At 39.1% G+C, this 284842-nt stretch overlaps 1 long non-coding RNA gene across 1 annotated transcript; it reads right to left on the minus strand.

The window, feature by feature from the left end:
• Window positions 1-77961: 77961 nt before the first annotated feature.
• On the minus strand, window positions 77962-220583 carry LOC147911748 (uncharacterized). Its single transcript, XR_015550459.1, has 3 exons — window positions 220398-220583; window positions 80751-80847; window positions 77962-79118 (listed from the first exon to the last, which is right to left on the minus strand). It is a non-coding gene; the product is annotated as an uncharacterized LOC147911748 (long non-coding RNA).
• Between the last annotated feature and the right edge of the window lie 64259 nt (window positions 220584-284842).

The raw sequence follows: 284842 nt of genomic DNA on the forward strand, positions 1-284842 counted from the left end.
AAAATTCTTCACATGCTTAATTATCACCCTTCTAGCCTTATGTCCAGAGATCTCCCGGTATTTCTGATACAGCACATTCAAAAAATGATGTGACATTTTCTTTTAGTAGACAGAGATGGCAAGTCCTGAATCTATCCTTAGTCCCTCAGCTGGCCTAATGAGCAGGGGCATTTGAAACAACTGTCCTGTCCCTTCCCACAGTCTCTGCTCAGATACTTAAATCAAAACAAAAATTGAATGTGGAATGATTAAGAGTCATCTGTTTGCCTATTCTAATCCTCATCAGCCATCCATGGCTTTGGAAATCTCTCTTTGAGAGCCCAAATTCCAAATACATACATGTATGCACACATACATGCATACACACATACATATATGCTACATAAAAGACAACGTTCACTTCCAGGCTGGGAAAAGGTATGGATTCTAAGTATCACACCAGGCTAGTTGTTCTCTATGAAATAATGATTAGAGTGTGCAATTATTGAAGATATATTGTGGGCCAGGCAATCAATCAAAATGTTTTCCTAACGTTATTGAATTTGATCCTCACATTTTATTTATCACCATTTTATATATCAGAGAAATTGAGACTCAGAGAGTCTAGTTAATTCACCCAAGTTCACACAGCTAGTAAGCAAAAGAACTTGGCCTGCAACCCAGGTTTCCCTGAACCACTGCATACATTCTTTAGTTACTGATTTCACTGCCTATAGTAAACATGGCAACCCTGTTTAAGATTTGGAGCGTTACTCAAGGCTCTATCAACACTCATTTGGGTAGCACAATGGAACAGATAAATGCAAGTGCAGATCTAATGCAGCAATAAACAAATGCCCTAGTAGAATAGCTGCCTCACATAGAACTATCTGTTTGAATGTCTTCAAGTGCAGATGCCAGTGTAGTTTAATACAGCGCAATTAGAGTCCTTTACTATGCAGACCATGCTGTTGCATAAATTAGTTGTTTAAGATACTGACATGTCTTAAAGACAATTGGGCAAATTAATGGCCTATATATATATATATATTTTTTTTTTTTTCAGTAAGTCCCTCTGAGAGTAACCAAGAACACAGAGGGAAAGAAAGCAATTGCCCAACCAGATCATGAGTTTTAAATGGAGCTTTTTCAGAGCAGGGACAAAATGAATTAAGCACAGAAGCTAACCAGATGGTGAGAAAAAGGCATTGTTTGACTCAGTGGTCTCTCAGGAGAGGCAAGGAAACAGGTTTTCTAAAATATATAAACTAATCCAGCTGTTCTACTTAGGCTCCCTGGCTGCAGTAGAGCATCTGGAGTTGAACAAAATATTGATGACTAAGAAGAAATGAATATGGAAATCCACCCACCCACATGCTGACATAAATTCTTTTGCCCTAATGTTAAAAATGTTAGAAGTTAAAAAGTTATTTGAGTAATGTGTATTTTGTTGAATGTAGACATTCAACAAATTGATGGGGAAGAAATTCATGATGGGGTTATAGGCTAATTTAAGATGTTGAACTTTTGCATAGATTAGTGCCCCTCCAACTTTAATGTGCTTACCAATCACCTGGGATCTTGTTAAAATGTGATTTTAATCTAGTTAGTGGAACCTGAAATTATGAATGTTTTTAAATGAGGTCATAATTGGCTTATAACACTGTAAATTTCAGGAGTATATTATTATATTTCAGTTTCCTTGTGTATTGCATTGTGTTCGCCACCAATAGTTTAGTTTTTTATCCATCACCATACACATGTACCCATTTACCCCTATTGCCCTCCCCCCATCCCCTTCTCTTCTGGTAACCACTAATCTGTTCTCCTTATCTAGGTGTTTGTTTATCTTCCACATATGAGTGAAATCATACAGTATTTGTCTTTCTCTATCTGACTTATTTCGCTTACCATTATACCCTCAAGGTCCATCCATGTTGTTGCAAATGGCACAATTTTGTCTTTTTTATGGCTGAGTAGTATTCCATTGCATTTTATATATATACATATATACCACATCTTCTTTATCCATTCATCTGTTGATGGGCATTTGTGTAGCTTCCACATCTTGGCTATTGTGAATAATGCTGTGATGAACATAGGGGTGCATAAATCTTTTTGAATTGTTGATTTCATATTCTTTGGATAAATACCCAGTAGTGGAATAGCTGGATTCCAGTGGAATAGCTGGATCATATGGTATTTCTATTTTTAATTTTTTGAGAAATTTCCGTACTGTTTTCCATAGAGGCTACATCAGATTGCATTCCCACCAGCAGTGTATGAGGGTTCCCTTTTCTCCACATCCTCTCCAACACTTGTTATTTCTTGTCTTGTTAATCATAGACATTCTGACGGGTGTGAGGTGATATCTCATTGTAGTTCTCATTTGCATTTCTCTACTAATTAGTGATGTTGAACATCTTTTCATGTGCCTGTTGGCCATCTGTATATCTTCTTTGGAAAAATGTCTGTTCAGATCCTCTGCACATTTTTTGATCGAGTTTTTCATTTTTTTGTTGTGGAGTTGCATAAGTTCTTTCTATATTTTGGAAATTAGCCCCTTGTCAGATATAAGATTTGCAAATATTTTCTCCAAGTTGGTGGATTGTCTTTTTGTTTTGTTGATGGTTTCCTTTGCTTTGAAGAAGCTTTTCAGTCTGATGTAGTCCTATTTGTTAATTTTTCCTTTTGTTCCCCTTGCTTGAGTAGACACAGTATTCCAAAAGATACTGCTAAGACCGATGTCAAGAGTGTACTGCCTATATTATTTTATAAGAGTTTTATAATTCCAGGTCTTACGTTCAAGTTTTTAATCCATTTTGAGTTAATTTTTGTGTATGGTAAGATAATTGTCTACTTTCATTCTTTAGCATCTGGCTATCCAGTTTTCCAAACACCATTTATTGGAGTGACTTTCCTGTCTTCATTGTATGTTCTTGGCTCCTTTGTCAAAGATTAGCTGCTGATAGATGTGTGGTTTTATTTCCAGGCTCTCAGTTCTGTTTCATTGATTTGTGTGTCTGTTTTTCTGCCAGTACCATGTTATTTTGATTACCATAGCTTTGTAGCATAATTTGAATTCAGGCAGTCTTATACTTCCAACTTTGTTCTTTTTTCTCAGGATCATTTTGGCTATTTGAGGGCTTTCATTATTCCATATAAATTTTAGGATTCTTTGTTCTATTTCTGTGAAGAATGTCATTGGGATTCTGACTGGGATTGCATTGACTCTGTAGATCGTTTTAAGTAATATGGACATTTTAACTATGTTTGTTCTTCCAATTCTTGAGCATGGAATATGTTTCCATTTTTTTATGTCTTCGTCAATTTCTTTCCATAATGCTTTATAGTTTTCAGTATATAGGTCTTTCAATACCTTGGTTAAATTTATTCCTAGGTATTTTATTCTTTTCGTTGCGATTGTAAATGGGATTGTATTCTTGACTTCTCTTTCTGCTAGTTTTTTTTTTTTTTTTGGGGCAATTGATACATCATTGTTTATTGCTAGTTTGTTTTTAATGTATAGAAATGTAACTAATTTTAATATGCTAATTTTGTATCCTGCAACTCTACTGTTATTTGTTGGTTATTTCTAGTAGTTTTCCGGTGGAATCTTTAGAGTTTTCTATATATAAGATCATATCATCCACAAATAGTGTCTTCCTTCAAATTTGAATCCCTTTTATTTCTTTTTCTTGCCTAATTGGCCTGGCTAAGGCTTCCAATACTATGTTGAATAAGAGTGGTGGCAGTGGGCATCCTTGTCTTGTTCCTGTTCTCAGAGGAATGACTTTCAGTTTTCTCTGTTGAGTGTGATGTTGGGTATGGGTTTGTCATATATGGCTCTTATTATGTTGAGGTACTTTCCTTCTATACCCATTTTATCGAGATTTTTTATCATAAATGGATGTTGGATCTTGTCAAATGCTTTCTCTGCATCTATTGAGATGATCATGTGATTTTTATTCTTCGTTTTGTTAATGTGGTGTATCACATTGATTGATCTGTGGGTGTTGAACCATCCCTGCATCCCTGGAATAAATCCCACTTGATCATGATGTATCATCTTTATAATGTTATTTACAACTTTTAATCATTATATTTGATTTGCTAGTATTTTGTTGAGGATTTTTGCATCTATGTTCATCAGCGACATTGGCATGTAATTTTCCTTTTTTGTGTTATCCTTGTCTGGTTTTGGTACCAGGGTAATGTTGGCCTCGTAAAATGAGTTAGGAAGCATCCTATCCACTTCAATTTTTTGAATAATTTGAGAAGGATAGGAATTAAAAATTCTTTAAATGGTTGGTAGGATTCACCAGAGAAGCCGTCTGTTCCTGGACTTTTGTTTTTTGGGGGAGGTTTTTGATTACTGTTTCAATCTCTTTGCTCCTGATTGGTCTATTCAGATTCTCTATTTCTTCTTGATTCAGTTTTGGGAGGTTGTATGATTTTGAGAGTTTGTCCATTTCTTCTAGGTTATCCAGTTCGTTGGTGTATAGCTTTTCATTGTATTCTTTCATAATTCTTTGTATTTCTGTGGTGTCTGTTGTAATTTCTCCTCTTTCATTTCTGATTTTATTTATTTGAGTCTTCTCTCTTTTTTCCCTAGTGAGTCTGGCTAAGCATTTGTCAATTTTCTTTATCTTCTCAAAGAACCAGTTCTTAGTTTCATTGATTCTTGCTTTTGTTTTTTTATTCTCTATTTCCTTTATTTCTGCTGTGTTTTTATTTACTTCCTTCTACTGACTTTGGGCTTTGTTTGTTCTTCTTTTTTTGGTTCTTTTAGTTATATAGTAATATTGTTTATTTGAGATTTTTCTTGTTTCTTGAAGTAGGCCCCCTATTGCTACATATTTCCCTCTTAGTACTGCTTTTGCTGCATCCCATAAGTTTTGGTATGCTGTGTTTTCATTTTCATTTGTCTCTGGGTATTTTTTGATTTCTCCTTTGATTTCTTCATTGATCCAAGGGCTGTCCAGTAGCATGTTGTTTAGTCTCCACATATATGTGACTTTTCCAGCTTTTTTCTTGTAGTTGATTTCTAGTTTCATAGCATTCTGGTGAGAAAAGATACTTGATACAATTTCAGTCTTCTTAAATTTATTGAGGCTTGCTTTGTTTCCCAACATATGGTCTATCTTTGAAAATGTTCCATGTGCACTTGAGAAGAATTTGCTGTCAATTTCTCCTTTTAGGTCTGTTAATAGTTGCTTTATATACTTTGGTGCTCCTGTGTTAGGTGCATGTATATTAATAAGTGTTACGTCTTCTTGGTGGAATGTCCCTTTTATCATTGTATAATGTTCATTTTTGTCTCTTGTTATCGTTTTTATCTTGAAGTCTGTTTTGTCTGATATAAGTACAGCTACACCCGCTTTCTTTTGCTTGCTTTTTGCTTGGAGTATCATCTTCCATCCCTTCACTCTAAGCCTATGTTTGTCTTTAGAGCTGAAATGTGTTTCCTGGACCAGGAATATTATTGGGTCTTGTTTTTTAATCCATCCAACCACTCTGTGTCTTTTGATTGGTGAATTCAATCCATTTACATTTACAGTGATTATTGATATATGAGGGCTTAATACTGCCATTTTATCTTTTGTTTTCTGGTTGTTCTATATCTCCATTGTTTCTTTTCCCTTGTATTTCAGTCTTCCATTTAAGTTTGGTGGTTCTCTGTGATGGTTTTCTCAGTTTTCTCTTTATTTATGATTTGCGACTCTGCTCCGATTTTTTGTTTTGTGGTTACCATGAGGTTTGTATAAAAGATCTCATAGATGATATAGTCCATTTTCTGATAGCCTCTTATCTCCACTAGCCTAAGCAGGTTCCACCCCTTTCCTCTTCCCCTTCTATGTTTTTGCTGTCACAAATTATTCTTTTTTGTATTTTGAGTTTGTGACCAAATTGAAGTGTTTATAGTTATTTGTGATGCTTTCTTTCCCTTTATCCTTTATGTTATAATTGTTTGCTAACGTATTCTGATACAGAGCTTCAGTGTTCTGATTTTGTCTGTCTATTTATCTCCTTGCTCAAAGCTTTGTAAACCTTTGCCTTTTGTTTCAGGTAGGAGAGCTCCCTTCATCTTTTAAGGCAAATCTAGTGGTGATGAACTCCCTCAGCTTTTGTTTATCTGGGAAAACTTATTTCTCCATCATATCTGAAGGATAATTTCACTGTATAGAGTATTCTTGGCTAATAGTTTTTGTCTTTCAGTATTTTGATTATATAATTCCTATCTCTCCTAGCCTGTAAGGTTTCTGCTGAGAAATCCATTGAGACCCTGAAGGGGGTTTCTTTGTAGGTTATTTTCCTCTCTCTGGCTGCCCTTAATATTTTTTCTTTGTCCTTGACTTCTGGTGTTTTTAATATTGTATGCCTTGGAGAAGGCCTTTTTTCATTAATGTAATTAGGAGTTTTATTAGCTTCATATACTTGCATGTCCAGTTCCTTCCCTAGGTTTGAGAAGTTCTCAGCTATTATTTCTTTGAATAAGCTCTCCACTCCTCTCCCTCCCTTCTCCCTCTGGGATACCTAGTATCCTTATGTTGCTTTTCCTGTGTCAGATATTTCTTGAGGAATTTCTTCGTTTTTTAAAAATCTTAGTTTTCTCTCCTCCACCTGAATCATTTCTAGGTTTCTATAATTTAGCTCATTAATTCTCTCCTTCATAAAGTCTGTTCTATTTTTAATGCTTTCTGCATTATTTTTTATCTCATTAATTGTGTTCTTCATATCCAGAATTTCTGTTTTTGTGTTTTTTAGAGCTTCAGTCTCTTTGGTGAAGTATTCCTTCTGTTCATTAATTTTATTCCTGAGTTTATTGAACTGCTTTCTGAGTTTTCTTGTAACTCATTGAGTTTCTTTATGATGGCTATTTTGAATTCTGTGTCAGTTAGATTGTAATCTGCTGTGACTTCAGGTTTGGTCTCTGAAGAGTTGTCATTTTCCTTCTGTTCTGCTATGCTACTGTAGTTCCTCATGGTGTTTGATGAATTGATCCTCTGCTTGGACATTTGTGGTAGTAATCACTCTTCCTTATTCAGATACAGCTTTGCTTTCTTTGTTTTTGAGCTGTTCCATATTGTATTTGAGAGCCCGCACCTTCTATCCTCCACTGCAACCCTTTCCACCCACCACAGAAGGATCGTCAGTGCCTTCCTCTTGACGCTTGTGCCTCTGGGGTTGTTGGTGCCCTGTTGCTTAGATATCACTCTAGTCTCCAGTGATGCCACTAGGGTCACCAGGCTGTGAGCACTTCTCCTCCTTCCAGGGTCACCTGGGTCTCATGTTCCTCCATTGGCTCGCCACAGACTTGAATGCTGCTGTCCTATACACCACCTGTGCCACTGTTCCCAGGTTGTCTGGGGGTGCTGGTTACACCACTGCCAGGGATGCTGGGTTTACAGTTGTTGCTGTCACTGGTGGGGGCCCAGGGACACGGGGACATGTATGCAGCCCCCACTGCTGGTGGAACTGGTGTTGGGGGTGATACCACTGGGGGCTGGGTCACTGGTTTTGCTATGGTTCTTGATGTTTATCTTCGCAGGTTCCACTTGCCATTGCTGGGGGGCAGGGGTTGTTTTATCTGCTCCCACCCTGTCTTCTCGTAGTTGTGTGGGTCGGGCTGCCACCACTGCCATCACTCCACAAACCATCACGTGGGCAGGGCTGCCATTGAACCATGGGAATTTGCGTACAGGCCAGGCTGCCCTTGCCTCCACTCATAGTTGTGCTGGCTGCTGTGTGAGGATCTTCACTCTGAATCACTGCCACTGGGGGAGGGGTAAGGGGCTGCTCCCCTAGTTCCACTGCTTCCAAGGGGGCCAGTCCACCCACCTTCAGATGTATAGCTGCATGGATCTCTTGGGCATCCTGTTGTGCTATGTAGGGACTCCTCTGTTGGTCGATGGATGTCTGTTTGGTTGCAACTTAGAGGGGAGAGACAAAGAGAACAACTCATTGCACCATGATGCTGACATCACTCCTGAAATTATGCATTTTTGACATGTTCCTATGTTGTTCTGAGTAGCAAGAGTCAGTATGCCTTCATAGGAGTAAACTAGCTGGGCTGTTAGTTGAGTGAGGTAACTTCCTGTGTTAGGGGAGGATACTACTATATATTAGCGTTGAATGCAAAATGTGGACATTTTAATAAAAAAAGTTGACGATGTGGAGTTTATCAAAATTAAAATTTTTGCCCATCAAAAGATACCATTAAGAAAGTGGAAAGCCTCCTAATGGGAGAAAATATTTGCAATACATATATCTGATAAAGGACTTGTACCAAGAATGTATAAAGAACTCCTCCAACTCAATAATAAGAAAACAAATAACCCAATAAAAAAAGGCAAATGGCTTGTAAAGACACTTGACAAAAGAATATACATGAATAGCCAATAAGCACTTGAAAAGGTACTCAACATCAATAATCAAGAGACAAAACCATAATGAGATACCATCTCACACGTGAGGAAGACAACATATGTTAGCAAGGATGTGGAGCAACTGGAATGCTTATACACTGATGGTGGAGGTGTAAAAATTTACAACTGCTCTGAAAAACTGTTTCACAATTTCTTGTAAAGTTAGATATATATTTTCCTTATGATCCAGCAATTCCACTCTTAGGTATTTATCCAAGAGATGAAAAACATGTCTACAAAAAGCCTTGGACAATAGCCTTCATAGCAGCCTTATTTATAATATCAAAAAATGACAACTCAAAAATTCATCAGCAGGAGGATGGGAAACAATTTGTGTTATATTCATCCAATAAAATACTACTTAGCATTTAAAAGGAATGATCTGCTAATCTATGCAACACATGAATGAATCTCAAAACCATTAGGAAAAGTGGAAGAAGAGATACACAAGAGAGTAAATACTATATATTTCCATGTTATCTGTTGTGATAGATATCAAAAAATGGTTTCCTCTGGGTGGCGGGAATTTACTTAGAGGGGGTATGTGGGAATTTTCTCAGATTATAGAAATTTTCTATATCTTGATTGGATAGTAGTTACTTAGATGCATACAATTGTCAAAAATCATCAAACTGTACTCTCAATATCTGTGCACTTTATGTAAATTATGCCACAATTTAAAAGAAACATTTTACTTCAGAATGGTTCACGAAAGCTTTTAATAATTTTCACAAATTATGATCAAAATAATGAATTTCTAAAGCCCTTTTCTTCCAAGTAGAATCAGTGATAATATTGGTATACATATTCTCCACTTTTTTTGTGTGTGAGGAAGACCAGCCCTGATCTAACATCGATGCCAATCCTCTTCTTTTTGCTGTGGAAGATTGGCCCTGGGCTAACATCCATGCCCATTTCCTCTACTTTATATGGGGTGCTTCCACAGCATGGCTTGACAACTGGTGCATCGGTGTGTGCCCAGGATCCGAACCTGCAAACCCTGGGCCACTGAAGCAGAGTGCACACACTTAACTGCTGCGCCACTGGGCCTGCTCCCCTATTCTCCACTTTTAATGAATATTTTCCTTCTAATTTCAAAGTCATATTGTTAATTGAAGAACATACTGAAAAGCAGAAAGGAGGAAATAAATTAATTAATCTCTTTTCCACAGAGAGCCAGTACTAATATTTTGATATGTGTCCTTCCAAAATTTTTTTCTATTCATATTTATAAATTTTAAAAACTTATATGAAACTTACTATTTATAATTTTTTTCAATTTTGAAAAATTTCCCATGTCAATATTTTTGCACTGGAAGTTTTTTGTTTTTTTTTTTAATGAGGAAAATTGTCCCAGAGCTAACATCTGTGCCAATGATCCTCTATTTATATTTTGTAGCCACCACAGCATGGCTTGGTGAGTGGTACATAGGTCCACGCCCAAGATCTGAACCTGAGAACCCTGGGCCGCCAAAGCAGAGTGTGCTTTCTTAACCACTATACCACTGGGCCGGCCCCTGGAATGGTTTTTAATGGTTGAATAGAATTCTAGCATATGAATATACAATGATGTATTTATTCAATCTCCTATAAATGGACATCTAGGTTTTTCCCACATTTTTATTATTACTAATAATACTGCAATAGGCGTTCATGTCACCAATTACTTGTACACATTTCTGATTACTTCTTGAGAATAAACTTCAGTCAACATTATTATCAAATCAAAGGACTAGCACAATTATCTGATGTTTATTAACAAATGCTGAATTTCCTTCTGGAAAGATTTATTCACCTACAGTCCTACTAAATATATATGACAATAATTATTTATCTCATTTGTTTCCATGCAACATTGGCAAAACTATATACTGTCAAATTTTGCCACCTTCATATAAAAAAGTAGTAACTCGTTTTAATTTGCCTTTCATTGATTATCTTGGCGTTGAATATTTTTCATATTTTTTTTGGCTACTTGTACTTTATAATTTTTTAATTCCCAGACTATATTATTTATCTGTTTCTCCACTGGCATGTTTACTTTTTTCTTATTGATTTCTAAGTGATCTTTATATATTAAGGCTGTATCTTTTATCATGTGTGGTTGTCAAAGTTTTTCCTATTTTATCATTTGAACTTTAATTTTCTTTATAATAAATTTGTTATACAGTTTAATTTTTATGCCACCAAATCCATCAATTTTTCTCATTTTTTTCCTTAAATGACCCTTTCTAGTACTAATGGGGAAAAAAGGATCATAAAAACCTTTACATTGATTGGCTTAGAAATGACCTAGAAATATTCATATCCAGAGAGTATAAAGAGCTGGTTAGGGCCTGGGAAAGGATCAAGGGAGGTCTTCCTGGGGATAACACCCTACTAGGACCCTCTGCAGGTCTAATCAAACAAGCTTCATTAACCAGTTAAAGTACTGGCTGCTCAACTGTCCTAGTCCACACTTGACCAGGGAGGACAGTTCAAGAAGATGACCATCCCAGATGATTGTTAGAAGCTGTAGAAAGGGGCTTGTAGAACTTTGGAACCTGATTCAAACCCTTTCAACAACATCAGTGATTGGGTCTCAAATATGCAATATATCACAGGTCAACTGGCTTGATGGAGGTCTCTCTAATCTACTTTTCTGTCTTGCTGTGCAGCACTCTGAAGCCAAGGGTCTTGCTAAATAACTGCCATAGAGTCAGCTCACTTCTTGTAGCACAGGGTACCGGATATGTCCCTCAGACCACTCATTACCCAGACTGACCCCAGAAAGGATCATTACTGTCATTAGGGTAAACGGCTTTATCAGTGAAGCCTAATTACTACTTAGCACAATAACAATTTTGCATGTCATTACATAGGTGACCGATGAATTCTGATGTAAGTTCCATTGATTCCCAACACACTGTGCTCCTGTGCTCAGTCTGCAATATGTTGTTCATGTAGCGGGGCCTTTTGACCAACTCCACTTAACCCATTTTCCACCTACCCCAATTTTGATGAATTCTGAGGAATTACAAAGCCCGAGCTCATTATCTATATTTACGAATCACCTCCATAGTTTCAATCTCTACCTATCACAGAGTCGTGAGTCTGTATTTACTTTCAAATCAGTGTTTGTTGTAGTCCATATAACATGTTAAGAACTTAATATAAATGTGTCAAGCAAATGAGGGGAAAGATTAACAATACCCAGACCAGACTGTAATGGCAATTTCAAATGGAAAATGCAATAGTCATAAGCACTCCAGACATGTACTGATTATATATAATATGTAAATGAAAATTTTTAGTATAATGCCCAGGCTGTATATCCTTAATAGGTGCCCAACAAAGTTTTGTTAAACCTGAGTCTGAATAACTTAGACATTGAGGAAATAGGAGCAAAGGAGCCATCTTCTTCTGCTTCCATAAGTATATTCTGTACTTTTCGCTACTCAAAGTGTGGTTCAGGGACCAGCAGCATGGGCATCATTTGGAAGCTTGTTAAGTATGCATAATTTTAGCAGATATACTAAATCAGAATCTGCATTTTAACATTGAACATTTTCACAGGTGATTCATATACATATTAAAGTTCGAGAAGCATTATCTAGACTTAATTAAGGGCAATTAAAAGAAAATACAAATTAAGAATTGCTACACTGGTCTAGCCCAGGAAATGTCTACATAGGTATCTGACTCATACCGATAACATCTAGTATTTTGATGGCATCTGTACTTAACAGAGAACAGTCTACTATGAATATCAGAACCCTTTTCTGGAGAGTAAATACACCTTATAGGCCATTCTTTGTTAAGCTTGACTGATTTCCATCCAAATTTTTGCTTCTCTCCTACCCAGTTGAAGTCAATACTGTCCATTCAAGGACTGCAAGTGAGCTTCCTACAGTTGCTCCCCATTGGCTTAGAATTTTATTACCTGAAATGGTTTGGTATCAGTGCAAACTTAGAAATTTTTCTGGGTACTTTTACCTGCAAATTAAAATTTTTAATAAAAAATATTGGTGCCAGGGTTTACTCTTAAAGACACTCTACTGTTTGCTTGTTCATTCCTTCATTCAACAAATATCTAGTAAAGATTACTAGCTAGCTAAACAATGACAAATCACAGAGATCACAGTCAAAGACGGGATACTGACAAGTTAAGAGTTTCTTTGTAATCCAGTATGATGAGGGAAGTATTAGTTTGGACATATGATATTGCCAATGTTTGACCATTTTTATAAACCACAATTTTATATGGTTTGACCTAATATATGGAGGAACCAGGAATGTCAGGGAAGACTTCCCTAAAATGTGATGGCTAAGCTGGGACCTTAAGGGTAAATAAAAGCTGACTGTGTGAAAAAGGACAGTAGGAAAAATCTCTCCATTTCTGCATACAAATTAGACTCTATTTAATTGTACCCTTCATTTCCTATCTCTAAGCTGATTGCTTGACTATGGATAAAACTCCCTGTCTCATCACTCTGTTCTTTTCATGAGTAGTTAGTGTGTTTTAATGAGAAAAATACATTTCTTGGAGACCACTTCTTTCCTGTTAATGACAGATATTTAGTCAATTATTTTAAAGATTTTATTTATTTGTTTTTTTCCCCCCAAAGCCCCAGTAGATAGCTGTATGTCACAGCTGCACATCCTTCCAGTTGCTGCATGTGGGACGCGGCCCAAGCATAGCCGGAGAAGCGGCGCGTTGGTGCGCGCCCGGGATCCGAACCCGGGCCGCCAGCAGCAGAGCGCGAGCACTTAACCACCAAGCCACGGGCCGGCCCTAGTCAATTATTTTAATTCATTTCACACACAAAGCTTTAAAATTAGACAAACAGTCCTTAGGCTTGTTATTAGGGTGGCCATATATTCTCAAAATTTGGGATGATCTCAGTCTTGACCAGTCTATTCTTTGATGAACACTTTATCTATAAGGCAGTCTCTGTATTCTATGCAATGTTGGGAACGTTTCTGAAATAAGATCTTTCTCTGAAATCAGAAGAGATATAGGAATTAGTTGCGGGAGAAGTCTGCACATTAGAAAAGAGAGAAAGAGATTCTGAATGAAGGAGACAAGGGGGGAGGATATCATATGTTTAGGGGTAAGGTCAATTCCACTGCAATTTCAAACTATGTAGTGAATGAATCATATTAGAATGTCCTTACTAGAGTTGGCTAGAACATTTTAACCTCTAAGGTATTTGATAGTGAAAACTTTGATTAATATTCAGCAATATCTTATTGTGATAATGAGACTGAATGAAATCACATAGATTAGTATACAAGTACACAAAGGCACATTCCCGCACAGGTGTACTTTAATAGCTCCTTATGACATCAATATCTGGCTAATTACAAAAAAGTTGTTTGGTTAGTTATTACAGTGGTATGCATGGGATAAGCTTTTACCAGCTTGTGAGAGCTAACTGTTAAACTTTCAGGAATTTTGTGAGCCAGTTGTTCAACACCATCATTATTAAATAATTTAGGATCAAAGAAGGTCCAAATCCTACAACTTATACAAAAAACTAACAGAATAGCACTATTGCAATCAGTAGAATTGAAGGTGAAAGGAGTTTTAGTTTAGTGATATAATTTGTATGAGGATGAGAAATAGTTTAACATAGTTCACATATCAGATTTAAGAACAAGAATTTGGGGCAGAAAAGAGTTAGAGGATTGGGGTGTAACTCCATTTGTCAAATCATGGTTGAATTGTAACCATGGGATGGCTACAAATACAAGAGTTGGGAAAAATCAACAAATGCATTGTGTGAGAATGAGTTGGCTGCCAAATAGTTCAATGAAGAGCATTGTATTTTTTATATTTGTTTGTAAATCATGTGGTACACATCCTTTATATCAGTAAAATGTAAACAAACTATGTAGACACATATACATTTTTTTTCCTGGAGAGCTGGTTGTTAAAACGTTACCAGGCCAACACTGGTTAGTTGACTAAATTCAGGCCATCTTTTGAACTGAGTGAAAGATTTCTTTTAAACTAAATTTATTAATAACTGAAAATAGGTTTAACAATCACTGCTGTCACCATCATGGTAAAACAATCAGAGTGAGCAATGCTTCCTGGATCACATTTATTGGCTAGTGGACAAGTTCAAACCAGTGGTTTTTTGATAGCTTAGAAAAATTTGTGATTAAAGTGCAAGTCACTAGACAGTTTCTATTATGTAAGTGGAGAAATTGAACAGCAAATGATGATTTGAACTCAAGACAATATTCATGGAAATCAATAGCTTAAATGCCACAAGCAACTCTGTAGATTTTATATATGGCATTTTAGCCAGTTTGAGATGCTGCCAATCTGGGCTTATTATGCATACTTGTTTGCTTGCGTGTGTACGTGTTCTGGGTTAGAGGAAGAGATTGATTCTGTGTCTGGATAAATAAATACGTGTAGAACTTTTTGTCTGCAGGTATATGTTTTAAAGAAGTCTTCAGGTTTAAAAGATGTTTTTAGCTACATGGAGTCTATACACACACACACACACACACACACACACACAAAGGGATTGCAATAGCCATTCAAAGTACCACACCCTACACTTCCAGTGAAGAAGTCCTCATTAAGGGTAAAAAAAAACTTAGAAAATTTAATGAAAAGCTTGTGTTCTTACTGTGTCCCAGTAAGAAATAACTGCTACCTTTTGTGAAAAAACGGAGAAAAATAGATGGCTCACTCTCTACTTGGTAAAGAAATCCTGAATATCTTTTAAGTGCTGTCAGTATATCTAAATAAAGTCTATAAAGAAATTATAAGCACTGAAAAATTAAGTGCAAATTTATTGAGGCTTTAACCAACATATAACTTGACTACATACCGTGGGTGTGTGTATGTGTGCGCGCATGTGTGTGAGAGAGAGACAGAGAGAGAGAAGTCTGGAAGCATTTGCATATTCTAGCTCTTCTCAAATCTGTGCTTTTTTCATGCTATGCTATATAGCATGAATGAATTTCTTTCATTCATTCATTTATTCATTCATTTAACAAATATGTATACTAGGATAGAGCACCTGTTCTCTTGGAGCTTACATTACATACTAGCTGGGAAGACAGACGATAAACAAATGAAAAAGATCCAGCAGTTCCACTTCTGGGTATTTATCTGAAGAAAATGAAAACACTAGTTCAAAGAGATATATGCACCCCAATGTTCATTGCAGCATTATTTACAATAGCCAAGACTTGGAAGCAACCTGTGTCCATTGATACATGAATGGATAAAGAAGATGTGGTGTACGTATGTGTATATATATATATATATATATCACAAAATATTTGTAGTGGAATATTACTCACCCATAAAAAAGAATGAAATCTCCCATTTGCAACAACATGGATGGACCTAGAGGGTATTATGCTAAATGAATTATGTCAGACAGAGAAAGACAAGTATCATGTGATTTCACTTATATTTGGAATCTAAAAAACAAAACAAATGAACAAACAAAACAAAACAAAAACAGACTCATAGATACAAAGAACAAACTGGTGGTCACCAGAGGGGGGAGGCGTGGTCGGGCAGGCAAAGTAGGTGAAGGGTATTAAGAGGTACAAACTCCAGTTATAAAATAATAAGTCATGGGGATGTAATGTACAGCATAGAGAATATAGTCAATAATATTGTAATAACTTTGTATGGTGGCAGATGGTAACTAGACTTATCATGGTGATCATTTCATAATGTATATAAATATCTAATCACTATGATGTACACCTGAAACTAATAGGATATTGTATGCCAATTATACTGCAATAAAAAACAAATGAATAAACAGAATAATTAAAGAATTTTAGAAAAACTCCAAAAGAAATAAACAAGTAATTGAGGGAGGCTAACTTGAGAAAGAATGGGGAGGGAAGGTACCTATAAGAATATGCCATTTCAACTAAGATCCGAAGAATGAGAATGAGGATATTCTAGACAGAGAAAATTGCAAACACAAAACTCTTGAGCTAGTAAAAGGTATACAGAAACATAAATGAAGTTGATGGAGCTAGCTAGAGTATACGCGGCGAGTGGAAAGAGTAGTAAGAAATGAGATCAAAGAGATAGGTGAAGAGCAGATCACATAAAGCTTTGCAAGCAAGTATGATGGAAAGCCACTTAAGGGTTTGAAAAAGGAGGGTGACTTTTTGATTTTCATTTTTAAAATATCACTCTAACTGTTGGGTGATGTATGATGATTTGGAGTAAGGAGACCAGTTTGTAGCCCAAGGCAATAATACAGGCAAGACTTTTATTTTTGCTTTTCCACTTAATGTATACAGAATATCTTTTCATGTCAAACACTGTAAATCTTTTACTATTTTGAACGGGGGCACAGCATTCCATTGTATGTCTACAATAAAATTTAGTCTGTTATTACTCTACTGTTGGACATATGGGCTATTTCCAAAATTTTGCTGTTATAATAGGATGAACACCAGTTACATCAATAATTGGGAGATATTATTGTGACTTGTACTACTAGCTTCACCACAGAGGATCAGTCTTGGGCATATTCTGTAGCATGCCTTAAATCAGAGGTTGGCAAACTATGGCTTGTGGGCCCAATCTGGCCCTCCAGTTGTTTTTGTAAATAAAGTTTTATTGGAACACACCTAGGCACATTCATTTACATATCCTCTATGGCTGCTTTTGCTCTGCAATGGCAGCGTTAAGTAATTGCAACAAAACCATGTGGTCAGCAGGAGCCTAAAATAATTACTATCTGGCCTTTTTACAGAAAAAGTTTGCTGATTCCTGCTCTAAAGTATTTATTATAGTACCTATTATGTGTCAACCTTATGATGGACACTGGGTAGACAGAGATGAATGAGATATTTTCTCTGCTTTTGAGAAGATTAGACTATAATGAGAAAGCTCAGATGTAGACATAAATAATTGTCCAATTCTCTAGACCTTGGGTTGGAAGATCTCCTAACCCCCTCCTCTATGTGCCTGTTTGCAATCAGTGAGGATATAGAAAACTTGAATACCATCAAACAGCTTGACCTTGCTCGGGGAGACTTCCACAATGCTAATCATACTCTACCTTATGATATGCTCACTTGGGTACATTTTCAACTACTACTCCTGTATTGAAGCTCCTTAAGAAGGCATAGCGCCATCTATATACAGCAGGTATTGCTCTGTAGTTTCCTTTTCTTATCAGGTCTTTATCTGATTTTGTTATTGGAGTAATTCTGGCTTCATAAAATCAGTTGAGAAGTGTTCCCTCCTTCTCTATTTTCTGAAAGAATGTGTGCGATTGGTATTATTTCTTCCTTAAACATTTGATGTAAGTCATCAGTGAAGCAAGTGGGCTATAGTTTCTTTGTGGGAAGGTTTTAAATTACAAATTCAATTCCTTTAATGGATATAGTGATATTCAGATTTTCTGTTTCTTCTTGGGTCAGATTTGGTAATTTGTATCTTTTAGGGAGCTTGTCCATTTCATCTAAGTTAAAATTATTGGTATATATTTGTTCCTAGTATACTCTTATTTTCATTTTATTATCTGTATGATCTCTAGTGAGTCTCTGCATTTATTCCTGATACGGTCATGCATTGCTTAACGATGGGGATACGTTCTGAGAAATGCATCGTTAGGCAATTTGGTCATTGTGCAAACATCATAGAGTGTACTTACACAAACCTAGATGGTATATCCTACTACACACCTATAGCCTATTGCTCCTAGGCTACAAACCTGTACAGCATGGTACTGTACTGAATACTATAGGCAATTGTAGCACAATGGTATTTATGTATCTAAACATAGAAAAAGTACAGTAAAAATATGGTATAAAAGATAAAAAATGGTACACTTTTTTAGGGCACTTACCATGAATGGAGCTTGCAGGACTGGAAGTTGCTCTGGGTGAGGTGGTGAGTGAGTGTGAAGGCCTAGGTCATTACTGTACACTACAGTAGACTTTATAAACACTGTACACTTAGGCCACACTAAATTTATTAAACAATATTTTCTTTCTTTAATAATAAATTAACCTTAGCTGACTGTAACTTTTTTACTTTATAAACATTTTAATTTTTTTAACTTTTTGACTCTTTACATAATAACAAATTAAAACACAAACACATTGTACAGCTGTACAAAAATATTTTCTTTCTTTATATCCTTATTCTATAAGCTTTTCTATTTTTAACTTTTGTTTTTTACTTTTTAAAATTTTTTCTTAAAAACTAAGACAAAAACACATACATTAGCCTAGGTATGTTATTCTCCGAACAGTACTTCTCCATTTCGCTGGCATGGCAATGCAGGAGGGCATCTTGGAAGAGGAGCTGGGTCATCCATGACTTCTTACTGCTCCTGTAGTACACTGGCAGTGTGTGCTTACTGACATGCTTGAAGACCCTGGGCTTCTCACTGTGCCAGATGACGAAGGGTTTAAATTTGTAGCCTGCAACATTGCCCCCAAGCAAGACTGTTATCCTGTTCTTAAAAGACTTGAAACCTCGCATTGACTTGGCCTCCTTATGGACGAAAGTCCTTTTGGGCATCTGTTTCCAGAATAGGGAGGTTTCATCCATATTGAATATTTGTTCTGGCAAGTAATTTTCCTCAGCTTGTCTAGAGTTTCCAAATCTTCTTCAGCTGCCTTCACATCAGCACTTACAGACTGACTACTCACTAATGATTTTGGAATCATTTAAACCAATCAGCGCTAGCAGTAAATTTAACATTGTAGTTGGGTCCAGCCTTTCTTTCAACGTCACAAACAAACTTTTGCTTTGGCTTGATCGTCATGGTGCTGAGAGGGATATGCTTCTGTGACTGGTCTTCAATCCAGGTCATTAGAAGTTTCTCCATGTCTGATCGTGACCCTTCTCAAATTGTTGTTAGTCTCCGTTGCCTTCAATGAAGCAGATTCTTCAACAGCTTCCATCATGTTCTTCTTGTTCTTCAAGATCATAGCTATGGTGGAATGGGACATACCTGACAGGTAAGCAATAACTGTCACTGATTTTCCACCTTCATAGTCCTTAATCACTTTTAATTTCTTTTCCAGGTCAATCACTCAACATTGCTTCTTACTGGCAACATTAGCAGTGCATTTTGTATGCTTAAGGGCCATGATGAAAAAAACAACACGATTAAATCAAGCATAAGAGAAAATGATGCAATCAAGAGACACAGTATCTATGAGACACGAGATCTATGAAGCTTTTGCCAACGGAACATGGCATGCTGTTTTACAGAAAACCTTTTTTATAAGTAGAAAGAGTAGACTCTAAAATAATGATAAAAAGTATAGTATAGTAAATACACAAACCAGTAACATATCATGTTAATGTTATAATAATGTTATAAATATGTATATAAATATATATGATGTTATAAACATATCATTTATTATCATTATCAAGTATTATATACTGTACTAATTGTATGTGCTATGCGTTTATACGACTGGCAGCGCAGTAGGTTTGTTTACAGCAGTATCACCACAAACACGTGAGTAATGTGTTGTGCTATGATGTTAAGACACCTGCGATATCACTAGGCAATAGGAATTTTTCAGCTCTGTTATAATCTTATGGAACCACTGTCATATATGCAGTCTGTCATTGACTAAAACATCATTATGCAGCACATGACTATATTGGAAATTTGTGGCCTCTCTCCTTTTTTTTTAATCAGTCTGAATAGAGGTTTATCACTTTTACTAATCTTTTCAAAGAAATAACTTCTGATTTCATAATTTTCTCCATTATTTGTCTTTCTATTTTATTGCCTTCTCCCTTGTCTTTATTATTTCCTTCCTTCCACTTATTTTGAGTTTAATGAGTTTTACTTTTCTAGCTTCTTAAGATGGAAGCTCAGATCATTGATTTTGAAACTTTATTGTTTTCTAATGTATGCATTCAATGTTATAAATTTCTTTCTCGGCACTGCTGTAGCTGCATCCCACAAATAGTGATATGTTGTGTTTTTATTTTCATTCAGTTCAAATATTTTCTAATTTCCCTTGTGATTTCTTCTTTGACACATGGTTGTTTAGAAGTATTTTGTTTGCTTCCAAATATTTGAAGATTTTTTAAGTAATTTTTTATTGATTTCTAATTTAATATTTTTGTAGACAGAAAACATAATCTGTATTGTTTCAATATTTTTAAAGCTCTTTAGACTTGTCTCATGACCTAGAATATGGTCTATTGGTGAATGTCCCATGTGCCCTTGAAAGGAATGTGTATGCTACTGCTAATGGGTGTAGTGGTCTATGAATTTCAGCAAGGTCAAATTGTTTGATGGTATTCAAGTTTTCTATATCATCACTGATTTCTTTCTACGTGTTTAACCAGTTACTGAAAGAGCAATATTGAAAAATCCAACTAAGATTGTGCTCTTGTCTAATTTTCATTTTAGTTCTGTGAAGTTTGCTATGTAATTAAATGCATAAACATTTACTATTGTTATGTGTTCCTGATAAAGAAATCCTTTTGTCATTACATAATGCCCCTCTTTATCACTGGCAATATTCCTTGTTCTGAAGTCTACTTTTTCTGATATTAATATAGCTACTCAAGCTTTCTTATGATCAGTGCTTTCATGATATATGTTTTTCCAATATTTTAATCTATGTGGGCATATTTAAAGTGTGCCTCTTATAGGTAACATACGTTTGAATCTGCCCTTTTTATTAGTTTGACAAAGTTTGCTTTTTAACTGCTGTGCTTAGACTACTTACATTTGATGTAATTATCTGTATGGTTGAGTTTAAATTTACCATATCACTATTTTTTCTATTTACTTCACTTGTTCATTTTTCCCCCTTTTCTCTTTTTCTGCTTTCTTTTGGATTGAAAGTTTTTGTTGTTGTTGTTTTGTTTTGTTTTAGGATAGGCTTTTTTCTCCCCTGTTGTCTTATTAGTTTTATTTCTTATTTCTCTTTTTAATTGTTGCTCTAGAATTTGCAATATGTATTTTTAACCTATCACAGTCTACTTTGAATATTAATATATCACTTAATGTATAATGTAAGAACCTTGTAACATCCCCCCCAACTTTATGCCATTGTTTTCATACATTTTACTTTTCTACACGTTATCCAACTCACAATACATTGTTTTTTGTTTTTTGCTGAAGAAGATTCACCCTGAGGTAACATCTGTTGCCAGTCTTCCTCTTTTTGCTAAGGAAGATTCACTCTGAGCTAACATTTTTTGCCAGTCTTCCTCTATTTTGTATGTGAGCCATAGTCACAGCACGGCCACTGATAGACAAGTGGTGTAGGTCCACGCCCAGGAACCGAACCTGGGCTGCCAAAGCAGAGCATGCCAAAGTTAACCATTAGGTCACTGGGGCTGGCCCAATACATTGTTATTTTTAATTCTTTAAACATTCATTTATTTTTAAAAAAATAATGAAAAGTTCTACAATTTCCTGCATTCTTTATTCCTTTGTGTAGATATGAGTTTCCTCAGATATTATTTTCCTTCAGCCTGAAAAACATTTCTTGTAGTGCAGGTCTTTTGGTGATGGATTTTTCAGCTTGTGTTTATTTGAAAAAACAGTCCAGATTGACAGGTTTTTTTTCTTTCAGCATTGTTTCTGATGGAGAATCAGTGTTTACTTTTATCTTTCTTCCTCTATATGTAATGTTTATTTTTTTCACTGCTTTTGATATTTTCTATTTATTGCTGGTCTTCAGCAATTTGATTATGATGTGCCTTGGTGTTGTTTACTTTGTGTGTTTTTTTGCCTGTGCTAGGTTGAACTTTTCATATCTGTATGTTTATACTCTTCATCAAATCTGGAAAATATTTGGCCATTATTTCTTCAATATTTTTCTGCACTCTCCTCCTCCTTCTGGAAATGTGATTATACATTTGCTTTGTCTCTTGCTATTGTCCCACAGATCACGGAAGTTCTGTTCTTTTTGGTCATTTTTCTCTGTGCTCCAGTTTGTATAGTTTCTATTGCTACATCTTCAAGTTCAATGATATTTTCTTCTGCAATGTTTAATCTGCTCCCAAAACTATCCAGTGAACATTTCATTACAGCTATTGTGTTTTTTAGCTCTTGTGGAAGTTCCACTTAGTTCTTTTTTAGAGATTCGATCTCTTCTCCTCATGTATATATTTTTCTTTAGATTCTTTAACATATTTATAGTAGCTATTTTTAAATCTTTGTATGCTAATTCCATCTATGTTATTTCTGAGGGTAATTTTTTTGACTAACTTTTCCTCTGGTTATATATCACATTTTCTTGATTCTTTGTAGGCCTATTAATTTTTGATTGTTTGATGGATATGGTAAGTTACCTGTCGAGTGTCCACATTTTATTATCTTCCTTTATTGAGAAAGTTGTTTTGGCGGGCAGTTATTTTACTTGTGGGTCAGCTTGATCATTTTATGGCTTTAAAAAAAAAACTTTTCTAAATGTGGTCGAGTAGTTTTAATTCTAGGACTATTTTAGTTCTGCTACTAAGATGTGATCCTTTTGGAGGTGAATTCACTTGCCTAAGGGCATGCAGAGCCAAGATTGAAGCCAAGGCATGTCTTGACAAGAGCCTGTGCTCCTAACCAATATGATGTCCAGAGACAAAGCTACTGAAGGGTTCAGGTGATGGCATGAACAGTGGTTCCTACTGGAGTACAGAGGAGCTATCAGTTTGATATCGGATGGTCAGAGAAGACCTTGCTGGGCAGGGGATACTTGATCTGGCCCTAGAGGGTAGCTAGAATTGAAACAGGCAGAGAAGACAGTAGAGAGATTTCTAGTCAGGGAAGATTCCAGAAGAACAGCTGTAGAAATGGCAATGCTCAAGGCAGGACTGCTCCTGTGACAGTGAATTGTCCAGCTGGGCCATGCTGAGCAGAGTGGAAATAACGCAGCATGAGGGCCAATTCTGTCACTTCTCAGTGATGACAAGTGGGCAAGTTTTGGGAAGCTTTATGCTACTTCAAGATCCACCTAGATCCACATGGTGGCTCCACAAGGCTTTGCTGGGCAAATGTGAGCAATGCAGAGCCACCCACCCTATTAGCTGAACTGGAGTCACATTCAAGGGCTAATGGGAAACACATAATCTACCATTTCTTGTCCAGATTTTTGTAAAGCAATAAATTGCTTGAAAATACAGTACTTATGCAAATGTGGTATTACTATCAGTTATCACATTTGCGTAGCCATCTGCTACATTTTCAGAGCTAAGATCAGAAATCTTTCCACTCCAAGACTCTAGATAAGGCCTTGCAATACCTATTAGGTTGCGTACCACCAACAGGCTTTTAGGATGGCTAGGAATCCGTCCTATGACCATTGAATCAAAAACCATCTGGACATAATGATTATTAATAGATTTTCAATTAATTAATGTAGTCTTGAGTTTAGACTTTGCACACCAGTTCTACCCAGCCATCTGCTGAGTATGCACTGTCATACCCTGGGAACTTACTCTGGCTCTTCCCATACACTGAGAGCCTAGCAAGGTGAAAACAAAGATTTACTCACTCATTCATTCATTCATTCAATCAAGCAACAACAAATATTTATTGAGCATCAATAATGTGCCAGACACTGCTCTGGGAGCTGGAGATACAGATACAAACAAGACAGACAAAAATTCCTGTCTTCATAGATCTTACATTCTAGTGGAGGAAATAGAAACAAATTGCTCTAAAATGTCAAGTAGTGGTAGTGCAGGAAAAAATAAAGAGGAACAGGGTGTGACTGGAGTGGTACTCCTGATAGACTAGGTGTGGAAGGCTCTTCTGATGAAATGACATTTAAGCAGAGACCTGAAATAAGTGAAGTTGTGAACCATGCATGTGTCTGGGAGAGAGTACTCCAGGCAGAGGGAAGAGGAAGTGAAAAGTATCTGAAGGAGAAGCTGCCTGGCACCTTCAAAAAAAGCAAAGAGGCCAGTGTGTCTGGAACATAGTGAGCAAGAAGGAAAGTGGTACGAGATCAAGACAGAAAAACAGGCAGCCACCTAATCATATAGACTATAGGAAGAAGTTGTCTTTTATGCTGGACGAGAGAAGATACTAAAGGGTTTGAGCAGTGGATTAAAATGTTACACCAGAGGTTCTGATTTAACTTTTTGGAATAGGGTATCTTTCAAAGTTTCTCAAGTGATTTGAATGTGCATTATGAGCTGAGAATCACTGCTTAGCAGGATTACTATGTCTGCATTTTGAGAACATATTTTGGGCAGAGAGAGCAAGGGTGGAAGCAAGAACACCAGTTAGGAAGCTATTGCAATAATCCAGGTAAAAGTTGATGATGGTTTGGATTAGGGTGATTTGAGAATGAGAGGAGCATGAGTGGCTCTGAGTGTCCCTGCCAACATCTTACTGTGGGAAAGATGGTAAGGACCTAGTGCTCTGTCCCTTCAGACTTTCTCTCTCTATAGCTGGACCAACTATCTCCCTCCCACCTTACAGACCCGGAGGATCGTTCCCAACCAACAAGGGGAACTTTGGGAGTCTTAGTTAAACATTTCAGGGACCTCAGCATAAAATCCCTCTCTGATGCAATGACAAAATTCTAGAAACTGAGCTTTTGTTTTTTCCTATGGCCTTGTCCCCTAACACAGATTAAACTAAAGCTCTGTCATCAAACACTAGTCTGCCTGGTATCTGGTTACCTAGTTTCTCCAGCTCTGGGTCCATTCTCACCTGCCCTTCCTCCAAAGTCTAATTTTATTAATGGGCATGATTTATTAAACGCTCATTCTGGGCTATGCACTGTTCTAGGCACCTTATATTAACAAATTCAATCCTCACCACAACCCTAGGAGGTGACTGCTATAATTATACCTGTTCAATAGATGATGTAACCGAAAATCAGAGAGTTAAGTAACTTGCCCAAAGCCATACTCTAAGTGTCAAGGTCAAGATTTAAACCTAGGTCTGTATGACTCCAAAGATTGTGTGCTTTTAATCATTTAACCATCTCTCCCTCTAGAACCCAGCCTTCAGGCAAGACCTGGAACCTGCTGACAAACATCTTGACCTTACTGCCTCCTGTCTGTCTGCCCTGAATTCCAAGCCTATTTGATGTGCTCAGGCTTTTTTGCTCCAGCTTCAAAGAAGAGGCTGTATCTGGTTCCTGGGTACCTGCCCTTTGGAGTGGGGGTGAATCTGACTACATCTCCAGGAAGTTTGCCATCTGCTAGAACAGTGAAGTTTGAGTGTGTATCAGCAGGACATCCTCATTTCTTAAAGTGGTATCTCCTCTCGCCCCTCTGGGGAGTTCAATTTGCTCTTCCCTCTGGGAAGCTAGCAAACCCATTTGGAAGGTACGGTGCTCCTTTCTTTTACTAGCACTGTAATTTGCACCCTGGAGAATGTACACTTCCAAAGCCCTTGGCAAAGCCCAAACTGCATCAGCACCTGCGATCTTTCAGCATCTCTGACAAATGGAAGCAGTGTTTTCCCCAGGGTTTACACTTTGCATCCCACAGTTTATATATTTATATAAACATATATATATATATATATATATATATATATATATGTTTACACATATATATACCTATATATTTTTTTGCTTGCACAGGTCTGTGCACATACATTTTTACATATTAACAATGCATTATATGGTGGCTTGTCTATTTGCATCTGATAAAATGCATTTGAAGAGGGAGCTCCTTGAAGTCTTCCAAGTACCTAGGTGTGAACAATGATCTTAGGTGGCTCCAAAACTGGCTGAGTGTGTGAGCACAGAGAATGCTGGAGTATGCAAGCTGAGCACCACCAAATGATTTATTAAAAACGACCCTAGAGACAAATTAAAATTTTTTAATATAAAACATGAGCAAAGAAAAATGATTAGAATATAAACTATTAAGAAAACTGGGAGAGGACCTAATTTGTATCTGATGTGCAGCGTCAAAAATATGATTTATAAATGAATTTTGTAAAGCCCAGAGTTTACTGTAACTGGCTGTAAATATATAGAGAAATCATTCATCTTCTTGTGTAAAAAAAAAAAAAAAAGAGTGCTCAGACGGATGGGTCACTATGATGTTTGCTCAAAAAGCTGGTTTGTGCTTTTTGTTAACAAGTAATGGTGGGTTTATTTTCTAATATTTTCTACATTTTCAGTCAAAAATTCATCTGTGTATCAGGGGCCTAAAAAAAGCCTTCAAGTGTCAAATGGAGTCTGTCACTGCAAAGGGCATTTCAGTGACACTGGATGAGCTAATACTGGCCTTGGCTGGCTCCGACTGCAAGTAATAGGGATGTGTGGGGGTGGGTTCAAGGAATGGGGCATCTCTGACGTTCCCTTTGTAGTCAAGGAAACTGAACATATTAGGTTCAGTTTCTTCTATTCTTCTATTCTTCCCTGAAAACAATCTCCAAGTAAGCACTTGGCAAGCCTAAACCTGCAGCTAGGCCAAGTAATGATTTTATCTCTGGCTGTTTTCTCTCTTTCTCTTACCTTAAGATTCTTTTTCATGATATCCCAATGACATTGGGGATCCTGGAGGATCATTTCCCCTGGCTTGGTAAGCTTCAGGGTTGCTTTCCTCCCACTTTCCTCCACTCCCCTTCTTCCATACCCAAACCAGCAGTTGGTGTGGGCTTAGCAAATGCAAATTCACTTCAGTATTGACCTGAACTAAACAAAGTTGAAAAGAGCTAGCTTTTAACTAAAACTACATTTATAGGAGCCATAGAAGGATGCAGTGCATTACTGGCTACTCTGGGAGGTGGATTAGCATGGTACTTTAACAAGTTTGAGAATAAGGCAGACCTGGGTTCTCATAGGAACTGTATTATTTTTTTCCAGTTTTACTGAGAAATAATTGACATACGTTACTGTGTAAGTTTAAGGTATAACAGCATGATGGTTTGATTTACATATATTGTGAAATGATTACCACAACAGGTTTAGTTAACATCCATCATCTCTTATAGATACAATAAAAAGAAAAGAAAAAAACTTTCTCCTTGTGATGAGAACTCTTAGGATCTTCTCTCGTAACAACTTTCCTATATATCATACAGTAGTGTTAACTATTACATCCCTAGTACTTATTTATCTTATAACCAAAAGTTTGGAACTATACTATTTTAATAGCTAATTTATTCTGTGAAATTATTGGGAGGATTAAATTAGATAATGCATGTAAAGTGTTCAGTACAGTAACTAGAACAGTAATAATAGCAATTATTATTCTGAATCATGCCACTAAGGGCAGCCTCAGGAAGACTTTGCAGCACTGAACACCTACTGTATGATAAACAAAGCATACTGTGTTCTCAAGTTTCTCACAGACTACCAGGGGAGATCACACTTATGCACATGTATCTGGAACAGGTAGTGGCAAGTATTATATGAGAAGATCACAGAAGGAGCTGATAAGGGAAGGGAAGGGAAGGGAAGAGAAGAGAAGAAAAGAGAAAAGAAGAGTAAAGGCAGTGAGCATCACTCATCAGGGAAAATTTCATGGAAGAAGCAGTTGTGGACCTGAGTCTTGAAGGATGAATAATTGTCTCTGACAATTTGTGGAAGATCAAGGGATAGATGTTATGAATAAAGAGTAAGTAGGATGGCTCTAGACTATATCATTATATCATTGTTATATCCCCCGTGGTGTCTGACACATAGTAGTTGTATAATCAGTATTTGTGGAATGAATGAAAACAAGTTGCAGGGCTTTGTGAGTGGAGGGAAGGGAATTGCAGATGTGAATGGTTACTTTGGATAGGTAGAGTGATGCGAGAGAGGTAGCTGCTCCCTGTTTAACTTCGCATTCACGTGCACACAACTCCATCTTATCTGCCCAGGCAATCAGCGCGTATGGTGCTCCCCAACCAGGGCGTTCCAAGATATATCCACTTCTCATGGGACTTCATTCACTTTGACACTCCTCAGGACCCTGCATTTTAGAGATATAGTGGCCTGAATAATGGTCATCAATGGCTGAAATATCACCTTTGTTTCTCAAAGGTCTTGGACTTTTCCCTGGCAATATTTTGTATAGATCCATCACATGTTCTGAGGTCAAGGCTACATCCATATGCTTAAGCATTTTCTGTTTAAGAACAGTGTCATAGAATTCAAATAACCAGGTCTCTTTTCTCTACCAAATGCCAAACCATGACATTTGTCTGCATTGTTGGCTGCTCCTCTTGTTAGAATTACAGGCTTTTGAAAGTGGCCTAGAGATCATCTAGCATTGAAACATATATTCTTCATTTTACAAAGAAAGAAACTGAGGCTCAAAGAAGCAAAAAGCTATTTTCCCAAAGTCATACACTATCAAGTTATGGCAGGATGGGAGCTAGTATCCACATGTTCCCCCTTCCTTTTTTTGGTTCTTATACCATGTAATTGGAGTTACTAACATTTGTTTCATTCTTCTCATTAATTTATACTTCTCTCTCAACCTAATTCTCACCTCCACCGTGGGAACATACATAGGAAATTTCATCCATGCTAAGATGTCAGTGATGCTATCTGACATTTAGCTCTCCAGTCTGAGAATCTTAATGGCCTCCAAAGCTTGGCTACTGGGGATGTGGATGATTATTTATGACCCCCTACTTGCCAAGAGAGCTTCAGAACATGCTTCTCTAGAGACAATGAGCATAGTTAACAATTTCCAGTACCTGGATTCAAGTCTTAATTGTGAAACTTAATATCTAAATGACCCGAGGCAGGTTAGTTAACTTCTCAATGCCTCAGTTTCCTTATCTATAAAGTGGGGATAATGAAAATTTATTCACAGGATTGTCCTCAGAATTAAATACAATAGTGCATGTAAAGAGCTTAACAGATGGAGAGGAAGCCTTATCTGTACCTGGTATAGATAATTTAGATGATGAGATCTGGATCTTTTAGCTGATCAGGTTTAAATGAGATTTTGGATTTTGAGCTGATGAGATGATCAGATTTAGACTTAGATGGAGTGACTTTGGACTTTGAGCTGATGCTATAATGGCATGAGACTCTTGGGAACATTGTGAATGTATTTTGCACTTAGAAGGGATGTGAGACATTGGATCCCAGAGGGCAGTCTTTGGTAGACAAAATTCTAAACAGCCTCCAATATTCTGATCCCCTGGTTATAGTCCCTTCCCTTGAAAGTGGGCAGAATCTGTGAATATGATGGATGTCACATCTGTGATTAGGTTATGCTGTATGGTAAAGATGAAGGGACTTTGCAGATGTAAGTAATGTCCCTAATCAGTTTGATTTTGAGTTCATCAAAAGGGAGATTATTCTAGGTGGGTCTGATATAATCAGGGAATGCCTTTTAAAAAATAGTATAGAGATCAGAGACAGAAGTCTGTCTCTTGCTGGCCTTGAAGAAGCAAGCTGCAAGGAAATGAATTCTGCCAACAACCATATATAAGCTTGGAAGAGGACTCCAAGACTCAGACGACACTGCAGCCCTGGTGACACCCTAATTGTAGACTGTGAGACTCTGAGCAAAGCACCCAGTTAAGCTATTGCTAGACTCAACTCATAAAATTGTGAGATAATAAATGGGTATTGTTTTAAGCCCCTAAGTTTGTGGTAATTTTTTATGCATCATAGGTGCTCAATAAATGACAGTTTTCTTTTACTACTTATTTAGATATCTGAGCGCTTGACACTTACTAGTTCTGGATTCTATGTCATGAGTTTCTTCCTCTTGCCTCCCACGCTTCTCATCAGACCTGATCTCATGACTTTTCTTAAGTGTCCCTGGCATCCATATACCCAACCTTGCCCTGTCTGAAGTCTACCTGAAGGTCATAGCATTCCCCCAACATCTCTGTCCCTGTAGCCACACGTACTCAAGGTGCTGGTGCTACCTATCCTTAAAAGACTCTCCTCTACATTTCCTAGTTCTTATTTTGGTTGGCAACCTTTGGCGGAACCTCAGAGTCTCTCTGGCTGTCCTGCACTAAGCAGCTCCAATTGAGTGCCTTGGGGACAAGATGTCCTCCTCCACTCAGTGACTTTCAGCTTCCATTGTTGACAGTTTCATAATGTGCCTGTCATGGAGGAGTGACAGCTCCTGAGGGCACTGTCCTGTTACTTCAGTGCCTACTCCCTGGTGTCTTACAGTGTGTAATTAATCTTCCAAATCTCCTCATCTTTGTCTCTACGCCAGGCAGGCACAGGAGCACTCTGCTTGATCTCGGGCCTATAGGCAAAATCTAGGGCACATCTCTGGGTATGCTGGGCCATGACCTCCCCTTACTGTCTTCAGAGGCCTGCGTGGCCTTGGACCTAAGCTGATGGTTGGATCTTTTCCACCCAATGCAGGAGGCACCACAACCTATGGAGAGTACTGTCTCCTTGCCTGGTCTCAGAATTCCCCAGCCAGGCTTACTACTGCAAATGAAGAAACTGAGGCCCACTGGGGTTAATTGACTTGCTCAAGTTGCAGAGCCAAATCAATCAGACTCCAAACCCTACATACTTAACTGTTTAACCATCGTAAAGTATAACCTGTTCTCTTGGGTTATGGAAAACTGTGGCTCAGGAATTTGGCGATTCAGTTTCTGGTCCTGACTATACCATTCATTTATTAAGTACATTTGGCATGTCATATTTGTTCCTCTGTGAATCTCAATCTTCCCATAAATAAAATGGGAGGAAGAGAGAGGATTGTGATGTGAAATGACCTTCAAAGGCAATTCCAACTCTGCCCTTCAGAGACTTTATGAAATATACATTAGGGCCTCAAGTTTACCTGACTATATTGGAATATCATGCTTTGTCATTGTAACTGCTCAGGGACCCAAGTCCACTACTGACTTTAATAGATAGAATATGCTAATGAGACAATGAAAATTGATGGCTTATGTCAGGTTGTGATGTATCATTTCTTGTTCAATCAATACATATTTGCTTAATGCCTGTTCTGTCCAAAGCAATGGATTATGTGCTGTGGGGAATTCAAGGAAGTAGGAAAAATATCACCTGCCCTCTTGGAACTCAGTACTAATCACAGATGTGGGAGCCAAATGCATACCTATATTCTAAGACAGCAATGTATGAGAATCATAAGATAGGTAACAAGGCAATCAGCTGGGGCAGTTGTCAATGCCTTGGCACGAGATACCAGAGATCTGGATTCTAGTCTCCCCTCTGACGCATCATCTCAGTGTGTCACCATTGCAGGACACTTCTCCTTGGGCCTCACTTTTCTGAACAGTGAGGAAGTTGGGCTAGAGAATATTTGACGAAATTTTAGTATCAGCATTATGAGATTCTATAAGAATAGATAGATCATTTTTGGTGGAGATGAATAAAAGGAATTATTGATTTCACTATTGAATTCCCAGCATCATTTCTGGGAAGAAGGGTGGAAGCAGCAAGTGGGAGTCAAATTAGGCACCATCATTCATGAATACAATTAACTCCTTTCCGTTTTTCCGCCTAATAAATCATAAGCAACTCTCTACCCTTTCTTCTTCTGTTTTCAACCTGGCAGGCAGAAAGACTTGAAATCACAGGCAAGAGACGTGAGTAATCTCTCAGGTGAGAACAGGTTCCCTCAGAACCTCTTGATCTGTTAAGAAGTTTGTGTCATTTAGTGAGTGTGCCGTTCTCTTCCACAGCTTATTTTTGTCTGTTTTCTAAGATATGCTACAGAAAAAGTCATCAAGTACCAACTTTCTCATAAGCAAAAGAACGAGGTAGAGGATTACCCTTGCACAAATGAGACATCTGTTCTCCTGAGAAGAGGAGGTGAGTAGAAGTGTGGCTACAAGTTTATAAGAGTAAGGGCAAGAAGTTGAGAGTATCAAGTCAGAAAGCTTTTATTTTCTCAGGGAAGAAAAAAGCAAGGTTACATGTTAAGAAGGATTGAGGCAGGCAGGGGGCTTCCGGTTCAATATGGTAGTCTGGGCATCTGGAAACATCATAAAAAAGATAGCAAAACTATCAATAATTCAATAGGTATGAATGCCCAACAACAAGGAGACTAGCAGAGGGACCATCGCCAGATGAGAAATAGCAACAAATTTCTGGAGGATAGACAGTCGATAGGAAAGTGGTGGCCGTTGGTGTAGGACAGAGGAAAATACAGCTTAGAATTTGTGCAGAGGCAGCTGCAGCTTAGGAGGGAACTGATCTGTCTGCCAGGACCATAGAAAATCTCTGCACTGGGATATACCAAAGGACCCCTATCTAATGACAACTCTCGTCTCACTTACTAAAGGCAAAGCTAGCCAGGTAATAAGCCCCATACCCCACATGTCTTGAGTTTCCAATCAGCTTTCCTATTGCTTAATTCTTTAATATAAATGGAAAACCGACCGCCACTGGCTGTTGAGAAAAGCATGCAATATGAATAAGAAAAAACAAGATAAACAGATTAAAAAGAGGAAAAGACCAGCAAACAGATAATTCAGGAAACAAAAGACTTACGGGGTGCTATTGAAAAGAAAAGGTCAGACAAAGAGAAAGCACTCTACAAAATAAAATGATTGTTAAAATATTGTATTTGATAGAAAGATTAGAAGATAAAGTTGATATAATTTTCCAGAAAGTTGAATGCAAAAGAACAAAGATGATGATAACAACATTTAATATAGTGTTTGTTCTGTGGCAAGTACTTCTGGCCACAGAGCAAGAAAATGTTTTACATTGATCAACTAACACAATCCTCGTAATGATTGTATGAGGTACATACTACTAGTGCCCAATTTTGTAGCTGAGAAAACTGAGACATGGAGAGGCCCCAGGTCACAGAGCCACAAGATAGTAAAGGCAAGATTTGAATCTAGGCAGTCTGGCTCTATACTAGTCTTCAATTGATGCCACAGCAAATTACCACAAACTTAGTGGCTTTAAAGAACACTTGTGTATTATCTCACAGTGGGTAGGTCAGAAGTCCAGGCAGGCTCAACTGAGTCCATTGCTTAGGGTCTCACAAGGCTCAAATCAAGTTGTTCGGCAGCCGGGCTGTTATTGGCAAGCTCTAGGAATAATCTGTTTCCAGGATCATTGAGATTATTGACAGAATCCAGTTCCTTGAAGTTGTAGGATTGAAGTCCCCATTATCTTGCTAGCTGTCAGCCTAGGATCATTTTCACCTTCTAGAGGCTGCTCACATTCCTTAGCCCATGATCTCCTCCATCTTCAAAGCCAGCAAAGGCACGAGTCAGTCTCATGCTTCAAATATCTCTGATTTCCCCCTTTGCCACATCATTCTGACTCCCTTTTATGCTTTTAAGGGCTCATCTGATTACATTGGGTCCACCAGATAATACAGAATATTCTTTTTATCTTAAGGCTGGCTGATTAGTAATACTTCAAAGTCCCTTTTGCCAAGTAACATAACATAACCACAAGGATGATATCAGAGGGCAAAGGTCATGGGCTCCAGAGCATATACTCTGAACTGCTAAACTCTGATATAAAAAATCAACCCAGACAAATAAATTATGGTATATTCATAAAGCAGAATATTTACTCAGCAATAATGATGAACTTTTGATAAGTGCAACAACATGGATGAATTTCAAAAACCATTAGGCTAAGCAAAAGAAGCCAGGTACAAAAGAGCCAGATATACATTGTATCATCCTATTTATATGATGTTCTAGAATAGGCTAAAGTAATCTATAGTGACAGAAAGCAGAACAATTGTTGACTGCAGCTGGAGGTGGAGGAATAACTGCAAAGAAGTGTGAAAAAAATTCTTGTGATGATGAGACTATACTATAGCTTGATTGTGGTGGTGGTTACATGGTTATACGTACACTTAAAATAAGCTCATATCATTGTAACTGAACAATAGTTCAATAAAGTTGATTTTTAAAAACTCACACCAAAAGGTCCAGCAGCTCACTAATAAGAATTCCAGAAGAAGAAAACAAAGAAAATGGAAGGAAGAAAATTATTCCTGGAAACAATAGATGACAATTTCCCATAGTGGAAGGATGTAAGTCTTCAGATGAAAAGGGCCCATCTAGTGCTCAAAACAATAATGGCAAGTGACTCACTGTCTCTCTAATACACACATACATCACGGAGAAATTTCAGAACAGCAAGGATAAAGAGAAAATCCTAAAGACCTCCAGAGATACAAAAGTGGTCAACTATAAAGGAATAAGAATCAAACTACCATCTGAATTCCCATAAACAACACTGAAAACTAGAATATGATGAAGAAATACATACAAAGTTATAAGGAAAACTAGAATTTTATCTCACTGACACTATCAGTCAAACCTCATAGTAGAATAAAAACTTTTTCAAAGATGTAAGGTCTCAGAAAGTTCATCTTCCTACCTCCCTTTCTTAAAGCATTCCCTACAGATGTAATCCAGAAAAATAAGAGAATAAATCATAAAAGAAGAAGATGTTGGATCCACCCTAGAAAAGTATTGAAATAAATTCCTAGGATAACACTGTAGGCCTGAAATGTGACCAGTTTGAAGTTTGAGCTAGAGTGGATGGATGGAGTGTTTTCTGGAGACTAAAAAAAAAAAAAAAAAAAAAAAAAAATTCTCCCTAGATGAAATCACATGACTGAAAAGTTGAAAGAACAGCTAAAGGGACTGAAGCAGTCTAGCGCCTAGGAACCCTCAAAACTAAAAACTGATTGGTCATGGCTTCCTTTGAGCCCCACACTGAAGAGAAGGTAAGGGTAATGCAATCAAAACTGAGCAGGGAGAGGGACAACAGAGACAAAGCAAAGAGAAGGCCCAGAATAAAGTAGAGTAGAGGAGAAAGCCAGGGAATCTCAGAAAGCTGGCCACCATATTTGTGAACACTACACCAAACAACATAAAATTAATTTCCCTTAAAAATGGACAACAAAAGTTTATCAAGGCTGAATCTCATACACATTTATTAGAAGAAAAAGGAAAATGAGTCATAACATTCCACAGAAGATGAAATGCAGAGAAAGACTTACCCACAAAACAGATAAAAATCAAACTTATTTCAAACAGGCTACAAGATATTAAGGAAATGATATGGTATGTGAAAGAACAACATACATTAGAATTTAAAATACTCAGAAAAGAGGTGACAGAACTCAGGAAAGAATTATAAATAAAAAAGAATAATTTAAAGAACAAAAACTGACTAGAAGGAATAAAGGAGTTAAAAAATACAATAGTATCTTTTAAAATAGCAGATAAAAATATTTTTAATAACTTAGAAAGAAACAGGGATAAAATGTGTTTGAGAGAAAAAATGATAAATATTGATTATAGGCATAGGATATTGAAAGTATACATAAAATAGGAGTTCCTGAAGAAGAAAGTCAAAAGAACAGAATACTGGAAACTACAACTGGAAAAAACTTCCTTGGATAAAAAAATTTTTTGAAAGTGCACACTGCACATCTTAGAATATTAACCCCAAACTAACAACACTAAGGCACATTCTAGTAAAACTAAAGGACATTAAAGAAAAAGAAAAATCCTTTGGACATCTAGAAAAAAAGAGCATTTTATAAAGGAAAGAAAATTAGATTATCATCAGACTTTATGCCAGAAGAAAATGGAATAACATATTTAAGACATCTAGGAAATAAAAGTGGGAGCCAAGGACTCTATACCCAGGAAAACTGATTTTCAATTATAAAGGGCCACACATTGTTATCAACATGTAAGAAATCAGAGGATATTATTCCCATGAGCTCTTCCTGGGGGATCTACTAGAGCATCAGCTTTCTTCAACCAAGATAACTAGAGAGACATCGACTGGACTTGTGCGCAAACAAAACAGTTAATAAATAAAAATAATTAATAAATGTTAAACTTTATTTTATAAATTAAAAATGAAATTAAAAAGTCAATCTATGGGAAAAGCATGGAAAACTTAAGCATGCTTCCAGAACAAAGCATTGCCCTTATTAACCTTGACGGGAGAAAAAGTAAAGGAGCAAACTGATAAAAGCTGGAGGAAGGTGGTTAGGAGATGTAAAGGAAAGAATGTGACTTCATCTTCTCAGGCTACAAAGTAGGAAGCCAAGAGATTTGTTTGTTGCTAATGGGTCAATAAATGGAATAGTTTAATCATGCTGTTTAAAGTTGCAAAGGTGATCAGGGAAGCCTGCCTTCCCACTATGGAAGTCAAAAGGGTTCCTGGCGGCTTCTTCTGCCCTATTCTTGTTCCAAATCCAAGAGGCCAGCAGGTGACCTAAGTGGAGACAACTGGGCTCTAAATCCCAGCACTTTCAATCTTAAGCAGAGTGATGCAAGGACAAAATATACATGATTGAGGTCCATCCATGCAAGAAGCAGTACTCTAAGCTCCAACTGCTTCTGCCCTATGTCCTTTCTGTTTCCTAGCCTTGTCTCCAGGTTCCCATTGCATCTGCCAGCTTCCCAATATCCTGCCAATAAAGCCCATTGTTGCTGTTGTTAAGTTACTTCAATGTTGTGATTTATAAGACATATATATTTGGTTATTCAGATGACCAAAATATATTTCTCATATATTTGGTCTTCATGCACAGTTCCTGCCTCACAGCTCTGAAAACCCCTGGAATTTCCTGAGCAGTAAGACAATGGGAGTGATACCGAACCTCTTAATCTCAAGTTCGTGTGCCTGATGCACAGTAAGCCAAACGCTGAGACATCAGTGCTTGGAGATGGAGAAAGGTTTTATTCGAATTGGCCAAAACGAGAAGGTGGGAGCATGGGTTCACTCAAATCCACCTTAACAAGAGCAGAAATCAGGGGTTTTTATAGAGCTATGGGGCTTGGCAGGAGGATCTTCGGAGAAACAAAGGGGTCACTCCTGATAAGCCCCTAAGCAATCTGACTTCTGGGCCTCAAGGCAGCTGGGGGCCGGCTATCTAGTGATCACAACCTCCCCGAAGGCATTCTCTTTCTTCTGCAAAAGAAGCTCACAAATCCTCAAGACCCCTGAGTCACCCCTCAAGTTAAACAAGAAAACAGCAAATTGGCAAGATTCATCTCTGTGTTGGGAACAAGGATGAAAGGCAATCATGTTCTTATTGAATATCTACAGTAACCCTCAGGTACCTGGCTTCAGGAGCATCTTTTGTCATAGCATTTGGTTTCTTGTCCTCAGTTCCTGAAATTGCTTCAGAGCATAAAGATGAAATGGATGTCTTCTTATTCATAACAAGCCCCTTTCCACCACAACTGGGTTTATGTTAATGAGATGACTTTTGGAAAGCACCTAAAGATGGAGGCTGGTTGCCAGGGGAACCAACCACAAATAGAGGACTGGAAATTTCAGTCCCAACTCCTGAATTCCCAGGAGAAGAGAGGTGCTGGAAGTTGAATCAATCACCAATGGCCAATGATTTAATCAATCATGCCTATGTAATGAAGCCTCCATAAAAACCCAAAAAAACTGGATTCAGAGAGCTCCCAGGTTGGTGAACATGTGGAGGTGCTGGGAGAGTAGCATGCCTGGAGAGGGCATGGAAGCTCTGCACCCCTCCCCGATACCTTGGCCTATGCATCTCTTCTATTGGGCTGTTCCTGAGTTATATCATTTTATAATAAACTGGTGATCTAGTAAATAAAATGTTTCTTTGAGTTCTGTGAGCCACTCTAGCAAATTAATCAAACCCAAGGAGGGGTTCATTGGAACCTCCAATCTATAGTTGGTGGATCAGAAGCACAGGTGACAACCTGGGCCTGTGACTGACGTCTGAAGGAGGGGAAGTCTTGTAGGATTGAACCCATAACCTGTGGAATCTGATGCTATCTCTGGATAGATAGTGTCAGAACTGAGTTGAATTGTAGGACACCCAGCTGGTGTCCGAGAATTGCTTGTTGGTGTGGGGAATCAGCCCTCCCCACATTGGAATTGGATGTAGAACTCCTTTTAGTTACCTTGAGACGTTTTTGGTGTTGGTGGTAGTGGCGGGGGTTCAGGGTAAAGACAATCAAAGAATACAAATCCAGTGGATTCCAGAGTTCCTCCTGGTCCTTCTCTAAATTACTCAATTAACAGAGAAGAGATGAGACAAAGAGAAGGGAGGAGACTTTCCCAAGTCATACATTGAATTCCCAATAGACATGCCAGCTTAATAAATGAACCAAAGAAGGTTGAATGGGGGAGAGATAATGACAGGAAAATATTTGGGGGCTTTCTGCATAGAGGGTGCCGAGTGTTAGGCCGCTCCTATGGTATAAAATGAGAAGCGCTGCGAGTTCTCCCTCTTTCCTAAGTTATTCCCTTTCAGCCTACTGAGAGCCCTGAACTCCCAACAGACCAAGGCTTTGGAGTGCTGCCAATCCTTGGCCCAGGCCATTCAGCTAACCTGCCGGAACACACTGATGACAAGAGGATGCTAATTACTGGAGATTTGTTTTCATATGGAACATGAAATTTTCTCATTATCAAAGGATTTGCATCAGTTAAATTATACAGATTCTCAGTGATGATAGAATGTGCTCATTTGACTGGGTTGTACCAATACCGCATGGATGCCTTACCTCCTAATTGGCAGCAAAACAGAGACCAGAATGAAGCAGTAAAAACCTGAAGGAAGGTCAGGAGGAATTCTGGAACTTCCTGGTTACCTGAAGGGAATAAAAAAGTAAAAAGAAAGCCCAGGCAAAAACAGAGGCATAAGCCAAGAAGGAAACTGCTCTCAGACTCTCCTTAGAGCAAGATGAGGGACAGGAAGAAGATGAACCACTATCAGTTGAGCACCTACCGTGTGTCAGATCCCTTACTTATGTGATCTTATTTGGTTTTCATCATAATCCTATGGGGAGGGGAAGAAGGATTATTATTCCCAGTCTCAAAATCAGGCAATTGAAATTCATAGAGCTGAAGTGACTTTCCAAGGTTAACAGCAGGTCAGTGACATGCCCAACTCCAAAGCCACTGCTATTTCTAATATACTATTTCTGGACATAGTAGATGCTTAATACGAGGTGGAGGGGGGTGACATCCCCGTATGGACTTTAAACCCAAGGCTGATTTTCATCCCAGTCCCTGGTCTGCAGAGCAAAGGAAGTGCTGAGTGGGGCTGTGTTTTTCATACTCATTTTAATCTGAAATGTTTGACAGGTATTAGATGCTATGGAGGATAAAAAGCCATGGTAGGCCCTTTGAAAAATGTGGCTGTATTATCTACTTTGTCGGAGCCTCTCTGAACATCAGCATTGCATTTCATTGAATCTGGTAGGGGAGAGAAAGCAAGTGCAGACTTTCTCTCTAAATTGTTCCTAGGCCTTTAATATTCAGAGAAGATTGTTTGTTCTTGGGTTGGGCTAGGGAAGACGGATGGCCGTCCCTGCTCCCTCTGGCTGCCTTGCTTCCTGGCTGAGGAGATTGCATGTCTGAATATAGAGTCTGTCTGTCTTATTTTTCCCCAAAGCATTAGGCTTTGTATAATTGAAAATACAGTAATCTCTCTCCAGTCACAGGGTTATGTTCCTGAGAGAGAGAGTGAATTCAGAATCTACAGAGACACAGTACATTGTTGCAAAAGAGACCAACTCAAGGAGATCTGGGGGGGTGTACAGGGTTCTCTCCCCACTCTGGTGATTTTGAGGGCAGGTGTAATGGCCCAGTAGACTGTGAGCCTTATTAGGGCTAGGAGTCTATAATACATGGATTTACACACCATTCTATGCCCAGCACTTAGCACATGGGCCTGGCACACAGTTGGCAGTTGTTAAGTATTTGTTCTGCAGATGAAAGAATTCCCTGTCATCTTATGAGATATACTAGATTATGAGCTCCTTGAAGACAGAGCCAGTGTCTTGTCTTTGGATTTCCCATGCCTAGCACAGCATAGGTTCTTAATAAATGCTGGATGAAAAAACCTTTTGTGAGAAAATCCGAGGCCAGCCCACTCTTCAACTAAATCTATCCCTGTCTACCACTTGATCCTCTCTTCTTGTTCTTCCTGATTCCACTTTGCTGTCCAGTGTCCTGTGATGCCCTTTCCCTTTAGTCATTTCATAAGGGGCCAAACTTAACCGGGGACATCTAGCACCTTGACAAAAAATGAGAAAGCATTTTCTAAACTCAGAGTTTTTCATTATTAGAGAAAAATCGAATTTGCTGGAGGTCTGTCTTTGCTATGCAGAGCAGGCCCTCAGATTGGAGAAATGCATGTTGGATAAGGAAGTAGCTTTTGTGAACACTGAAGTACACTCCTAACTTGATGGCTCTGTTTGCATTCGATAGCCTGATTTGTATGTCTGTGTGTGCTGTGCCATGTCCTTCAAAGGGTGTTAGGGCTTGGGCTGGGTGCGGCTACAACCTAGAACCACCAGTAACACTGGTGTCATTGGTAACATTTCACCTTGTGCAGATGGGGAGTTTAAACAGGGATCTTAAATCAGTCTGGGGAAGGGAAATGCATGGGCTAAATCTTTAGTTTCAGGCATGTTACTTAGTCTCTCTGTGCCTCACTATTTTGTCTGTTAAATGTGCATAATAATAGTTAAATCTCACACAACTTTTTAAAGAATTAAATAAAATATAATATGTAACTGTATTAGTCAGGGTTCTCCAGAGAAAAAGAACCAATAGGATGTGTATATATATATATATAGAAAGAGATTTGTTGTAAGGAACAGGATCATGTAATTATGAAGACTGGCAAGTCCATATCATCAGTGTGGGCTGGTTGGCTGGAGACCCAGGAATGTCGATGCTGTAGATGAAGTCCAAAGGCTGACAGCTAGAGCATTCTCTCTTGCTTGGTAGAGGGTCAGTCTTTTTGTTCTATTCAGGTCTTAAGCTAATTGGATGAGGCCTACCCATATTATGGAGGACAATCTGCTTTACTCAGAGGCCACCAATTTAAATGTCAATTTCATCTGTAAACACCCTCAAAAAACACCCCAAATTTGAAATTTCAGTTCTGTCATTTTCCAGCAGTGTAAACTTGAAAAAATGTATTAGGGTTCTCCAGAGAAACAGAACCATTAAGATTGTGTGTGTGTATGTGTACATGTGTGTGTACATATAATTACGTATACATGATATATGGTATTATATGATTATGGAGATGACAAGCCTCAAGATCTGCAGTCTGCAAGCTGGAAGCCCTGACGAGCCGGTGATGTAGTTCCAGACTGAGTATGAAAGCCTGAGAACCAGGAGAATTGAGGATGTTATTCCAGTTTGAAAGCCAACAGGATTGAGAACCAGGAAGAGCCAATGTTCCAGTTCAAATCTGAAGGCAGGAAAAAAACTATATCTCAGCTAGAAGGCAGCCAAGCAGGAAGTGTTCCCTCTTACTCAGCCTTTGTGTTCTAGTCAGGCCTTCAACGGATTGGATGAGGCCCACTCATGTTAGGGAGTGCAATCTGCTTTACTCTGTCTACTGATTCAAATGCTAATCTCATTTAGAAACACCCTCACAGACACACTTAGAAAAAAGTTTGACCAAATATCTGGCCACCTCCATGGCCCGGTCAAGCTAACACATAAAATTAACCATCACAACAAGTTAGTGGAACTCTCTGAGCCTCTTAATCTTCATCTGTAACAATTTTCTCTCATGGTTGATGTGATGATGTAATGAAAGAAAACTTGTGAAAGAACATAGCATAAAACCTGATACATGGTAGATGTGTATGTGTGTGCGTACTGCGTGCGTATGTGTGTGTACACATGCATGTGTGTTTAATTACCAGCTGTCTCTAAGGTTCAGGTGTAGTAACAAGCTTTAGTAAAACAAAGAGCAGCAGATGTCAATAGCAGTTGTGGGGTTGGTTTTCCAGAGCTCATAAAGCAAATTCAGTGCAAGACCTCCAGAAAAAATCATTCCTTTTTTATCTCCGTATGGAAATAGGATGGTAGAAACCCTAGAACTTTTGTAATAGAAGAATACCTCCTTACTATCTATATTACCAACTGCTTTAAAAAGAAGGAAATGAAGAAATATATACTCTTTTTTTTTCAAAACATTTTTTGGATGACAGGACTGTGTTGAGCACTTTCCATGGATTGTTCATCTAATCACCACATCCCTATGAGATAGGTTGTAAAATTGTTCCCATTTTACACATGAGATTTTGTTTACATTTTTACAGATGGGGCTCATAGAAATTAATGACTTGCTCAGAGTCACACACAACTAGTAAGTGGTATCACCTGGCTATGAACTCAGGCCTGTCTGACTCCATAGTCATCCTCTAGGAAAATTTGCCTAGATTCTCCTCCTCCCAGGTTGGACTTGGTTCCCCTGCTCTGTGCTGCCACAACACCCCTGTGCCTCTTTCAATCACAGCACTTGTTGCATGGCGCTGTAATTTTCCATCCATATCTCTATCTTACTCTACTGTGAACCCCTTGAGGACAGAGACACTGTTCTGTTCACCAATGACTCTCCAGAATTCTTTATAAATGCTTGTTGAATAAATAAATGGATCCAGGCAAATTATAAACTGCAGTGAGATGTTTCCAACCTAGAAGATTCTGTGGTTGTTTTAGGGCTTCTGCACTATACCTGCATATGAGTCTGATTCATAGTTCATCGTTTTAGCCCCAAATTGCACACCAGCTGTGAAGAGCTCTCGTGGAATGCCTGCTCATTTCTTGCCTGCATTTTACTGCTCTCTGCCATAAGTCCCTTTCACATTCCAAAGATCCTTTTTATTAGTGAAAAGTTTCCTTGAACCAAGCTGAGCCCATTTTCCTTTCATCAGCTTTGCCTTCTTCTGTCTTTCCCTCTTGTAATTTTTATTTGTCCCCTATGACTCATTTAAACAATTAGTCTCCATGCTGGCTGTTAGCCGTTTATGTTTGGTATGCTGGTTTGATCCAGGTTTGCTCTGAAAAACATTCCACATTGATTTTAAAATGTAGGGCCAGTGTTTGCCACATTTATCAACTCTGTCAGGTACAAAAATGCTTTCTTCCTGTCGGGGCAGATTAATAACTAGCAAGCTTTCCAACAGGTGTAAAATGGGCCCTACCTCACCGACAACGCATTGTCTTTGGCCTTTGTTTTGACTTATTTTTTACTTTCAATAAATTATTATTTGTAATTAAATCTTCACATCCACCCATTGAATGGTGGACATATGCATTCTTTGGCCTTTTCTCTGAGCAGAAACCGCTGCCTTCAGCTCAGGAACTGTAAATACTACTTTAAGGCTGATTTTTCCTCTCCGAGCGAGAGCAGTAGAGGAGGAAACACACTGTTAATTTCTAAGAAATGTCACAGGAGAGGTATGTTGGAAATTGGATATTTTAAATTTTACTTATAACCCTCCATCTTATATTTCATGATTTTGGGCAAAAGAAACTCAGAAAGATTGCTCTCCATAGAGCAATAGGGGTACATCCTAAATTGAGACACTAGCTTGTTCGGCAATTAACTTCTTCTCTTCCTCCATCCTCTTGAGAAGACTCAAAATTCCTGAGACTCCCTGAGGAAACTGAGGCCAACATGTTTTGCATTATTTAGTAAGGTGATTACCGATGGCCTGTTGGTCTGAAGGTCATCTGGAATGCCAGGTAATGAATCTTGAAAGCTTCCCTGGAACACAAGTCTTGCATGTTTCACGTGATGAATTAAAGGAGTCCATTTGACACTTCATTTCCAAGCTCCAAGAGCCACCCTTTCCTCCACCAAACCAGCCAAATGTGAACTCTGTGTCTTAGCCTTTTGGCTTTGAACACTGATGGAAGCCTTCAACTTTGGGTTGTCAGATGGAAAAGCAAAGCACTCTACGAACCAACATGGAGAAGCCATCAATTCACTCTGGGTGTGTTGTACATAATATGTTTGCTGCAAGCTACACCCACCGTGCTGGGATGGAGGAGACAGCTGCTGGAGTTGTGCGAGGAGGCAGGCCGCAGAGGCAGTGCTTAGACCAAGTAACGAAGTTCCATAGTTAGCAGCAATCAGAACATGGAGCCTGAGCTCGCAGCCCTGTCAGGGCAGCTACTTGAGAAGGCAGGTGCTAGGTAGGCAGCTGTAACAGACACAGGCTGTCTCCTCTCGGTTGTCAGATAAGTAAACCCTGCAGCCTTAAAAAGTCAGACTGCTCCCTCTGAAACCCTTTGCCTCCGCCAGCACCAAACCCTGAGCTGACTCTCTCCCCCTGCTCATAAGCCTCAGCAAGCTGGCAGGGAGCCCACAAAGGGCCTTGAGCTCAGTGTTGGGGCTTCAGTGGGGACAGGCCTGCCATCATACAAATGCTACTGTAGCTCTAAATGTGAGGTGGGGATGATCTCTTTATACTCTGTAAATGCTAGTTGATCAATTACAGCTCCACCATTTAGAACACTAGAACCCTGATCCTCAAACTGATTGAACTTCCGAATCATTTGGGGGAGGGATGAATATAGATCCCAGAGCCCCACCTTCATAAATTCTGATTTATCAAGTGGAGTCCAGAAATCTAGGTTCTTAAGGTGCTGCCCAGGTGGTCCCTGGACCATACTCTGCAAGAAGAAGGCCCAGAATGTTGAATTGGAAGAGTTCTTGATGACCATCTTGGCGAAACCACTATTTTACAGACAAGGTAACTGAGGTCCAGAGAGGAAGGCTTGTCTGAGGTCACACAATGATGTAATGCCAGAGCTAGAACTAGAACCAGGCTTTCTGGTCTCACCCCCTTCACGCTTCTCCCGAGGAGAAGAAGAAGACAAGGTGAGGCCATGACTCTGTATTCTTTTACATTTTTCGAAGTGGATACAGCCTGGTGTAGGCCTGCGGTGGTTCTCAGTGGGACATGTTGGCGTTTGGTAATGTGGGGTTGTCTAACGCACTGCAGGCCCCCGAGCAGCATCGCTACCCTGACTGATTCTGACAACCCAAAATGACTGCACACATTTCCAAATGTCCTTTGGTGGTGGTGGGGAGACAGTGCTGCCTCCAGTTGAGAATCACCAGTAGACAAAGGAGCTATAGTTGATTATTCATCAAAAGAAGTCTGACTTTGAGTTTTAATTTTGCCATTAATTTACTATGACCTGAGGCATGTCCCTAGCCCAACTACTAAGGCTCTGCATCTCTGTTTCTTCAACTACACAGTTGTGGAGGAGGGTCAGAAATATCTCTTGGGACCACCTCAGCTGACTTTCTAAATCGGAGAAAAGGAATTATCTTGTGGTTCATGAGGTTCTGGTGGGGTACACAGACAGGGTGTGAACACCCATGTTCTTTCCCTTGCACTGCTGCAGTCAGCACAGGCCATGAATAATAGTGTCATGAAATGGGTCCATTTCCAAAGGAGACCACCAAAGAGGCATGTCAAGGGCTTAAGCCCAACATCTTGAGCCGCTCATCAAGCATTTTAAAGTTTCTCATCTCACGTAGCTGGCTTCACACCTTCCACCCTTTGCCTGTAAGAGAACATGACTTGGTGGTGTTCATCCTGTCAGCTCCGGGCTGACAGCGACAGAGAGACTCAGTGGCCAGAGGTGAAGTGGACTCCCATCACCATTCTAGTGGAGGTGATTGGTTCCTACAATCCCTAGCCAAACTGCAGAGGTGTTAGCTACCTCAGCTTCTTTCCTTATGAAATTGGCAAGGCTGTGCTTGCTGTTTGAGTAGCAGCCCCAGTTCCCCAGTGCATTATGGGGGCACTCCATTTTATTCAGGGGGAGGGAAAAGAGCACTAGGGATAGTGTGTGTGTGTCTCCATAGCCCTCACCTCACTCTCAGTATGGGAATCTTTGATTACCTTTATCCCAGTCTGCAGCCACTTTCTGTATTAGCAGAGGCCCCCAAGCCAGCACCCTTGGGCTAAACTAAGGCCAAGTGGCATTCTTTTAAAAGAACACAGAGCTCTTCACTTCTCAGAACTGCAATTTGGCTCCTTAGGCCAGCTCCTTCGGGAGGAAGGATTCAGATTAATTCCTAGGATAAGAATATGATTAATGAAAATAATAAACTGTTTTAATTATCTTTTCATCTACCAGTTACCGTCTTTTCAAAGAGCTCTGCAGCAAAGCTGTTGACCAGAGTAGTTATTTACTCTCAGTTCATTTCATAATAGTTCATAGTAGTTACGTCATAGTGGTTTTATTCCCAGTTCATTAGAACAGCAGAGCTGAAAGGGACAGAGCCCATTAAGTCCAACTTTCTTATTTTATAGCTGGGGAAACTGAGAACCGTTGAAGGGAAGGGGTACTTGCTTAGGGTCACATAGCTAGTTCACAACAGAGATAAAACTAGAATAGAGGTTTTCTGACTCCCAGTCCATTGCTCCTTCCACACTTGACTCCCTCATGAAGACTGCCTTGTACAGAACTTAAATTCTATTACCAAAACTTCTAGATTAAAGCATGCCAACAAATCTCCCCTGCCCCACATCATACACACAAATACATACCAAGTATTGTGCTATGACCAGTTTCAACTAACAAAATCCCAAACTTATGTCCCTAAGGGAACCATCAAGAAGAAATTCCAGACAGAAGCACTTTTCTCTGGTAATGTGCTCATTTTTCCATCTTGCTACCTGATATAATGTTTGGCGATGTGGCGCCATTCTGCCTGAACTTAATTGCCATAATGGTGTTAAAAAAGAGTCTTTGAGAGTGACAATCTCAAAATTTCAAGGAGTCACAGATGAGGTAGGGCTTTGTAGATAAAAGGCAAATCCTATACCGACATCTGTGAGCTGAGATGCAGAGCTGACATTAGGTGAAATATCCATAAGTAGATTTTCTCTTTTATCCCTTTAGAAACCTCAGGACATTACTCAAGCATTGGAATTCCTGAAGACAGAGGGACTAGACACTACTTACTGTGCACACCTGGTTTAAGTTTCACTGTGTTAGACTGCAGACCATTGCCAGTTTCTACTCACTCTTCAAAAAGACCCAAATTCTTTTTTTCTCAGGATGTGACATACAAACAGACATCCTGGAGCAGAAACCAAGCTAGAAACAGAAAGATCAGTCAGATCCTTTGGCCGCCTCTGGATCTTCACAGTAAGCATGCCTTACCAGGTTCCCAGGTATTTTTCAGTCTCTGTACTTGGCTCAGACTCCTGGGATCCCCCTCCCAGTGAATGGCATCACCGTCCACTTAGTTGCCCAAGTCAGAGGGCTACAAGTTATCTCTGATTCTTCCCTCTGCCCTTACCTCCAATCCATCGCCAAATGTGATCTAGTTTCTCTCTTTAATATCTCTTTGATTCCTCCACTACCCTCTTTCTTTGAGCCACCATCTGGTCTACAACAACATCTTGTACCAGGTCATGTACTAAACTGGGGAAACAGCAGGAAGGAAGCAGACTAGAACACCGTCCTCACTGAGTTCGGATGTGTATTCTAATTGGCCGTTTATTCATTTGCCTCCTTCAATGACCATGAGCTCACTGAGAGCATGGACCAAGTCTAATTGACTTCTGTATCTCCAGAATCTCATAAAGTACCTGGTGCATATTAGGCACTCAGCAAGTAAATGTCAATGGATGAATAATCAATTTTCACAACTGTGTAGTAGCCCCAGCATAGCTCTGCTTGTCCAATATGAGCCCAGAAAACTGTGTCCAACTTTTCTTTCTTCCCATCCCTTACCTATTCCTCCTAGTCATTCCAGCCCTTTTGGGCACTTCTGCACTATCCTATACATTTCTTTAACATCCAGTGCTTTCTGGAGCTCTGGGCTCTGTCCCTTTCTCTGGAGAGCCTGCTTCAAGCTGCTGTCCCCTCTCTCCAGGAAAATTGCTATCAGTTCTGCCCCTGGTGGCACAGCCCACAGGTAGAGCCAGTTGGGCTCAAGTCCTCTGGTGAGTTTACAGGCTTAACCACAGTTCCTGAACAGACAAGGTCCAAACGCTTGGCAACTCTTGCCCCAAACTCTAACCTCCGGCCTCCAATAATCTTTAAGTCGAAAACCATCTTCCGCATGCACACTCAAACTATATGTTCACTACCACAACAAAATCTGTTTCTAGGGCAGGTCAATATTGTCTTAAGACTTGGGTATTGTACTAGACAAAAGGATGAACTAAAATAGCAATTGAACAATGATAGTATCAAAGCCCTTCTACTTCTTTGATTCAAGGAAGGGAAGAGAGATTGTGTCTACTTCATGCGATACAAGCGGTGAAGGATCTGAGTCTGTATTTGTCTATCATTGTACTCCCAGTGCCTAGCTCATAGTAGCATCTCAATAAATTTTTCCTGAACAAATGAATGATGAGATCCACAGTAGACACTATTGGTTTATGCATCATGGTGACCGAATCCTTAATTCGTAGAAAGTGGGTGGGAAAAGGAGTCTTAAAGTGCATCAAATTAAATCTCATCATTTTACAAATGAGAAGACACAGGGCAAGAGTGACTGAATAACTTAGCTAAAATCACACAGCAAGTTAGTTGCAGAATGTGGGCTCAAATCAGCCTTCCTGATCCCACTGCTCTTTCCCCTGCACCAAATCTCCCGCCCCAGGCTTAAAACCAAACAAGAATTTCCTATAAGGATTTATGAAAGTTTGGCCTCTTAGTCCACATTCATATTCTGTATGATTTGAGGCCATTCTAAAAAGCACTAACGTTTAGACTTGTGAGTCAGAGATGCCCCTTTTCACTCCCATCCACGTTTCCCTATACAGCTAATTTTTTCCTTTTGCAATAAAAAACTTTTAAAGGGCTTTGTGTTTTTAACACAGAAATGAAGCCTATCAAAGCCAGATGCAATAGTCAACTATAGATAAATAAATCACTTGCTTTAGTGTCAGAGAATTCTGACTGTGTGGTACTGATTTAATAGATTTAGGGAAAAATAAACAAGGCAATTCAATAATGAGCACCTGCTCTTTCCAATAAACCTGCCGGGAAACAACCAAAAGTGAAAGGAATCAATTCAGATATAAATGACACAACAACCGGCCAGACTAATGGGGAGTCTTGAAACCGCCACAGCTTCGTGTGCAACCCTTTGCCCTCTCCTGTCCTGCTCTCTCTTCATCACTAGGGTTCAGTGTTCTATTTTAGTTGTAACATTTTCATCTATGCAGAAAAGCATCCCTATCATCTTCCTGGCTTCCTTGGAGAAATAGATCTGTGACAATCTTTTTTATAAAAATGCTTTCACGTCTCTTATCTTGGTCTTTTTAGTTTATTCTCATGACAATCACATAAAGTAGGTAGAGAAAGAGTTGTCACACCAGAGAGATGAAATGACTTGTGAGGGGTCACTGGGCTTGTCAGGGGCAGAGACAGGGACAAAAGGCCGAGGCTCCAGACACAGAGTAGTTCTTTTCTATCAATGCCATTTCATCACTGAAGGAGACACTGTGTAAGGCAATTGCTTCTTTGTTCTTTATCACAAAATTTATGAGCTGATATATTCTAGAGGAAGAAATTACAGGGTCACAGGTTGGCATTGCTTTAGTTCAGTGTTAGCAATATGGAGCCTTAAAAGGAATAATGAAATAATTTATTCATTTTTCTCTTCCGTTGGTGATACAAAGGAATGTGGGCCCTGAGATGACATTTCCCAGGAAAGACCTGGACACCAAAGCTTTGGAAACAGGAACATTGTTTCTGTAGGCAACAAAGTTCTAGTCTTTTTATGCTACACACCAGGGGTTGGCAAACTATGGCCTATAGGACAAATCTGGCCACTTGCTATTTTTTAAATAAAGTTTCATTGGCACACAGCCACAGCCATTCGCTTATGCATGGTCTATGGCCACTTTCACAAAACAGCAGGACGACTGAGTAGTTGTAACCGAGGTGGCCCTCAAAGCCTAAATTAGTTACCATCTGGCCCTTTATAGAAAAAAATTGCTGACCCCTGTGTTGGAGAAATAAAACACTAACCCCACTCATGAGGAAAGGTTCCCTTTGTCACGACAGGGAAGTTCTGTTCAGAACAGAAATTCCTGGGGCTCGGAAGGAGACCACGCATGCTGAAAATCCTTGAGTAGGTTTGTGGGGCTAGGTATTTGGCCTGGGATAGGCATAAACATTTTTTCTTGCCTTTCTTTATGAAACCAGTCTTGAGCCCTCATTATTTTTACTGTGAAAGATCTATTATAGTGACTTCCGACCATTTAACAATTCCTGGCAGGATTCTCTCTTCATTGCCAGTAATATAAAATCAAACCAATGCCCGAGGGTTAAAGGACAATGGAATCAATATTCTGCAGCAGACACTGCAGAGATGAGGAATGTGTCTTCCCCTTAAGTATCCTGTTTCCAGCTTGTCCCATCAAGCAGGGCCACCAACGTATGATATATGAGGGATCCAGCTCCATGGGATTTTCTGAAGTTTATTCACATACAAAGATCTGGGATAGTTCAGGGAAACATTGGCCTTGGAGAGACCACAGAGTCTGAAGTCTCTGTAGATTTCCTCGTAAGGAACAGTGGTCTTTAATTGGCTCTTTCATGCACTATGATCCATTTTCTGGGCCTGGATATCAGCATTAACAAGGAGAACCAGGAAGCTCACTTTCCTCTCCTAGGAAATCACTTCTTCCTTCAGGAAGGCTTGACAGGGTCTTGCCAGAAGGAAGCTATGTCTTCAGAATGCCAGATTGGGTTTTAGGTGAAGGTAGAAGAGGCTAGGACGGAATACCAGTAAGAATGCCCACCAGGAGCTCTAAGATTTTCTTCTTTCCCTCAGCCCTCTCCTTGCCTGCTCCTACTGTATTAATTTGCTAGGGCTGCCATAACAAAATACCACAAACTGGATGGCTTAAACAACAGAAACGTATTGCTTCACAGTACTGGAGGCTAGGTGTCTCAGATCAAGGTATCAGCAGGGTTGGTACCTTCTGAGGGCTGCGGGGGAGAAATCGATTCCACGCCTCTCTCCTAGTTTGTGGAGGTATGCTGGCAATCACTTCAATCTCTGCCTTCATCTTCACATGGCATTGTCCCTGTGTGTGTGTCTGTGTCCCAATTTCCCCTTTTTATAAGGACACCAGTCATATTGGATTTAGGTTCCACTTTACTCCAGTATGACCTCATCATAAGTAATTACGTCTGCAACGACCCTATTTACACATAAGGTCACATTCTGAAGTATTGGGGTTTGGACGTCAACATATGAATGGAGTGGGTATGGAGCACAGTTCAACCCATAACACCTTCCCACCAACTCTCTCATCCACTCTTCCTCCACTCCTACCTCTTCAGGGTTCTACTTCCCTCCCTCAAATTCTGGGCATGTCCCAACACGACTAGAGGTTGTCATAAAACTAAAGCCAGAAAGCATAAGGTATGACAACCCTTATTAGAAGTCAGACACTTCTCAGGTATGTGAACCTGGACAAGTTATATAATGTCTTTAGGCCTCAGTTGCTACACTGGTAAGCTGGGAAGAAAAACATTCTTGGCTTCATGGGATGATTGTGTGGACCCCATTACACAGCCTGGCCCATAGAAAGGCTCAATAAACAGTAACTATTATAATTATCTGCAGCAGCTAACTATGGTTTCAGCACTGGGAACAGCCTTGGCCTTAGAACAAAGGAGAAAGCTAAAGAGAGTGGGTCTGGCAAGGGTTCATTCCTTTGTCCAAAGAATATTTATTGAGGCAGGCACTCTTGTGGGGCCTGGGGCTTCGTGAAGACAACAAAGTTCCTGCTGTCAAGGAGCTGACAATCCAGTGGGAAAGATGAACAAGATACAAAATGAGTAAATGTATATGATCAAGTCAGATAGTGATAAATGCTATGAAGAAAAAGAACATGGGGTAAGGGGATAAATAGTGTGAGTGGCTGGCTATAAAACAGTCCTGAGAGGGAATAGGGGATTGCTGACAAGCACAGGGGACTGACTAGGTGACATTTGCCCCAATGCCCACTGGGCTAGGCTGACTCTGCCTTTGGTGAACACCCAAACAGACAACTCTGTTGCATGCTTTAGGAGTGAACATTCTCATCAATTGGCTTAGATGTGAATATTGATTCCAGTTCACCTCTTTTCTGTCTGCTGAACTCTTATGTCTCTTCAAATAAGTACCACACCACTGAGCTCTTAACTATGTACTGCCCAGCATTCCTCGTTGTTATTTCTCCCATGCTAGTCTCCTCTACTGGACTGTTGGCTCCTTGTAGGCAGGGCTCCTATCTCATACTTCTCTTGTAATGGTCTCACTCCTAGTACAGTGCTGAAACGGGTGGTAGTTTCTCCTTAACACTTGTGCATTAAATGATTTACAGAGACAAACAAAGTTTGTCTATTTTTATAGTAAACAAAGTGTGACTAGAGCAGAACTCCTAAATTTATTATGCTGATGTTGAGAGCAAAAAGTAATCTCTGCCTACTGGGATAACCATGGTCTGATAGGCTAGCATCATCTGGATACTGTTTCAGGGGACACAGTATTCCCTATGGCACATTCTGATATCTATAATAGTACTAGTCATTATGTACTGAGCATTTACCACATGCCAGGTGTTGTTCTGAATGCACTTTACATACATAAACACATTTAATCCTTGCCACCACTTATGAGGTAGGTAATGTTATTCTCATTTTACAGGTGAGGACATTGAGGCCCAGAGACTTGAAGTAACTTGTCCAAGGTCTCACTAGCAGGTGCAGTTTGACTCTAAAGTCTGAGCCAGACTAAGGTGTTGGGATTTGTATATGATTTAGTTGTTAAGACAAAATGCCCTGAGAGACACTATAGCAAAGTGGCCAAGAGATTGACTTTGGAGTCAAATCGATCTGGGATCCACTCCCAGCTCTGCAACTTAAGAGCTGTGTGACCTTGAGCAAGTAACTTTCCTTCCCAATCTCAGTATCCTCATCTATAAAATTAAAAATAAAAGTAGCAGCCACCTAATAGGATTTTATGACAATCAAATGAACTAATGTATGCAAAGCACATATCATGGTGCCTGGCATACAATAAGCACAAATAAATGTTAGCATCAATTATTCAAAGTGCTTACCAGGCAACTGGCTGAGGGATTTAATCATTGGCCCTTTGAACTCCATGGGCTAGATATCTGGAGGGGGTTCAGCCAACTGGGCAAGGTAGCACACCTCTTGGGCTTTTTAGAAAGATGTTACAGTTTGGACGGCTAGTTGTAGCTGTGATTGTGGTGGTGGTGGCAGAAACTGTGGCAGTGATTGGGGTGTGGGATAGGGATTGACAATGTTCTAAACTTTGTTTCCTTTGTGACAGGTTTTGAAAACACGGACAACCCCTAACCATGCTGAAGGAGGAATTAGCCTGCTGAAACCTCACTTTTAAGTAGGTAGTCCCTGCACATTTCAACTATCCATCCAGAGCTTGGTTCTGATTATGCTGGGGTAAAGAGGAGAGGCGTGATGAATTATTTCCTAAGTTCCCATAGGGGTTATCAAAATGGATCAGGTAGGGCATAAATACACCTGCTCAAGTCTCTTACAAAAGAGCGGCCCATGTGTTAATTAGCGTATTGTTATTTGGCCAGCGTATTGTTATTTTTATTTCTCTCTGCCCTCTACTTCTTACAGCAAGGTGAGGGAACCAGAGCTCACAGTATATGACTAAAGGGTCCAAAACAGAAGACCATTCCCAGCTACTGCTTCTCTCTGTGTGGTCCCTCAAAAAGCATTCCAGCCTCTGCCATGCTGGCCTCCTGGACCACATCCTGCACACAAATGACTGGCAATCTAAGGGGCCTCTCCGGGAAACCATGGCTGCCAGTCAACAGCACTTTTTTAAAAGATACCTTGCTGACTTTATTTTAATCTTATTTTTCCCCTAGGAAACTTATTTTAGTAATTAGATACATACTTTTGAAACAATATCAAACTTACGTAAAATTTTCAAATATAGCAAATACAATACAAAGATCTTTCTTGTCTCCTGAATCCTTTGAAAGCAAGTTGCCATCCTGATGCCCATTACCCTCAAATACTTTAATGAGTATTTCCTCCAAACAAGGGCATTCTGCTATATAACCATAATGTGACCATCAAAATCAGGACATTAATATTCACAAATAGCTATAATCTAATCCTTAGATCCCACCCAAGCTTCACCAATTGTCCCAATAACGTCTTTTATAGTAAAAGGATCCAGTTCAGAACCACGTGTTATATTCATTTGTTATGTCTTTCTAGTCTCCTTCCCATACAGTCTCTCAGCCTCCCCTTGACTTTCAAGATCTTGACATGTTTGAATATTTCAAGCTAGTTACTTTATAGAATGTCCTTCTATTTGAGTTTGTCTGACGTTTCCTCATTATTCGATTCATGTTGTGCGTCTTTGGCAGCAATATCACACAAGTGACACTGTGTTCTTCTCATTGCATCCTATCAGGTGGTTCAAGAACAAGAAAATTTTAGGGCTACTCATCACAATAAGCTTCTAAAACAGTTCCATTACCAGTTGTGACAAATACCCAGTTGCACTTAACACTGGGCTCGGTAGACACAAAGCGATCTTGACAGGTACTTGTGGTGCCTTCACACTAAAATCTACTGGAAGTATGGTATTAGTCTACCTTTATAGCTTCACCTCCAATGATACCTATAGCCCCCAACTTTTCCTTACCCCAAATGCCTAGGAACACTTTCCCACCTCTGCCTTTGCCCATATGGTTCTCTTTGCCCTTCATACCCACTCCATTCCTGCCCGTGTCTCGTGTCAAAAGCTGACTCGTCCTTCAGGCACCACTTTAAATGCTACCTTCTCCATGAAGTTTTTCCCAATCTCCCATCCCAAACTTGGAATTTCATGTTTCCTCTAGCATATTTTGCCATTTTTAGTTTTAATAATCATATTATCCCTTATACTAAAATTAGATGATAGATTGCAATCTCCTTACAGGCAGTAGCTTTGTGTTATCCATCTCAGTTTTGTTCCTAATCCTATCCCATCCCAACCCCTACCCATGCACTGTCCATTTAATATAATGCTGAGTGTATAATAATAATGGCTAACATTATTGACTACTAACTATGTACCAGGCACTGTTCTAAGTTGTCTGCATGGATTGTCTCATTTAACGCATATAACAGCTGCATGAATTAGGGGCTATCACTGTTTCCACTTTGCAGAAAGTAACTCAACAATAATAGATAATAAATAAACATCCACTGATGGAAAGAATCATTTCATGATCTCAAAAAATATTTAACAAAAAATTATCATACTGTGATGTCCTGAGGGCCCTCTAGCCCCTGATCTTGAAAGCACTGTTTCTAATTAGAGGGTAAGATTCACTATTGGGCAGGAAAACTACAGCCAAGCCATTGAAAGATGAAAGTCAGAGGCCAAGGAAGTGCATTTGGAAGTAGAGAAAAAAGCAGGTGATGAGTGGAAACCAAAGCACCAAGAGACAGGCGAGGTTGTAACAAATGGAGGCAAGTGCCTGAGACCTACAGGCAAATCCGAAACACATGAGACGAGCTCAGCAAAGACCCTTATGTCAACATGGAGAACAGGACAAGTCCTTGGGGCCTAGTGGCTCCTTAGAGTTGCCTCAGGAGTAGCACCTCTGAGGGCCATTTGGAACACAGAAATCACAACAATCTCATACCCAGAGTTTACTCTTCTATATCTGTGATCAGTAGTCCGTATGTCCAGCCATGGATGAGTTGGCTTTCTCAGTATACTCAGGCCAGGCAACCCAGATAAGGAGTGGCTTAGGTGTGGGAATTCCAAAGGAAGTATCCTCTGGCAAGTCACCTTACTTGTATGAGCCCCAATTTTCTTACCTATGGAATGGTATTAATACTCACACCGCCTATCTCACGGTGACCATATAAACACATGTAATTGTTAACTTGTGTTAGGTTGAACCACTGCCAGTATATGTTCATTTTTCATGTATACAAACAGCAAATTCATATGGTTCAACCAAGCAGAACGCAAACTGTGAGGTCTTATTTATCTCTGTACTCCCAGCATCAAGTATAGTGTGTGACACAGGGGAAGCATCCAATATACATTTTAACAGATTTATTGTGGTGTAAGTGACATATAATAAACTGCCCATATTTCAATTATGTAATCTAATCAGTTTGGATGTGTATACACTTGTGAAACCATCACCACAATCAAGATATAGTGAACGCATCCATCATTCCCAAAAGTTTCCTCCTCAATAAATATTTGTTGGAGAAATAAGAGAAAAAACATGGCTGTCATGTTACTCTGGAGAATATGGAACACCAATAGCAAGAGATTATTGCTAAAGCCCAACTAGGAGACTCACATGTCTCACCCCTATACCTAGGGTGCAGGGCCCTGGGATGGAAAAAAGGCAAAAGAACCCTGGGCCGTGGTGGGTTTTGGGGTCACAAAGATAATGGTGCTCCTGATGACAGAGTGCATTGCCTGCTTGAAGCAGTTAATACACTGATGGCGCTCCAGGTCACATTCCTGGCTTTGGTGCAAATTCTAACTTATGATTTTGGGTTGTTTTGTTTGCCTAATTCCTTTCAAAAAAGACTTATTGATCAGGAAAGCATTTTAGAGCTGATGGGGTGGCTTTAAATCTCATTCTTTTATGAGATTTTCTTTTTACATTGTTTTTAGGAATAAACTTGGACAGAGATGGATGGTAAAGAGTGCTAAAATGAAAACGAACTGTAATTTCGAGTGATTTCACAGCCAAGATGGGGTGCTTTACTCATATTTATGACAGTATGCAGTACTGGAAACTTCCACAGGGCAGTAGGGGTTGCCTAATAAGATGGGAAATTGGAGATTGCCCAGGCCTCATCCAAGTGGGGCAAGCCTAATAGTTCACCTCTGCCTCAAGTGACTTAGAAAATTGAGGACAGTCCTGATTTCACCCTGAACTTTTGCTTTCCTTTGCCCAGGAAAACTGAGTCTAAGGTATAAACTCACCGAGCCACTCCACATGTACATTTCACACTGGCCCTGTCCAGACCAACTTTGCTTTCTGTGTGGAAGTCAAAACACTGTAAGTTATGGGAAGCTCAGGAATGTCTGTTTCTATAGTAAGAACGAGAACAACATGGACTATTTCAAAGTCATGTGAGAAATTGACACTCTCTATTGAGAGGCCCCAGCAGATGCCTACCTTTTAGTATTTTCTTCTACTACTAGATATTGTATGGAATGTTGGAGACCGATGGGATCTTTGAGATCACTAAACATTTTCAAATGTCTTTCTAGTGGCAAAATCTGGAATACAAAGAAAGATTTACACGGAAGCTCAATATATACAACATATAAAAGCAAAGTAGATTGGATTGAAATCAGAAGTCAAGGTATCCACCCTCTTACTACCTTGAGGGGCCCAGAGGCACCTTCATGGAATCTTAGGATTCGCTTGAGCAATATTTGAAACATTTAATTCTCTGAGGCTCAGTTTCCTCCTTTGTAAAATAGTAAGAATGCTAATGCCTCCTAGGGTAGTTGTAAAGACCAAGCGAGATAATATATTAAAGCGTTTGCATAGTGTCTAATAAATGGAAAACACTCAATAAAAGGGAATTTCCTTCTCTTCCCATTACCCTGGGCCTGTCACTTTGTAAATAGGGGAACCACATCCTAGAGAGTGAAGTGATCATCCTCGGTCAGAGAGCAAGTTAGTACCACTGCTAAAGCAGCTTTCTCAATTCCCGCTCCAGTGTGCCTTTCAGTACACCACAGTTGTTCCCCCTTCCTCTGCTGAAACTGTGATAGAATAAAAAAAGGTTCCTGGTCCCTAGTGCCTCTGAGGTGCTATCTTATTGAATTCTAAGAATAGAATAAAGAAAGTTGCCCTCCAAGCATCACATAAATAAGTGAAGGAGCCTGGGTGTTTTTCAAGCACAGTGAATCACAGTTCTGCTAGCCATAAGGCATCCTAAATCCATAGATTATGAAATTCATAGAGTCTAAATGACAGTGACGGTCTCCCAGAAAGCTAACACACGTAGACAGGAAGTAACTTAACAGAGGTGCTGCTTATAAAGTCACAAAAAGCATTCTGTGCCACTTCTGCACAGGAGTAAAACCATCAATCAAGGCATTAATGTCAAGTGACTTCCAAAATGGCAGAGCCCTGCACAAGTGATCTGACTGCACTCGTCTTTGAACATGGCTTTGGATGCATTTCTAAACTGAATAATCTTTGCCCATTAGCATTTGATGGATTCAGGCAAACAAGAATCAGAGGAACGTAAAATGCACCCTATTTCAATACCATGTATGTTTTATCATTGTAGGAGTGCATTTAAAGTAGCCCAAGAGGCTCTTCTGCAGTCCCTCCGCACCTTCAGTCATTTTTTCAAAAGAGAATAATTAATATGTCATTATTATTCAACATGTGGTGTGTTCCCACTCTCCCCACACCAAAGTGGAATGTTATTTAGAATCAAATAAGACTTGAATTTCCACGCTGTGGCTGAGATTTATAGTGTGGAGCTAGGCGGCTGGAAGGGAGGCTTTGGCTTTCCTCTCAGCCAGGCTTCCCTGCTACTGCATGATAAAGCCGTCTTGTCCCTAAATGGAGACGCTTTGCATATTGGGTTAGAAACTCCTCAGGCATGCCAGTAAATTGCACCAATAAGCACAGATAATCTATTCCCATCACTTTCCCGTGACACCAGGGCCAAATATTTTCCATGTCTGTACAAAATGTATGTTGACCCTAATGAATGATAGATGGCGTTCATTTTTTTCATTTACAAACACAGAAATTCATGAAATCAAGTGCAAGTGCAGATAGAATTCAGATGATAGATGTAACAGTATAAGCAAAGAATTGGCTTTGTGGACAGGATTCACACATTGGAAGGTGTTGGTGTGTTGCTTGAGTAATGGATCCCAGATTTCCGGGGCCCGTGGATTTACCATGGTGAGTTATAATAAGACGTGAAGGTCATTGTGACTTAGTTGATATCAGCTGTCTTGTAGGTTGTCATAATGAACTTCCGATTCTCACCTTTAATTAGACAATTATAAAAATTGTACTAAAATGTTCTATGTAATCAATTGGCAAGGAAATTACTTCTTGGATTTGTGAAGGCTCAGAATCAGATGAAACTTTTCATAATTGAACAAAAATGGATAAAAATGAATTGCTAAAATGAGATATAATTTAGAAATTTCATAAAACATAGAACATTAAACCTGAGAAGGACTTTCAGTCCTTCTGGAAACAGAAGGAAAACAGTCTAACGGTTTCCAATCTGAAATCCTGGAGTTCCTATAGGTTTTATAAGCCAATAATAGGATACCTGGATATATTTTCCATTGGAAGCCCTAGCTTCTCAAAATAAAGCTGCACAGGATAACTAGAACATCAGCTGTCTTTGCTTTGGGCTGCAGTTTTCTGAAGATAGTGTGGTTTAACCGGTTACCTCATATTCATCTGAAGCTCTTATTGATAGATCCCTGTATATTTAATCACTTAAATATAAGAAAACAATTATTACTTAATAAAAAGCAGTTGTATAGTGAGTGTAATATTTGAAATCATGGAGTCCATGGTATTATTGAGGATGGGGATAGGGACTTTTATTAAAGAGTCTTTGGTTGTGAGAAGATTGTAACTCACTAAACTTGTCAAAAGCTTTTGTTTTTGAAATGATCAAACCGAGGCACAAAACGTTCCTGTCCTTCATTGGTCATTCTGAATCACTTGTAAGTGCAAGGGTAATAGCTTATGTATTAATCAATAATGCCTATCTCAGCACCTCCACTAATACATTCCTTTTCTCTGTACATCAGCCCTTTATTTAATCACTCACTCTACTGAGGAAAGAAGTGTCAAATTTATGAGTCACATAAGTCTTTAGTCGTTATTCTTAAATTCCCCAGTCCAATTTTATTCACTTTCTTTGGCTGTTATCTACACAGTTGAGTGGGTCTACCATCTTAACTGAATTGATTAGTCAATTCAGTTAAAATATCAGAGGGTATTTCATTCATCCCAATGGAGTCACACTAGAGGAGGCAAAGTATAAATAGATAAGAAACTCACTCTGTACTGGTAAAATCTCAGCAACTCCTAGGCTGAAAGTAGTAGGCCAGAAATGTGGTATTTTATCACTAACCCAGAAAAAAAGGAGGAAAATCCAGCTCCTTGGAGGTCTTCTTCTGTTGTTAGCTATCAACATCTCTACTTTTCCTCTCTGTCTTAGGCCGAGTTTTCCAAGAAACAGACCTTGAGATGAAAATTTGTGTGCAGGTGTTTTCTTGGATAATGCTGTCAGAACAGCACTGTAAAGGACTGGAGGAAGCAGAATTTGGCAGACAGAGGTTCTACTAAGATGCAGTTGTAACAGAGGCTTCAGCTGATCCTATGGGGAGTTCTAGAGCTGGGATGGGTCTTTTGAGTTGTGCTGAACCAACATAAGGGGTCCTGGGTTTATATAGCCACATTGCCAAGCATTGGATGTGAGCTATCCCTGGGAAGTAAGAGTAACCTTGGGTGAGGCAATTCCCTTTGGATGATGATGATTCTCAGAGAGAAACTCAGCTTGGAGCCTTCAGCAGCTAACACTCTGTAGTTAGGGTAATGAGTGCCTCATTCCTGTTGTGAGAATCTGAGGACACACCACACATCTATTACACCCTCCTGCCCTTAACCCACTTTGTGTGCCCCCTCTGTAGACAATGTCTCCTCTGCATCATTCCCATACAAAAAGAAAACCCAGAAAATAGACCCAGACTTTCTTCCTTTCCTCACAAATCTTCCTTATAACTGGTACAGCATTTTTGACAGCTGACTAGCTAGGGTTAATGTGAAGTTTATAGCTGACAGACAGAGAAAAACAAATAGTCCCTGTGTGTGTTTGAAGTTTCTTTCATTATTTAAGAAGCTTTCTTTCGCTATTCAGTTATATAAAGATTAGAAGACAAAGTGGAATAAACAAAAGAAATGAATCATTTGAATAGCATGATTGCCATTCTGCAATGATCTGAAAAATCCAATATCGCCATTTAAATCAGATTCACTTTCGTCTAGAGAAAGAGACTTGACCTTTTCCAGTGGCCACCTAAGTAGAAGGTCAGACAGACTAAGAAAATGCCTCAACCTTCTCTAGGTTTCTTTTTATTCTTTTAGCCTTCCTTTGTTCCCATCTATTCTGCATCTTTAACTTTTTTTGCACTGAAAGTCTGTTTATCAGACCATGTCTAAATGAAGCCAAAGTAAGTATCTGAAAACAAAAATTCCTTTAGTTTAGTTAGTTGAAATAGCGTACATTCCCTTCACCCTTGCCCAAGTGTTGCCTGGATTCAAATAGGCATGTGTGTAGGAGAACAGCCATTAAAGTTATGGGGAAATTTTGACATACCGTATTTTTTGTGTCTTTACATAAGGTATTGTTTCTCAAGCTACAGGATATAGCTTATCAAGCTAAAGAAGCAAACTTGAATTGTAATATTCTTGACCTATCTTTCTGTGTTTTAGTATGTGGCGTCAAAAATCATTGATCCAAGCAGCCTGGTTCATGATAAGTTAGGAATTGTTATGAAAACTGCATGGCCCCTCAAAAATCCAAATGGCATGTTAACCATTTGGAAAAGAATGAAGGCAAGAGAGCTGCCATTTTAAGGGTTAATTTCTTCTTAATTTGGTTTCTATTAAGAAGTCCACCAGAGGAAAAAGTACACAATTTAGCACTTCACATATCTGGGTTCTAATTCTAGCAGGAGCAGGTAACTAGTAGTTACATATTTGGCTTTAACTGAAGCATTTTGTGAATCCTAACCTTACGCCATTAAGACAGAGTTTCTCTACTAAAGCAGCTCTTGTTGGAGGGAGAAGAAGAGATTGTTACAGCAGAAGATTCTTCTTTCCTCTTGTGAAATAAATCAATAATTTTATTTTTGAAACATCAAATACCTTTGCAAAAATATGATCTGGTGATGAGCCCAGAAATCTTCTGGCTGTGGAAATGTAGACACATCTCTAGGATTTGACTACATCAAAGAGTTGTCTTCAATACCTGTCAACACATCATGTTTCTGCATCTCAGTTTATATATATTGCAAGAGAACTATCAACATTTGCTTTGTTACATAGTATAGTTGAGGGCGCAATAAGAGGAAAAAGTAAAACTGCGTTGTTGGAGGTCACAGTAACTTCCTCCTTTGGTTTTAGCTGACATGCTCATTCACACATTCCTTGAAATTCCTCCCACATTTAGGCTCCAGGACACTGTAGTTTAATTTCCTTCTGATTTCCTTCTTGGTCTCATTTGATGGTTTCTCTTTTTCACTCTCTAGTAAACCATGAGCATCTTCTAAGATTCAGTCATGAGCCTCTGCTTTTCTCTAGCCACAGTCACACCTTTGGGGGAGGTAGTCGATCTAAGACCATAGTTGCAAATCAAACTCTGAACTCTCCCTTACAATCCAGTCCTGTATCTTCGTCTCAAGGTCTTCTGTCTTCTCTGAGCACTTAAGTCCTATGACATTTTTTAAAAAATTTTTTGTTTATTGCAGTAACATTGGTTTATAACATTGTAAAAATTTCAGGTGTACATCATTATACTTCTATTTCTGCATAGATTACATCATGTTCACCACCCAAATACTAATTACAATCCATCACCACACACATGTACCGAATTATCCCTTTCACCCTCCCATGACATTTTCTTCTTATGAGTATCCACAGTACTTACTGTCTAACTGTCTATGTTTCTCTCTCATTTAGTCAAGAGTTTTCTCATCTGCAAAATGGGGATAGGATAACTATAGCACCTATCTCATAGAGTTAAGCACTCAATAAATGTTTGCTATAATAATTATTAAAAGCTCTAGCTCCCAGAGTGCCTTGTTCAGCATTCCACATATGGAAAATACTCACAAATAGAGCACCTTTGAAATAGACCTATACACATTATGATACTAAAGTCCTAACTATCTTATTCAGAATATTAATCAGTCCTCAGAGCCTTATCATTTCTTACTTTACATGTCATGCTCCATCTATACATCACTTCTTTCAGTCCCTTTATCTAGCAAGCCTTTTTCCCATGTTTTCTCACTCTCTTAATCTTCTTTGCACATGCCATTCCCCTTACTGAGCACACACTCTGTTGTCTCTCACTTCTCACCTTCCTTAGGTCTTAGCATTAGATAGCACTTCCTCTAAGAAGTCTTTCATTATCCCCCAACTCCAGGTTAGATTCCCTTTCCAGGCACTCCCATAGGACCTATCACTATATTGTGTATTATAATTCCCTGTTTATCTGTTTCTATTTCTCACTAGATCATAAGTTCTCTAGCACCTGAGGCCTTTTGTGTCTTATTTAGTATTATAATCCCATTGTCTGGCCCAGTATCTGACACACAGCAGGAGCTTAATAAATGAATGAATGTTGCTTTTGTAATATATTGCCACCACAAACATACACACACAGTTTCCCTTTGTGAACTATCCTTGATATTCATTTAAAACTGATTCCGCTATAGGAAAGCTTTAGATAGGAGCATATACGAACCTACACTTCCCCAGGAAGTGCATTTACTCATCCAAGATGGATATAGAAATAAAATGTCTAGGGTCTTTATAGCCTCTTATAGCCCTGATTAGCTGTAGCCATTACCAATCTCAGCCTATCTTACCCTGCCAAGCTGCCTGAGTTTCACCAGTTCAAGGCAGTGCCAGTCACAAACCACAGGACCGTCCTCAGAGACAATAATCAAAATGGAGTGACAGGGAGAGGATACAGAGGAGTCAAGCTAAATCTTTTCATTTGTCATAGGATTTTCTGCAGCCTGGATTGGTCAATAGTTTGGCACTTCATAGATCCTTGTATTCCCTGATATCTTGTTGGAACATGAGTTAAATAATGACTAAGGGAAAGTGCCAGCTACTGAATCACCGAAAGATATGATTATCACCAAACCTAGTGCTTTGGGAGACGCAGATCCAACTGCATCCAATTCTATTGCACCTGGCATTTTTTTTCTATAAAAGTAACTTAATAAATTTCCTCTCCTTCCAGGAGCTGACCTATCTTGCCAGAGAATTGATATCATAGAGCCAGAAAGTCTGACTATGAAACACTGTGGAAAATTGAAGGTGAGTAACCAACACATTTCCAACTTGTGGAGTTTAAAAAGTTTTAATAAAATCAGAAATTACCAGGAAAAGAAGTCAACAGCACTTCTTATGTTGAAATTTGTTAGCGAGCTTCAATATCAAGGAATGAGTGTGTCACGCAGCAGATGAGCCTCTAGGATGAATTTGATTAATTCTCTACAATAGCAAAATTGCATAATTAGGTGGTGTTGCTTAAGGCTTTCTCTTGCTTTGGAGTTGAATAATCTAAATTGTGTAACCTCTAGTGGATTTCCACTCTGTCACGTATCAAAGATCATCCCTGCAGATGGAAAGAGAAGATTTTCTGTTGGGTTGCATGTGAGCTCAGTTGGAACGGTAAAAACTGTGGATGAATGTACTTTATTGGATTTAGCTTCCTGATGACAGGACTATGCTAGAATCAGTGACACTTCAAGTATGGTGACAACAAAAATGAGAGGGAGGGAGTTCTGTCAAATAAAGAGGATTTTTGTTCCAATCCTAGCTCGACTACTAGGTTGTTGTGTGACCTTGGGCAAGTCATTTACTCCCTTTGGGCCTCAGTTTCTGCTTCTCTACAGTGAGATAGAGTAGACGTTCTCATTGGTGATCTCTTTCTACCTCATGAAGCCCATTAAGTCAATTAGTTAAATGTCACAGGTGATAGCATTTAGGGCCCAAATTAACAGGATGGTCATCTTAATTCTGCATTTAAACTTGGTGCTTGGCTGCCTTACACCAAATATCTGGATGGACGTCTTTTTTTCACTTTTCATCCAGATATTTGAGTGCCAGGTAGATGCTGGATTTATGGATCTAAGCCACACTGGCTAATATCAGTTGAATGAAGGGCTAACTATTTGCTTACAGAATATACAGTTCCTAGAGCAACTTGTACCACTTACTTATATTGATATCTGGTCTACATTTACTATTTGGCAGCAAGTTGGCTCTGATAAGTGCCTGTTTAAACTTATAGTCTGTCAGCCTTCAAACACTATGGCATAACTAAATTGACTTTTATTATCTATAACAGTGTCATCCTGACTGGAACTGTATCAGACCCAAAAGAGAATGGATTTAAAAAGAGTTGTTTTTCTCTGAAAATCCTTTTATCATTTCCTTTTCTTCACCCAACATGGAAATATGGCTTAAGTTGTTTGTCATTTGGGGTCTCTCTGGGAAGCAGATGCCGAAACAGTTAGGAGTACAAAGGTTTATTGGGGGTAATACCTGTGAAATGTAACAGAAGGAGTAAGCAGAACTGGATAGGGAAAGATTTCATACCATGATGCTGATGCAATAGCTGTGAAAGGAAAAAGGACAGGAAGTAAGATTAGACAGAGAGAGTATCAGCCTAAGGTTCCGATCTCACAAAGCTTCATCAACCCAGTGGAGAGTTCTCAAGCAAAAATTTCCCATTAAAGGAGTCTCACGATGGGAAAAAATGGCCAGGCCCTAATACCTCTATTATGCTCAGTCATTGATTGGGGGATGCCCATGAAGAGCGTGGCTGAGGCAGAACCCAAAGGTGCTAATTGATGGAGGCTGTCAGATAAATGTATTCCTTACAGCTGAGTGGCAGTTTCTTTCTTTAAGGGAGATCCTGGCATACCTCCATAACCGCCAGAAACGCCATTTTTCATTATATTCCACTTTGAGCCTACAATAACCTGCTATTGCTCATCATATTAAGTCTAAACTCCTGTATAACTTCAAATAGAATAAAATACTTAGGAATAAGTTTTACAAAAGAAGTCCAAAACATATTCTGAAAACTACAAAATATTGTTGAAATAAATTAAAGAAGTCCTAAATAAGTGGAAACTCATCCCATGTTTATGGATCAGGAAACTTAGTATTGTTAAGACTGGAATACTTCTCAAATTGATGTATAGGTTCAATGCAATATCTTTCAAAATCCCGTCTGTTGTTTGCAGAAATGAACAAGCTGGTTGTAAAATTCCTATGGAAACACAAGGGATCCTGATAACCAAAACAATCTTGAAAAAAAAAGAATAGGGGCCAGCCCGGTGGCACAAGCGGTTAAGTGCGTGCGCTCCACTGCGGCGGCCCGGGGTTCGCTGGTTCGGATCCTGGGCGCACACCGACACACCACTTGGCAAGCCATGCTGTGGCGGCGTCCCATATAAAGTGGAGGAAGATGGGCACGGATGTTAGCCCAGGGCCAGTCTTCCTCAGCAAAAAGAGGAGGATTGGCAGATGTTAGCTCAGGGCTGATCTTCCTCACACACACACAAAAAAGAATAAAGTTGGAGGATTCACACTTCCCGATTTCAATATTACTACAAAGCTACAATAATCAAAACAGTCTGGTACTGGCATAAGGATAGACATATATATACATCAATGGAATAGAACTTAGAGTCCAGAAATAAACCCATTCATCTATGGTGAATTGATTATTGACAAAGGTACCAAGACCATTTAATGGTGGAAAGAACAGTCTTTTTAACAAATGATGTTGAGACAACTGGATATCCATATGCAAAATAATGAATTTGAACCCCTACCTTATACTATATACAAAATTAAGTCCAAATGGATCAAAGACCTAAATGTAAGAGCTAAAACTATAAAACTCTTAGAATGAAACATATGGGCTAATTTTTTGACCTCAAATTCGACAGCACTTTCTTAGATATGACACTAAAAGGACAAGCAACAAAAGAAAAAATAGATAAATTGGACTTTGTCAATTTTTTTAAAAAGTACTTCAAAGGACACTATCAGGAAAGTAAAAAGTCAACCCACTAAATGGGAAAAAAATATTTCCACTGTATCTGACAAAGATCTAGTATCCAGAATATATAAAGAGCCCTTATGACTTAACAATAAAAAGATAAACAATCCTATTAAAAGTGCACAAAAGATTTGAATAGACACTTTTCAAAAGATGATATACAAATGGCCAATAAACACATGCCAATAGTCATCAGGTAAATGCAAATCAAAATCACAATGAGAGACCATTTCACACCCACTAGGATGGCTATAAAAATAATTTTTTAAAAAAATGGAAAATAACAAGTGTCGGTGAAGATGTGGAGAAATTGGAACCCTCATATGTTGCTGGTAGGAATGTTAACTGGTGGAGCCGCTGTGGGAAATATTTTGGCAGTTCCTCAGAAACTTAACATAGAGTTATCATATGAGTCAGCAATTCCACTCCTAGTGTTATATCCATAAGAACTGTAAACATGTGTTCACACAAGAACTTGTACATGAGTGTTCATAATAATCTTATTTTTAATAGCCCCCAAGTGGAAACAAACAAAATGTTTATCAATAAATGAATGGATAAACAACATATGCTATATCCATACAAAGGAATATTATTTGTTCATAAAAAGGAATATTCTGATACATGCTACAACATGGAAAAGGCTTGAAAACATTATTCTAAGTGAAAGAAGGCAGACATGTTGTATGACTCTATGTGTATGAATGTCCAGAATAGGCAAATTCATAGACACAGAAAGCAGTTGCCAGGGGATGGGGTAAGAGGGGAATTGAAAATGACTTCTATGGGTACTGAGCTTCTTTTCGAGATGATGAAAATATTCTGAAATTAAGGAATATACTAGTGAATATACAAATTAGTAATGTACTAAAAGCACTGAATTATACACTTTAAAGGTGAACTTTATGGTATGGTATTATCTCAATAATACAGTTAAAAACAAACAAAAAGCAGTACACACAAGAAGAGCTGGCTATAAGGACAAGCTAAGATTTTAACAACAGAGAGCCTATCCCAGACAAATCATATCCAATAAGGAACACAGAACAATACAGGCTAGAAAATGCCATGGAATCTAAGTAAGGTGCTGAGTCAAACCAATAGACTTCTTTCATCTGTTCAAAATAAAGTCATTGAGTACCTCCTCTGTGCCAAGCCTATTTTAGGGTCTGGGATTATGAACAGGGACAAAATGTGGTCTCTGCTTCAAGAATATCACTATTTAGAAACAGCCAAGCAAACAGGCAATTTCAATATAACATTATAAGTGCTATAAGAGTCATGCACTGGGAACACGGAAGTTCAAAGAAGTAGCACCTGCCCTAGTGACAATCAACAGAAGTATTCTGAAGGATATTTAATATGAGCTGAGTTTTGAAAAATGAATAGGATTTAGCTAAATTAAGGTGGTAGCAGTAGTGGGTAGGGGGAGATGGTAGAGATGGGCATTAGAGCAAAAGAGAATAGTATATGCTCAAAAGCCCAAGAGTGTGAGAGAGAAAAAAAGAGTATACCCATGGAACTACAAGAGGTTCAAGATGACTAGGGTAAAGGGTGCATATGAAGAAGTGGTGAGAGATGGGGCTGGAGAGGTGTGAGTGCCTGCTCATGAAGAACCCTGTGTGCTACGCTAAAAAGTGTGAGCCAAAAGCATGCCTCACAAGACATGATTCCTTGAAGAACTCACCAATGGAAAAGTCCAAAAGACTTTATAAATGGTTATTAGATTTCTTCCCCCTCAGGAACATAGCTTTTGCAAACATCTATCTATTTTCTCTACCTTATTATTTCCTTTGGGCACTAGACAACTTGATTTTCTCAGACACAGTGACTCCGTTTAATACTGAGGCAAAGACGAATGTCAATTTATGGAGCCGCGTAGTAACAGTAAGGACACTGAGGCTGGAATTCTCAGAGACGACCACAGCTCTTGACCTTTGCCAGGAGCCATCTCTCCTGATGCCAGGAAAAGAACAGGCCTGTCTGAGCTTTGTGTCTCTTCATGCACCCAGGATAATGCTGCTTTCCTGGCAGGCATTTCATTGATGTCTGCTGTGGTCTTCTATCCCCTCTGCTCATTTATTCAAGAGATTGAGGCATCAAATATTTCAACACTTAGGTTTTGAAATAAGGCTTTGTGTCATTTCGTTCCAGGTTAGAGATGGTAAGAGAAAATTGACAAGGAAGCCGGATAAGATGGAGCCAATCTTATGGAAATAAACAGCACTGGGCATTCTCTAATTAAGAAGACTACCTTGTCACTGGGGGACAAATGTGAAAACGATTAGGATACTTAAAACAGATCATTATAGGATGAGCATACAACACAGCCTCCAAAGTGTTAAAATTGATATATTTTTTTAAAAAGTAGAGTGATAATTTGGTGCTTAAGATACTTCGTACATTTTTCCCACTTAAGCACAACAAATCTTGTCCTCTGGTTTCAGCTTCCTTGCTTGCTACCTGCTTGACCAGTAACTGGGACTGACTGACCACTATGACCTACTCTCTCAACTGGGAACACTTTTCCATGTAACTTCCAGGAAGTGCCCACTCTCCTGGATTTCCTCTTATCCCATTGGCCACTCCTTTTTAGTCTCCTTTGCTGCTTGTCCTCCTCTGTTCAACTTCTAAACATTGAAGGCCTCAGTGCTTGGCATTTAGTCCTCCTTCTCTTTTCTCTCCGACACACTCTCCCTAGGTGAACTCATCCGAATACACGGCTTTGATATTGTCTGATAACTAATAACTCCCAAAGGTGGTATGTTTACGGTTGACCTGGGTTCCAGGTTCCACTTCTGTTCATCCAGTTGCCTTTTTGCACGTCTAATAGGCAGTTAAAACTTTCTTGTGTCTAAAACAAAACTTTTGATTTCTATCTTGCCCCAAAGCCTGCTTCTCTCCTAACCTCTCCCAACTCGGTGAACAATATCATCACCTACCCAGTGGCTCAAGCTAAGAACCCTGGATTCCCCTTTCCCTTTCTTATCCATCAGCAATTCCTATAGATTCTACCTCCAAATCACACGCTGAATCTATCCACTGCTCTGCATCTCCTCTGTGATTGCCCTAGTCAAACTGCCATCATCTCTCATTTGCACTAGCTAGTAACTAGTCTTCCCCTTCTGCCCTTCCTCCCTACAGTCCACTCTCTGCACAGCAGCCAGAGTTTATTTTTTTAAATGTACATCAGATTATGTTACCTGCTTAAAATCCTCTAATAGTATCACCCAATATTTAGAATAAAATTCAAACTCCTTACCATGGCCTATAAGACCCTATATGATCTGACCACTGTTTACCTCTCTGACTTAAGCTGGTATCACTCTTTCCTTGCTCATTATACAACAGCCACACTGGACCATTTGTTCCTATAAAACACCAAACTCACCCCGGATTTAGGACTTTTGATTTTGCTGTTCCCTTTGCCTGGAAGACTCTTCCCCTTTCATGGGTCTGTTTTTGTAAATAAAGTTTTATTGTAACACAGCCATGCCCATTTGTTTACTACTGACTATGGCTGCTTTTTAGAAGAGAACAACAAAAAAGGAAGAACACAAGGTCTCTTCCAGAAGATTCAAGAAATCAAAGGGGAATTTAAACCTAGAACAGGAATGCTGAACCACCAACAGGGAAGCACACTATCTGGTCAGGAGAAAATAAAGGGCAGGTGGAAACAGTACACTGAAGATCTACACAGAAGAGACAAAAGAATGCCAGAGTCCTTTGAAGAAGATTCCTACAAGAGAGAACCCGTAATTCTAGAAAGTGAAGTGAAATGTGCCCTGAAAGTACTGGGAAGAAATCAGTCACCAGGGGTAGATGGATATCAACAGAACTATTTCAAGCCATAGAAACTGAATCTGTTAAGATCCTAACAAGAATATGTCAACAAATATCGAAAACAGAACAATGGCCTACAGATGAAACTTCAATGTACAGCCCAAACTCCAAGAAAGGAAATACCAAGCAGTGCAGTAACTATAGGACCATCTCTCTAATTTCCCATGCAAGAAAAGTGATGCTCAAGGCGCTGCCACAAGGATTTTTACCTTGTATGGAGCAAGACATGCCTAATGTCCAAGCTGGATTTTGAAAAGGGAGAGGCACATGAGATCTAATTGCGATTATTCATTGGCTACTGGAGTGCTCCAAAGAATTTCGGAAGGTTAGTCTATGTTTTATAGACGACAGTAAAGCCTTTGACTGCGTGAATCATGGAAAGCTGTGGGCTGCTCTGAAGGAAATGGGCATGCCTCAGCACTTGATTGTCCTGACTCGTAACTTGCATTGTGGACAAGAAGCCACTGTCAGCACAGAATATGGAGAGAATGAATGGTTTCCTACAGGCAAAGGTGTCATACAAGAGTGCATTTTATCTCCCTATCTGTTTAATCTGTGCGCAGAGCATATCATACAAAAAACTGGACTAAGATGAAGGAGGAGTGAAAATTGGTAGAAGAAATATCAACCAAGATATGCAGATGATGCCATCTTACTGCCAAAAAGCAACAATGACTTGAAATGACTTCTGATGAAAGTGAAAGAGGAAAGTGCCAAAGCAGGACTGCATTTGAACATCAACGAGACAGAAATCATGACTATAGAAGAACTACACAGCTTTAACATAGACCATGAAGACATTGAAATTGTTAAAGATTCCGTTTACCTTGGTTTAGTCATCAATTTAAACAGAGACTGCAGCCAAGAAATCAAGAGAAGACAGAGGCTCAGAAGGGCAGCAATGAAAGAATTCGGGAAGATGATCAAGTATAAAGAAGTGTCATTAGAAACCAAGACCAAGATTATCCAAACCCTTGTATTCCCAATTACTATGTGTGGTTGCAAAGGCTGGACAGTGAAGAAGGCTGACAGGAAAAAAATTGATTCATTTGAAATATGGTGCTGGAAGAGAGCTCTACGGATACCCTAGATTGCCAGAAAGATGAACAAATCCTAGAGCAAATTAAGCCTGAACTATCAGTGGAGACAAAAATGATAAAACTGTGGCTGTGTCACTTTGGGCACATCATGAGAAGGCAGGATTCTTTGGAAAAGACAATAATGCTGGGGAAAGTAGAAGGCAGTAGGGAAAGAGGAAGACCAACTATGAGATGGATTGACTCCATAAAGGAAGCCACAGACATGAGTCCACAGGAGCTGTGTAGGGCTGTTGAGGACAGGACATTGTGGACATTACTCACTGACGACAAGTAACAACAATGGCTGCTTTTGTGCTACAGTGGCAGAGTTGAGTAGTTGAGACAGATATCCCATGACTCACAAGACCTTTAAGCAAAAGTTTGCCAAACCTGGCTGGATCTTTGCATGGCTGTCTCCTTATTTAGGTTTTTGTGCTAATATCAGCCCCTCAGAGAGACGTACCCCGTCTCCCACCCCAGTCACTCTTTCACATTATCCTCTCAATTTCTTCACAGCGCTTCTCTGAAATTATTTGTTTAGTTGGTTATTGCCTGTTAACCCCGCTATACTGTGTTTCCCTGTCATATTCCCTGGTGGGTCCCTAGGACCTAGCGCTGTACCTGGCAAACCATGGGTCCTCAATAAATATACATTGGATAAATTAATATATGAATATAGGTGGCACAAGTTGTTTACAGAGCAATGGTCCAGGTTAGGACTCCATATACATATAGCCATAGATTTTATTTAGATCTAGTTTATGAGCAAATGTATGCTCGTGAAAAGAAAAATCTCTTAAAATAAAAGTACATGAGCATTAAAAGATGGATGAAGAATCACTGTGTGATAAAACCAACTTCAAATTAATTTATTATTAATTAATTGGATCTTGTAAGAGCAAATATTTTTTGGAGCAATGGTTAAAGGAATCAAGTAGAAAGTTCCCAAAATTGCTTAACTACTCCTTCCATTCATCTGGAAAAGTATGTTAATATTACCTTTTTGAATTCATTTTAATCAGCAGATGGAAGGAAGTGGGAGGGGTAGACGTGGGTGTTGAAAAATGAACCTTTTAATAGATTCCCAAACTTGGCTTCATTTATGTCATGGCTGCACCATTTCAGCAATTATTTTTGCTGCTGTCTTTCTTTCTAGTGATGTACATTCTTGAGCACCCTCCCACTCCCCAAAAAAGCCCTCATTCTCCATCGTGTTGCTGCAGCTTCGCAACTTGTCTTTGAGCTCCCTCTGCTGGCATCAAGAAGGCTGCAGAGTTGGTTTCTTCTACTGGAGTAGATAAAATAAACTAGAGTATATAGGATGAAAATAACCATATAAAAAGGCCAATGTTACCTCAATAAAAAAAGAAAAGAAAGAGTTCAAGTGCCTTCAAAAAACAGGCAATCTTTTCTCCCTTTCAGTTAGAGAAAATTAAATGGTGTCTTCATTCGTACATTTCTGTGAAATCAGTAACTGTGGCATTTATCAAACATAGCCTGAATGATTGATTCAATCAAAATTCATGTTAACAAAGTTTCTTTCTATACACCTGGAGCAATGTGGTTACCTTTACTCTTTCTTCCTAAATATTGAATCTGTGCAAAAGTCCGTGTAGCCTGTGCAGAGTCTCTTGATTTCTGGTTTGGACATAGTGAGATGTGTACACATGTGTTTTCAAAGCAACAAAAAGATATGTGATACATATTTTAGTGCATCTACCCCTTTCACCTGCTTTTCTTTTAGACTCCCTTAAAAGTAAGTTTGAGGGTGTGAATAATTACCATATTCAACATGACTGATGACATGATTTTTTTTCTAATAACTGGATGTTCACTAGAAAACACTGATCAAGGATTGATTTTCCAGATAAATTTAGATAGCACTGGTTTGAGGGAGGGGGGTGAGAGTTACAAGTTCTTCCACATATAACATTACCTGCTGTAGGTGCTCTCCTGTTTGTCCTGAACTGCAACTGAACTGATTTTATGATCTTGGGAAAGGAGCTTAACTTTTATGGATTTGTTTCATTAAGTATAGAATGAAGAAATTGTATGAGGCCATCTCTAATGATTTAATGATTTGGTGTTAATTGACACATTATCCACAAAAAGGCTTTCCCAGTGAAAGTTTTATAGTAAAGATTCATCTGAACATTTAAACTTCTTTATTTTACATTTTACAACTTGGATGTTTTCTGTTTCAGCATTTGAAAGAAATACACAAACAATGACTTTTATGGGAATCTGCACATTATGAGCAGTATACACTCTAGTTATATACATTTGATTGGCTTATGAACAGTTTCCAGGAGGTTGAAAATAGCTAAGGTGATGTGGGACCAAAGTGGACATTAAAGAGTAAAAAGGGCAAAACAGGAAAAGATCTGAAAAGGAATGTTTTCTTCTTGAAATTTGCCTGTGAGTGGGAGCAGCTGGCTATTGAAAACCTTCTCCGAAGTTACTGATCCAGCAGGATGACATTTTACTAATAAGATTAAAGTGTCTTCCTAGGAAGCAGCCAACCTTAAATGCAATCAGTATAAAATAAGTTATCAACTTGGAAGCTATAACAGATTCTACAAATCGATTAAAATGGGAAGGATGATGTAATGACAAGTACCAGTTGTAGGGCTGTCATGTCAAAGTCCCAAAAAAAGATAATTGGAGTGGGACCTTGTCAGTGTCTCCAGCTATGTCAAGGAAGATAATGCCTTGACCACTTAACACCTGGTTCGGGGGCACTTGGAGTTGAGGGGGTGCTCGTTTGTCACCAGAGCTTGTGACCTTTCTGCATCCTCCCTTAACCAGGACACCATCCTCACCAAGCCATCTTTACATCTTGTAATCTCCCTTCTGGAAGGAAATTGGGTTTATTTGGCCAGCAGGGACATTTCAGATTCCTTATAGCTTTTATTTATCATTCTAAATTAATAGATTCAATGTCTGATTTATCAATAAGTCCAATGAGAATTTAGGTAACATGAACTGGATCATTCCTTCATGACATGATCATGACCGTTCCAGAAAAATAGGGTTCAAAGGTGAAAGATCAGACCCTGGTGACCTTCCACAAACAAAGGTAGCATCCCTTAATGTCCAGCTTAAACCACCTATAAAATTCCAACTTCAGAAAGAAATAAGGAAGGCATACACCTTGGTTTCAGGAGACTGAAGCTGGACTGAAATACCAGCCCCCACCTCAGCGTCTCGTTTTCTACTTCTCTCTCTTGACTCTCCACTTTACTCACTGTCTACCCCTAACCAGAACATTCTCATAGGCCATCTTTGTTCATCCTCTGATAATTTACCCAGAAAATAACAAAATAATGTAAAAATATTTTTAAGTACTCTTAAACAAGATAATTGGATTCATTGGAACCAAGCATCAATTAGAATTGCCACAGCTGTATGTAATATATTTTTGATTCATGACCTTCTATCACTAGGCAGTTTAATATTTCCACTGTCCTTATGTATATTATCCTCAGGTATGGAAGTGGGGAAATATTTGCCAAACTAAAGTTCTTGTGTAGTCAAAATAGAGTTTTTTCTTATATTTGAACTCTACTAAGTGTAACATGTCTTCACGGGATCTGAGAGATGAGATGTAATCAGACGTCTATCCATCAACATTTTAATTATGAAGTCCCTGCCTTTAGTGGGTTGAATGATGGCCCCCCAAGATATATGTCTGTGTCCTAATCCCTGGAACGTATGAACGTGACTTTATTTGGAAAAAGGGTCTTTGCAGAAGCCACACGTAAGACCACATCCTGGACTTTGTAATTATCAAGAAATGTTCCATCTCTTAAATCTCAAATGTTAATACCTATCTCATAGTTCTCTCTTACGTAGCTCTCTCACTCCCTCTACTACTGCTCTTCACCCTTACTAAAAGACTGTTCCCTTGACTCCTTCATTTGCTTCCAGTTTAGCAGCCTCTCAGAGTCTCACTTGCTTCCCAAAGCTACCTGGAGCCCATGGTCAATAACAAGAATTTCTGTTTCATCTGTCCTCTCTACTCCCTCCCATCATTGTTTTAGTTTTCTTTTGTGCTTAGCTAACATTTTTTGAAGGCTTACTAAGTGTCAGGCAATTTACATTGATTTTTCCATCTAATTTTAACAACTCTATGAGGTAGTTACTATTATTGCCCCCATTTTAAAAAGGAAGAACTTAAGTTTTTGAGAGGATAAGTAGGTTTCCCAAGCTCACACACTCTAGCAGAGCCAGGACTCAAAGCCTTGTGTGTAACTAAAAGCTTCACTCCTAAACACAAATCAATACTGCCCCCTGCTGCTGCACCTGCTGTGCAAATTCTCAGCACACAATCTGCCTTCATTTTCAGAACCAGAAAATCTCATAAAATTGTGCAGATGAATACCTCTACAAACCCCTGATTTCTTACTTCAACTGAGTTCTTCGTAGCACATATCAATCCCCGTACATATTATTAGTTCATCCCTGTTTCTCACAAAAACTTCCAAATCTTTGCCTCTCTACTCAAGTTTTCTACTCAATGCCCAATTCCCAACTCCCTTACTCTCAAAGACGCCTGTATCATCAATATTGAGTCCACTGGGGTGAAATCCTTCATCTTCCCAGTGTTCCACCTACAGATTTCTCTCTATATCCATTCATTCTTCTTCCCCATTGTATGAGCAAGAGTGTCTCTCTTCCTATGGAAAATCAGCCTCTTCACTTGTGCCATCTGTTGTTTATTCCTAAAACCTGCTTCTTCATATGTTTTCTTTCAGTACTTGACTTTTAGTGTCTTTCTGTTTTCTCCTCACCTTTAGCATACAAATATGTTTAAATGCCTTCCAATCCTAAAGAAAAGTCACTGAATTGGTGCTGTACCCAGCCCCACTGTCCAAGTTACCGTCTCCCTTCTTTCTTTTTCAGCAAACTTTCTTTAAAGAATAGCCTACTTTGGATGTTTATTTCTATATGTCTCATTTCTTCCTGAAATTAAGCCTACTACACTCTGCTTAATCTTTCTCCATTAGTCTTCATCATGTCATAAATATGGATACAATCTATCTTTATTTCGCCTATCCAATGCTAGGTCATTTGGGCTCTATCTCTTTTTAAAACTCTGATCTCCCTTAGTTTGCATGACACGAGATTCTCCTGGTTGTTTTCCCTTATCTCTGTTCATATCTTTTGGGTTTTTCATAGCCTCCTCTTGGTCTGTCTGCATCTTAAATATTACTGTTCCCAAAGACTTTAACCTTGGCTCTCTTCCCTTCACTTCTCTTCACCTAGGAAAGTACATAAAATGAGAGAAAATCAACGTGCACGATTTTAATTTTCATCTGTGCTGTTTTCAGTTGATGATATTACCTCCTTCTTTAATGAAAAAATAGAAACTACCAGATGCACAATTATCTTCCCACCACAAAATCTGAAGCCACAACTTCTCCAAGCTAAATAGAGAATAAGACACTTCCTCTTAAATATGTTACAGGTCCTCAAAATCAACATGCCCCAAACTCAATTTAGTCTTGCCACCAAGTCAGCATTTCCTACTCATAATTTCCTTCCACAAATGTTTATTCCATTCCTGCCCATTCACCAAGGATTGCAATAAAAAAAGGCCAATTGTTGTTCGTATTGAGCTTACATTTTACTGTGTTCTGGGTGAGGTAGGGAGAGGCAGACAATAAACAGACAAACATATGATGTCAGGTGGTGATAAATGTTAAGAAGAAAAATAAAGCCAGATAAAGGCACAGGGAGAGTTGATGGAAGGGATGATATTTTGTAAAGGGTGGTCTGGAAAGATTTCACTATTAAGGAAAATAGAAACCCAAATAAAGAGAAGCTTTGAGCCGAGCCACGTGGACATCTGCGAGAAGAGTGATGCAAGCAACTAGGAAAGCAGATGCAAAGGCCAGGAGGTAGAACTGTATTTGGCAAGGAGATGTGTGTTCTTGGAACAGAGTGAGTGAGGGGGAGAGTGGTAGAAAGTGAGATCTGAGAGATAGTAAGGGTCAGATCATGGTAAAAAGGTTAAATTTTACTCTGAGTGGTATGGGAAGCCATTGGATGGTTTTTAAGAAGAGGAGTACCAGATATGACCTACTTTTCTTGACACAAAAATTTAAAAATATACAGAAAAGTAAAGGGAATAACACAATTAAGTATCCATATACCCATTACCTAGAATTAACAAATGTTAACATTATGTCATATTTGTTTTGTGTATGCTTTATTTAAGTATTTTAAAGTATAGATATCATGACATTTTATCCCAAAATACTTCAATATACATATATTTAAAAATTAAAACATTTTCTTGCATAATCACTCTATGCATTATCATACCTGCCAAAACTAACAGTTCTAATCCCCAGTTGATAATCATATTTCCCTAATCGCCCCCATAATTTTTTTTATGGTGGTTTTGTTTAAACCGGAATTAAATCAAGGACCACGCATTGCATTTGATTGTTAGGCTTCTTACATACGTTTTAATGTAGAACAGATCTCCTACCCCCATCTTTTTTTCCTATGGCATTAACTTATTGAAGAGCCTGAGCCAGTTACCCTGAAGAGCTTTCTCTAATCATTTTCTTGTGTGATTTAACTTATTCCTCCATCACCTGTTTCTTTGTAAACTGGAAATTAGAAATAATTGCTTGATTAGATTGGCTTATATTTGAATGAATCACTCTGGATGATTTGTTGGAGGATATATGCTCTGGAGCAGAAGTAGGGACAAGGAAACTAGTCAGGAGGCTATTGCAATAGTCCAGGTAAGAGATGATGATGGCTTGGAATAGGGTTGAAGCAGTGGAGTTGGTGAGAAATGGTCAGATTCTGTGTATGTTTTGAAGGTAGAACCAACAAAATTGACTGCCAGGTGGGATGTGGGGAACGAGACGAGAGAAGTCGAGGATGACCTCATAGTTTGAAGCTGAGTAACTGGAAAGATGGTGTTGTCATTTACTGACACAGGGTAGACTGAGATAGGAGCAGATTTGGACGTAAAATACAGAGTTGATATTTGGACATGGTACCACTTGCTGGGTTACCTTGATACTTTGACACTTCTCTTTCCCTCACCCACCCATATTCAGTTATCAATATTCTCGGAGCTCATCAAATCCATCCTCTCCTGCTCTTCTCCATTGCTACTGCCATAGCCCAAGTCCTCATCATCTCTCCACTGGATTATTATCATAATCTCTAAACTTGGACTCCATCCAACTCTCATTCACAGGTCGCTTAAGTGGTCGTGCTGCAAAAGAAAAATCAGCTCATATCACTTTCCTTCTTAAAATCCCATAGTGTTGTCTATTTGCCTTCCTGCTTGACATCTGTGTGCCTCATCAAAACCCACAAGTCTCCCCATAATCTGGCCCTAGACTCATCTTCTGTTACTCCTTCACCCCCTCTACACCCTTTTACTCTAGGACTTGCCCAGAGTGAACTCTTGTATTTCATCAGACAAACCATTCTGTTTCATTTCTCTGGGCCTCTGTATCTGCTCTTCATTCTACTGAGTATATCCTTCCTCTCTCAAAGGTATGGGCAACATCTTATTTAAATTTTAATCTTCAGAATTTAGCACATGTAACTACTGACTAGGAGGTAGTCAGTTACTGCTGTTTAACTGATGTACCACTGACAAACATACAAGTTACTTGTAATCTTTACACTACAATTCACAAGGCTACGCATTACCTTTTCTCAGCCAGCATCACCCCAAATAACCCATAAAAATTCTGGATTCTGATTAATGTCATCCATACTGGTTTAAACATGATCACTCTAGGCTAGGCACTATAGAATTGAAGCTTTAGTATATCTTTAGATTTTCTTTGAATCATTTTGCATCAATTTTTAAAAGTCATTTTCCCTCTGAACTTAGAGAAATTAAAATTATGAGGAGTAGACAGGAAAGCACTTTGCAAAGTAAAATTATAAGGTGTCATGATTGTTATTATAATAGTAATTGCCTTCAAATGAAAAAGTCTATCAAAAGCAAAGCATGAAAATTAATGATTGATTTTTTTTATTTGTCTTCAGGGCCAATTTGCCATAAACAGAACAGGCTTTGTGATTCATGTCTCTGATTCACGTGGGCTCTCAGCTTGTGGATCCTGTCTTTAATTTAGCACTAAATGTGCTACATTTCATTTTCCCTTGGCCAGGGCTCACTTGGTCTTGGATTGCTAAATGAACACCAATTCACCTTCCAGGAAGCCAATTACCCAGAGAAGGAGCTCTTTGTGGGTGCTCATCAGAGTGAGTTATTTTATGCCCCCCTCATTGCTGGAAAACTTTGATTGGAAAGTTGAAGGACTTGTCCTCCTGGCACCTATCTAGATACCTAGGATTGGCTTTTCCTTGTGAACAACTGTGGCAGAAGAGAATGAGAACAGAATATTTCTGAAGTGTTTATATTTCCCCTGTTGATAAATTCCCAATGCCCTAACCCAAAGGAAAAGAAGAGGTTTCTCTTTCAAAGATTGAGATTGTTCCCTTTTCACTCTTCTCTAGCATTTTCCCATTCCAATGACTTCCTCACCTAGTACACACTAAGCCACTCATTCTAAATGTAAAATTGACTACAATTTGAGTTCTTAAAGAATAAATAATGTACAGACATGATAAATCACAGATGCATGGTCTCACATCTTCAATAAGCCAGAAGAACTCATCACGCTGGTCAGACTTATCTGGATTTTACCGCTGTGGGTGCGGTGTGTTGGGTGAAAGAGTACTGGACTAAAGATCAGACACTCAGGTTCTAGTCCAACTCTCCTACAAACTAACTTGCTGGATTATCTCATACAAGTTTTCTTCTCTCCTTAGATCTCAATTTTCCTCACTGTGAAATGAAGTCAGGAAAAGGAGCTTTAAATACCTTTCCACAACCTAAGGTTCTGTGCTCTTTTCTAGCATGGATGCATCCTAGGTCCTCTTTGATGCTCAACTCCAAAGTCCAGTCCCGTGAGCTCTTCCTAGTAAAAGAAATGAGAGATATCTGTTAGAATCATTACCTGTGGCCTCTTAATCCTTCCTTCTCAGAAAGGAATTAGGAGTTGTTAAAAGGAAAAGCTACTTCCAAAGTTAATTATACTTCTTTCTCTATTAAATAGAATGGTGATTTCTTCTCCATGATCTGAAAAACATAATAATAAATACCAGACTGGCTACTTCACTTAAGTCATTGTAATGCACCAATAAGGAAAATTAACCTGTCCAGTATGCAGCACCTAGCAGAGTACTGAGCTCAAAAGTAGGCCTTACATCAGTGTTTGTTAGGTCACTTGGGGAAGTATCCTTATTTCCAAATATTAACTTTGGTATTTCAACAGGAAAATTATACTTTCACAATGTGCAAAATCAAATATAATGAAGCATTTCAGCTCAAAAAGAGTTTGTCATTGAGATAGAATATTTGTGTATTGCATATGTTTTCAAAAATCATCAGAAACTTTAAGACACTGATGTATATATCATGTAATCTGGTCAAAAAGGTGTTTTCCTGCTCTATTTGGAATGTAAAGGAACAATATAAAGAATCAGAAGTGAAGTAGACCATGTCTATACCAACCAGTTCACCTTCACATTGTTTGTGATTTTAAGCCGATTACATTCAGTTGTTTCGAAAATAGCCAATTAACAGTTGATTGACTGAATACAACTGGTGGTTTGTAAATCAGCTTGCCTTTTGACAAGATTCAATCTTCTTGGTCTTCTTTCACATGGTTTTTTTAAACTGAATTCAAGCAGGTGCTTTTTATTCCTCTCCCCACCAGGAAACTTGTATATAGAAAGAGTCAGAGAAGTGCCTGGCACATAATAAATGCTCAATAAATACTTGAACTATTAAACCAGAGTTATCAATTGGCCTAGTCTTTACAGTCAAGTAAACATCTATATACAGTTGTGATGATTACATATTCTATTCTTGAAGATTTCCAAGCTATTCACTACAGTCATTAAGCTAAGACAATTCTAATTAAGTTAACTGCTTACTGCCAAACTTTGTTTCAAATTCTCGACTTCAGGAGGATCAATGAATTACAGAATTAAAAGGTGTCATGTAGAATGATTGGTTATCACAGTAAGACTTACTTCGTTGCTTCCACAATTAACGCAAAAGTAGTTATAATGAAGATAAGTATTTTTGTGAAGTTAAGTCATTAACAATGGATTAGAAATAGAATCCAATTTCCTCCTCTATCCATGATATATTGGGCATCACTATTATCCTTTCAATAATGAGGAAAGGAGTATTATACTTTGTTTCCTTTCTTGGTAACATCCTCATGACTAAGTGGATATTTCAATAGAGGACCAAGGCCAAATTTTAAGCTAGAAACACATTTAAAGTATATGCCTTTTCTAAGAAATGGAGGCCTCTTTAGCCACTTCCAGGACCAGACAAGGCTAATATTGACTATACAGCTAGGACTGGGATTGAATAGTGTTCCTTCCTCCTTCCCCACCATGATATTAAAGTTCAAATTTGGAATACAGTGTTCGGTTAGTCCCATGCTCAATCAACCCACATTCCACAGTGTCCCTCTGCTACATTCCCTCCACTCTAATCAACTACCATTAGTGTTGATTAATTCTATGGCAGCTCTTCATCACCCTATTCCTATCCCCACTGGTTGGGAACTACAACAAGTGGGGTTTGTCCTCTCTATCCAGAGAGTTTAGCCTTAATTCGGTAGATAATGACTCAGAGAGCTCTAATCCTAGATCTGTGTATTAGCATCTAGGAAACTGTCTCTTCCCTGGCAGTGACAGACGATATTCTGAAATGCTGTGAACCAGAGACTCACTGCCATGAGCTGGAATTGTCATTCACTAGGTTTTAACACTCAAATGAGAATTCAGATTGAAATGCAAATATGAAAAGAATTTTAAAGGCAAAATCAGCTCTTTGGAAAAATTCCGTCATTTCTCCAAGAGAATTTTATGTTAATTCATTATTTTATTTCCTTAAAACTCTCTTACGCAAACTAAGAACTTTGCTCTAGAAAACCACCCATTCCATTGGTGAAGTCTTTCACTCTTTGTAAAGTCATAATAAGTGACATTAAAATGTGAAAAACAGGTGCATTCCCTAGATAAGTTGATTCAATTTCTGCATCATTCTTGCTTCCGGTTATTCTGAAGATAGCAGGGCCAGAAAAATAATGAACTTTTCATTTTGAATGGCATTCAGCAATTGGCTTGATATTTCACAATGAGGCAAAGGTCTGAAAAATATATTCCAAAGAGTAAATGGCTAGCAAATGCTTTGCTTGTGATGTATTTCATTTTCATGAATGTTTTTGGAAATGACACTCTGATGGGAAAGGGGGTCTTTAAAATAAGGGAAAAAATGTTTCTTTTTAAAATAATATCTGTTTTCATTTTGATTTGAAATCATAGTTCCCACAATTCTCTCATTAAATTGATTCACTATTTAAAATAAGGGAAAAAAATAAGCTGCAATTAACCAATATCTAAGTCCACAACTGTCAAATGGCGCTTAAAGTCAGAATGTGTGTATTAAAAATATGTTATTTTTCTTATCTTGTAACCCAAGACAGTGTGGTACAATGAGAAAATCAACTAAGAAGCAAACAACTGGGGTCTTGTCTGGATTCTGCCACCCACAAGCTATATAACCAAGAGCAAATGGCTTAACTTCTTAATCTGTTCATCTGTGCTATGCTTACCCCACTGAACTATTACAGGAACCCAATGAGCCATGAACCAAATATGAAAAGGCTTCATGAACTGTGGAATGCTATACAAATGAAGAGTTATACCTAAGACTTTTGCAAACTGTAGAATACTATGTACACAAAGACTTAGAAATCACATATGATCTTTCTTCATTACCAATGAGCAGAGCCAATCAAAGACAAAGGGAGTCCTGAGACACTTCTTTTTTTACCATTTCTATTTTTTGACATTCTAGGTATATTAAAAACTAAGAAGTGCCAAAACATATTTATAAGAATTGGAGTGCTTTTAAAATTTATAGCATACACGCAATATACCTGTATGTATAATATCTTTTGGAACTATGTCAAAAGCCTAAATTTGAGGCCATTTGTGAGTTTCAGACCTTGACCAAATGGCTCTTCTACAGCCCACCTAGAAAATCAGGACCTTGTAATAGGTCCTGCAAGTGAGGTATTATATAGGTGTCATGCCTGGTGGTTTTATACTAATTACTTTCTCTGTTTGAAGTTCAGAGGAAAAATGGAAATCAGATTAAAGTTTTCTTGTTTGCCACTGAATAAATAGACCAGGCACATATTATAAGTTTGTGGCAGGGACTAGAAAGGTGGAGTGAACTGAAAAGAATAAGAGCATTCAGAGTGCCTAAGCGAATAACAAAATACTATCTTGTTTACCCTACTATGATTCTGCAAAAAAAGGAGATCATCCCAGAAACCACTCTGAGGGAGCTCAACCTTTCCTGGAGAGGCAACAAACTTGCATTTGGAATTGTGACTCAGTCTCAGAGTGGTGTCACATTCAAAGAAACATAACTCAGCAACCCATTACGTTTCAAAATGTAATTCTGAATTTTACTCATCTATTTCAAAAAGCATTTAAAAAGCTACAATTCGGGCCAGCCCCGTGGCTTGGTGGTTGAGTGCGTGCGCTCCGCTGCTGGCGGCCCAGGTTCGGATCCCGGGCACGCACCGACGCACTGCTTCTCCGGCCATGCTGAGGCCGCGTCCCACATACAGCAACTGGAAGGATGTGCAGCTATGACACACAACTATCTACTGGGGCTTTGGGGGAAAAATAAATAAATAAAATTTAAAAATAAATCAATAAATAAAATAAAAAGCTACAATTTATAACCCCCCAAACACCTATAAAACCTCCTGTCCTCTCCGTTTCTCTCATGCCCTTTGGCTCCTACAAACAAACTCATCAAGAAGCCATGGCCTCATGTGCTCTTCTAGGTATTTCTTCCTCTGTGCTAAATCCATTTTGCCACTTGTGTCTTAGGGTTGCAAGGTAAAATATAGGACAGAGTTAAATTGGAATTTCCAATAAACAATGACTTTTTATTGATATATGTGTGTCCTATGCAATATTTGGGATAAATGTACACTAAAATATTATTTTCTGTTCATCTGAAATTCAAATTTAATTAGGTGTTCTGTATTTTTATTTGCTGAATCTGGCAACCCTAACCTATACCTAGAATGGCCACTGGTGTTATGCTCCCAACCACTGGCCCCACTGTACCAACAGATGTCCAGAGACCCTAGAAGCTTCCGTGGTTTGCTCTTCATCACAATGGAGGTAAAGGCACAAAGCCTCTTGAGAGGTATAATTCTTCTTTCACTGTTTTGTTTTGTTTCGTTTTTTTACCATAAAGAATACTCATGGAGAATTTCTGGTGAATGAAATTCTCCATCGTATTATATATCATTGGAGCTGAGCTCATAAGGGTTAGAGAAAACCCCCAAAGGGACCTGAAAGAGAATGGAGGTTAAGGAAAAATCTTCATCAAATTCATCCAGATATGAACACTACCTGGATAACTGGTGATATGAAAGAATGATCATTGCATTTTTAAGTGTGAAAATGGTCTTGTGATTATGTCTTACAAAAAGGATGCTTATCTTTTAGAGATACATACTGAAGTAGTTATGAATAAAGTGGTTTGGTGTCTAGGATTTGCCCTTAAACAATCTGGTAGAGAGGGAGAGTGAGTATACGAAGGTTTGTTATACTATTTTCTCTACTTTAGTATATGCCTGAATTTTCCATAGTAAAAAGTTTTTAAAAATTAAGCCAGTTTATCACCTATATAGGATCTTCCTTAGGAGAGGATGCTGGAAACAGATCTACATCGTTCCATTACAACAGAGAGAAGAGGCTGCCTTAAGGACAACAGTGGCTGATCTGAAATGAATCAGGGCCCAAATCAGCACCTGCATTTGGCCATTCCAGTTGAACAGAGCTCTAATTTATTTGATAGTTGAATCTTCAAAATAGACTCTGCAGTAGCCAGTAAAAGGCTTGTATAAGAGATATCCACCCCCCCCCACACACACACACACAGTGCTCACAATAGAAAGCAAGTTTTGGATGAAATGCTTGGTGAGTAGAATGTGTTAATGCCAGAGACCCTGAGCACTACTGCATTTCCCCCAAAGTGTCTATGTAGTGCTGTGTAGAAACAGTTTCTCATCAAAAGTTGGATGGAATCCTAAATTACATCGCTGCCACCTTAGTCTTCTATTTTTAGGAAGGAAAATCTTTTTGCCATGATTAACATCCAGGGGAAAAGCCAAATCTTGACAGCCGCAGAGCAGTTGTCCTGAATAAAATGTACCTAGAAACATTACACGAGCTGCATACGGAAATCTCTCTCCTCAACTGCCGAGGCAAGCTGTATTTTATCTGGCTGTAGCCTCCTTTCTTCAATTTGCTTAGCCACCCCCTCCTACACACACACACAGTTTTGGCAGTTTTTATAGAATGATAGAAGCACCAACTAAAGGAGGAAAAATTCATCAAATTGAAGTCCAATGAACCAGGGTTTTTTTCTCATTAAACATGGAATTTTTTTTAAATGCAAATAAATTCAAAATACTGTTGTGTGTAGACATAGTGCTAGTAGGCAGGGATTTATTTTCATTCAATTCAACTATAATATTTATTGAATAACACCTACATGCCAGGCACCGAGTTCTAGAGTTTTTTTTGAGACAGACTTTATATACATAATAAGAAGATAGTAAATGGTGACTTGCAAATTATCAGGCATCTTCTACAGATTGTATGAAGAGTAAGGGTCCTCAGAGTTGAGGCATTTTGCTTTTAGCTGATTTGGATAGACTTAGAAGCCTTGTTACCAGCCCAGGTAAGCCTGTCAGATTCTTGGCAAACTTGCCTTTGTTTATGGCTACACAATGTCAAAATTGCTGTCTGAAAACTGAAATGTTGACATATTTGATTATTGGGTCCATCAACCAATATCACATCTGGAAGGCATACACTGTGATAAGAGCACAGGCCTTGTGGTTCGACATCTGAGCTAGAATTCCTGTTCTACCAACTCACTAGATGCTTGACCTCAGAAGAAGCGACTTAACCTTAATGAATCTCAGTTCCCCCATCAGCACATAAGGGATAATAATGCAGACATTGTGAGATCATTCAAATGGCTTTACAGATGCCTTCATACACGTTGCTTCTGCTGCTTAGAATTCCTTTCTTATGTCTTCTCTCTCTTAGTAACAGCTATGTACCACTTCAACAGCCTAGGATCAAATACTCTTACTTTTAAAAGTAAAAATAACTACTCTGAGCACCCATTTTGTCACCATGAGAATCCCTTTCTGTCCACCCCAGAGTCATTCCTACTGGGATAATCCCACTCCTCATTTCTGGTAGCTCCCACTTGGCCACTTAACTTGCAAATCTGGTACGCCCCCTTGACAGTGGATAATGCTACCACTGCCACCAGAACTTGCTTGATTTATGAGGGCCTGCTAGACCATGCCATCATGCCAAAGACTATAATTCAATAAGCAGGAATCCAAAGAGTCTTGCCACCACTACTACCACCAAAATATCGCCATTGCTACCTCCAACATGTTTTCTGTCAGGCTAACCCTGGTTCTTCTAAACACCTTAAAGAACAAGCAAATACACTGTCATAGATACATTGTTAAAAGCAAACCATCTTACATACTGATTATTTTTTTCTATTTACCACTATGATGGCTTCACTGCTACTCTTGCAGTAACTTTCCATGGTTTGCAGAAAGCAAGTAGAAGAAGAAAGTCTCTCCCCTAGAGTTACGATCGGCTATGGTTTTCAACACCCTCACCCGTGGCCTGGATTTTTTGTTTTATACTCACACACTCTCAAATAGCCATTAATCCAAAAGCATACCTACAGTTCATGGGAGGCAAAGCCAAGAGCAGTTTTCAGCTTCCCAACGTATTGTGCTACAAGCAGCCTCTCTCTTCAAAGAGAAACGTAGGCTCAAATGCTGAGCCTGGATTGCCAGTCCATATTCCATATTCCCCCATGATCTTTTCTACCCTCACATCCTTCCTAGAATATCAAGAAACATTTTGGGGACAATTTGTCCCAATCTTGAAAGGCTATGTCTAGACATTTCCAAAACTGACCAATTTGTGATTTATTTAGTCAAATGGCAAACTTAGTCATGTTAATGCAATATATCTTGAGTTTCTAATTTCAAAAATTATAATATACTCGATTTTAATGAGATCCCACTTTCATCTCATCTGCCTCTCAAGCTGTTAGCCTCATAGGTACAAGGTTAGGCTTGTTGTATTGTTTAGAGAAAATGAGTGTTGACAGCTCTATCCATATTAATCACATTAATGAGAAGTTTTGGAACAAGCAGTAACAAGGCAACTCACTCCCTACATCGTGTTGCCATAATGGGCTCAAGAGGCCTCGCCTATTCACCCCGTGTTTCTCCTGCAGTATATAATTAAGAAACCAGCACCAGAAGAAGAATGGGATGGTTCTGCATCATTTCTAAGTTAAAGTGCAAAATTCTAGGTGAGTTCCTTCATTAGGCAAATTTCTTGGAAAACAACAGTCACAATTTTTCAGTCAGCTCACTTTAACAGATACAGAGAGCTTCTCCCCAAGCAGCTCCAAAGGGAAATGTAAATTTATAGAGCCATGAAGCCCCTCCAGTGAGGCAGGAGTCACACAGACACTGGAGTCAGAGGACTTGTGGTCAGACAGAAATGAGAAACCACAGGATAGAGCACAGAGGTTCGCCAAATTTCCCAGCCAAGTTCCCCCACCATGGAGCAGAATTGAATATATTGCTTTGATGTCTCATATTTTATCTTCTAAATTCATACAAACCTTGCATTCTAGTAAGGAACATGTTCATATTTGTTTCAAATTTTTTATAAAGTTTTTTTCTTCCAAATCTTCATGTATAATTGGAACTAATGATGATGATAATAATAATACTTTGAGACTACTACTACTAATAGCTAATATTTAATGAGTGTTCACTATGTGCCAGGCACTGTTTCAAACACTTCACCTTAATTAACTCATACCTACAATGGCCCATTTTACAGATGATGAACTAAGACACAGAGAGGTTAAGCAACTTGCATAAGGTCACAAAGCTAGGAGATGGCAGAGCTAGGTTGATGCACGATATTTCTCTTTTCATGGTTTCGTGTATCCTCAGGGGGTAGGAGCTCCAGTTGGAGATACACTGTGTAGTGTAAAGAGAAATGTACTAAGTAAAAGTCAGCAAGCTCAATGCCACTACTGCCTTTCTGTAAGATACTTTTGACTATTAAATTCCACTTCTGAAAATGAAGGCATGCAATATCTGTAAGGATTTTCCAGATCGAATCTGTTTTGTCACTTTAGAGCTTTTCCATTATTTGTTGATAATGGGAACTAGAAATGAATGAAGTCTACACTTAACGGTTTCACCATTATTCCTTCCCATCTTCAATGAAGAAACCTGGTGGCCTTCAGTGCTCTTACAATAATCATCAAAATCAAGATCTTTTTTCTAAACATGACTCTAGATCAGAGGTCAATAAACTTTTTCTATAAAGAGCCACATAATAAATATTTTAGACTTTATGACTCGCTCACAACTGAACCGTGCCATTTTAGACAAAACCAACCAAAAATGATAATGTAAAGGAATGGGCATGGATATGATCCAATAAACCTTTAGAAAAACATGGCTTGGGCCAGCTTTGGCCCAACTGGGCTCTAGTTTGTGGGCTCTTGATATAGACAAAGAAATATGCAGAAATGGACCTTGTTCTCAGCCAGTTTAGATGACTCAAGTCATTGCGATATCGATATGCTGTCAAGCATAGTGTTAAACAGGAGACTTGCTATGGTGAGTTATTTTAAAATATTTTGGTATAAACAGGTTGATGCACATGACTATGTCAGGTAGCATTAAATCTATACCTAGGGGCAGTTAGCTACCATATACAGTTTCCTGATCAGGAATACACATACCAGTACTGCTTAGTGAGCTTTAGATATTTTAAGGCCCCTACATCAGGAGTCTACACTCCAAAGTGGACTAGAGCAAGTGCTTCAAATAGTGTTATTTAAATCTATACCAGAGACTGCTAATTGGCATAAAAGGTTTTAGAAAGTTATCATTGACAAAATGAATGTTGTTCAAAATATGTGGTTGAATAGAAAGATTATATAAGTTCATTCATCCTTGACTGAACAAGATCTAATAACCCATGAAGAGTATAATCCTAACTCCTGAACCAACTCCATTTGGTCCAGAGTCCTGCTACAAAAGGAGGCTTCTGATGTATGATCTGACTAGAAGTTAGCTGTTCTTGCTGTCAGGATACCATTGTGCTGGCCTTGGAAAAACCCTTTCATATAAGGCAATTGATAGAGTGCCTGGGGGTCCAGTCAGGAGAGGGAATTCACATTAATAATTTGACCATGGAAAATTTAAAGAATTATTAATTAGATAAACAGCAGTTAACTGTTAAAAGGGGTAAAAGAGAATTCCAAGATGTACAGAGGTAGCAAATGCTGAGAGAAAAGTGAATAAGAAAAGAACTTAGATACTTAGAGGCAGAGCCCCTGCAAGGCTGAGCTTCAGATTTCTGAGGAAAGGTGGTAGCTGGCACACAAGCATGCTGCACTTCTGTGATAATGAAGAAATTGGTGGGGGAGTACTTGCTGGGGAACTGTGAGAGCTGCAGCCACTGTGGTGACAAAGAAACTTGCCCGAGGATGCCTGCCTTTGAAGTATGAGAGCAGCCTGCTACTCTGGAGATGAAGAAATTTGCCAGAGGGAGCCCACTGCTGAACTGTGAAGGCTGATGGGCCTCCCCATACATTGATTTGCTTGCTGCCACATGGAAAACAGCACAGTAGAAGAAGAAAAAGTCTCTTCTTCTAGCTCCCACCTTGTAGTCTCTATCCAGTACACCCTATTGGCAGAGCTTAACAGGTGGCAAAGGAGAAATCTAGTCTGCAGAGTCAAACTCCAGTGTCACGAAGTAGGCAAGGAAAGACGGGTTTGGAGCGGAGAGGCAATAGATTACTAATGGGCACAGTGCCCGAGGACACAGTGAGATTTCACCATGTCCTCAGGAACAGGTGGCGGAACAATTTGGGCCTGCTCACTAATGCTTGTATATACCTGAGATTTGCTTTCTTTGCAATTTACCACCAGGTAGAAGAGTCATAAGGTCTCCGATATTTTCCAAAACAATCTGACAATTGTTGAACTACCAAACTGCCTTATATCAGTTTGCAACACCTTGCCTCAGCTCTTGGCAATCACCTATAAGTTGCATGAATTTGAGCGAGATACTTAACTACTCTGAACCTCAGTTTTCACATGTGTGTAATGAAAATTAAAATTAGTTCCCTATCGTACTAGTTTAATATGAAAATTAAAGGACTTGAATTCCCGGTCTATGGTAACCACTCAACGAATGGAAGCTGTCATCACCAAAGAAGCACACTCTCACTGAGTTCATATGATGCTCAAGGCACTGATTCTAAAATTTATTTGGAAAGGTGAAAGTAGTAGAATAGCTAAAAAACAATGTTGAAAAAATAAAGTTGGAATTACAGTGCTCAATTACAAGACTTGCTATGAAGTCACAATAATAAAGACAGTGTGGTGTTGGTGAAAGAACAGACACAAATCGATGGGAGAGAATACAGAGCCCAGTAATAGGCCCACACAGATGGAGTCATGTGATTTTTGACAGAGGTACAAAGCCAACATAGTGGAGAAAGTACAGTCTTTTCAACAAACGGTGCTGGAACAAGTGGACATCCATATGCAAAAAAAATAAATAAAATAAATGTAGACACATACCTTACATCTTATACAAAAATTGACTGAAAATGTATTACAGAAATAAATGCAAAACATAAAACTATAAAACTTCCAAATGAAAACATGAGAGAAAATCTATGTGACTTTGGCAATGAGTTTTTAGATAGAACACCAAAAGTACAATCCACGAAAAACTGGAGTTTTTCTAAATTAAAAATTTCAAATTAAATATCAAAATCAAAAATAAAAACTTTTCCTCTCCAGGGACACAATACTGGTTTAATAATTAAAATTAATTGATATAATCCATCATATTACCAGGCTAACAAGGAAAATTACATGATTATATCAATTATGGCAGAAAAAATCATTTGATAACATTCAGAAGTCATTCATAAAAAAAAATTTATAAAAATAGGAATGGAGGGGAACTTCCTCAACTTTTAAAGCGCATATAGAAAAACTTAGAGCTAACTTTATATGTAACGATGAAAGACTAAAAATTCCCTGTCCCCTCCAAAAATCAGGAACAAGGCAAAGATGTCTACTCTCACCACTCTTAATCAACATAGTGCAGGAATTGCTAGCCAGTGAAATAAGGCAAGTAAAGGAAAGAAAGGGCATACCAATTTGAAAGGAAGAAGTAAAACTGACCAATTTTCAGATGACATGATTGTCCACATAGAAAATCCCAAGTCTACAAAAAAAGATACTAGAACTAATAGTGATTTCAGCAAAATCACAGAATACAAGATAAATATACAAAAATCAATTGTATATCTATATACTAGTATCGAAAACATAGACAATGAAATAAAAATACAATACCATTTACAATTGGTAAAAAAATATTTATGTGCAAATATAACAAGACAGATATAAAACATGCTGAAAACTATAGAACATTGGTGAAAGAAATCAAAGACCTAAATATCTGGAGAGACATATCGTGTTCATGGATTGAAAGATTCAGCATACTAAAAGTGTCATTGATCCCCAAATTGATATACACATTTAATACAATTCCTATGAAAATCCGAGCAAGATTTTTTTGTAGATATAGAAAAGATTATTCTAAAATTTATATGAAAAGATAAGAGTTATAATAGCTAAAACAATTTTGGAAAAGAAGAATAACGTGGGAAGAAACAGTCTATCCAATTTCAAGAAATAGTATTTAGTTAGAGTAATCGAGACTGTGTGATATTGCAGAGAAATAGACACATAAATCAGTAGAATAGAATACAGAGTCTACAAACAGATCTACACAAATAAGCTCAACTGATATTTAACAAAGGTGCAATAGTAATTCAATGGAGGAAGGATAGGCTTTTCAACAAATTGCATTGGAGCAATTAGACAGTCACAGGCAAAAAGAAAAAATTGAACCTTGATTTGAAGCTCACACCTTATAAAAAATTAACTCATACTGTACTGTGTACTTAAGTGCAAAACATAAAAATGTTAAAATTTTAGAAAAACACATAGGGGAATATCTTTAGGATCGAGGGCTAGGAAAACATTTCTTGGATTTGACAACAAAAGTATGATCCATAAAAGAAAAAACTAATAAATTAGACGTCAATAAAATAAAAATGTTTGCTCTGTGAAAGACCCTGTTAAGAAGATGAAGACAAGCTACAGAGTGGGAGAAAAAAAAGCGTGCACATCACATATTCTACAAAGGACTAATGTTTAGAACATACAAAGAAATCTCAAACTCAACAGTTAAAAAAAAAATCCAAACAATCCGATTAGAAAATGAGCAAAAGACATGAACAGACATTTTTCTGAATAGGATATACGGAAGGCAAATAAGCATATGAAAAGATGCTCAGCATCATTAGACATTAGGGAAATGCACATTCGATATCACTACATGCCTATCAGAATGGCTAAAGTAAAAAATAGTGAAAACACCAAATTCTGGTCAAGATGTAGAGAAGCCGGATCACACTTACATTTCCAGTAGGAATGTAAAGTGGTGTAACCACTATGGAGAACAATCTGACAGTTTTTTCAAAAACCTAGAATGCAACCACCATACGACCTAGCAATTGCTCTCTGAGGTGTTTATCCCAGAGAAAAGAAAATTTATGTTCACATATAAACCTGTACACAAATGATTATAACAGCTTTCTTTGTAATAGCCAAAAATTGAAACCCAGAGGTCCTTTAATGGGTGAATTATTAAACAAACTGTGATAACCCACACTATGGAATGTTACTCAGCAATAAAAATGAATGGACTATTGATACACACAACAACCTGAATGACTCTCCAGAGAATTATGCTTTGGGATAAAAGCCAATCCCCAAAGCTTACATATTATATGATTCCATTTATATGACATTCTTGAAGTGACAAAATTATAGAAATAGAAAAGAAATTAGTGGTTGGGGTGGGGTTTGAAGGGACATAACTACAAAAGGGCAACATGAGTGATCTTTGTGGTGGTTAAAAGTGTTCTCTATTGACTGTATCAATATCAATACTCTGGTTATGACGTTGTTCTATAGTTTTGCAAGGTTATACCATTGGGGGAAATTAGGTAAAGGATATAAGATCTTTATTATTTCTTACAACTGCATTAGAATCTACAATTATCTCAACATAAAAAGTCTCATTAAAAAATCTTTTGCTCTGTGAAAGTCACTGTTAAGAGAATGAAAAGATAAGTCACAGACTGGAAGGAAATCACATATCAAAAAAAGGACTTGTATCCAGAATATGTTAAAAACTCTTAAAACAATAAGAAAACAAACAACTCAAAAAAAATGGACATAAGATGTGAACGGACAATTCACCAAAGAAGATATATGAACGGCAATAAGCATATGAAAAGATGCTTAAAATCATTAGTCATTAGGGAAACACAAATTAAAGCCACAATGAGAGATCCATACACATCTATTTAAACGGTTAAAACAAATAAACCTGACAATACCAAATGTTCCTGAGAATGCTGAGTAAGAGAAATGCTCATTCATTACTGGTAGGAATGGAAAATATTACATCCACTCTGAAAACAATTTGGCAGTTTCTTATAACATTAACTATGCACCTACCATATGACTCAGCAATCTTACCCCTAGATATTTACCCAAGTGAAGTGGAAACTTATATTCATACAAAAATATGTATGCAAAAGTGTGTAGCAGCTTTGTTCACTTTTGCCAAAAAATGGAACTAATCAAGATGTCCTTCAAACAGTGGATGGATACACAAACTGTGGGACAGCCATACAATGAAATACTATTTGGCAATTTTAAAAGAACAAACTATTGATTCACACAACATGAATAAATTTTAAATGCATTTTGCTAAGTGATTAAAGAAGTTAGACTGAACTGGCATTCCAAAAAAGGGCAAACTATAGGGAAGGAAAATAAATCAGGGTTGCCAGGGCTTCTGACAGGACAGTAGGATTGAGTACAAAGTGATATTTAGGATGATGGAACTGTCCTGCATGACACTGTGGCATTGTACACACAACTCTATGCATTTATAAAAATCCATAGAACTGTACACCACAAAGAATTAACTTAACTGTATGAATTTTTGTAGAAAAGTGGAAAATAACCCGGATGTTAGGGATCCCAGAATTGAATGCAAACTGTGACAAATGAGTTTAATTTTAATACAAATTATGACATAACTTACTGAAAGGGGTGGGGAAAATATGGAGCTGACTGGATATGATAGGATAAAGGCAAAAAGAGCTGTATATACACATCCTACCCTAGTTGGTATTTTTTTTCTTACAAGGGTATAGATTAGCAATCTTGAAACTTCTTCATAACTATATTGTGCATAATGGGAGCCAGATTTCTCAATATTGGAGAAAGAGTTTACAGATAAGCAAGGGAGGAAGGCTAGAATGAACCTTTAGGCATGAACCACAGTTGGAGATATCAATATGAACTTGTATATATTTTAATGTATATTCAGGGTTTCTCAGCCTCAGCATTATTTATATTTTTGGGCCAGATAATTATTTGTTGTGGGGAACTGTCCTGCATATTGTAGAATATTTAGCAATAGCCCTGGTGTCTACTCACCAGATGCCAAGAGCATCCCCCTAGTTGTGACGAGCAAAAATGTCTCAAGATATTGCCAAATGTCCCTTGGGGGAGTTGTGAAAATACCCTCAGTTGAGAACCACTGAGACAGATAGATACAGAAATGACTATAAATGTTCGTGCATACAGGAGTTAGCATACATACATATATTTCCCACCCTGCCCACTGGAGAGGGTGGAAGTAACGACAGTCCAGCAGTAACAAGTACAACAAGCACCTATATCCTAGTTTCCAAATACCTTTCCCTAATGAAAAGGATTGAGGCTCCTTGGAGAGATGCCTGGATCTAGGGCTGGATCAGGGAAAGTATAAGATGAGCGTGGAGCATCTTGTAGAGTCTGAAAGTAAGGCAGTGCTTGAAAAGTTAAAAAAAAAAAAAGATGTGGCCATGTCAAAAGGAAGCAGGTACCATCTGAAAGAGCTCCCAATGATCAAAGCTTGAGCAATTTGAGCAACAAAATAAATAATAGTATTGCATTATAACCTAAAGAATGAAATAAATGTTAATAAATCCATATGGATATAAATAAATGATTGAATAAATAAATAAATGGGGGAGAAGGGACAAGTATTCTATAAAAAGAAATTCCAATAAATAGAAAACCATCATTAGAACACTATAGTAATAATTGCTGCAAGCATGATCCACAACTGAATGTGAAAAATAGTGGGATCAGAAAAGGAGACACAGGATATTCACACAGTCTCAAAGTATCTCACCCTCAATTCACTAATTACTGTGATGGCTTTAGCATATGTATAGGAATTCTTTGATACTTTTCCTTCCAGGAGTTGGAGCTCAATTCCTCTTCCCTGAGTGTGAGCTGGATATTAGTGACTTGTTTCCAATGAAAAGAGTGTCGAAAACGAAAAATAGTAACTTCACAATGAGGAGGCTGGGTAGACACTATCTTACCCAAATGATTAATGCTAACATCACCAGTAATAAGGCAAGTTTGTATCATGTGCCCCTGATATGATGCGATGAGAAGGGCACATTGCTTCTGTGGTATTCTTTCCAAAAATCCATAACCTGAATGTACTCATTAGAAAACATCAGTCAAACTCAAATTGAGATATTGACCAAGCTTCCTGACCACTACTCTTCCGATGTATCAAGGTTATGAAAGACAAGAAAGACTGAGAATCTGTCACAGATTGTAGGATGTTAAGGAGACATGATGGCTAGATGCAATGTGGGATACTGGATTGGATCCTGGAACAGAAAAAAAGACATTAGTAAAAAAGCTGGTGTAATCCAAATAATCTGTAGTTTAGTTAGTAGTATTGTATCAATGTTGGTTTCTTAGTTTTGATATATACATATGGTTATGTAAGATGTTCACATTACAGACAGTTCTATAAAAACACTCTAATATATTTAAAACTTCTCTGTAAATCTAAAATCATCTCAAAATATTCCTAAAATTTTATGAAAAAATCAGTGGCAAGATAGAACTAAATATGTTTAAATAAAGAAATGGATAGAAATAACAGAAAAATGTAAAGTCATGTCAACATTCAATAAAACGAAAGGTAACTTTTAGCAGTCTATTCACTAGATGAATAGACACTTCTAGTGTATAGACAAATTCACTAGATGATAGAACTTGAGCTGAACAATAAATTGTGAAAATGTGTCAAAGTCTTGACAGTAAAAGACATTATCTCTGGAAATAATTGAGCATGTATACATTCTTATTTTTTAGGAGTAATTTGAGTTCAAAATTATATCCATAAAAACTGCATATTTTTGGCCAAAATGTACACTTTTGATCATTTTTTTCAGAAGGGAATGATACCTGAATGTTCTCATTTCAGCATTTGACTGAACTACCATCCTGTAAGTAATAGACAGTGGCATGGGTGACCATGTTTGTTAAGAATGAGTTCCAAATTTAGAGTGAATACACATCAGAGAGCTTCTCAGAAGTTGAAAAAAAATTCTCAGTTGATCTGAGAGCTACGTAAATCAACAAGCAATTTGCAATAGCTCTTTCCTAATGAATTCATTATAAAAACTGATTTTCATTGAACAAATGTGTATTCCTTATCCACATCCCTTCACACACATACACATATCCCCACATACCCCATCCATATGATTCTCCATTGCCTACACAGCATTATTCACAAAACGAATGGTGGCTCAGACTCATGTCATCGCTCAGTCATGATACACACAATAAAAAGAAATACATTGTAATTCTTCCGTGGAAAAATTACGAATCACGAGAGAAGGGAGACTGAAAATTCTAAAGATAGGACTGTTGCCTGGGCGTAAAGAGAAGGGAACCAGATGTTTAAACCACCAAGAAGTAATAACTGAACTTGACACATTTCAGAGAATAATACACTTGAAATATCCTTGCCTCCTAATCTAATTTATACTTTCATCATCAGGAGCCCTACAGTTATGGACATAGAACTGCACTTGAGATCACTATTAAGCCCTGTTTTACTCCCACCCACCCTACCATGCCATGTACCATCCAGTCAAACAAAACCCCTTAACACTTCCCAAACACACCAGGCTCATTCACAACTCTGCGTTTTTACACATGCTAGTCCCTCTACTTGAAATACTGACTCCTCCCATTCATCTAACATCCTTAAAGAAACCAGTTATTCCTTTCTATTTATTAAGATTTTCCATACTTCATGGTAATCATCCATATAATTGACTGCCTTACATGCTAGATTGTGAGCTTGTTGATGGCAGGGACACTGTGTCTTGATCACCTTGTATTCTCAGCACCTAGCACAACCCTGACATAGAGCAGGCTTTGATATATATTTTTCTAATGGTTGAACCATAGTCAAAAGAGAGATATGGCCACTGTATGTCCCTTAAGTTCCAGTACAATAGAAAGTTCCAGTATGGAAACAGGGAATTTTGAAAGAGTTGCAATCTGAATGAAGCCAAGAATTATTTTCCTACCATGAAATGAGATGGTCACAAAATACCTGTAATGCACCATTTATTCATCCATTCAACATTTAGTTAAAGATATCTACTATGCACCAAGCACTGTTTGGGGCACTTGAGTTACATCAGTGAGTCAAACATGTGAAATCCTTGCCCTCTTAGAGATGACACTGTAGTGAGGAGAGACAGACAATGAACATGAAATAAATAAAATGTTTTATATATTAAAAGGTATACATAAAAGAAAAAGTAAAGAGTGACAAAAAAAACCCAACACCCTCACTTAGATATGTTATGGGGAAACTTTAGAACATTAATGACAAAGAGAAAATTATAAAATATCTAAAGGGAAAAAGTAGATCATCCACAAAAGAATATAAATCACATTGACATCAGACTTAATAAAAGCAGTATACGCAAGGAGACAATGAAGTAATATTTTAAAGAATCACATGAAAGGGATTCTGAAGCTAGAATTTATTTCCAACTCAACTGTCATTTAAATGTGAGGTTGAAATAAAGATTCTCAGGCCTGAACAGCTTCATAAAGGATACTCCACAGTGGCCCTTTTTGAAAGCATCCTGGAGAAAACATTCCAGAATTATGAAAAATATCAATCCAAGAGGCAACAAAGAGAATCTAAAAGTGATGCTGAATAACTAACTTAGTGAAGTCCATAACTAAAAAATGCAATTATACCCACCAAATAAGAAAATAATTCATAACAATACAGAAAACAGTAGATCAGTTTTCTTTAAGCCTGAGTGCGCATTATAATCTTCCAGAGGTCTTTAGAAAGTACACCAATGCCCAGGTCCCACTTTTGGAGATCCTTATTTAATTGATCTGTTGTGAATCTGGGCATCAATATTTTTTTTAAAGTTCCCTCAGGTGATTCTAACTGCAGCCAGAGTTGAAAAGCACTGCAGTGGTCATCTCGGACTCTTACCCTTTTTTTTATCCCCCATCTAATCTGTCAGGAAATCCTGTTGGCTCTACCTTCAAAATTAATCTAGGATCTAGAGGACCTAGCTAGTTCATTAAGGCAAAAAAAAATAAAGACATATAAACTGGAAATGAATAATTAAAATTCTACATCATTGATGTAGATCATAAGGAATCTACAAAAAGCTTCCAGAATAATTGGATTTAGTAAGGTCAAAGAATACAAGATCAATATAAAAAATAAATTATATTTCTACATATAAACCACAAACCATTGGAAATTAAAATAAAAATTTCTAATAGGATCAAATAAAAGAAATATTTTGGTATAAATTTAGCAAAATATGTGCAATACTTATACACTAAAAACTACAAAACAATTGCTGAGATAAATTAAAGAAGACCTAAATAAGTGGAGAGAGATACTAAGTTAATGTATCAGAGGTTAAGAGTCAATTCTGTCTAAATTGATCCATAAATTCAATGCAATCACAATCAAAATCCCAGCAGGCTTTTTGTTGGTATAGGTTGAGACATTGATTCTAAAATTTATGCAAAATTTAAAGTACTTGGAATAGCCTAAACAATTTTGCAAAAGAGGAACAGATTTTGAGAACGTATACTACTTGATTTCAAGACTAAGTAAAAAGCTACAGCACGCATTCTCAATGGGCAAGATTATGGAGATCTTAAAAGGTAGAAATAAATTTGGACTTAAGCAAGTTATTGAAGGCTCCGAGTGGAATGATAATAAAATGAAAAATGATGTTTTGGTCTGCCATAGAAGTGTGCTGCCCAGATCTTCCTTTAGAAAGAGTTTGCCATTCAGCTGTAAGGGGTGCAGTTAGCTGGCAGCCCCCAGCAGTTAGCACTTTCTGGGACCTCCTCAACTTTTGATCTGAGACATGTTTTCCCCAAGAAGCCCCATTCAATAACTTAGCACGGTGTGGGCCTGGCCATTTCAGTCCAGTGTAGGAGGTCTGTAAGGGGCAGTATTTGCTCCACAGTTCCATGTTGGTTTGGCCAAGACTGTCAGATCTGCATTGTGATCTGAGGATTCCCTCACCCGATTCTGTGTCCTATCCCTCCTCCTTTCACAAGTATCAGGTCTGTATCATGGTCTGAATGCTCTCCATGCTCAATCCTCCTTTTCTCTCTCACAGGTATTACTCCTCCCAAGTCCCAATAAAGCTCTTGAACTCCTAACTCCGACTAGTGTCTATTTCACAGAGGAACCAATTGACATAGTATTTAAGGAAGATTCATCTGACAGCAGTATCTGGATAGATTAAAGAGAATAGAGACCGAGCTCAGAGAAATGGGCTCAAGGATTTCACAGCAATGTAAGTATGGTATGAGTGTGAGAATGAAGCACAAGCGATGAAGGCTTCAAGGATGACACGATTTTTAGCCAGATGTCATGAAGGATAGTGGTGCCACTGACAGGAATAAGTTAGAAGGAGGCTATGATTTGGGCGAGGTTCATGTTAGGTTTTGAAAATACTGAGTTTGTAGTTATGTTGGGGTGTGTGATAACCAACAGGCAGTTAAAGATATGGAGTGAATTCTGAATGTGTAGGAGGAACTATCGAGAAATATTTATAGATTATTGGCATAGGAGTGGTAGCAGTTAAAGAGATTAGCTCTCTGAGCGTGCCGGTGGAGACTAAGACACTGATTCTTGTGAAATGCCCTTGAGTTAAGATGTTTTCACCAGAGGCTCTGGCTGCCCTCTGAGTTACATATTCTGTTACCACCTTGCCAACTAAATGCATTGAGTTAATACCTAGTGTATCAGTATTTTGTTACTGTTCTTAGATCTATTGAGATTAAAAAAGTAAAGTGGGATGCAAAAAATGGAAAGCTTCTCACTTGTGAGTAAGCAGATATCTGGCTTTCTGACTGCTGGTAAGAATAACTAAATGGAAACATCGATGCCAGTATATTCATTGTGCACATCAGTGGTAACGGAGTCTGAAATGTAAGCAGAAATAACTCCAAAAAGGAGTTATGCGTGCTCTTCATAGCATGCTTTGGAAATAGAGTAACAGAACTTTTAATTTCTTTCTTTTGAAGAGGGAAACATCCAGCCAGGTTGACACTCAAATTCAAATGGAAACAGTAGCCAGATACTCTGTTCCCCACCCTCATGAAGCTGGCTCTGGATTTATTTCAAAACTACAGTGCCTCTGCAGGCTAGCCATAAAGAGAAGTATTACCAAACTGGAGTGGTAATTTGCTGATGCTGAGAATAGAGTGAGGCAGACTTCTTTTCTTATACCCTCTATACCCTCAACACAATACTGAAGAACCATTCTAGCTCTATAGCTTTCCGTATCATCAGCTGAGGCTCTTGGGCTTCGTCACATTACGGAGACAGAAACCAATGCAAAAAGACAAGTTAAAATAATAATAAAGGTATAAAGATTGGAAATAAAAACAAATTAAAATATCAATATTTGCAAATTACCTGATATAAACAAAGAAAATACAGAAGAATCAACAATGTATGAGAATTAATAAGTGAATTTTGCAAGGTCACTGGTCAATGTAAAAAAAAAATTGTATCTCTATAAACCAGCAGCAAATAATAAGAAAGTAAAATTTAAAAAATATACATTTACAATAGCGTCAGAAACATCAAATGCTGAGGAAAAAAATAAACAGATGGGCAAGACCAGAAAACTACAAAGTACTATTGAGAGAAAATTTTTATTTATTTACTTTTTTTTACCATTTTTTTTTGTGAGGAAGATCAGCCCTGAGCTAACATCCATGCTAATCCTCCTCCTTTTGCTGAGGAAGACCGACTCTGAGCTAACATCTATTGCCAATCCTCCTCCTTTTTTTTCCCCCCAAAGCCCCAGTAGATAGTTGTACGTCATAGTTGCATGTCCTTTTAGTTGCTGTATGTGGGACGTGGCCTCAGCATGGCCGGAGAAGCGGTGTGTCAGTGCGCGCCCGGGATCCGAACCCCGGGCCGCCAGTAGCAGAGCACGCACACTTAACCGCTAAGCCACAGGGCTGGCCCATGAGAGAAAAATTTTAAATATTTAAATAAATGGAGGAATATTACATTGGAGGATTCAATATGGAGAACACAGATACCTTTACAAATTGATCTATAGATTCAATGCAATTCAAATGAAAATTTGATATTTCTTAAAATGAAAATTGACAAGCTAAGTCTTACGTCTCTATGGAACTTCAAAGAGTCCAGAATAGCCAAGACACTCTTGAAGTAGAATAATTTGGGAATACCAGAAAAACAGTGCTAAAGGACTGGGAGTCAAAACTCCCTAACATGGAATTCAAGTCCTTCATTATTTGATCTGCCTGCCTATCCACCTCTCCCACTCTCCCAATGTTCTACTTGTTTCCCCAAACATGTTACGCTATTTCATTCCTTTGCCTTTACTCTCTCTAGAATTCCTTTCTCCTTTTCTTCACCTCATTCACTTCAACTCAGTCTTCAAGAGTTGTTTCAGAAATTACTTCCTCCAATATGCCTTTTGTTTATACATCTGGACGGCCTTAGCCCCCCTCAACTTTGCATCCCTATAGCACCAGTGTGTACTTCTATCATATGCATCAACTGAACAAATATTTATTGAGCACGTCCTATGAATTCTAGGTGATAATATTTGTCAGAGCACATAGTATGCTACATTAAAATTGGCAGGTGACATACCTGCCTTCCCACGCCTTTAGATTGTGAACTCTATTGACATCAGGGCCTGTGTCTTCTATCTCTATATCCTCAGCACTGAGCACAAAGCCTGATCATAGGAAGAGCCTGATTAATTCTCACCATGTCTAGTATGGTGGCTAAGTATTATGTGAACTTAGCTAAGGCTAGAACTACTTTTCCTTGAATTCCTCTTCCTGCATGCTTCCAGGTTAGGCTTTTCCACACGAGAAATTTACACGAGATTGGGAAGGCGGAAGTGAAGTAGTACCCATTCTTATGCTCTGAAATTTGGTGTAGAACTTACAGCTCAGCCAGATTGTCACTGATCTGGCTTACTTTGTTGGTGTGGGGCAGCAGCAAGGACTGCAGCCCCTTCAGCTCCTGTAGGATTTTGCTTTCAGCTTCTCTGACTCCTGAGCCAGAGGCATTTGCACCTATGATAAAGGGCACCAGTGAATCCTGCATGTCTCCATCATCAAGTTTGGAAGAGGTGATTGGTACCAGAAGTAGTTCCAGGGTAACCAAAGAGCTTTGAGGATAGATTCTCTTTATTGTTTTTAGGTTATCTGTAATTAATTTTCTGAACTGATGAGGTTAAAAGGCACTAATTACCCTGTTTCCAGTAGTAAAAAGAACACTCTTAGTCCATGTTAGGTAGTGGCGATGAGTCACTTAAGTCATAATCTGTAGACACTTGTAATAAAGGACAAGATTTTAGGGAACCAAGTATTTGCTGTCATAGAACATTTTAGTGAAAAAAAATCAAGAGACTAATGGGTTGGTTGGTTGTTGCTAAGTGCACTGGAGAAGGTAGGGAAAGAGACCTGTGGCCACGTATCAGGACGACTGTGCATTGAAGAAAGGGGAAAAATCAGAAATTTGGGGGATTACAGGACATTTGGCTGTAAATGATACTAACTATTGGAGACCCAAAATGCCACTGCTTTCCACCAGTCAGAATAGGGGCTTATGTCGGTCAGGTAATCAGTAGAGTGTTACATCATGTCTATCTCACGGTGGACCGGTGAATCCTCAATCCCACTCTGTGGTTATTTCTCCAGTTCCAAATGTATAGTTGGAATAGACATACTCAGCAACTGGCTGAATCCCCACCTTGGTTTCATGATCTATGGAGTGAGAGCTATTAGGGTAGGAAATAACAACTGGAAGCCACTAAAACTGCCTGTACCTACCACACCCCAACCACGTCAACTGTTTAGCTTGTGCAGAAGGCAGAGTGAGCGTGGAGAATGAATGACAGTGTATTATCATAAACTTAATCAACTTGTAACTCCAATTACAGCTGCTCTTCCAGATGTGGTTACATTCTTGGCACAAATCAATGTTTTCCTTAGTGATAGAGGCACAATGCATAGCAGGCCTCTTTTTTAGAGGCATTTGGGTCTTCATTTTGGACCTCATTTGGGCCCACTCCATCTACTGAGTAACCCAAAAGGCTGTCAGTTGCGAGTGGGCTCAGAACAAGATAAGGCTCTGCAGCAGGTTCAGACTCCTATGCAAGCTGCTCAACCACTTAGGCTCTATGACCCGACAGATCCGATGGTGCAGATAGAGATGCTGTATGGAGATTTTGTCAGGCCCCTATTGGTGAGTCACAGCACAGACCTTTACAATTTCGGAGTAGAGAAATGTCATCCTCTGCAGGCATTCTCCTTTTGATGAACAGCTTCGGACTTGCTATTGTGCCCCAGTGGAGACCTTCCAGTTACCATGTGACCTAAGTTACCCATCATAAATTGGGTGTTGTCGGACCCACTGAGACACAAAGTTGGTCCTGCACAGCAGCAGTCAATCATCAAGTGGAAGGTATTTATTAGCTCAGACTCAAGCAAGTTATGGAGGCATAAATAAGTTACATGAGCAAGTGGCCCAGATGCCCATCATCGTTATTACTGCTACATTATCTTCTCTCTCCCAGCCCACACCTATGGTCTCATGAGGAGTTACCTATGACCAGTTATCTGAAGAAGAAAAAACTGGAGCTCAGTTTACAATATGCGGGCACCATCCAAAAGTGGACAGACGCACCACTCCAGCCTCACTCTGTATGGCTGTGAAAGAAAGTTGTGAAGAGAAATCCTCCCAGTAGGCAAAACTTCAGTCAGTGCACCTGGTTGTTCATCGTGCCTGAAAGGAGAGATGGCTGGAGGCAGTGATCTACATTGATTCATGAGCTTGGCTAATGGTTTGGCTGAATGTTCAGGGACTTGGAAAAAAATAAAAGTAGGAAAATGATGACAAGTAGACCTGGGAAGAAGTATATGTATAGACCTTTCTGAATGGGCACAGAGTGTGAAGATATTTGTGTCCCGTGTGAATGTCCATCAAAGAGTGACTTCAGCAGAGGAATATCTTAATAATCAGATGGATAAGTTTACCTGTTCTGTGAAAGTTGGCCAGCCAGCCCATTTCCCCAGCTATTCCTGTCATTTCCCAGTGTATTAATGAACAAAGTAGCTAGTCACAAGGTTGGAGATTATACATGGGCTGAGCAACATGGACTTCTGCCCACCAAGGTTTATCTGGCTACAGACACGGCTGAGTGCCCAACCCGCCAAAAGCAGAGATCAACAGCGAGCTCCTAATATGGCACCATTCCCCAGAAGTATCATCCAGCTTGCAAATGGTAGAATGATTGCGTTTGACTACTTGCATTAATGGAAAGGGCGGTGCATGTTCTTACTGGAATAGACACTTACTCTGCATATGGATTTACCACTCCTGTCTGCAATACTTCTGCCAAAACCACTATCAGTGTCTTCTTCCCCCTCATGGTATTTCATATAGCATTGCTTCTGACTAAGAGACTCATTTTACAGACAGTGAAGTAGGGTAATGGGCTCATACAATGAAGATCCTGCAGGTCATTCACATGATTGAAGTTCACGGTGGTGAGAGAGAGATATAGGTTCCAAATTGTCTTCATGGATTCCAGTTTGTCTTCACAAGTTCCTTTGCTCTTGTAGTTTCCAATTTTTCTTTGATGATTCTCCTTCATTTTCATACATTCCAGGTTATCCTCCTGAGTTCCAGTTTGTCCCTGCTCTCCTCACTTCATGCCCATCTTTCCTCCATGGTTGCCAGCCCTGATGACTTCAAATGCCCAACACCAGATGCAGAAGTAACAGCTTTACATAGACTGCTTAGTGAGATCCTACAATAGCATAACGTCAAATTCCTATAATAAATCCCTTATTTTGTATCATTCATGGTGGTTCTGCTTCTTTGACCAAACCCTGACTGATATATGCAAGCTATATGAGTTACCTATACAGGTTCCAGTGTTTCTAATGCACTAGTTAATTCAAATGACAGTTAGGGTTTGTCTTTTTTACTTTATTTTATTTACTTTTAAAAGGCAAAAAGACAAGTCACTTCTATTTGTGGAAATCTTTTATCTTGGGTCCTGTAATGTGCTGCTTCTGAGCATAATTTAGCATTTTAGGTTCTAGTTAATATGTTAATGCATTTCAAAACGCTGAAACTAAAAGTAAAACTAAGACGTGGGGTGTCCCTTTGACCTAAGGCTTCATATGGGTCAGGCAATCCCATGTTTCTATCCTCACTTAACCTGCCATCCCTCTATGTCCATGCTGATTAAAAAAGGATATTTTATTTTAAATGAATATGCAAATGACTATCAAAATGGGCACATAGGACCCTGCTTAATTATGGGTGCAGAATATACAATATACTCAATGCAAAATCAATCTGGTAAAAGATTTTCTGCATAAGCTCTGTCTTCCTCTTGAGCTCAGCTCACCTGTCCCTGGGAGATTGCAGTCAGCAGGAGCAGCCACAGCAATTCCACAGATCATTTGGTCAGGTGCTTTCTTCTAATGCTGTTTTTGCTTTTTTTCATTTAAAGAGGAGAAAAATAAAAGCTTGAGGTCTCAGGGGATGGTGATGGCATTACCCACCCCTGCCGGGATATGGAAGGGTCTCAGGGGATCTATCAGATCCCTGGCTCTGAAAGGATACAACTATGAGACTGACTAAACCTCATGTATCCATCCACTTGCACTCCCAGAGCAAGCACACAGGTTGCTGGCTTCAGTAGTCCATCCAGCAGTTTCTGCTACCTAGAACTTAAGAGATGCCTCAGGGACAGGCCCAAGGAACCTCTGCCCAGCATGAACAGCCTTCAGGAAAATGAAAGGGAACTTTTCACTTTTCTCTCCCTGATCATAGTTCATGTTCCTCTCCTCATGTTGCATTGGACAGGCCAGCTGTGGTAGGTAGAATAATGAGCCTCCTCCCCAAACATGTCCATGTCCTGATCCCTGGAACTTGTGAATATGTTAGGTTATGTGGCAGATGAGAAAGAAGGTTGTAGACGGAATTAAGGATGCTACTCAGCTGACCTGGAGATGGATTATCCAGATGGGCCCAACATAATCACACGGGTCCTTATAAGTGAAAGAGGGTGGTAGAAGAGAGAGAACCAATGAGATGGCAGTATGAGAAGGACTTAACCCAATGTTGTTGGCTTTGAAAATGGAGGAAGGAAAAAAAAAAAAGATTTTCCCCTACAACTTCCAGAAGGAATGCAGCCCTGACAACCCCTTGATTTTAACCCAGTGAGACCAATTTTGGACTTCTGACATCTTGAACTGTAAGAATAATAATTTGTGATGTTTTAAGAACCACTAAGTTTGTGGTAATTTGTTACAGCAGCAATAGAAAACTAATACACCAGGCAACAAGTTTATTTCAACATTAAACTGTTTCTGTCCTGACTAAATGGCCACTTAGGCCTCTTTTCTGGCTTTTTCTCTTTCTTCTTTTTGTCTGCTCTGTTTTGTACAAATTCTGATTTTTGGAAGCCCTTCATTTCACATGTGAGATCTGTTTGTTCAAACCACCTTAGACTCTAGTTCATAACTCTGCTTATGATTTGTGTTCATGCACCCCTGTCTCCCTTTTAGCCTTCTATCTCTTCACCCAATGCATTCTGTGCTTTTATGTGCCCTCTTGCTCCATCCAAAGACAACTGAGACTGCTCCTGCTCTGGTTCCCATGCCAAGATCCAACACATAGCCCTAGTCTTACTCTCCTCCTGTATTAAAAGTTCTATTTCATCAGTACAGTTGCTTACTAGATGTTGAAAAAACAAGCTCATTAACCTAATCCAGAGTAATTCCCTTTCCTTGAGCCATCTGAGGAGTGCTTATCACAGAGAAAGAAAGAAATTGGATGTGTGTGGTGGGGTTTGGGGGGATGACATTAGAATATAAAAGCTACTTCTTTTTAATCCACCAGCATTGTATGGAAGCTGAAACAGATCACTTGTTTGATCCCAGAATTATGTCTTTACCTTTGTCCCCTCTTCAAAACTCTCTGAGACCAGAGGAATTATTTTCTGTGGTCCCATAGACTTCTCAAACTCCACCTTCATTATCCCACCAAAATTCTTTCTTCTCTTGTCTTTATATGGTACCTAAACTGGAATACTACCTATATTTATTCATACATTTATTCACTGAACAATAGTCATTGAGTACCTGCTCTGTGACAGGCTCTGTTCCAGATGCTGAAGTTACAATAGTTAACCAATCTTGAATATATCAAATGAGTAGGTATTTTTCTTGGGGAACAAAGGGTGAAGGAAAGCATTTTAAGCAGAAGGGGCTGCATAGGAAAAGCCACAGTGACATGAAATAGACTCACATGATTAGGGAACTTTAAAAACATTGGTATGGATGGGTATAAAGGTAAAGGGGGAAAGAAGGAACAGCAAGAAATAAAGCTGGAGAAAGGGGCATCATGGAAAGCCAAATTAAAGTATTTGTTCTTTGCCCTAAGAGAAATGAGAAAATATCAAACAGTATTAAGCAAAGGAATGACATGGTTAAATTTGAAGTAAGAGAGGTTAGTCTGGCTGCAGTGTGGAGGATAAATTGGAGAGGAAAAGACCTATTAGGAAATTATTATAATAGTACAGGCAAGAAAATATGAAGTCCAGAAGTAAGGCAGTAGCAGTAATGATGGAGGAGAAAGGACAGGTTAGAGAGATATTCTAGAAGTTGGTGAATGATTAGTTGTAGAAGGATGAATGAAAGGGAGTTGTCTAGAATCTGAGGGTCTGCTCTGAGTGATTCATGTGATTAAATCGTTTAAAAATATTTATTGAGTGCCTATTATGTGCCAAACAGAGAACTACAGGGATAAATAAGACACAACCCCAGCCCTCATGGAGCTTATCATCCAAAAGAGAAGATAGACACACAAACAGATAATTTCAGCAAAATATGACATGTACTGTGGCAAAAGTCTACATAGATGTCACAGGAATTCTGCAGGGGAGCATATAGCAAAGCCTGATGCCTCCTAGAGGAATTTATTGCTGAGGGTGTGTTGGAATTTTCTAGATGAAGAAAGGTGAGAAAGAAAAGTACAGTAGGTGTAAGTCAGCATAGTATTTACAGAGAATGACGTGTAGTTTAATAATAGTAGACTATACAGAGGGAGTGAGAAATGATAGGAAATGATGCTGAAGAATCACACAGGGACCAAATCATAAAGAACCTTGTAAATCATGGTAAGAGAATTGACCTTTATTCTCTAGATGATGAGTATTCATTGAAAGTTTTAAATATGGGGGTGTAATGGTCAGATTTGTGTTTTAGAAAGATTACCCTGACCACTAGAAGCAAGAAGAGCTATTGATAGGCAGTTGCAGTAGTCCAGACAAGAGATGATGGGGCCCTGAACTTGAGCAGAGAATACCCTGGACAGAGAGGAAGAAAAAGGTTTGAAAAAGTTTAATAGGTAAAATAAGGAATACTTAGCTAGATGAAGGGTGAGGAAAAGGGAGGCAGTGAAGAAAAGGAAGGAGTCTGAGATCACTGTCAGGTTGCATTATTAGGTGCCTAGGTCTGTGGTGGTGCAATTCACTGAAAATAGTAGTAGATAATGAGTTCAGTTAGGATCATGTTTAGACTAAGACACTGGAATCATGCAACAGGCAGTTAGAAATTTGGATCTGGAGCTCAGGAGAGTGGTCTGATCAGAATACCCTGTTTTAGATGTCATTGCCATCCCAGTTGTAGTTGAAACCATGGGACAGGATGATATGGCTCGAGAAAAGCATGTAAATAGAGAAAAAACACTGGGCCAAGGAAGGACACTTGAGTCTCATCAATGTTTAAGGGAAAGGAAGAAGAGAAGGAACTGTTGAAGAAGATTGAAAAAGAGTGGGCAGAGAGACAGAGAAAAAAACAAAGACTAGTATCATGGGAGCCCAAGAAATAGGATGCTTTAAAAAGAAGGAGTGGAAATAAATTTCAAATATGGCAGAAAGATCCAGTAAGTTAAAAATAGAGAGGTATCTGTTGTATTTTTCAACTTGGAGATCACTGGCCACCTTGGCAAAAAGCCTTTCAGGGCCGGCCCCATGGCTTAGCGGTTAAGTGAGCGTGCTCCGCTGCTGGCGACCCGGGGTTTGGATCCCGGGCGCGCACAGACGCACTGCTTCTCCGGCCATGCTGAGGCCGCGTCCCACATACAGCAACTAGAAGGACGTGCAACTATGACATACAACTATCTACTGGGGCTTTGGGGGGAAAAATAAATAAATAAAATTATTAAAAAAAAAAAAAGCCTTTCAGTGGAGTGGGGAGAACAGAAGCTGAATTATGTTGCAATGAGGATTGCATGGCAAATGAGGAAGTGGAAAAACAAGTATAGAATATTCTTTTAAGAAGCATGGCTTCAAAAGGAAAGGGAAAAATAAGGTAATTCTTACAGGGGGATGTAATTTCATAAGAAATTTTGTTTGTTTTTCAAAGACAATTATTTGAATATATGCACATATATATGTAGGGAAAGAGATGACAGATAGATGATGAATAGATAGATAGATAGATAGATAGATAGATAGATAGATAGATAGACAGACTGTGGAGAAATTAGTAGAGACAGGGAGCATGAAGACACAGAATAAAGAGTAACTATTTGGTCCCAGAAGAGGAGCTGATTGAAGGTGGGACCAAGAACCAGAGTAAGGGAATGGACTTGAATAGAAGAAAGGATACATCTTCCACTGAAAATGGAGGGAAGGAGAAAGATTGGGTATAGGTGAAATATAGTATAGGTGGAGGAGTAAACAGCTGAGTAAACTCACATCTGACTACTTTAACTCTACTGATGAAATAACGCAACATCATCTGCTGATGGTTGAGTAAGGAACTTAGAGACCAGGAAAATTTGGGGAGAATCACTGAAAGAAGTGACAAGCAAAAATGATGGCCAAGAGGTACCAACAACCCAGCTGAGATTGAGGGCTATGAATTTGCAGCAAGATTTTCTCTTGCAGCACAAAGAAGCTCTAGGGCAAGACCAGAGAAGCAGATTGTGGGAGCATTTCCAGATGGTATTTATCCAGGAAGATTCAATGAAAGAATAGGAATGCAATAAGTGGTGGTGCCACTCACTGAGACAGAAGATACATTTCTCTGACTTGTTCTTTCTCCAAGGAGATGCTTTGGGGCAGTAGAAAGAACAGATTGAAGTGTTAGAGACCAGGGTTCTAGTTCTAGCATGTACTATCTCTGAGACTTTGGATAAATCCTTTCCTCTTTCTGGGTCTCAGTTTCTCCATCCAGCCATGATGTGTTTAGATAACCTCTAAGGCCCTTTCCAGCTCTGACATGCTATAACTCTGTGAAATGTATCGTGATTCCCAGAGTTAGGATCAAGAAAGTCTGTTAGAATTCAAGTATGTGTGGACAGATTGTGCTGCTAAGTTCAGACAGTGCAATTTGACCAAATCCTCTCATGTCTGCCCTCTTCACTGATCCAGGCCACCCTTAGTCTCTTGAATCTCTGAGCCCAAAGACACAGGCACAGGTCACTGCAAAGCAAGATGCAAAGTACCCAAAGTATTTCCAACTTGCAGCTATTACATGGCTCAAGTCTCAACATGTATGACATATTCAGAAAGGTAAAAGCACATATCCTTCATTCAGGAGCAGAGTTCAAATGTGCCCTTCTGCTTATGAACACCAATGCACTCTTGCTGCCCCCAGGCCTCTTAATCCTATGCTTTCATAGACACTAAATTCATCCCAAAACTTAAAGTTAGAAGGATAATACCCTCAACATTTAGGCCATAAGAAACAGAATGCGTTTTAGGGGTTCTGGCCTCCATGGAATATATTAAGGCATTTCAAATTTAGCTTGATTTGAAATTCTAAGCCAAGAGGGTAAAGATTAGTTTTGAGGTCACATATCTCAAGTCACATAAACCCTCTGACAGATTTAAAATATGAAATTCATCTTCCTCAAATGGTTGAAGGTAGACGTTTTCTTTCACCTCTGAAGTGCTGAGGTAAAGTTTTGAATGCATGTCTAATACTAAAGGAAGTCTTATGATCTGGGTTGGATTTCAGAATTTATCTTGGATGAAGTATTTCCTGATTGGACTTGTTCAGTGTTCTGCCACATAGGCAGTGTAATCTGCCTCAGCCCAGTACCTACATTTGCTCCAAGCCAAGCCTCTGTCTGGTGCACACATTTATTTAGTCAGTCAACATATATTACAAGTGCCTGCCATGTGCTATATATTGTGCTTGGTGTTAGTGCAGAAATAAATAAGATATGGATCTTGCCTTCAAGGAATACAGAGGCTAGTGGTAAAGACAAGCAGAGAAATATACCATTACATTACGTAGAAGATCAATAATAGGCATATGGTTAAGAATCAGACCAACCTGGGTTTGAGTCTTAGCCCAGCTATTTTTAGCTGTCTGACCTTGGGCAAGTTACATACCTTCTCTTAGTCTTAAATTCCACTATATATCTTAAAAAAGGACAATGTCAAGGTTTACGTCAGAGTGCTATAGTGAGGATTAAAGGTTGGCACATGATAAATGCTTAGTGAATGGTAGCTACTGCTATTCTTATTAACAATAATTATAGTAACAATAATAACAACACAAATTCTTCCTGTAGGCATGACTAAAGGAAGGCTTTACTCTCATTTAAGTGGTGGCCTGAAAAATAAGTGAGATTTCCAATGAAGGTAAGAACATGAGGGTAATTCCAGGGGACAATTTGTGCAAAGACACAGAGATGTATGGAAAATTGTAACATGTGTGCTGAGGAGTTAATAACTAAGTTGTAGAAGACCTAGAAAAGAATAGAAAGATCTGAGTCTGGAAATGTTGCCTCACAAATGTAGGGTCATTTGCTCTCTATTGCTTGGCAATCAGATCAAATGGGTACGAAATTCAAGTGTTAATATATCAAAACTCTGGAGAAAATAAGACTTCTTCTTCTAGCCAACATGGAGTAATAAGGACCAGATTTATCTGCCTGCATAAAACAGCTAAAAAAAACCCACAAAAAAGGGCAAAGATATTTGGCATTCAAAACACTCGAAAAATCAGGCAATGGAGGACAGTGAGAAAGATGGAAAACAAACAAAATGAGCTCTATAATAACCCCAGTTTATTGTCTTGAGAGACTTTCCAGGCCATAGAATAGAAAAGGGAAACTCAGGCAGAGCCCAGCAAACTCAAGTTGAAGACACAGAAATGAGAGTCCAGGGAGCCCAACACAGCTCGCGTTCTCAGGACAGAATGCCAGAGAAGAGAGAGCTATACAGAGAGAGAACTCTGGAAATCTGCAGAAGGTCCCCTCACTCCAAGTATTCAGCAAAGTACTGATCAGTGCATATCTGTGAGGAAACGATCAAAGGCTCGAGAGATATATTAGTCAGCTTGGGCTGCCACAACAAATAACCATAGCCTGGGTGCCTTAAACAACAGAAATTTATTTCTCACAGTTTTGGAGGCTGGAATTCTCAGATCAAGTTTCAGCAGTGTTGGGTTTTGGTAAGGGCTCCCTTTCTGGCTTACAAAGTAAAGTAAATTGAACAGAGCTACAGCGACCTGTGGGATACCATCAAGTATGCCATCATACACATATTGGGAGTCCCATGAGAGAAGAGAAAAACAGGCAAAAGAATATTTGAAGAAATAATGGCTAAAAACTTCCTAATTTGAAGAAAAACCTTAATCTACACATCCGAGATCTCAATGAACTCCAAATATATACTCTAAAAGATACATCATAGTCAACCTGTTGAAAGACAAAGAGAGAATCTTGAAAGCAATAAGAGACAAATGACTCAACTCACATAAGTGATCTTTAATAAAATTAAACAGACAACTTCTCATCAGACCATGGAGGCCGGAAAGCAGTGGGATGATATATTCAAAGCGCTGAAAGAAATGATCATCAACTAAGAATTCTGTATCTAGTAAAACTATCCTTCACTAGACAATAATTTGAATCCACATAAAGAAATAAAGAGAACTAGTAAAGTTTTCTACATAGATAATTACAAATATTGGTAAAAATATATTTTTCATTTAAACAATTTTACTATTTGATTTAAAAGACTTCATAAAGCAGTAAATACAAATCTATGTTGTTGGGCATATAATGTATAAAGATGTATTATGAATGACAAGAATAATATAAAGAAGGGGAAGGGATCGGAACTATATTGGAGCAAAGCTTTTGTATGCTATTTAAATTAAGTTGATAGTAAATAGAACTGACTGTTTTACATTAAGATGTTAATTGTAATTCCATTGCAACCACTAAAAGAAAACCTCAAAAATATATTAGAGAAATAAGAATGGAATTTTAAAATGGTATACTAGAACATTTCTAAGAAAAGGAAAGCACTGATGGAGGAATAGAAGAACAAAAAGTCATAAGATGTTTAAAAAACAAGTACCAAAATAGCAGCCATTTGTATATTTTAAATCTGTGCAATTAATTGTATTTTAGTAATACTTCTATAAAACTGTAAAAAGAAAAAAAACAAAGGGAGGTAAAAGAAAGTATTGCCTGATATAATAGTGAGTGAATATAGCAGAATGAAAAACATAGCCATACTCTGGTTAAAACAACTATAAAGGGAGTCAAGATGGCGGCATAGGCAGACTCTGAACTCACCTCCTCCCGTGGACACAGCCAATTTACAACTACTCGTGGAAAAATTACCCCTGAGACAGAACTGAAAACTGGATAAGAGGAACTCCTGCAACAACGGACAATCCTAACTGGGGTAGAAGAGGCAGAGACTCCCTTCTGGAGAGGAAAAACGCCGCCTTCACAAGCCGCCAGCTTCACGGCTGCCGGGAGCAGCTCACAGGTGTTAAGGATGCTCACTGATCTGGGGAGAAGAATAGATGAACTCAGTGAGAATGTCAACAAAGAAATGGAAGATATAAAAAAGAACCAATCAGAAATGAAGAATACAATACTGGAAATGAAAAATTCATTAGAGGGACTCAAAAGCAGAGTAGAGGATACAGAAGAACGGATCTGTGAGCTGGAAGAAAGACTAGAAGAAATTACCCAAGGTGAACAGGTAAAAGAGAAAAGAATTAAAAAGAGTGAGGACAGTCTAAGGGACATCTGGGGCAACATCAAGCGCACTAACATCCGTGTTATAGGTGTCCCGGAAGGAGAAGAGCGAGACAAGGGGGCAGAGAATCTATTTCAAGAAATAATAGATGAAAACTTCCCTAACCTAAGGAAGGAAACAGACATCCAGGTACAGGAAGCACAGAGAGCCCCAAACAAGATAAACCCAAAGAGGCCCACACCAAAACACATCATAATCAAAATGTCCAGAATTAAAGATAAAGAGAGAATCCTAAAAGCTGCAAGAGAATGTCAAGTTACATAAAAAGGAAACCCCATAAGGCTATCAGCTGACTTCTCAGCAGAAACCTTAGAGGCTAGAAGAGAATGGCACGATATATTTAAAGTGCTAAAAGGAAAAAACTTACAGCCAAGAATACTCTACCCAGCAAGGTTATCATTCAAAATGGAAGGAGAGATCAAAATTTTCCCAGATAAGCAAAAATTAAAGGAGATTGTCACCAAGAAACCAGTGCTACAAGAAATGTTAAAGGGACTGATTTAAGGGGAAAAGAGAAGACCACAAATAGGAAAAATTATCTATTTCCATGATAAGAGGGAAATGGATACAAATGCACAAAAAAGAGGTTAGATATGATATCAAAAACATAAAAGGAGGGAGGAGGGGAGTTAAAGAGTACAGCTTTCAGACAGAGGTCAAACTAAAGTGACCATCAATTCTGTATAGAAGAAGTAAGGAACAGAGAAGGACTACTAAAACACTGGGAAAAAAAAAAGTTAAAAAATGGCAGTAAGTACATACTTATCAATAGTTACTTTAAACGTCAATGGACTAAATGCTCCAATTAAAAGGCATAGGGTGGCTGACTGGATAAAAAAACAAGACCCATATATATGCTGCATACTAGAGACACACTTCAGACCTAAAGTCACTCACAAACTGAAAGTGAAGGGATGGAAAAAGATACTCCATGCAAATGGCAATGAAAAGAAGGCTGGGGTAGCAGTACTCATATCAGACAAAATAGACTTTAAAACAAAAACTGTAAAAAGAGACAAAGAAGGGCATTACATAATGATCAAGGGAACAATCCAACAAGAGGATATAACACTTGTAAATATCTACGCACCCAATGTAGGTGCACCTAAATATATAAAGCAATTATTAACAGACATAAAAACAGAAATAGACAGTAACACAATAATAGTAGGGGACTTTAACACTCCACTTACACCAACGGACAGATCATCCAAACAGAAGATCAATAAGGAAACATTGGCCTTAAACGACACACTAGAACAGATGGACCTAGTAGATATATACAGAGCATTCCATCCAAAAACCGAAGAATACACGTTCTTTTCAAATGCACATGGAACATTCTCCAGGACTGATCACATATTAGGCCACAAAACAAGTCTCCATAAATTTAAGAAGATTGAAATAATACCAAGCATCTTTTCTGACCACAACGGTATGAAACTAGAAATCAACTATAGGAAGAAAATCAGAAAAGCCACATATACGTGGAGATTAAACAAAATGCTACTGAACAACGACTGGGTTAATGAAGAAATCAAAGAAGAAATCAAAAAATACCTGAAGACAAATGAAAATGAAAATACGACATGCCAGAATTTATGGGATACAGCAAAAGCGGTTCTAAGAGGGAAGTTTATAGCAATACAGGCCTATCTCAACAAACAAGAAAAATCTCAAATAAACAATCTAACAATGCACCTAAAAGAACTAGAAAAAGAAGAACAAACAAAGCCCAAAATCAGTAGAAGAAGGGAAATAATAAAAATCAGAGCAGAAATAAATGAAATAGAGACCAAAAAACAATAGAAAAATTAATAAAACCAAGAGCTGGTTCTTTGAAAAGATCAACAAAATTGACAAACCTTTAGCTAGACTCACCAAGAAAAAAAGAGAGAAGGCACAAATAAGTAAAATCAGAAATGAAAGAAGAGAGGTTACAACAGACACCTCAGAAATACAAAAGATTATAAGAGAATACTATGAAAAGCTATATGCCAACCAATTCGACAATCTGGAAGAAATGGATAAATTCTTAGAATCATACAACCTTCCAAAACTGGATCAAGAAGAAGTAGAGAATTTGAATAGACCAATCACCAGTAAGGAGATCGAAACAGTAATCACAAACCTCCCCAAAAATAAAAGTCCAGGACCAGACGGCTTCCCTGGTGAATTCTACCAAACATTCAAAGAAGACTTAATACCTATCCTTCTCAAACTCTTCCAAAATTGAGGAGTGGGGGAAGCTCCCTAACTCATTCTACGAAGCTGACATTACCCTGATACCAAAACCAGACAAGGACAACACAAAAAAAGAAAATTACAGGCCAATATCACTGATGAACATCGATGCGAAAATCCTCAACAAAATACTAGCAAATCGCATACAACAATACGTTAAAAAGATTATACACCATGATCAAGTGGGATTTATTCCAGGTATGCAGGGATGGTTTAACATTCGCAAATCAATCAACGTAATACACCACAGTAATAAAATGAAGAATAAAAATCACATGATCATCTCAATAGATGCAGAGAAAGCATTTGACAAGATGCAGCATCCATTTATGATAAAAACTCTGAATAAAATGGGTATAGAAGGAAAGTACCTCAACATCATAAAGACCATATATGAGAAACCCACAGCTAATATCATCCTCAATGGTGAAAAACTGAAAGCTATCCCTCTAAGAACAGGAACCAGACAAGGATGCCCACTGTCACCACTCCTATTTAACATAGTATTGGAAGTCCTAGCCAGAGCAATCAGGCAAGAGAAAGAAATAAAAGGGATCCAAATTGGAAAGGAAGAAGTGAAACTGTCACTATTTGCAGATGACATGATTTTATATATAGAAAACCCTAAAGAATCAACCAGAAAACTTTTAGAAGTAATAAACGAATATGGTAAAGTTGCAGGATACAAAATCAACATACAAAAATCAGTTGCATTTTTGTACACTAACAACGAAGTAGCAGAAAGAGAAACTAAAAATACCATCCCATTTACAATTGCAACAAAAAGAATAAAATACCAAGGAATAAACTTAACCAAAGAGGTGAAAGATCTGTACACCGAAAACTATAGAACATTTCTGAAGGAAATTGAAGAAGACACAAAGAAATGGAAAGATATTCCATGCTCTTGGATTGGAAGAATTAACATAGTTAAGATGTCCATACTTCCTAAAGCCATCTATAGATTCAACGCAATCCCTATCAAAGTTCCAACAAATTTTTCACAGAAATAGAACAAAGAATCCTAAAATGTATATGGAACAACAAAAGACCCCAAATAGCTAAAGGAATCCTGAGAAAAAAAGAACAAAGCTGGAGGTATCACACTCCCTGATTTCAAAATATACTACAAAGCTATAGTAACGAAAACAGCATGGTACTGGCACAAAAACAGACACACAGATCAATGGAATAGAATCGAAAGCCCAGAAATAAACCCACACATCTATGGACAGCTAATCTTTGACAAAGGAGCCAAGAACATACAATGGGGAAAAGAAAGTCTCTTCAACAAATGGTGTTGGGAAAACTGGACAGCCACATGCAAAAAAATGAAAGTAGACCCTTACCTTACACCATGCACAAAAATTAACTCCAAATGGATTAAAGACTTGAATGTAAGACCTGAAACTATGAAACTTCTAGAAGAAAACATAGGCAGTTCGCTCTTCCACATCGGTCTTAGCAACATCTTTTCAAACACCACATCTGACCGGGCAAGAGAAACAATAGAAAAAATAAACAAATGGGACTACATCAAACTAAAAAGCTTCTGCACAGCAAAGGAAACCATCAACAAAACGAAAAGACAACCTAACAATTGGGAGAAGATATTTGCAAACCATACATCTGATAAGGGCTTAATCTCCAAAATATATAAAGAACTCATGCATCTCAACAACAAAAAACTACCAACCCAATTAAAAAATGGGCAAAAGACCTGAACAGACATTTCTCCAAAGAAGATATACAGATGGCCAACAGACACATGAAAAGATGTTCAAAATCACTAACTATCAGGGAAATGCAAATCAAAACTACAATGAGATATCACCTCACGCCCGTCAGAATGGCTATAATTAACAAGACAGGAAACAACATGTGTTGGAGAGGATGTGGAGAGAAGGGAACTCTCATACACTGCTGGTGGGAGTGCAAACTGGTGCAGCCACTATGGAAAACAGTATGGAGATTCCCCAAAATATCAAGGATAGAACTACCATATGATCCAGCTATTCCACTGCTGGGTATTTATCCAAAGAACTTGAAAACACCAATTTGCAAAGGTACATGCACCCCTGTGTTCATTGCAGCGTTATTCTCAATAGCCAAGACTTGGAAGCAACCTAAGTGCCCATCAAGGGACGAATGGATAAAGAAGCTGTGGTATATATACACAATGGAATACTACTCAGCCGTAAGAAACGATGAAATCCAGCCATTTGTGACAACATGGATGGACATTGAGGGTATAATGCAAAGTGAAATAAGTCAGAGGGAGAAGGTGAAATACCGTATGATTTCCTTCATTAAGTAGTAGATAATAACAACAATAAACAAACACATAGGGACAGAGAGTGGATTGGTGGTTACCAGAGGGGAAGGGGGGAGCGAGGAGGGTGAAATGGATAATTCGGCACATGTGTGTGGTGATGGGTTGTAATTAGTATTTTGGTGGTGAACATGATGTAGTCCATGCAGAAATAGAAGTACAATGATGTACACCTGAAATTTTTACAATGTTATAAACCAATGTTACTGCAATAAACAAAAAATTAAAAAAAAAAAGAAAGAAAATAAGTTAAAACAACTATAAAAATGTTTGTGCATATCGATTGGAAGACAATGCAAAAAATGAAAAGTGGATCTGCGAAAAGAAATGGATAAGTAACATTCTTCTCTTTTCTCAAGATATTATTTAATGTTGTTGTTATAGTGCTGTTTCTAATGAGAAAGATTAAATGTTTCTTAAAATAGATTACATAACAAAGGCATTAAAAATTAAAGTTGATGGCTTGGGGAATTCCACTGAAATCTTGCTGCTTAAGTTATTTGAAGAAAAGCTAATCTGTTTCTAGAGCACCAAAATCCACTTGATATTCACAGGAAAAGGGAAGAACTATTTTTTTTTATGTATTGCATCTCTTTAGGATTGGGGAAAGAGGCACCAAAACCCAGGCTTTCAAAAAGGAATGTCTTAAAATAATTTGGCACTTAGTCATTATGGAGAAGCACCAGAACTGCTAACTGGTTCTTCTAGCCAAGAGAGGAACAGTTTAGGACTTGTGGGAATGGTAGCCTGGCCATTGAACACAGACCCTGGGCCACTCTGGGTCTGGAGTGGCTAGTAAAACCTGAAGGCTTTTGAGCAAACATACACTCCAGGCCCATATTTTTCTGATCAAGTTTGGCTGACAATGATAATACCAAATGAAACTCTCTCTGTTCTGGCTTGTTCTACAGTAAAATATGAAGGACATCTCAGAGAGATACCTGGGATTCATATAGAAATGAATGATCGAGAAGACCCTGAATTTGGTACTCTGTTATTGAGTCCATATACCACAGTCCATTATCTCACCCCAGGGCTTACTGTCTGGAAAGGTTGCTGCCTCTCCCCAAACAATTTCAGCAATGGTTGGATTTTTTCCCATCTCTAATTAAAAAACATATAGCTTCCCCAAACTATATGATTATTCTTCAGGAGAACAAAGGTGCTATTTTCTCTCAAGAGAGAAATAATCAAACAATAATGGTTTAGAATGTGCTTTTATGGAATAAACAGCAGTGAGGCAAGTGTATTTAAAATGGTTCTTTGGGAGCAGAAGAGTGAAAACAAATGGAGTTAAAAGTGAAAGCAAATATTCTAGAATCTTAGCTCCCTTTTGTAGCCTCAAGGGATGGGAAATCAACAGCTGGATTTTCAAAAATCACAGTCCCACAGGACTCAGAGCTGGAAATGACTTTAGACATCATCTAATCAAATGTTTTTCAAACTTTTCTAGCCATATAAATCTTTGTTAACATGAAATACATCTTGGAACCCCACTATCTAAAAGATATTCAAAAAATGATGCTTTGATTGAAGCCAGGGTAGGAAGCTTCACAGCCCTTCCAATCATAACCCCGCTGCCTCTGCCCTTTGACTCCTAAAAGAACTCTGCAAGGCACAGCTTTTTTTATATGGAGAAACCGAGTACCAGAGAGAGGAGGAGTCTTACCCAACATCACTAGGCTAGTCAGTGGCAGAGTTGTGACTAGAACCCAGGTCTTTGAGCCCAGAGTGTTTTCTGCTATACCGTATTTCTGAAAAGTCTGCAAACTTTTCAGAAAGCAATAATAAATTTATTTTTAATTGTGTCCACTTTACTTGGGGGGAGGGGGACTCCGTGTTAGTGCTCTCACTTCTAAACCTTGGGTTTTTATCTCATTTCCCTTGCTCATCTTTTACTTGTGTTTCTTAACTGGCATGGGTAGAAGCCAGGGATTGAAATGGTGACATGATTTCAGGGAACTGTACATCCTAGTTAAAAAGCTTTCCTGAGCAGTAAAGGACTCATTTCTGTGAAGCTGGCACTTAATTTGGTGATAAAAGGTCTACTAGGATAGCGCCTGACACTTAGTAGATGTTAAATAAATGTTAGTGCCCTTTCAGTCTCCTCTTCACTTGACAAATGTTAGATTGGAAGCCATGTTCCCAAGTGCCAGGATAAGCAAAGCACTTGAAAAACAATAGGATTCTGATTGTGTAGACGAACACCTTAGCTGGGTTCCCCAAGGACCCGTGAGGTCTTAAACATTTTACTTAAAGAAATGCAAGCAAAGGTCCTAATATTTTTCTCTTCCCATCTGGCATATAAGCCGCTATCTCCTTCTGCAAATACTCCATCTGTGTTGTGTACTGCAGATCACAAAACAAAAGAGATGAGTTAGTCCTGCTTAAGTGCATCATTGTGCTAATGAAATTAATCACTGGTGATGACAGCCTTAGAGTAGCAGGGAAGCTAACAAAATGGTAGCAGTTAAGAAGTGACTGCTGGAGAGAGAAGCAGAAGGCAATCAAGGATGAAATAAAGCAAAACAAGATTGGGTTAAAAAGCTCTCAGCAATCAACTGTCAATAGGGCCTTGAAATAAAGGGAAAAGGGGGTTATTATTTGAAGTCTAATGAAAAAAGGGTTTGCAGAGCTTGTGTTCCCTTTCCTGTTTTACTGTTTGTTTTTCACAATAGTTTCAATTTCTATGAATCGAACAAATAGAAAGAAAATGTTCTCATTATATGTTCTCATTAATGCGCTCATGTGGACATCATATAATTTAGTAAGCCAGTATGTAGAGAAAAGGGAACTGAAGTGCAGGGCCTTGGGTTCAGCTCTGTCAGCTGTCTGTCTTCCATTGAGCAAGTCTCTTCCATTTTTTAGGCCTCAGTTCCCCCACCTAGAAAATAATAGGGTAGACACTCTAAGGTAGATCCTTCTAGTTCTAACATTCCAAAACCCTGTGGCTCTTGGGAGAAGTTTTATTACAAAAATGATTTTTAGTGTGTCATAGATATTCTTTGTAAGGTGAGCAACTTGAGTCTTACATACTAAATTCAATTTTCTTGATGATGTTATGGAATATTCATACATTTGAGAAAAAAAAGATCCTGTGAAGCAAATGGATTAATGACTATCTAAATGGGTTTGTTTCAAATACTATTTACATCTTGTTTTTCATCTCCAGATCTCAGCCACTATCTCTAGGGATAGTACTTCCATCATTTTCCAACTCCACAGCTAATAGACTTCACTGCCAGGAAGCTTTGTGTGATGCTTATCGTAAATTTTCTCTCCTGCAATTTCATCCACTTTCTCCTTTCCTTGACTTCAACCCCTCCCTGCCAAGTACAAACAGAAGGATGGTTGGTTTGTTTTTCTTTTTTTAAAGTGGTGTTTAGTAGCCTAGGAAGGTACAGGGAAAATATTGGAAATTCAAGACAAAGTTTTGCAAGATTAAACAAGTAGGAAAAGGTCACGGCAAGTAATAAACCTTTCTCTGAGCCGCCAGAAGCTGGAAAATCACTGTTTGGATTCATCCACCATAAATCCAGGCAAAGGAATTTGGTTCTTGGAGTGGAAAAGAGGATGGAGGTGTGAGGTTCCTATATCTTTAGGCATGACTAAGTGATTCATCTACAGATTCCCAGATCTGGTTAGGGTCTCCAAGGGCTCTCGGCAACCATGGTGCTTGCAGTGGATATTTGGAAGTTGGCCTTAGAGAAAATTGATGTAAGAACTCTGGAATAAAACTTCGTTTGAGGAAGCTCAGAATTGGAAACTTCCCCATTTGTTTACCAGAAAATTCAAAGAAATGAAATGGCGTCTACAGGATGCAGGATCTAATGAGCTACTTCTCGAAGCAGTCTTGGAAGCTTGTGTAGCATGGAAGCTTGTGTAACTTTGGAGGCAGAATCAGCATGACTTACCAGTTCATGCAATATGAGGGATAAGAGAGAAGGAGATGTCGAGGATGACTCCTAGGTTTCAGATTTAGGCAAATGGTACCCTTACTGATGGTGAAATCTGTTACAAGATAAGGAATTTGGGGGAAGAATTAGGGAATGCTGTGATAAGATCTAAGGCCTGAGAATGAGAAGGAAAGAAAGTGAATAATTAAACACATTAAAACTGAAAAACAATAAAATGAGAAATTAGAAACCTTTAAGGAGAGATCAAATAATATAAGAGCAAACAGGACCAGAGAAAAAGGAACAGATTAACTTGTTGTTTGGCCTTGGTCTTGATTTTCTTTTTCACAAAACCTAAAGAATCTACAATGTAAATTCCATAAGCCCAATTTAGTAGTGTCAGGGATTTTATGAGTACTTAATCAGATTAAAATTTCTAGGAAACATTACAGTTTTGCAAACAGAATAAGGTAATGTTGACCTAATCCTGTTTTGTCAAGGAAGCACCCTGGTAGAATCACCCCATCTTGCTGCTCAGAATCTTCTGATAGTGTCCATTTGCTGAGGATTAAAGCCAAACTCCTGTGCCTGTCAGGAGGATCTTTACCATCAAACCCCAATCTACCTCACCTCCTCCTGCTGTCCCCTTCTATCTCTGTGTTCCAGCACCAAGCAATTTATCATAATTCTCTTTAAAACAATGCTTTTTTATGACTGAATGTTTTTGCACATACTGTTTCCTATCGCTGAAATAGTCTTCACTTCCTTTGCATTATAATAAACTCCTTAATTTCCTTCCAGACTTAAAAAAACGTCATCCACTCTAGGAAGAACTACCAGACTTTCCTTTCAGGAAGATTCGGTTGCGTGGACTCTCACTGCCATTGGCAAATCTCTCCATTAGAGCACTGATCACACAATTGTCATTTGAAATTTTCTCTTTATGTGTCAGTTTCTCTTATACACTGTGGACTCCTCAAGGGACCAAGTAGCCATCTTTATAGTCATATTACGTAGAAGAAAACCTAACATTTGTAACTAATTGTTCAATGCCTGTCTTCTTCTTTTAAACCATAGATTTCATAAAAAGAAAGGTTCTTGTCTACCTGTTTGTTGTTGCATTCCTAGTGCCCAGCACAGAAATTATGAGTTAATGTTCTGGCAGTTTCAGGGAGTAGGAGATAATATTGGGTATACATAAGTAACAGTACTTGGCAGTCAATCGGAGGTGAGAAACGAGTGAGAAGAGGTCAAGGCATGGCATGGGCTCCTGGATACATGGAGGTTTCATTCATAGAGATGGTGATCACTGGAAGAAGACAAAATTGAGGATGAGGGAGAGGATGAAGATTTATGTTTTATTCATTTAATAGGTTTATTATTTAGTAGGCATCAGATATTGTTTTAAGTGCTTTATGAATATTAATTCATTTAATCATCATAACAATCCTCTGTGGTAGGTACTTATATAATATCCCTTATACAGATAAAATTGAAGGATAGATAGATTCAGAAATATTCCCAGGGTCTACCAGATGTTAAGTAATGTACATAAGCTTCAAATTCAGTGAGTTCATCTCTAGAATCCTTGCTCTTAACCACTTTACAAGCTACCAAGTTCAGTTTTGGACATAAGTTTTGGACAAGTTGAATTTTGGACACATTGTATCTGAGATGCCCATTGGGAAATCCATTAGCTGTTAGATATTCGTGTTTCATCATAATAAATCTTGATAGGGGAAGGCATGTGGGTCAGTCTCTGTATGAAGTGGGATTTAAAGAATTATTGTTCAATAGCCAAAACTAATTTATTCACATTTCTTTAAAGACTTTAGAGAACACCCCAAGATACAATCTGCTGCAATCCTTATTTAAATCCTTTTTCCTCTCTAATCAACTAAACTTACACCAAAAAACCTCTAAAACTCTAATCTCTTGCAATTCCCAAAGTGGGGATAACAGTTTTTCTTCCCCAGCCATCTCAGCTTCCTGTCTTCTCTCTCTTCTCCATCTCTCAAAATTTTATTATGTAGATAAACAACCTCTCTTCCAGCAAGATATAATTGTTTCTTTTTAGGATACTGAGAGAAGGGGAGACATTAGACTACAATTATAAGGTTCTCTTTGAAGGGCTGGTGAATGAGAGAAGTCTGTAAACACTCCATGTGAAAGTTTTTTGTTCTGCACATGGATGTGAAGCTCAGGAAAGAAGTCTGTGTTATTCACTTTGAGGATCGTTTGCATATAGGTAAGAATGAAACCGTGGGATTGTGATCAATCAGAGAGTTTGTACACGTGGAAGAAAAGTGAGTCAAGAATGAATCTCTGACAAACCAGTTTAATCAGCCAGTAAAGACTCTGAAAAGTAGATAACAAAGAAGCAGTCTGAAAATTTAAACTAGTAGAACCAGGAAAGTAGTATTTTAGAAGTCAAGGAAGCAGAGTTTTGAAAAGGGGTAGCGTGGTCAACAGCCTTGAACACTGCAGAGATATCTAGTAAAATAAGGTCGCAAACGTATCCGTTGGATCTTGAAACGTAAAGTTCAGTGGGTATCTTCTCTAGAGCATGTTCAGTGGAATGGTGAGCTCCAAAATTATAGTGGGCTGATGAATATCTAGAAACTGCAGAGGTAGAAAGAGTAGGTATAGACAACTGGATAAATAAATGATCATATGTAAAATCTTTCCTAATTCAAAAAACTCAAAGCATGCCCCATTTTATATATCTCAACTTTTATTTTTTATTATTGAGCTATAATGTATCTCTCATAATTCAAAATGAGCAATTGAAGCAGTTTAAAATGTAAATATACATACATAGGGCACTTAAAATAATAATAATACCAGATATTTGAAAGTACATAGAGCAAATTGGTAATTCATTTCACCAGAAACTAGAAATGATATATTTACTGTAATTGAACAATAAATTTCAACTTGCACTTCCTGACATTCAAAGCAAAACATTAAACTCAATTGGTTGCACGGTTCTTATTCTCTCAGAGAGTACAGCTTCATCACAAAAGAACATTTGAGGCCACTAAAATCTTGAAAGAGTTGGGAATTAATTTTTAAACTAACCTCAGCTTTATGCATAGTCTTGCCCCTTTTCCTCTTATTCTCCATAAAATATTTTACATACCTGGATAAACTTATTCTTAGAAAATGAATATTTACTTTTTACTAATTAATTAGAAATATTTATAGGCATTCTATAACTTTCCCTTTCCTTATATTTCTATGCAGACAAAATAACCAGCCTAATGTTCTGGACACATTTTTTTTCTGATGATGAATATCAATTAGAGTGAAACTATTTTTGTTCCCCCAATGATTTGGAGGGAAAAAATCTTTAAACTAAATCATAATTTAAAAGAGACAATGGAAGTTATAAACTATATCTTGACCACATTTGATTAGAAAAATAAACATCAATTAATAAAAAATGAAATTGAGTTCACTGAATTGAGAAGAAAGACAGCAGAGTTAAAGGACACTGAGGTGTCTGGAATTTGCAGGGAAGAATACTAGAGAAGATGGAGCTCTCAAGAGAAAGAGCTTCATCAATTTACCTAGAGGTCCCTTTAAGACTATTGCAGAGTACTAAACTGTGTAGGGAGAAACTCCATGAGGCATGGCAAAGAACAGCCACTAGTGAGCAAACAGTTACTGAAGAGTTATAAACACATCCCAGAACTCACAGAAGTCTGGAAGATATTGGAGTTCTAACCAGCTAGAGTAAAGAGACTTCCTTGAATACTCTAGAAGTTTAGTAGTGATCCCGGGAAGTTCATTCTATAGTAGTAGGGATAAACTAGCCCAAGAGTAAAAGATATTCTAGATCCATGCTAGGAAAGCCTAAAAACAAATCTCAAGATTTCACTTCTGGCCAAGATGGACTTCAGGAACCACAATTACCTTTCCACTCTAAAAACTAGAAACTAGACAAAATGTATGAAACTGTTTTTAGACACTGAACAAGAGGTATCATTGAACTGTGATTCCTGAGTGAAGGGAAACAAATGAGATAAATCCTGCAATCTCCCTGGCTTTCTGTCTGGTAAAAGATTCTGGATCACGGATTAAGAAGGGTGATCAAAAATACAGCACAGTGGGCTAATTGAGTTGAAAAGATGGAGTTCAGGGAGGCTGAGACAACTGGGAGTTTCCGAGCAGAGTTCTGGAAAGTAGGTAGCTGCAAAGACATAAAGAGCTTCAGAAATTTTCAGAGTGGTTCCCGTTACTATTAGTTGAATAACAAAAACAACAGAGCTACACTGAAAGCTTTTGAGACCAAGCTAAGAGCAATCAAGAAGTTGTGAGGTAATCAGTCACCAGAGGTCACATATGAGACATTTGAGTTCCAACAAGCCGGAGTGGAGAATCCTCATTGATCACTCAGGGCATTCAGTAAAAAATCCAGAAGGGCCACATCTGGTTAAACTATTCCTAGAGGAAAAGCTACTCTATACCTTCCCATATAAGCCTTTTTAAAAAGCCTCAAAATGATCGAACTGAAGTACAGTTACTTAATTCCATCTAGAACAAAACATTTTAAAGGAAGACAACAAAATTTAGACACTGAAAAACATAAAATCACAATATCCACTCTACAACGAAACATGATTAGACACGTCCTAGTCATACTAGCAGAAAATATGACCCATAAACTGGAGAAAAATAACTCAATAGAAAAAGACCCAGAAATGACCAAGATAGAGCTACAAGAAAGTGAAAAGAGCTATTAAAACTATATTCATGTATTTGAGAGAAAAAATGAACTAAGTAAGGAGAAAAATGGACAGTATTAAAAAGGGAAACATAGGAGTCCCACATCCAAAATGGCAGTATGAGGAGTTCTGTGGACCTGTTCCCCAGTCAAACATCAATACTGGTGAAGATTACTTTTAAAAAAGCAATTTAAAATTTCTGGAAATGGTTGTGAGGTCATACAGCAAATGAAGTAACATATATTCAAAAAATAAATGAAATCTCAGTAAAAATGGAGTCTGTGGCATGTAAGCCACAACTCACTCTTTCCTTCTTCCTCCCAGCTCAGGGTGACAGAGGCGCCACTCTGAGTGGGTGTGGTCAAGATGACAGGGCTCCTCTTCCTTCAGCTCCCATTAAATGGAAATGGTATCTTACTGGGAGGAGCAGGCTACCAGCATTTTTCATCCTCTCCAGCTCCAAGTTGCAGAAGCTAAATTCCTGTTGAGCGTGGCTGAGAGGTCATGGCCTCTACCCCAGTCCTGACTCATAGGGTGGAGGCTCTACCCCAGACATGGCATACCAAGAATTCTGGGACCACAGTTGCCCTCACCCTAGCCTGCTTGTAGAGCAGAGGTTCCACATTAGGAGAAGCAAGCCAAGGAGAACAGAGGCTTCTACTCTCACCCAGCACCCTGCTTATAGAGCATGGGTGTCACTCCCACCCCAGCTCTACAGCAGTGTCTCAGAGTATAGCTAATAAGCCAATAGTGGAAATAAAAAATAGAATCATTAAAAAAATACTCAACTAATCCAAAAGAGGACAGAAAAAGAGGAAAACAGACACAAAGAATGGGTGAGAAAAAGAAAAGAAGCAGCAAGATAGTAAATTTAAACTCAACATAAAATTTAGTTACCGTTGTCAAGATATAGACAATCATATTAAATGTGAATGGCATAAACACTCTAAATATAAAGCAGAGATTGTCAGACTATATAGAAAAGCAGGCCTTGACTATGGACTGAATGCAATATATCCATTTTTAATATAAAGACAGATATACTAAAAGTTAGAGTGGAAAAATATATACCATGCAAACACTAAGTATAAGGAAGATGGAGTGTCTATATAAATATCATATCGAGTCATTTTCAGAAAATGTAAGGTTACCAGGGATTAAGATGGATATTTCATGTAATAATGAGGCCAATTAATCCAGAAAGGATCATAATCCCAATGTGTATTCACATAATAGTAGAGTTTCAAAATACATGAAGAAAAAAATGACAGGACTGAAAAGATAGACAAATATGCAGTTATTGTTGATGATAACCTACACTCTTGGAAAATGTTAAAGTAGTAGAGAGAAAATCAGTAAGGAAACAGATGACCTAAACAACACCATCAAATAAACTTCTCCTAATTGATATTTATAAAACATTTTACCCAACGACAACAGAATACACATTCTTTTTAAGTGTTCATAGATCACTCACCAGGATAAATGATTTGCTGGATCTAAAAACAATTCCTAATCAATTTTAAATTATTAAAACTCTATGGAATATGTTCCTTCACTACAATGAAATTAAATTAGAAATCAAAAACAAAAATAAAAATCTGAAAAGTCCCCAAGTATTTGGAAATTAAGCAACATAATAAATAAAAAGTAGGTCAACTAACAAATTAAAAAGGGAATTAAAATATATTTTGATAGAAATATGAAAATGCAACATACCAAAATTGGTGAGAAGCAGCTAAAGTAATGTTTACACAGAAAATACTAGCATTAAACACTTATATGAACAAAGGTAAAAGGTGTCAAATCAATGACCCAAACTTCCACCTGGGAATACTAGAAAAATTGTAACAAATTAATCTCAAAGTAAGTAGAAGAAAGGAAATAATTAAGATAAGATTCTAGATCAATGAAATAGAAAATACAAAAAAAAAAAAAAAAAAAACAGAAGGAAAGAAAAGAAGAACTCAATGATTCCAAAAAGTGGTTATTTGACTATATCAAGAAAATTGATAAATATCTAGCCAAACTGACCAGGACAAAAATAGAGAAGATATAATTATCAATATCAGAAATTAAAGTGGGAAGATCACTACACATACTAAAACGTGAAAAAGATAATAAGAGAATATCAGGATAACTTCACGTCAATAAATTCAGCATATTAGATTAAATGGACTAATCCTTTGAAAGACACTAACTGACACCTCACTTAATAATAAATATATAAACTATATGTATCCATCCGTATTTATCAAAGAAATTGAAATTGCATTTAAAATCATTCTCCCCCAACTCCAAATCCAGATAACTCCACTAGTGAATACTACTGAACATTCAAGGAAGAAATAATACCAATCTTAAACAAACTATTCCAGAAAATGAGAAGAGAACACTTCCTAACTCATTTTATGTGGCTAGCAATACTCTGACATCAATACCAGACAGACCCTACAAGAAATGAAAAACTACAAACCCATACTCTTTGTGAAAATAGATATAAAAATCTGTAACAGAATTTTAGCAAACCAAATACAATAATATATAAAAAGGATAATATATCACAACCAAAGAGGGTTTTTCTCAGTAATACAAAATAAATCTAACATTTGAAAAATCAATATAATTTGCCACATTAATAAAATAAAAGGAAAAAAATGATTTCTGAATAGATGCAGAAAAAGCATTTGATAAATTCCAACACTGATTCATGTTAGAAACTCTCAGCAAACAGGGACTAGAAAGGATCACCCTCAAAATGGTAAAGGACATCTACAAAAAACCTACAGCAAACATTATACTTAATGGTGAAAGACTGAATGCTTTCACCCTAAGATCAGGAAAAAGGAAGGGATATCTGTTCTCACCACTTCTATCAACATTATTCTGGAGGTCCTAGTCAATGTTTTGAGGCAAGAAAATGACATAAAAGCATAGAGACTGGAAAGAAAGAAGTGAAAATATTTTATTCATAGATGACATGATTGCGGACGTCCACAAAAAAGGTGACTAGAACTGATAAACAAATTTAGCAATGTTCCTTGATACAAGGTCAACATACAGAAATCAATTAAATTCCTATAGACAAGCAACAAATTATTTGAAATTGAAATTTTAAAATACCAAGTACAATGGCATCATGAACGGGGAAATCTATAAGACTGTGCTCTGAGAAATTAAAGAAGACTAAATAAATCATGTTTATGACTTAGAAGATGCAATTTTGTTAAGATATCTGTTCTCCCCTAACTGATCTATAGATTCAATGCAATACAACCAAAATCCGAACAGATTTTTTGTAGCAATTTACAAACTAATTGTAATATTTTTATAGAAATAAAGTTTACTTGGATCAGCTAAAACAATTTTGAGAAAGAACAATATTAGAGGAGTTGGACTACTTGATTTTAAGAATTACTATAAAGTGGCTGTAAACAAGGCAGTGTATTATTGACGTAAGTATTAACTTATAGATGAGGGGAGCAGCTGCTGATTGTTTTTGACAAATGCCCTGAATAAAAGGCTGTTTGCACTGGGCAAGTCAAGCCAAATAAAGATAAGCCTTGTGAGTGGGGTCTTCCTGGGAACCAACAAACAGGTCAAATAATGACAGTTCTCTGGGAATGGGGCTTTAAACTATTTCCAACTCCATTCTCACCACCACCATCACCACCACCACCACCATTCAGTTGCTGCCAGACTGTTCGTTCTCGAGGTCACGCAGAGCTAGAGAAAGGGGAATAAAAAAGGGCAAGTTAAAGTGCCACAAAGCTCACTGTTTTTACTGAGTTTCAGCCATTTTTCTTGAACATATACTCCCTGGATTGCAGAAAGCTTTTGGTTAATTTTCAGTATTCTGAAAAAGTTGATTCTATTTTTGTCAGTTTCCTCATTGCTTCTATGGAGGGGAGGATTTTAGCTGGCCTTACTCTGCCATTCCCACTATGTCACTAGAGGCTGAGATTGCAACCCCTACATCCTACTGCATCTTCATGTCACTTATTCAATGGCAATACAGTATCCAACAAAGTCATTTTGCCTGATTAGTGGAGTTGATCAGCTTTTTAACATCCTGGAGACAGTTTTAAGAAATAAAAGTCAAAGACATAATGGTAACTTTGGAACGATCTTAGTTCCTGTATTAAGTTATGAAGTAGAAAAACTGCTGAAATATATATGTCCCAACTTATAAGAATGTTAGTAAGCCAAAGATACACCTCCTAAGCACATAAAGAATTGGTTACTTCAACATTGCATAGAATTATCCCCATTTAGTGGAAAGCAGGGGAAATGCCACAAATTTTCAAACTCCAATATTTACATATTAAAGAAATCAAGCTAACTATGCCAACTATCATTGTTCTTCATACTCCGCTTTCACCAAGATCTTGAATATGTTTATGTTCTAATGGATCTTCCCCAAATCAGCAACTATGCACACCCTACTGGACTCTCAGGTGCTGTCCTCACTCAAAATTTATCAGAATAATCATTTTGAGTGCATTCACTAATGACTTACTCAGATAATGATTAGTAAATGATGAGCTTCTCATTGCAATTACTTTAGTTAAAATGGTATAACCCTATTGCAAAGAGGCTCCTCGTCATAACCAAGTGAAATATATATGCTCTTACGGTTTTCTTTAATATCAAGGACTCTCTCTTTTTGGAAACTTCTTACTCCTTTGCCTTTCATTACATCACCTTCCCTTATTTGGTCATCTATCTCTTGAACTATTCTTTCTCCATCTCTTTCTAGAGCTCCTCTTCATCCTTCTTAAACGTTGGTATTTCCCAGGGCTCCATTCTCAATCCTATGTTATTGTCACCTTATATGTTGTTATAATTGATCTCACTTACTTCAGTGCTTCAGTTGCCATCTATAAGTTGATGAATCCCAGATCCATATTTTCAGTCACAGTCTTTCTCTTGGACTACATATCCAGAATATCCAGTGATTCACTGGCCGTTTCTTCCTAACTTTTCCATAGGTACCTAAAATGCAACATGTCTAGAACTGAACTGATCATTTCCCTCATCCCAAGCCGTGGACACAATCTGACGGATCAATAGAGCTATACCATCAAAACACTCAATGGAATAGCCCCAAATAAACAAATGCTAATTGACCAGAAACAATAATGAGAAACAAAACTCTTCCAAAAATCACATGCAGATGATCAACCTACAAGCTAAGGCTGAAATAATGGTTAGTACTACTGCTTGTTTGAGGACCGAGCAAATGGGTTGGAGTCTTTGGTGGCAAAATGAAGATAGCTTTTTTGATTATGAAGACATGAATATTTAGGCAAAAGATCTTGTAGAACAAGTTCTGTGTGGCCAGGTCAGTGCAATGATAGTTTGGGGAAATTTTGGAATACTTCTCAGGGACACGGCTCATTCCAGTTTCAAGTTGCCCTCAGGAAAACAGTTCATACTTCAAACAAGAAGCAAAAAACAATCTAGATCCCAGACTTCAAGGACCTTGCCTCCTTAGGAATAAAAGGATCAGAAAACAATTGGAAAGACCAGATGACCCAATAGGCTAGCCTCTAAGTGCTGACTAAACTATAAGTGAACAAGGTGGACTTGGATGGGACTAAAAATGCTTCAAAGCAAGCCAAGCTGGATATCAGAATGTGTGATTATGTACTTGCAATTTACCAGGTTTGTAATGAATGGTTTATCTGGGGAAGACTCTAGAGATCATATGATATGGCCTTTAGTACATGAGGCACAGAGAAGTCAAGGAACACATTCAGAGTCACACAGCTAGTTAGTAGAAAAGAGTCTCTAAGATTCCTAACTTTTGGAGTGGTGCCATTTCCACTACATTGTATTTATTTACTCTGTGATAAAATAGTTATTTTACACAATGGCTGTATATGGGCCACATGTAGTGCACACTTAGGGGGCAGTATACCCCAGGAAAGGTGAAAAGAGCTTTTACCTAAAATCTTAAAGGTTCAGACTTTGAAGAAAAAATTACCTCAATCCTTTGGTAGGCAGAAGTAGAAAAATACTCAAGCTATTTAGAACCCAGCCAAGCAATGTTGAGGTGGAGATGCTTACTTAACTATTTGGTTGAGAGTATATTTTTATTGCAAGTTGTTGCATCAACATGTTTAAACCAATTTGGGCAGCTAATGGGTTAAAGCCCTTAACAAACCCAGAAAAATATATGTCATTAAAAAATCAGCCTCTGCCTCCTTTGCCTTGTCAGCTGCTACGTTTGTGCAGACACTAGCAACCTCAGACTGCACTGTCCCTGCAGAAAGGAGGAGCTGCTACGCAGATGAAGAGCTGCTCCGCCGGCTCACTTGTTTTCAGCCAGGGCTATTTCATCATTTTGAGTTCCTCAGGACAGAAAAATGCTTACAAAGCGAAAGGCAGTCAAATGATTAGATGTAAGGCTATGGCTGAACAGTTCATTTAATCTATTTATGCAATTGCTAATGTGTAGCACACTGGGATTTCCCTGAAATCAGACACAGCAACCATGTGCCTCAGAGTTACTGGGGCCCGATTTACCGCCAGCTAACAGCATACCAAATAAGAGCAGCACACAGAGGGCGCCTACAGGGCTTAACGGCTTATCCAAGCTGAATTCGCCCTGAAACCATCTGCATCCTGTGCCTGAGATTCCTAGGCTGCAGTATTCTCCTAGGGATTGCACACAAAGGAAAGGGGAAGGGGGAAGTGGGAAAGGAAGTTAGTGGCGATTCCCAAGATTCCTCTCTGGGATTCTAGAAGGGGAAGGCCTCTTAAATAGCATCCCTTTGCCTCGTCTTAACCCCCACCCCAACCCTTTCATTTCTTGCAAAGGCTGTGTTTCCTCAGCCTCAGAGCAATGGACTGAACAGAGGAGGTGAGCTAGATTAGCAAGGGAGCAACACACGTGCCCATCTGAGCCAAGTACTTAAAGGCGTTTCTCAACTGATTCTCAAAACAACCAGGAAGTTGGGATTATTCGTATCTCTATTTTACAGATCAGGACACAAAGGCTTTAAGAAATGAAGGGGCCTGTTCACAATCATGCAGCTAACACAGGCAGAGGCAGGATTTTAATCTAAGTAGTCTGACTTCAATGCCCATTTTCTTTCTACCATATCAAGATGTCTTTCAAGTGAGGTAGCTCTAAGGTCACCTTCTCCATGCAGCCTTCTTTACTCATCCTCCAGCTCTAACTTTCCCATACCTTCAACATATTCTGATGACATCATTAGTTTCCTTCCTAATATCTTAAAGGTCTGTGTGTGCCTCTCTGGGAACCCTTGGAAACCAGAGTCTGTTCTAATACTGATCATAATCTCTCAGGTGCCCATGACAGGGCTGGTACATTGCAGGTTCTTATTAATATCAATTGGATTGAGCTGAAATTCGTCTTTCTAAAAAATTCTTTTTATTGAAGTAAGATTCATATAACATAAAGTTAAATATTTTAAAGTGTACAATTCAGTGGCATTTAGTACATTCACAATATTGTGCAACTATCACCTCTATCCAGTTTCAAACCGTTTTTGTCACATCAAAAGGAAACTCCTTTGGAGAAAACTGTACTGTGGTTACCAGGGGCAGTGGGGATGGGGGGTGGGGGGTGGGCACAAGGGGTGAAGGGAGTCATAAATATGGTGATGGACAAACAAAAGTGCACAACCCAAAATTTCACAATGTTACAAAACATTAAAACATCAATAAAAGAGAAAAAAAAGAAAAAAAAAAGGAAACCCCTTACTTGTTACAACAGTCACTCCGCATTTTCCTCTCCCAGAGCCTATGACAACCACCATTCTGCCTTCTATCTCTACGGATTTACGTATTCTAGATATTTCATATTAATTGAATTATATAATGTATGACCTTTTATGTTTTTTTCCACTTAGCATAATGTTTTTGAGTTTCATCCATGTTATAGCATGTTGTGTTAGTCAGGGTTCCCCAGAGAAACAGAACCAACAAGAGATCCATAGCTATATCTATATCTACAGCTCTATCTATCTAAAGAGAGATTTATTATGAGGAATTGGCTCAAGCAACTATTGGGGCTGAGAAGTCTCATGATCTGCTGCCTTCAAGCTGCAGGAAATCAGATTCTCCCCCAGGGTTTATTGTTGCTGCTTGTTGTTGCTGTTTGCTTGTTTAATGATTTTTCTAAAACATTTTTGTAAAGTCTGTATTCTTTGTCATGCATTGTCACTGAGGTCTGAGTTCTGTTAGCTTAGTGGTCAGCTTGTTATTTTGATAGAGTTACCATAAACACCTGGAGCAAAAAAAAAAAAGAAAGTAGAATAAAGAAAAAAAAATGGAAAAAATTCTCTCCTAGTCTTCCCAGATTGGCTCTGTTGGGCACTTCAGTGCTTAGCCAGGCTGCTGACGACTCTGCCCTTGCCTTCAACTCCTGTTTGTGCAGGACCCGAAGGCCAGTTAGAGGTGAAATCTTAGCGTTTTCTCAATCGTTTTCTGAGAGAGGGTTCCCTCCTGGGCATGCAGGTGGCTGTCTCAATTCCCCATTATAACAACGTTAAATCTTAAGGCTCGAGTATGATCTCCTTTAACTTAGCCTTCTCCCATCTAGGGCAGGGTTCTTACCTTCTGGACATACTGGGGTATTCCCACCTCCATGGCTTTGCTGAACACAGCTCACATGGGAGCTCTCCCAAGCCAGAATCGCGTGCCTGTGGTTCTACTGCTCTGAAGTCTCAAGGGTTGCCCCGCTTCCGTGGCTCTGCTGGACAGGGCTCTGGCCCCTACAGCTTTGGGTTGGGTCATCTGATCTGTTAAAACTCAAGTAATAGCACCCACTTTTGAAGCCAAGGAGGCAGCCCTGATGATCTCTGAATTGTCTTTGTGGTCCTTCTTCCTTTGTCTTAAAGAATAGTGCACATTCACAGCTGTGTAGCTTTATAGTCTCATCCTATAAAATCTAATAAGGTAATTATTAGATAATCCAACATTTCTTCATTTCTTTCTGTCTCCTTCCTCTTCAGTCCGTATTGGTTGTTTTCCTGCTGGGGTGGCTGATTAAGTTTGTGGTTCACACTCATGCTAATCTCCTTACCAAAGCATCACTTGGCCGCACACTTAGTGCTCTCTTCTGAACATGCTTGCTCACTTTTTGCAATATGGACAGGCTGAGAATTTTCCAATTTTTTTAAATTTCTGCTTCCATTTTGATTAACAATTTTATTTTAAGTCATTTCTCTCTTCTCGTGTTTTACTATAAGCATTCAAGTGAAGCTAAGCCTCATCTTCAACACCTTGCTTAGAAATAGCTTCAGCCAAATACACAATTTCATTACTCACAAGTTCTCCCTTCCACAAAACACTAGGACACAAACACAATTCAGCCAAGTTCTTTGCCACTTTATAACAAGGATTGCCTTTCCTCCAGTTTCCAATAACATGGTCCTCATTTCCAAGACCTAATCAGAATGGCCTTTGTCATTTGCATTTTTATGAACATTCTATTCATGACCACTTAGGCATTCTCTAAGAAGACTGAGGCTTTGTCTATAGCTCTCCTCTTCTCTTTCTGAGCCCTCACCAGACTTGCTTTCAACAAGCCATTCACAGTAATGTAGGCTTTTTCTAGCATGCACCTCAAAACTTCTCTAGCCTCTACCCATTCCCAGCTCTAAAGCTGCTTTGACTTTTTTAGGTATTTGTTACAGCCACACCCCCCACTTCTCAGAGCCAATTTTCTATCTTAGTCCATTCGGGCAGCTATAACAAAATATTTTGTAGCTTATAAACAATAGAAATTTATTTTTCACAGTTTCAGAGCCTGGAAGTCCAAAATCAGCGTGCCAGCACGGTCGGGTGAGAGCTTTCTTCTGGGTGGCAGACTTCTCTTTGTAACCTCACATGCTTGAGGGGCTAGAGATCTCTTTGGAGCCTCTTTTAAAAAGCACTAATCCCATTCTTGAGAGTTCCACTTGCATGACTTAAGTGCTTCCCAAAGTCCCCACTTCCTAATACCATCACTTTTGGGAGTTAGAATTTCAATATATGAATTTTAGGGGGACACAAGCATTTGGACCATAGCAGGGCTGAATAACAGATTTGAGCAGACAGAAGAAAGAATGGAGAACTTCAGGACAGATGAACTGAGATTATCTAGTCTGAGAATCATAAAAAAATAATTAAGAAAAAGGAAGAGAGCCTCAGAGACCTGTTCAACACCATCACGCATATCAATGTATGCATAATGGGAGTCCCAGAAGGAGAGGAGAAGGAGAACATGGCAAAAAGAATATACGAAGAAACAATGGCCAAAATCTTCCTATATTTGATAAAAAGTAATCTATATATCTAAGAACCTCAATAAACTCCAAGAGAGAAAATCTCAGAAAGATCCACACCTAGACACATCATAATCAAACTGTCAAAAGCTAAAGACAAAGTGAAACCCTTGGAAGCAGCAAGAGAGAAGCAACTTACACACAAGGGATCCACAATAAGATTAAGAGCTGATTGTTTATCATAAACCATGGAGACCAGAAGACAGTGGGATGACATATTTAAAGTGCTGGAAGAGAAAACACTGTTAACGAAAAATTCTATATGCAGCAAAACTGTCTTTCAAAAATGAAGGCGAAATTAAGATATTACCAGATAAAAACTGAGAGAATTCACTGCTAGCAAAGCTGCCCTACTAGAAGTACTAAAGACAAATCATTCATTCAGGGGGAATGAATGGAGCTATATAGAGCAAAGTTTCTGTATGCTACTAAAATTAAGTGAGTAATAATCCAAATGAGATTGTTATAAATTAGCATGTTAATTGTAACTCCAAGGATAACCACTAAAAAAATAACTCAAAAATGTATAGTGTAATTGAAATAAGGGCCTCAAACAGATATTTGTACACCAATGTTTATAGCAGCAATGAATAATTTAATACAATATCCAAAAAGTGGAAACAACCCAAGTATGCATAGACATTTGAATGGATAAACAAAATGTGGTATATACATACAATGGAATATTATTCAGCCTTAAAAAGGAATGACGTATTGATATGTGCTATAACATGGGTGAAACTTGAAAACATGCTAAGTTAAATGAGCCAGACACAAAAAACAAATATTGCATGCTTCTACCTTTATTAAGTTCATAGATTAGTCAAGTTCATAGAGACAGAGAGTTGAATGGTGGTTGCCAGGGACTAGGGGAATGGAGAAACGGGAAGTCATTGTTTAATGGTTCTGGGAAGTGCATCATAGCATCCACTATACTGCCAAAATGCCAACACCAACCTCTATGCTTTGGAAATTTCTCCCACCGTGTGAGTCTTGACAGGAAGCATAGCCATCCCCCACTGTACATGATGACCAGCTGCCCTTGCAGCTAGGGCGTGGGCAGGTCACTTAGGCACCACATATCAAACACTCCTGTCCCAGAGTTATGGGACAGAGAAGAATACTCTCTATGGAAGTGGTGACAGTCGTAGGAAGATCAAGTTCCAGGGGCAGCAGTGGCAATCTTCGGTGTGCTCAGCGGCAGTAGCAAAAATAGTATTCTCACTAGGTCACTTGCTCAGTGAGATTTCAGCCGTTGCTCCTGGCTGTGTAACCCCAAACCTGGTTCTCCAATCCTCTCTATGATTCTGGGGATTACTCAATAATATTCCACAAATTCCTTTCTGATTACGATAGTCAAATATTTTGTTTATGTTGCTCGTGACTAAGAACTCTAAGTGACACAGTGGAGGGATTAGGGAGTTGAGCAGATGTGCCTGAAAAGGGAAGAGGATGGGAGGAAAACATACATTTATTAAAGGCCTACTCTACAGTTTAGGCCCTACAGTTACTGAACTAAACTCTGACAAATCTCTAATTTGATTTGATCCTCACACCTACATTGTGAGATAGGTGTTAGTATTCCTCTTTTACACGTGGAGAAACTGAGACTTAGAGATATAAAGTAAATTGCTCAAAATCACATACTTAATAGGCCAGTATTTGAACCCAGTATGTCTGACTCCAACACTCACAGATTCCTCTATACCAGTGCTTTTTAAATGTGTTCCACGGGATTATGTCTGAGGGCATGGGTCTAGGGGGATGGTAGGCAGGCTGAGCCAGATGGATGTGGACTGGGCCTCATTTTAGTTTCAATTGGAGCAGCTCTGATTTGTCTATTTTATATCATCCAGTTATAATCAAGATTTCTATTTTAAAATATAAAATATGTACGGTTTTAGAAAAGACCCTTCCCTGGTCATTTACACATGCTGCTCTCTCAGCTTAGAGACCTCCTCTCCCAACTCTTTTGCTTGGCTGATACCTTCTTAGGGTCTCAGCAGGATCATCACTCACTTCCTCATAGATGCCCAACCAAGGTCAGATTCCCCTGCATGCAGTTACCCTTTCTCCAACTCTATGCCTCTTGGTGATTGCGCACTTATTTTTCATAATCACTTAGTTAACATCTGCCTTCCCCACTAGGTTTCAAATTGCCAAAGAGCAGCAACCATGACTGTGTGGCTCACCATTCTGACCCTAGCATATAGCACACAGCACACATCCTGGCACATAGCAAATGCCTAACACGTGTTTGTGCAGTGCCTGAATGACTGTCACTGGGATAACTCACAATGTGGCTAGGAGATAGTGGAGATTTGTGTTTTAGCAAATCCTTCCCTCCTTACCTCAAAAGAATGACTGAAGGTGGGGCTATCAGGCCCTTCCTTAAATATAGATACTGTGAAGCAGATAAGCCTTCCAAAGCCTCACAGGTTATATTATGGAATCAACCTCTCCTTCAGTCCACATTTAAAGGTCCACTCTGCTACCTGGGACAATATCATCAGTAGATCCTTCCCCACCTTGTGGTGCCAGTAACACTCAGAGTGCTTTCTTTGCCCTGAGGTCCAGCTGGGATCCAACAGTTTTAATCAAGGCTAGATTCAGCTATTGGGGTGGTCAGTAAGAGGGCAGGCCAGTCTAGGGCTTGGCCACCACTCTGCTTATATGGAATCCTTTGAGCAAGTTGCTGTCTCCAAGCAGTCTTCAGGCTTCAGCTACTTTAGGGGCATAGGTGTGCCAGCAAAGGCATTGCCATATTGACTCACAGTTTGGGGGTGGTTGTCACTCAGATGGAGCACGGGAAGCTCCACACTCATACCCTGGGTAAAGTACTCCAGAGCCTGGCAGTCTCAGGGTAGTTCAAAACCATGGATCAGGCAAGGCAAGCTGTGGGTACTCAACATGCTGCTTTCTGCCAGCATCTCCTAGGTGGCTATCCCTGGCACAAGCAAGGAAGAGGGGAGAACTGTCCTAAAGGCTGGTGGCCATGGCTGTGGCTGTGTTGAGTGCTCATTACAGGGTCCCTTTTGAATATTCTGCTTCACCCTGCTCATCTCATCCATGACTAAAGGATGGATGAGATGAGAAACCTGTCACTTGGTCCAGGCTCAGCTTGGAGCTTTGGGAAATCAAAGGGCTTGCCAAGAAAATGACAAAGAGCGTCCCACCCTTTTCTTCCTTTTCTGACTTTGCTCAGGAGGAAATTCCTAAGGAGAGCTGGCAGGGAAGGATGAAGGGGAAGTACAGTGCTGGGCAGAGAGCATAGAATGTGGGGTCAGACAGACCTGGATTGCATTTCCAACTCTGTTACTTACAAAGAAATGCTGAGCAAGTCAACCCCTCCTTTTTGAGTTATAATTGTCTCATCCACAACATGGACATGACTCTATTTCTCAGCATTGTTGTGGACTAAATAAAAAAATGTAAGGTGCCTAGTAAGGTGCCTACTCAACAAATGGTAGTTTCTATCCCATCCCATAGACCCAGCTTGTTAGGCAAGAAAAGTCTTTAGCAGAGATGAAGGTAGCATCTCTGTCTGCCTCTCCCAAAGGCGGTTGCTCAAACAGATGATGCAGCTACACCAGGAGTTCGTTTTACATCTCTGCCACTCTTCTCTACATTCCCACCAACTCCCATTTCCCCAGTGCTCTTTCAAGCAAATCTGGCCTTTCTATCGCTTCTTTACGCAGGTCCCCAGAAGGGCAAAATCCTGACAGAAAAATATAGAAAGAGACTTCAACAGTCTCTAGGTTCAGTTTCATGTCAAATGTAGGAATCACCTCTGACTTCTGCTTGAATGCCTCTGGTGATGGGTAGTTCAGTGCTCAGTGAAGCAGTCCCTCCCATTTTGCAATAGCTTCAGCTGCTGCACATTCCTTCTAAAGAAGGAACCCAAATATTAGCAGACGTGATCTACCGGCTGACAGTCTTTTCTGAGCCTCAGGTGGGCACACATAGACTGATCATGGATCTGTACACTGAAATTGGCAGTCATAAAAAATCCAGAAAATCTGTTTAACGAGGAGTTGGAGGAGCCATGCAAAGGAGAGACAGAGGAAGGAGGGGACAACCCCAGAACAAAATTTTTTTGACTGACGACAACAGGCCGGGTCTCTGGTGGCCTCAGCTGAAAAAGGAGAATAGGAGTGGAAGAGAAGTGTGTGTGCACGCACACATGCGCATGGTTACCTAAGAAGAAAGTTGGAAAAAAAGCACTAGAAGTTGCCCACAGAAGGTTCGAAGTCTAACCTCTGTCCTGCCACTTTAGAGCCCATAGTACTCCTGGCAGACCCATCAGCTTATCAGTACTGGCCATGCCCAAAAGCTCTGCCTTCTGAGCCCAAGGTCCATTTGATTTCTGCCCTGCCCCAGTGGCATGACTGTGCACTGAAACACGCCAAGATGATATATGCTGGAGAGTGTTTAAAGACCACTTCTGACCTAGGCATGATTTGAGTCTTTAGCTTTATTTAAGACAGACTTCATTGTGTCTGAAGGGGAAGCTGTCCAGAGTGGTGGAGCTAAGGATTGCTCCCCAATTTGACACCCTCTTCCCTCCTTCTGGTTAATGTCTTTAGGAGCTATGACCACACCTACTACTACCCCAGAGAGAACTGATTCCATCCTTCCTTGGTGAAAGCTGCACCAGTATTGGAGTTAGGTTTTCCATACATTATTTTGCCCTGTCAAAACTATCCCCAAAGAAGTGTTTTTTGGGGGAGCCTGAAGTTTTCTCTGGGAACAGTGGGTGCATAAGCATTCTATATGAACCACATGTGGTTTGAAAGTGCTTATGATAGCATTCTCCAGTTTTAAAAAAATCAATAAACTTGCATTAAATATTGATGGCAAACTGTTTCCTGCCACTCTGAGTAAAACCAAGCTTCTGAAAAGATTATGCATTACCTGTGATTGTTGCTTAAAGTCAAGATAACAACCAAACACTGTAGATATTCTCATCTAAACACAAGAGTACAATGCACATGTGTTGCGTTTTGTGTACTTGCATGGGGTGAGCTCTCAGTTGCTTCACCAAAATGGACATTGTCTCCTAAAAGGCAATAACTAGTTGGCTGTGGGGATTGCTTCTGTGTGTTCAGACCTTAAAGGAACTACGGTGGAGCTCCATTCCTAGTCGTGGCTCCTTATCAAAAATTCTGAACCCTTAAGTTCAATTTTTACAAGTGTTGATAAAATAAAACATTGACTGGGTTGTCACTTAAAAATAAACCCTCTTTATTCTTTTAGGGTTATTATTCTAGCAGGAATCACTTAACTCTATGTACATTTATAATTCTCCTTTATGACTAGACAATAGCTTTCTGAAAGCGTTACTGCCCCAAGTATAAGCACTGAAATCCCAGCTCTGTTCTTACTAGCTGTATAGTACTAAGAAAGTCATTCTACCTCTCAATATGAGCCTCAGCTTTCTCCTATGAGAATGGAGAAAATACCACCTACCCTTTAGAGTTACCAAGAAGAGTAAAGGGGGAAAGGGGGAGAGGGCGAAAGGAGTAAAGGGGCACATGTGTATGGCGATGGATGGTGATGAGACTTTGGGTGTTGAACATGATGTACTCTATGCAGAAATCGAAATATAATGATGTACACCTGAAATTTATATAATTTTATTAGCCAATGTTACCAAAATAAAAATTAAAAAAATAAAACAGTAAAGGGGATAAAATTTGCAAATCACCTAGAGTATAGCACCTGGTACATAGTAGGCGTGTAATAATACTAGTTATTTTCACTTCTATGCAGTTAACAAATATATGTTTATTAAATAAGTCAGGCCACAATACAATATGGCCCCTACTTTTAAGCACTGATGGAAACTAAAACAGTTCATTGTGGTTTCTATATATTTTGTTTTCTTCTTCTAAGGGATCTATTTTTAGTTGAATAATATCCACAGGGATCCAGAAATTCCTTTGATTGAGGGTTGTTTGTTTTCTACTGATTTATATTTGATGGAGTTTATTTTTGGAACTTACTCAAACATCATAATATATCATTCTATTTTGTTTTCTTTTCTTTTAGCTTTCAAGACAAAGGAATAAAACTCTTGCTTGTATTTTCAAGGGGTTGGGCTTTAAAATGTTCCTGAGAAATGCTACAAGCGCTTTATTTTTCTTGGTAAACGTAGAACCTAGTATTAAACTCACAGAATGAAATGAAGGAAAGCATCATTCAGAGAAATGTGTCATGATGTTAAAAGCAAGAAGATTTGCTGAGCTCAAGGTGGCTAGGACGTGTTCTATGGGCTCACATCTAACCTCTACTTCATATGCATAGAAGAGAAGGGGACCAGTGTAAGGCTGATGACAGGAGTGGGGTTTAGACCACAAGGCAGTCAAGGAGTGAAAACACCTTCTGCAGCCAGCCAGGAAGGAGAAATTCAGCAAGGGTGAAGAGCGTGAGATGTCCTTCAGTAGGAGCTGGAAGCCTAGAAAGGAGGGAGGCTGACAAAGTAGACAGTTGTTAAGACAATCCAGTCCCAAGATTCTTCTGGAAGTTTAATCAACGCCACTTTCAGCCATATCACAGGGTGGGGGTGGGAGGATGCTGGAAGGAAGCAGCTAATATTAGCTAGCCTAGCCAGCTAGGTCCTGGTTTTCATACATGTGCCATGTATAGATGAGTCCAAGACAACTCAGGACGAGAGGTCAGAAAGCCTGAGTACTGCTCTCAATTCTGCCATTCACTAACTGTGGAACATTGGATAAGTCGTGTGTACTCTGTGGGCTTCTGTTGCCCTATCTGTAAAATGAAAAGTTTGAATGAGATACTCTTTAGGGGGCCCTCCAACTTTATCACCATTCTGTTTTTTCAATCCCAGAAGATAAAAACACAGAGATGTGAAAGCAGACTCTTTGTTGTTGTTATTATTTGTTTCTATCCCCTTCTCTCAGAGTAAAGATCAGGTTTTTATCTGTGTAAGAACCTTGGGCAAACACTGCTTATGTAGAATTCAGCAAACAACTAAATTTAAATACTTCCCACCACCACTTTGATTTCTGTATAAACTATGACTTCGGTGCACTAACATGGGCTAGAACAGCTTGGGTTTCTTAGGCCTAGCCAAATCAGGTTTAAGTACCTGAGCTTGGAAATGTTTTAGAAAGAATAATCACAGACAAAGAGCCTGGGCCTGGCCATGATTGCAATCACAGAGGTCCTGGAGTTCCTCCCACTGATCTCAGCACTTCTCTGAAGAAGCAGGCAAATGTTCAAGTGTGAAAGTTCCCATCAAATCCTGATCTTTTTAGCGGAGCTGTGTTTTCAAAGCAAGCTCAAGACCACAGGGGTTGCTGGGCTCAGTGTGAACAACCAAATTCTGAGTAAACAGCCTCATCCCCCACCCTTTATCTCCTTTTCTCCCTCTGGGTTTTGCTATCCATTTGGGAACCGCTCTTTCATTTGGTTTGGGGGACCCCCTTCCGAGCCAGAATCCTTTGTTTTAATCAGAGTATGCTCCGAGATGTCAGAGCCCGCATTAACTTCACTGTTTGTCATTGCCAAGGTGTTGTTTGAAGTTGCTAACTTGCCCTTTGGTGGGTATGTTAAATGTAGATGGAATGAAAAAGACCATCATTCCTTCCTGATTCTCCCACTAGGCCAAGCCAAAGCTACATACTTCCTTTGGGTGACAGAAGGTGACAAGAGGCAGCTGTAGCAGCAGCTGCTGCGACACGAATGTAATGAAGCTCTTATCTGGACTTGGGCTTGGTTGTCCAGTTCACACCCTGCAGTCAGAGTTCCGAAGTTCTGTCATATACAGAGGAGAGACCATGCATCCTGGATTTTCCAGGAGAGTTCTCTTTTCAAATGTTATGCTCTACTCATACTTATGTCCTGATTTTGGATTTGAAAAAGTGGTTTCTGCATCCATTCTGTCGGTGGCGTGACTGAAGTTCTCAATGAGTACACTGTTTAACTTTGGACAGTCCTAAACTTTAAATTTTTTTCTCCCTCTGTGGCACACATTTGTGAACTTGGGAGGTGGGTGGAGGGTCAGAAGAGTTTATATCTCTATAGTAAAATTCCTTTCCCAGGCAGCCAAATGAGAATGGGAAAGATCCTCAGACTGCCTTCGTGCAGTAATGTCCTTTGACATTGAAGTTTGAGACACGGAATGTCAGAGCTACAAGGAGCCTGAGAGATCATCTCATCCCCATCTTTTACAGATAAGTCACTGAGGCTTAAAAAGGGAAGTGATTTGTCCAAGGTCAAATACCAATTTGGTGCTTGAGATGGGGCTCACACCTGTACCCCCTATTAGAAACTGCTAATATTTATCAAACAAAAGACACAAAGTCCAAGATATGAAGGAAATGTAGGGATATGAGCTAAGAAAGTTTAGGGCTTAGAAACCATCTAAGGCAGAAAGGCTGTTCTTCCCTAAAGGACTGTTCCCATCAGAAGAAGCTAAAGGAAGCCGAGGATAGAGCTGTGTGCCCAGAGGAGATGAGACAAATTCAGTGCTAAGAACAGCACCCTCATGCTGTTCAGGGAAGGTGATGAGGAACCTGGAAAAAGGATTTGTTTTTCCAGACACCAATGATGCTAAAGGAAATGGTTCTGCCTTTGGACTAAACCAAGGAGGACATAGGCTGTAATGGCAAGGAAGCTCAGAGTGACCCTGCAGATGAGACAGCAAGAGAGGTCAACTGACCCAAGGTGGGAACAGAGAGGGCTTGAAGGAGCAAAAGTAAGGTTTGAGAATAAGTCACTAACATGGAAGTATTCTGTATAGAAGATACACCCTTAGATTTCACGAACAGTGTATGCATCCTCCAGGCAGCAGCCCCTGGGCCTGCCTGCACATTATAAGAGGAGGCCAAGCAGTATTGTGGCCAAGAATGGCAAGTCTGGAGTTAGACAGACTTGAATTTGTATCCTGGCCATGCCTCACCTCGTATATGGCCTTGGACATACTGCTGACCTTCTCTGAGCCTCATTTTCCTCATCTTTAAAATGCAAGGTATCTCAAAGAATCATTGTCAAGATTCAATAAAATAACACTTGTAAGAAGCCTGGAATAAAGCATGCATTCATACATGCTCGTTGTATTAATAACGATCAGCCAAGAGTGAAAAGGTCCACAGAATTCAGACAGAAAGTGACTTGGCTCACTAATGTGTCTGCTTTTCCTTGATGAAAGTATAAGAGCACTTTTGGTCTCTGAGCTGCACTCTCCTGATCTATAAAATGAAGACAATAATAATAATAACAGCAACAATGCTTTAGAGTTATCATCAGAGTTCACAGAGATGTTGTGTGTACAGTGTCTGATCCATGAGGGTGGTTATTATTATTAAAGTGGGGTCAGACTTTATGTAAGTAAAAAGAAAAAGGAAGAGCCAAATCAGGAGGCCTGAACTTTCTTACCCTTTTCCTGAATGGTGGCAGTGTAAAGATGCCAATGGAACTACAGAAACATGGCAGAGGCTTATCCAGGCTGGCTTAAGCCAGAAACGTCTAAAATAATGACAAATCCCCCCTTCCTCTTTGGTTCACTTAGAGTTGGCCAGCATTCACAGTAGAATTGCTGGCTTCTCTTGCTTGCCTCCCTGGTAATCCAAGGCTTCTCACACCAAAATCATACCTAGCACGGCCACAACAACACTTACCCTGTGGTCCCATCAGTCATGTTGGTGGTGGTGACATGAATCGCCCCCTGAGGCCTTGCATCAGAGAACCCACTTCCGCTTCCAGTGATTGTGTTTTGAGTCCATAAACATCAATAGAGCCCCTACTGTGTGTAAGACTTTGTACCTGGCTCAGAGTAGGCACTCAAATATTTGTTGATGGATTGATTGATTAGAGGGATTACCAAAGTTAGTAAAACATTCTCTGACTTCAAGGTACTGACATCCAGTGGGGAAGACTGATTCCTACAAAGCGAGTTTGCACTCAGAGTAACCTGTGATAAAGGCTCTGTAAAAAGTACAAAAAGTGTAATTGGGACTAATTCCAAGGTGCAGAAACTGGGAAAGCTATTAGCAGAAGAAAGCATTTGATATGGACCTTAGGGGCTAATTGAGATTTTGACAGTCAAGGGAAAGGACATTGCAGTCACAGAGAATAGAGTAACTATAAGGAAGCAAGAAAGAGCAGACCTTCTTATTGTCAAATGATAAATAGTTGTGTGTGTGTGTGTTCTCACACACATGTATGTGCACGTGTGCTGGGGTCAGATCGTGAAGAGCCGTGATAGCAAGGCAAATAATTTTGATCTTTGCTTCTGCACGGGATGAGGACCCGGAGAAAATTTTGAGCAAGAGAATGATGAAATTAATAGATACTTGGGGTTTTATTACTAGATAATAACACTTCAAAATTACTCAGACACAAGTTTTCCACCATCACTAAGGCTGCTGGGGTCGGGAGAAAAATCAGAAAGTCATCAAAGTTTGTTCAGATGAATAAAAAAACTGATGAGAACAACTTTGAGGAGAAAGTAATTGACAACTTCTGAGAGCTCTGTTCCCAGGCTGGTAACCAACAGCTAGCTTTGCAACATCAACATCATTCTTGGTTTTGTTATTGTATGTGACACCAGCCGTCAACATCAGGATTAACTCTTGCTGCAGCAGAAGATACTGATGGCAGGTATCTACCAAACACTGGAGTCAGTTGTATTTGGACTGAGATTGAAAGAAGGGACTGTTCTCTAGAGTCCCAGAGGGAATGAATTGCAGAGGAAGATAATAACACTGGTATGAATTTCATACAACACAATTTCTGCCAGGTGTTACTCGGTTTCAACATTTAAAAAAGTGTTCTGGGGTCAAATAAGTTTGGGAAATGATCACCCAAGAAAGGTTAAACTAGTTTCCTTGCTGCAGGAATTCTCAGAGCCTTCCCTATGCTGATGTGTCTTGCAACGTTGCAAAAAGGAGCTAAAATTACACAGCATTTTCCACACTTATTTGCCCTCAGAGCCCTTTGATTTTGGATCAGCACAGGGGACGATGGTTCTTCGGAACTCGTGTTGGGTAATGCTGTTGCAGAAAACAGGATTAGATTCAAAATAGCATTTTGAGCTTGGGTCTTACAGATCACTGATGATGGTGTTTGCTATTGAAATTGCAGATTGAATGTTTGTGCTTCCCCAAAAATCGTATGTTGAATCCCCAATGTGAAGGTATTAGGAGGTGGAGCTTTTGGGAGGTGACTAGGTCATGATCGTGGAGCCCTCATCAGTGGGATTATTGCCCTTATAAAAGAGACCACAGAGAGCTCCCTTTCCCCTTCAGCCATGTGAGGACACAGGGAGAAAACGGCCGTCTATGAACCAGGAAGTAGGCTCTCACAAGACACAAATTAGATGGTGCCTTGATCTTGGGCCTCCCAGCCTGCAGAACCGTGAAAAATAAATGTTTGTTGTTTATTAGCCACCAAGTCTATGTTCTTTTGTTATAGCAGCCTGAATGGACTAAGACAATATTCTGGTGTAGGGCAATTTCTATCCACTCAGCTGCTCTCTGCTTCCTAGCATAATGTCCATCAATTAGAACAACTCTCTTTTACACTCATTTCAGTGTATATGTTTTGCAGACTAACTTCATCCATGATTTTTCCAGGCATACAACACACTGTCTTCCCTAATTCTCTACTTCCAGCCCTCTTGTCTGATCTGTTGTGATGGTCTCTAACACGTTCTCATGCCTATTTTGTCTCCTCTTTGCAATTCATCATATGTGATTCCTAAAGCAGCAACCTGATCATGTTGTTACTCTGTTCAGAGTTACAATGACTTTCTCATAGTTACTTTAAAAAAATACCTCTCTGTGACAATTAAAGCCTATCCAGCTCAGGCCCCAACCTATGTTGCCAAATTTCTCTTGAGTCTCTCTCATTCCCCCAACTTGGGTTATTGCCACACTGGAATCAAATTGGTCCACTTGCTGTTCTCTCTTAATCTCCACTCTTTGGGCTGTATTGCCTTCATCATTGTAATAAATCTGTTCTTTTCTCAGGAAAACCTAGCTCAAATACTTCCTCCTCCATGAAACCCTCCTCTGATTATACCCAAGGAAAAGGACTACTTTCCCATTTGATCTGAAATGCATTGTGTTATTAAGAAAACACTTACACTGGTACATCCTATTGTTATTTGTATACGTGTTCAGATCCTGGCCTTGCCACTTCTTAACTGTGTGAGATTGGGCAAGTCACTTAACCTCTCTTAGCCTCAATTTCTCATTTGAAAACTGGGACAATCATAGCATCTGCCAACGGGGTTGTTGTAAAGATTAATTGAAGTAATACATGTAAAGCGGCTGGCTAGCTTCATCAATGCCACTTTCCCACGTTATGTTATGAGCTTATATTGTAAGCTTCTTGAGGAAATTAGCTGAGCCTGATTCTCCTATGCATCCCAGGCACCTAGCTCAATGTCTGGCCCTGGTAGGCACTTATGTTTTTGAGTGAATTACACGTGATCGGCCAATGCTTCCTCCCTCTGCCACCCTGCCCTATTGTGACGCCAGGCTGAAGTTACCCTACCAGGCTAACCACACAGTTCTACCTATGGCTCTCCATTTTCCTTTTAGTTTCAAGCACAACTGCTTTGGAAGTTCAAGAATAAAGTCAGTTCTAATTTTAAAAATAACTCAAGGGGCCAGCCTCGTGGCTTAGCGGTTGAGTGCGCGCGCTCTGCTACTGGTGGCCCAGGTTCGGATCCCAGGCGCTCACCGACGCACAGCTTCTCTTGCCGTGCTGAGGCCGCGTCCCACATACAGCAACTAGAAGGATGTGCAACTATGACATACAACTATCTACTGGGGCTTTGGGGGCAAAAAAAGGAGGAGGATTAGCAATAGGTGTTAGCTCAGAGCCGGTTTTCCTCAGCAAAAAGAGGAGGATTAGCATGGATGTTAGCTCAGGGCTGATCTTCCTCACACACACAAAAAAAACCCAAAAACTCAGAAAAGGAAAAAACAACTCATTAAAACACAAATGAAGTTTCACTATAGTACAATTTGTCAATCCTGAGTCATATCAAAATTAATCAAAATGTCCTCTTTTATATTCAGCTATCTACTTATTTTTTCCCTTTACTGACACTGATTTATTTTCAAAGTGCAAATGTTATTCCCTTTGATAAATTGATCAAGACTGCCACCTATTCGCTATTTGGCTGAAATGCCACACATGTGGCAGTCTTCCGGTACCACTAAAATCTAGCAAGTTCCTTCTGAGAAATTGCCGTTCATCTCAATGGATCGAGTGAGCTTATCTGGGGATCAGCATGGGGGTGGGGAGCTGGGTCAGAGATCATCTCTTCTGATATATAGAAAAATATAATTCCATTCGTGCTGAAATACACACAGAAGTGTTTAAAGGAATAAAGTCATTGTTTAGTCATAAGCCCAAATACTATAAAAACATCACTGTGCTGGTTATTCTCTACTTAGGGTTGCCAGATAAAATATGGGATGCCAAGTGAAATTTGAATATCAGATAAACAATGAATAATTTTAAAAATATAAGTATGTACTAAATATTGCATAGAACATACTTATACTAAACCTTTTTCGTTGTTTATCTGAAATTCAAACTTAACTGCAGATCTGTATTTTTATTTGCTAAATCTGGCAACCCTACTCCAATACCCCTTCCCCATCTACTCTCCACCGTTAGGCCATCCAGCTCTGTGCCCTGGGAAGCTGATCACAGAGGACAAAACTTGGACTCCCTTTGCCCTCTGGCTTTCATTTGAGTTTGGCTGATGGGAAATACTGGAATGAGATATAAGAGTGGAAGGAAAAAGAAGCCAGCTGCTTCTCCCTCCCCTTCACACTCCTGGCAGTCACTACATTTGTCATTGGCCATAAGTCCTGTGGTAGCCTCTATCTCCTGGTTGCAAGTTCTCTCCAGGTTCTGGTAATTCCATTCCTTCTACTTATCCCTCCAGCATTAGGGATGGAAGGGCTTCTCCCAGTATGGATTCCTGGTGCTTTAGTGTCCCATGATGTTTCCTTAACCCTGTCCATCATTCTATAACTAGTTTCTTCATTCAATGATTTTCAACGAAACTTTTTGAGTGTGTCATTTATTTCCTGACTGATATAATCTTCAAATGGCATAGGAAACCTATCCACAACCTGAACGTACCTATCACTTTGGGTTCATCCAGTTAAAGAATCTATAGAACCAAACTAAATTGTTTTTGAGTGTAAGAAAAGTTGCACCTTGAATTCAGGAAAAACTGTATTCGAGAAAAATACTGCCACTGAGTAATGTCAATTATAACAAAAGCCCCATTATCCTCAGTCACTTAACATATCCCAGGATCAATGACATCTAGGGGTATTGGTGGTAGCCAATCCCTTGCCAGCTGCCAGCTGCTGCACTCTGATGGTGAAGTGAGATGCTTCCAGGCCTATCCAGACACAGGAACTTCTAGAAGTCTGCAGGTCTCTCAGACACTCCGGGCATCATCAGGAAGGAGCCTGAGGACTTCTCTCCTGATCCATACAGAGGCAAGCCCTTTCTGCAGAGAATAAAAGCTTCTTATGAAAGAGCAAGTCCATTGAGATTCTCTGTCAAAGGTCACTCTCACTAGTTTTCACTCAGTCATCTCAGCAGTATCTTCAGCCACATCCAAGACATGTATTCAATCCTTCACTTGTTTGTTTGTTCATTCATTCATGTAATAAGCATGTGTTAAGTGCGTAACATGTGCCAAGCACTGTGCTAAGTGCTGTAATACCAAGACGAATTATGGCCTGATCTTTGAGTAGCTCATATTCTAGTGGAAAGACAAATATGTACATAAATAAGGGTAAAAAGATGTCCTATGTATATCGACAGCTGTCAGTACAGGGAACAGCAACACAAAAGAGGCAGTACTTTTTTGAGGAAATGGCCCTTGAGATAAGTTTTAGAAGTTGAGTAGAAGTTCACATAACAGACTGTCTGGGCAGAGATAGCACAGTGAGCAGAGGCCTGGAGGCATAAAGCAGCCAGGTGGGCTCTGGGAACTGTAAATATCACAGTATGTATAGGGAAAGTGTGTGTTAGAGGGAGGGCGTGAGCTGGAGAGGTAGGCAAGCAGGCCTCACCCCGAAGGTCCTTGTATGTCATACTAAAGATTTCAAACGTGAAAATAATCATAATGATAATAACAATAATAACAGAAAATACTTATATGATTCATAATATGTAGCAGGCACTGTTCTAAGTGTTTTGCATATAGTAACCTCAAAATAACCCTATGAGATAAGTAATATTTTTAGCCTCATTTTACATATGAGGAAACTGAAACACAGAGAGGTTAAATAACTTGTGCAAGTTCACACAGCTATTAAGTGGCACAGCTGGGATTCCAACCCAGACATCCTGGCTCCAAGATTAATATTCTTAACAATTATGCTCCTAATGTGTGCCCGGCACTGAGGAGACAAAGATAAAGAAGATGAGATCTTCGTCCTCAAGTCTCACAAAGTCTAGGAGGAAACAGACTTGAAGCATGTATTTATAGGACAAGGTGATTGCAAATCCCTCTCCCTTGCTTTCGATTTTCTCCCACTTTAAGCCAGTCCCTTTCCAGTCCCCCTAAACCCTAGCTTGCTGACAATTCTTCTGACAGCTTCCTCTTCTGTTTACAATCTGGTGCCTGCCACTTTGAACGGAAGAATGTGCATCTGCTCTCTGGTGTGCCTGACTGACAGATCCTCTTCACGCGTTTTGGCCAGTGGGCCTCACACCACTGGATCTCCCTGCTCTAGACCCTAACCATGCTTTCAGGCACCCACCCCTGGCCCAGAACCACTGGCTGGCCAACTAGCCTCGTCCCCCGTAAGAAAGAGATTTGGACATTTTCTGGGAACAACTGATTCCACAGGAACTCTTGTTCCCATAGCAACAAAAATCAGCTGACAGCTGCCTTCTAATCCCCGAGCCTGGTGAACACGGCAGTGATGGAGGAAAACACAGGCCTCTGGAGCAGGTGATGGCCTTCTTCCCTCAGCTGGATGAGCAGGGGCAAAGATGCTCACCCTGTGCTGTTGAGGGCTGAAGCATCCTTAGCTCTGCCCCTCTGGTTGCCCTGTAGAAATAAAAATAGGAGCAACATAGTTAAACTGCCTCTATTCTTTTAAGCAGCCTCAACTCTTCGTGGATACCTAGGAAGCACAATTTGGTGGTACTGGTGGGACTGGAAAGGAGGTAATTCATACTTTACTTAACAGGTCAGAAAAAAGACATTGTTCATGATAATAATAGCTAACTAATTGCTCACTATGTGCCAAGCACTGTGCTAAGTACTTTACACATATTATTGTTTTTATTTAATCTTCACAAAAATTCTACAAGGTAGATATTATGATTATCTCCATTTTACATATGCAGAAAGTGAGGATCAGAGAAGTTAGGTAATATACCCAAGATAACACAGCTAATAAATGGCAGAGCAGGGATTCAAACCCAAATTTGTCTGACTCCAAAGCCCATGTTCTTAACTGCTCTTCTATATTGAACAATCTCAGAATTCCTGCTAGGAGAATTACACAGGGGTTTTGGTTAACTTGGGGGTTATTTGATGACACTGCCTGGGAAAACGTAAGTAACAGAGTCGGTTGGTGGCTCTGCCTAGGAGACGGGAAGCTCATGTTGTATGCCACATGTTTGACATGGTGGATATTGTGTGACACCAGGTAGAACAGACCAGCTGGGGCATACAGGCCCAGTACAGCTGATTCTTGGAAATGCCACAGCCAACTAGCATCAGAGGAACTAGGGCACTTCAGTACTCATTCCAGGCTGGGTTTACTTCCCAAATTTGCCAATGCATATGTTGGCTACCAATCACACTGAGAATGGCTGGACCTACTAGTAGGTTGTGGAGAATTGACCAGCTTGCTAGCTCATTTCACCCCAAGCCCTCATCCATGTGTGGGTAGGATAGATGGGCACCTATGTCTGGGGTAGGGGGGACCTGCCAGTCACAAGCCACCCCTGTACAGCTCAGCTTGAGAAATTGCTCAGAGTGAATAGAGCCACCATCAACATTCCTATCCTCCTTGGCCTTAAGTGATTAGAAACCCACAATGTTTCACTCTACTATATATGTGAGAAGCAAAGAGACAGTTGGCTACTTAGCATCCACATTCCATTCCCATGTCTGGGGAATCTCCCATTATTAGCCTCTGTGGAGGCAGAGCTCCAGATCCCATAAAGGATACGGAAAAGGCAAAATAATCGTTCTTCCTGCCCATGGGACATATAATCTGTACCAGACCAATCAAAAATTCTCAATCTCTGAAGCAAATAGCACAAAGAAATAGGGGCATTTTGGAAACTGCCCGGTGGTGATAGCAGTAGCAAGAGCATCTGCAACGAGAGCATCACCCTAACCAGCTGTTTCCTGGAGTGTGACCTTAGATGGTCGGGATAGACGGACACTTGTGGCTGGGCAGCTGTGTCAGTCACAAGTCATCCCTGTCGTGGAACTTGAGGAATAGACCATCCTGAGGAACCCCTCAGAGTGACTGCAGCCAACCAATACCCACCACCTATATTCCCTATCATCCTTGGTCTTATCTAAACAGAAGCCCACAATGCACCACTCTGTTATATATTGGGCAACAGGGAAAATGGTTGACTGCCCAGCATCTACACTCCATTCCTATGTTAGCTGGGACTCTGACCAGTGAGCTTTACTTGGCTCTTGTCCCAGCCTGTTTGGCCAACATTGCCGTTGATTCCCAACATCCTTCTCATACATCCTTTCCTCATTAACCCAACCAGAGACTGTTTCTGTTGTTTGCAGTCAAGAATCCTGACTAGATGGTCTGAAAATTTACCCTTGCTTCTGATGATGGCTGTATGACTCTCTCTCTCCAACTCCCTGAAATTCCTGGAATCTTGAACAAATACTCTGAAAACCAGCAGATCATTTTGAACTAAGAAAGAAGCATTTTTTTCCCACATCAGAACTGCATTGACTTGGTGCTTAGGGGTATGCTACTGTCCATTCGCTCTCTTTTCCTCCCTCCTCCCTTCTCACATGGCTTCCTATTGGCAGTCCACAATTACACTTTCAGCTTCGATTTCTCATCTCTCCAGGAGGCTTCTCTGACTGAGCATAGGCTGGGTGAGGCGACCCTCTCCCCGAGGGCCTTGAGCTTGCCTCTATCTTAGCACACTATCACATTGACGTAATTTTATGCCTAGCTGACTTAGTTGACTTCCACATGAGACTGGTTGCTCCTCAGAGGCAGAATCATGTCTGATTCATCCTCATATTCTCAGGGCCCAGTGTGATATCAGATACAGAGTAGATGCCCCCAAAATATATGACAAAGGACTGAACACAGTGTCACACACATACCCCAAAATAGAATCACTGGCAGAGTCAGAAGGCCAGATCCTCTGGGATAATCTGGAAGAAGCATTCATGAGATGCTCAGCCTCCCCTGCTGAAGTCCCAGTTCTGTTAAGTAGAATAGAGAACTCCAACTACGGCAGGACTATTGCAGCCTTCACATCATAATCTTTGGGGGCTGAATTAGTTTCCTATTGCTAGTGTAACAAATTACCACAAACTTAATGTCTTTACACTACAAATTTATTATTTTACAATAGTAGAGCTCAGAAGTCCAAAATGGGTCTCACTGGGTGAAAATCAAGGAATCATCAGGGTTATGTTCCCTCTGGAAGCTCTAGAGGAGAATCCATTTCCTTGCCTTTCCAGCTTCTAGAGGTTGCTTGCATTCCTTGGTTCATGGCCTTCTTCCTCCATCTTCAAAGCCTATTCCTCTTACAAGGACCCTTGTGATTAGATTGGCCCCATGCAGATAAGCCAGAATAATCTCTCCATCTCAAGATCTTTAATCACACTTGCAAAATCCCTATTGCCATGTAGGAGTAATACATTCACAGGTGCTGGGGATTAGGACATGGACATTTCGGGGGATAATTAGTCTGCCTATCAAGGGAATCATTATCTGCTAGCTAATCTTTTGTCTACTAGAACCACCTAGAAGAACCATAATGCTCACAAAGCTGTATCTCTAGAGGTGCCTAGAATTTGCTATGGTAATGAGTGAAAGTGTATTTTCAAGAAGTGTCAAAATTGATCAGAATATCTCACGATGCCTGTGTCAGAGCTAATGTGATTGTTTCCCAGCTTGAGATATAGTTGACAAATAAAATTGTATATATTTAAAGTGAAAAATGTGAAGATTTGATATAAGTATACATTTTGAAATGATTACCAGAATCAAGTTATTAACACATCCATCCCTCACATAGTTATCTTTCTTTTTTTGTGATAGGAATGTTTAACATCCACTCTCTTTGCAAATTTCAAGTATACAGTACAGTATTATTAATTATAGTCAGTATGTTGTACATTACATTCCCCAGAACTTATTCATCTTACTACTGAAAGTTTATACACTTTGACCAACATCTCCCTGTTTCCTCTACCTCCAGCCCCTGGCAACCACGCTGATCCTTTTAGTCTGTTTCTGTGAGTTCGACCTTTTCTTTTTTTCATTCCGCATATAAGTGAAATCATACAGTATTTCTCTTTCTCTGACTAATTTCATTTAACATAATGTCCTCCAGGTTCATCCATGTTATAGCAAATGGTAGGATTTCCTTCTTTTTATGGCTAAATAATATTCCTTTTTGTATATACCATATTTTATTTATCAGTTCATCCATTCATGGACACTTAGGTTATTTCCATATCTTGGCTATTGTGAATAATTCTGCAATGAACATGGGAGTGCAGATATCCCTTCGAGATACTGATTTCATTTTCTTTGGATATATACTTAGAAAGAGGATTGCTAGATCATATAATAGCTCTGTTTTTAATTTTGGTGGGAACAGTATATACAGTAGGGAGGTCCCAGAAGGAGAAGTGAGAGATAAATGGGCAGAAAACTTTTAAAAAGAAATAATGGCTAAAAACTTCCCAAATCTGGGGAGTGATATGGACATCCAGGTATATGAAGCTCATACAGATTCAACCCAATGAGATTTTCAATGAGACACATTGTAATAAAACTGTCAAAATCAAAGAAAAAAAGGGAGAATTTTGAAAGCATCAAGAGGAAAGAACTCCTCACATACAAGGAAACCCTCACAAGGCTATCATCAGATATCTCAGCAGAAACCTTGCAGGTTTCTCATGAGAGCAGGGTACTCATTTGTGTTATTCATTGCTATATTCTCATTTCCTAGCACAGTAACTATGCACAGTGGGAACTCAATAGGTGTTTTTTGAATAAATTAATTAATGCAACAACTAACCTGCCTGACACCACTCTTCAACCAATGCCTACAACTCAAGAAAGGAAACTAAAATTAAATCTATACTATGTTCCCATCAATGTCGTTGTCAGTTCTAATGTATGATCTAGTTCACTGGGAAGGGTATGGACCAGAAATGGAAGCAACAAGGTTCCCTTTTCAAAAAGGTCCTAGAATATATTTCAGCCTTTCGTCAAGGAAGGCTAGTCACACACTATCTGTCAGGGGTTGAGGGTAGAGCAGAGCAGTCTCCCTTGGTTCTGTGTCGTTAAGCCAAATTCACACTTCCAGGACCTACACACTTAGGGGTCTTTAAAGGGAAGCTGGACATCACCAGGCCCTTCTTGACTTATTTTTTAGATTTCCCACTTCTAATCAACCTGCCCTCCATTTCACAGCTCTTGGTTTTGTTATTTCCCATAATTCTTGCTTCCTTCTATCAGTATTTTGGATACCTAGTCTTTTTGGTTCCTGACTTTAAGCTCCTTCTCTAGGACATGGGCTTGGATTTGCCCCATTGGTTCTCTCTACTTGGGACTGCATCAGGTAATGTACCCTTCTATGTTACTCAGGGCTTTTGTGGTATGGTTGTGTGTATATGTCAGAAATCCATTCAATCATCTTTGGAAATAAAGTGAAGCTGGTTCAAGCAGATCCAGTGGTTGAGATGCTGTAGTCAGGGTTTGGTCTCTCTCTTTTAGTCAGGGTTTGGTCTCTCTCTTTCTCTTGCTGCATCTCTTTGCTCTGCTTCCCTCTGTGTAGGCTCTACTCTTCAAACAAGTTTTCTTCATGTTGCAGGGAAGATGGCTGCCCTCACATTTGCCCAGCTTAGCAAGTCCAGAGGAAAAGGGAGTCTCCCTTGCTAACTCCTTATGGTTGAAAGGTAAGGAGGAGAAAGAGGAGAAAAGTCTCAGGGAGAATTATGATTGGCTCTGTCTGGGTAATAAGCTCATCCCTGAACCAATCCCTGTGTCTGGGGTACTCTGCCCTGACCTAGGCCACATTCATAGCCAATGGCTGGGGGTGGCGGGTAGATGGGTGAGACTGTGGTTAGTAGCTTTTCTCAAACCACATAGAATGGAGGAAGAATGCTCTAAAGGAACAGATTGTTGTTATTAGAAAAAGGATTAGGGGGGATAAGAACGTCTCTCTAACAAAACATGAGCTTTCACTGTCCTCTAAAATATTTAACACAGTTGTTTACCAATCCAGCTCACTGGATTGATCAAGCTCACATGCGTTTTAACATAAACAAAGAAACAGTTTACCTTAAAGGACGTGGCACGGAGCAAGACAACATGGAAGCGATATTCAACAACTGGAGGAGCCCTAGTCATGCCAGTCAAAGGAGCCTTGAGAAGCTCCACGATGTCCTGGATTTCCCTTCTCCGTTTACTGTAGATGTGGCAGGAATGAAGGTGTGAGGGATCTAGAAAAATAGTAGTTTAATTCTACCTGGTACTTTTCAGCTAGAATTAGCAGGAAAGATTACCTTTTGCTCTGGGGTTGCAGTCAATGAATGAGCTACTTAAAATTAGGATTTCATAGGTGGAAAAGCTTTTGGTGATGACAAGGTCCACAGGGTGACCATAGGAGTAGCTGAAGTGAAACAGAAACAAGGGTCGCTCTCTAAAGAGGACGGGGAACTGTCTGGTCAGTTGTCTGTGTGGACAATGAAGTCTTACAGGATAACGATAGTACTTAGGACAACAAAGAAGTTTGGGAAACGTGAATGAATATGGTGAAGAGATCAGGAAGTTAGTAGAAGACAAACATAAGGAGGAGTAAGGAGTAATAAAGCCAGATGGCATTTGCCTAGAAAGAGGAGAAATTTTCATATAAAAGTGGAAGAATGTCAATTGGGAGTCAGTGATGACGAAATTCTACCCTGTTTTAGTTTGCTAGGGCTGCTATAGCAAAACATACCACAAACTGAGGGACCTAAACAAGAGAAATTTATTGTCTCATAGTTGTGGAGGCTAGAAGTCCGAGGTGAAAGTGTTGGCAGGGCTGGTTCTTTCTGAGGGCTGTGGGGGAGAATCTGTTCCAGGCCTCTCTCCTTAGCTTGTGGATGACTATCTTATCCCTGTGTCTCTTCACATTGTCTTTTCTCTATTCATGTCTGTCTCTGTATCCAAATATCCCCTTTTTATAAGGATACCAGTCATATTGAATTGGGGCCCACTCTCGAGAACTTGATTACCTCTGTAAACACCTTATCTCCAAATAAGGTCACATTCTGAGGTACTGAGAGTTAGGACTCCAACACTTTTTTTTTTTGAGGGGGAAACACAGTTCAACTCATAACATACTCTCTTTACCTCTCCTTCACGAAGGGCGTCTTACTCTTCAGATTTCCTTAGCAGTGGAGCAGTGGTTCTCAACCTAGGGCTGCACATTAGAATGACCCTGGAAACTTTTAAAAATCTAGATGTCCAGGTCATACCCCAGACCATTTAAACCAGAATCTCCAAGGAGAACACACCCTGACAACAATATTTTTTAAATCTCCCTGGGTGTTTCTAATGTGTGAAGTTGAGAACCAACGCTTGGAAAATTGAGAAACATCCTCAGACAGACACAGATGGGTTCCTAAGGGTCTGCCAGGCAGTGCAAATTTATTCAGCTCACTCCCAGGTGACACTGGGCCACATTACGCTGATTTGTCATCTAAAAACACCCAAACAATCACAGACCACAGAGGGAAACTGACTTCTGTGTAAGAAGTAACTAAATAATTCTCTACATGTAAGCTTAAAGTACTCTCTCTTCTCTGAAATTTCTAGAATTTTGAATGGAATTCCTGAGAGTAACATCATAAGGTAAATGGGGGAGAGGTGGCTCTGAATTTTCAATTTTGAAATATGTGTAATTACACACACTAGCCTTTAGAACATTTCAAGAAGACAAGCACGAAGGAAGGTTAAATAAGCACTCCTTATCCCATCGCTATGGCTAACGGCCTATGCCAACTCAGCCGCTTGAGACACACCATCAGCAGGCTGATACGGCTGAACATTTTCCTAAGAAGCTATGTCCCCACAAAGCAGTACCTTACATAGCATCTGCTTCTGACCCAATGCTTGGTTTGGTAAATGACAGATGTTCAGGAGAACTTTCTGCATGTGAAGAAACACAATCCATTCCTCTTATGAGTACATAGCAGGCTAATATGATGCCCAGGGAAAAAGAAGAACAAGTGGCCAGGAATGAGCTGCATAAAAGCCATCTAATAGAGGAATTCTTGGGACTTTCTCTCCTGTGGCTGGAATAAAGAGCTTCACATAGATGTGCCCTGGTGCTAGGCCAGCCACCACTCCAGACTATGAGCCTGAGAAAGAGGAACTGCCAAAGAAGGAAGAGAAAGACACCTTCACCCCCATCAGGATAGTATATGACTAGGAAGTAGATGCAGCTGCATTTAACCTTTTTGTGATCTGAGATCACGCTTGGAGGTAAGGGGAGGCCACAGAAAGCGCATCCAGTATATTCTTATTAATCTGATATAAAGTCAAAGTAAACCATCTCTAAATCATTACTGTTAGATAACATCCTACGAGCTATATTTGGTGATTGCTGATCCTAAGCATTTTACATACATAATATCATTTAATGTTCACAGCCCTATAATGTGAAATACTGTTATCATTATTATTATTGATGAGAAAGCTGAAATTGATCACATAACTAATAAGTGATGAAATAAGATTTGAAACCAAGACTTTGCACTCTTAGCCAATATTTTCTACTGCTTCAGAAACACTTTCTCCACGTGTTCCTTTCCCTCTCTGGGATATGTATAAGACAGACTTGGGGGAGGTGAATGTTCCCATTTAAAAACTACAATGTCCCTGTATAAAAACTAAGGGATATGGAACAGACTTTCCCTAAAGTATCCTCCTCATCCAGCATTCTACATGGGTCTATGACTGTAAAGAACTAAGATTCAATGAAAGCCCAGGCCAACTCATTGGGTCCTGAAGATGAAGGTGTACCAGAGATCTTACCACAAGCAAAGGAAACAGCATAAACAAAGAACTGAGAAGCTGTTGTCATCAAAGAACAAAATCAGGGATTAGAGCCAGATAAGTTATTCTAAAGTCAGGTCCAAGGCAAGACCATGAACGAAGCTGAGAACCTATAAAGCTCAGAAATATATCAGGAAGCAGGGGGAAAAATTGGGCCAAGTGTTGGGCTCTGGAGGCCCATTTTTTTTTTTTTGAGTAATATACTACTTTATTTATTTATTTTTTTTAATTTTTTGTTTATTGCAGTAACAGATGGCCAACAGACACATGAAAAGATGTTCAAAATCACTAACTATCAGGGAAATGCAAATCAAAACTACAATGAGATATCACCTCACGCCCGTCAGAATGGCTATAATTAACAAGACAGGAAACAACATGTGTTGGAGAGGATGTGGAGAGAAGGGAACTCTCATACACTGCTGGTGGGAGTGCAAACTGGTGCAGCCACTATGGAAAACAGTATGGAGATTCCTCAAAAAATCAAGGATAGAACTACCATATGATCCAGCTATTCCACTGTTGGGTATTTATCCAAAGAACTTGAAAACACCAATTTGCAAAGGTACATGCACCCCTGTGTTCATTGCAGCCTTATTCACGATAGCCAAGACTTGGAAGCAACCTAAGTGCCCATCAAGGGACGAATGGATAAAGAAGCTGTGGTATATATACACAATGGAATACTACTCAGCCATAAGAAACGATTTAAATCCAGCCATTTGTGACAACATGGATGGACATTGAGGGTATAATGCAAAGTGAAATAAGTCAGAGGGAGAAGGCCAAATACCGTATGATTTCCTTCATTAAGTAGTAGATAATAACAACAATAAACAAACACATAGGGACAGAGATTGGATTGGTGGAGGCCCATTTTTATGTGACAGTGACCAAGGCTAGAAGGACTAAGGTAGGCCCACTGGAATAAAATACTACACACTAGGTGTAATAATAAGAACAGCCACTGGGGGCATCTATTACTATGCTTACTAGGGGGAGGGTAGAACCTAACTGAGAAAAGACTATTGGATGAAATTTAGCTTTGACTCTCAAAATACATATTTTATTTTTATTTTTAAATATTTATTTATTTAATCATGGTAAGAACATTTAACATGACATCTGCCTTACCGATATTTTAAAACTCATGAATAGAAAGTATAGAAAGCAAGTACAAGGATATACACAACGAAAAGATATTTTGAATTTGCATAACTCCCAACCCTCAAATTGGAAAACTCTCTTAGAGACAGGGTTGAGGGAACATGGGGGTGGGGCAAAGAGCCTGGCTCTGCACTGGATATGAGAGCCTGTGTCTACAGATATAATCTCCTACCAGGCTGAAGTGGGGAGAGGGTGGGGAGGTGGGGGGATGAGAAGGTGGGAAGAGAAGGAGCTGGCCCTTAGAGAAGTTTTAGGGATTTTTTTTTTTTATTTCTCATAGCAGAGGAAAGAATAATTACTTGGATTGCTGTAAGATTATAAGTCGGTATTCTAAGGCCTAAAATTTCATGTGCTGTCTTGACATCTTTGAGCCTCACAGGGCCCCAGAGTCCTGACCATGAATTCCCCTGCTCTCACCAGATGTGCCTCCCACCCAATAGCAAAATCTCCTCACCCAGATAGGTTCCCTAACAGTCAGAGCAGCTGAATTTTGCCTGGTTCTCAATCTGATGGGTTTTACCTTCCCTCCAGCCCATGGAATTATTCAAATAAATCAATCACATCCTTCCACAGGTACCAGGGGTCACTCCATAGCCCTGCTACCCTCTGTAGCCATGTGTGGCATGCCATATCATCTTCTAGGGCTGTCTGTTTGATTAATAAACTTCTGGTTGATTTCATCTGTCTGGTGCCGAGTGTCTTGCACCAGTCATCTTGTAATACGTAGGGTGGGGGACCCTCTCTCACCAAGGGGGTGAATAGGAGGCAATCAAAACAGTCTTTAGAGGACAATGTTTCCCAAAACGTGAGCTGAGGACCATCTGTGTCAGAATTACCCAGAGAATTTATTAAAATTCATATTACATGACCTCACACCACCCCAGACCTACAGAGGACCTCTATGGGGATAGGATCTGGGAATATGCTTGTTAGATGCTCTAGAAAGCAGATTCTGAGATGGATATTGGAATGCAGAAGCTTATTGGAGAGTGCTATTGGGATCAAAACTTGTGGGTGCGTAAAAGAAAGGAAACAAGATTGGGCAGAGAGAAAAGTTGAGCTGTGATAGGGTCTCAGGAATGAGCTCAGCTGATCCCACAGTGAACTCTGAAGCAGAGATGGCCCTTTAGAGTTGCCCTGAGTTGGTGCAAGGGTGCCAGGTCTTTATAGTCTGTCATCAATCAGTCATTGAATGTGGGTTGAACCCAAGATGGTAATCCTGACCTTGGGTGGAACAGCTTTCCTCAGCTGAGGAAAATTCCTAGACAGGGCTGATAACTGAGAGGCACTCTCAACTTCTGGGGGTACAAATCCGTTAGCCCTGAAAGTGAGCTTGGTGCCATATTCCACTTTCCACTACGGTCTACATCTTGTGGTGTTCAGGTCTACTTCTTTATATAAGTTCTGGAAACAACTCCAGGATTCTGGTGGGTTTCTATTCCTGGGGAAACTTATGAGAAGAAGGTATGTGGGATAAACTAGAGTGCTGCTACAGCTGGACTCAAGGCCACAATGATGTTCATCATCTCCCTTCTCTACTACCCATCCTAGATTCCCCTCAACCACAACTAACTTTTCTGCAAGTCTAGTTGGTTTATTGGTGGCAATGGCCCAGACTCCCATCCGTGAGTAGTCACCATGTCTTTCTCAGGCCATGGCTGGTGCACTTGTCCATTTATCTTTAAATTAGTACTCAAGATAGTACCAAGAGGTGGATCATCTCGGTGCCACATATTCCTCCCTCTCCGCATTGTGTAACAGTAGGTCTATCTCCTTTCCTAAGGATCAGAGTCAATTACCCCTGCAAAAATGGTGGCTTCTCTTCTCACCTGCTGGTTCCTTGGCACAAGCATCCCAAAGTGCCCAAGCATCAGCTGTAGCTTTAGTTCAATGAGACTTTGCTGCATTCCCAGTTGATGGCCTTTCCCTTTTGGGGACTAGAACATTAATCCCACAGAATCTAGAATCGCAAGGACAGGAATCCCAATGCGGATTACGGGAAGTGATGGTAAGCAGGGACACTCATACTTCTACATTTTGGTTGCCAGAATCATGTGTTTCACCAGTTGGGAACACAGAACCTTTTAAATGCCTTTGAGAATATATACTATGGCCTGGAGGATGGCACCCCACCTTACAGGGCACCAAGTTGGTGCCCTCAAAAGGCCAGCAGTTTCTGAGTGGCATGGTATGTGATTCAGTGGTGATAGATCCCACAGTCTCCTTTGCTGTGAAGAGGATCACTTTAGTCCAATGCAAATGTTCTGTGGGATTCCATGTCAATAGATCAAAGGTGAATGTGGTCCTGTGGGCAGAAAAGGCAAACTCTATCAAGAATATGTGTTGATTCTAGTCAAAATAAACCTCTGCCCCTTCCAGGATGGAAGGAGTCCAGCAAAGTCAAATTGCCATGAAGCAGCCAGTGGGTCTCCTCAAGAGAAGATATAAAAGGCTCAGAGTTGGTTCTGACAGATTTGACACTTGTAGCAGTAGTAGCAAAATCAGGCTTGGAAGTGGGAGCTCATGCTTTTGGGCCCATGAATACCTTTCGTCTCTACCACTGTGGCTCTTCCTTTTGTGTACTCATTCATTTTGTGTACTCACTGGAGTGGCTGATGACAAAGGTTCACTACCATCATCTGGCCAAATTACTCCATTTAATTGGTTGTTTGTCTCTTCTCGAACATATACTCTCTGCTCGTTTTGAACATGCAACACAAAGATATTCACACTTCATACTAACTCTTACAAGTCCATCCACGTGGCTCTACCCTAGACCTTCTCTGCTCAATCTTCTAATCTTTCTCCTTGCAGGCCCCTGACTAGCTAACAAAATAACTTACCACTGTTGATACGTCCACACATATTTTAACTTTACACTTCTAAACTTTCCTCTCCGCACAAAGTAGATGACCAAGTGCTTCTCCCAAAGCTCTGCCCATTTGGAAAGTTTCTTCTCACCACTATCTATCATGGCCACCCTTGGATGGGGCTGTACTGCAGCCTTTTTGGTTTGCCTACATACCTAGATGACCCAACCATGACCAAATCTTGACCTTTTTACTCTTCCATCAGCTAATCATAAGAGACTTCATATGTGGCCATAAGTATGAACTGAAGGAAAGGAGCTGGTGTAATAACAGAGAATAACATGAGAGTCTGAGCAACCTGTTCATTCAGCTTACTTGTGCTCTCTGGCCCTGCTCTTGTGCAATTCCTGATGTACCACTTCCAACTTAGGATGAACTTCTTCCCGGCCGGCCCAAACTTTTGACTTGATGGAACTGATAGAAAATAGTTTCTGGGGCCGGTCCCGTGACATAGCAGTTAAGTGCGCACGCTCCACTGCTGGCGGCCCGGGTTCAGATCCCAGGCGCGCACCAACATACCGCTTGTCATTCCATGCTGTGGCGGCGTCCCGTATAAAGTGGAGGAAGATGGGCACGGATGTTAGCCCAGGGCCAGTCTTCCTCAGCAAAAAGAGGAGGACTGGCATGGATGTTAGCTCAGGGCTTATCTTCCTCACACACAAAAAAATTCTGATACACAGCTCGGGCCGCATGGTCACTTGACGACCTCTAGTATGCATTTGGTTTTCGTGGAGGCAAAAATGGGGAATTAAATGGGGATATAATGTGAACCATCACCGCTGAATTCTTTAAGTCATTAAGTGTGGCATTTATATCTGCCATTTCATTACTGCCAAACAGTCTGGGACTTTTTTTTTTACTGCCTTAGTCAAGGATAGTAGTGGGGAGGTACATTTCAGAGGCTTCTGTTTGGCCTTCCCTACTACAAGAGCTCTTGCCTCACAGGAGTTTTTCCAAGTACCATGTATGTCCATTCTAATTATATATTTGGAAATAAGGAAATGATCAATGAGTGAATCCATGGTCTTAGTGCACTCACTGTGAACCAGCCCCAGGCCAAGAATCCATTTATTATCTGGACCTCATATATCCCCTCGCTAACAACAGGGCTAGGATGAGCCTTGGATCACTAGATAGTAACATTAACTTCAAAATGCTTGGGAGCTCACCTTTTGCCAGTGTACAATTACCCAAGTAAGTGGTCGTGCGTCCTTTTTGGGAAGGACTGGAGGAATCAATACAGTGTACATTTCCACGATATTCCAGGATCCTTCCTCCTAAGGAGCTAGCTTCTCCTTCAGACAAGTGGTGGCTCAGAAACCAGGCCCACATCTGGAAACTAGGCATAGGCTTGTACCCTTTTATTAGGGCAGCTGCCCTCAACTTCCTGATACTCTATCTTGGTTGTTCGATTATATATATTGAGCAATACATGGCTGTCCATCTATCTTGCACCAGAGACACTGTATTCAATTAATCATTTCCATAGCTCTCTGATGGTCAGAGCCCCTGATTGCTACCCTGAACTTGATGCTCATTGTTATAATTGCTTCTACCTGGCTTCTGACAGTTAAGTGCTGCCATCTGCCTTTGATTATTTCAGAATCCTATTATCCTTATAGCCATCAGTGAACTCTGTTCTGTGGTAGCCTCACCTACCATCAGCCTGGCCTACAGTGGACTTTTCATTAATGCTGATGTACCTCTCGCCAGCCTATTTCTTATTGCTTTGGTAAATGGAATATTCTTTGGGTCCACCTGTGGAACATAGTTTTCTCTCCTTACATAAATATATCTGGGATACCCACATCTCTGTGTCTTTTATTCCCCTCCTCCATTGTCTGCTAAGGCAGTTCTGCCATTTCTACTTCACTTTGTGTGAGCCATCCCTTTCCCCAGGTTTCTAGACGTCATCATGGCAACGTTTACCCTGTGTCCCAGAGTCCTTGACAAGTTGTTAAATTCCGTATGCTAAAAGGGTGGTTCTAAATTGTTAAACCCTTCCTTATTCAACTTTATTTCCCCCCTCCTTGATCCGTAATCTAGATCCCTCAGAACCAAGCTCAATACTACTTCACTAGTACCTGTGGCCAGTACATTCTAGCTAAATCCTGTAGCTCCTTTGGCGCATACTCTCTTTCTCCTTTTAGCAAGCCAAGCATGCCCCAGCTGAATTATGTTGTGAGTGATCCTAGTTATTGCCCTGGTAGCTATAAGGTGAAGTACATCAGATCTCTAGGGGGGCAGATGTTTCCTTGATGAAGAGAAGCCTCTGCATTTTCTTCAAGTAAGGGGAAAGCACTATCTTGTAACAAGGAGGAATGTGCTCTTCTGCAGGAATAGAAGGCTCACGAGATGTCAGAATTCAAGATTTTGGAGTGCATCAACCCAGATGTCCTTATGCCAAGGATATAGTGTGACTTTGGATGAGGTCTTCAACTGATGGAAATTCCTAAAGAGTACTGGCAGCTATGAGCTTGCAGTGAAGAGCACTCCCAGCATATGGTGAAATAAGTTCTTCAGTCCTGAAGGGGCATCTCAGTTGCAGAAATAGAACATTCTTCATTTCTGCATTTTTATCAAACTCACCAGGTGATTCTGATGCACACTAAAGTTTGAGAACAACTGCCCCAGGAGATCAAATATACATTTACCTTCACTATCCTTAAAACATTTCTATAAGAGTTGGAATTTCAGGATTCAAGGATTGAATACAAGATGGGCTTTCAAAAATGAAGACACTTTTCATTTTCAATAAAATTCAAATAGTAAAAATTAAAAGTTTTAACAATTTCTAAAACTGTTTCTAATATTGTTCTTTGAATTCTACATGAAATGAGTATTTCTTCATTAAGCAAATATAGAACAGAACTTTCCTCCCCAAACCTTATTCTCTAATCTGTTACAAAATCTAGACATTACCTGGAAATGTCATTTTGATAACGTATATGTTAGTCTTTAGAAAAAGTCTTTACTGCCTGCATTTCGATCTCATAGGTTTTCCTTGTAATCACAGTTATTCTTTTATTTGCCCACTAGTGGACACTGTTGAACTTCCAAACAAACCTATTTCTGATGGGATGGTGAAGAGGCAAAAGAGGAGACATGAATGGAGAAATATAATCAAAATTAATACAGCAACAATCTTTCTACTATTTATTCACCCTGTAACAGGCTAATAAATGTTTATGTCAATCATATTTAGAATAACAAACAAAGTCAGAAACAGCTAAACTCCTATTGCTCACAGAAGATATTTTTACAGCAGGGAAGCACTGCTTGATGGCTAATGACGTAACTAAACTACAACACACTATTCTATTCCTCAGGGAAATAATATGCTTTCTTTGCATGAAAAATTATTTTTCTAGTTTCATTTTCTTCAGAGCACTTTTCTTTAGTTTGAGAATGTCAACCTTTTCATCAAGATTCAAAGCAAATACTGAGAAGTAGAAGATAATAATCTATCATTAAAAGGTGGGCTTGTGATCAGAATTTGGGGCAAAAAACAATGAATTAATTTTAAGTAATTTATAATTTATTTTATTTTAATGAATGAAATTCTGAGCTCATCAGATACATTATAAGAACTTCTGTAAAGAGAATCGAAGATCATTTTATTCTCTGAGCTATTGTGATGCTGGGCTAGCAATCACTTCATAATGTTGGAGGTAGCATTTTTTTTTATTGCGGTAACATTGGTTTATAACATCGTATAGGTTTCAGGTGTACAATATCATAATTTGACATCTGCATGTACTACAGCATGCTTACCACCAAAAGTGTAGTTTCCATCTGTCACCACATCATTGACCTCCTTTACCCATTTTGCCCTCCCTTCACACTCCTTCCCCTCTGGTAACCACCAATCTGTTGTCTGCTTCTATGAGTTTGTTCCTTTGTTTTGTTTTGTTTTTTATCTTCCACATACTAGTGAGATCATACAGTATTTGTCTTTCTCCATCTGACTTATTTCACGTAGCATAATACCCTCAAGATCCATTCATATTGTTGCAAAGGTCAAAATTTCATCTTTTTATGACTGAGTAGTATTCCATTGTATGTATATGAGGAGGTAGCATTTTTTAATAGGAGGATTATAACCTCTGGAACAAAATCTAGGAATAAACTCCATATCTGCTGCTTAATTGCTGCCTGACATTGGGCAAGTTGCTAGACCTCTCTGATCCTCCATTTCCTCATCTATAAGAGTGAGAATAAATAATACATTCCTAGCAAGTTTATTATGAGAATTAAGTGAGATGGTATAGGGAAAAGGCCCAGTAAAGTGCCTGGTACAAAGGAGATTATGAGTAAATATTAGTTTCATTTCCATCCCCTAAAAGAAGCCAAAATCAGAGAGTTCTTTTAAGATGGGGCCAAAGCCCTAGGCTTTCAAGTGAGCATAGGCATCAGCAATTGATGTTTGATTAACACTTCTTTCTTTTTCTAGTGCATAAGTTCCATGAAGAAAACTTTGAGTGTCTTTTTGCTCACCATTAGATCCCCAAAGTGCATGGTATATATTAGGAGCTCAATCCGTATTGGTTGAATGAATGAATACATCACTGAGATCCAAAAAATATGAGTAATTCCCATGACAGGGAAATTGTACCATTATGACAATTAAAAGGTGATAATCATAAAGTAGTCCAGGATGTCATGGCAATTCTGAGCCATGCATAGGAACTTGTTGGCTGTACTCACCAAGGTTCTCAATAAGTTCTAATAATCACCAACCCAACTAGGATCAGATATGAGAGTCAAGGGCCAAGGAGGCTTAGAATCCAACAGGATCTCATTCCTATCTACAGACCCTGCCATGCCTGAACATTACCTGCAAACCACCCCGCAGAGGGTTGCTCTACCACCTTAACTATGCCACTCTTGAGAAATGCAAGCTTGCCCAACATCTTAGCATCCGCTTCTTGGGCTCTATCCTCCCAACAAGAAAATTAGTCAGTGTACCAAAGTGTTATTGGTGCCAAGTGTGTAGTTCTGTCCAAGTATAATGAGGTCACAATGACTTTTTGTATTTTCCAGAGAAAGAGAGCAATTCTCCCCAGTTTACCATACTCATCAGTTTCATTTCCAGCTGTTTCAAACTATAATCAAACTACTTCCAGTGCTAGAGATGGGATCTGTTTGGTCTTCCTGCATTCTGAATCCATCTTTCTAGTCATTGAAGGGCTCTTGGTTTACTATGCTCCTTCCCACTGGTATATATTTTGCTAGTGCTCTCTTCTCTGCTTTTGACTTTTTATGTGTACACAGAAAGCCAAATCATGGAAACTAAATCAGAGGAATGAGAAGTATCACACAGCTCAAAGAAAATTGAATTAAAAGTCAGGGAAATCTGGTTCAGATTCTTAGCTCCTCCTCTGCCTAGATGTGTCACTGTAGGCCTCAGTTTTCTTGTTTATAAAGTTAATGATGCCTACTCTATCTAGTTTATATAGCCTATAAAGGGCCAGAGGACAACAGATAGAGTGTACACTTTATCCAGCAACTTCAGGAAATATCCCCCCAAGCCCAGAGATGCTTCACTGACTTCTCTGCCATCGTCAGATTGCGCCAAGGAGGGGTATCATGTCATCTCTATGTTTTTGCTGGAAACACTTGTAGTCAAGTACTCTGTACCACAAAATCTCTCTTGGACACAGTGATCTCCGTAAGAGCCTCCACCAGATCTGTCAGGACTTCTGGAGGCCCAGAATATCATGTATGTTCCCAGGAAACATGAAGCCTGAACCATGGAGCCACCTGGCAAGACCCAAAGTCCTCTTCATCAGGGTCAGTGCATTCATCATGGACTTGACCAAATTCCAGAGCTATGGTGCTAAATCTGAAGAAGCAGACACACTGAAATAAGGGCTTATCACCTACACTAGGATTTCTGCCCCTGCCTGAGCCACTAGTCCTCTCTTCCAAAATAATCCTAGACCACACAAGTTCCAATTATTTTATTTAACATTTATAAAGTGTTTATTGGGTATCAAGAACTCTTCTAAGTGCTTTACATGTGTTAACTCATTGAATTCTCCCTTCAACCCTATGATGTAGGTACTATTATTATCCCCATTTTTATAGATGAGAAAACCCAGGCACAGAGAGGTTATGTAACTTATCTAAGATGACACAGTTGTTAAGTGGTAGAGCCAAGATTCCAACTTAAATCATCTGGCTTCAGAGTCTATGCTCATAGTCACCACATTTTATTTCTCTATCTTCATTTTTATTCAAGTTGACTTTGAGACATAGACTAACCATGGATTTGAACTGCAACTTGTTCTACTCATATGTAGTGTATGTAGCAGAAGTAGCTCTTGGTACTCAGCATACGATTCTCATGATGACCACTGACAATTCCTGCTCTTATTCTCTAGGCAACTGGCCCCATGTGAGACCTTAACTTTTGCTTCTGCCTTGGTGATATCAGCCTATCTCAGTCTCACCCTGGTGAGATAAGACAGTGGTCACCTTATCTCATTTGCTTTGAAAAGTACACCAAAATTACAATTTGTTGAGCACCTGTGTAACAGGCAGGACTCTGGCAGGAAAACAGATGGCACATTCAAGAGGAGTAATTGAAGAGAGTTTAATCCAATGTATAGGGATATGAACTAGAGAAGGCAAAGCACCCAGAGGTGGGAAGAACTAATCCAAGGAAAAAGGGCTGCTTGACAGCAACTGTGGCCTCGGGTAGATGAACAGAGTCACTGCCAAAGTGCACTCCAGTAGGGAAGGAACCAGAAAAACAAATACCCTAAACTCTCTCTAATCTCCTCCTCTGATTTCCTGATGGTACTCCCGTTGGCCAGACCCACCCAGAAGTTAGAGGACAATGTAGCCTATTGATGTAGTCTATACTAGTCAGTTTTCCAGGACACAATGCAGGGCAGAGAATGGTGTAGGGAAGATCTACAGGAAAAATGGAAAATGTCAAGCACAATTTGATGTGTGCCATATACCTTTCACATGCATTAACTCATTCAATCTCCACTGCAACTCAGGGAGGTAGGAATTAGTGCCCGCATTTTACAAATAAGAAAACCGAGACTCATAGAGATTAAGGATTAAGTGACTTGCCCAAGGCCACACAGCTGGTAAATAGCAGAGTCAATATTCACTAAGATATCTTTTTATTCAAGACCATGCTTTTAACTACCATGCAATAAAACCTTTTTCTCCAATGTTACAAATCAAAATAATGATATTGGAAAGTAAGACTGTACAAAAGATATATTAAGTGAGTTTATATTTCATATCTACTAGCAAGTTGACCTTTAACAAAGAGGCCTGAAATTGTCACTGCACTAAAGCCCCACCACCATCTGTATTTTGCTTGATTTTTTTTAATTTTAAGATAAAAGAAAGGGATAAAAAGCCTAGATATAAATGATATAAGTGAAAATGGCAGAGTAGGTGGCTCCAAGGGCCCATCCCTCCATAGAAACATTGAAAAATCAAGCAAAAATTGTCAGAATAAACTTGATAAAAACTCTGTAACACAAAGGTTTGCAGCAACCAAGTGAATGTTGAATCAAGAAAAAGGCAATTTTAAAAGAGTAGGAAAGCTTTGTGGCATTTTTACTTGCCCCTTACCCCGCCTCCCTCCCTTGCTTATCATTTGTCTTGAGGAAAGGAGCCCACAGTTACAGTGTAGGACCCCAGTCCCTGGTTCCAGAGGGTGCAGAGCAGACTTTATTCTCAAAGAATCGTGTTTGCCTGTTCTAATCTGTCTGGAAGCTGCCTAAAGTACTGATGCAAGGTGCTTGCCTTTATTTTGACTAAGTTGGAACTCATTCAGGGCTAAAAAACAATAGGCAATCCTGGAAAACAAATGAACAACCCACAGCGGCCTAGGGCAAAAGATTACAGTCCAGGCAAACAACAGGGCATCAAAAGCCTGAGAGGAACAGCTGGGGAGAGAGTTTCCTTGGGAAATTAGGGCATTCAAAAGTGCCAGTGTCTAATGGGGAACTTAGCAAGCCACATGCATGCCCAGGACAGATTGCAGGCTAAGACCTGAGAAGACCCTAAGAATTTATCTCTAGGTTTAGTGCAAAGAAGTGAAGGCTAAGGCAGAGTTATAAACAGCCTGGCTAAGTGTGGAAGGAGTGGCCAGTACAGAGAAAATCTGCAAAGACTCATAGAGGTTCTGTTTGTTTCTTTCTTCTCTCTCTCTCTCTACTCCCAGCATTCAAGTAAATCTCTGTCAAAATACTAGCTGAACATAAGTGCAAGGAAAAAAGATCAGAGACCACACGTGATGAAGAACAAAGATTTTGCAAAAGCAGTTTAGAAAACTCACTAAACAGTTACAGCACACAGCAAGCGCCAAAAACAAGCCCTGAGGAGTGGGGGGATCCTATTTCTAGTATTACCACATTATAATATGCAAAAAGTCCAATTTTAAACAAAAAAATATTAAGTAATCAAAGAAACAAGAAAGTATGGTCCAAATAGAGAAGAAATTAACAGACTGATCCAGAGGAAGCACAGACATTGGACTTACTAGACAAAGATTTTAAATCAACTATATTAAATATGCTCAAAGAGATAAAGGAAATCATGGACAAAGAACTAAAGGAAGCCAGGAGAATGAAGTGTAAACAAATAGAGAATATCAGTAAAGAGATAGCAATTATATTCTAGAGCTGAAAGGTACAGTAACTAAAATGAAAACTCACTAGAGGGTATCATAGGAGATTTGAGCAGGCAGAAGAAAGAATCAATGAACTTAAAATAGACCAATTCAAATTATTCAGTGTGAGGTACAGAAAGAAAAAGGAAAGAGGGAAAATTAACAGTCTAAGAGACTTGTTGGAGACCACCAAGTGTACGAACAAAATGGGAGTCTCAGAAAGAGAAAGGAGTAGAAAGAATATTTGAAGAAATAATGGTTGAAACTTCTCAAATTTGATAAAAGACACAAACTTACACATTCAAGAAGTTCAATGAACTCTAAGAATATAAACACAGAGATTCACACTAAATACATTCTAATCAAATTGTCAAATGCCTAAGACAAAAAAATAATCTTGAAAGAAGCAAGAGAGAAATGACTCGTCATATACAAGGAATCCTCAACAAGCTTGTTACTGAATTTCTCATTATCAACCATGGAGGCCTGAAGGGAGTAGAATGTCATTTTTAAAATGCTTGTGATGGTTAATTTTATGGCTCAACTTGACTGGGCTAAGGGATGCCCAGATAGCTCATTGTTTTTGGGTGTGTCTATGAGGGTGTTTCCAGAAGAGATTAGCATTTGAGTCAGTAGACTGAGTAAAGCAGATGGCCATCCCCAATGTGGGTGGGCATCCTCCAATTCTTTGAGGGCCTGAATAGAACAAAAAGGAAGAGGAAGGGTGAATTAGCTATCTCTTTGCTTAAGCTGAGAAATCACCTTCTCCTGCCCTTGGACATTGGCACTCCTGGTTCCTGGGCTTTCAGACTCAGATTGAGACTTACACAATCAGCCCCCTGATTCTCAGGCCTTTGGACTCAGACTAAATTACGCCACCAGTTTTCCTGTATCTCTAGCTTGCAGATGGCAGATCATGGGACTTCTCAGCCTCCATAACCACATGAACCAATCCCTATAATAAATCTCCATTATATATATATATATATATATATATATATATATATATATACACACACACACACACACACACCTATTGGTTCTGTTTTTCTAGAGAACACTGACTAATACAGTGCTGAAAAAAACATATACAGCAAAATTACCCTTCCAAAATTAAGTAGAAATTAAGACATTTCCAGATAAACAGTACTGAGAGAGTGCATTGCCCATAGACTGGCCTTACAATAAATGCTAAAAGGAATCTATCAGTTTGAAATGAAAGAGTACTAGATAGTAACTCAAAACTTATTAAGAAATAACTCCAGTAAAGGTAAATACATAGGTAAACATGAAAAATAGTATTGCTGTATTTTTATTTTGTAATTCTGCTTTTTATTTCCTATATGATTTTAAAGACAAATACACAAAATATTAATTATAAATCTGTGTTAATGGACACACAATATATAAAGGTGTAATTTGTGACAATAACATAGAGGAGGGACAGAGCTGTATAGGAGCAGAGTTTTGTATGCTATTGAAGCTGATATCAATTAAAACAAGATTGTTATAAATTTAAGATATTAATCATAACATTCATGGTAACCACTAAGAAAATATCTTAAAAATATACACAAAAGGAAATGAGAAGAGAATCAAAACAACATACTACAAAAATCAATTAAACATAAGAGAAAGAAGTAATGGAGTAAATGAACAAAAATGAATGAGAGATTTCTAGTTTCTGGTTTAGCATGTAAAAAGTTTAGAAGTCACTACTCCATCCTAACAACAAGTAAAAAACTGAACTGAAAAATCAACAACTCCTTTTGGTGTATAAACAAAATGAGGTCACAGGGAAAGACTATTGCTCCCAAATTGGAGAGAAAGGCAGATGAATAGAGAGAATCAAAATTTACCAGAGGAGGGCCGGCGCTGTGGCTTAGCGGTTGAGTGCACACACTCCGCTGCTGGCGGCCCGGGTTCGGATCCCGGGCGCGCACCGACGCACTGTTTCGCCAGCCATGCTGAGGCCGCGTCCCACATACAGCAACTAGAAGGAAGTGCAGCTATGACATACAACTATCTACTGGGGCTTTGGGGGAAAAAATAAATAAAATAAAAAAAAAAAAAAAAACTTACCAGAGGAGAAACCCATGAACTGAAACCTCTGAGGAAACCAGTGCCAGCGTAGAGAAACCTGAACTGTAATTAACGAATTGCTAGAGGTTCAGTGTAGACAAGTCTGAGGGATAAAAACCCCAGGGGGAACCAATCATCAGGGACTCCTCCACACTTTTGTGAGTTTTACCTCCTGGAGCTCTACCAAATTCTCACAGCGAATATCAGAAAAATCCCCTCATGCTTCCAGCAAAGGGAGGAGAAAAGGAACCATGTTGAAATACACCAGAGCATTCTGTTCTTCTTAACAAGATCTGCTCTCAGGAGAAACTACTTAACCAGAGCCTATCCTGCTCAGGTATTATCAGAGCCTAAAAGACCTGGGGGAAGGGAAATACTCAACTCCAGCCCCCTCTAGCTATCACTAAAACGAGGAGAGTACTGAGAATCACATGTGAAATTCACTATCTAGAGTCACAGGCTCACTAAAAGACTGAAACCTAATCATAGGACTATAGAACACTTTCCTTGCCTCAAACCTTAACATCACATTACTAAAGGCCTATCTAGAGCAGTTTATTTTACCCAATACATCATGCCTAGCTATCATGAAAAAATTACAAGACATATTAAAAAAATAAAAAAACACAGTTTTTGGAGACAGGACACGCATCAGATCCAGACTCAGATATAGCAGGGATGTTAGAATTTTCAGACCAGGAACTTAAAACAATAATGATTAATATGCTAGGGCTCTAATGGATAAAGTAGACAGCATGCAAAAACAGATGGGCTAGGTAAGCAGAGACAAAATTCTAAGAAAGAACCCAAAACAAATACCAGACATCAAAAAAATTATAACAAATGAAGAATGTCTTTGATGGGCTTATCAGTAAACTGGACATGGCTGAGAAAAGAATATCTGAGCTTGAGGATATCTCAATAGAAACCTCCAAACCTGAGAAGCAAACAGAAAAAGACTGCAAAAAACAGAATAGAATATCCAAGAAATGGAGGATAACTACAAAAAGTGTAACATATGCATAATGGGAACATCAGAATAAGAAGCAAGAAAGAAGTAGAAGAAACATTTGAAACAATAATGACTGGGAATTTCCCCAAATTAATGTCAGACACCAAACCACAGAACCAGGAAGCTCAGAGAACACCAAGCAAGATAAATACAAAAAAAACAAACTAAAGAAAACTACATGTAGACATGTTATTTTGAAACTAAAGAAAATTAAAGATAAAGAAAAATTCCTGAAAGAAGGCAGAGAAAGATAATATAACTGTCCTATAGAGAAACAAAAATAAGAAGTATATTCGACTTATCCTCAGAAACCATGCAAATAAGAACAGAAAGAGTGAAATATTTAAAGTGGTAAGAGAAGAAAGCTCACTAACTTAGAATTATGTAGCCTATGAAATTATCCTTCAAAAGTGAAGGAGAAATAAAGACTTTCTCAGACAAGCAAAAATTGAGGGAATTTGTTGCCACACACCTACTTTGCAAGAAAAGTTAACAGAAGTTCTTTACAGAAGGAAAATGATACGGGTCAAAATCTCAGATTTACATTAAGAAAGGAAGAGCATTGGAGAAGGAATAAGTTAAGATAAAATAAAAATTTTATTTTTCTCATTCTTAATTGATCTAATAGATTAAAGTTTCTTCAAATAATACCAACAATTATTTAAATATAAATATACATATATATATATTCTTACGCATAAGTGAAATAAATGACTGCAAGGATACAAGGGACAGGAGGGGAGGAATTAGGATTATTTTTTTATTACAAGGTACTTGCATTACCCATGAAATCTTATAGTGTTATTTGAAAGTGGATTTGGATTAGTTGTAAAAGTATATTGCAAACTCTAGGGCAACCAGTAAAAAAAGTAAAAGAAGAAGTATAACTGATATACTAAAAAAGGAGAGAAAATGCAATAATATAAAATGCTCAGTTAAAACCACAAAAGGCAGGGTCCGGCCCTGTGGCATAGCGGTTAAGTTCAGCACACTCCACTTCAGCAGTCCAGGGTTCGGATCCTGGGTGTGGACTTATGCCACTCATCAAGTCATACTGTGGTGGCAACCCACATATAAAGTAGAAGAAGACTGGAACACATGTTAGCTCAGGGCTAATCTTCCTCAGCAAAAAAAAAAAAACACACACACAAAAGGCAGAAAAAATAGTGGAAGACAAAACAAAGAACAAGGGCAAGAAATAGTAATGAATGTGGTAGATATTAATCCAAATTTATCAATAATGGCTTTAAATGTCAATGATCCAAATGTATCAATTAAAAGACAGAGATTGTCAGAATGGATCAAAAAATAAGATCCAACTATATATTGTCTACAAGAAACCAATTTTTAATAAAGGTACATTTTGATTAAGAGTAAATGAATGGAGAAAAATATACCATGCTAACACTAATCAAAAGAAAGAAGATGTAGCTATATTAATTTCAGACAGAGCAGACTTCAAAGCAAGGGAAGTTATCAAGGATAAAGAAGGACATTACATAGTGATAAAAGGGTTAATACTCCAAGAAGACAACAATCCTTAATGCGTATGCACCTAACAACAGAGTGAAAAACTATGCAAAGCAAAACTAACAGAATTGCAAACAGAGATAGATGAATCCACTATCATAGTTGGAGACTTCAACACCCCTCTATCAGAAATAGATAGATCCAGGAGGCAGAAAATCAGTAAGGATATAGTTGAACTGAACAACAACATTAATCAACTGGATATAATGGAAATCTTAGACTATTTCATCCAACAACAGCAGAATACACATTTTTTCTCAAGCTCACATAGAACATTCACCAAGATAGACTACATTCCAGGCCATAAACACACCTTAACAAATTTAAAAGAATAGAAATCACACAATGTGTGCTCTTAGACCACAATGGAATTAAACTGGAAGTCAATAACAGAAAGATAACTGGAAAATCCCAAAATACATGGAGATTAAATAACACATTTCTAAATAACACATGGGTAAAAGAAGAAATTTAAAAATACTTTAGCTAAATTAAAATTAAAACACAACTTATTAAAATTGTGAGATGCAGTGAAAGTAGTGCTTAGAGGGAAATTTATAGCATTGAATGCATATATTAGAAAAGAAGAAAAATCTAAAATCAATAATCTAAAGTTTCTATCTTAGGAAACTAGAAAAAGAAGAACAAATTAAATATAAAGTAAGCAGAAGCAAAGAAATAATAAGAATTAGAGCAGAAATCAATGAAATTGAAAAGAAGAAATCAATGGAGAAAATCAATGAAGCCAAAAGCTGATGCGTTGAAAAGATCAATAAATTTGATAAGCCCCTAGCCAGGCTAATTAAGAAAAAAAGAGAGAGGAGATGAAAATTAAAACAATTAAATACCACTACACATCAATTAGGATGGCCAGAATCAGGAACACGACAACACCAATGCTAGCAAGGACGTGGAACAACAGAAACTCTCATACATTGCTGGTGGGAATGCAAAATGGTTAAGCCACTTTGGACAGCAGTTTGGCAGTTTCTTACAAAATTAAACATACCTTTACCATATGATTCAGCAATTGTATTCTTTGGTATTAACCCAAAGGAGTTGACAATTTATGTCCACACAAAAACCTGCACATAGATATTAATAGTAGCTTTATTCATCACCACACTGCCAAAACTTGGAAGCAACCAAGATGTCCTTCAGTAGTTGAATGGATAAATAAACTGTGGTACGAACAGACAATGGAATATTATTCTGCACTAAAAAGAATTGAGCTATTGAGCCATGAAAAGACAGAGATGATCCTTAAATGCATACTACTAAGTGAAAGAAGCCAATCTGAGAAGGCTACATACTGTACAATTCCAACTATATTACATTCTGGAAAAGGCAAAAGTAAAAAGATAGTAAAAAGATCAATGGTTGCCAGGGGTGGTGGGGGGAAAGATAAATAGGCAGAGCAGAGAGGATTTTTATGGGAGTGAAAATACTCTGTATGATATTATCATGATGGACATATGTCATTATATATTTGTCCAAACCCATAGAATGTACACCAAGAGTGGACTCTAAGGTAAACTATAGATTTTGGGCAATTATGATTTGTCAATGTAGGTTAATCCTTGGCGAAAAATGTACCATTCTGGTGAATGATGTTGATAATGGGGAAGGCTATGCATGTGTGGTGGTAGGGGTATTGGGAAAATCTCTGTACCTTTGACTCAATATCACCATGAACCTAAAATTTCTGTAAAAAATAAAGTCTGTTAAAACACACAAACAAAAGGTATAAGACATACAGAAAACAAATAGCAAAATGACAGTTCTCTATCACTAATCGCTTTAAATATAAATGGACTAAAATCTCCTGTCGAAAGCCAGAGATTGGCAGAATGGATTTTAAAAACATGATTCAGCTCTATGTTGTTTATAGGAGTCTCACTTTAAATCCAAGACACAAATAAGTTGAAAGTGAAAGGATTGAATAAGATATTGAATGCAAATAGTAAAAGAGAGAGCTGGGGTGGCTATACTAATACTAGATAAAATTGACTTTAGGTAAAAGATTGTTACAAGAGACAAAGGGTATCACCTAATAGTTAAATGGTCAATTGATCAATACTAAACATATGGGTACAAAAAAACAGAGTGTCAAAATATATGAAGTGAACACTGATAGAATTGAAGGGAGAATTTGACAGTTCTACAATAATAGATAGAGGCTCCAATAATCCACTTTCAATAATGGAAAGAACATCTGGACAAAATCTCAATAAGGAAATAAAGGACTTAAACAACACTACAAACCAACTAGACCTAACAGACATATATAGAACACTGCACTCAACTATAACAAAATGCATACTGTTTTTAAGTGCACATGGAGCATTCTCCAGGTTGGATCACATATTAGGCCACAAAACAACACTCAATAAATTTTAAAAGATGGAAATCATACAAAGTATCTTCCCTGACAAGATGGAATGAAGCTAGAAATCAGTAACAAGGAAAACTAGAAGATTCACAAATATGTGGAAATTAAACACCATACTCTTAAACAACCAAAGAGTCAAAGGAGAAATTAGAAAATACTTAGACGTGAATGAAAACAGAAAAAATATATACCAAAACTTATGTGATACAGTGAAAGCAATGCTCAGAAGAAAATTTATAGGTATAAATGCCTAATTAAAAGAGGAAAGATCACAAATCAATAGCCTAACTTTACATATTAAGGAATGAAAAAAAGAAGAGCTAGCTAAACTGAAAGCTACCAGAAGGAAAGAAGTAATCAAGATTAGTTATATAAATGAAATAGAGAATAAAAAAACAACAGAGAGAATCAACCAAACTCAAAGTTGCTTCTTTGAAAAGACCAATAAAATTGACAAAATTTTAGTTTGACTATAAAAAAGAGAGAAGATACAAATAACGAAAATGAAAATGGGGACATTATTACAGAGCTTACACATATATAAAGGATTACAAAAGAAGACTAAGAACAATGGTAGGCCAACAAATTAAATAACCTAGATGAAATGAGCAAATTCCTAGAAATACACAAATTATCAAAATTGATTGAAAAAGAAATAGAACATATACAAAGCCTATAACAAGTAAAGAAATTGAATCAGTTATCAAAAACTTCCCAATAATGACAACAAAAAAAGTCCAGGACCAGAAGCCTTCACAGGTAAATTCTACCAAACATTTAAAGAAGAATTAGCAACAATCATTCTCAAACTCTTACCAAAAAGAGAAGAGAGAGTAACATTTCCTAACTCATTCTATGAGGTAAGTATTTCTATGATAACAAAGCCAGTCTGAGACACCACAAGAAAAGAAATCTACAGACCAGTAATCTCTCATGAACATAGATGCCAAAATCATCAACAACCAAATCCAAAAGCATATTAAAATGATTATATCCCATGACTAAGTGGGATTTGTCCTAGGAATGCAAACATAAGAAAAGCAATCAATACGATACACTACATTAACAGAAAGAGAAAAAAGAAACATGATCATCTCAGTTAAGGCAGAAAAAGCATTTGACAAAATCCAACATGCTTTTATGATAAAACACTCAGAAAACTAAGAATAGGAGGGAGCTTCCCTATCATGACAAAGAGCACTATAAAAAAAGAAAAAACAGGTAATGTCATACTCAATGAGGAAAGACTAAAAGCTTTTCCCTAAAATCTGAAGGCATACTTGCACCTCTGTTGTTCACATTGTACTGGAATATCTAGTCAGAGCAATTAGACAAGAAAAAAGAAACAAAAGGTATTTGAATTGAAAAGGAAGAAGTAAAACTATTTCTGTTTACAGGTGACATGAAATAGAAATCCCAAAGAATCCCCCTAAAACCTACTAGAATTAATAAATTAATCCAGCAAAGCTGCAGAGTACAAGGTCAACACACAAAAATCATTTGTGTTTCTACGCACCAGTAATAATATGAAAAAGAAATTAATTCAACTTAAATATCATTAAAAAGATGGGCTGGCCCAGTGGCATAGCAGGCAGCCCAGGTCTGCGGGTTCAGATCCCAGGTGTGGATCGCCACACTGCTCATCAGGCCATGCTGTGGCAGTGTCCCACATACGAAATAGAGGAAGATTGACACAGATGTTAGCTCAGGGTGAATCTTCCTCACCAAAAAAAAAAAAAGAAAAGAAAAGAAAAAAAGAATAAAATATGTAGGAATAAATTTAACCAAGGAAGTGAAAAACTAGTACACTGAAAACTATAAACATTGCTGGAAGTAATCAAAGAGAATCTAAATAAGTGGAAAGCTAGCCTGTGTTTATGGATTGGAAGACTTAATATTGTTAAGGTGACAATACTACCCAAAGTAATCTACAGATTCGATGCAACCCTTATCAAAATTCTAATGGCCTCTTTTGCAGAAAGGCAAAGCTGATCCTCAAATTCACATGAAATTGCAAGGGGCCCCAAATAGCCAAAACTATATTGATTGAGATGAAAAACGTTGGAGAATCTGATTTCAAAACTTGCTACAAAGCTACAGTAATCAAAACAGTATGGTACTGGCATAAGGATAGACATTTAGAACAGTGGAATAGAATTGAGATTCCAGAAATAAACCATACATCTACGGCCACTTAATTTTGATGAGGGTACAAAGGCTCTCGAATTGTTGAAAGAATAGGCTCTTCAAGAAATGGTACTAGTTCAACTGGATTTCCACAAGCAAAAGAATGAAGTTGGACCTCTACTTCACACCATAAAGAAAAAGTTAATGCAAAATGTATCAGTGACCTCAGTATGAGAGCTAAAACTATAAACTCAGAAGAAAACATAGCGGTAAATCTTCATGACCTTGAATTTGGCAGTGGATTCTTAGCTATGACACCAAAAGCATGAACCATAAAAGCAAAAATAGATAAATTGTACTTCATCAAAATTAAAGTATTTGTGCATCAAAGAACATTATCAAGAAAGTGAAAAGATAACCTACAGAATGGGAGAAAATACTTGGAAATCATATATCCGATAAAGGTCTAGTATCCAGAATATATAAAGAACTCCTGCAATTCACCAACAAAAACCCAATGAATAAATGGGTGAAGGACTTAAATAGAAATTTCCCCCAAAAAGATGTACAAAAAGCCAACAAGCACATGTAAATCAATTCAAAATCATTAGTAGTGAGGGAAATGTAAATCAAAACCACAATGAGATACCACTTCATACCCACTAGGATGGGTGCAATTTAAAAAACAGAAATTAACAAATGTTGGTGAGGATGTGGAAAAATTGAAATACAAGTGCATTGCTGCTAGGAACGCAAAATTGTTCAGCCACTGTGGAAAACAGTTTGACAATTCCTCAAAAAGTTACGATATGACCCAGCAATTTCATTCCTAGGTAGATATCCAAAAGCATTGAAAACAGATATTCAAATACATGTGCCCACCTGTCCATAGCAGCACTATTCACAGTAGCCAAAATGTGAAAACAACCCAAATGTTCATCAATGGATGAATCGATAAAATGTGGCATATCCGTATAAAAGAAAAACTTCTCTTCTCTACTCTCAACACTTTTGATACCAAATGTGTGGGTTTTCCACACCAAGCAATTCTCTAAATCTCTGCGGACACTCACATGATGTCCTACAATTTAATTCATTCTGACACTACCTGGAGTTAGTGCAGATCCCATAGGTTAAGGGCTCAGTCCCACAAGACTGCACCCCATTTCAGATACCAATAATAAGTAGTGGGTCCCCAGATTACCAACATGTCTGTCTGACTTGGCTACATATCAAGGGTTCCCACAACCTCCCTGCTGTAACAGGTCACAGAACTCAGGCAAACACTAACCAGTTTATTCTAAAGTATATAATAAAGGATACAAATGAACAACCAGATGAATAGGGTGAGGTCTGGAAGGGTTGAGCACAGGAGTTTCTGTCCCCGTAGAGTCAGGGTGTATCACCCTCCTGGCTCATAAATGTCTTCATCCACCCGGAAGCTCTTAGAACCCCATAGTTTCCCAATTTTCATGGAGGTTTCATCACGTAGCCATGATGGATTTTTAACTCAACCTCCAGCCCCTTTCCCACTCCCAGAGCATGGAGGAGTGGGGTTGAAAATTCCAAACTTCTAATCATGGCTTGATCTTTCTAATGACCAGCCCTCATACTGAAGCTATCTATGAGTCCACCAAGAGTCACTTCATTAGAACAAAATACACCCTCATCACTCAGGAAATTACAAGGGTTTTAGGAGCTCTATGTCAGAAACTGGGGGCAGAGACTAAATAAATATTTCTTATTATGTTACAACATACAATGGAATATCATTCAGCCATAAAAATGAATGAGGTACTGATACATGCTATAACATGGATAAATCTTGAAAACACTATGCTAAGTGAAAGAAGTCAGACACAAAAGGTCATGTATTAAGTAATTTCATTTATGTGCAATATCCAGGTAAATCCATAGAGACGGAAAACAGATTGGTGGTTACCAAGGGAGGGGATAATGGGAGTTATAGCTTAACAGGTATGGGGTTTCATCTTGGGGTGATGAAAATGTTTTGGAGCTAGACACAGGTGATACTGGCACAACATTTTGAAAATACTAAATGCCACTGAATCGTTCAGGTTAAAATGATTAATTTGATGGTATATGAGTTTTACCTCAATTTTTAAATATTTAAGATAAAAAATGAAAAAAAAAATAGATTCAGACCTCAGAGTTTCCTATGATTACCAGCAGACACACAAAGCAATATTCAAAAAGTCAAAGCCATGCTGCACAGACTGTGCATTAAGTTGCTTTCTGGGGCACAAAAAGATGCTCCTTGCAAATTTAGATTATCTGGCCAGCCTTGCCTGGATAATCAAATGTCATTTTGCGATGACATCAGTAAAGGACATAACAAGCGGTACCACTTTTGCCTTTTCTCCCTTCTCTTAGTCATCCTTTTCCTCCTTCTTGATTGCATTTCTGCCTGGCGATCTTGCCACATCATCTACTAAAAACCTGTATATGGGCACAAACTACACAAAAGTCTAAAAGTCTATATTTACAAGAGGATGGAAATAAATGAAGGACTTGATTATTTGCATTGTGAGTTGAGTATTCACCTTATTGGAAAAATAATGGACTATGAGGCTTCCTTCAAAGAGTAAACACCCCTGATCATTTGGAAGTTGACTCTCTTTACACAAACTTGCTTTTCACGCAGACATTATGGAAAGTGAAGCCCATGTATGCGAATGTATGAGAATCATTAACACTGCTCACAAAATATTTCTAGTTTTTCTTGTACGCACATGATAAGATGACTCTTCCCCACACATCTGAACTTAGATGTGGCAATGTGACTTGCTTTGGTCAATCAAATTTAATAGAAGTCATGTATGTTACCTCCTGGCAGAAATTTTAAGTTTTCTGTTTCTCTGTACCACGGCAACTGGCAAAATTCCAAAGGGGGGTTGTTGCATCATCCTGTGTCCTAGAGTGAGATGACATGGAACAGAACCTTCAGCTGTCTTGTGACATGTAGTTTAAGCAATAAATAAGCCTTTGTTGTTCTAAACCACTGAGATTTGGAGGGTTTGTTACCACAGAATAACCCAGCCTATCCTGACTAATAAGTGTTCTTTTCTATCATGCTCTCAACTCAGTGGTTACTAACTTTTAAAATATGACTCTTTTATAAAAACATCACAAATTATAGAGGTTATACTTTAAGTATCCATTGGTTGAGACAGTTCATAATAACACAAAGCTAGCAGGAATTCTATAATATCTTTAAATGAATTTGTATTTTATGAATAATAACAGGATGTATATCTGTGAAAAATTACAATACGTATAATTGATGCCTTGTTTATGCCATCACCAGACAATGCTCAGTGCCCTTTTGTGGGGTCATAGGCCACTTGTAATCACTCCATAGCTGCCTAGGGGATCTGTGGCCCTGGCCACTCATTCAACAAGTAGATGCACGTAGGATTGTGCTAGGTCCAGAGGGGAACCCAAAAGATATGTGAAAGCTGATTCCTGTCTTTATGGACCAAGATATACTTGTGGGAGACAGGTACTGATGGGACAGTATGTTCCAGTGGCCAAGTGAGTGAAGCAGTATAGTATATTGATTAAGCGCACAGACCCTGGAGCCACACTGCCTGCGTTTGAGTCCCAGTTATGCTATTTACTGCGTGACCTTAGGCAAATTGCTTACCTTCTCTGTGTTCCAGTTTCCTCCTCTGTAAAATGGAGAGAATAGTGGTACCTGCCTCATAAAGTTGGGAAATTATGATCCTTGATAAAGGCGAAACATTTAGAATAGTGTCTGAGGCATATTATGTGTTGCTTTTATTATTTTTCCACTTCTCTTTCAACATTTGTGTTCTCCTAGGATCTTTCTTTGGCTCTCCGCTCTTTTCCATCTGTTGAGTCTACGTAAGTCACCACTTTACATCCATGGCTTCAGCTAACACCTATGTTCCTGTCAGTTTTGAGAGCAGTGGCAGCATCAAGATCTCAAATCTCCAAATACTAATATCCTTGACCTACTGTCTATCCACTTACCATTGCTATAATTTCCCAAGACACATAACATATGGTTTCAAAGCGTCTCCCAGAAAATCCCCACATCACGAAGTGACCGTACTTTTGGTGAGCTAGACTGAACAACATGTCAGTTTTCTCCTTGCTTCCTATGCAATAGTGATTCCTGACATTGTGGGAGCACAGATCCCTTGAAGAATCTAATGGAATATATTAACAACCACCCCAGGAACATATACATAAAAACACAGGGTTAAATATAATTTCACAAGGTTCCCAGACCCCCTGTAGCCCATCCATGGACACTGAGAGGGGGTCATAGGGATGGACCCCAGGATACAAACCTCTATGAGAATCTTAACTTTGTTTGGGCCTCTGCATCTTATGCTAGTGATTGAGTGAGGAGGTCTAGAAATGAAGGTAGAGACAAGGAAAGTAAGAACCTTTATCTACAAGACATAGATCTGAGTTGGCCTAAGCCATCCACGCCAGGCCTCCTTTCCTTTCCGGGCTACCACTCTACCTTTTAACGAAAGGAGAGATAAGTGCATAGGAAAGTAATTACTTATTAATAAAACATAACCAGTAAGTCCTGTAACTCATTTGACATCATCGATTTGTTGATATTTCATTGGATTCCAATAAAACATGTTCCTTTAAATATTCCACATGGTTTTCACCCCTCCATATAATTGGCCTAGTTTTTTTTTTTAATGAAGATTAAACGAATCAAGGAATGTCAAGTGCTTAGAATAGCACCTGGCACATAGTGCTGTATAGCGTTAGCCGTTGTTGTTGTTGTATTATATACACCCAGAATGACTGCTGAGGGGTGTTTCCAAATATAATGTATCACGTAGTGGGAGAGGAAGAGAATGATGGGGAGATTAAAAAGAGGAAGAAAGAGAAGAAGAGGAAGAAGTAGAGAAAAGAAGACCTTTCATTTATTGAGGGATTGATATGTACCAGGCACTATATTAAATGCCTTATATCTCATTTAATTCTCACAGAAACTCTAAGACATAGGAGCTATTATTATGCCCATTTTACAGATGAGTCAGAGTCTCGAAGAATTTAAGTTGCCGCAGATCACAGAGTTAATGAATATGGAGCTGGAATCTGAAACCAGATCTGCTTGATTTCAAACCTGTGTACAAATCTGCCGTCCCTCATATAAAGTCTGATGTGAGAAATTTTATTTTAAAATTATTGCATGAAAAATGTTTGGTTTCTAGTAACAAAGGTGTATGCTTCCCACTCAGTGATAATAAAGACTGTACAATTGTTTGTGTTTCCTTCTTTACCTTCACCACTTAAAAGTTGAGAACCAAATTTGAAGCTCGACCACAGCAATTATGTTGGCCCTCATGCTTGGAATATTTGAGGGCTTTTCTCTTCCTTAGATTGGATTTTCAATTTCTATTTCTATTACTCTATTTTTATTATTAGTTGTGTGTGACTATTTTTGTCGTAAGACACAAAATCTTTTGTGGCTAAAAAGTAGTGCACAAAACTTGTACATGAATAAAATAAAATGAATATGTTCTCTCCTGGTTTAAAAATTATTCCTAAAATCTACTGTATGGCACTCATTTGCTTTTCAAATCCTTTCTTCATACAATACAAAGGAATCTTTTAGCCCAATCTCTACCCCATCTCAACTTGATACCAAGGGTCCTCTCAATTCTACTTTAGTTATTTAACGAACATTTACATGCACTTATCATCTGTTCAGGTGTTAAGTGTTTTATAAGAATTTTCATTGCAACCCTATGAGGTAGATTTCTGTTATTCCTCATTTTATAGATGAGAAGCTGACACACAGAGAGGTTATATAACTTGAATGTCACAGCAACGGTAAGTTGCTGAGCCAGGATTTAAATTCAGACTGCCGTGCTTGAATCTACACCTTCAAATGAGGCTGATCCACTTGAACGTCCACCAATAAGGTCATCTACAATTCATGGTATATAATAGATGTTTAGTAAATATTTGGTGAATAAATAATTAAATGAATAAAGGAATCCCAAGACTTGCCCAGTCCCATCTTTACTTCCCTTGTAGGCTGGTCATATTCACCTTTTCCTTTCACAAAAATCCTGACTCAGCTTGGTCACTGACGTATAGCCCTAATATTACCTCTCTAGACTTGGCATCTGGTACCTGGTTTTTCTGGCATGACCCTTTATAGCCACTAAGGACTTTGGCTCAAACTCACCCTATGATTCTCTCAGCTCCAGGAAACCTCAAGTAGGGCCCTGCCCTAGCATAAGCCCCTTAAGAAACAAATGCTAAGCTTGTCCCACTTGGCTGGAATCCTGAGTAAGCCCACCCCTGTTACCCTCAAAAGGGGAGCTCAGAAATTCTAATCAATGGCGTCTATACTGCTCTGGGATTACTGCATAGCATTGTCTTGTGCATTCCCAGATGTTCAGTCCACATTTGACAGAGAAAATTTAAATATGTAACTGACTAAAGTGGGGCAGCTCTAGCGTGACCCTAGGGAGGGAGTTTTTTGGAAGAGATGCTGTTTTGGTTTTAGGGTATAAAAACAAGGTTGTCATCTGAAAGGCAACAGGAGACTTTTGAAAAATTTTGATCTTTTCTCAAACCATGAAAACTGGAAATATACATATTAGGGAAGGCATAGTCCTTATGTTTCCTGATGGACCTAGATGGCAAAACTGCTTCTTTTCATCACCTTTCGTTTCTAGTTTATATTGGCTGTTCTTTTTGTTGCTATTTCAAAGACTCTGATAGTATTAAACTGATACTGTTTAAAACAATTTGAAAGGAAAAACAGTTAATTTTATCCAAAACATTGCTAAAAATCATCATGCTACAGGATCTCCAATGCAATTTTACCCCTCCTCATGGGAGGAACCTCAACCTCATGGCCCTTCCTCTGCCTCTGTCTTTCTCCTTCCCACCCAGAGTTGGCCTGGTTCAAAAAAGTAGGATGCAAATGGCAGAGAGATCCCCGATATCAACATGAAATTAAAAGTGACCCAAATAGGGCGTCAAGCTTGACTAAGAGTCTGTTTCCCTAGGCTTTTCCCGAGTAAGTTAGCACATTCCAGAGCATGCTGAACTAGCTTGATAGGAGGAGGAAGAACTTGGAGTGAGAGCACTCCTGTACCTATGACAATGCTACTTACTCCCTGGCCTTGAGAGAAACTCCCCCTCATGCTGTGGGGACCCTGGGAGAACCCAGGTCCATGGCCCATGTGGTTTTTCTCAGTCCTGGCACTAGGGACCAAACAAAGCCTAAGCCTTCCCTTTTAGAACTCTAAACCTCAGCTCCTCCTGTTTCCCATCAAAGTTACTGCTCAGAAATTTCTGCAAGGACAGGTTAAAAGCAGAGAGCTTCACTAGCCTACATAATAGGGATTTTTTTTTTCAATAAAAAGTTACCATAGTGGTACATTGACGGCTAAACCATTCCCTTACAACTAGGAGAATTAGCACAACCCACAGTTTTAAATCTTTCATTAGAGAGACTCAAAACAAGTCAAAGTCACAATCCCTTTTTAGTAGTCCTGTTGTAACCAGACAAGCCTCTAGGGTGGGAAGAAGTTAGTCCTTTAACAAGGGCCAGCTCTTAATTACACTGCTTCCAGGAATGCTGAGGCACGGTCTGCATTCAACAGTGCTCCGGAAGACTGGCAGTGGGCTCTTTGTCACCTAATCACCTGGTAAGAACATCATCTTTGCTTAGTCTTTCCAGAGCCCCTGAATGGTCAACGTTTGGAGTAAGTATTGCAGAACAGAGAGGGGATTGTTAATTATTTCGTGGGCCTTCTCTTCCGTGGGACAATAGATTAGGCTGGACGTTTATTGAGTGATGGGGGAAAGGGGGGAGGTGGATGCAGTGGTTTCAGGATGGCCTCTGGGTCACAAGGTCAGGTTTCTAAAAGTTATTGTACAGACTGCTGTTGGTAGCTCTGCTTATTAGAGAGAATTAGATCCTTTGTGCTGTTTGTAAAAGCGAGAAAGTCCGGGCCAGACTCTGGCTTAAGTGAAACTTTTATTGCTGTCAGTCACACGGCCCTTCCAGTCTGAACCCTCTGTGGGAGTTCTTCTTGAAAGGCCAACTACCTTTCCTCATTCACGGACCTGTCTGGGTAGATCCAAAACACTTCAGAGAGCAGAGAATTCCTTGTCGCGGCTATACAGGTGTTTTTCATAAGATGACATATTTAGACAGTTCTAAAAACTGTGGGTTGCAAGAATTGTTGGCTCTCATCACCCTTTATTGTAATTACTTCCTTGCTGCTTGTCTTCTCCACTAGATATAAACTCTAAGAGAGCAAAAACCACATCTATTTTGTTCCCCACTCTACGGCCAGTGCTAAGCACAGAGCTTGGCATATAGTAGAAAATAAATATTTGTTGAATAAAAGCAAACATTTATATAGCACTTAATATGTGCCTGCCTAATGTTCTAAGTAAGACTTTTTCTCTTTCTCTCTTTATATATATATATATATATATATATATATATATATCTCACAAAAACTCTATGGACTAGTTTCAATTATTAATCCCAGTTTACAGATGAGGAAACTGAGGCCCATAAATGTTAAGTAACAAATATCCACAACGTTACAGAACTAGTCAGTGGCAGAGCTGGGATCTGAATCCAGGCAGTTGGGCTCCAGTGTCCTGTCCATGTACTTAACCACTATGCTCGATTCCAAGGATGGTGCAAACATTAAGAATGGAAACGGAGGGGCTTTCCTCACATGAAGCGTAGTAATAAGACAGAAAAATCACTCCAAGGTTTGTCCAAATCCAATTCATTTTCAACAAAAGAAACAAGTGTCCTCATTCCCTCAAGTCACTCAGTGAAAGGAGGAGGATACTAAACACAGGGGGCAGGCAAAAGCTTGGAGTGAGGGCTGTGGGGACCTGGGGAGGCCACCTTGGAGACCATAGAAGCAAAGACAAGAGGAGTAGGGCCCCAGAGACACAAAGGATGGGGGGCAGGGAGAAAGATTGGCAATGGGGAGCAGCAGCCTCTTCAACTGCTTTAAGAAGGGATGATCATCTTGAGCAGCAAGTAGGCACATAGAGAGAGCATCACAGCAAGACCGAGGATGGCATCTTATAATCAGTTTCCTGAGTGTCTCCCACTGGAAAGAGGGAGACAGCCAATCCCCTAAGCCTGTCCCCTAACATTTCCAGCAGCAAACAAAAGGGGACTTTTGTGAAACCTCAGAACCACTCCTGTCTCCCCAGGCACCTTAACAACTATAGCACTCATCTCCATATGACCAAATTTACAGAATTCCACTCTGCTGCTGAGGAAAAGAAGAAAACAATGAAGGGAAAATGAGAAGACACTGGCATCCTAAGGAAACGCAGAGAGCTAATAAAGTTGTCCATATTACTTACTCAGGTGATACCACATATTACACTAACAGTGTTCATTTAATTCCTGAGTGTCCCATAGGGTATGCACTCAAAATTGTTTTAAAATATTCATTTTCTTTAAATCTAGTTATCTGTGTTTCCATTCTGATGCACCATATATTTAAGAATGCATTTGAATATTCTATTAAAACAGATTCATTGTCAAATAACATAGAATCCTCTAAAGTAATAGCTAACATTTCAGCACTAAGCCTTCATCACAGCTACGTCAAACCCTTGCTATCCCCTTCATTTCTTTCCAATTCTGGCATCTGTAACCATAGCAACGTACACTGAAACCTTTCAAGCAGAACAGAACTGACAATCACACGAACAGCACAAATACCTGAGCTGAGAAAAGAGAGGGGCGGCCCTAGTAGGTAGCTGTTGAAATTAAAAGCTAATGACAAGAAAACAGCTGGAAACAAGTGCCAGCTCACACTGCTGCCTCCTTCTAGCATATGAATGGTATGTAGAGCGCAATTTGATTTATGTTTTATCAGTGATGCTGTCATCAATGAATACTTCATTAGGCATCATCTCAATAAACAAGTGAAGTGGAAACTTAAGAAAAATAAGTTGTTTGGAGGAAAATTCAAGGGCTGCATCTGTGTGCCAAGAATTTGCACCATGCATGTTTTCTACTCGTCTATGTAGCAAGAGACAGAGAAGTGAACCTCTCTTACTGAATCCTTTCGAAATGCAAACACGTGTCCGTAAACTGCAGAGAATTGTCTACTATTGAGAAAAGACTCCCATTAGCCAATTAGAGTAATTACATGGATTAAGATTTCTTGTTTTTGGTGTGTTTTTTTTTTTAATCCCTAATTCTTTCTTGCCCAGGAAAGGAAGGGATCAACAGCTGAGATAGCCAGAGACTTAAACAGGGGCAAACTAGGGCAGTCTCGTTTTTAGATTCCAAAATGTAATTGAAATTTTATGCTTACCTCAACATAACAACATGTGATGATTTCTGTGCAAGGGAAGGCATAAAGGGTCACATTTCCCCAAGACTTCAATTACAGTAGCTTCTATCTTCCCTAAAACAGCATTTGGCCTCAGAAAATTGCCTTTAATGGTGCAGGTGTTTGTTGAGAGTATCCATCATATTTAGTCCCAAGTACTCTATATTAATTTACCAGTTTCATTAGCAGAAGGCTTTTCTTCTAGATGACAATGGAAAGTAGATATAATTTCAAACAGATGTGCTGTTTTTCTATGAATCAGAAAGAGGAAAAAGAAGCTGGCATTGGCTGAAGACAGAAGAAAGGAGACTCCAGCGCTTCAGTGCACATAGCGTGGATCTCTGGAGCATATTCTGAACTGGATCCACATGCATGTCCCTCTCTGCATCACAAGGAAGTCTGCCCATGCCCAAACAGCCACTTACAAGTACCACCGATACCTACCAAGCAGACTATTTCCCCAACCCAATGCAAATAATGGGCATTACTACTATTAAGAAAAGTGACCTGAAATGCCACTGAAAACAACTTTGCTATATTCATTTTATATCATTTCAACGGGTACTGTTTCTCTAGCCCTTCAAAAAAATCACAGTAATGAATTGCTGGCCGTATTTGTAAATGTCTCTGTGTGCATGCAAACATAACACCATATCCAGAGGTCACCTCTCTGGGAGCCTCACTTACCCATGATATAGCCAAAAACTAGACAGTCAGAAAATAAAGGCCTATCTGCTTACAATTATTTCAAGTATAATTTTAACAAGCAGTGTTCAATTCAATTCAACAAATATCTGTGTTGGATTCTTGACCCATACTTATAAGAGCAGGGAAGGGTCTGGACTTAGTTTCCCTTAGCTGCCAGTCTCTGTTCCCAGAGCAAGGAAAGACCTTTCTGTAAGCTTTGGCTGGCAAGGCTTTGTCTGCTAATTAAGAGGCCCTTCACTCCATTGAAGTCAGTTCCTTGGTGATGCGCTAGCTGGTTGTTAGCAATCATCTCCTCAAAAATCCCTTAGAAGAATCTGCCCTCTAAAAGAATTACAATGTTCTACATAGGCCTGTATTTAGTGGAAGATGCAGAGACTCTGTTTATAGGAGGCATTAGTTTCAGCATTTCTAGGTTAGGAATGATGACTCTGCCAATAGTTTTCTGTTAGATAAGAAAGGTCATTAGAAGTCATCTACTCCACTCACTGCTTAAAAGATGATTAAAAGAAAGCTCAGAGAAATGAAAGAGCTTGAATTCCTTGAACACCAAACTTGTCATGTTAAAACCCTTTTTTGGCTCCATGGCCTCCAAGACTGAGGCCAAACTCCTTGGTATGGATTTAAGGCCTGCATAGCTGAGCCTGGCCAATATTTCCAGTCTCTCCTCCTTGCCACTACCCTTAGCCCTCACCCTCCATGCTCCAGCCACACTGAACTTTGAGGGCAATGACTATCAACTTTGGCTTCACATTAGAATCAGCTGGCATACTTTGAGGCATCCTGATGCTTAGGCTGTACCTCAGACCAAGAGATTCTGATTTAATTGATCTCATCTGGGACGCAGACTTGGGTATTTTCTATAAACTCCCTTGAGTGATTCTAACATTTTGCCAAGGTTGAGAACCACTGAGTTAGGTGATCTCCAAGCTCCTTTGTGAAATTGAGATCTCTTTCCACAGGGGTGGGGGGGGGAGGTTGTTAGTGAGGATAAATTTAAGTGTAACTTTAAAACACAGAACTTCAGTAGGTAGAAATGAGGAATAAGAAGCATAGAAAGTGACATCTGGTAGCCCACCTGAGCACGTAGTGACATAGGGTTACAAATATTCTTCTTTACTCTCTTGTATGGAATGGTTTGAATGGATGATAAGCATATGGTTTAGAGTCTATATTTTTATCCACTTCTATCTACATTTTGTTCAACAAATATTACAACTGCTCCCAATATACGCAAGCATAGATACTTCAAGTGGTAATTGGATGAACAGATATTCCTCTAGATGTGGAAACAAGTTCCATGCATTTTCATTCTAGAAAGACAAGAAGAGTCAACTCCAAGGCAATAAAACCAATAGCAAATAAATCTTCATCTTCAAATGGATGCCAGAATCTCTACATTTATCAGAGGGCGTGTAATAGCGGTAGTAGTAGTAATGTGAAGAATTTACTAATGTCCATATCAGTTGTTTCTAGAGAGAGATAAGTTTACACATGACATTTAATAGTCAGTTTCTATGATTTCCCTTGGCAAATTAGTTGTAATCTGAACTGGATACACAACCATTTAGTATCATTGCAGTTTAACCTGGGGATATGTTTCAGTTCCAAGTTAGAAGGGAATAAAAAGATCAAAATGTTTGCACCACGCATTTATGGTGATGCGATTAGGATATAAAGGCCACAAAAGACCAGGATTATATAGGTATGGTTTATAAAAGACTCAGTTAAAAACATTTGGGTGATTAACAAAGGTTATGATATTTGATGAGATTAAATGTGAAATGTCAGAATACGTATTTGGAAGGTAAAATACCCATTCAATCTATTCATTTATTCAATAGACAATTGTGGCACATTGTACTAGGCACTGGTGGCACAACAGTTGGGTAGGCAACAGCTTTACTTTCCTAGTGCTTGCAAGTCCAATGGAAGAGACAGCAAAATGACAACAGGAAAATAAACGCCAAGTTTGGAGAAAGGACAGGGTATGGGGGAGCACAGAGCAGAGTCAGTTAACCCAGGATTACGGAAAAGAAAAGCTTCCTGGAGTGACAGTTAAGTTGAGACCTAAAATGTAAATGTTATTCATGGTCTTTGTGTGCATACACCTCAAGTTGTTTAGAGAGCATAACTCATTCTAGAAATCAAAAGATCAGTCTGGTTAAGGTATGGAGTGTGAGCATGCGGCATGGTGATAAAGCCAAATGGGTAGAGGAAGCCAGACTGAGTCCTGAGGCTGTTATGAGCATTCCATCACAACATCTAGTTGTGGGCTGGAAGCAGCTTTAAGAGAAAAAAAAATTAATTCAGTCAGACAATGCATACACAGGACACAGCTTGGATATAAACTGGTTTGAAACTAGTACCGTTTGAGAGAGGCTGTAGCACAATCACTCAGTTGCTTTATTTCACTGTGTAAGCCTGTCTGAATAACACTCTATAGAAGTGACATTCATGGGCTGAATTATGCAAGTGGAATAGGGTATTTCCTTTGGAGGCCCTCAAACCTTATCCTACTTTTGTTTCTTCTTTGGTCTAGGAAAAGCCAAATAAAGGCCAAAAAAGGCAGACAGAGGGAGGCAGACAGAGGGGTGTCATCAGCTGGATTCCTAATGCATAAGACATTTTGCCTCAAATCTCATGGAAATTCAAACAACATCAAGAAGTGTTGGCAATAAAGAGGTAAAGGTCATTGGGATGCTAGCAAAGTGACTAAGTTGACTCATGGCTGACATGGTGCTTGCTTCTTTGCAGAGAAATGTCTCAGAGATGAGATGAGATTTCATGATGCTGTAAAGTGCTTTGAGTTGCTTATACTCAAGGTGTAATAAAAATGCAAGGTAGTTTTGTAACAAGCACTCAAATGCTTCGGAGAATACCACAAGGTTAACAAGTTCAAAGAAATTTTGTACAGTAATGGCAAAATGCTTGATCTTTCCTCTTTTTGTTATTTTCAGCATCTTTGCTAGAAAAAAAAAAAGAAGCATAACTGAGTAAACCCTAGAATTAAGATCTCTTTTGAGTGACAATCTCTTTAGTTCTACGCAGTTAAGAGAACCCCTATGGGGTTAATAGAAGACTTTGCCTCCTTAACAGTTACATATTCCATTTAAAACTCTGGGTAACAAATCATTACCAGGCCTTCTGGGACATCATTTTTAATGCCTTCGGAATCTCTTTCTGGAAGCAGAGCGTTATTCTGATACTGCACAAGAAGTGGGGTGCTCCTAGACCCTGCAGGACATCCAGGGTGACTGTCATGCCTGGGAGCTCACAATGTCACCCCAAGCAATGAGCCAACTGCAGATTGGCAGTACTAAGAGGGACAATGGAAGTCATCTAGTGCAACTGTCTTTATTGTGCAGGTGGAAACATAGGCACTAGCAGTTTATTCGAAACCACAGGGCTAGTCCCAAAGCCAGGACTAGAACCCAGGTATTGTTTTTATTTGTATGTTTTCTTAAGCAGGGATACGGAATGATAAAAATAAGAGCTGATATTTGCTCAGCACTGACTATACCTTGGGCACAATGATAAATACTTTACATACATTAACCCATGTAAGTCTCACAATATCCTTGAGAATTAGGGACTATTACTATCCCCATTTTACAGGTTCAGAAACTGATGGACAAAGTAACTTACTCAGGGCTACACAACTAGCAAGAATCAGAGCCAGAAGTCTAACTCAGACCTATGTGACCATAAAGCCCATTGCCATCTTGCTTCTAGAATGAGGTGAAGAAGACAAAAGTACTGAGTCAAGAGTATGCTCTTTGGTATCCTGCCAGGCTGTACTTTAAACTTTTACTACCAGGAAGCAACTTGCTAAATGTGGAATCTCATTAGGAACAAAAAGCCTCTCCAAATGTAGTAGACATAATCAAATTTTTGGTGGAGAATATTGTATCACTAAGCAGGCTAGTGGCATGAACTTGATGATCTCTTTGTTAATCAGAGATTTTTGTTGCAAAGACACATGTTGCAAAGGGCTTTGACTTGCAATTGTCTAAAATTGGTAAGGGCAGAAGGAACGAAAGGAAAAGAACAGAATTTAGGCCTAGACAGCACTGGGTTGTTCTTTTGTTGCTCCTCATGACACTGTTTTTCACTTTCTCCTTCTACTTGAATGCTTAGCGCATCTTAGTGTAATGTTTTTCTTCACAAATCTTTTCTTTCAGATGGAATACAGTCTTCCTAAAGAGTAAGGACCTTGTATTTTATCCTTTGTATTCCTGGTACCAAACAGAGTGCCTGACACGTAGTTCATAAGAAGGTTTGTGGAACTGAATATGTGTTCGCTGAATGAATGCACTGCAGCTAAATCAGTAGGATTTTATAGGCTATCTTAGAAAACAAACCAAATGGGGCTTTTGGTAGAATACAAAAGACTATGCAAGTTCTAGTCCCTGGGGCTGTTTTGCTACTTTAAACAACTTTTGGAAATGAACAGAGACATCCAGTTCAATTTCTAGAAGTCTCTCAGACTACTCCACCTGAAGAAACTGGATGTGGGCCTGGTTCATTGAGTTTTGAATACTAGGTTTGGCTACTGGGAGTGCAGTAGAGGATCTGGAGAGTGAAAGAGCATTATGTGATTAAAGGATCTATTACATGCACTGGATTGGCCTGAATCAGGGGCTGTATAGCAGATGGGGGAAAAAGCAAGAAGATATGTATTTTTTTTCTAAAACTTTACATCACAGCAATACATAATGATCAGTGAGACTCAGTAATGAAAAATAACAAAACCTAACTCAAATAACACGGCAGCCTGGGAAGCCAACTATCAGGCACAGCAAAGGAAAGCAGGGTGACTTGCACTTTGCTTTGTCTCACATTTGCTGATGGTTTCAAGGGCTGTAATGTCCAGGGTAGACGAGTTGCTCCCTCCACCAACCACTCTCCCTCTGTGTTCACCTCTAATTCCAAAAGCCCCCTCTAAAATGGAATCCTAAATCTGATTTTCCCGTTTTGAAGGCTAAGATCAAGTATGGGAGAGAGAGGGGCACCAAAGTGCACAGGCAGCACAGAGTGCTCAGTGACTCCAGCGCTGCCTGGAGTCTGTCCACGCAGCCTCACAGAGCTCATTTGAGAGAGAGGAGAGTTGCATATTATTTATGAGCACGTAATATCTCAGCATATACAGTCTCAGTCAAAAACGTTTTTATCAACCTGGTAAGAGTAACATGCTATCCTTATGTAGATGAATCTATGATTTGGAAAGAGACAGTTCAAATAAATGGCTACTTTTCCCATTAGAAGATTTTTCAACTATATCCAGATGGGGGAAAAAAAGAAAGAAAATTAACTGAGATCATAGGGCTCCCTCCATCTTGGGTGCTAATGTTCTATTGACAAGTTATAATGAGGGCTTCTCTGTCCCAGAGTGAGGAATAGGCTCATTAAAACTCGAAGAACAGGAGAGCAAGCTTTCAACTCCCTTGTTTTTTAAACTTCACTGGTTTTTAGAAATACTAAATGAATTGCCTGACAAAACGATGTTATTGATTTCAGTGTGTCTGCATTCTTGTGCTTGCATTTGCATTTGAATCTGAGCTACTTAGAGTGTCAGTTGTTGGAGAGAAGAATGGAAATGAGAGTTCTGTGGTGGGCCCGAAAAGACTGATGTGTTGACTCTTCAACTTAGTCACTGTGGAAATAAGCCTCATACTAACCTTGCCTTCTTCTTGATCAAAACACATCAATTAACACGGTTTGAACATTGCATTCTTCTGGGTTCGAAGAAAGGAGGATCCCAAATTTCAAACCATTAAATAAGACGGCTGTTCCACAGTGTAACCCTATTAGGATGCCAGGCACTAACTCTGGAAGGGCCTGTTAATGTACACTCTCAACGATCCAAGCCTGAGCATGTATTATGCTTAAACAGTAAATAATCCAAAAATCACTTAGATTTGGTCCTGAGAATGCACTATGTGATTTGTGTGTATGTGTGGCAGGTGTGGCCTCCTAATTACTTTTTCTTATGCTAATATTAGCATGGATTTCTATGCCTTAAGTACATAATTGGTGGCAGAAAGGGGGAGAAGTCAAAGGCGATTCTGAAGTTCAGAGTCATTATTAGGACGAGAAGAAGGTTTAAGGGAGGACAATGTTTCAGACATGTTGATTTGAATTGGATACAGGAGGATCAACTCAGTGAAAATGTCCAATCTCGAGAACTGGGGCTCTATGTCTTCCCCAGAGGGCATAGAATGGAATCTCAGGGAATGGCCACAGTTGGGGGTAGCTGGGAGCAGACAGAAGATAGCAAAAGAATCCCAGAAGGTGCTATCATTGACGTAGGAGGAGAATCAGCCTTCTTCTGTATCTCAGATTTGCAAGGAAGGACAAGTTTTGAAGAAGGAGAGGGCAACCAGTGTTATGAGAAGCTTGCAAGAGTTTCAAGGGGGTACGGACTGCTACAAGGCCAGTACACTGGAGTGTGGGAGGTCATTGTGCCTCTGAGAGTACAAGTAGAGAAGAAGGCTCAGGAATCAGCTTGCCAGGAGGCATGGAGGGGAGGGGAAAAAGCACATGCAGGGTAGAGGAAAAGGGGTTGAAAGAGAATGAGAAAAACAAACCAAAATAAACCTGCAACTGACCTGGGGAGTGGAATCGAGTGAAAATATGATTGCTTGTCAGTTTCAAGAGAGAGGTGATCTGTGCCTCTTAAAATTTATTTTGTAGGAGAGACTGAAGCTAGCTGACAAAGGAGGTAACTGGAGAAGCACGGTTTTGAAGGTAATGAGGCCCAACTGCGTTAGGAACTCCAGAGGTGTAGGGAGCCTGAGAGAGAAGCACGTTGGGAAGCGAGGAGAGAACAGGTATGTGGAGAGACATGCTGAGGAGGTAGAAGAGGGAGCTCAGAACATAGTACAGTAGGAGGTGAGGGATGCGATGGCAACTGTGAAGAGAGCATGGGAGTTTGTAATGATTAGCTGCAGGAGTGTCCTCAGAAATCCAAATTAGCCAAATAAAAAGGTTGTTGAGCAGCAACGGGAGTCCTAGTGGAGTAATCACATTTGTATTTGAATCTGCCCAAATGGAGCAATATTTTTAGGCCAAGAATAGAATCAAGTCCAGGATTAGGGAGAAATGTTCTAAGAAGGCAGGTTAGTGGGCGTGATCCAGCGAAAGAGGGGGTGCGCGGAGTGATCCCAAAGCTCCTCTCTCTTTAGGATCCGCAAGATGCTACTGCTGCTTTGAAGCTGCAGGATGCTGGTCTCAGGAAAAACTCCGTTCATCTTTGCACGCGTGTAGGCACTGAGAGGACTGCCAAATGAAGTTGCTTTGAAAGAAAATATGAAATTTTAACTAAAGACAGACAAAAAATGTTAAGAGACAATCCATGCAAAAGAAAAGAAGAGAAATCTGGAGGACTTGGTATGATTTATTGAATCACATTGAGGATTGGATTTTACCATAATCCCCCTGTGAATGAAAGAGCAATCTAAAATTTCCTGTGGAAGGATAACAGAGTGTGAGCACATGTTCTCAGCTTCCCCTATTATTCCTTGACTAATACCTCATGAGTAAAAGCAGTTGTATTCCAAATGGGTACTAGGCAAGCACTCTGGAGGCCAAGTGTATGGGTTTAAATCCAAGTTGTTGAGACCTTAGACAAATTACTTACCCTCTCTGTGCCGTAATCTTTTCATGTGAAAAACAGATACAATAAGTGATTATGTCTCATTTACTCCTTATTGTGCGGAGTAAATGCATGAGACTTGACTCATTTAATATGTAAAATACTTAGAGCGCCCTGGCAGAAAGTTAGCCGTTGGTATTATTAATTGCTTTTGCCCAGTCTTCTCATAGAATGTGGCTTATACAACTATTAACACGTGTATACAATTCTTTTACTTTTTGTGTATTTTTCTCATGTCCCTCCTTATATTATAAGCTCCTGGGAGACAGAGACCATATCTGATATGTCTTTATATTTAGCCTTGTTCCCATTATCAATACTTGTGTCACAAACAACCTCACAACTTAGTGACATAAAACAAAATTCTTTTTTATGCTCACAGATTCTGTTGGTCAAGAATTTGGAAAGGAGCCAGCAGGGTTAGCTCTTCTCTACTTCATGATGGCTCAAGGTTCGGTTCCATGGCTCAAATGACTAGTGGTGTAACATGAACAGCTGGGGGCTACAATAGCTGGGGCTGGAGGATCCACTTCCAAGATGGCTTCCTCACTCACATGTCTAGTGCCTGGGCAGGAATGGCTGAAGGACAAGCTTAGCTGGGACTATCCATAGGAAAGGCAGCCTGTGTTTTCTTCAACATGCCACTCTCAGGGTAGTTTGCCTTCTTAACATGGCGGCTCAGAGCTCCAAGAGCAAGCGTTCTAGAGAACAAGATGGAGTGGTTTCGCCTTTTACAACCAAGCCTCAGAAGTTATATAGTGTCACTTCTCTCATACTTTACTGGTCAAAGAAGCCACAAGCCCACCTAGATTTAAGAGGAGGGGATATGGTCTCCACTTATCAATGGGAGGAATGTCAAAGAATTGTGGTCATTTTGTTAAACTGCCGCAGCCCCCTTTCATGGCACCTTTTGTTTATAATGCCTCAACATCTTTCATAACCATCCCCTCCTCTCCGTCTCCTCTGCTACTGCTCTAGTTCAGGCTTTTGTCTTTTCTCACCTTGAACACTGCAATCATTTTCTAAATGGTCTCTCTGCCTCCACTCCTTCCCCCTCGCATCCATTTTCCATAGAGAAGCCAGAGTGAATTTGTAAAAACAATCGGATCCTGTCATTCCTTTCCTTAAAACCCATCAATATCTTCCCAGTGCCCTTAGAACAAAGTCTAAACTTAGTGCTGCTACCCACCTCTCTGACCTCCTCTCTCATCATTTCTCTGCATCGTGTTTTACACCCTGGTCACTCTCACCTTCTCTTGATTTTCCTCACCCAGTGTTCCCCATCTCAGCAAATGGAACCAAAGTGCCACAAAGATTCCGTTCACTTCTCTCCACCTCCAGCACCCTAGTCCAGACTCCCATCATCTCTCTTCTTGACCACGATAATAACTTCCTAGCTAGTCTTCTTGCTTCTATCCTTGCCCTATCACTATTCATTCTCGCCCTGCCCTTAGAAGGCTCTTTCTAAAACTTGTATTCATATTTCATAAACATTCCAGATCCAATTGTTTCAAAACTGAACTCAAACCTCACCTCAAACCTGCTACTTTTTCTGAATTCTTTCAGTAAATAGCCCCCAGTTCTCCAATCCAAAACTTTGGACTTTGTTCTTGACCTCTACTCTGTCCTCCACAACTCACAATTAGGCATCAAGTCCCTTAAAGCCTACACTGTAAAGTATAGCATTTAGAAGAAGACAGTCCTGGGTTCAAGTCCAGGCTCTGCTATTTATTAGCCATGTAATCTGGGGAAAGTAACTTCTCTGAGTACTGATATTTATGTCTGTAAAATCGAAAAATTAATAATATATATTTGTCAGAGTCAATATGAGTTTTCAAGAAAATAATTTTTTAAGGAAATAATTCTTGAAAACTATTTGTATCATAATTCTCATATAAGAAGACCAATAAGAGCTCCATAAAAGAAGTTAGTTATTCTTATTATGAAATTAGATCTTTCACCTGGTTTGAATAAACAAGCTACAAAAAGCATTTGTGGAACATCTGAGAAAATTTGAAATTGATGGTTATTAAATGATATTAGGGAATTAATTTTATTAGGTGTATAAAGTACATTATGGTTATTTGATAAAATGTTCTTAAATTTTTTAGAGATTCATATGGATGTATTTATGGTTTAAATATCTAATTTACTTTATATCACCTCAGGGAAAAATAAATGATGCATATATGACAAAATATTAACAATTATTAAATTTAGACAATGGGTATTAATTATACTATTCTCTCTGTTTTTCTTCATGTTTGAAAATTTTAATAAATAAGAAGTAAAATAAATAAAAATAATAAACACAAGATAAAATGTCTATCTGTGATATCTCTAGAATCATCCACTTCTCTTCTTTCTCAGTCATCGCTCTAGTTTAGAAGTTGACAAATTTTTCCTGTAAAGGGCCAGATAGTAAATATTTTAGATTCCAGTAGGTGGTATGATCTCTATAACAACTCCTCAACTCGCCACTGTAGCACAGAACCAGCCATTGACAATGCATAAATGAATGGGCATGGCTCTTTTCCAATAGAACTTTATTTACAAAAACAGGTGGTGGACCAAATTTAGCCCATGGGCTATAGTTTGCTGACCCTAATTGAAGCTCTTGTCAACTCTAACCCAGAGTACAAATACTCTTACAACCCTCTAACCCATCTCCTTCCCTTCAGACTTGTCTCCACTCCAATCTATCCCCCAGAGATTAACAGTGGCAGAGTTTTCCCCCTGCTTAGAACTCGGAAGTAGTTCCCCATCACCTTCTCATCCTCACTACTTCTCCAATCTTGACTCTCATCACCAACCCTCAACAGGCCCCCGTATACATACACATTCTTTTTTTTTATACGTGTCTTTGTTTTTATTTTTAAACAACTTCATTAAGATATCTTTGATATATAGATTGTATATAAAGTGTATAATTTGATGTTTTGATATATGTATACATTGTGAAAAGATCACCACACTCAAGCTAAATAACTTATCTGTCATCCCTACATAGTTAGCATTTATGTGTGTGTGTGGTATGTGTGTGTGTGTTGAGAAGATTTAATTTAAGATCTGTCCTCCTAGCAAATTTCAAGCATACGATATAATATCATTAACTATCATCACCATGCTATACATTAGATTTCCAGAACTCATTCACCTTGTATAACTGAAACTTTGTACCTTTTGACCAACGTCTCTCATTTTCCCCTCCCCCAACCTCTCCCCAGCCTCTGGCAACCACCATTCTACTCTCTGCTCCTATGAATTTGACTATATTAGATTCTATATATAAGTGAGATCATGCAGTATTTGTCTTTCTGTACACACACATTCTTTAGAGTCTCTTAGGTCTTCCTGTTTTCAGACCTCACCTGCTTCGATGATTCCTCTCCACCTCACTTCCATATTTGAAGGCTTACTCAAACCTCCCCTCCTTTAAGACTCAGCTCAATCATCACCTCCCCTCTGGGAAGCCTCACAGTCTTTTCCCCAACGTGCACACACACACATACACCAGAAACAGTCAAGGTTGGAGCTTCTCTTGGTACCCTCAATATCTCCAAGGTGTCTCTTTGTCATAGTACTTGGCATACTTCCTGTCATGATGTGATTACTTCTCTGTTTTCTTCAGTGGTCTAGAATCTTGTTGAGAGCAGGGACTGTATCTAATTCATCTCTGTATTCTGTGTCTTATTCATCTCAATGTCCCATACAGAGCCTGTCATATGACTAAATGAATATTCACATCTACTCCAAACATGCCCTTCATTAGGGAATTTCAAGATACTAACTATGAAGAAAAGAAGTTGGACTTCACACGATCTCAAGAAATATAAAAATTATGAATAAACATGGGAACACCAATGCCTCCTCTTGGAGATGAGTTATACCACATTAGCATCATCTAAAGATCACTGAAGAACTCTTCAGTACCCTAAGAGGGACTTTGGTTTACTGAAAGATGTAATGCACATCTAAAATGATTGTATCATGCCCAAGGCTACCATCCCTAGTCCACATTGGCTTCTTCCATTAGGTAATTACAGCCTCTCACCACAGCACATAGCTTGGTAAGTAGAGCATGGGCTAGATTTCAGCCCCCATTCGCCACTTTGCCTCGGAGCCCTTGTACAGTGAACAACCTGTGCAAACATATGCAGCAGCCCTTTTTGTGTCCCCAGATGATATCTACGGATGGGTAAAAGCAAACAATAGCCTAATTCTTGCAATCTGGGCAAACATCCATTGGTACAGCATTCACTCCTCAGCTTGTCTTGTACCAGTGGTTCTCAACAGAGGGCATACACTGAGGATAGTATCAGAATCACATGGGAAATTTTTTCAGCCTACACATACATGCTACCACACCCTAGCTCCTTCTCTCAAAATTCTGATGTACTTCCCCACAGGTGTTCTTATACCCAAAATATGGCATGCCCCAGGGGGCAGAACATGTCTGGATGTGGGTGTGACTTCCCAATGCTCCCCAGGTGATTCTAATAGCCCTTCCACCCCCACATACCTGCAGCAGCTTAAGAGTCACTTAACCATTGGTTCAACCCACAAGGAAAGGAATTGGTTTGAGCCATGTTCCACATACCTGTGTGTAGTTAAAACCACGTCCAGACCATACCCTCTGAAAGACCTTGGTAATATGCAAATTAAATAACCAGGCCAGGCCTAACTCATGAGCTCAAATACAAATCACGCCATGATCCAGGTTGTGGCCTGAGTTATTTAAGCAAGAAAATTCAGTGTAAACAGGTTGAGTTGTGAGTTTTACCACACTGAAGCATAAATCCGTATAACTGGGAAATTAAACTATTCTGTTTATAGGGAAGAATTCATTTCGGATTTTTTAACACACATCCTCAGATTCCTTGATGAGGAGTTGTATTTCAGTTATGTCAAAGCTACATTTCTTCAACATCTATTATGTGCAAGGCTGTGAGTTGGGAACTGTAAGGGATATAAATATTTAAAAATGAGAAACAGCATCATTTCTTCAAGGAGCTTCAAGACTGGTTGTGAATAAATCAAGTGGGGAAATTATTCAAGGTATACAGAGCTCCTCAAACAGGAAGGAAGGTATTCTCCTCTCAAGAAAGGCTTTTAGGATCCATAGAATGGAGGATTTTGTTGCTGATGCCATTTGTGGTTATAATGAAGAGAAATACTTTAAGTTTTAATATACACTATCTGAATAGTTGAGCTACATGATAATCTGGGATATTTAGTATAAGAAAGCGTTTTTTGAAATGACACTGCCCACCCTTCCAGTTCCACTCATCTCTCTATATGCCAATTTTCACATACTCCTTTAGAGTATGGAAACCCCCTTCAAGCTCACATTAGATATCACTAGGAATATATAAAGCAAACATTAATTGAACTGAAAGGAGGGACAAACAGCAACACAATAATAGTAGGGGACTTCAATACCCCACTTTCAATAATAGATAGATCATCCACACAGAAAATCAATAATGAAACAGAGGACTTGGACAACACTACAACCAAAATGGATCTCTACATGCATATGCAGAATATAACATCAGACAGCAGCAGACAGAATACACATTCATTTCAAGTGCACAGAACATTCTCCAGGATAGATCATATGATAGGTCACAAAACAAATCTTAACAAACTTAAGAAGATTGAAATCATGTCAAGTATCCTTTCCAACTACAATGGTATGGAAGTAGAAATCAGTAACAGGAGAAAAATTGAAAAATTCACAAATATGTGGAAATTACACAACATACTACTGAACAATTAATGGGTCAAAGGAGATATCAAAAGAGAAATCAAAAAATATATTGAGACAAATGAAAATGAAAACACACCATACCAAAATTCATGGGAGGCAGCAAAAGCAGTTCTAAGAGGTAAGTTTGTAGCAATAAACACCTACACTAAGAAAAAAGAAAGATCTCAAATAAACAACCTAACTTTAAACTTCAAGTAACTAGAAAAAGAAGAACAAACTAAGCTCAAAGTTAGCAGAAGGAAGGAAATAATAAAGATTAGAGCAGAAATAAATGAAATAGAGACTAGAAAAACAATAGAAAAGATCAATGAAACTAAGAGCGGGGTGTTTGAAAGATAAATAAAATTGTCAAACATTTAGCTAAAGTAACTGAAAAAAAGAGAGAGAAGACAAATAAATAAAATCAGAAATGAAATAGGAGACATTACAACTGATACCACAGAAATAAAAAGGATCATATGAGACTACTACAAACAATTATACACAAATAAAATGGGCAAAGGACCTGAATAGACACTTTTCCAAGAAGACAAATGGCCAACAGGTTTATGAAAAGGTGCTCAGTATCACTAATAATCAGGGAAATTCAAATAAAAACCGCAATGAGATATCACCTCACTTCTGTTAGAATGGCTATTATCAAAAAAAAAAAAAAAAAAGGGACAAGAGATGATATGTTTTGACAAGGGTATGGAGAAAAGGGAACCCTTGTGCGCTTTGGCGGGAATGTAAATTGGTGAAGCCAGTATAGAAAACAGTATAGAGGTTCCTCAAAAATTAAGACTAGAACTACATTTGATCCAGCAATCGCAACTGTGGGTATATATCCAAAGGAAATGGAATCAAGATATCTGTATTCCTATCTTCATTGCAGAATTTTTCACAATAGCCAAGATATGGAAACAATCTAAGTGTACGTAGATGGATGAATAGATAAAGAAAATGTGATATACATATATATGTATATATATACACACACACATATATATACATATACATAAATATATGTTTATTATTCAGCCTTAATTATTCAGCCTTAAAAAAGAAGGAAATCCTACCATTTGTGAAAGTGTGGATGTATGTTGAGGACATTATGCTAAGTGAAATGAGCCAGACACAGAAAGACAAATACTGCATCACCTCACTTGTATGTGGAACCTAAAGATATCAAACTCATAGAAGCAGAGAGTAGAATGGTGGTTGCCAGGGGCTGGGGGGTGGGGGAAATGGGGAGGTGCTGGTCAATGATTCAGTTATGCAGGATGAATAAGTTCTGGGGATCTAATGTACAGCATGATGATTATAGTTAATACTGTATTGTATACTTGAAATTTGCTAAAGGAGTAGATCTTAAGTGCCTTCACCACACACACACAAAAAAGGTAACGCTGTGAGGTAATAGATATGTTAGTTAACTTTATTGTGGTAATCATTGCACGATGTATACCTGTATCAAAACATCACATTGTACACCTTAAATATATACAATTTTTATTTGTCAATTATACCTCAATAAAGCTGAGGACTTTTTTTTTTAAATAAAGTATCTGGAATTGCTAAAAAAAAAAGAATCACTAGCGGTGATGAAAGGTACTGTTAATGGGAGTGCATGAATGGTATAGTAGCAAAATTAAAGGTTAAGATGCACAGACATGAAAAGTGTCCTAAGAGAAATTATGATATGAAGTGCTATGACATCCTCAAAAAGGCTTATGATTTCTAAAGAGGAAAAGACCACATATGGTTGGGGCTCTCAAGAGAGATGAGGTTGGAGATAAACTTCAAAGGATTAATAAAATTTTACCAGTGGGTGTTGAAAGCATTCAATGTAGAAGGAATAGCAGAGGCAAAGGCCTAGATGTGGGAAAGTACAGGTAAAAGCGTTTGGAGCAAGGCAATGATTGTGTTTAGAAAAAAAAGTTACATGTAGTGTATAATGGGAGATCAGTCAGAAGAAGCAAGTCAGCCTCACCCTGGACCTCCAGGTAATGATTTCCATCAGACATTATTCTAGGCGTGGCTGTTGTCTGGTTTCAATCTCAGGTAACTTTTGGATTGAAAGGAAACAGGTCTACATCATTAGGTCCCACAGATTTCTCAAGTTTTGCTCCACTTGGCATAAAATCGATATTGATATCGGTGTCAAAATTGAAAGATGTTGTAAAGTAGTGGTTCAGAGCAGACTCTGGGGCCAGACTGCTTGGGTTTGAATTGTAGATTCAGCACATACTCGTTGGTGATGTTAGACCTATCACCTAGTATTATGGGCTGAATTGTGTCCCCCCAAAATTCATATGTTTAAGTCCTAACACTTAGTACCTCAGAGTGTGACCTTATTTGGAGAGAGAGTCTTTACAGAGATAATCCAGTTAAGGCTACAGTGGGCCCTAATCCAATATAACCAGTGTCCTTATAAACAGGGGAAATTTGGACACAGAGGGAGACATGCACAGAAAGAGGACAGTATGAAGAGATGTGGGGAAAAGACAGCCACCTACAAGCCAAGAAGAAAGGTCTGAAATAGATCCTTCCCTCACAGCCGCAGAAGGAACCAATGCTGCCAGCACCTTGGTCTCAGACTTCTAGATTGCAGAACTGTGAGACAATACGTTTCTATTATTTAAGCCATCCAGTTGGTGGTACTTTGTTACAGCATCCCAGGAAACTAATACACTTAACCTCTCAGGTATAATAGCAACTGCCTTATAGGGTAGTTGTGCTGAATAAGACTTAAAACACATAAAGTACTTAGAGTAATGCTCAAAATATAAGTAAGTGTGCGTTATTAACGTTATGGATGTTATTTTTTTTTCCTGTCAAACCCTTTATCTTTCAACATTCCAGTAACTTCCTCGTGGATCTCTCTATAAGGAAGACTTAGAAATTTGCCCTTTGCTTTCAATAAGCTCCTCGTAGCTTGTAGTCACTGTCCCACTCAAAGCTTGCTTTCTACGAAAGTTTTTATACTTTGCCTTCCAATCAAACTACTTCTCAATGCAAACATACATCTTTCATTAAACATAATATTTTCTTTTACTCATGCTGCCTGAACGTCTGTGACCCTGTTAAATAGATTTCCCACAAATTCCTTCTCCTGGTATCTCTTTTAAGGATGCTCTCTCAAGAATATACCTGCTTTCCATTTCTACCTGCAAATAGCTAAACAATATCAACTGGCAGAGATAATTACCCACTTGTGAAAGAAAGTGCTATTTCTTTCTACTGTAATGCAGAGCAATAGAAATGTCACTCCGAGTCAGGTTATATTAAGTAGCTTTATGTCACATGACACAGTGTGAGCTGACACATGCTGTGCTTCTGGATCAGATCTGGGGTCACAAATCTAAAGAAACACTTATGTACAGAAGCAAGTACTAGTGGCTGTAAGTAACAAACCTACTATTCATAATTTTTTTCTTACGTGCTTTTTTGTTCTTTGCTGGGTCAATAAGGGTGTTGAAATTAATTGTGTAATTTAACCACATCGCTAACGTTAATTTTTAGCTGTATTGAGTACCTTGGCTTCTGTCTTTGCATGACAGTGGGAGAAAGGCCCCTACAGTGAGAGACTGATGTCTGGGAGTGTCATCCTGTCTTTGCCATGACTAGCATATGACCTGAGGCAAGTTCCCTTCTCTCTCGGGGTCTCAGTTTCTCCATTTGCAAATTTAGAGTGCTGGACTACCTGATCTCAAAGTTTCACCCAGCTCTAAAATGCTAAGATATTCTTAAGCTCTTTGATAATACAATGTAAGACTCTGTAAGGACATAAAGGCCAAGTAACTCTGGTTTTTCCCAATGGCATTTTGGCTTTCTATCTGAAGTCTCTATCACTTGCATTTTAAATTATGCTTTAGCTCCCCATGAGGCTTTACTAACAGCATTAGAATTAGAGAGCTAGATATCTTATACTGGTCTCAACGATTACATGATGAATACAAATATATTACCAGAAAGTTCTTTCACAAGGTAAGTAACATTCATGTTCAATGAAAGGCTTCAGCAAGGCACTGATGTGAGGACCAAAGATAAATTACAAGTAATTGATTCAGGTATTCATGTGAGTGATGAACAACCCCATTTTCAATTACATGTGAAACATAATCACCCTCCTTTTTTTTTTGCAGTAGACAAAACTTATCATATGGATGTTATATGTAAATGTGGGTACTTGAAAATATTCATCTGTAATGAGACAGAATTTGACTGGCAGGAAAGAGAACAAAGGGGAAGAAGAGATCTGGGGGTCAGAAAGATGGCTCTGGGATAGAAGAAGCATGAACACTCCTTTCTCTGCCCTATTGCCCTCATACCCCAAGGGGACTGAGAAGATATGATGGCAGAAATGTTGCAAGTACAGTGAGAAGCACTTTTTAAGGTATCTGATTAGGAAGGAATGTCTGAAAGGATTACATTCAGGCTAGAAAATCAGGAGAAAAAAGGTAACGAAATCTGTCCTAGGCTGTGCATGTGCCAAAGAGTGTGGGATTTAGGGGAGGACGTGATTGGCATGGGTATGTGGGGTGGGGTGGGTGGCAGGAGGAAGTAGGGCAAGTAGGTGACTATGGAGAAAGTCATTAGAAAAGACGGCTTTTTCATTGTACTAGTAACTGAGGAAAACAAGAACTGAAAACCTAGTTGTTGTCTTTTTTTTAATCCAACCATAGCAAATTGGACTCTGATATCACAGAGTGGTGAGTTACAAATGTGTCCATCTATATCATATTTGAGGCTGAGAAACGTCACTCTGCACCGAAGTACAGTTTGTTCTATAAATGGCTGGAGGGGCAAAAGAAGTCTGGACCACTAGGGGAGAGTGACATTCAGGAAAATGAAAGGGCAGAAGAGCCCCCAGGTTTTTGGCTAAAGAGGAAAACCTCTTTAATCTCATGATTTTCAACCTGAGGACCAGGGACCTTGGAAGAAAAACTCATCATGCATCGTATGCGGACAGTATATATAATGTTTCTCACATATATATACACCACTATTTTCCACTACTTTCTTTTTTCAGATAACTGTTTATCCCTTTGTGATTCATAAAAATAAAAAACAACTCCATCTTTAAATAAATGCACTCATGAGTCATAGTTGTATTTAGGTGTTTTGTACTTTATCAATTACCAGATCATGTGGAGTTACCTGACATTTTTGAAAAGGGATCTTCATCCTGGAAGTGTTTGGGACCTCTCCTTTAATGTCTTAGATGGTGGCAAGGGATGAGTCTAACAGAAAATGTCCTAGTAAAAGATTGCCTAGTGCATTGGCTACAGTGTCCTTGACAAATTCAGAAAAGTTTTGGGATAGTGGTGAAGAGAATTTCTTACAGAACCTGTTGTTTCTATTTCTGGGGTGATGGATGTGGTGAGCTTTAGAGTATGTGATATCTCTAGAGAAGAGATGGGGAGAGAAGGTGAGAAGGAGTGGGAGAGTTAGGAGCTCTCTGCATTGCCATGGGCAGCAGAATGGAGAGAAGAGAAGAGCAAATATCAGAAAGTAGTCTCTTCTCTTTAGAGGGTATTAAGTGCACAAGAGTTAGGTCTCATTAGCTCCTACCATTTGGTGCTCACGGAGGTGTCTGTCAGTCTGCTAGGGCTGCTATAATATAATACCATAGACTGAGTGGCTTATAAACAGCAGAAATATATTTCTCACAGTTCAAGTGACTAGAAGTCCAAGATCAGGGTGCCAGCCCGATTGGGTTCTGGTGAGAGCCTGCTTCCTCGTCCATAGATAAGTTTCTTCTCACTGTGTGGAAGGGAAGAGAAAGCTCTCTGAGGACTCTTTACAAGGGCATGATCCTATTCACAAGGGCTCTGCACTCATGATCTAATTACCTCCCAAAGGTTCTACCTCCTAATACCATCACGTTGGGGATTAGATCTCAACATATGAATTTTGGAAGGACACAAACATTCAGTCCGTAACAGTGACCTTGTCACAGAATTCTGGCCTTTCTCTCCTGTGAAAATTTTGCAGAGTTCTCATGCTTTTGGGAGGAAAGTCATCATGTGCATACTTTTAAATACCCATACACACACACACACGGTACTTGGGGTCTCGGACATGAGAGGGGTCGCTTGAAATATATTATATAAATGCTATCCTGTCTTTCATCCCACCTATGTCCACTCTTCCTCTTCATGATCAGAGGAAGGGCTTCTTTGTGCAAGTTCCTGACTGGGTAGCAGTGTACAAAATGAGTACTGCCGTAGTTAAATTTCAAAGTATTCATTGAAACGTGGTTGTGGGTGAGCTGGGAATGTAGACGTTATGTACACTGGGGAAAATGCTGCCCAGGCCACTAATGGTAAAAGAGCCCAGCTACTTCCTAATAATGAAACATGAATCTGTTACTGCTTCACATCAAAGAACTGGCACGTTATCAGAGTAATGAAAAGGAACAGTGATTTTATTTTTGCAAAGATTTATTTTCAAGAGTAAAACAAAAGCTAGACTCTTTGGTAATATAACTCCATCAACGTGCAGAGGCAAGAAACTTCAATAATCCAAGAATGACTTGACTGGATGGGCGATGATACAACTTAAATAACATGTTCATTTAAAAGAAATATTGAAAGACGAAGAAAATCTTGCCTCCCAACCCACAGAAGATCAGGCATTACAGGAACCACAAAGAAAAAAAAAAAGAAAACTAGATTGCAAGAAATTCTTTTCGATACCTAAATCCTTCTGGAAAGTGCAGGACAGATCTTAACTACACAACCTGCCCAGGTTCTCCAACTGTTAGGTCACTTTTTGCCATTTTCCCTGCTCTCTCCACAATTATTAAATATTATTACTGTATTTGCCATGATGCCTTGCTTTTAAGGATTTCATTTTAAAAGCTGAAGTATCTAAGTGTTTATTTTTTGTAATACAGCATAGTCTAATGGTGCTCTTTAGCAAATGCTACAGTCACCTCATGCCCGATTTCCATTATGAGTCATTATTATAAGATGTGTAACTTGGCTACAGAAAATTGCTCTATAAAGACACCTGAACAGCAAGCTATCACGTGAGCAAGGAAATTTTAAGAAGATGAAATGCTAAAGAAAAAAAATGATAATAAATAGTCTTTAATAGCTTAGACTACCTTTCTAAGCTCTTAAATGTTGAAAATGAGTGGTTGAGGTTTTGCTGTTGTTTATTTTTTCCTCTTTTTCTTTTTTTCTTTTTGGAAACAAAAGACAATCTACTAGGCCTCCATCTAGTGCAGACTTCTTTCTAACTTTTCTGCCCTTATAAACGGGGCTATAAAGAGGTGAGAATCAGCTCCAGATTTGTTGTGCCTTTCTTTCCTAGAGTCATGAATATTGTTCTTTTCATTGGCTTTAGAAAAAAAATACAGCGCTGTTTGTAGTCATTAAAATAGTAATTGTTTAAGGAAGGTCTCATTAATGTTTACTTTTTAAAATTCTGCCCTTGGGGCATTAAGTGGTGACAAGAGCATGAGCTTTGGAGTGAAATAGTGCAAAATTCAAATCCTGGGTCTGGACTCAGAGCCTCAGTTTTCTCAGACCTAAAATAGAGACTCTACAGATTGTAAGGATGACATGAGATAAGGCACACCATATCACTCACCACCGTGCCAGGTGCTTAGTAGGCACACAATAAACAGTAGCCAAAGTGATGATGATGGTGGCCATGGTTTCATTCGTTGGGAACAAAAATTTGGCCCAGATCTCATCTGGCCAAAAAGATTGGCAGAATGTGTGAATCCATGTAAGGCAAGGCTCTTATTAATCTCATTCCATGAAATTCAGTTAATGGTTGGGAAACACACACACAACGCATACACACAATTAACTTTCCACCTCTCTGAGTCCCAGGGAATATGTAGTGAAAAAGGGTTTCTGAAAGTCGTAAAAGGGAAGGAAGATATAACAATCAATGGAAAACTATCTTTACTTATTTACCAGTCTCCTGTGCTAATACCAACTCAAAGTAAACTTATACAGTGCTTAAAAGAAAGCCCTCAAATAAGTATCAGGAAACGTCTAGTAGCCTTGAGACAGTATGAGAATAGAGTCTTAGAGGCTAAAGCTATTGAGAACCACTGCTCCTCCCTTTAAATATCATTCCAAGCCCTATCACCAGAAACAAGAGGGATTTTCTAACTTGTTTGACTCAGGTTTAAGCGATACAGAGGATGAGGCTGCAGGTACCACTATTGTGCTGAAAGACCTTGGCACAGAAGAGCAAGCTAATGATATGTTCTTGAGGTAAACTAACCAAATGTCTTGGAGTTGTCATATTCTTCTCATCTTGTGCATCTGTGTTGTTACTGTTCACCATGCATTTCTTGTACATACTTAACACAATCCATCCCATTTAGCCAGCAACACTAAAATAATGGATTCTTGACAGTGACTAGGGTTGGGGTGTTGCATTTGCAAGCAAAACACACTCTACTTCCTCAATATTGGCTGCTTTAGTGGAGGCTCTTACAGCTGACAATACAACAGAGAACTTCATAAAGTAAGTCTCATGATAGCTGTTATTTATTATGCAAATGCTGTCTGCCATGGCAACATTGCATCCAGGAGTTTGCTTTATTTGCACTAGGACATGGCCTGCATATTCAAATGAAGGCAGCCGTACATTATGCCTACACATTACAAAGATTTTGTTTTCCTTGACACTTACAGGAGAACAAACTGCAATTAATATAGCCTGTTTAAGCAGACAGCACCCAATTAGTTATCATCCATTTTCAGATTGGGATGCTAGACAAAAAACATGGAGCTGGGCTCCTTATTCAAAAGGAAAATACATCCAAACTACAGGTTTTCAAAGACACATTTAACTCACAATGGCAAGGATACTCACTTAGCCTTTAATGTGAAATGGAGTGTTAATTTTTCTCTGTCACCTCTTAATTGCTTCCTTATTATACTGTTCAAGCAGTTAATTGCTAGACTGAGTGAAAGAGTGTTTTCAGGGGAAAGGAAATGCCACAGCATGAAAGAAAAAAATAGAAGCAGTTCACTAGCGTAATTGGGTCTGATATAACATTAGCTATCGTATTCCTGTTAACGGTATCTACAAAAATTAATAGGCAAAGCCAAATTGTTTGTGATTGGGAAAGCAGAGAAAGATTGCCAGTTGGCATGCCTACATGTGACTTGCATCATTGTCATATATCAAGCAAGCAAGTGAACTCTTCCATACCATCTACTCTTGGCCCAAATGTAGGCTACCTTCCCCATGTGTAGTGCAGATGAGGACATCTCCACAAGCCATATACTCCTAGGGCAGAAGCTGGTTCCAGAGCCATGTGGACACTTGCTTGCTGCCTTCCTTGGGTTAACTCTTCATAGTATGATTGAGGGGGAAAAGAAGACAGAAAGCAGTTGTGTCCTATGCTTCTCAAGGCTTTGGAGCTCCTCCTGCAATTCCATTCGTCCCTTAGAGAAATTGACCCTTCCTTCTAGTACAACCAAAAATGGGAGTTGACACTGTCAGAGCTTGATTGTGCTTCTTCAGCAAAGAAATGGATAGTCAGAATGAAAAGCAAGAATTACAGACATTTATCTAAACAACAAAACATAGATCACTGGCTTTAATGAGGATGTTTGCATGCCAGTGTTAGAGAATTCATAATAAGTATTATTTTCTACATCCTCTAATTTTATTAGAGCATAGCAATTATTAATGAAGAAAGACAGTAAAGAAAACACTTGCTTTAACAGTGACGTTAGAAGAGAGATTTTTATTTGTATTGCATTTTAATTATGATCAAAAGAAATAACTTTGTTGTATCTTACATTTAACTTCCCAATGAAATATAGGAAAAATGTAAACCATTTATTGAATTGTGTTCATTAGCGTTTACTTAATGATTAATTCATTAGCCTCACTCTATCGGCTGTTCCTGTTTGTTTACTGTTTATTGAAGTCTGCTGATCTTCCCCTGGTTTTGCCTCTAGAATGGCAGAGGTAAGAGATGGAGAAAGTGATTGAGGGTGGATTCCTTTTACGAGTGAAACAATAATGTGAAACTGTACCAATGATCCACCTCCAAAGATGCAGATGCAGAGAAAATTCAATCCTAAAGTAGACAATGCTCAATTATAAGGTGCTGAACTAGTAAGCAAGTAAATAAAATATTTAATATAAAACATCACAAAGAAAATCTTCTAGGCTTTGCACACTTCTGCATACGACACAGGGCAAAGGATTTAGAACAGTGGATCTTAACCTAGGATTTATTCAGGGGTATTAGGGGTCCATAAACTACCTAAAATATTGCATGAGAGTTCTATGTGTATGTGAGTTTCCATACATTTTTCTCAGAGAGGATCTACAGCTTTTGTATTAATTTTCTATGCTGTGTAACAAATTATCACAAATTCAATGGCTTAAAACAACACACACACATTTATCTTACAGTTTCTGTTGGTCAGGAGTCTGTGCATGGCTTACCAGCATCCTCTGCAAGGCAGCCATCAAGGTGTGAGCCAGGATTCCATTCTTATCTCCAGGCTTGACTGGGGAAGGGTCGGCTTCCCAGTTCACTCTGGTTGTTGGCAGAATTCCTTTGCTTGTGGTTGTAGGACTCATGGCAGCTTGCTTCATCAAAACCAACAAAGTGAGCAAGACCCTAGAGTCAGTCTGAAAGCAAGAGAGAGTCTTGTATAAGGTAATATAATCACTAGAGTGACAGCTCATCAATTTTGCCATAGTCTATTGGCTATAAGCAAGCCATATGTCCTGCCCACACTCAAGAGGAAGGGAATATATAAGGCTGTGAACACCAGGAGGCAGGGAAAATGGAGGCCACCCTAGCTTTTCATGTTTTCAAATGGATCTAAAATTTTTTAAAAAGTTATAAACCACTTGTCTGGTCTACAGAGTACATGTGTATTATTCATTATCTATTGTTGAGTCACAAATTACTATGAAACTTAGTGTCTTAAAACAATAATAATTAGTGATTACTAGAGGGGAAGGGGGTGGGGGGAAGGCAAAAAAGGTAAAGGGACACATATGTATGATGATGGATATAAACTAGACTATTGGTGGTGAACATGATGCAGTCTAAATAGAAACTGATATATAATAATGTACACCTGAAATTTACACAATGTAACCAATATGTAAACCAATATGTAACCAATGTAAGCCAATATGACCTCAATAAAATAATTTTTTATAAAAACAATAATCACTTGTTATCTCTCATGGTTTCCGTGTGTGAGAAATTCAGACAAACCACAGTGTGAAGGGCTTGCATCTGCTCCAGCATGTCTGAAGTCTCAGCTGGAGGACTCAATGACTGGGAGCCGGAATCTTCTGAAGGTTTTCTCATTCACACATCCAATGGTTCATGCTTGCTATCAGTTAGGAGCCTTGGTTCCTCTCCACATGTGTTTCTCTGTGTGGTCTCTTTATGGGTAAATTTGGGCTTCCTCATAGCATGGTGGCTGTATTCCACAGGTGATCATTCCAAAAAAGAGCGAGAGAGAGAACCAGCAGAAGCCATATCATTTTTTCTGACCTAGCCAGAATTCCCATAACTTCACTTCTAATGTATTCTACTGGTGAAAGCAGTTACAAAGATTCACTCAGTTTCAAGATGAGAGAACACAGACTCCACCTCTCATTGGCAAAGGAGATGGGATAAATATGTGAGTGGGGACATTCTTGAAAATACAATCTGCCACAACAAATGAATGTAGGCCTTCAATAAATATTTACTGGGCTCTTACACTTTGCATAGGTAACTGATATAGGCCTTCAACAAATATGTATTGAACTGTCACCCTGAGACTTAAAGCATCCTGCAGAAATCCCAACACTAAACAGAAACTCATGACTTGTAACTGAGTCCCCGGTATCTCACAGAAACCGGCCCTTTATCAGGGCCTTTCACCTTTAACAAACACAGACTCTCCAATCTCACAAATGAATTCTCTTCCTCTTACGGTAGAAATACTCCATAAATGGTTCCCCTGCATTTTGTAGATATAGCAAACTATCAATTGTATGATTCATTTACTCATTCATTTCTTATTTGTTTATTCAACACATATTTATTGAATACCTACTACAGGCCAGTGACTGTTCTAGGCACTGGGATTACAAAGATGAACAAGGTAGACATTGTCCTTGCCCTCACCAAGCTCTCAGTCCAGTGGAGGAAACCAAAAACTAAACAAGCAATTACAATACACTGTGATAAATGCCATGGTAAGGGAAATATGGAATGCCATGGACTTGGGTCAGAAAACATCTCCTGAAGGAAATGACAGTTACCTGCAAATCCAAACTGTAGGTTCTATAAAGGCAAATACTCCCTACAGTGTATAATATAGGCACTTAATGAGTGCTTAACAAAGCCTTGGTTAGTAGGTTGAATCTTATCACTCTCTTCTAAAACCTTCAGTAGTGCACAAATATCCTAGGACATTAGAGCCTTATGTGACTCGGAATTGCCCTTCTTTTCCAGCCCCATCCATCACCACACTCTTCCAACCACCCTGCACTCTCACCATTCCTAAAACATGGCATACACTTTGACACTGCTACAGACTTTGTCTGTGATGTTACTGTAGCCTCAAATGTACTTTCTCTTCTGTGTGTGTGCATGTTGCCTGTCCTATCTTATTCATTCCAAAAGTACTAATTCAAACATCATGTTATACCTGAAGCCTTTCTTGACCAACCTCACCCAAGCTGAAGTTAACTGCATCTTTCCCTTGGTTCCCGCAGCACTAAGCTTACACCACTTGTTTCACTTTGTCTGGCATTGTAATTACGTCTGTGTGTCTGTCACCTCCCTTATTCACTCATTCATTCACTTGTCAATAAGCATCTTGTAACTATTTGCTATATATTCTATGTTAGATGCTGGGGATACAATGTAGAAAAATTATACAAGGTTCCTGCTCTTAGGAAACTATCCCATTGCTCTTAGCACAATAATTCATCCAGCGCAGAAGTCTAATGTATGTTGAATAAATGAATAGTGGGATGAATAGTTTGAATCTTGATTATATCTCTCTATCTATGTATATTTTCTCAAATCACAGAAAGCCTATGATTTGAAACTAAGAATATATGTTACTTCTTAGATGAATCAATTGGACCAAATCCAAATGAGCACAAGATGGTTTGTTTCAAAGGTTCTAGTGATTACCATTTTAATGAAATAGCTACATTGTCCCACATGAGCTGACAGACTACATCATTTGTATGAGTAGTTTCATTCACTCTAGCAAATTATCGCTATATGTATCATGCCTAGACTACAGTTTTGCTAAACAAGTAGCACTGTTTGCATACATACCATTTTTTACCAGATTTATTGATAAATAATTGACATACATCACTGTATAAATTTAAGGTATACAGCATGATGGTTTAATTCACATATATTGTGAAATGATTACCACAATAGGTTTAGTTAATATCCATCATCTCATATAGATACAATAAAAAGAAAAGAAAAAAATTTCTCCTTGGGATGAGAAGGATCACATATCCTGAAAACATATTAATGCAGCATGAGATTCCTGGATGGACTTCCTATTTATTTTCTTCCCTTCAGATAATAAGTCCATGGATCATTTGTCTTACTGTACTTATCATACTACCATCATTTTCACAAATTGTTCCCGAGTTCCTACTGTGTGACATTCACTGTGTTAGGCACACCCTTAAACAAAATGCCTCTAGAGATTGACTAGGAAAATCAACAAAAGTTACTCCCATCAAACTATGGAGAGACAATAGAAACAGAGACAGTGCTTTTCTTACTCCCTCTCCAAAATAATTGAAGAATCAATCCTTATATCTTGATAAATAGTAAAATGTCTCTCCCAGTCCCTCCCTCTTCTGCATTGGCTTTGGCATGTGAGTGTGGTTTTCCTGCCAAATGAGTCAAACAGCATAGGAAAGTTATTAAGCAAGCATATGCAGGACAAGATCACTCTGGGAGAAAAAAAGCTTTCTTCAATATGCCACACTAGTGTGTCCTGCTACCCTCCACACACACACACACACCCTAAATTTAACACCCTGAACAGTTCCATTGACAAATAGTATCCTTCCAATTTTCAGAGCTTGAAGTCACACTGCACTTCTGACACCAATGGAAGCACAACAATGCAGCTAATGGATATCCCATTGTGTTAGGCAAGCACGTTGTCCCAAAGCACACTGTCATTACAGATCTCTTCCAAGTCTCACCCTGACCTCTAATCAGAGTTTTTAAAATTAACAATTCTTTTAATTACCTCATTTTTGATTATCATATCCAAACCAACCAGCTATTAGAGCCTGACACCTCACTCATTAGGAATGGTGTTCTCTGAGCTACTATGCAAAGCTTTTGATAATGCAGCCAGTCACCCATTCTATCACTTGTCCTTTCAGTTAGTTGGTTGATTGGGCTGTTAATACTGCTTTTAAAAAGAAGAATCATCTGTGATATTTACAGTGCCATTAGCCGCCAGGTTGGAATCCTGCCTTGCATTCTGTAGGTTCCCAAAGCTTGCAGGAGTTTCTGGCTTTCTAGGAAACATGTCCCTGGAGTCATATGGGTTTAATAAGCTAGTAAATACCATCTGAACCTCTTTGTGACTTATTTCTGGCTACAACATGATGATGGCAAGGCTAGCTGAATACAAATCCAAAAGAAAAATCTCTGGTTGTGGAAGTTAGTATTTGGGAAAAAACTCTGGCTATTGGCTATTAACCAGGCACTTGGAACGGAGAAAGGAAAACATAGGCCCAGGACTTCCTAATACGTTTCCATTGTTCCAGAGAGGATCTTTATTATGACCTGCTCCCAACCAACCACCAATTGTCTTTGTCTAGTTTGTCAAAGGGACTTGTTTATCAACACTGCTGAGAAGCATCTGATTGTGTCATTTTTTCACAATGTACAACCAATTAATACTAGTGTGGGCAGGGGTTACAGTAATAATGGCACCAGTACTTAGAGCATATCACACCACCAATATTTCATTTTGGGTGTTGGAGAGTTAGAGTTCCACAATAAACTGATATTCACAACCTGTCCCTCTCTTCTCTCCCCCTCCTCAAACTCAGCTCACTCTATCATAACAGTTTAAAACGTGTCTTCCTCTACCATATAATTGTAAACTCCTTTGAAAGCAGATGCCTTATTCATTCCTGTGTCCTCTCCCTGTGTAGCAGCATCTGGCACAATGTTTTGCACATAATAACTGATCAATAAATTGGCTTACTTATTTGCTTTTAAAATTAACAAAAGGCAGAATGAACTAGATGGAATAATAGAGTTGTGAACCAAGACCCTGGGGACTGTAGAGGGGGGAATAATGCTCAAATGAATCGATAATGAGAGCAAGATGGAAGAAAAAATCTCTTAGGAAGTTGGAAACAATAAAGTAATAGAGGATTTGGTGAACTCTTAAAGGACCAGTCTGATGTTACGATTTTAAGATGAAGTAGTTGAGTGGGTTTGAATACCCGTGTGGATCATGATGGTGCTACTGATTTCCATCAGGACACGAACTTTGGGCCATGTTTTCTAACAGTGGCCATTGGTCTCTTTTGAGACATACGAGCTCTTTTACGAATAACTCTTCATTTGGCAAACGGCAAGCTGATGGGTTCGAGTTAGTTATGAAATCTGTAGCCAGCAAAAGATTACTCTCACATTCCAAAATTCTTCAACTCTAGAGCCCTCTTTGGGTTCTCATTTATAAATGAAAAGAGAGAATGTAAATGAATAAAGCACCACTTTTCAGAAAGCTGATGATAGAGAGAAGGACGAGAGAGGACAATTTAAAAATAAGCATCCAGACTCTAGGCAGACTGATATTCACTGTCTTTCTAAACCTCCTCAGCACTCCCTAAAACTAATCACTGTTCCTTTTAGTCTATGTTGTCACCTTCTATCTTCAAATGAGACCCCTGACAAGTTTTTAAATGATCTCCCTCTGTCAGTATAATCTTAATAATTCTAATAACACAGGCTTGATTTACATATGTAGAAATTTCAAATCAGTATATATACCCTGATTGACATGGAATTTGCTTTTAACATAATATGTATGCCCTGAATTTCTTCCTGTACTATAGCTTGCATTAGCATCTCTCACACTGTCCCACATTTGAAATAAAGAATGCTATTTTATACAGCTGGTGCAATTTGAGAGTAAAAAATACATACACTAAGGATGGTAGATGATTGGGTTGAACAGTCTGATGTCTGACTTCTATACAAATTCATTTCTATTAAGCTATGCATCCATTCCCACTTTTCCACATTAAGTTCTTTACCTAAATCTCTCTGCTTTTTTTGTTAACTTTCAGTTCTTTTCTGTCTAAGCATTCAATGTCCCCATAGCCTTGAAATCAATATAGCAGACAGTCCTTTTGTACAATTTTATAATCTGCAACATTTGCATTTCTATACATCCCTTTAATTCACAAAGAACCGTACATCTCCTCCAGAGGAGACTGAAAAATGAAGCTACAGAAATATTAAAATCTTCTAAAATCTTAAAATCTTCTATAACATGGAAAAATGATTTAAAACATTAGTTCATAAAAATATAAATGATCTTCTTTTGTTACTAGCTTCTAAAGACTTCATTTTAAAAAATATGTAGAAGGTCCTCATTATACCACAAAAGAGTCAAGGGAGACAATTTTCCTTGCCAGTCCATGAATTTATGCACTTTCCCATAGAGCTGAAAATTGCTGTTAACATAATCTTTCTCTGAGATTCCATCTCTGTATACTTTATTTGATGTTTGCTGTCACCAACTCAAATCTAGGTTGTTATAGGAACCAACAGAAGAGCAAGCACAGGCCATCTAAAAGTGGGGCTCTTTGATTGTTTTCCCCCTACGATCGCAAAGTTAATTTTTTCTATATAATAATTAGAACAAATATAACAATAAACATATTTCAAAAAGTTCCTTTTAATAGACCATTTTAATCATCTTTAATAAGTTATTAGAGGAAAGAATATCTGTAGAGTAAATGCAAATTACCAATAATCTGTAGAGTAAATGCAAAAAATTTTTAAAAAGCCAAGGAAAGGATAAGAACAAATAGTAGAGAGGAGTAAATGGTCCAAGTCCAGGATCAACACTAGGACTTTATATTTAATCTTTCTATAAATAATCAGGCAAGCATGTATAGTAAAATTCCTACAAGTGTTGATGATAGGAATTGTTAAGTAATTTGTTTCTCAAAAGATATTCAGTGCTTACTATACACCTTCTATGAATGTATAGAAATGAAAGACTCAGCCCCTGCTCTCAAGGAGGTCAAGTCAAGTGGGGAGGGCAGAATGATAGATAATCAGTGCAATGACTGCCATGAAGAAGGGATGTGAGTGGCATGTGAGCACACAGATGGGGAACCAAACCTTGCCTTGAGAATAAGGGACAGCTCAAAGAAAGGGGGTAGGGTATATTTCAAGAATGAGGAAAGAGTTTATGCAAAGGCTCAGAGATTTAAGAGTATGCCGTATAAATGGACCTCCAAGTCGTTCTTGAGCTAAATGCTTGATACTGCCACAAACTTTATAGTATTTCTAAGAATCACTTGGGAAACTGCTTTTTAAAAAAATAAAATAAAATAAGTTGTGATGTGGTTCCGGGACCACACTGTGAGGAAGGCAGATTAAATAAGTTCATTCATAGATACATTTTTAAGTCAATGATTTGCTTCCATGACCTTGGGTTTATTTATTTGACCAAAAAAAAAAAGATATTATTCATGACTCAGAGTGATATGTGCCAGAATGAAACAGTTTATTGGGTTCACCAAACTAGTTCAATCAAATAACAAAAAATGAACAAATGTTTATTGAACACTGGCTATATGTCAGGTATTGTGCGAGATGTGGTGGATATGGGGGAAGTTGGAAGCAATGAAATGAAGATGAATAAGACAAGTCTCACTCTCAAGAAGCTCAAGGAGGGCCGGTCTCGTGGCTTAGCGGTTAAGTACACGCGCTCCGCTGCTGGCGGCCTGGGTTCGGATCCTGGGTGCGCACTAATGCACCGCTTCTCTGGCCATGCTGAGGCCATGTCCCACATAGAGCAACTAGAAAGATGTGCAACTACGACATACAACTATCTACTGGGGCTTTGGAGAAGAAAAAAAGGAGGAGGATTGGCAATAGATGTTAGCTCAGAGCCGGTCTGCCTCAGCAAAAAGAGGAGGATTAGCATGGATGTTAGCTCAGGGCTGATCTCCCTCACAAAAAAAAGAATGACTCTTAAGAAGCTCAAGGAGAATGGTGGAGGTGCTCCTGTAACCAGCTCCCTTGTAGGGGTGAGGGTCCAGTCAGAGATAGAAAACATACCAGTTATTAGAGCAGAGAGAATTTAGTATAAAGAATTGTTAACTAGGGGTGGGGGAACAAAGAGAAAAAGTTGGAACCATTGAGACTCAGAAGCTTGGAAGAGGGACCCCACAGAGCTGAAATTGAAACATTTGAGGAAGGAGTACTGCTCAGCTGGGGCTTGCGTCTCTGAGCTCAGAGGTGTCCTGTGGTTTTGGGATCCAAACCTCTGAGGAAAGGGTGCTGGCTAGTGATATATCTTTGGGGTAAAGGGTGGGTGGGGTGAAGGCGTGGTGGAGTGGAGTGCAATGAAACTTGTTCTGCGACTGTTGGAAAAACTGCAAACTGAATTCAACTGCTGCCCCAAGAGGCTACAATTGTTACCAGGGTGAAGAAGCAAGGCTGGAGTGGTGCTCCCAGGATGAGCAAGCAAGCAGGAAGCCCACTGGGAACAAACGTAAACGAGGTCCCTTCTTCCTTCTCCAGCCTTGTATTCTCCCTCTTGTGACCCCTATTGGCAGAGCTGAGCAGAAATGTAGTTTGCCAAGTCTCAGCCCCAGCATCACACAACAGAATACAGAAGGGTGGGTTTAGAGATTGTAACATAAAACAGAATGAAATAAATAATATTTTAGAATTCTCTGAAAGTGCAGAGGAAGGAGAGATGAACTCCAAGTGGAAAGATCAGGAAGGTAAGAATGTTTGGCGGCAGTGTGCCTCAGAATGTTGGAGAAATAGAGGAAAGGGGGTTGGGGGTAGGTAAGTTGCTAAGTCGTGAGTGGGAATACCTAGGAAGGGGCATGACATTTACTTAGCGCTCAGTACGAGACAGGCAGTCTTAGGCATTTGCCAATACATAATCTCATTTAATCCTCACAACAACCCTTGAGGATAAGTATAATTATTCCCATTTACAGACAAGGAAAGACTCTGAGAGAGCCCTTTGTTCATTCATCAATAATTCCTCAACTACACACTATAAACCAGGCAGCTGGGATTGCAGCAGTGAACAAGTATTGTGGATAATATGAACATGGACTTGTTCACTAAAGCTCTTAAGAGTCAGAGTGTCAGAGAACTAGGGAAGACACTTTACAATTTGGAGAAAGAAAAAGAGGCCAGTTTAGAGAGCAATGTGGATGTACTACTTTACAAAAAGGGAAGCAACATTTTGGAACTTACTACCTCAAGAAAATGGTATGAGTGTAAAATAAATTTTTTTTTAGAGATAAATTCACATAAATGCCTGGTCCACAAGGGTCTTGTTCTTTAGTCAAGGAAGGTAGGAGTGTTTGGAGACCTTTTGTAGCTTTGGGGGACAATATCAGGGAAGACAACTTTGGTCTTGCAACTGTCTCAAGTCCTCTGTCTAAGATCAGATACTGAGTCAGACCCAGAGGTGCACTTCCATAGAATCATGGAACTTAGAGAGGGCCCATTCCAATTACCCTATTTCACAGAGGTGAAACCTGAGGCCTGGAGAGAAGTGACTTACCCAAGGTCATGCAACTAGTTAGTGTTATTTGGTCAGACTACTGTAGGCAGGGTGACCAAATGTCCTGGCTTGCCTGGGACTGAGGAGTTTCCCAGGAGGTAGGGCTTTCCTACCTAGTTCTAAATCTAGGATAGTCCAGGGCAAACCAGAATGAGAGTTCACCCTAATTGTACAACAGTAGGATTTCATTACATGATGTTTCTTTTTGAGAATGAATGCTGACACGTCTTTGTGATTATTTTTTAAAAAAATATCACACTAGTTCTGCCCAGAACTCTCCAATGACAATGATCACTTACAAATATTTGAGAATGCAAGGCAACTGGAGGTTTTGCCTCTTGCCTCGGGGTGAAGGAGTGGCATACAAAGAACAAGAATTCCCTCTTCTAATTGCTCATCCAGAGCTCTATTGGCAGAGTATACTGCAACCATTGCTCAAGGAACTTTCCTTTTACTGGAGATAAACCGAACTGAATTTCACCCAGCTGTCCAGACTTAGATGGGTGTGGTGGTGAAGGAAATGAACCCTTCCCCACTGATTGGCCATTTACATCTGCAATCACTTCTCCACAGTCATTTGTACTCACAAACAATTTCATAGAACACAAGTGTCCACAAAATTAGGAAACTCAACCTAGTTGAAATTTACATTATGAAGCACTGACATTTTTTATTTCAACTAAAATATCTCTTACTGATTTACATTGCTGTCATCTACAGTAAACCTTATCTTGAATAAGTACGGTTATCACTGGCACTCAGGACAGTTCCCATTAGTTATAAAAACGTCAAAAAATTGCCATTTAAAGATCATTGCTATATGCAAAACATCTAGTATCTTCTAATATTAGAAGTCTCAAGAAGGTACTGACTTCCATTGTTTGAGAAGGATTAATGGTGGGATTCCCTCAAGTTGACTCATGGAACTTTAGCTTCAGTAGATTTTTTTAAGGACTTAATTTTTTTAGAGCAGTTTTAGGTTCACAGTGAAATTGAAAGGAAAGCAGAGAGATTTTCCATATACATCTTGTGCTCACACATGCATAGCCTCCCCCATTTTCGACATTACTCACCAGAGTGATACATTCGTTACAATTGATAAACTTATATTGACACATTGCAATCACCCAAAGTCCATAGTTTACATTAGGGTTCACTCTTGGTGTTGTACATCCTATAGGTTTGGACAAATGTATGAGGACATGTATCCACCATTATAGTATCACACAGAGTATTTTCGCTACCCTAAAAATCCTCTGTGCTCTGCCTATTCATCCATCCCTCCAACCCCTGACACCCATTGATCTTTTTTGTGTGTGTGTGTGAGGAAGATCAGCCCTTAGCTAGCATCCATGCCAATCCTCCTCTTTTTGCTGAGGAAGACCGACCCTAAGCTAACATCTATTGCCAATCCTCCTCCATTTTTTTCCCTTTTTCTCCCCAAAGCCCCAGTAGATAGTTGTATGCCATAGTTGCACATCTTTCTAGTTGCTGTATGTGGGACGCCACCTCAGCATGGCCTGACAAGCGGTGCATCAGTGTGCGCCCGGGATCCGAACCCGGGCCGCCAGTAGCGGAGCAAGCGCACCTAACCGCTAAGCCACGGGGCCCGCCCCTCACAGATCTTTTTACTGTCTCCATAGTTTTGTCTTTTCCAGCAAACCATATAGATAAAAGCATAAAGTATGTAGCCTTCTCAGATTGGCTTCTTTCACTTAGTAATATGCATTTAAGGTTCCTCCATGTCTTTTCATGGCTCAATAGCTCATTTCTTTTAAGTGCTGAATAATATTCCATTGTCTGTATGTACCACAGTTTATTTATCCATTCAACTACTGAAGGACATCTTGGTTGCTTCCTAGTTTTGGCAATTATGAATAAAGCTGCTATAAACATTCATGAGCAGGTTTTTGTGTGGACATAAGTTTCAACTCCTTTGGGTAAATATCAAAGAGAGTGATTGCTGGATCATATGGCAAGAGTGTGTTTAGTCCTGTAAGAAAGTGCCAAACTGTCTTCCAAAGTGGCTGTGCCATTTTGCATTCTCACCAGCAATGTATGAAGCTTCCTGTTGCTCCACATCCTTACCAGCATTTGCTGTTGTCAGTGTTCCAGATTTTGGCCATTCTAATAGGTATGTAGTGGTATCTCATTGCTGTTTTAATCTGCATTTCCCTGATGACATATAATGTGAAAAATCTTTCTATATGCTTACTTGCCATCTGTGTATCTCCTTTAGTGATGTGACTGTTAGGATATTTGGCCCATTTTTTAACCAGTTTGTTTGTTTTCTTATTGTTGAGTTTTAAGAGTTCTTTGTATATTTTGGATAGCAGTCATTTATCAGGTGTGTCTTTTGCAAATATTGGCTCACAAACCAGTTTGTGGCTTGTCTTCTAAGTCTCTTGACATTATCTTTCACAGAACAGAAATTTTTAATTTTAACAACATTCAGCTTATCAATTATTTCTTTCATGGATCATGACTTTGGTGTTGTATCTAAAATGTCATAACCATACCCAAGGTCATCTAGGTATTATTCTGTAATCATCTACGAGTTTCATAATTTTTTGTTGTACATTTAGGTCTATGATCCATTTTGAGTTAATTATTGTGAAGGGTGTAAGGTCTGTGCTTAGATTTGCTTTTTGCATGTAGATGCCCAATTGTCCCAGCACCATTTGTTGAAAAGACTATATCTGCTCCATTATATTGCCTTTGCTCTTTTGTCAAAAATTAGTTGACTATATGTGTGGGGGTGTCTATTTCTGGGCTCTCTATTCTGTTCCATTGATCTATTTGTCTATTCTTTCACAAGTACTACACTGTCTGGGTTACTGTACCTTTGTAGTAAGTTTTGAAGTCAGGTAACGTCAATCCTCTGACTGTGTTCTTCTCCTTCAATATTGACTTGACTATTTGGGTCTTTTAGACTAAACTTTAGAATTAGTTTGTCAATATTCATAAAATCACTTTCTGGTATTTTATTTGGAATTACATTGATTCTATGGATCAAGTTGAGAAGAACTGACATCTTGACAATATTGAGTCTTTCTGTCCATGAACATGGAATATCTCTCCATTTATTCAGTTCTTTGATTTCTTCATCAGAGTTTATAGTGTACCTCATATAGATCTTACACATATTTTGTTAGATTTATACCTAAGTATTGCACTTTCTGGGGTGATAATGTAAACGGTATTGTATTTTGTAATGTCAAGTTCCACTTGTTCATTGCTGGCATATAGGAAAGCAATTGACTTTTGTATATTAACCTTGTATCCTGTAGCCTTGCTATAATCACTTATTAGTTCCAGGAGTATTTTTGTTGATTCTTTCAGAATTTCTACATAAACAATTATGTTGTCTGTGAAAAAAGATAGTTTTATTTTTTCATTCCCAATTTGTATACTTTTTATTTCCTTTTTTTCACCTTATTGCACTAGCAAGGACTTCCACTAAGATGCTGAAAACAATTGGTAAGAAGGGACACCCTTCCCTTGTATCTGATCTTAGTGAGAAAGCACTTAAGTGCTAAGTAGCACAGTCTAAGTAGATTTTCAAATTGAACAGTTCTCAAGGCTTAAATTGAATAGCCATTGGACTCTATGCTTTGGAGGACGGTTGAGTGAATTCTTATAGTATGTTTTCAGTAGAGTTTAGAGCTTAGCGTGAAATGTCATTGCTGAGCCAGGGAAATCAATGCCAGTATAATTGGTTTAATTTAATAATATTCTGAAATTCACAAAACCATAACTAGCATGTATCTGATATCTAGAATGTACCAGGTATCATGCAAGGCGCTTTAGACACATTCAGGCAGGTTAATTAAAGAGAGTCATTAGCAAAACAAATAATTACCTTAAATCACATTAGCATGTCACCAATTAGAGACATCAATAATACTGCCCTGGATTTACATCTTCCATTTCTTCTAACTAAGTGCTCTTCCGGAGATTCTTCCCAATGCCTTAGGCAACTTACAGTTTATAATTAATCATATTCTTCCTCACAGTATTCTTATATTAACTTGATTTTGACAGAGAGGAACCCAGATAAAAAGAAAAAAAAAGACAATTAGGTGACTTCCTCCTCCCATTCCTTCACACAACATATAGTCATTAGGTATCTACTGTGCGCCAGCCCAGATTAGCTGTCAGTGCAATGATTGCTATGATAGTGTTATGTAGAAGGCATATCATTTAGCACTAAATATTGTCTTCCACTCTGGCTGACCTACATGGCATATGACCAAACATAAGAAACAGTTTAAGCCAAATTTGGAATATCCTAATGAACGAGTCTGAACAAGGACATTTTTAGATAGAACTTCATGAGTAATGTGGAGAAGAGGTATTATAGTCAGCTCAGTGTGGAGAAATCGGCTGAAAGAAAGGCAAATGAGGAGTCAACACTGAGTCTTTCTTCCAATAAATTTAGTCACTTTAACTTTTCTCACATATTCTCTAGGAAGACTGCTTTTTATCCCTTTTACCTTGATAGTCTCTCCAGCTTTTCTACTTCCACGTTTTATATGAAGACCAACATGCTGAATGCCTGAGTATATCTAATAAAGTCCCTATTAATGTAGAATATAGGGCAGAAGAATGATGTCCTGGCTTTTGTACACCATAACTCTGTTTGCAAAACCCAGGCCCATACCAGCCCTTTAAACAATGGCCCTGTCTTGTTTCCGTTTATTCAAGGTGTGATTCAGAGTGATGGTTTCACCAGCCATTCCTCAGCAGGTATTCATGTGGTTTGGATTTGGGGAGCACATGGATTGCCCAGCACTGTCCCTGTTGAACATCAAACGTCAGCCTCTTTCTGACAGACCATTTTTCTAATTGGTCAAGGTCACCTTGGATTCTGCTCTTGCCTTGCAAGGAATTTTCAGCTTTTATTTGCCATACCTTCCAGCCCCATTTCCCAATGTGGTGTCTTCTGCAAATTTAGTAGGAATTCTCTTATTTTTCTCATTCCAGACCTTGCAGGGAAAAAAATAAAAGCTCTGGGACAAACCTATGTGGTCTCTGGGATATGTTGTCCCAGGTTCCTCCTGAAGCATTGTGTAGTGCCCTTGGAATAAGACTTATATAATAGTACAGCCCAGGCCTGATATCCCTAACTCATTAACGGAAATGCCTTGCAGATCCACAAAGCTTTAGTGAAGTCCAGATGTGTCCTACACTGATTGGTCTCCACTTTATTCAAGACCTGCAACTCAGTTGCAGAAGGAAATTAAATTGGTTTAACATGACTTGCTCATCATAAAGACAGTGCCTTGGAATCTTTTATTAGCAAATGGCTTGCTTGATTTTTTTTTCTATCATCTTTATGCATTAAAGTGGAAATGGCTCAAATGTAAGGAATAATTTTCTAACTGTTAGAGCTCTCCAGAGATGGAGTGGCTGCCTTGAGGAGGTGGTAAAGATGCCATCCCTGGAAGTACTCAAACAGAACACTAAGAGGAGATTCCTGCATTGGTTAGGACATTGGACAAGTGACTTCCGGTTTACTCTCAAAGCCAAGTTGCTGCAATTCTGCAATTGTTTTGTATTTTCCAGTAATATATTTTCCTTCATTTTTAAAAGATCACTTTTTCAATTGTTTCTTTTAAAAGACATTCTCAGGCTTATCCAAAACGGTGACTAAATTTTCTCTTTTTTTCTTATGTTCCACCCCTCAACAAGTACATTATAGGATTGCAAATGAGCAGAGGTTACTGATTGACTAAAAATTTGAAGATTTATCTTTAGCTTGGGAGTAAAGCAGACAAAAGGAAGCAATGGTTTTCCTTCCTTTTTCTAATCCTTACAGATTGAATGAATTAAAGTGGTAGGAGTTGACCTGTAAATGCAGAGTTCTAGGAACTCACAAAAGCTGCATAAATGACCAGTGAGATCTCTGAGCTTCCACATAGTTCTTTCTTGGAAGAGCATAGGACACTTGCTCATTCAAAGCCGTTTCAAGCACCGAGAAATAGCAAGTCACAAGCCTAATAAAATATAAGCCAAATTTGATCAAGTTATATTCTTCTCAGAGCTATGAGCTCAAGATAAATTAGATCTGTACTTTCTTTATTCCCTATAACAGCCTTAGGCGAAACATAGCACCCTCCGGATACACTGGCACCACTAAACCCCCTGACTCAATTAACATAGAGTGAGTTGCTAAGATCTCTAAATAACTGAAAACCGCACCAGATTTATGAAGCCGCACAATGGAATCATTGTTAATCTCCTCTTCTTCATGCACTGGAATACATTTAGAACTCATTCTTTGGAAATGAATGGAACTGAAGTGAAAAATATGAGTGTTGCACTGGAGCTAGCCTTTGCTCAATACCTACATCTTGTGACAGAAAAACATTACCTGTCAAGGGAGACCTAGATTGAGAGACTGCGAGTTCCTGTCATTTGAGCTGGGAAGAGCAAGACTGCGCGTGTTTGGACCACATATGTAATTCCTTACTAATGTCTACATCATGAAAAATGCTCTATTTCTTTACCTAAATAATCTTCCATCTAATATAATCCTCACTTATCTGGAGAAAGGAATAAGTTTTTATCGACTTTAGGCCAAATCCCAAGGTGAGCATTGTGCCACAATCAGCTAAGTTTTTGAGGGAAAACTATAAGTGTAATGGTGATGAAATGCCCTCTCCCCAAAATATATTTGGATCTCAATGTTCTTGTCTAGGAGAGCCTTAAATGCACATAAATATAAAGGTGGAGTTGTGTATTATAATATTTGACCCAAAAGACATAATATACTTTTCTGTATCTTTCACAAGGAAAGAAAAGAAAGTCAACATGATCTACCAGAGGCTTACCACCAAGGGAAGTCTGTCCAGCTGCCTAAAATCTTGAAGATTTGCCTTACTTGCTATGGAGGAGTGAAAGGGCAAGAAAAAGTGAAAAGGAGCAACAGAAAACCAGATGCAGAGTGACAGTTCTACCCTTCCCGTTCTACTTTAGAGGAAGAAAAGGAATTTGGGGAGAAAAATGGGAATTTTATTTTCATAGATCAGTTAAGTAGCTTCTGAGCATTTTCAAGCACATATTATTTTCCTATCTTGGTTTGAGTTTCCCTTACCAATGCAGACCTTGAAATAAGGATCCCAGTGCAAGTAGTCTGTTGGGAAGTGATCCCAGTAAGCATTGATAGGGAAGTGGGTGTGTGAGACAGCAAAGGAAAGGAAGTCAATAAAGTTTGTGCTATCAAGCCAGTTACCACTGTGGACAACTGGAGCTCAGTCCTTCTGGGGAACTCTAGGAGACGATGCAGAATACTCCAGAGTTATTCCAACTGAGGAACAGGGAAGCTGCAGTGTATATCCACTGACTCCCCATTTGTCATTGGTTTAGGGCTTCCAAGGGCATTAACTCTGTAGTACTTCTGGCTTGCACTGCCAGCAGGCTGAGCCTGATCCCTTGGCAAGGAAGAAAATTTTCAACTTATAGAGATGAACGCTGAGTAGACATGGGCAGGGCACTTACACTGATTCTATCATAAGACTCACCTTGGGATTTGTTATAAAGCCTATTAGCCTGTTGCTTTCTCAGTTAGATGGTGCGCTATTTAGGTAAAGAGATTGAGTAACTTTCAGGATGTTGACATTAATAAAGGATAAAATACGTGCTCTAATTTATCAGGCAAAAATGATAAGACTGAGGCTGTCCTACTTTGAGCACATCATGAGAAGGCAGGATTCTTTAGAAAAGACAATAATGCTGGGCAAAGTAGAAGGCAGCAGGAAAAGAGGAAGACCAAATATAAGATGGACTGACTCCATAAAGGAAGCCATGGGTATGAGTTTCCAGAAGCTGAGTAGGGCCGCTGAGGACAGGACATTGTGGATATCACTCATTCATAGGGTCGCCCGGAATTGAGCTGACTTGATGGCAAGTAACAACAACAAACTAATTTATTAACTAGTATGTTTAAATATATTGTATGTATTGTGCAATCACTCATTCAATATTTAATATGCAGTTAATCTGTGCCAGAACTTGTCCTAGACCTCAGGTCTAACAATTCTTGGATCAACAGCAAGGTCAGAAAGGCTGATGCAATTATCCCAGAACATGGCATCCTTCCTAGACAGTGACTACCATCTGAAGGCCATTCTCCCATTTAAGACGCTAATCACAGATCAACTTGTGTATCTCAACTTAGCCTAGTCCGAGCTTAACCCACTTATCCCCCTTTATTTCCCTCAAGATATAACCCACCCTGGCCTGTCAGGACCTCTCAAATTGTTCTCTTCTGTGGCCTCAACTAATAAAATAACAGGTAACATGTACTGAGAATTCACCATTGAAATACTATTTAAAGCATCTATATGTATTTACTTACTCAATCCTAACAATAGCACTACAAGGCAATAATGTTATTATTCTCATTTTACAGATGAGTAACTGAGGCAAAGACAGGTTAAGTAACCAGCCTAAGGTCTCCCAGTTTGTTGTAGAGCTGGAATTTGAAGCCAGGCAATTTGGTTCTAGAACACATGTCTTAACTTCTAAACTGTTGGAAATGTTGCTGTTTTATTTCCAGCTTCCTTGTTGATAGTGATTTAATTCTAAACCTACACTTGAGCATACATAAAAAAAAATAATAAAACAAAATACAGAAAAATATCAGTAACTGTGGAGGGGATTGGACTGAATTAATCAAAAGATTGAATTTGAGAGCATTAATTGTTTTGTCCCAATTTATAAAGAATAGGTTTAGTTCTTTCAATTGCATAAAATGAATGAAACTGGCTAATCAGTAGAAATACTTAGGAGATCTGCTTTACAGAGCAGATAAGAATGATTTATGCCCATTTCACTTATATATCTATATTTATGGACATTATAACTACTATATCCATGAATGAATAACGTTTTTTGGATGCCATGGGCACCCAAAGATGGGCGCAAGATGGCCCACTGTGTAGCAAGAGGAGGTTACATTGAAGTAGCAACCCCTGTTTTTTGTTGGGAAATTAATTATGGAGAAAATCCAACCCTCTGCTTTTTATCAAGTTCCCCTTGAAACCCCAGAGCCAGCTGGGCAAATAGCCAGAAGCATCCGCGACCAGTCTAAGTAAGGGGTACATAGCTAGGTCACAAGCTAAGCTCAGCTTTCCTCCATCTCCCTTTATTAGAAAAAGCTTTGAATATAAGCAAGAGTGAGTTCAATCCTGTTTCATCATTTACTGGATCTGTGTCTGTTTTCTTATCTTTGAAATGGGGATGATGATAAGACTGGCCTCATGGGGTTGTTATGAGGATTAAGTGAGCTGGTGTGGATAAAGTATACAATGCAGTGCCAGTAAGTTGTAATGTTTAATGACTATCATTGTGAAACCCTGATAGAGTGGTTAAATGTCCAAGCTCTAAAATCAGACTGTCTGGGATGCAATCATGGATCTGCCACTTACTAGCTGTGTTAGACAATTTACTTAAACTCATTGAGTCTCAATTTCCTTGCCTGAAAAATAGGTTTCATAATAGTTATTGTAAAGATGAAAGAAGAAAACATAGGTGAATGGACTAATATAATACCTGGCACCATGTAGGTGCCAATTTTAGAGTGTGTTTTTTTCTAATTTCGGTTTCTTCTCTCCCTTCACCTCAGCAAGGCAATTAACTTTGGCCATCTACCCTCACACCTCCCACTCCCAATTCAATAAAAGGGATACATACTTCTGGGGCATTTGCAGGATTGATATGGAGCAGTTTGGGGAGTGAGTGACTTAGACCCACAGATGGATTTCTAAATTCTACCATAGAGAAGCAATTCTATGTAGTGCTAAAAGCATAGAATCAGGGGCCACACTGCCTGGGTTTCTATCCTGGCCCTGCCACTGTATGACCATGAACAAGTTACTTAATCTCGCTGTGCCTCAGTTTCTTCAACTGTAAAATGGGGATAAAAAACAATACCTAAAGGATCGTGAGACTGCTATGCATCTCAATCACAAAAAACTAACAACCCAATTAAAAAATGGGCAAATGGTCTGAACAGACATTTCTGCAAAGAAGATATACAGATGGCCAACAGGCACATGAAAAGGTCTTCAACATCATTAACTATCAGGAAAACGCAAATCAAAACTACATTGAGATATCACCTCATTCCTGTCAGAATGGCTATAATTAACAAGACAGGAAACAACGAGTGTTGGAGAGGATGTGGAGAGAAGGTGACTCTCCTACACTGCTGGTGGGAGTGCAAACGGGTGCAGCCACTATGGAAAACAGTATGGAGATTCCTCAAAAAATTAAGAATAGAACTACCATACGATCCAGCTATCCTACTGCTGGGTATTTATCCAAAAACGTGAAAACACCAATGTGTAAAGATACATGCACCCCTGTGTTCATTGCATCATTATTCACAATAGCCAAGATTTGGAAGCAACCTAAATGCCCAACAAGGGACAAATGGATAAAGAAGATGTGGTATATATACACAATTGAATACTATTCAGCCATAAAAAATGATGAAATCCAGCCATTTGTGACAACATGGATGAATCTTGAGGGTATTATGCTAAGTGAAATAAGTCAGAGGGAGAAAGTCAAATACCATATGTTCTCACTCACAAGTAGAAGATAAAACAACAACAAACAATCACATAGAGAAAAAGGTTGGATTGGTGATTACCAGAGGGGAACGGGGAGGAGAGGAACGAAAGGGACAATTAGGCACATGTGTGTGGTGATGGATTGCAATTAGTCTTTGGGTGGTGAACATGATGTAATCTATACAGAAATCGAAATACAATGATGTACACCTGAAATGTAGATAATGTTATAAGCCAATATTACCACAATAAAAAAAGAGACTACTATGAACAATTGTATGCCAACCAATTGGATAATCTAGAAGAAATGGATAAATATGTCCCCAGGAAAATACAACTTGCCAAGACTGAATCAGGAAGAAATAGAAAATATGAACAGAACAATGAAGGGTAAGGAGATTGAATCAGTATTCAAAAAGCTCCAAACAAAGAAATCCCAGCACCAGATGGTTTCTCTGGTGAATTCTACCAAACATCTAAAGAAGAATTAACACCAGTCCTTCTCAAAATCTTCCAAAAAATTGAAGACGAGGGAACACCCAAAACTCATCTTACAAGGCCAGCATTACCCTGAGACCAAAACCAGATAAGGACACTGCAATAAAAGAAAACTACAGGTCAATATCTCTGATGAACATAGATGCAAAAATTCTCAGCAAAATATTAGCAAACCAAACTCAACATCACATTAAAAGGATCATACACCATGATCAAGTGGGATTTATCCCTGAGGTGCAAGGATGGTTCAACATGCAAATCAATAAATGTGATACACCACATTAATAGAATGAAAGATAAAAATCATATGATCATCTCAATAGATGCAGAAACAGCATTTGACAAAATACAAAATCCTTTCAAGATAAAAACTCAACAAATTGGTTATAGAAGGAATATATCTTAACACAATAAAGGTCATATACAACAAGCCCACAGTTAACATCATACGCAATGGTGAGAGGTTGAAAGCTTTTCTTCCAAGATCAGGAACAAGACAAGGGTGATCACTCTCACCACTCTTATTCAATGTAGTACTGGAAGTCCTGGCTAGAGCAATCATGCAAGACAAAGAAATACAAGGCATCCAAATTGGAAAGGAAGAAGTAAAATTGTGTTTATTTGCAGATAATATGATATTATATAGAGAAAATCCTAAAGACTCAACCAAAAAACTGTTAGAACTAATCAACGAATTCAGTAAAGTTATAGGATATAAAATCAATATACAGAAATCAGTTGCATTTCTATACTCTAACAATGAAATATCTGAAAAAGAAATAAAGAAAACAACCCCATTCACAATAGCAACAATAACAATAAAATTCTTAGGAATAAATTTAAACAAGGAGGTGAAAGATTTGTACACTGAAAACTACAAGACTCTGACAAAAGAAATTGAAGAAGGCACAAACAAATGGAAAGACAGTCCACGTTCATGGATCAAAAGAACGAATATTGTTAAAATGTCCATACTACTCAAAATGCATCTAAAAATTCAATGTAATTGCTATTCAAAATTCCAATGACGTTTTTCACAGAAATGGAACAAAACAATTCTAAATTTGTGTATGGAATCACAAAAGACTCTGATTAGCTAAAGCAATCCTGAGAAAGAAAAACAAAGCATCACACTTCCTAATTTCAAGCAACACTACAAAGCTATAGTAATCAAAACAGTATGGTACCAGCATAAAAATAGACATATAGACCAATGGAATGAAATGAAGAGACCAGAAATAACCCTCCCATTTACAGTCATCTAATATTTGACAAGGGAGCCAAGAATACTCAATAAGGAAAGGATAATCTCTTCAATAAATTGTGCTGGGAAAAGTGCATAACTACATGCAGAAAAAAAAGTTTCTGCACAGCAAAAGAAACAATCAGCAAGATGAAAAGGCAACTCACGGAATGGGAGAAAATATTTGCAAACCATATGTCAGATAAGGGGTTAATATCCAAAATATATAAAGAACTCATACAACTCAATAACAACAACAAAATCTTATTTTAAAATGGGCAGAAGATCTGAATAGACATTTTTCCAAAGAAGATATACAAATTGCCAACAGGTAGATGGAGAATTGTTCAACATCACTAATCATCAGGGAAATGCAAATCAAAACCGCAATGAGATCACTTCACACCTGTTAGAATGGCTGTCATCAGAAAGAGATAACAAGTGTTGTTGAAGATGGGGAGAAAAGGGAACTTTTGTGCACTGTTAGTGGGAATATAAATTGATGCAGCCACTATGGAAAAAATTATGGAGGTTTCTCAAAAAATTAAAAATCGAACTACCATGTGATCCAGCAATCCCACTTCAGGGTATATATCCAAAGGAAATGAAAACAGGATATCGAAGAGATATCTGCACCCCCATATTTATTGCTTACAGAGAAACTTTCTCTTCCAAAGGATATGAGGATAAATACCAAGACTACTATAAACCCACGATTCTAGGACAGAAAATAGAAAAAAAAGAAAATAGATGGATATCTGTAGATAAATAACAGCATCTAGAACCAGATATCAACCCTTTATATGTACATAGTGCTTTATAGTTTATAAACAGTTTCATATATATATATGTATATATATGAATGATGTATATATATATATATGATGGGATATTATTCAGCCATGAGAAAGAATGAAACCCTGCCATTGGTGACAACACGGATGGTCCTTGGAACATTATGCTAAGTGAAATACATCAGATAGAGAAAGACAAATACTGTATGATATCACTTACTTGCAGAATCTAACAAAAAAACAAACTCATAGAAACAGTGAGTAAAATACTGGTTACCACGGGGAGAGGCTCGTCAAAGGGTACAAACTTCCAGTTATAAGATGAAAAAGTTCTGGAAATCTAATGCACAGCATTGTGGTTATAGATAACAATACTGTACTATATACTTGAAAGTTGCTAAGGGAGTAGGTCTTAAATGTTCTTACCACAAAAAAGAAATGGTAATTATGTGATGTGATGGAGGTGTTAGCTAACACTGTGGGGGTAATCATATTGCTATATATAAGTGTATTAAATCAATACGTTGTACACTTTAAAGTTACACACCGTTATATGTCAATTATATCTCAATAAGGATGGAAAAAAATAAAGTTAAGGGAAGAGTTGGCAAAACAAACAAAACCTACATCATAGAGCCATTGTAAAGCAAGGTTTAAATGACAACACATGTGAAGTGCTTAGTACAAAACTTGGCACACACTAAGTGTTAGCCATTGTTATTACTTTAGAATAGGCTATGACACTTGACTATTAGAGAATAAAAGACAGTCATTGCGAGTGGTCAATTCATAGACTAGAAGGCTGTGTAACCTGTGTATGATTCACAAATGGGTATCTCCCACCCAAAGGTATTCTATGGCTAAAGCAGTCATGAATTAGGACTTACAGAACTGCAAGGGAGGTTAGAAGTAAAATACTATTGTGAAAAGAAATTGAATTTTGTGTCAAAAAAATCTCAATTTGAGTGCTGGTTCTGTTGCCTACTAGTTGTGCAGCCTTGTGAAACTCACTTACATTCACTGAGTCTTAATTTATCCAACTAAAGATGGGCAGTATAAGCCCTGGTGTTACAAGCTTTTTGTGAAGACCATAATAGAAATTCCAAGAAAAGTGCTTGACAAATTATTAAATACTGTACAAATAAAATGTCTTTTTCTCATCTCAGTTGTTGCTATTACAGTTGCTGTTTTACAAATATGCATGTCCTCATCCTGATCAATTATGAAATGGGTGTTTGCCTTGGGTCTTTGTAGAACCATCTGCTTAGATCTGGAAGGTGGGGGACCTGGACCTGGGGTGGTCAGGACTGATTGAAACTCCAAGGCCCCTGACTGAACTTGGTGCCAGTGTCCTAACAATCGCACTGGCACTTAAACTTGGGTGGTTGTGAATATAGGTAGGGTCACTAATCAACCAGGTGGCTACCCGCTGCCTGGAACGTGGGCAATTAAGTACAAGGGCCATTTTCATCCAGAGGGTTTGCTATTTCATAGCCAATTACCCGGGCAGCTTCACCCCACTTTGAACTTTGTGGGAAGTAAGGGCAGCATATGCATCTGCAGCCTCAATAGCTTCCCTGTAGCTCCTGCCATCAACCCTATTCATCTCTTTCTAAAGGAGCGTCAGCATCCACCTGCCTTTCAGTATTTAACTCCTTCATTTAGAAAGAAGCAGCAGGAAATTTGAACCAAGAGCTATTTTTATCTTTATAATGGCAAAAGCAATTTTAACACTATATCCACGTTGTAATCTGCATTTCTGCAATCTGCTATATTTTAAAATATCAAAATCAAGAATGAATGCGTTCTTCTCAGACATTCACATGGCTCCCTAATGCAATTTTTTCCTAATTAGAATGGTGCTTGCTTAAGAGGAAGATATTTAATGTTCTCAAGTCCCTAGAGCAAATGGAATTTTTACTGAAGACCAGTTGTACTCAGCTTTACCAAAGAAAAGGAAGCTTTATGGTATGAGCTTATTTGAAAAGAGACTTTATTATTAAAATGCACCGATTAGGCCTATAGCAATAAAGGAGTCTTGAGGTGGAGGCTTATGCATCTATATGCACATCCAAAGACACACAGTGACACACACACCAGATTGCCCGCTAGTGGTCCGTCTCTCTGCTCTTCGCCCACCTCCTGAGGGAGTGATCATGCCAGAGAAGAGGGGAGGCAGGGATGTGGAGTAAGGGTGTGAGTGACATCTTTGTGTTCTCTATTCCTATTGGTGGAATCAGAACTCTCTGGTCACTCCTGCACTTGTGTCACTCCTCAGTTCCCTATACTGCTTCCCTGAATCCTTCCCTTACACTTGAAGCAAAGAGAACTCTACCTCTCCATCCTCCCATCACCATTCTCAGAGTAGCCTTCCCAGGCCCTTTGGAGACTGGAAATGGCTTTCAAAAGAGACAAGGCAACTTGAAGGAGATGGGGAGAGTAACATGGCCCCTGCCTTGCATTCAAAGCCTAGTTCCAGGCTTCTCCTCCTTGACACCTCTCCTTCCTACTCCCTATAGCATTGATGATCTATACAAGAACTTCTCTAACTTTACTATGTAGCAAGTTACTAGAAGATCTTTTTAAAATGTAGGCTCTGATTCAGTAGGACTGGGCTGCTGGCCTGAGATTCTGTGTTTCTATTGGGATCCCAGTTGATGAAAATGCTGCTGATTCACAGACCATACTTTTAAGAGTATGAGTCTATACCACATAATTTAACAATTAATCCTAATCTCTTTTACCTTTCCATATAGGTTATTGAGTCTCTGAGGCCAAGGATGCTATCTTATATTTCTTGTGTAGATCCTTACAATGCTGAGCTCATAATTGGAGCCACTTAAATGTTTCTGCATTAACTGATTGAGTAATTGTTGTAACAAGGGCTTTGAAGTCAGGCAACCTGGGTTGAAATCCCAGTGCTGCTCCTTACAAGCTATGGCACTTTGGGCAAGTTATTTACCCTATCTGAATCTCGATTTCCTCATCTGTAAAATAATAGGGTAACTGTGCAGATTGCAAGAACTAATTCTGGGAAGCATCTTGCATAGTGTTTGACCCATAGTAGGCTCCCAATAGATATTACTTCTGTGTTGCCTTGGATTTCTCAGAAAAAGAATTTAGGATGATCAAATCATATTATAAATGTCAGCTAAAATTTTCAAGGGAGAAAAACACATTAAAAAATATGTATGTTTCTGAAAATGTCTGAATGCTCTTCCTTACCTCCTACTGTGTTCTGGGATTTTCTTTAACTCACTTATTTATATTATCTCTGTCTTGCATTTCGCAAGGCAACTTTAGTACAGTGAAAAGATGCCTAAACTTTCTAATCAGAAGACCTAAGTTCCCAGTTTTGATGTTATTATCCAGGAGACACTGAGTAAGAATCTCAACCTCTCTAAGCTTCAGCTCTCTTGTTTGTGAAAGAGAATTGATGATAACATCCACCTTGCCAATCGCTTGTATGTGAAGACTCTTTATAAACTATAAAGCACTATGTACATATAAAGGGTTGATATCTGGTTCCAGATGCTGTTATTTATCTACAGATATCTAACTATTTTCTATTTTTTATGTCCTATAATCTTGGGTTTATAATAGTCTTGGTATTTATCCTCATATCCTTCTGGAAGATAAAGTTTTTCTGTAAAGATTCATAAAATCTTTTGCCACTCTGCTATTATCTCCATTGGAAAAAGGGGTAAAATAAAGCAGAGAACGTAAATGTAATTTGGTAAAATTATCCAGGAAGTTACAGGCAGGTTTGTAAAAAAAAAAAAAAATATTTTTTTTGGTTAGAAAAAAGACACATGAAACATCTTCTTCGAAGCCAGGAGTGAGTTGTTCTTTTTAAAATTACATTAAATTGTAAAACATTATCTGAAAAACAAATGTCAGACAATACTAGTTTCGTACTTAGATATGAAAAAAAAAATCATTTTCATGGAGCCCCAATGACAGCAGCTCAGATTTTAGGTCAAAATTCATTATCACACAAGTCTACTATTCACTGTTTTAATGTTCTTTTCAATATAACCAAATGCTATTGTCACAAAAAGAAGTTGAATAGGTTGCTGAGACTTGTAATGGGATCTGACTGGCACTTTACCCAGAATCATCCTTCTCAAAGTTCGAAAGCAATTGCCAATGAGTCAAGCCTAATTTAGCTACTGCTACTATGCTCACTGCTCTTTTAAGAAAACTCAGCTCAAAAGTAACTCATAAGTGAGTATACTCCAAGCTTATCTTTCTCTGTATGCTAAAATTTTGGTAGTTTTCTTCTTAACTGTACTCTTATGCTGAAGTAAAAATAACATTCTACAGTTGCACGATTGGCAACATGTTATCAGTCCCTTAAAATCACTAGTAGGTGATTTACCCCTGATTTGGAGTTGAAAAGTTGTAAATACCAGTATAGCTGAGAAAACACACATTTCCTTTTTATTTTTGTTTTTCACTTTCAGAGCCAAATATCATAGAAGAGTATTTGGTGACAGTGGAAGTCCCTATAACTTGCTGCCAGTGTAGACTTTGAATGGAATTCATAGCAACCCATATTAAGACAGATTTGTGGGTGTAGGATCTGAATCTGTCTTCAGTGGTGAGGAAGAAAGATAGTAAAGTGTCATAGACTGTAGACAATCTAATTTTCGGCAAAGAAGCTTTACTCTAACCTGCCATCCTTTGGAAAGGATGAATCCATCCTCCCATGTTTTAGCAGCCCTCTAAAGCATCCCAGGTTGGTGCTTTAGCCCTTTCTCCCTAGACTCTGTTTTAGCTCAGGTTTCCTGGGAAATAGCCTCTGAGACTAAAATTTGCATATGGAAGAGTTATTGGGGGCATGTTCTCAGGAGCAATACGTGTAAGGGAGAGGAGAGACACGGGATTGGGTGGAGGGAGAAGAATGATGCGTTTGCAAGAGAGGTCTCAGCTGGTCCCAAATGTTGCTCTTGACTTAGGATGGCCATTCAGCACTGTCCTGAACTAAAGCAAGGGGGTCCTGCCTTTGTAGAGCTACATCATCCGCTCAGGGGTCGCAGGCTGCCCCGGTGAAGGGGCCATAACCTTGGGTGATAGTGCTCCTTTTGAGGAAGGGAAATTCATCATTTGATGAAGAGAAATTCTCAGAGTACAGAGAATCATCTACGCTCCATCACAGCTGGGGAAATGAGTTCCGTAATCATTGTATTAGTTACAAAACACTAGTCTGGTCTACAGAGTACAAGTGTATTAGTTATCTAGTGCTGTATAGCAAATTACTCCAAATCTTAGTGGCTTAAAACAATAATAATCATTTACTATCTTTCAGGTTTTTTATGGGTCAGAGCATAGCAAGAGCATAGCAAGGCCTAAGGCCAAAATTAGAAGATTCAAAGTCTGAGTGCTAGAATCATTTGAAAACTTATTCACTCACTTGTCTGGTGGTTGACACTAGTTTTTGCTAGGGGCCTATCTGAGACTGTTGAGCAGAACACCCACACGTGGCCTCTCCATGTAGCCTGAGCTTCCTAACAGCATGTTGCCTGGGTTCTAAGGGCGAGCAGACTCAGAGGGAGAGGGAGAGGGAGAGAGAGAGCCAGGTGGAAGTCAATCACCTTTTACGATCTAGCCTCAGAAGTCACACAGTGTTTTATCTACTGCATTTTATTGATTGAGGCAGTTAGAGAGGTTCACTCAAATTCAGGGGAAGGTACAGAGACTCCAGTTCTCAATGTAAGAAGAGCATGTGGGATGGGATATATGTCAATGTGGCCATAAATAACCTGCCAGAGTTATGAAGGGGAGACCTAGGCTGAGCACCACAGCATCCATACAGTCTATCGCTTGTGGCCACTCAGATCCACCAGCTTCATGTATTGGGAACAGTGCTTCCAGGACTCTGGTTGGTCTCTTTTACTGGGGAACCTTATGAGTTTAATGAGACAAATGATAGTCTGTGTCACTGAAATGGATCTCAAGATCATAACTAATGCTCATCACCTCCTTTCTCTCCTCCCTACTCTAGATTCCAGTCACCCTCTACTAGCATCTCTGCTGGGCTAGGTGGCTTACTTGGTAGAATAACCCAGATCCTCATTTCTGAGGGGTCTGATCCCTGGTCAACATATCTTTATCAGACTATGCTGATGCTTTATCCATTTATCATCAAAAATTGGTCAGAGAAGTACTAAAGGAAGCCCTGGTAGGTTATCTGGGACTTAACATACTCTTACCCACCACCATTGTGTAACAGCAGCCCTGTAGCCTCCTGATGATTGGGGTCAACTACTCAGCCAGTGTAGCAATTTCCTTCCTTGTCTTCTGGTCTACTGGCATATGAAGTCCAACGTGTCCAGACAGCAGCTCTAGCTTAAAATTTAATGGAACATTTTCTGCATCCCCTGGTAGAAGTGTATCCCATGTGGGAAACAGGACGTGTAGACCCACAAACCCTAAAGTTGTAGAGATTGGAAGTATGAATACCCAAAAAAAAGCCACTAAGCGTGATGATAAGTAGGATACCCATATTTCACCCTTGGTTACTAGACCCATGTGTTCTACCTACTGGGGATATAGCACTATATAATGGCCCTTGATTTGGGGTATATGCTGCACCCAGGAGCATGGTGCCTCATCCTTGCAAGTTATCTTCTGTCATCTCCAAGTTGGCACCTCTCCTACACCTTCAAAAGTTATTCTATTGTTTTATCAGACCAACAGTTTCTGGGTGGTGTGGTATGTTATATAACCATTAGATTCCCATAGTTATGTATTTATTGCCAAAATTTATTTGCTGTAACGTGGGTCCATTGGCCCAAAGTGATGTTATGAGATATTCCACGCCAGTAGATCAAATATTCTGTAATCTCTCGGAAAGAGAGGCTGGCCAAGGTCCCACAGGCAGAAAAGGCAAAACCATATCTGGATTTTGGGTCAATTTCAGTCAAGACAAATTGCTATTCCTTCTAGAGTAGAAAGGATTCAATGTATTCAAGTTGCAAACAAGTGTATACTTGATCTCCTCAAGTGGTAGTGCCTTACTGGGGACAAAACGTTAATTTCTGTTGCCGGCAGGTTGGACATTCAGCAGAGGCAGTAATTAAATCAGAATTGGTGAGTGGGAACCCATGTTGTTGGGCCCATAAGCAGCCTCCATCCCTGCTACATGGCTACTCCATTAATGAGTCCATTGTGCAGCATTGGGGTGACGGGTGACAGAGACTGGCTGATGTGAATCGAATGAGCCATTCTATCTACTTGATTGTTTGATGCTTCTTCTGGGAAGAATGCTCTGTGATGGGCATTAATATGCAATATAAAAACCTTCACACTTTGTGCCCAACCCTGTAGGTTCATCCACTTGTCTCTTCTCTAGATTTCCCTGTCCTTGCTCTTCTAATCTTTCCAGGCCCCTGACCAACTAGTGTAGCCATTTGTTAGTGCTCATGAAGCTGTGTATATTCTCACATCAGCCTACTTGTCTCCACACAAAGTGGATGAACAGATGCACTGCACAAAGTTCTATTCACTGGGAAGATTGTCCCTCAATGTTGTCTTTCAGGGGCATCCCTGTGTGGGGCTGTAGTGCAGCAGCAGTCCATTTTCAGCTTGCATCCACATACTGAGCCAAATAACTTGAACCTTCCCCGCATTAGCTTATCATAATGAACTCCCCTCATGTGGTGGCCACAGGCGTGAGCTGAGGGAAAGGCACCAGTGCAACAATGGCAGGTGACATGCAGGTCGAGACCATCAGCTCATGCAGCTTACTTGGCCTTGTTCATGCCCAATCCAGGATGTTCTATGTCCTTCTGTACTAAGTACTATTGGGCCTCCCCAACCGTGTGACTTGTTGGGTTTGACAGAACGCAACTCATGATTAGCAACTCTGTCCTGTTGGTCACTTTATATCCCATGACCAGATACTCTGCAGTCTTTCTCAGGGCTCCCAATACCAAACAGTATATAAGAGGCCATTTTTCAAATAATGTATAAATTTTCATTGCAAGCAGCATGATTTCCCTATTGGGACTTGCCATAAATCCTACATGGTGTCTTTGTACATCACAGATATCTCTAGTACAATTGAGTCTGCTGAGTTGTATGGTAGATGGGCCAGAGCTATATTCCCAAGAATAGAATATGCTGCTGCCTCCCACACCCAAAGATGCCTACTGAACACTCTGCTTCTTTCTTTGTGGTAGGGAAGGCAAGATGCATCAATTTGTTGTTTACTGTAAAGTAGCTATCCTTGCATGGTTCAGACCACTGAACTCTTGAAAACTTTACTGATGTAGCAGGCCCCTGAATCTTCATAGTGTTTACCCTCCACATTCTAGAGTACAAGTGTCTTATCAAGACATCCAATGTACTTGCCACTTCTCACCCATCCTTTCTGTTTTAATGTCATTGATAGATTGGACCAATATGATGTTTTATAAGACATCCAAATGGTCTCAGTTTCTACAGAGTATATTATGACAGAGGATGGAAGGGTTAACATAGCCCTGAGCAAGACTGCAAATTTGTACTATTTTCTGTCCCATGTGAATGTGAGCTGCTTTTGATCCTCCTTCCTGATAGGAATGGAAAATAATGCATTCACCATATCAATGGCCACATACCAGGTAGCTGAAGCTATGTTAATATGCTCTAGCAAAGATATCTAGGTCAGCAGCTATAACTGGGACTATTATTTGATTGAATTTACCATAGTCCACTGTCATCCTCCAGTATCTATTTGGTTTTGTAGGGGACAGAGTGGTAAATTAATGAGGATATGATGAGGACTACCATTCCTGCATCTTTCAGGTTTTTAAGGTGGCACTAATCTCTACTATTCCCTCAGGATGCAATTTTATTGTTTGTTTACTCTCTTGACTTGGAATAAGGGAGGGAGGGAGGGAATTGGAGGCTTTTACTTGGCCTTTCTACTATGATAGCTCTCACTCCACAGGCCAAGGGCCCAATGTTGGCGTTCTTCCAAGTATATACCAAGAATATACCAAGTGTATCCATTCTAATTACATATTTGTGGACTGGGGGAATGATCACCAGGTGAATCCATGGATAGAGTGGACCTACTGTGAGCTAAACCTGGGCCAGGACTCCATTTATTACCTGGACCACATACACTCTCACTCTAACAGAAGAGCCATGATGATACTTCTAGTTATCCAGGTATCAATGTCAACTGATCCTAATAATCCTCAAAATACTTGGGTATTCCCTTTTCCTCAGTGTAAATGGTCTTACGTCCCTTTAGGGAAGGACTAGAGGAAACATTATGGGCTTTTCTGCTTGCCTTGGTGTTGGATATGAGAATAGGCTCAGGGCTGGAAACTGGGCAAAGGATAATGATTTTTTTATTGGGGAAGCTGCCCTTTCTGAACATCCACTTTTGATTTTTTAATTTTGGGTTGTAAAATTTTTTAAAAAGCATTGTTGAATCCCATCTATCTTGCTCCTAGGATCACCATGTTCTACTAACCATTGCCATAGTTCTCTACAGGTCAGGACCCCCTGGCTGCCACTCTGACCTTGCTGTTCAGTACAATAATTGCATCCACTTTGCTCCTGCTAGTAAAACACTGACATCTGGCCTCTATTATTTCCAGATCCTATCATCACCTTTGTAATCAAGTAGCCCAGTTTTATTATAGCATTTCCTACTGTCAGCCCTGGTCTGCATAGGACAGCCAATAACTTCTCGATAACGGTGGTGCCCCTCTCACCAATACATTCTTTATTGCTTTGGTAAATAGAGTATCCTTTGAGTCTTTCTGCAGAAAATATTTGACTGGTGGGTTTTCTGGTTTTGAATGTGTTCCCTTTCACTGACAAGACCAATTCTAGAGACTTTTGATTCCTTCTTCCAACATCTTCCATGCAATTCTGGCATTTTTATTTCACTTTGTGTGGATGATCACTTTTCCCAAGCTTCTTTTTTTTTTTTTTTTTTTTAAAGATTTTATTTATTCAGTTTTTTCCCCCCAAAGCCCCAGTAGACAGTTGTATGTCATAGCTGCACATCCTTCCAGTTGCTGTACGTGGGACTCGGCCTCGCATTGGACGGAGAAGTGGTGCCTCGGGGCACCCCCGGGATCCGAACCCGGGCCGCCAGCATCAGAGCGTGCGCACTTAACCGCCAAGCCACGGAGCCGGCCCTCCCAAGCTTCTAAGAGTCATCCTAGCAGCATGTTAGCACTATCTCCCAGGGGCTTTGACAGAGTAAGTCTTATCATGGGAGAGTAATCCTGTATCAATAAACTTTTCTTTATCCAACTTTATGATTTGCTCCTCTTGATCCACCACACTTAGGATCCAGTCCCTTATATACTGCCCTGGCTCCTTTTAATACATATTTTCTAGGTCCTGCAGCTGCTTTGGTATACAGTCCCTTTTCTGTCTTAAGAGGCCCAGCACTTCTTCAACTAGGTAATGTAACTTAATTTTAGTGACGGATCTCGTGGCCAGGACTGGGGTTGGGAGTAGATTCTGAGAGGGGGGGTACATGTTTTCTTGTGAGGCAGAAATATCTGTAATATCTTCCAACAAGGGGAGAGTGCTAGACTTTAACAGGGAGGAGTAGCCCACTTCCACAGGCATAGAGAGTTTTGGGGGAATCTTGGAAGTCAAGAATTCAGAGTGCATTGACTCAGATGCCCTTATTCCATGCCTCAGAGTCCCACTTCTTCCCATTAGTACCCTGACCTTGGCGTAGCTGACTTGCTAGGGTTGAGAATTCAACGTTATCTGGAGAGCTGAGATTCTCATAATTAAGTCCTGGGCTTGAGTCTCAACTTTTTCTGCCCTCCAGCTGAAAGAGACTAGAATCTCTTTATATGCTGCCAAGGATATTTGGAGTTCACACCCCAACTTAAATCAGCTACTAGTCCTCGTTAGCCTTTCATTGTCTTTGTCAAAGACATTATTAGCATCTAGAAAAAGCCATCCAATTCCCCAGTCCTTATAATTACTATTTCACCCAAACACTCAAATGCACAAGATATTGCTCCTGTCAGTGTGTTCACTTCCTCTGATATTACATCCTAGTTCACCATTGACAAAAGTCTAGACAATTTCACAGCTATGGAATGTCAAAAGCTATTAGTATTCTACCTACTACCAGTGAAATGGTTCTCATTCTGAGCTTACTGGTGGGAAATCCACTTGTAAAATCCCATTGTGGAGTTTTCTTCCTAGAAACCAGTCTTAAGTCGGATTCCTTGGGAAATACACTCTGAGATGGATATCTGTATACAGGAGATCTTTTTGGGGGGTGGGGTGGGAATTCTCAGCACTAACACCTCTAAGAGAATTAGGGAGGCACGATTGGACACAGGAAGTATTTAAACTACCATGCAGTTGCAATAGAGGCTTCAGCCAATCCCACAGGGGGTTCTGGAGTTGGAATGGCCCTTCAAAATTGTCCTAAACTGAGCAAAGGGACCAGGCCCTGTAGTCTACATCAACCAGTCACTAGATATGGGCTTCTCTCCAGAGGGAGGGTGTAATGCTGGGTGAGGTGGTTCCTTTCAGATGAGGCCAGATCCTGGAGAGGGACTCAGATATGAGTCAGTAGCAGCCAACACTCCTGGCAGTCTAGGAGATGAGTACCTCAGTACTGAATGGGGGATTTGGGTGGCACATCATAACATCCACTACAATCCTCCTCCTCCTCAGGTTAATGGTGTCAGTGATGTGGAATTATGACAAAAATTAGTAAATATGGTGCTTAGTTGGAGGAGTCTTTTCACAGTAAATGATTCCCCATTATCTTCATGCTGGCCATGTTTCTCTTTAGAACTTGGCAGACAAAGTGGGAAAGAGGGTATTGTGGGAAAGTTGTAAGAGTCTCCTTAGGAAGCTTATCACCCCTTAGGGAGCATGTCATTCATGGTGGGTGGAACACTAATAGCTTTTGGCATGCCACAGCAGTGAAATTTTTAAGACTTTTCTCAGTGGTAAACCTCAACTGCAGTGTGTCCTCTGGCTATTCTTGGTATACTTCACTAATACAGAAGGAAACTTTCACCTTGAAATAAAATCACATCCATATGCATTATTCAGACTATTTATTAATCGAAATTTTTTGCATCAATTCTATGTGTAATCATGCCTCCTACATAGCATTCACTCATTCATTCAACAATACTGGTTGCATATCTACACCTACTATATGTCAGAAACTGTTCTAGGTGCTAGGGATACTGCAATTAACAAGGCAGACCGTCCCTGTCTTCATGGAAAGCGTATTCTAGAAGAGAGTTGGGGAGAAAATAAATAGGAATAAATAAGCAAGAAAATTTCAAACAGTTGTAAGTGATGTAATAATAATAAAACAGTAATAAAATAACAAGTAATTGACTTTTAATATGCATAGAGTGGAGAGAAAAGTTATTGCAGATAGGGTAGTCAAAGTAGGCTTGTCTGAGGAGATGATTCTTGAGCTGAGACCTGCATGATAAAATGATCTAGTCATGTGAAGATCTAGAGGCAGAAGCTCATTTGAGCTGAGGCCAGAGTGAAGTAAGGAAACATGTCATGAGAAGGTATGGGGGCATTTGGTTTCAGACAGATAAACAGACAGAGTAACCAATACAAAGACCCTGAATTAGGAACAAGCTTGGCATGTTTGAGAATCAAAAATAAGACCAGTGTGGCTGGAGCTTAGTTAACAGAGAGGAAAATCATGCAAAATGGGGTTGGAGACTAGGCATGAGGTAGATTATGTAGGGCTGTGGAGGCCACAGTAAATAATTTACTCTGTACCTAAGGACAATGGGAAGACAATAGCGAATTCTGTGCAGAGGAGTACCATGATCTGCCTTATGTTTTAAAAGAATTACATTGGCAGCTGTGTATAAAATAGACTATACAGAGTCAAGAATAGAAACAGGGATGCCAGTTGGGAAATTATTGCAGTAATTCAGGAAAGAGATAATGGTGGCTTGGACCAGGATGGTAGCCGTGGAGGTGGCGAGAAGTGGTCAGACTCCGGATATATTTCAAAAGTAAAGCCAAAAGGACTTGCTGAAAGATTAAATATAGGATGTGAGAGAAAGATATAACGTGTATTAACAACACCATAACTAGGGTCAAAGTGTGAAGTGAGCGATTTGGACAATAAGTGGGTTGGAGGAAGAGATTGCTGAGGGCCAAATCAGGAAGGTTTCGGTCCCAAAGGGAGATTGTGTGTGTCTGTGTGTGTGTGTGTGTGTGTGTGCTGAATGAGACAGTACAGAGATACTCTATATAAGGAGTAATTTCTCTTATAGAAGATGATCTTACTGACAATTTACTTCTAGGATTGGCCAAAGCCATTGTTTTGTTTTGATTGACTAAATTGAGGAGGTCTTCACTTTGTCAAACTACTCCTGGAGCTGACACTCCAACACAAATTAAGGCACACCCATTTGGTAGCTTCCGAAGTAGCATTGATTGTTATAGTGTCTCAAGCTGTGCTTAAGAGGGAGATGGTGGCTGGGGGATCTTCACGCACTGTGCAGATGTAAGAGAAGAGTAAGAGCAAACCCAATTGCAGCTGTGGCTAGAAAGCCTGCCCATTAGAGGTCCTTTTGCACTTCACAGGCAGGAGGGTATTCTGCAAGCAAAGGCGACCCACAGGTGCTGGGCTGGAGCACAATTGATTTCCTTTGTGGAACTAGCCACAGAGAAATCCTTCATGTGTGCTCCCAGACACAGTGGCAGTTTCAAGTTGATGTGAAGTGCTGACACATAGCACAGAAGTGTTAGTGTTAGAACATTTTGGAATTTCAAAGCATCACCTGATGGGAGAGAGTGTAGAAACCAGGCACTAACCATCCTGCCTGAGAAAATAGGGGTTAAAGAAGGGAAGCAGGTTTTCACAAAGTGAAAAAGAGAGTTATACATTTTTTTATCACGCTGTACTGTAATTTTCCTCTTTAATGTCTCTATATCCCAGGAACTGATCTGTCTTGCTTGTCATCAGCAGTCACTGCCATATAGTAGATGCTCAAGAAATATTGTAGATGAATGAATGAACAATTGAACCTAAATCAACCTCAGTGTCCCTGCCAACCGAGTCATGCTGTCAACATTTGTTGTTAGCAAATACACAACTCAAGTTCCAATTTCTGCTCTTGTGCTTGCTCCCTGGGACACAATCAGACCACGTCTACACAGTGCTACTAGAGCAGTTGGTTTTGTGGAAGTGGTCAGTAAACGGAGAGAAGGAACCAGTCAACTGGTCTATAAATGCAGGGAAGGAATCAGCCAAATGACTAGTTTAACTGGTATTTTGCTCTACTCAATTGCCTAGTCTTTTGTCTGAATTGACAAAACAAATAAAAACAAAATAAATCAAAAAGCATGCTGGTGTCTGATAAACGCAGACACATCCCTGTACTGAGCTGTGACCATCAGCATGAACCTGAAAGACTGAACAGTGGGGTAAGAGGCTGTGTCTACAACCACTCCTTTTAGTCACCTCAGGGGTGGGGGTGGAGAACAGACAAATCAGTTGTCTGATGTCATAGATTCAAAATACCCAACTGATTGACTCAATTTTTCAGTACTTATATAATCAGGGCTCTTGTATAATCAGCATCCTCTCTCTCCATAAGGTATTAGGCTCTTTGTCACCTCTCAAATGCCCCTTTTTAAAGACTACAAATATTAGACACCTGAAGTCATCCCTGTTTTGAGATTTTCCCATCTAAGGCTCTCCAACCATTCTCTGTACCTCCCCCTACCTTGGCAGCTGTGTGACCCCCAAAGAATTTTCTTTCTAATCAGGGCTGAAATCTATGCTCAGTTTTTGAGTAACCAAACATGAGGCTGTCTGTATTAGCAAGAGATATTTTTCCCAGTCAGTCCTGATTTGATGAATTGAAGGTTTCCACAGACTTTCCCAAGTGCCAACTGCTTAAGCTAAACAATGACCCCAAATGCAACCAACCGCATGTCAAACAAAGGCACATCGGGAGAATGACCAAGATGATGCTGATGTCAGGCAGGCTGCCTCAACTCGGGAGCCAGAGGCAAGGCAGAGTCTTCATGTTGCACAAGCCACAGCAAACACAAAGTAAAATAGGAGAAAACACACAAAAAGAACCTGAGATAATACCTATAGAAAAAGAAATTCAAATCGCAGATGGATTCGTTATCATTTCTAATCCTTCACTATAGAAGGAGGCTATTTTTGCTGCTCTCCTGTTTGGTATGTAATCTTCTGTAACAAACATGTAGTTTTAAACACTATTTTAATAAACAAATAAAATGCTTAATAGTTTCAGGTCTAATAGAATATTTCCATTAGTTAAAAGTATAATAGCTGTGCCCCAGGGTAGCATAACTATAAGTGAGCTACTCAATCTTTCCCAATGAGTGGAAAAAAATGGTTTTATACCAACTTCCACTTCCTATTATAATACAGTTTTGTCCATCACCAGCAGCCTGAAATTATAAAGGGTAAAACATTTAATGAATTTGCTCTCATTAAATGATGTGTATCATCTAATGCTGAGGGAGAGAAAGCTAAGACTCATAGTTTGAATGGTCCTAGAACGACCTTAATAGCAGCTTGTTAACAATCAAAATGAGTGTTACACTATTTCAGCAGCTGGGAAGCAATTTATTTTATTTATTCTCACCACCGCACTTTAGGACCTATAATATATTCCACCCATTGAAAAGCTTTATCTCAGCTGGAAAACATGAATTCTTATTTTCGTTTCTGAAATTCCAATTCTTTACTAAATTCTAAGTACCTTTAAAAAATTGAAATGCTCATGGTTGACATTTATTCGTGTAGGTAAAATACATAGCTACATTCATATTTTAAAAGAGTGTACAGTTAAAGCTCACACCTTGTCAAGAGCATAATCGAAAATGAGACTGAGACTTTTTTCACCATTGGTTTGGTTTCAACTTGCACATCAGGCTTCATGCTCACTGTCTATCAAAAGTAGTACTCTTGGGCCACATATCCAAAAAGAGAATGGCACCACTACAAGATACTTGAACTGTTTTCTTTACCATTGGCCATTATTGTGTCAAAATGCTACTGAGGTTCCTGGGAGATGTACTTCTCATGTCTAGTTAACTAATAGGTTTAAAAATGCTTGAATCAATTTATAAGGAGGAAGGCGCATTTTAAAATTCTTACAAGTAAAGACATTCGGATTAAAAAACATGCAGGAAAGGTCAGAAAATGATCTATTTTCTACTGATTGAATGTAGTATTTTTTATTCCTTTCATTTTTGGTGGTATAACCGTGACAAAATAGGGTGATTCAAAAATAATGGAACACTTTCACAAGTTTTTACTCAGTAACTAGGTGCTATGTGAAATTGTACAATGTATCACATTGTAGAGTTACCCTTCCAAGTGTCTACCCATTCGAGAAATACAAGTTTTGACTACATGTTCGTAGATAACTTGGTTCCTGAATAATAAATGTCTGAGAACATTCTATTATTTTTGATGACTCTATAATTACTTGTTGTGGAAAGCTTGCATGGATGCCCTTCAATTAAAATATAGGCTGCGAAATAGCAAAAATAATTTTAAGTTCTTATCAAACTGTCCTAAGTCAAGCATCAACATATATGTTTTATTTTTAATACATAGTCTCCTTCCATATTTTTAAAATAAATGTTGATCTCGCTAAGATCAGCTCCTGCACTACTACAAGAAAGTCAGAAATACATATATGTACTTGAAACCTAGAAGTCCAAATTGATTCACAGATGATAGATAGATAGATAGATAGATAGATAGATAGATAGATAGATAGATAGATGATAGATAAAACACAGTACTAAGAACTGGACATATAAGACTGGATTGGATCCAGGTTGTCAAAGTGCCTCTGAAAAAGACTCTGACTGGGTCTATACAAGTTTATCAAATTGACCATTTTGACTAAATTGACCAGTCAATTTAATGAAAGAGCCACTTAACTCTCTCCCACTTCAAATTGACCAAAACCACCTGTTAAGGAACTTGTGGCCAGTCTTATTTTCCTGCTCTATCCAAACACCAATTCCTCCCACTGCCCTACTCACCTGTTTCCTCCCAGCAGCCCTTTACTGATTCAATTGTTTTCTCAATTGTGATTGGAGTTAGGGAATAACTATTTGTTCCCCAGGACACACATTTTCCTGGGATTGAGCGAGTTACAGTAATCACCAGAGCTGATGGCTGCCCTGAGCAGAACCATTTGAAGGCCCCTGAGGAGCAGGTTAAACTCCTGAGTGCTCCAAGAATACTGCTTCAGTCGAAAAAATCTGTGAACTACTGGCTTGGCATTCAGTCCACTGTTTCATAGCCTGCACTCTGCCTCTGAGCTAGTGATCTGCAATACTCATTCAGCTACAATTTCTCTTGGGGCTAGCCAATAAACCGAGCAGGTCAGGCCAACTCACAACTCTTCAAGAAGCAGCCACCCAATGAAAAGACATTGTCAGTTTACTGCTTGGGCTAAATGCCTTGGTTTTGAAATATGTGATGAGAAAGGAAATGCAATTGTGCAACTTTTAATTGAGATGTGATCATTTCCATTTTAATCCTTACTACACTTCTCTGCAGGAAACAATGCATCCCATGTTTGGATGAAAACCTCCAAGAGAACATGCGAGAGTCTAGGAGACTTACTTGCTTTTTTCCCTGGGCATGAGATACCCACCATCTTCCACAAGATGGCAGGCAGTTTTCATTTTACTCTTGGTAATCAACAGGAAATAGCTCCACTCTCAAATGACAGCAACCCCAGGTAGCTAGGGTGACATTTGCTTTACATTATGATACACACTAATTAATCATTAGTGATCCCAGAAGTAAGTCTGCTAAAAATGCTTTGCTATGGCTTCTCACAGCAGGGGCTTTCAATATTGATACTACTACATGCACATATGTTCAGTCAGTATATGTTATACTTGTTTAAGTTTTAAGGCTTTAAGTTTTTAGAGTCTTTTAATTAATATTGCCTAGATCAATATTCACCTCTTATTTAGAAGGGGAATGATGAGGCTAGTAAAAGAAATACAGAAAGAAAAAGCAATAAACATAGCTTTGAAAAGCTAAAGGCAACTTTGACGAGTTTTCAGTTGGAGGCACTTTTGTCATCGCAATTGTTGATATCTTCAACTTTTCCCGGGCCCACTTCAAAATCTCTGGGGCAAAAATTCTGTAAAGAACTTGGCAGGCACCACCATTGCACACTTAACTTTTGTCCTATGGTCTCAAAATAGATCACTTCATGAAGGATTTAATCTGCTCCATCAACTAACAGGAAATGTTCACATTGTCTTCCAACATGGATTCCATTCCAGAGCAAGAAGCCTCATTATTACAAGCAACTCCACCAGGCCTTAGCCACAACCCAAGCTACAATGAGCAACACTATTCTTCTTAAGAAGAACCTTCCAGAAAGGTTCAACAACTGCTTGAGCACCCACAGCCAGGCAGTTCCCTCTGCCACCTGAAGCTAACCCAGGAGAAAGATATTCTGCCTGGTGGAAACTCTTAAGCAGTTTAAGTTCAAACCTTAGTTCCAATTATAACTGGTTAGTTCTCCACTTAGGTCAGCTACACCCACCCCTAGGCCTTGTTAGTATATCTTTCAAAAAGTTTCTTTGGGGCCGGCCCGGTGGCGCAAGCGGTTAAGTGTGCGCTCTCTCCGCTGCAGCGGCCCGGGGTTTGCCGGTTGGGATCCTGGGCGCGCACCAATGCACTGCTTGTTAAGCCATGCTGTGGCGGCGTCCCATATAAAGTGGAGAAAGACGGGCACGGATGTTAGCCCAGGGCCAGTCTTCCCCAGCAAAAAAAAAAAAAAAAAGTTTATTTTACTCCACTAAATTTTAGCTTTCCTCTGATAATGACACTTTCTTCAGTGCTTCTTGAGTTTTAATATGTATATGAATCACCTGGAGATCTTGGTAAAACACAGATTCTGATTCAGTAGGTCAGGGATAGCACCTAAGATTCTGCATTTCTAGCAAGCTCCCAAGTGATTCCAGATGCTGCTAAGCCACAGGCCACACTTGAATGAACAAAGCTCTGTAGTTTCTTCATTACTCCACACGCCGTATATTCTGGGGTAAAGAAAACTGGTAACAGTTTCCAGACTCCCCACTGTATCTTCTAGACTTCCTTTCATCGATAACTCCTCCTCTTTTGAAGCCCTCATCTGCCAAACTCTCTTCACTCTCATCTCCAGATCTCCCTCCCAGGCACTCCATTGCATTCACTGAACATTCTGGAAGCCAATTTATCATCTTCTTTCCATCTATCCCCTCTTCTTGAACAACTTCAACATTCATGTGGATGACTTGTTCATGTCACTGGCCTTGACCTCCTTTATTCCAATGACTTCCATCTCCTTTCTACTTTAGCAATCAACTCAATGGCCACACCATGACTTTGTTATCACCTGAAATGGTTTTACCCTTGAAATCTTAAACCTTAAAATTTCCCTCTTTTACCTCAGTCTCCAATATGATACTTCCAGCTCTGTTCTCCCTAACTCCCACTAAACATACTCTCCCACCCCATTGGACTTTCCACTCCTTGGGTACCTTATATTTTTGTCTCTTAACACCACTTGCTTTCACCTCCATTACTACCCATTCTGGAAACTAGAGTCGACCATTTCTACTCTAAATTCATCAATAATCTATTTTCCCCAGTTTCTTTCTTTTCTGACACTACTGTGCTAAACTCAATCCTGGGTGCACTCATCATTACTGTTTTAATCCTCCTCATCTTTAAATATCCCAGTGAACACACACACATGATTCATCATGTTGAGTGACCCCATTACACACTCATATATACAACCTCAGTTGGCCCCACAACGCTGCTGCCCAATCTTCTTATTTCTTCCCTCACAGTTGTTTTTCTGACCCTTTTTATGCTTCTCAAACTGTTAAGTTATAAAATATAAACGTGATCAGTTCCCATCCTCTTCCACCACAATCTTTCCATATCTTCACTCAAACTCTCTTTTCGTTGTCTCCTGTTACATTTGCTTTTTCTTCCAAAGTTAACCATAACAATTTTATTAGCTTTAAAATATAAATCCCTCTTATGCTCTTGATTCTACCTTTATGCATTAATTTCCCAGTCTCTTAAATTATCACACTCTCTCTTCCCATTGGGTACTTCCTCTTAGCCAGCAGGCATTCCCAAGTCTTCCTTAGTAACCCCCACAACCAAAAATGCTCTCCATAACCTTATTTCTTGTTAACTTGTGGTACAATCCCAACTTTACCTTTTATGTTATAAACTTTAAAAAAAGTTGCCTTCATTCATCATCTCTACTTTTTTTGTGTGTGTGAGGAAGATCAGCCCTGAGCTAACATCCATGCTAATCCTCCTCTTTTTTTTTTTTTTGCTGAGGAAGACCAGCCCTGAGCTAACATCTATTGCCAATCCTCCTCCTTTTTTTTCCCCCAAAGCCCCAGTAGATAGTTGCATGTCATAGTTGCACATCCTTCTAGTTGCTGCATGTGGGACGCGGCCTCAGCATGGCCGGAAAAGCGGTACCTCGGTGCACACCTGGGATCCAAACCCGGGCCGCCACTAGTGGAGCACGCACACTTAACCACTAAGCCACGGGGCCGGCCCCCATCATCTCTACTTTTTTATCATCCATTCTCTCTTTAATCTCCTACAAGTTTATACCATATTATAAAGTAAATGTTACACCTATGAATTGGCTTCTGCTTTTGCCACTCCACTGATGGCCTTTTAGTTTCCAATGTCAATGACCTCATCTCTGTCTTCGTTTCTGACCCCTTGGCATCATTTGACACTGATACTCACCCTCCGATAGAAATATTTTCCTCCCACTACCCTTGTACTCCTGTCAGCCTTCCTATTTCACTTTTAATTTCCTCCGCTGATTAATCACTGTTATTTCTCCATCAAACTCTTAATGTCAATGCTCCAAAGGGTCTGCCTTTAGCCCTCTTTGCTTCTCATTCTGGACTCTCCCTTTATATCCCTTTTTTCCTGGGCTATCATAGGCATTTTCTTGATATTAATTATTTTTTCCATAGCACTTATCATGTTCTGACTTGTGAGATAGTTTACTTATTTATTATGTTCCTTAATATCCTCCCCCACCTCACCCCTGCTAGAATGTCAGCTCCACAAAAAAGAAGAGGATTTTGTCTGTTTGTTCACTGATGTACATCCAGCACCTGGAACATAATAAGCACTCCAGGTGCTTATTGTTGAGTAATCACTGCATATCTAGATCTCTAAACCTAGCCCCTCTCTTGAATACATACCTCCTTATGGTTACCTTACCAACACTTCAAGATCGATATGGCCCAAACTGAAATCATTACTTCCTCCTGCACCAAACTTGCTCTGCCTGCAGTGATTCATATCTCAGGTCATGGCACTGCAAGCCTAGAGTGTTTGAAGTCATTTTGACTCCTTTATCTTTTCTTACCATGCAGAGCCAACCAGTCATCAAATCCTGTCAATTCTCACCTCTCCAATAGCTTGTACTGCCCATGCCCTGTCTTGATTCATCTTCATAGCCACAGTCCATTTCTGCTCTTGCCTGCGATCTTAAAATTACCTCCTAAAATTATTCTAGTGCCACCAGTTGCTAAGTACCATCTATCCTACACAATCTTGCCTGACATTTTCCTGAGAAAACAAATCTGATAACATCACCTCTCTTGGATAGTCTACAAAGGCTCCCCTTTCAACAGGTTTAAGTCTGAATTCCTTGGCCTAACCTTAAAGCTCCTCTATCATCTCCCTTCAAATCTCTTTTTCAGCTTCATATCCATTATATTTTTTCACAGCAGCCCCTATGCTCTAGATATTTCTAATTTGAATACTCACATGCCTAATGAACATAACAGAAAATTCTAAGAGAACACAGGTGAGAAGAATGGTGACTTGTTTCAAAAAAATATGAAAAGACTTGCTGGACAAATGGAGTGACTTAAAATTGTCCTTTAGTGAGCAATTGAGATCTGAAAATGACTCAAGACGAAACTCTGATAAAAGGGTTTACTTCTCTGCCCGAGGGCCTAGATTGGGTTTTCAAAGTGGGATCCATGAACCATCTGTGTCAGAATCCTCTAGGGGTGGGCCCTGGTATCACCATTTGTAACAAGCTTCCCAGGAGATTCACATACACATTCAAGATTGAGAATAACTGACCTGGGGAGTAATAGCCACATATTCTACTTTTGAAGGGGATAAGAGGAAATACCTGTGTCTTATTACATGTAGGTAGCATGGAAAGGACACTGGATTAGGAATCAGAAAGGCTGATTTCTTTTCTTAGCTTTGCTCCTCCGTTGCCTATGTGCTTTGGCAAGTCACTAACCACTATATGCGAATACAGGGGCCGGAGGAGATGACCTCTCAGGACACTTGCCACCGGAGGCAATTTCCTGCTAACACACATAACGGCATTCACCCTGACCAAGAACTGTGAGTTAGGAAATAGCTGAGAAAGTGACTCAAATGTCACCTTCACAGTGAGGCCTTCCTTGTTGACTTTGTCTAAAAGAGCAAGTCCCTGGCCCATGCTTGTTATGCTTCTTGCCTAATTTTTTTTTCAATTACACTTAACGCTGACTTACTATATATTTCAGTCAGCTATCTTGTTTATTGTCTACCTTCCCCCACTGAACAGTAAGCTCCATGAGAACAAGGGTTATGCCTGTTCTGTTTTGTTTACTGCTATATCATCTGGACCTCTAACAATACTTGGCATATAACAAAGTATAGCTTGATAGCTCTTCTCATTCCCTTGGTTCTCACTTTTTCTCATCCCCTCCCTTCACTCTCTCTCTCTCTCTCTCTCTCTCTCTCTCTCTCTCTCTCTCTTTCTATCACCCCTCTTTCTCATCTCTATGTCTTGGCTTTCTCTCCAGTTCTCTCTTTCCTTTCCTTTGCCCTGTACTCTGAACTCTTTATACATTTAAAGCTGTGGCACACAAGGTGGGATAAGGTGGACATATAGGTAATGGAGGATACTTCATGCCCATTTTTAACTTCTCAGTTTGTCCACATGAATCTCAGAGGAAGTAAAATTCCCTCTCTAAAACTTTGGGAGAAAAGTTCTTCCAGACCTGAGAAGACCTTCTTCTTATTGTGGACTAAGGATACCCTGACCTCTGAACATAAGTTTAAGGGATAATGCTGATGACTTCTGTAAAGAGAGCACCACTAATACACTTATGCCATAGACAAACAAGCAAAGCAAGAAAGAAAATAACATTCAATTAAAACAAAACAATAGGCAATGGTCCCAAAGTACGGGTTTCATTGAATTTGAAGCTGAAGTTACTCAGACTACATTTTGCCTTTCTCCGAGAAAGGCTTATCCACTGGGCCACCTGGAAGCAAGATTATGAAGTAGATCATATTCGTCTCTGGCTCCACCCCACAGGCCTCTTTTCCATTCCTTCTTATCTCACAGTTGCTCACTCAAGTATTCTGTCCTCTAGCCTCCCACTGAAGTGGCATTCGCCATTTTTCCCCCACAGAAACCCTTCAGAGGCTAAGCTTCCACCTGGCTCAGAAGACCAAGGAATCTGAGGCACCATGTTAATAGAAATGGTAAAACATATTTTTTGTCATCTGGGGCTTTCTACAGAAAACATAATGTTCCCTCCTTTGCTATTGACCTTGTTGGTGATGCTTAGGATAGAGATTTTGAGCCTGGGAGTGGAGAAAGGGATATTTTAGGGTAGACTTATTTCCATGTCCCTCCAGTGCAGCTGTGGAGGCAGCTGCCCGCTCTGACATAACCGAGATGGAAGCATCTCTAAAAATCTTGAAATCAATTTTAACATACAATGATTGTGATGCCATTTAGCCAACCAAATAAGAGACTTTCCTGGAATTCAACAAACTTGTGTGAGCGACTAGAAGAGTCCCAGGGCCTGGCAGGGTGCTCAGTAAATATATGCTTAATGGAGACACAAACCTAAGTCTTATGGAAGGCTGAACCTTTTGCATAATTGTTGGCTGATAACAGTGAGAATAAAGCAACTATTAAGAATTTGGTTTCAAACTGTAGAAGGGCCAAAGGGAAAGAAACAGCACTTCCAAAGTAGAGATTTATATTTTCATCTAAAATGAATTAAACCCTATCCTTTCCTCTCTGTTGGATCCCAAGCAAATTTCAGGCCTCTCAGGACCTGACCAAAACTATATTTCAAGCTTAGTGTAAACAATGAGCACCATGGCCTCTCAGCCTCTCAGGAGATGCTCCTTTCAAGAGCTTAGCAGCAAGCAATTGCCTTAAAAAGGGAAACTCTTGTGGCTGGTCAGTTTTTACTCATCAGCTGAGGAGTTAACATTTGACCCATAACTTCCATTTTGGAGAGAATGATAGACCAGGTCACTGAAAGGCAGAAAGGGGAAACTTACAACTCTCCATTCACAAAGATTGGTGAAAAAAGATGGCTGATATGAGTCTTAAGGATTCTTGGACTTTCTGGTCTCTCTGTCCCTTACCCAACTGGACTGGTTGCAAGTCAGTTTAACAAATAATTATTAAGCGTCAACTATGTGTCAGGCACTTTTCTAGATGCTGTTCTTTCCACCCATCCATCCATTCATCCATCAATCCATCCAACAAATATTTATTGAGCATCTACAATAGCAATGCAATGTATTAGATGCTAGACAAAGCAAGCATGGTCTCTACCCTTCATGTGGATTATAATCAAATGGGGGCAATTCTGCTGGAAGCAGAAAAATTTGACTAAATATAATCAAAATAACAGTAATATATATTGAGGGCTTACTGTATGCCATGTACTGAGCCAGGTACCATATACATATATATACACATATATATAATCTGTTTTAACCCTCACAACAACCTAGCAAGGAGGCTCTTATTATCCTCATTTTACAGATGAAGAAAATGAGACTCAGAGAGGTAAAGTAATTTGTTCAAGATCATACAGCTACTAAGTTGCAGAACTGGGATTTAAACACATGTCTGTCTCATGCCAAAGCCTATGCTTTTTCCAGGACACCCTATTGCCTCTAGAAAGGCGGTTAAGAGAGCAATCATCAGAATTTCCCACCCTAGAGAAGCCAGATCTTTTTTTCCCTCATGTTGATTGTCTAAGTCAGTTTGGGCTGCTGTAACAGAATACCATAGACTGGCTGGCTTAAACAACAGAAATTTATTTCTTACAGTTCTGGAGGCTGGGAAGTCCAAGATCAAGGCTCTGGCATATTCCGTGTCTAGTGAGAGCCCACTTCCAGGTTCATAGATGGCTATCTTCTTGCTGTGTCCTCACACGGTGGAAAGGGGAAGGGAGCTCTCTGGGGTCCCTTTTGTAAGGGCCCAATCTTGAGGGCTCCACTCTTATGATCTAATCTCCTCCCAAAGACCCCACTTCCTAATACCATCATATTTGAGGTTAAGATTTCAATATGAGAATTTTGGAGAGACACAAACATTCAGTCCATAACATTGACTTTTGCTCAGGGGACTCTATTGATAGAATTACTATGATTTGAATTTTGGGCACACACTTATTTTTCCCCAAAGAACTTTTTCCATCAACTTTAAAGGAAATGGATTGTAGAATTTTAATCAGCCTTGTTAAATGACTTCTAATTGGGACTTTTCCCTTCTATAACCATTATGTATGGCAATCAAGAAGAATAAAAAGTGGATATACAGTGTCTCTATAAAATCATGAGCATGCAAAAATCCATTGAGTCAAAAGAGGAGAGGTCCATAGGCCCCTGTGATGGGCTCTTCAGCACTTGAGCTGAAGACTTCAGGTACTGTCATCATTGAGACCAAGAGTCTTACTCACTTATTTGTAGATGGACTGTGCCCTAGGTATAGTACAAGAAGAGAACAAGATAGCATCTCTCCAACCAGGATTTTGTGACCAGAAAACTACTCAGCCAATGGTATTGGGCTCCATAGTAAATCCTTTTCCATACATACAACCAGGGCCCTTCCAACCTTAGTCTCTGCTCCAACTCTCCCCTAGGCTGTAAGGTTCTTTCTCTCTCTGTTTACGCATAAAAATCTGACCCTTCCATTGAAACTCAACTAAAATTATACCTTTTCCAAGATGCCTTCTCTAAAAATTTCAGTCAAAATCAATATCTCTCTCATTTCCTCATAAACCTATAGCTCTGTGTCAGAGCCAGCTTTTTATCAGAATTTGGTTTAATAGGTATTTTTTCCTCTGTGAGATTGTGAGCTCCTAGAAGTCAGGGACTTTATCTTGTTCTTCTCTGTATCCCTCCCAGTATCCAATACAGTATCCATCAAATGGTTCACAAAATATCAAATGCTTATTGAATCACATTTGACTGAAAAATCAAAGGTGAAAATCTATTCTTTCTAGACTACAATCTCCACCTCCACCCCCTACCTTGGCCCTGGCACTCAGGAGTCAGTGAGGCAGTAAAATAGTGGAAAAAACTTTGGCTTTGGCATCAGAACAACTTGGACTCAAATCCAGCACTGCAGCTTCCTAGCTGTGTAAACCTAGGCAAATCATTTCACTCTCTGAGCCTCAGTTTTCCTCGTCTATACAATGGGGATAACAACTCTAATGAAATTATTGAAAGGCATAAATGAGGTAGATATGTATGCGTGTGAGCCACACATTGCACACACATACCTCAGTTTCTCTTCCCCTTTTGTGGTAGGCAAAGGCCCAAGATAGGAAAAACAAACATTAACCCATGCTACCAAGGGTTGTCAATCTAAAAGTGGCCAAAGGAATTGATATTTACTGGGCACCTATTTTCCTAGCACTGTGCTAAGTTCTATAAGGGAGATAAGAAAAAGCCTCTACCTTCAGAGAGCTAACAATCTATTAGTGGAGGCAAGAAAATCATGAGAGACACACGTTAAGAATCCCAGAAGGCATATGCTAAGTACCCCAAAGGTGAATAGACAATAAACGCCAGAGGTGTTCAGAGGAGGAATGGGTCTAAATGGGCTGACATATTTGGGGAAGGCTTAAATGCCCTTTGAAGAATAGGTTGGAACATAATGGAAGGAAGAAAGGAATGTGTCATTCCAGTCAGAAGAAAAGACATAAGTTCAAATGTGGGGGTGGGGGTATTATGTCCAGTGGGGTTGGAGGAAAACCAGGCACTAAATCTGGATCCCTCAGAGATCAGGTAAGAGGTGTAGGCGGAGAGTGAGTATGCGATGGTGGAGGGCCTCGAGTGACAGATTAAGAGTAACATTACTAGTCATTGGCAAAAAGCAGTCTGTGGGGCCGCCTTATTGGAAAACTGATTTCCAATTTGGTAAATATCCCTGCTGAGGCCATGCCCTGCATATGTATAAAGTAACCACTATCAAGAGGCAGCCAGGGCCACTGTGCTGCGGGAAAGATGCTAGGAGGTTAGTTTTCCAGCATCAGCCTCCCCAGTCAAGGAGTCTCTGGGTCCTTTGTGTCTGAGAGCAGTGATAGACAGCCCTTCCCCCACCGCAGCTGCCCTAGCAGCCTGCTGGGAACAGACTCCCCCAGAAGTACAACAAAGCTGCCCCAGAGAATCCAGTGCGGGCAGGCATCTGCAAGGCTCTCTTCTCTCCTCCCCCATCCAGGCACAGGCTGCACTTCTCACACTGCACCCACAGAACTGAAACCTACCACAGAACTGAAGCTTACCAGGAAAGCTCCAGAATGGCTTGCTGGCCAGGACTCTAGGGCAAAGCTGCCTGCTCCCCTCATTTGCCTGGGGTGGGGGCGGGAGTCACGCTGATTGGCTTCCAGCTGGCTTTGCTGAGCTCTAACAATAATAAAGATGGGACTCTTTACCAGTGAGGTCATGAGTTGAAGAGCAGAAGGGGAGACAAACTTTGCACAGCGCTGCGCCCCCTCTACCACCTGCTGGGCAGAAAAGTTTTCTTCAGGCAGGAAAGAGGAATGGTGAATGGGGAAAGGCCAGGTGGTGGGGTGGTTTGCTCTGGGAGCTGGCTGAAATGAGTCAGCATTGTGAGCCTCTGGCTCTGTGTGGGCGAGCAACAAAGTAGCAGGGACCCCTTATCAGGTGAACTCAAGTGCCCATCAGCTCACCCCATCAACTGCTGCCCCTCTTCTCCCAGGCGCCTCCAGGCTGTTTATTTTGTTAGAAAAGGGGAATCTGCATATCAGCTCATTTGCATTCGTTGGTCCCAAACAAAACCATATTAAAGTGCATTGAAGAGCTGGCTATCTGGGAAGGCTGCTTTCCTTGGGAGGAAGAAAACTGCTTACATCGAAAAGGAATCAATGTAGTATTCTATTTTCATGCCAAGTACAACGGTTGCGTTCGGAAAAAAAAATCTCCCATTCATTCTGATCAGCAAGCCTGAATGTGATGATTAGAAGCTGAGCATCTTATTCAACAGCCTTCAAATATATTATTTTATGTTTTCGTAATTTTTCCCAACTTGTTGTGAGACCTGTAAATGTAACCTGAGAATGAAAGAAAGTCAAGGAGGGAGCAGCAGCTTCAGCAGTGGCCTGGTATCCCTCAAGAAGCATGGATGCAGTTCCTTTTCTCACTTGGGAAACAGATGGTGTTTTATGCTTAACACAATCAGTACCGCCTCTCTATCTGTGCCCCTAACCTTCCCCACCTGTGTGAAACCTAATCAGCGCCTAATGAACATACTTGGAGCTGTCTGGATGGAATTAGTCCCAGTAGGAGCCGGCCTTCAGGTACCAGGCGCTCTCTTAAAGCTGTGTAGCTACTAAAGACAAGAAATCTTTACATCAGGGCTAATTAAATAAAGGTCTGCCTCTGCTAAATACGTGTTGTTTCTTCCCCCTCTAGAAAGTAGACAAGACTCAGGGTATTACGTTGTTAAGCCAGTGCTGACTTCTCTCTTCACTGCAATTATGGGCAAAGGTTTGTATTTTGAATTTCCTCTAAATACATGAGACATCAAATGCCTCTCAGTCATTCCCACTCTTGGTGTGGGCTGCTTTCCTTGGATCATACTCTCCTTTGTGCAAATGTATGCACACCAATGACGGCAACGTTTGTGCCAAACTCACCAAAGGGCTGCCCACCCCCCTTCCCTGTGACAAAGCTATGATTTTGTCCCAAGAGAATGAAGAGAGGGATTAGCCAAAGTGTTTGCTTAAACACAAACACACACACACACACACAAACCTGTGGTGTTAGCAAATTGTTATTGACACATTTGGAATTTTACTAAGAACTGCAGCAAGCTAGAGGCTTCTGGGTAATGTGGGAATCACTAGGAAGACATCCACCATTTTCTGATCAAAAGCAATTCCTTTTGATGACATAACAAGGTCAATAGGTCATGGTAACTCCATTACCTCACCTTGAGTTGAACCCTTCTGATGACATACTGAAGTATAAATCATCATGGATTAGCCAGAATGCCCCTCTTCTCACCCCATCCCCATCTCTTTAGAATTTCTAAGGAATAGGGACCCACAGAGTCTGTTCTGACTGTCCCTTCATCTCCCTACAGATTTCGATGAAGGGTCATGCTAGTGCTCCTCACCTATCACTCTTGGGATCAGAAGGAGCCTTATGTGCTGTCCCAGGCTCATTTCCTTGTCATAGCCTGAACTTCTGTCAATCTCTAAATCAGAGGTCAGCAAACTATAGCCCTTGGACCAAATCCTGCCCACTGCCTATTTTTGTAAATAAAGTTTTATTAAAACACAGCCATGCTTATTTGTGTGTAGCCTATGGCTGCTTTCCCACTACAGTCATGCACCACATAACAAATTTCAGTCAGTGATGGACCGCATATACAACAGTGGTCCCATAAGATGAGTACCATATCACCTAGGTGTGTAGTAGGCTATACCATCTAGGTTTGTGTAAGTACACTCTATGATGTTCGCACAGTGACAAAATCGCCTAACACCACATTTCTGAGAACGTATCCCCGTTGTTAAGGGACACGTGACTGTACAACAGTGAAGCTAAGTAGTTGTGACAGAGATCTTATGGTCCACAAAACTTAAAATACTTACTTATCTAGCCCTTTACAGGAAAAGTTTGCTGACCTCTGTTCTAAGGCTTCATATTGTAGAGTGCTAGTTGGGCTATGCTATTCTTTCTTCAGAGCTAGTTGTACTTGTATTTTGAAAGTTTGCTGGCACCTGTTTACCCTCAATTCACAATCAGCAGACAACTTAAAAATGAAGCAGTGCTATTTCCCATCTGCCTTAACCAGATCCAGAGGGGACTACAGCTGATGTCTTGTGCCCTTGTCCGTCCTGCTCTTTTCTTGCTGGAAAAGGGGAGATAGATCCCTCTCAGATTTAAGAGGCATGCAAGAAACCATGAGTCACTTCCAGAGAAACTGCAGGTGACGAAGATGCTTCAGAGGACATAAAACAAGTAGTAATAAGGGTAGGAGTCCCCTGAGAGAACCTGATTCAAAACGTACCACTTTGTATTGGCCCTAAAACAGCCCCAGAAACCTCAATATTCCTTTTGGCCATAGCCTCAGCTAACATGACCTTAAAGAGCATTCCCTGAAAATCGTTCCCCATTTCTGCTGTGTCTGTTCCTCAATTGCGGAAAGTCTCTCAACTATATTGCATTTCTAAACACGATCAAGCTCTGGGGAAGAACCTGCAATAACTGAAAGTCATTGGGAAATAGATTTAAACACATTTCAGCAACAGAGCAAGCTATATTTCCAAGCCAGGAAGAATTTGTACCCTGCATGGAAGTTTTTGGCTACTTGGTAACTTTAAAACACTACTAGAAGTTTCTATCAATATGGAAATGATTTTTTTAACATCAGAGAAAAAATCATAATAATAACAAAAAGTTACTCTTTCTGCATAACATTAAAAACAATAATTGTAAAAACATTTAAGGACTTACTATGTGCCTGCCACTATTCCGATTGCTTTATACGCATCACCTCATGTAATCCTCACAACTCTCTGAAGTTTTTATAATTTTTATTTTTAATTTTGTTTTTGAATTTAATTTAACTTAAATTTTCATTAATTTATTTTTATTTCCATATTACAGCTGAAAAAAACTGAAATCAGAGAGAGGTCAAGTAACTTGCTCAAGGTCCCAATAGCTAGTAAGTGGTTGAGCTGGGATGAAAATATCACTTACCCTGACTCTCCTACCAAATCAGGAGCCCGTTTGCCTTGACTTCTCCTTCTAGTAATAGGAATGGATTTGCCTGAACCATACATACTCTCATACCTGCTTCTCTAGCATCCAACAGAAAATGTTATAAGACATTTCCATGAGTCCCTAAAATAAAGAAAAGCTAAGCAAATCTGGCTGGGTTCCAGCTCTTGGGCTTTTTCACGAACTGCTGTGGGCAGAGGCAGGGGAGAGGGATGCGTGCAAGGGATGAGCATCTGAGGGGTGCCTACCACTGAAACAGTTCCCCACCACTACTGCTGCAGTACTTTCTTTAATCTTAGTCCTCTGGCCTAAAGTATTATTTCTCCAAAACACGTGCTGTAAAACATATTAGTCTTCCACTCAGCAAAGAGATCTGAAGGCGAGGGAGAGAAAGCCATTAGAAGGCTGTTGCCACAGTCCAGGAGGGACACAATGAGGACCTTAATGGTGGCAGAGGTGACAGAGAGGAGGGGCCAGAATCAAGATCTTACGAAAACTGACATGACATCATAGCTGTATTGGGAGGATGGGTTAACTATTGTAACAAGTAAACTCTGAAATGTATAATCGTTCAAATCCCATAGAAATTTATTTCTCGCCCACATAACAGTACTGGGCACCTGAAGAAGTAGGCTGATCAACCCTCCTCCATGCCGGGTACCAGCCTGACAGCAACTCTGCTGTCTTCAATATGTGGGTTCCCAGGTTGCCCAAGGGGCCATCTCTATTCCAGCCAGCTGAACACCCACTTCTCTGAAACCAAATACCTTTCTGCTAAGAAAAGTACTGGCTTTAATAAATGGTTGTTCATCAGCCACTTTTTTTTCATGCACCACTCTCTAATCTCTTTTCTCATAATACTCTGGGCATATCTCTCTTGTAGCAGTTATTACACTACATAGAAACTGTAAATTTATCTGTTCCCCCACTAGAGGGTGAGTTCTTTGAGGGTGAGCACTATGTCTTATATTTATCTCTACACAGGTAGTGCCTAGCACTGTGCTGGGTGCACAATAAATGCTCAGTAAATGTTAGTTGAAAAAAATGAATGAATGAGTGAATGAATGAATGAAGGCATATCTCTTAACCAGCCCTTAAAGGTACACAATACCCATGGCCTCATTGTCTTATCAATATACAAAAATATTAACCTTTCTAGGATCTGCATTTATGTTGCATAAATTAGCCCATAGTACCAAAGGGTACAAGTCGATTCACAATAAACTGAGAATTGGAGTAATCTTCTACCCATGGCCTTTCCCATCTACCTGACTACTCAGATTCAAAACTGAAAGGTTTTGACCAATAGAAATACTGATGCTGTCCAGCAAGCAATCCTCTGGAGGGTGTAAAGCCAACCCTCCCCTGGATTTGGTTATTGTACCGGGAATAATTGCATAGTTTAAAACACGTCTGCCTTGTGACTTGGCCAGCCTCTATATTATAACAATGGAAACTCACAAATGTGTCTAGGGAGTCATTTATGCACTGGAGTGCCATATAAGGAACCCAATTGCATATAATGAAGTGTATAATGCACATAAACTTTTAATGAAGAGTAAAAGCATTGCCAGGCCTCTGCAGGAGCAGCCCTTGGCTCATACCCTCCCCTGAGATCCCCTACAGAAGGAAAGGGTTAACCCAGCTGTTCCACTCCTGTGGAAACAGGAGGACCTAGGCCAGCTGCAGATGGTACAAAGGTAGGAAACGAGAGAGCAAGGCATGGGGCTGAATTACAGTGAATGGGGTGGGCTCATCCACTGGCATTCAGCAATAACAACCTCAGGACCCCAGCCTGACTTCCCCCAGCAAGAAAACCAGGTCAGCAATTGCAAACTTAAAGGTGGCTGTGTAGTATTAGGGTTAAGAGTTTGGGTTATTGAGTCAAGTAGATCAGGATTTGAATCCTGGCCTTACCACTTACTAGCTGTGAGACCTTGGGCAAGTCACTTCTCTGAATCTCAGTCTGTAAAATGGAAGCAATAATACTCCCTACCTCCCAAGGTGGTTATGAGGATTCAGTGACATAATGCAAATTAAATGAAAGTGCCCCAGCTGTCCTAAGAACTCAAGAAATGATAGCTGTTGTTATTTTCATTATTAGAATCCACAGTCATGAATGTTTAGCCCTATGTTTTCTTCTAAAGATTTTATTACTGTTTTAGCTCTTACACTTAAGGCTTTGATCCATTTTGAGTTCATTTTTTATATGGTGTAAAGTAAGAGTCCAAGTTAATTCTTTTGCACGTGGATATTCCGTTGTCACAACAATCTTCTGTTGAAGAGACTATCCTTTCTCCATTGAATGGTCTTGGCATCCTTGTGGAAAATCGATTGACCATAGATGTATGGATTTACTTCTGGAATCTCAATTCTATTCCATTGATCTATATGTCTATCCTTCTGCCCGGCCTCTTATGACTCCAGCTTTCAGCCCTGGGATTCCAAGCTCCACCTCCTGCTGGGAGACTTTGCCTCTCTCTCCAGATAGCCTCTTGTACAGAGTCCTTTTTTTAAGATGTCTCCAAGCTGACTTTCCCCATGGATCCACTTGACCCATAGCACAAAAACAAGTCATCAACAACAGCAAAACAATGCACCTCCTTTTCTGCTTCTATTGCTTTTACTCTTACTCTTGCTCTCCCTCCCCCTTCCCCTTCTCTTCTTCCTCAGGTCCATAGACATAGACTCTAGATTTCTCAGCCAAGAATCAGATATCTGTGTTCTGTGTCTCCTAAACTTCAAGGGACACATATCAAGCCTTTGAGATGGTCTCTTCTAAGTCCCTCTCATTTGACATAAGGTGTGGGGAAAGTAGCCATTTCTCCACCCCAATTAAGGCAATCCAATAATTCTATGCAAAGGAATTTTCTCTCTCCCTATTTATTCAACTTCAATGCTTTTGATACCTTCAAGATTGCTGATGGGATATGGATTACAAATCCAGTTTCTAGAAATCCCCATTGCAAGTCCTGCATAAAAGGGTCCCACTTTAGAGTTGGTGATGTTGTTCTCAGCCTTTGCAGGCCTCAGCTAAAACTGAGATATAAAGAATCCTATTTTAACATCCCTTTACAAATGAAGGATGACTAAATAAATGGATGGGTGGATGTTAGCTTCCGTCTCCCCCTCTGCGGCACCTTTTAATTTAATTCGTTGGCCAGCTCTGTATAGCCAAAGCTAACGTTAGCAACAATCTGCTGTGGCAGTCTGAGGAATTAAGTCCCAACAATGATAATACTATAAAAAATTCATAAATATAATCTCTCGATATCTAATAAGCAAATAATTTTAAAGAGTTGAATGGATTTCGGATTTCAAGATGATAAAAGTATTTCTATCCTCTTCTCCTCTTGAAAAATCATACAAAACCAGTAAGAACAGAAAGCAGCAACGCAAACTCTATCTTCGATGAAACTAGGTGAGGTAGCTAGTCTCCAAAGATGATCCCCAACAATTCCTCCCCTCTCGCTATGCTCCTGCTCTTCCTCACAGCAGCAGTTGGAGCTCATTTTCCCTCCCCTTTCATCTAGGCTGGACTTCCAACTGGCTTTGACCAATAGAATACAGCAAAAGTGACATTCTGAGACTGCTGAACACAAGCTTTAAGAGGACTGGCAGCATCTACTTCCTTTCTTTTGGAAACTAGGTGCCATCACACCAGAGTCCAAGCAAAATGAAAATGCCACATAGAGGAGAATCAAAGGCACTCCGGTTAAAAGCTCTAACTGAACTCATAGTCAACAGTCAGCGTGAATTGCCAGCCCTGTGAATGCACCATATTGGGCATTCTAGCTCAGTCAGGCACCCAGATGACTGCAGTCTCAAATACCATCTCAGGGAGTAGAGACCAGTCAATGCACAGAACCTTGAGAAAAAAGAATGTGGTTGTTGTTTAAAGTCACTACATTTTGTGGTAGTTTGTCACATAGAAACAGATAATGAAACAATGGGATATATCTTCATCCCCAAACCACAGTACTTAGAGATGGAAAGTGGATGAAGGAATGATAAATGGCTCACTAGAGAGGAGGAAATTCAAACATAAGTGCCTACAAAGGGTGGGAGAATACTAATCAATACTGGAAGAACAGTGCATCCAAAATTCCAAGTGAAGGTAATTCTCAAATTACAATTTGATATGCAACCAAATTATAAATAAAGTGTATGGTACAGCAAAGACATTCTCAGATGTGCAAATGCAATATTTATCTTTCATAAAAACTTTCAAACTCGAGACGTTTCTGGAGAATGCATATGTTCTACAAAAATGAGGCTGCAAACAAAGAAAATAGAAAACATGGGATCCAGGAAACAGAAAATCCAACAGAATAAGGAAGTAAAGGTAAATATGAAGACATCAGCTATGAGGCAAGCACTCAGTCCAGATCGGAGCAGGGAATTGGAGGGTTTCAGAAGGGGTGCTTCCAGGGAAAAAACAGAAATAATAAATATTCTTTTTATTTTCCATTTAACAAGTATCTATGCAGAATTTATGTTTTAGTGCCTGTTCTAGGCACTGAAGATACAGTTATGAACAAAATTAAGTTTCTGACTTCTTGAAATTTGCATTCTAGAGGAGCTTAAAGTTTATGTCATCTGACAAGTTATGGAAAGGTGTTAGAAATCTTTTTACAGAACTGTTAAAGTGTGCTGGAACATTTCATCAAATGTAACACAAAACAAAAGAAAAAAGTAACATAAAAGTTGGTCAATAAGTAACTCCAGCAAAAATAAAGGTTGAAAAATAAAGTAAATATAGTTATAGTTCACTAATAGGCTCATCAGTGAATGATATTTGTATAAACATAGTAGTAAAAGTATAATATAGACTTAAACAAAAAAATTAGATATATTGGGAAGATGTGGGATGGGGAGAGGAGGGTATATATTTGAGGTAAAATCCAGATTTTGCATAAAAAAATCAGTAATTAATGTCTAAATTCGAATAAAAAATATGTGTGTGTGTGTGGATGTGTGTAATTTGGAGGAATGGATGTAAATATCAGAAGAAGTAGCTACAGATTTGAAAAAGGTTGCCACTAGGGAATGGGACGGGGTGCCTGGGGCAAGGGACTAATGTTTTTCATTAAAGGTTTTTTAGCATTATTGGACTTTAAAAAAAATTTTTTTCTATGTAACATTTTGATGTTAAAAATATATTTTAAAAGGAGCTCAATAGATCTATTATTGAAACTTCTTCCTAGAGCTATACAGAGGATATGATGAGTGTTAACTTTGCCAAAGGTTATATTTCCCTACAACTTGTAGGTGATCATTGACTGTCTTACATTAGACTTTTAGCAATCTACACTACTAGCCAACAATTCCATTTTTAGGTGGGTCACCATCTTTATACAACCATCAGTGCTTGTGCAATCGTGTGAATATGTTATTGTGTTTTGTTCTATTATTTTATAAAAATGACTGTAAATAGAAACGAGAGTCTCACAAATATAACCCAATTGAGACAAAGACCATTAGATATGCCCAAAGTAACAAGTTTTTAACTTCATTCTGACATGTATTGGGCTTAAATTGGCTAAGAACAGGTTCATTGTGAATTTAAAATTCAATTTAAAAATATGTGGAAAATTCTAGCCATATTAGCCATTGAAGAGTGTGTCTAAAACGCAAAGTATAATTATCAAATAAATAATATTTTAGCTTTCTGCGAACAGAACACTTATAGCATGCAAACCAATTGTTTGACTTGTGCACATTATACTCTGGCCCACATTTTCAGGAAGATATTACATGAGAAAATGGGGGCTGGAAATAGAGGCAATTAGGTGGTAGGTGGAGACTGAGTTAGAAGCAGGTTTAAAACCCAGTCTTGTCTCAGGCCCCTAACAATCTAGGCACATTCTTGCTTTCCTCTTAATTACCGTATTTCAAACTGGATAAATTAATGAAGAAATAAGAAACATAGACACTTTCCCAACTAAATATAACATGACAGCAGATATACTCTATCCCTCATTAACAAATGCACATATATATAATACCGACAAATAAATAAACCCACACATCTATGGACAGCTAATCTTTGACAAAGGAGCCAAGAACATAGATTGGGGAAAAGAAAGTCTCTTCAACAAATGGTGTTGGGAAAACTGGATAGCCATATGCAAAAAAATGAAAGTAGACCCTTACCTTACACCATACACAAAAATTAACTCCAAATGGATTAAAGACTTGAATGTAAGACCTGAAACTGTGAAACTTCTAGAAGAAAACATAGGCAGTACGCTCTTCGACATCAGTCTTAGCAACATCTTTTCAAACACCACATCTGACCGGGCAAGAGAAACAATAGAAAAAATAAACAAATGGGACTACATCAAACTAAAAAGCTTCTGCACAGCAAAGGAAACTATCAACAAAACGAAAAGACAACCTAACAATTGGGAGAAGATATTTGCAAACCATACATCTGATAAGGGCTTAATCTCCAAAATATATAAAGAACTCATGCATCTCAACAACAAAAAAACTACCAACCCAATTAAAAAATGGGCAAAAGACCTGAACAGACGTTTCTCCAAAGAAGATATACAGATGGCCAACAGACACATGAAAAGATGTTCAAAATCACTAACTATCAGGGAAATGCAAATCAAAACTACAATGAGATATCACCTCACGCCCGTCAGAATGGCTATAATTAACAAGACAGGAAACAACATGTGTTGGAGAGGTTGTGGAGAGAAGGGAACTCTCATACACTGCTGGTGGGAGTGCAAACTGGTGCAGCCACTATGGAAAACAGTATGGAGATTCCTCAAAAATCAACGATAGAACTACCATATGATCCAGCTATTCCACTGTTGGGTATTTATCCAAAGAACTTGAAAACACCAATTTGCAAAGGTACATGCACCCTTTGTTCATTGCAGCCTTATTCACGATAGCCAAGACTTGGAAGCAACCTAAGTGCCCATCAAGGGACGAATGGATAAAAAGCTGTGGTATATATATACCATGGAATACTACTCAGCCATAAGAAACGATGAAATCCAGCCATTTGTGACAACATGGATGGACATTGAGGGCATGATGCAAAGTGAAATAAGTCAGAGGAGAAGGTCAAATACCGTATGATTTCCTTCATTAAGTAGTAGATAATAACAACAATAAACAAACACATAGGGACAGAGATTGGATTGCTGGTTACCAGAGGGGAAGGGGGAGGGAGGAGGGTGAAAGCGATAATTGGGTACATGTGTGTGGTGATGGGTTGTAATTAGTATTTTGGTGGTGAACATGATGTAATCTATGCAGAAATAGAAGTACAATGATGTACACCTGAAATTTTTACAATGTTATAAACCAATGTTACTGCAATAAACAAAAAATTAAAAAAAAAAAAAAAAAAAAAGAACTCTGCTTCTCCACAAAAAAAAAAAAAAAAAAAAAAAAAAAGTCAAGCACCATAGGAATCTCACATTTATTTACCTTCTTTCTTAGTGAAGACCAACTACCAAAGTTACCTGAAATAAGAGGATGGTGATGGCTTTAGTGAGTGACTGCTAAGCACTTTATATTGGTCATCTTCCGTCAACTTTTGAATATGCACATGTATGCACACACACACACACACACACACACACAATGTGGAAAAGCCCATCATTAAAAATGCAACTATTAAGGGAATACTGTTCACCTTTATAAACTCAAGACCACACTCTCATATTTCTATAGCTTCCTGCCTATAATTTACTTCATAAAGAAACCTCTTTGAGCAGAGGTCCTAATAGGATAGGAAGGGATCTGGCTGTCACCTCATCCAGATATTCTGAACCTGGTGTGTGTGTCGGGGAAAGCAGGGTAATGTAGGTGTATGTATTTCTCTGCAGCAAGCCATAACATTCATCAGGTTCTCAGAGGTGTCCATGACTCAGAAAGGGTAACATTTGACCTCAAGATGGGAGAGTGATCTGCCCAGACACACAGTGGCTGAAATGGAACTAAAACTCATTTTGCCTAACTCTATCCACCACACCATGGAGCCTAGCCCCAAATGCATAAGATTCCATTATGCCTAATGGCATGACAAATACCTGAAGAGTGTTCAACTCTTTACTGATGAGAATGAGGGGCATAACATTTTAATATAACCCAATAGTAGGAATTCAATGGTGCATGACTTTTTTCCACAAAGGCAATTTCTTTTCCAAGACTGGCAGAGGTCTCCGCCATACATTATTATAAACAGTTCTCTTTGCGAGGGATGTAAAACATTCTTTAATGCTGACACTGAAATGTGCACTTATGTATCAGATCTTTTCAAATAGGAATAGACTCATAGGTCCCCATCCTCTTTCAAATCTCCTCCCACCCCAATTTAAATCCTGGCTACATAATCACTTCTCAACTTTGCATGATCTCTGCCTATTCACTATGGACTCCTTGGCAGGAACTCCCATCAAAGATCTTTATTGCTGATCTTGCAGGTTGTTGGAGTACAACCAAGCTACTTGGGCTCAGAGTATTAAATGTTACAATCCAAACGTTTCTCAAGAGACCAACATGGACATTTGAGGTGAACATAATTTTTAGTCTTCGCTGCTCAGAGCTGATTTAGGCCAAGTGAGCTAAATATGATAGGCTACGTATCTATTCCAAAAGCCCAGTAATCAAATCTCCTTAACTGCTAACACACTTTAAAAGGTCCAGTTTGGGCGTATCCAAAAGCACAGCTCAATTTGATGATTCTGCACTACAAACAAAATGAAACTCTTCAAAAAAGATTTTGCAAATTCTTTTGGATTTCCGTAAAGTAATTGAGTGTCTTGTACAATATTTATTGCTGTGAGCTTAGCTTTGTATTTTTAACTCTCTTTGTTTCATGACATGCTGTAATTATATGCTCAAACCATAGTCTAAATTTATCTTATTGTAGTTTTCTCGTAAAATACTATGTATTACATACAACATTTATATTTATAAAGTCTATGATAGAGGCAGAAAGATGTTTGTTTAGATCTTTAAATTGGGGTGTGAGAAAGAGAAGGGAAATAAGAAGAAAATTTCAGGAGAATTCTGTGTCAAAGTGTACACGTTCAATGCTCTCATGGATGTCAGTGCGTGAGACGATAGGATAATGATTCATTACCACCTCTTTTGTGCTGATACCGTGGAGTCTGGAGCCCTTGGTTCTCTCCCCAGCCTTGCCACTAACTGCCTGCCTGACCGCTGAAGTTTGACTGCCTCATTTGTGAAACAAGGTAGCTGGACTAGACGATCTTATAGGTACATTCTAGCTGTTAAATTCTACAATACTCTGCATAATAAGGGACTGGAAATGTTTTCACAGAGGGGAAAAATAGTATAGGCTTCGGCTATAGCAGCCTTCTAGGACCTCTATCTGTAAAAATATCTGCATATTTTGAAAGAAAGTATTTTGGAGAACTGTGAATCTCAGAAGATACATACATACATAACACAATTTTTGTATTTACTGATCTATTTAATAATGAAGATACCTTTGAAAAAAATGAGTAATGAAGAATTTGCCCTGCCAGATACTTAGTTTCTTAAAGCAATAATAATTAATATAGCATGTTACCAGCATAGGAGCAAACTGGCAGATCGATGGATCAGGAAAGAAGGTACAGAAACAGTCCTAAAGTACATACCAATGTAGTATATGAAAAGTGTGATATTTCAAATCGGTAGGGAAAGGAAGATGCTGGGGTAAATGTTAGCTACTTGGGAGTAAACTGAGCCAACATGAATTCCAGATGATATGAAAAGTTAAAGATAAAAACTGGAGGCATAAAAACTAACAGAAAACACAATCTTGGAGTAAAGAAGGCATTTTAGGTATAACACCAAAGACAGAACTATAAAGATAAAGATTAAAATATTTAACTATATAATTTTAAAATATTCTGCATGCCAAAAAATGCCATAAACAAAATTGAGACAAATAAACTCAGAGAAAGAATTCTATTGTATATATAAAAAGATTATCTCTAATACATAGAAAATGCTTAAAATCAATAATAAAGGACAAACACCCCGAGGAAAAAATAAACAAATGCTATGGACAATTCACAAAAGAAGAAATACAAATTGTCAATAAACATAAGGAAAATATCTTCGGTCTCATTACTAATCAAAGAAATGCAAATTAAAATAATGCCATAACCAACATTAAAAGGCAAACAAACTCAGAGAAAGTATTTGCTTAATAATAAGGCACGCTTTGAAAACAAAACTACCCAGAGTTGATGTAGGTCATTAATTTCACAAATATTTACTTAAGCAACTGTTACCTACCAGGCACTGCGTTAAGTAATAAGGATACAAGGGTGAATTGCACATGGTCTTTGTCCCATGAAGCTTTTGTATGGAGATGGAGAAGGACAAGTGATAAAAGAATTTCAGACAAAAGGTACTGTTACGCACTACTGGTAAGAGAGTAAATTGGTATGCCCTTTCTGTTGAGCAATTTGGCAATATGCATTAAGCATTTTGAAAATAGATATACTCCTCAATGCTGCCATTCTACTTCCAGGACTTTATCCTCAGGAAATGATCAAAAACATACAAAATTAACAATAATAGCAAATATTTTATGAGTGCTTATTAGATATAAAGCCTTATTCTAAGAACTTGACATGCATTAATTCATTTAATTCTCACAACTTTATGAGATTGGTACTATTTCACCCCCATTTTACATATGAGGACACAGAGGCACATGGACGTTAAGTGATTAGCCCAGGGATTACAAAGCCTGGATCCAAACCCAAGCAGTCTCTGCTCTTAACCCCTATGCCATGATGTCTATGAAAGGCTGTTCATTGCATCATTATTTATATTTGTGACCAAGACTAAATAATTTAA

Source organism: Ceratotherium simum, chromosome X, assembly GCF_057802395.1.
Source record: "Ceratotherium simum simum isolate JZ-2026a chromosome X, ASM5780239v1, whole genome shotgun sequence".
NCBI classification, from domain to species: domain Eukaryota; kingdom Metazoa; phylum Chordata; class Mammalia; order Perissodactyla; family Rhinocerotidae; genus Ceratotherium; species Ceratotherium simum.